Source organism: Sciurus carolinensis, chromosome 8 (genome assembly GCF_902686445.1).
Source record: "Sciurus carolinensis chromosome 8, mSciCar1.2, whole genome shotgun sequence".
NCBI lineage: Eukaryota > Metazoa > Chordata > Mammalia > Rodentia > Sciuridae > Sciurus > Sciurus carolinensis.
In genome coordinates this window covers 102697188-102985545 of record NC_062220.1, presented here as the reverse complement: position 1 = coordinate 102985545, position 288358 = coordinate 102697188, and the positions used below count along the sequence as shown (strand labels likewise).

The 288358-nt window shown below is 43.7% G+C and overlaps 7 protein-coding genes, 1 long non-coding RNA gene, 5 other non-coding genes and 1 pseudogene across 32 annotated transcripts; 10 read left to right on the top strand and 4 right to left on the bottom strand.

Annotated features, from left to right (window-relative positions):
- Positions 1–22672: 22672 nt before the first annotated feature.
- Trnat-ugu (transfer RNA threonine (anticodon UGU)) lies at positions 22673–22747 on the bottom strand. Its single transcript has one exon. It is a non-coding gene; the product is annotated as a tRNA-Thr (tRNA).
- Positions 22748–40643: 17896 nt separating this feature from the next.
- Ramp3 (receptor activity modifying protein 3) lies at positions 40644–66734 on the bottom strand. The gene is made up of 3 exons (XM_047560930.1): positions 66587–66734; positions 43867–43999; positions 40644–41659 (listed from the first exon to the last, which is right to left on the bottom strand). The coding sequence occupies exons 1-3, from the start codon at positions 66639–66641 to the stop codon at positions 41404–41406; spliced, it is 444 nt and encodes a 147-aa protein (XP_047416886.1). The 5' UTR covers positions 66642–66734; the 3' UTR covers positions 40644–41403.
- LOC124990679 (inositol hexakisphosphate kinase 1-like) lies at positions 50561–52476 on the top strand. The gene has a single exon (XM_047560929.1). The coding sequence runs from the start codon at positions 50818–50820 to the stop codon at positions 52117–52119; it is 1302 nt and encodes a 433-aa protein (XP_047416885.1). The 5' UTR covers positions 50561–50817; the 3' UTR covers positions 52120–52476.
- A 39534-nt stretch (positions 66735–106268) lies between the features above and the next one.
- On the top strand, positions 106269–110247 carry LOC124991375 (whey acidic protein-like). Its single transcript, XM_047562143.1, has 4 exons — positions 106269–106350; positions 106909–107046; positions 107431–107639; positions 110152–110247. Exons 1-4 carry the CDS (start codon positions 106269–106271, stop codon positions 110245–110247), a joined length of 525 nt encoding a protein of 174 aa, XP_047418099.1.
- Positions 110248–110713: 466 nt separating this feature from the next.
- On the top strand, positions 110714–124130 carry Tbrg4 (transforming growth factor beta regulator 4). 14 transcript variants are annotated; one of them, XR_007109881.1, is made up of 12 exons: positions 111037–111163; positions 112971–113435; positions 115849–116172; positions 116863–117034; positions 117294–117451; positions 118064–118174; positions 118773–118917; positions 119210–119455; positions 119651–119762; positions 119881–119995; positions 120187–120308; positions 120765–124130. XR_007109881.1 is itself a non-coding variant. In XM_047561915.1 (12 exons), the coding sequence occupies exons 4-12, from the start codon at positions 116020–116022 to the stop codon at positions 120864–120866; spliced, it is 1314 nt and encodes a 437-aa protein (XP_047417871.1). In that variant the 5' UTR covers positions 111038–111099; positions 111515–111577; positions 113177–113435; positions 115849–116019; the 3' UTR covers positions 120867–124130. The 14 variants fall into 14 exon arrangements, 13 of the variants coding, with proteins under 13 accessions (XP_047417873.1, XP_047417869.1, XP_047417872.1 ...); XM_047561915.1 differs by lacking the exon at positions 120187–120308 and adding an exon at positions 111515–111577 and having other exon boundaries at positions 111038–111099; positions 113177–113435; XM_047561914.1 differs by lacking the exon at positions 120187–120308 and adding an exon at positions 111515–111577 and having other exon boundaries at positions 111046–111140; positions 113177–113435.
- On the top strand, positions 116544–116679 carry LOC124992010 (small nucleolar RNA SNORA5). The gene has a single exon (XR_007110020.1). It is a non-coding gene; the product is annotated as a small nucleolar RNA SNORA5 (small nucleolar RNA).
- Positions 117069–117202, top strand: LOC124992009 (small nucleolar RNA SNORA5). The gene has a single exon (XR_007110019.1). It is a non-coding gene; the product is annotated as a small nucleolar RNA SNORA5 (small nucleolar RNA).
- A 3496-nt stretch (positions 124131–127626) lies between the features above and the next one.
- On the top strand, positions 127627–127703 carry Trnat-ugu (transfer RNA threonine (anticodon UGU)). The gene has a single exon. It is a non-coding gene; the product is annotated as a tRNA-Thr (tRNA).
- An 8249-nt stretch (positions 127704–135952) lies between these two features.
- On the top strand, positions 135953–146878 carry Nacad (NAC alpha domain containing). 3 transcript variants are annotated; one of them, XM_047561966.1, is made up of 9 exons: positions 135955–136770; positions 139603–142944; positions 143425–144699; positions 144894–145006; positions 145089–145160; positions 145500–145646; positions 145755–145901; positions 146024–146146; positions 146263–146876. In XM_047561966.1, the coding sequence occupies exons 1-9, from the start codon at positions 136704–136706 to the stop codon at positions 146275–146277; spliced, it is 5301 nt and encodes a 1766-aa protein (XP_047417922.1). In that variant the 5' UTR covers positions 135955–136703; the 3' UTR covers positions 146278–146876. The 3 variants fall into 3 exon arrangements, with proteins under 3 accessions (XP_047417921.1, XP_047417920.1, XP_047417922.1); XM_047561965.1 differs by having other exon boundaries at positions 135953–136770; positions 139603–144699; positions 144894–144988; positions 146263–146878; XM_047561964.1 differs by having other exon boundaries at positions 135954–136770; positions 139603–144699; positions 146263–146877.
- Positions 146879–147955: 1077 nt separating this feature from the next.
- Positions 147956–215480, bottom strand: Ccm2 (CCM2 scaffold protein). 4 transcript variants are annotated; one of them, XM_047561765.1, is made up of 10 exons: positions 193712–193819; positions 184166–184339; positions 161433–161516; positions 160791–160974; positions 155968–156104; positions 154858–154993; positions 151833–151890; positions 150985–151123; positions 150146–150284; positions 147957–148629 (listed from the first exon to the last, which is right to left on the bottom strand). In XM_047561765.1, exons 1-10 carry the CDS (start codon positions 193796–193798, stop codon positions 148349–148351), a joined length of 1419 nt encoding a protein of 472 aa, XP_047417721.1. In that variant the 5' UTR covers positions 193799–193819; the 3' UTR covers positions 147957–148348. The 4 variants fall into 4 exon arrangements, with proteins under 4 accessions (XP_047417724.1, XP_047417721.1, XP_047417722.1 ...); XM_047561766.1 differs by lacking the exon at positions 193712–193819 and adding an exon at positions 215329–215480 and having other exon boundaries at positions 147959–148629; XM_047561767.1 differs by lacking the exons at positions 184166–184339; positions 193712–193819 and adding an exon at positions 215329–215463 and having other exon boundaries at positions 147959–148629.
- Positions 215481–228172: 12692 nt separating this feature from the next.
- Positions 228173–231627, top strand: LOC124990897 (uncharacterized). The gene is made up of 4 exons (XR_007109838.1): positions 228173–228578; positions 228668–228746; positions 230506–230576; positions 231427–231627. It is a non-coding gene; the product is annotated as an uncharacterized LOC124990897 (long non-coding RNA).
- Positions 229206–229339, top strand: LOC124992015 (small nucleolar RNA SNORA9). The gene has a single exon (XR_007110025.1). It is a non-coding gene; the product is annotated as a small nucleolar RNA SNORA9 (small nucleolar RNA).
- Positions 231628–235678: 4051 nt separating the features above from the next.
- Myo1g (myosin IG) lies at positions 235679–249486 on the top strand. Of its 2 annotated transcripts, XM_047562625.1 has the most exons (22): positions 235679–235865; positions 237840–238048; positions 238200–238293; positions 239103–239268; positions 239472–239525; positions 240015–240125; positions 240450–240566; positions 241103–241327; positions 241420–241565; positions 241966–242080; positions 242230–242400; positions 242622–242692; positions 243719–243793; positions 243987–244119; positions 244721–244887; positions 245284–245491; positions 246123–246346; positions 246865–247009; positions 247640–247744; positions 247956–248069; positions 248952–249106; positions 249197–249486. In XM_047562625.1, exons 1-22 carry the CDS (start codon positions 235771–235773, stop codon positions 249351–249353), a joined length of 3057 nt encoding a protein of 1018 aa, XP_047418581.1. In that variant the 5' UTR covers positions 235679–235770; the 3' UTR covers positions 249354–249486. The 2 variants fall into 2 exon arrangements, with proteins under 2 accessions (XP_047418581.1, XP_047418582.1); XM_047562626.1 differs by lacking the exon at positions 239472–239525.
- Positions 249487–264786: 15300 nt separating this feature from the next.
- On the bottom strand, positions 264787–265424 carry LOC124991821 (high mobility group protein B1-like; annotated as a pseudogene).
- Between the last annotated feature and the right edge of the window lie 22934 nt (positions 265425–288358).

Sequence of the window (288358 nt, the reverse complement as noted above, 5' to 3'; positions counted from 1 at the left end):
CAGAGGAATCAATCACTCCTCCCAGCACAAGGAGTTGCTAATGATTACCCCCTGGGCTGCTTTTTTCCTGCCCTTAGGCATGTAGGCAGTTGGGGAGGGAGAGGAGATCTAGAATCTATAAAAAGGCAAGACACACCCACTCCTGGGATACCCAGCCCTGGATCCCCTTCTCTCCAGAGAAGTCTATCTCTGTCTCTCAAATAAAACTTGCTTTCTACGCTTGCCTCAGTGTTTCTCAGGTGTTTAACCTTCAACACCAGGGGAACGAGGACCCAACCCTGTTTTCCAAGACGGGTATCACTATCAAGCAGAACCAGCAAGGCAGCTTGAGTCAGGGAGGTGCCTATAGAGGTGATGAGCGGCAATGGATTCTGGACATGTTTCAAAGATGGAACCACCGGCCTTGGGTGAAAAGGCAGTATTCAAGAGAGAAGAAAACATCAAAGATGACTCCAAGACTCATGGCCCAAGGAAGAGTAAATACCTGCACTCCCTCAGAGTTTGAGATAAGCAGAGGAGGCCTGTGGAGCAGGGCCCTGGAAATGAGGCACTCAGTTTGGAATATGAGCTTCCCAAAAGGAAACAAGAAGGCAGAAGGATAAATGACTGGAGCTGAGCAGCCAGGCTCTCTGGGCCAGAGTTCTCAATGTAGGAGCAACCAGCAAGTAGTACTGCCATCCCGTAGCAGAGGAAACGTGGCAGAGACAAACTGATTCAGGAGTAAGTTGAAGCCCTTGTCAACCTGGGCCATATCTCCTTCTTCAGGAAAACTGTCAATCATTGTTGCAAGGAGCTGGTGTAGCCCACAGAAAGGAGCACGGCAGCTATTGTGTAGCTCAGAAGGGAAGTTCTTACCAAGAGTTTGTGGTTTTGTCAGAAACACAGAGAATGTAGCTCTAACTTGCCATCGTTTCATCTCTCCTGTGAAGTTTAGGGCACATGTTCGCTGTTTGCTCATGAGTTAAAGAAAACTGACAACTACTCAGCCAAGGAGCATTGTTTGGAAGTCTTAGAGATTCCATCATGGATGGCGGTCCTGGCTCTGGCAGGTACAGACGCACTGAAGGATCAGGGCTCCTGGCCCAGGAGGACCTGGTTGCTGGGTTTATAAAAGGAATCCCAGGGGCTGGGGAAACGGATCCACTCACACCCAAAAGAAGGATCAATGCACCCACTTATAAATTTACTGGGCAACAACCACCCACCCAGAAGCCAATTTACCTGGGCAGAGGGCCTTTCTGTGTTTGACTATTTGTGGAAGTCTCTGCATCCTCGTTTTTTCACAGGTCGGAATGTTTTAAGTGAGGAATCATTTTCTTTTCCAAGACACAACAGTGGGTAAAAATTGTTACCCTCTGAATCTAGGCCCTTAGCTGTCAGTCAGTCACAGAGACATACAAGAAGATTCAATTCAGAAATATGGTCCACAGTCCTTGGGGATCAATAAGCCTCTTCATTTTAAAAGCTTATCTGTTTTTATTGATTAGTAGATCCAAGCAGGCACTTACATAAGAATGCTAAAAAGTGGGGGAAGCTTTCTAAAGCTTTAAATTTAAATATGCCTTCTCCTTAAGAGCAATTCCAATGCTCTCCATGGGAGGGATTCCATCTCAGACAGAAGCAAACTCAATTGGACCCACTACCAGCGAACTGTGAATTTAGAGGTTGTTGCTAAGCTACAGGATAAGAAGTCAGGCAATGCAATTTCACACAGTCAGGAGTTAAAAGAAAAAGGCTCCAAGAAGCCCAAAATATTAAGATCTTTAAACAAGACTTAAACAATGGTAATGGTACTCTAAAACCACAGGAGAATTTTATAAGAATTTTTTAAAAACTAATTTGTTTAATATTATATATCACAGTTTATCCTTTGACAAATTTAACAGAATAATTTTGATATAAAAAATTGTTCATATTCTCCTTTATTGTATCACAATATGGAATATGATACCCACAAAGTAAGGTTGTGGTATATTTTCTCTTAATAAATCTAATTAACTTGAACTTCTTAAACTTCCTATTCTGGTTTATGAATCACTTTAATTTTCACTAAATGTTTAGAATATAATCTTGTGTTGAACTCGACTGAATTATAATAACTAATTTCTTTATCTGTTTTAACTGGTTCTTGTAACTGTTACATGGTGCCACCAATACTGGGGGCCCACAGACAAGAGCTGTGATGTCAGCAGTGTGTGAGGCTTTCAAGGTCAGCTTAATTGGATTTAAGTCCTTGGTTAGTTCTTGAGTGATCTTTTATTATCTGTGAAATTTTCAAAGAAATTTAGAATTCATAGAAATATTAGAGAAATACCAGAAATCCAGTTCACTTAGACATGCTTGCCTATGTAAAAATAGATTTGCTCTTTTTCCAGTTTACCACTGAGGTAACTTGTGCATGGGAATTGTCTTGTCATGTACTGATAAGATGAAAAAAATTTTAAAGCTGAAGTTGGATGCTATATTTTTTTCCTGGGGTTGCTGTTACAACATCCCACAGGCTGGATGCCTTAAACGACAGAAATTTACTATCTCACAGTCCTAGAGGCTGGAAGATCTGAGATCAAGGTATCAGCAGGTTTGATTTCTCCTAAGCCCTCCCTCCTTGCCTTGATTCCATTTTCTCCCTGTGTCCTCACAGAGTCATTCCTCTGTGCATGTCTGTGTCCCAATCTCATCTTCTTATAAGGACATCAGTCATATGGGATTAGGTATACACTAGTGACCTCATAACTTAATCTCCTCTTTAAAGGTCCATTTTCTTTTTTATATAAAATTATTTTTTCTTTTTTTTGTTATTTTACATATACATAAAAGAAATACATAGAGTATATTTTGACATATACATACATGGAGTATAACTCGCCATTCTTGTGGTTTTATATGATGTGGTCATGTATTTATATAAGGATAGGAAAGTTATGTCCAATTCATTCTACTGTCTTTCCTATTCCCATCTCCAATCTCTTTCCCTTCATTCCCCTTTGTCTAATCCACTGAACTTCTATTCTTCCCTCCCATGACCCTTATGATGTGTTAGCATCCACATATCAGAAAGAACATTTGACCTTTTGTGTTTGGGGATTGACTTATTTCACTTAGCGTAATATTCTCCAATTCCATCCATCTGCTGGCAAATGCCATAATTGCATTGTTCTTTATGGTTGAGTAATATTCCATTGTGTATATATACCACATTTTCTTTATCCATGCATCTGTTGAAGGGCACCTAGGTTGTTTCCATAGCTTAGTTATTGTAAATTAGGCTGCTAAAAACATTAACATGACTGCACTGCTGTAGTATGCTGATTTTAAGTCCAAAGGTCCATTATCAAATACAGTCACATCCCAAGGAACTGGGACTTATGGTTTCAACAAATGGATTATTAAGCAACATAATTCAGTCAATAACAGCCACCATTCAGGAAATGAACAGAACACACAGGGCTCTGGGCTCAAACACCTCCTGAGGCCACCATCTACCTGCTCAAAAGGACCTGGCCAACATTAAGGACACCCAAGAAGGAAAACAGGAGTCAAAGGAACCCCCAGCAAGACCCAGAATGAGTAGAAGGGGAAAGGGACGATGTCACCACCACCAGGAGGGATCAGGTGATAGAGAAGTGCCCTCACCAAGGGGCAATGGGATGCAGTTAGGAGGCTCCTGAGTAAGCAGCTCTGCATCCTCTCTGCCTCCGTCTCCTCATTGTGAAATGGAGTTGCAAGGAGTTGTGTGAGAGAGCTAACACATGGTAAGTACTTTGCACCAGCACCCACTGAGGGCTACTTCATGACAGCTTGAAAACATCTACGGCGGTAACAAGCATGGCCATTTGGGGAGCAGAGAGTGGGAACATCACACATTATAAGGTGAGGGACTGACAGAGCTGATGAAGTTGTTCAAATTAAGGACTGTGGTTCAATGAAGAACATCATTTATAAATTATCAGATGACACCCACACCTGAAATTGACAAGAGATTAGCACCCAGACTATCTGGACTATAGAAGGAATTCCTGTAATGGATAATTGTCAAAATTGACAAATTGTCAAAAATGACAATAGCAGAAAGTTGACAAAAAAAAAACAACTACAGAAAAGGAAGCCCAAATGGTTGTAAGACTATAAAGAAATGCTCTCAGTCACTAGTAATATAATAAAGCACATTTTTTTAAGAAAAAGCACCACTGTACCCAGGCATGGTGGTTCATGCCTGTAATCCCAGCAACTTGGGAGGGCGAGGCAGGAGGATCACAAGTTCAAGTCCTGCCTGGGCAACTTAGCAAGCAATCTCAAAACAAAAAATTTAAAAGCCAAGGTGGGGACAGGGTGTGCTGGGGTGTAGTGTAGCTCAGTGGTAAAGTGCCCCTGGGTTCAATTCCCAGTAGAAAATTTTTTAAATTTTTTTAAATCAAAAAAAATTAATTTAATTTATAAATTACTTCATACCTAATAGAATCACACATGAAAAAAATTAGAAGGTTAAAACACCAAGCATTAGATAAGATTTAAAGAAGTGGCTATTCTGTCCCTCTAGGAAAGCAAGGATGCACATGCCCAACAATTCAGAAATTCTGCTCCTGGTTCTCCTGGAAAGATCCTGAAAAGAGCTATAGGGAAGATGCTCATCACAGAATCACTTGTAGAGCAGGAATTTGCAGACAACCCAGGTATTTTTACAAGGAGATAGGTCAAGTACATGCTATAGTCTGTGTAGCAGGACTGATGGGGGGCCGATTCAACACCCGTGCCCCAACAGCCCGATCCGCCTCCACCATGGAACCTGGAAAGCTTAAATATTCATTTTCCAGATGTCCACACTGATGGGGTGGTTGCCAAGCACCTGCTAAGGATTGTGGGAGACTTCGCCCTCTTGTGAGACTGGCAGCACCCCTCATGCTCAGTACTCAACAGTAGTACAGAGGTGCACAGAGGTGGAGATGTCTCAGGAAAATCATGAAATAAGAATGCTGAATACCCTTCATTCAGATGTTTTTGCTGTCCCTCACATTTTAATTCCTATGATCACTTGACGTCTGCCTGCTCCTCTAAGAGATCCTGTTATTGAGTGCACCATCATCCCTGCCCCTGAGAACAGTAATTCTGGAGTGGCTGTTATTTTCTGGGTTTCTTTTCTTCTCAAACCCTTCCCATTCCTTCTGTCTGCTCTGTGGTTCAGGGTAGAGGTATGTTACAGTCAGGTGTGAGGTGTCCCCCAAAACTCATATGAAACAATACAAGAAAGTCCAGAAGTGAAATGATTGGGCTATGAGAGTTTTAACCTAATCAATGCATTAATCCACTGATAGGGAATAACGTGGTAGTAACTGTAGGCAGGCATTAACTGGGAAGTGGCTGGAGGAGATATATTTTATCCCTGGTGAGTGGAACTCTCTCTGCTTCCTGATTGCCATGCTCTGAGCTGCTTTCCTCCTCCACACCCTTCTGCCACGTTATTCTGCCTCATCTTGGGCCCAAAGTAATGGAGTAGGCCTTCTATGGACTAAGGCCTCTGAAACCATTAGCCCCAAATAAACTTTTCCTCTTCTAAATTGTTATTGTCAGGTCTTTCGGTCACAGTGATGAAAAAACTAACTAAAAGTAGGCACTCCTTGAAAGTTGGCTGATCCTGAGTTGAATGTAAATATTTAAGAGGAAAAAAACATGTTTTTTCCTCTTAAAATGTTGACTTAAGACACCATAGAAGAGGGCAGGACCTTGGTGCTGATGTGACTCATGTAATGACAACCAGATCCCCACAACCTCCCTGGGGAATCCAAAGGTTGGCATCAATGGTTTTGTCCTCCAAGCTGATCAGTTTCTCCAATGACTGTTCCAGGGATGGAACATTCTAGAAGCTGAGTCTAGTAAGAAACCAGGCCTCACACTCCCCACACAGACTGGCACTTACCTGTCTTCCACCCTTGGCAAGTCTTCTGTAGCATATAGGCCAGTCTCTGGGAGGGCAAAAAGTCTCACTGCTCACCCAACAGCCCACTTCATCTGTATCCTCATTCCTTCTAGTTCCTGAGCCTCTCTGAGGGCTTATTCCCCTTTGACCTATCCAGAATTATGGATCTTACTTTCTCTGGTGCAGTTCACTCACTTCCCATCTCCACAAAATTTTCTGACATCTATCCTTGTTTTTCATTCTCTTTGTCTTTTATGATACTTCTCTATAGGTCTGGTGCTTTAGTAAATGAGTATTCCTCAAACAAATTTAACTAAAATTCCTACCACCACCTACAGGTTCTCTTCACTAGAGGGAAGAGGAGAACAACATGGGCAAACAGGCAATCCTGTAGGGCCAGTTTTGCTTAAACCTTCTGTTGACAACTCCCCTCCCACCTATCATGCCCCCTGTTGTCAGACCTCCAAGTGTTACATGACATGAGAGGTGTGGGATTTAGACATCCCTGTCCTCTCACCATGAAACTTGGCTTCCTGGACCCTTGCCTTACTAGAAACTCAAAGCCAAGTAATAGCTTTCTCATACTACCCATTATCTGAGGCACAGTACTATGTGATTCAGCAAGAAATAAAAATGCATTTGTACAATATCCTGATCAGCCGCTATCACCTTTCATGCCACAGCAGTCACATGAAAAAGGGGTCTCTGGTCCTATCAGGTTTTCTAAGAGAGCTTGGGAGCTCAGAACCAAAGAACAGGAATGGGTTAATTAGACCAGGAATGAAGGGATGGGGGAGACATACTGTCTAAGAAGTGCAGAACAGGTCGTCCCTCAACATCCCTGCTACACCACAGATCAGCCCTCAGGTCTGTTGTGTCAGATACTGGGGCTTCTACTCAATCAGAAGACAGAAAGTGACTATCTCAGGAAGCAACTCTAGGTATCCAGGACAAACTTGCACACTTGCAGTTTGAGGTTTATGCTCGAAGTGGTTGCACCTCAGCTTGTCCACTACCACCACCCCTCAGGCCCTCAGCAGGGCAGGCTTCCTCCCCATGTCCAGGCCAGGAGTTATGGGGTCATTGTGCACTAAGGCACCAGGTCAGACCATCATCTGCCTTTTCTCTCCAACCTGGTGCCCTTGCACAGACCTCAGCAGAGACCACACAGCAGTTGCATCATCAGTGGACATGATCCTCAAACAGAAGATCTCAAGGACATCTCCGGAGACAATAGAGGGAAACACATTCCCCAAGTGACCTTCCTCTACCATGTCCTATACAGTGTCAGGCATGAGAGGGGCTTTCTGAATGATATCCTTTAGCCTTAGGGGAAAGCACATGCAGTCCCATGAACAGGCAGAGGAAATCCTGCTGGCTAATGTCTTTGTGCGTTTTTGTATTTCCTGTAGCTTTTTCGGAAGTCCAATGTCAAATTATAGGCTTAGAAGCAGCTACACCTGACAACCACATTCTGCTCCAGAAACAGCAGGTCCCCATCCTCAATCCTAGATAAAAATCCTATCATTTCTGATAGCCACCTGTCAACTCAGGTGCTTGAGAATGCACAAAATGTACTGGTTAAACTCTAATCTGGATCTCTGATCTAAATCTCTCTCCTGAGATCCAGATTCAGATACGTACCTTAGGCACCCCAAACCTAATGTAGCTAGAGCTGCACTCATACTGGAAGGGGTCAAGGAGACTTCACAGGTGAAAAAGTCTTTAGACAGGCCTTGCAGGAGAGTAAGAGACAGAAATAGGAAAAAGGATACAGAGAAGGTGGGAATACATTTGAAAATAAACTAAATGGTAGATCAATAGGACCTGAATATGGGTTGAATATAGCAGTGGGATAGGGGTAATACAGGAGAATTCAATAGTATCCAGACATGTTTAAAGTAGTAACTATTTGGGGAATTAGGTAATACACATATGTATTCAAACCTTATAATTCATGGTTCATTGAGTAAAGTACTCATAAGAGTCTAATCTCAGTGGTAGGGAACAATTAGCCCTAGACTGCTCTAGTCCACGCTAGCAGAACTTAAAAGCAGAACCTAAAAGATTCAGTTCCATACCCAAGAATAAGACTCAAAACTACTTATATGAATGCAAAAATACCCAGCACCAGTAAAATAAAATGCACAATGCCTGGCATTTAGCCAAAAACACCAGGCATACAAAGAATATGACTCATTATGAAGAATAAGTCAACCAAAACTAACCCAGAACTGACATACATGTTAAAATTAGTGACAAGGACATAAAAACTTATAAGAAGTTACTAAAAAACTGTATTTAAAAGTGAAAAGAAAGATTTAACATATTAAAGTAGAAACACAGCCATTTTAAAAAGAGCCATGGAAAACTTCTAGAGATGAAAACTACAATATCTGTGATGAAAAATGGGCCCCATGAGATTAACAAAAGTTTAGACACTGAAATAGAAAAAGAGAAATGAATTCAAAGACATAGCAATAGAAAATACTCAAAATGAAATACAGAAAATACTCAAAAAGTGAAAAACACCATGAACTGGAAACAACTTCAAGTGACCTAAAAGACATTGCATCTGAGACCCCAAATCAAGAGGATGTGGAATGGTAGACAGAAAAAAAAAAAAAGGTTGAAAAAATAATGGCCAACTTTTTTCCAAATTTAATGAGAACTATAAACTCACAGATACAAGAAACTCAACAAACTCCAAAGAAACATTAAGAAAAATACACACAGGGATATTATAACCATAATGTTCACAACTTCAAAATCTTAAATATAGCCAGAGAAAAATGGTATGAAACACAGAAAGAACACCCACTTTCCAAAGCTCAGGGGGATAAAAATCCCTATTCTGGGTAGGTACAGGAAGATGGAGCTCCTCTTTCCCCTGACTTCCCATCTAGGGTTACATTATTCCCTGGGCGGAGCAGGTTACTAGTATATCTTATTCTCCTCACCGTGACTCTGTGTTAAAGAAGCTCTAATGCAGGCAAGTGTGGCTAAGTTCTTTAGGGATCTCTTATCCCACTAGTCCCTGTTCATAGGGCAGAAACTCTAGCCATGTGCAGCTGACTGAGAATACTGGACCCAGTTGTCCTCAACCCAGCTTGCTCTAGGGCAGAAGTTCAGTACCAGGAGAAGCAAGCCAAGATGACCAGAGCTACTGCCTAATGCCCATCACTCTAAGTACAGAGAGGAGAGTTATTCTAAGAGCAATGAGCCAGTGTCCTGACCCTGGCGTTAGAGCACTGGCACAGAGCTTCTTCTCAAAGACAGAGGAAATAAGTAACAAGAACAGAGCTCTATAGCTCTCCCAGTGTAACCTACTTCATTGAGAATGTAGCATAGGAAAGTGCAAGCCTGAAAGCACTGTCAAAGACAACTGAGATTTGAGACAATTGAGATTCGTGGAGAGTAATTAAGAGGAGGTTGAAAGTCATAATATAATATCTATATCAATGTACTAGAATATATTATCTATATTAATATATTAGAGTTGTATAATATGTTACATAAAATGTTATGGTCTGGATGTGAGGTGTCCTCCAAAAACTCATGTGTGAGACAATGTAAGAAGGTTCAGAGGAGAAATGATTGGCTTGTACAAGTCTTGACCCAATCCGTGAATTAATGCCCTAATAGGGATTAACTGAGTGGTAACCGAAGTGGCAAGGTATGGTTGGAGGAGGTGGGAATTGGAGCGTGGCTTTGGGTACATGTTTGTGTCTGGCCAGTGGACTCTCTCCCTGCTTCCCCATGATCATGATGTGAACTGCTTCCCTCTCCCACGCTCTTCCACCATAATGTTCAACCTCGCCTCGAGCCCCAAGGAATGGATCTGGCCTTCAATGGCTAAGACCTCTGAAACCATGAGCTCTCAAATAAACTTTTCTTCCTCTATAATTGTACTGGTCAGACCCTTTTAGTCACAGCAGTGAAAAATCTTATTAAAACATAAAATATCCAATATTTCACAAAAGAAGTAAAGAAATAGGAAAGTGTGCACATCAGAGATGGGAAGAAAAAGCAACAGAAACTTCTCTTCCCCTGAGGGGTCCCAGATGTCGAAGTCAGCAAAGATGCCAAAGAGGCTATTATAGATACATTGAAAAACCAAAAGGAACCACATTTAAAGAATTAGAAGAAAATACCATAAAAGTGACTTACTAAATACAGAGTATTAATGAAGAGATAGAAATTATAAATAATTTTTAAAGATAAAAACAGCCTAATGGACAATTATCAAGAATACAAGTAACAATAAATGTTGACCAGGATGTGGGGAAAAGGGTACACTCATACATTGCTGGTGTGAATGCAAATTGGTGCAACCATTAAGGAAAGGAGTATGGAGATTCCTCAGAAAGCTTGGAATGGAACCACCATTTGACCCAACTATCCCACTCTTCCACCTATACCCAAAGGACTTAAAATCAGCATACTACAGAGATACAGTCACAACAATGTTCATAGCTGCTCAATTCACAATAGCTAGATTGTGGAACCAACCTAGATGCCCCTCAATTGATGAATGGATAAAGAAACTGTGGTATATATATACAATGGAATATTACTCAGCCATAAAGAATAATAAAATTATGGCATTTGCAGGCAAATGGATGCAGTTGGAGAATATCATGCTGAGATAAGCCAATCTCAAAAAACCAAAGGTCAAATGATCTCACTGATAAGCAGATGATGACACATATAGAGGATTAGAAGGGGGCAAGAATGGAGGAAGGAGGGACTGTATAGAGGGATAAGAGGGGTGGGAGGGGTGGGGGGAAGAAAAAAATAACAGAATGAATCAAAAACCATTACCCTAGGTAAATATATGATTACACAAATGGTATGCCTCTGCTTCATGTACAAACAGAGAAACAAGATATATCCCATCTGTTTACAATAAAAATTAATTAAAAAAACTAAACGATAAAGCAGATATCATTATCACCATGGTGGATTTAGAAGGAGGCTTGAAGAAGATAAATGAAGTTCAGTAGTGGTACTGTGATTTGGGCCCAGGTTTGAGTCCATCAATAGAGACTTGAGTCATGCATGGTGACGCATACCTGCGATCCTCCAGACTCAGTAGGCTGAAGCAGGAAGAACACAAGTTCAAGGCCAGCCTCAGCAACTTAGTGAGACCCTAAGCAACTTATCAAGATCCTGTCTCAAAATAAAATATAGAACTGAGGATGTAGCTCAGTGGTAAAACTATACAGCGTCCCTGGTTTCAAAAAAATTTTTAAATTTAAAAAATTAAAAAAGAAAGCAGGGCTTTATTCTGCAACATGGAGGAAACATGCTTTGCCCACCTGCCCAGACATGAATTGTTCTGACTCAGGTACTGGCCAACAGTGCCCTTTCGTGGACTGCATGCAGGGTTCTTAAGAAAAACCAGAGCCCAAAACTTCTGAGCTTTCTTCCCATAAACACACCCATATCGTTATTTACAGAATTCACTTTTACACTAGTATCAAAAATTATACTAAAAATTTATTACTAAACTAACTGGTATATTTTTTTCCCTCTTAAATTTCTTTGCTAAAATCTTCACTGTCCCAATGACTTCTGCTTCTTATTTTCTTGGTGCATACTGTGTCCTTATCCTTCTTTAGGTTTTCTGCACATCTCTTGGCACCTCGAGTGACTCTGCTCAGATTCACTCTCCAATCTAGGCTGCATGCCTGGCTTTCTGGACCTCAGACACCTGAAGTCTGAATTTCTGGTTGCTCCTTTCTCTTGCTCCTTCCTAGTGGGGATTGCCAAGCTTTTGAAACCTGCATCTAGGGACAAAGTCAGAGACACAGACATTCTAAGATGAACAAAATCAAGTTAATTCATTGCTAGTAGAGCCACTCTACAAAAAAAAATACATGAAGGAAGTTCTTCAGGCTAAAAGGAAGTGATACCAGGAAATAATCCAAATACACAGGAAAAAAAAGCAAAGAATTCCAGGCAAGGTACAGGGGAAATGATGAAACACAGCCTACGTACTATTTTATTTCTTCTCTTAGTTAATGAAAAAAGAAATTGCAAAAATATCCATAAAATCACATTGTCAGACCTATAGCAAAAGGAATTTATAGTTGTCCCCCCTGCCTATCCTCAGAAGTTACATTCCAAGACCCCCAGTGAATACCTGAAACCAGAGATACTGCCAACTCTCTATATATTTGATACTTTTTCTATACATACACAAGTACGTCTGATAAAGTTTAATTTATGAATTAGGCACAGAAAGAGATTAACAATAAAAACCGATAATAGAATTATTACAATATTCTGTAATAAAAGTTATGTGAATGTGGTCTCTCTCCTAAAATACCTTATTGTACTATGCTCTTGCTTTTTCTTATGACGTGAGACAGGACTTAAAAGAAGAACTTTTTGGTTTCTCTTCAGCATCTCTGAATTGCCATCGTCACTACTCCTGCACTTTGGGACCACTAGGTAGTAAAACAGGATTACTTGAACACAAGTACCACAAAACTGGGACAGTTGATCTGATAACCTAAAGGACTACTATTATAGATTGCACCTGGAATGTCCTCCCAAATGCTCATATGCTGAAAGCTTGGTCCCCAATGCAGCAATGTTCAGAAGTAAGACTTTGGGGAAGTGATTGGATCACAGGAATCTAACTTCATCCGTGGATTCATTCCATTTGCTAAATGGGCAATTGGGAGGTTGTGGAAACTGAGGTGGGACCTAATTGAACAGAGTGGGTCCTTGGAGGCAGGTCACTGAGGACTCTATCTTATCCCTGATTCATGTATCAGTCTCTCCCTTTGCTTTCCGGCTGCAATGATACCAGCAGCTTTGTTCTGCAGATTCTCCCTACCATGATGTTCTGCCTCATCACAGACCCAGAATTCACAGAGCCACATGACCAGGGACTGAAACCTCTGAAATTGTGAGCCAAAATAAATCTTTCCTCCTTTAAGTTGTTTCCCCCATATATTTTATCACAGCAATATAAAGCTACTACACATACTAAGTGACTCATGGGCTGGAAGTGCATACAGTGTAGACGCACTCTACAAAGGGATGATTTGTGTCCCAGACAGGTATGAGCAGGATGGCACAAGATTTCATCACACTACTCAGAATGGTACCTAATTGAAAACTCATTAAATGTTTTCCTGGAATTTTCCATTTCATATTTTCAAATCATGGTTGTCTACAGATAACTGACACTGTAGATACACTACACTGTAGAGGTTGCCTACAGATAACCTCAAATGAGGGAGGACTACTGTAATATATTTAACAATAACAATATGAAGGAAGGGTGGGACTCAAACTATAGTGGTATGAGGAAATAAGAACAGATAGTAACTCAAATCCATGTGAGGAAATGAAAAGAACCAGAAGTAGTAAGTAATAATATTACTATTTTTAAAAGCCTCTGTAAAAATATGATGTTCCGCTTTTGTCTCTTAGCCTTTTTAGAAAGTCACAAGATCATATAAAGCAATTTTTACACAAAGGTATTATTTGGTTTATAACATGCATGACTGTAATATGTATAATAATTACAAAACAAAAAAAGAGAGAAAGGAAGGGAGCATTGGTACATTTCTGCATCTTATTGGAATTAAGCCAGTATAAATCTAAAATAGATTCCAAGTGAAGGTGTATAGATAAGCCTCAGAAAAAACGCTGAGAAAATAACAAAAATATATGTATCATTACATGGAGCACATTCCAGAAAAGAATGAAAAGTCAACAACTAAATGACCTAACATTACAGTTCAAAGCCCTAGAGAAAGAAGAACAGAATAACAGCAAAAGTAGTAGAAAACAGGAAATAATTAAAATCAGAGCTGAAATCAGTGAAATTGAAACAAAAGAAACAATTCAAAAAATTGACAAAACAAAAAGTTGGTTCTTTGAGAAAGTAAACAAAATAGACATATCCTTAGCCACACTAACAAAGAGAAGGAGAGAGAAGACTCAAATAACTAAAATACATGATGCAAAAGGAAATATCACGACAGACACCACTGAGATACAGAACATAATGAGAAGCTACTTTGGAAATCTGTATTCCAAAAAAATAGAAACTACCAAAGACATTGACAAATTTCTAGAGACATATGCTCCTCCCAAACTGAACCAGGAGGATATACACAATTTAAACAGATCAATATCAAGCAATGAAATAGAAGAAGCCATTAAAAATCTACCATCCAAGAAAAGCCCAGGACCAGACGGATTCTCAGCCGAGTTCTACAAGACCTTCAAAGAAGAACTCATTCCAATACTTCTCAAAGTATTCCAGGAAATAGAAAAGGAGGGTACCCTACCTAACTCATTCTATGAAGCTAATATCACCCTCATACACAAACCAGGAAAAGACACATCAAGGAAAGAAAATTTTAGACCAATATCCTTGATGAATATAGATGCAAAGATCCTTAACAAAATATTGGCAAACCGTATCCAAAAACATATTAAGAAAATCGTGTGCCACGATCAAGTGGGGTTCATCCCTGGAATGCAAGGATGGTTTAACTTCTGTAAATCAATAAACGTTATCCATCATGTCAATAGACTTAAGGATAAGAAACATATGGTTATTTCAATTGACACAGAAAAAGCATTCAACAAAATACAACACCCCTTCATGCTCAAAACACTAGAAAATATTGGAATTGTAGGAACATACCTGAACATTGTAAAGGTTATTTATGCTAAGCCCATGGCCAACATCATTCTTAATGGAGAAAAACTGAAACCATTCCCTTTAAAAACAGGAACAAGACAGGGATGTCCTCTTTCACCACTTCTATTCAACATTGTCCTCGAAACTCTAGCCAGAGCAATTAGGCAGACTAAAGAAATTACAGGGATACAAATAGGAAAAGAGGAACTTAAGCTGTCACTATTTGCAGATGACATGATTCTATATTTAGAGGATCCAAAAACCTCCTCCAGAAAACATCTAGACCTCATCAATGAATTCAGCAAAATAGCAGGCTATAAAATCAACACGCATAAATCTAAAGCATTTTTATACGCAAGCGACAAAACAGCTGAAAGGGAAATGAGGAAAACAACTCCATTTGCAATAGCCTCAAAAAAATAAAATACTTGGGAATCAATCTAACCAAAGAGGTAAAGATCTCTACAATGAATACTACAAAACATTGAAGAAAGAAACTGAGGAAGACCTTAGAAGATGGAAAGATCTCCCATGTTCTTGGATAGGAAGAATTAATATTGTCAAAATGACCATACTACCAAAAGTGCTATACAGATTCAATGCAATTCCAATTAAAATCCCAATGACGTACCTCACAGAAATAGAGCAAGCCATCGTGAAATTCATCTGGAAGAATAAGAAACCCAGAATAGCTAAAGAAATCCTTAGCAGGAAAAGTGAGGCAGGGGGTATCTCAATACCAGAACTTCAACTCTACTACAAAGCAATAGTAACAAAAACAGCGTGGTATTGGCACCAAAATAGAAAGGTAGATCAATGGTACAGAATAGAGGACATAGACACAAACCCAAATAAATACAATTTTCTCATACTAGACAAAGGGGCCAAAAATATGCAATGGAGAAAAGATAGCCTCTTCAACAAATGATGCTGGGAAAACTGGAAATCCATATGCAACAGAATGAAACTAAACCCCTATCTCTCACCCTGCTCAAAAATCAACTCACAATGGATCAAGGACCTCGAAATCAGACCAGAAACCTTGCATCTTATAGAAGAAAAAGTAGGTCCAAATCTTCACCTTGTTGGCTTAGGATCAGACTTCCTTAACAGGACTCCCATAGCACAAGAAATAAAAGCAAGAATCAACAACTGGGATAGATTCAAACTAAATAGCTTCCTCTCAGCAAAGGAAACTATCAGCAATGCAAAGAGAGAGCCTACAGAGTGGGAGAATATCTTTGCCACTCATACTTCAGGTAGAGCACTAATTTCCAGAATATATAAAGAACTCAAAACACTCTACACCAAGAATACAAATAACCCAATCAACAAATGAGCTAAGGATATGAACAGATGCTTCACAGAAGAAGATCTACAAGCAATCAACAAACATATGAAAAATGTTCACCGTCTTTAGTAATAAGAGAAATGCAAATCAAAACTACACTAAGATTCCTTCTCACCCCAATTAGAATGGCGATTATCAAGAATACAAGCAACAACAGGTGTTGGCGAGGATGTGCGGAAAAAGGTGCACTCATACATTGCTGGTGGGACTGCAAATTAGTGCAGCCACTCTGGAAAGCAGTGTGGAGATTCCTTAGAAAACTTGGAATGGACCCACCATTTGAGCCAGCTATCCCACTCCTTGGCCTATACCCAAAGGACTTAAAATCAGCATACTACAGAGATGCAGCCACATCAATGTTCACACAGCTGCTCAATTCACAATAGCTAGACTGTGGAACCAAACTAGATGTCCTTCAATTGATGAATTGACAAAGGTGTCTAGACATTGTATATATATTACTCAGCTATAAAGAATAATAAAATTATGGCATTTGCAGGTAAATGGATGAAATTAGAGAACATCATGCTAAGTGAGATAAGCCAATCTCAAAAATCCAAAGGACGAATGATCTTGCTGATAAGCGGATGATGACACATAATGGAGGGTGGGAGGGGTGCAAGAATGGAGGAAGGAGGGACTGTATAGTGGGGAAAAAGGTGTGGGAGGGGTTGGGGAGATGGAAAAAATAACAGAATGATTCAAACATCATTATCCTATGTAAATGTATGATTACGCAAATGGTATGCTGTTACTCCATGTACAAACAGAAACATGTATCCCATTTGTTTACAATAAAAATAAATTAAAAATGTATATATATGTATATGTGTACTTTTAAAAAATCATTAAAGAAGTTAAAATGCAATTTTTTAAAAAATATTTTTAGGCAAAATGAGAGGGGAAAGATATAACAAGAAACAATACAATCATGAAACATTCAGAAAATAATAAAGAAACAAAAGGCAGAAGTAAAAACATATCAACAGGAGTATGAAAGAAGAAATAGCAAGGAGTCCAAGTTAAGAAAGGTCAGGCTAGAGTGGTGTGGTTTGCTCTGGCTATTTTAGGCTCCCAGAAGCCACAGGCAGCCGTCAGGCTTTAAGCTCATCCAGGTCGGATGGTCTTAATAGGCGTGTTTGCTTCCACTGGATTTTTATAATATACTAGGTGCTGCTCTTTGTTCTTATGTCTTTTGTGTAGAGTTCAATTGCCAAGAAAGCCCACAGTAGTTCCTGAGTCTTTACATTCTTCCTGACTCAAGTACACTTCATTCTGACCTTGGGATTCAGATGGTGGAAACCTCTGCAGTCTGAAAATGATTCCAAACTGTCCATTAAAGCCAATATCATGGCACTAGTTTTTGCAAAAAGAAAATTTTATTGAAGGTTCACCTACAAAGAGACAAGATCAAACAGCCACTAGCAAAGGAATTTAGGCAACACAGAATGAGGGGAAATAGCATCTTGTCGGTCATTTCCAGTCCCTCCATTATTGCAGTGTTTCCTGTAAGTTATTCTGGTCCATTCTGCAACTATTGACCACACCCCTCACTTCTAATCTAGGTCAGCAAGACTATGTTCTTTTTCTTCAGGTTCCATTCGTCAGAGACTTGGTTCCACCAACCTCTCAAAGTCTGCAACTGCATCCTGAAAAACAGAGCGCATAAAAGATTTAAGAAACAGGGAAGTTGCTGGGTTTTGGCCTTATTTCAAAAAGACCCAAAGCTTAAAATTCAGTTCTGTCTTTTGAAAATACCACTCCCCTTGATTTCCTATCTTCCTTTTTTCTCAAGCTGAATACTGGACAGATACTTCCTGTAACAGCTGTGACCATTCAATTGTCCAGAGACTCAACTTCCCCCATCCTGAGAAGCAAAGTGAACCCTGAACCAGAACTTGGACCTACAGAGACAGACACATGAATCCTCCTCCCACTATCTCTTTTGAGGGAGGAGCTTGGGCTAATTCCCTGAGCCATGAATTCCAGCTCCTTCTGGGACCTATATGAATCCCTATTCCAATTTGTGGGCTGCCACTCCCTCTGGACAGGGGGGTTTTAGGGGAGTTCTGGGTTCAGGCACACAGCCCTACCCACGTAGATCACTCAGATGCTATATGTGATGCAGCTATGCCAGGGAGGCATGGGTTGGCCAGAAGTCATTCCAAACAAGTGTTACAGAGTCTCAATTCACAAGGGAAAGGAGACCAGAATTGTTGGCCTGCTGTGAACACAAAAATCTCACCTTCAGTCATTAGACAGGACCCATCCCACCTGACTGTGCTTATAGAATCTGCCTGGAAGAGGTCCTTATTTTGTCTCCTATGAAAACAATGAACGTGTTCCCAGTATGAATGCATGCTGTGAACTGAACTCTATGCATAGTTTACCATACAGATAACATCCACAAGGTTATTTTCAAAAACCATAGGAAACATAAAGTGAGATTTATCCTCTATCAGAGTTACTAAAATATCAAGCCAGTCACAACTACAGAACAACATGTATCCTGTCCCATGGTGTACTATCCACAGCCCAGTTGTGCTATGGCAGTTGGATAGGTTGCTGAGACCAAAGAAGATACCTGGAAATGGAATGTGAGATGTAAGGCTTATTGAAAATGACTATGGGGAAGGTTCCATGGAAACAGGATGGACAAGTAGCACCTCCATCCTTCATGGTGTTTCACCAGAAAGTAGGACCTCCTCCCTCATGGTGATTTGTCTGGGGCAGCCAGCTGGCCAAGCCCTTATTCTCTCCCCAGTGCTCTGATCTGCATCAGTTCCTGCAGGGAGAGGAGTTTTATAGGTTAGATTACAAAAACAGTGACATCATTAATTTGCTTTGTCCCAGCATTCCAAGGAACTTGGCATATGCACAAGAAAGCAGTTTCTACAGATAACGGATAACACAAATTTCCTCTAGTTTCCAGTGCAGGAAAGAGAGAGTCAGTGCTCTCAAGATAATACTTAATCTGGACATTCTGTTCCAGATCCACTTTCATTGTTTCCTTGACTTGACTAGGTTCTTAGGAATGGATAGGGGTGTTTCAGGGACAAGATGTTTGACTGTCATTCTTTTCAGGGATGATACACATGTCAGTTGCTCTTTCGGCTCCCCCAGTTTCTTGAATGTTCTCATTCCCACTTTACTCTGCTATTTGTTTCTCACTTCATCAGCTACTCATGTGTGCAGACAATTCTGAATGTTTACATTCACTTCTGCCTCAAGTTCTTTCTAGGACAGAACCCTGATCCATCCATGCCTTTAAAAATCTGTTCTGTGCCAATACCCATCACAAAATGCTGATTATTCATCCCCCAGGGTTGCATTTCATGATGGTAAGGGTCAAATTTCTACTTTGTGTTAGAGAGAAGTATAGCTTCCTTATGATTTTTCCATGTCTATTACTTTGGAATTTTAAAATAACTTAGTTAAAAAAAGGAAGAGATGGGCACATAAGTGGTCATCTGCATCACCTTCTGAAAGACACTTTCATGTATATCTCAGACACTCTCTGAATGTCAATCTGCCAGGCACATGTCAGTCCTTCCAGGTTCAGAGATTATGAGACCCAACTGTGTTCCATGCAGGCAGCTCAAGTCCCTACCCTGTTGGAGCCTAGGGACACTGGGGAAAAGAATCTCCACAGTGGGGGGTTTTGTAGGAAGACCTGCCAGAAGGACTGCAAGGGGAAGGGCCAAAATGAAGAAGATTCAAGGAAGAAGAAAGCTGAGATCTGTGGGGCCTGGATAACCAGAAATGAAGTAGGACAGAAGAGACTGGACACCAGAGAAATTTTCAGGAAGTAGGTTTATTGACTGCAGTCGGTCCAGAGAAAGCTATCACCTAAAATTCTCTGAACAAAGATTTTGGAAATTCTTTGAACTTTATATCCAGTGGGATGAGGGGTTTGGAAGTTTTACATAAAAGTAATTTTCTCTTTGAGTTCTCAGAAGGTGCTCTTCATCCCATTTCTTAGAACAGTCAGGGATTTTACAGGGTATACCACAAAAGCAGAGAATATCCATCAAGTTTGTAGTTAAATTTAGTTTTTGCAAGACTGAGCAGAGAAACAGGAAATAGGGTGTCTAACCACATTGAGCCCTTCTGTAGAGATCTTGACATTTTGTTAACAAGAACAATTGTGGTGAGGGTCTCTGGGGAAGCTTAATGAAGATGCATTTGTGGAAGAGGGGGTGCTACTACAGAAGCACCAGGACAAGATAAACAGAGCTGGAGGGTGCAAATATCAGTACCTCACCAGGTTGGCACCAGAAATCCAGAACATCTAAGAAGGGAGAATCCCAGTCACCCTATGACACAGGGGTGAGCTGGAGGCAGGGGACTACTGGGGCAAGGGCACAAGCAAGGAGCCCAGCCAGGTCCTTCAGAGGCACAGATCTCCCTCCACCACTGCTGGCACCTTCTCCTTCCCAGGAAAGGAAAGGAGCCCTTGCCACATAGAATGTGTCTACCGTTCTGACCATGACCCCAGCACTGACCTACAATGAGCCAACGTTCTGAGTTCTCCTTGAGAGCTAATTCAGACCATGCTTTTCCCATCCCAAGCAGTGACTTTTTTTAAAAGTATCATAACATATTTAAGAATGTGACAAGTCTCTGACCTTCCCCAGTCCCCAGTTTCCACCTCCCCATCCACAGCTTAACGGGGCATTGAATCAACCAGCAATCAGCAAAATGCTGTGAACTGAACTCTATGCATAGTTTACCATACAGATAACATACACAAGGTTTTTTTTCAAAAACCATAAGAAACATAACAATCAACCAGCAATCAACAAAATGCCCTTTAGTCTCCAACAATTTTGTGTTCTTTCACCTTGAAAAATTAGCAGTTGCTTTTTCAGATGGAGGTCAGCCATCTCATTTCTCAGACAACTTAGGAGATCCTGTTGGAACTGATGAGTGAGGAACAGCAGGTCCCCAATAAACCAGAGTGGCCAAGGGCATCCCACCCTTCCCTGCTTTGGGGCCTCTGTTCCCCTAGGATATAGGACCCCTGAAGAGGTCACAGGTCAGTCCACCACACTAGGGAGGGGCAGGAAAGAATTCCCAGACCAATGATGCCAACACTTGATGTGCAACAGTCAAGTATGACAACCAGCCCACACATACATACAGGTTCCTGAACCAGGGGCCTGTAGGCTTATTCACAGTGGTAAATGGGACTGTTAGAAAGCCTGGGGGGCTGGGGAGATAGCTCAGTCGATAGAGTACTTGCCTTGCAAGCACAAAGCCCTGGGTTCGATCCCCAGCACCGCCAAAAAAAAAAAAAAAAAAGAAAGCCTGGATGTTCTGATCTGAGCCAGCACATTCTGTCCCTGGAGGAAGGTCTAGTAGAAGGTGACGTTGTGTTCTTCAGGTTGATTGTGGAGTCCAGGGAAAAGGTGGGCTGAGACCATGGCCAGAGTCCCCGAGTGACTGCTGAGACTCTCAGGGACAGGCTTGCTGAGTGACAGTGTCTGCTGGCTCACACAGCCTGGCTTGCCTGAGATCTTTTGCCCTGAAACCTAATGGAGACTACTCTGTTTGCTTCCCACCATGAGGAAACACCCTTCTATTTCTAGTTTGCTAAGAGTTTTCTTTTCCACATCTACTTGAACTCTCTTCTTTAGCCTGTAAATGTGCTGTACATGTGCTGGATTGAATTTTTAATGTAAAACCAGCCTTGCATTCCAGGAATCAAACCCACTTAGCTAAGCTGTATTATCCTTCCTATTCATTGCTAGATTCAATTTTCTAATATTTTATTAAAGATTTTTTACATATTTGTTTATGAAGATTGGTCTATAATTTTCTTGTAATTTCTTTGTCAGGTTTTGGTATGAGTTATGGTGATCCCATAAAGTAGATTAGAAAGAATTTCTTCCTCTTTCATTATATTAGTTTGTTTAATATTAGCATTATTTCTTCCTTAAATGTTTGATGGAATTTATCAATGAATGGTGAGCACGTGGACAATATAAAAAGGCTTATGAATATATGTTTGTTATGAAATATATTAGTGAGTGCATTCAGAGATTTGAATACTGGTTTAATAAGCCATATTTAAACAATAAGTGAACATGAGTCCTCTTATTGTACTTTTTAATGAGATGATTATCAAAATGAAGTTTGAAAAATAGCTAGACTAAGTAGAAATGTTCTGACAAACGTGAAACAATTGAAAATAAAGGAAATTGGAGGGGGCGGGTGGGAGGGTGGGGCGGGTTGATGAGTACCTGTTAAGAAACTAGAATTTTAAAAACAACAAAATTGAAGTTTTGTTGCCAAAATGAGATGAAATCATATCAACAAGGCAGCTGCGATTCAAAGTTCCCCACTCAAAAAAATGGATCACAGACTGTTGAAAGAGGCCCAGTTTTTCAAACCTCCTTTTTTATGACTATCTATCATTTTTATAATTAATCTTTATCAATATATGTATTTATATTCTCTGTGTGTATGTGTGGTTCAAGGTGTTCCAAACTGTTAAGAGTAAATATTGTAATGTATTTACAACTGTATTTTTGTTGCTTAAAGTGTTTACAATAACACATACTACTTTTATAATCAGAATAAAAGATATTCCCGTATTTTAAAAAAGAAAAAGAATTTATCAATGAAGGCCTCTGACTCAGAATCTTCTTTCTTGGAAGATTTTTTAATTAAGAATTCAATTTATAATTACTGGACTATTCAGATATATTACTTCTTTGTCTATTTTTTTTGGGGGGGTGCTGGGGATCGAACCCAGGGCCTTGTGCTTACAAGGCAAGCACTCTACCGACTGAGCTATCTCCCCAGCCCCTTCTTTGTCTATTTTGATAAACTGTTTTTTAAAGGAATTTGTTCATTGCATCTGTTTTTAAATTCATTGCCATTAATTTATTCATAATATTGCTTTATTATCCTTCTAATGTCTGTAGGATCTATTGTGATGGCCCTTCTTTTTTTTTTTTTTTTCCCTGAGGCTGAGTCTGAATCTTTTTTTTTTCTTTTTTTTTTTCTTTTTTTTTTTCTTGTAAACAAATGGGATACATGTTGTTTCTCTGTTTGTACATGGTGTAAAGGCATACCATTTGTGTAATCATAAATTTACATAGAGTAATGTTGTTTGATTCATTCTGTTATTTTTCCCCTTCCCCCCACCCCTCCCATCCCTCTTTTCCCTCTATACAGTCCTTCCTTCCTCCATGGCCCTTCTTTTTTAATTGACATTGTATATACGGTGTACAACATGATATTTTGAAATACGTATACACTATGAAATAGTTAAATCAAGTTAATTAACAGATCTATCACCTTACATACTTAATCATATATTGGTGATGATTTGTGATGTACTTAAAATCTACTTACTTAGCAATTTTCAAATACATAAAACATCATTATTAACCATCATCACCGTATTGTACAACATATCTTTTGAGTTTATCCTTCCTATCTAACTGAAATTTTATCTTTTCATTAACATCTCCTCAATCTTCCCTCCCCTACAGCCTCTGGTAATCAGCATTTTACATTCTATTTCTAAGAACTTCCATATATAAATAAGATCATGCGGTGTTTGACTTTCTGAGCATAGTTTATTTCCCTTAGCATAATGTCCTCCAAGTTCATCTATGATGTTGTAAATAACACACTTCCTTTTAATGACAGAATATTTCATTGTGTACATGTGCCACATTTTCTTTACATGCTTATCTGCTGATGAACACTTAGAGTGATTCCATTTTTCTAGCTTTTGTGAATAATGTTTCAATCAACACAGGCATGCAGATATGTCTTTGACATATCAATTTCATTTCCTCTGGATATATGTATATATATCATATAGTAGTTGTTCATATAATAGTTGTGTTTTTAACTTTTTGAGGAACTTCCACAAAGTTTTCCTTAACAGCTCTACTAATTTACATTCCTACCAATAGTACAGCAGCATTCCCCATTTTCCCTATATTCACCAACACTTGTTATCTGTCTGCTTAATAATAGTCATTCTGACAGGTATGAGGTAGATGTTATTGTGGTTGTAATTTTAATTTATCTGATCATTAGTGATGTTGAGAATTTTTTTCACATACCTCTTGGTCATTCATATGTCTTTTTTAAGGAATGTTATTTGAGTTCTTTGCCCATTTTTAATCAAGTTTTTTCTTTTCTTGTTATTGAGTCACTTGAATTTTTTATGTACTTGGTACTCTTCTTCTTGACATCAATAGCTTTTAGGGAATTTTTTTTCTTTTCATCAGTCATATTAAGGTTTTGTCAATTTTATGACTCTTTTCTGACAGTCAGCTTCTGACTTTGTTGATGACTCTGTTGGTCACCTACTTTCCATTTTATTGATTTCTACTCTTTAAAATTTCCTTTCTTCTACTTATTTTGGGTTTAGTTTCTCTTTTTCTCTAGTTTCTAAAAGTGGAATCATATCATTTATTAAAAATTATTCTTCTTTCTTAACATAAACTACACTATTGATTCCCATTAAAGACTTCTCTGCATATCACACAAATTTTAATTTACTGTGGTTTTATTTTTGTAAAATTGAAACTAAGAATTACCCTGTTTTTTTCTTTGACCCGTGAATTCTTTTTTCTTTTTTAACCATTACATTTTTTAATTCATTTTTATTGTAAACAAATGAGATACATCTTGTTTCTCTGTTTGTACATGAAGAGAGGCATACCGTTTTTGTAATCATACATTTACCTAGGGTAATAGTTTTTGATTCATTCTGTTATTTTTTTTCTTCCTCCCCACCCCTCCCACCCCTCTTATCCCTCTGTACAGTCCCTCCTTCCTCCATTCTTGCCCCCCTCCCACACCCCATTATGTGTCATCATCCGCTTATCACCAAGATCATTCGTCCTTTCGTTTTTTGAGATTGGCTTATCTCACTTAGCATGATATTCTCCAATTTCATCCATTTGCCTGCAAATGCCATAATTTTATTGTTTTTATGGCTGAGTAATATTCCATTGTATATATATATACCACATTTTCTTTATCCATTCTTCAACTGAAGGGCATCTAGGTTGGTTCCACAATCTGGCTATTGTGAATTGAGCAGCTATGAACATTGATGTGGCTGTATCTCTGTAGTATGCTGATTTTAAGTCCTTTGGGTATAGGCCAAGGAGTGGGAGAGCTCGGTCAAATGGTGGGTCCATTCCAAGTGTTCTAAGGAATCTCCATACTGCTTTCCAGAGTGGCTGCACTAATTTGCAACCCCACCAGCAATGTATGAGTGTACCTTTTCCCCACATCCTCTCCAACACCTATTGCTGCTTGTATTCTTGATAATCGCCATTCTAATTGGGGTGAGATGGAATCTTAGTGTAGTTTTGATTTGCATTTCTCTTATTACTAAAGATGTTGAACATTTTTCATATGTCTGTTGATTGCTTGTAGATACTCTTCTGTGAAGGATCTGTTCGTTTACTTAGCCCATTTGTTGATTGGGTTATTTGTATTCCTGGTGTAGAGTTTTTTGAGTTCTTTATATATTCTGGAAATTAGTGCTCTATCTGAAGTACGATTGGCAAAGATTTTCTCCCACTCTGATAGTTCGCATTGCTGATAGTTTCCTTTGCCGAGAGGAAGCTATTTAGTTTGAATCTATCACAGTTATTGATTCTTGCTTTTATTTCTTGTGCTTTGGGAGTCCTGTTAAGGAAGTCTGATCCTAAGCCAACATATTAAAGATTTGAACCTACTTTTTCTTCTATAAGATGCAGTGTCTCTGGTCTGATTTCAAGGTCCTTGATCCATTTTGAGTTGAGTTTTGTGCAGGGTGAGAGATAGGGGTTTAGTTTCATTCTGTTGCATATGGATTTCCAGTTTTCCCAGCATCATTTTTTGAAGTGGCTATCTTTTCACCATTGCATATTTTTGGCCCCTTTGTCTAGTATGAGAAAATTGTATTTATTTGGGTTTGTGTCCGTGTCCTCTGTTCTGTACCATTGATCTACATGTCTAGTTTGGTGCCGATACCACGCTGTTTTTGTTACTATTGCTTTGTAGTATAGTTGAAGTTCTGGTATTGTGATACCTCCTGCTTCACTCTTCCTGCTAAGGATTTCCTTAGCTATTCTGGGTTTCTTATTCTTCCAGATGAATTTCATGATTGCCTGCTCTATTTCTGTAAGGTACATCATTGGGATTTTAATTGGAATTGCATTGAATCTGTATAGCACTTTTGGTAGTATGGACATTTTGACAGTATTAATTCTGCCTATCCAAGAACATGGGAGATCTTTCCATCTTCTAAGGTTTTCTTTAGTTTCTTTCTTTAGTGTTCTGTAGTTCTCATTGTAGAGGTCTTTCACCTCTTTTGTTAGATTGATTCTCAAGTATTTTAGTTTTTTTGAGGCCTTTGTGAATGGGGTAGTTTTCCTAACTTCTCTTTCTGAAGATTCATCACTTATATATAAAAATGCATTATATTTATGAGCATTGATTTTATATCCTGCTACTTTACTGAATTCACTTATGAGTTCTAAAAGTTTTCTGGTGGAATTTCCTGGTTCCTCTAAATATATAATCATGTCATCAGCAAATAGGGATAGTTTGAGTTCTTCTTTTCCTATTCATATCCCTTCAATTTCCTTGGTCTGTCCAATTGTCCAGTTGTTTCAAGGACAATGTTGAATAGAAGTGGTGAAAGAGGGCATCCCTGCCTTGTTCCAGCTTTTAGGGGGAATGCTTTCAGCTTTTCACCATTTAGAATGATATTGGCCTTGGGTTTAGCATAGATGGCCTTTACAATGTTAAGGAATGTTCCCACTATCCCTATTTTTTCTAGTGTTTTGAGCATGAAGGGATGCTGTATTTTATCAAATGCTATTTCTGCATCTATCAAAATAATCATGTGATTTTTGACTTTAAGTCTGTTGATATGGTGAATTACATTTATTGATTTCCAAATGTTGAACCAACCTTGTATTCCTGGGATAAAACCCACTTGATCGTGGTGCACTATCTTTTTAATATATTTTTGTATGCGATTTGCTAAGAATTTGTTGAGAATTTTTGCATCAATGTTCATTAAAGATATTGGTCTGAAATTTTCTTTCCTTGATGTGTCTCTGTCTGGTTTAGGTATCAGGGTGATATTGGCTTCATAGAATGAGTTTGGGAGGGTTCCCCCCTCTTCTATTTCATGGAATACTTTGAGGAGTATTGGAATGAGCTCTTCTTTTTTTTTTTTTTTTTTTATTTATTTATTTTTTTTTTACGTTTACATAGGGTAATGATGTTTATTATATTTTTCCCCTCCCTCCCACCCCTCCCACCCCTCCCACCCCTCCCACCCCTCTTTTCCCTCTACACAGTCCTTCTTTCCTTCATTCTTACTGCTCTCCTTAGCCTAACTCTAAACCTAACCCTAAACCTAATGCTAGCCCGTCCCACCCCCCATTATATGTCCTCATCCGCTTATCAGCGAGATCATTCGTCCTTTAGTTTTTTGAGATTGGCTTATCTCACTTAGCATGATATTCTCCAATTTCGACCATTTGCCTACAAATGCCATAATTTTATCATTCTTCATTGCGGAGTAATATTCCATTGTATAAATATGCCACAGTTTCTTTATCCATTCATCAACCGAAGGACATCTAGGTTGGTTCCACAATCTGGCTATGGTGAATTGAGCAGCAATGAACATTGATGTGGCTGTATCTCTGTAGTATGCTGCTTTTAAGTCCTTTGGGTATAGGCCAAGGAGTGGGATAGCTGGGTCAAATGGTGTTTCCATTCCAAGCTTTCTGAGGAATCTCCACACTGCTTTCCAGAGTGGTTGCACTAATTTGCAACCCCACCAGCAATGTATGAGTGTTCCTTTTTCACCACATCCTCGCCAACACCTATTGTTGCTTGTATTCTTGATAATCGCCATTCTAATTGGGGTGAGATGAAATCTTAGGGTAGTTTTGATTTGCATTTCCCTTATTACTAGGGATGTTGAACATTTTTTCATATATCTGGTGATTACTTGTACATCTTCTTCTGTGAAGTGTCTGTTCATTTCCTTAGCCCATTTGTTGATTGGATTATTTGTATTCTTCGTGTAGAGTTTTTTGAGTTCTTTATAGATTCTGGAAATTAGCGCTCTATCTGAGGTATGGTTGGCAAAGATATTCTCCCACTCCGTAGGCTCTCTCTTCACATTGCTGATAGTTTCCTTTGCTGAGAGAAAGCTTTTTAGTTTGAATCTATCCCAGTTGTTTATTCTTGCTTTTATTTCTTGTGCTATGGGAGTCCTGTTAAGGAAATCTGATCCTGAGCCAACAAGTTGAAGATTTGGACCTACTTTTTCTTCTATAAGATGCAGGGTCTCTGGTCTGATTCCGAGGTCCTTGATCCATTTTGAGTTGAGTTTTGTGTAGGGTGAGAGATAGGGGTTTAATTTCATTCTATTGCATATAGTTTTCCAGTTTTCCCAGCACCATTTGTTGAAGAGGCTATCTTTTCTCCATTGCATATTGTTGGAACCTTTGTCTAGTATGAGAAAATTGTATTTATTTGGGTTTGTGTCCATGTCCTCTATTCTGTACCATTGATCTACCTGTCTATTTTGGTACCAATACCATGCCGTTTTTGTTACTATTGCTTTGTAGTAGAGTTGAAGATCTGGTATTGCAATACCCCCTGCTTTGCTCTTGCTACTGAGGATTGCTTTAGCTATTCTAGGTTTTTTATTCTTCCAGATGAATTTCATAATTGCTTGCTCTATTTCTGCGAGGTACATCATTGGGATTTTAATTGGAATTGCATTGAATCTGTATAGAACTTTGGGTAGTATAGCCATTTTGACGATATTAATTCTGCCTATCCAGGAACATGGGAGATCTTTCCATCTTCTAAGGTTTTCTTGAATTTCTTTCTTTAGTGTTCTGTAGTTCTCATTGTAGAGGTCTTTCACCTCTTTTGTGAGATTGATTCCCAAGTATTTTATTTTCTTCGATGCTATTGTGAATGGGGTAGTTTTCCTAATTTCTCTTTCTGAAGATTCATCACTTATGTATAAAAATGCATTGGATTTATGAGCATTGATCTTGTAACCTGCTACTTTACTGAATTCACTTATGAGTTCTAAAAGTTTTCTGGTGGAATTTCCAGGTTCCTCTAAATATATAATCATGTCATCAGCGAACAGGGATAGTTTGAGTTCTTCTTTTCCTATTCGTATCCCTTTAATTTCTTTGGTTTGTCTGATTGCTCTGGCTAGAGTCTCAAGGACGATGTTGAATAGAAGCGGTGAAAGAGGGCATCCCTGCCTTGTTCCAGTTTTTAGGGGGAACGCTTTCAGTTTTTCACCATTTAGAATGATATTAGCCATGGGCTTAGCGTAGATGGCCTTTATAATGTTTAGGAATGTTCCCATTATCCCAATTTTTTCTAGTGTTTTGAGCATGAAGGGATGCTGTATTTTATCAAATGCTTTTTCTGCATCTATTGAAATAATCATGTGATTCTTAACTTTAAGTCTGTTGATATGGTGAATGACATTTATTGATTTCCGAATGTTGAACCAACCTTGCATCCCTGGGATAAAACCCACTTGATCGTGGTGCACTATCTTTTTAATATATATTTGTATGCGATTTGCTAAAATTTTGTTGAGAATTTTTGCATCGATGTTCATTAAGGATATTGGTCTGAAATTTTCTTTCCTTGATGTGTCTCTGTCTGGTTTAGGTATCAGGGTGATATTGGCTTCATAGAACGAGTTTGGTAGGGTTCCCTCCTCTTCTATTTCATGGAATAGTTTGAGGAGTATTGGAATGAGCTCTTCTTTAAAGGTTTTGTAGAACTCGGCTGAGAACCCATCTGGTCCTGGACTTTTCTTTGTTGGTAGGCTTTTGATGAATTCTTCTATTTCATTACTTGAAATTGATCTATTTAAATTGTGTATGTCCTCCTGGTTCAGTTTAGGTAATTCATATGTCTCTAGAAACCTGTTGATGTCTTCAAATTTTTTTATTTTGTTGGAGTACAGATTTTTAAAATATCTTCTAATTATGTTTTGTATTTCAGTCGTGTCTATTGTGATATTTCCTTGTTCATTCTGAATTTTAGTAATTTGGGTTTTTCTCTCCTTCTCTTTGTTAGTGTGGCTAAGGGTTTATCAATTTTGTTTATTTTTTTCAAATAACCAACTATTTATTTTGTGAATTTTTTCAATTGTTTCTTTTGTTTCAATTTCATTGGTTTCAGCTCTGATTTTAACAATTTCCTGTCTTCTACTACTTTTGGTGTTGGTCTGTTCTTCTTTTTCTACGGCTTTAAGCTGTAGTGTTAAGTCGTTTATTTGCTGATTTTTACTTCTTTTGTTGAATGCGCCCCATGAAATAAACCTTCCTCTAAGTACTGCTTTCATAGTGTCCCAGAGATTTTGATATGATGTGTCTTTGTTTTCGTTTACTTCTAAGAATTTTTTTATTTCCCTCCTGATGTCTTATGTTATCCATTCATCATACAATAGCATATTAGTTAATCTCCAGGTGTTGGACTAGTTTCTGTTTTTTACTCTGTCATTTATTTCTAATTTCAATCCATTATGATCTGATAGAATACAAGGTAGTATCTCTATCTTCTTGTACTTGCTAACATTAGCTTTGTGGCATAAAATATGGTCTATTTTAGAGATGGATCCATGTGCTGCTGAGAGAAGGCGTATTCGCTCTTTGTTGGATGGTATATTCTATAAATGTCTGTTAAGTCTAAATTATTGATTGTGTTATTGAGATCTATGGTTTCTTTGTTCAACTTTTGTTTGGAAGATCTGTCCAGTGGTGAGAGAGGTGTGTTAAAATTGCCTAGTATTATTGTGTTGTGGTCTATTTTTTTTGAATTCTGGAATTGAGGATTTGTTTGACGTATATGGATGAGCCACTATTTGGGGCATAGATATTTACAATTGTTATGTCTTGCTGATTTATGGTTCCCTTAAGCAGTATGAAATGTCCTTCTTTATCCCTTCAGACTAACTTTGACTTGAAGTCCACATTATCTGATATGAGGATGGATACTCTGGCTTTTTTGCTGTGTCCATATGCATGGTATGTTTTTTCCCATCCTTTCACCTTTAGTCTGTGTGTATCTCTTTCTATGATATGAGTCTCTTGCAGGCAGCAAATTGTTGAATATTTCTTTTTAATCCAATTTGCCAGTCTATGTCTTTTGATTGATGAGTTCAGGCCATTAACATTCAGGGTTATTATTGAGATATGATTTGTATTCCTGGTCATCGGGCTCATTTTTTTTTTTTTGACACGACTTGGTTTCTCCTTTATTTGGCTGTTCCTTTAGGGTAGTTCCTCCCTTTGCTGATTTACATCATTGTTTTTCATCTCTTCCTCATGTGATATTTTGCTGAGAATGCTCTGTAGTGACAGCTTTCTTTTTGTAAATTCTTTTAGCTTTTGTTTATCATGGAAGGATTTTATTTCATCATCAAATCTGAAGGTAAGTTTTGCTGGGTATAAGATTCTTGGTTGGCATCCGTTTTCTTTCAGAGCTTGAAAAATGTTGTTCTAAGCCCTTCTAGCTTTTAGAGTCTGGATTGAAAAATCTGCTGATATCTGTATTGGTTTCCCCCTGAGTGTAATTTGATTCTTTTCTCTCACAGCCTTTAAAATTCTCTTTATTTTGTATGTTAGGTATTTTCATTATAATGTGCCTTGGTGTGGGTCTGTTGCAATTTTGTATATTTGGAGTCCTGTAAGCCTCTCGTACTTGATTTTCCATTTCATTCTTCAGATTTGGGAAATTTTCTGATATTATTTCATTGAATAGATTATTCATTCCTTTGGTTTGTTTCTCTAAGCCTTCCTCAATCCCAATAATTCTTAAATTTGACCTTTTCATGATATCCCATAATTCTTGTAGATTCTGTTCATGATTTCTTACTATCTTCTCTGTTTGGTTAACTTTGTTTTCAAGATTAAATAATTTGTCTTCAATATCTGAGGTTCTGTCTTCCAGGTGTTCTATCCTATTGGTTATGCTTTCTATGGAGTTTTTAATTTGGTTTATTGTTTCCTTCATTTCAAGGATTTCTGTTTGTTTGTTTTTCAATATCTCTCTTTATTGAAATGATCTTTTGCTTCCTGTATTTGCTCTTTTAACTGTCGATTGGTGCAATCATTCAATGCCTGCATTTGCTCTTTCATCTCCTCGTTTGCTTCCCTGATCGTTTTAATTATGTACATTCTGAACTCCCTTTCTGTCATTTCTTCTGCCATGCTGTCATTGCATTTTATTGCTATACCATCTACGTTTGTTTGGGACATTTTCTTCCCTTGTTTTCTCATATTGCTCAGGTATCTACCCCTCTAGTAGTGAAACTATGGGATATTGCAGATTTCCTCTATTGACTAATATTGTCTCTGTAGATTTCCAATGACTCACCTCTTAGCCTGAAGTCTTGGAGGAACTTGATATGGTGTTCCACTAGGAAGCTGCCCCTCTAGGGATGGTGGCCTTCAGGTGGGGTATATTCCCTGTCAGTGGGCAGAGGTGCCACCACTTGTTGACTGATGGTCAGTCAAAGGTGGACTAGACTGCAGACTGGGGCACTTCTGATCTGGGTCTGTGTCTCTGGTTCTACTGCCCTGGAGGGAAAGCCTTGCCCAGCGGGGAAGACTTACCTGGTGGGGAAGTTTCGCTGGGCAGCTCTCCTCTGAGAAGTTCCCTTCAGTCCAGAACTAACAACTGAACTGGAAAGCCCTCCTCTGCGATGTTCCCAGGGGTCCTGACTTATTGCCTGGGCTGGGTACCTGTCCCTGTGAAGGACTCCCTCACTGAGCGACCCTCCTCTCCTATGTTCCCTGGGGACCAGAGCTACCCCCTGGGCCTCAGAACCTCACTCTGCGTGAAGCCTCTCGCTGTGCTGCCCTCCTCTGCAATGCTCCTGGTTGACTGGGTACTCGGCTCCAGCAGGGAGTCTCACTGGGTCACTCTACTCCACAAAGTTCCCTGCGTTTCGGGACTACTGCCCCATCCCGGGAGCCCAGCCAGTGGAAGAGACTCACCCAGTGGCTCTGAGTTGGTCCTGAGTCTCTCAATACCTCCTCTTCTTGACTCCTGGGTCTTGTCAAAGGTCCTCTAGCCTCCTGTAGGTGTCTCAGTAAGGGAGCTGCCCTTCCAATGATGATGGCCACACCCTCAGGAATAATTCAAAATGCCTGCAGCAGCCTATAAAGAAGCCTCTGGCTAGCTCCGCGATGCAGGTGGGCTTGCTCCCTGATGGCGACAGACCTAGGCGTGGTGGTTGGGCGGGGTCACTCAATGATGGCGCCAACCTGGATGCAGGGGTCAGGCACGTCGCTCGGTAATGGCGTCTGTCTTTGGCCTGGTGGCTGGGTGGGTTGGCTGCCTGCCACCTAGCTCCGCAAGGCTGGTGGGTTGGGTACCCGCCTGCTACTTCAGCGATGCAGGTGGCCTGACACCCGCCAGCTCGCTCAGCAACTGTGACCAACCAGTGATGGCGCAGTCCTGGATGAAGGGGTCAGGCCCCGTGAATTCTTTAAAACAGTTCTTCTCAATTTTTAAGCATTTGGGGGATTTTTTATATATCTTACTGTTATTGTTTTCTTACTTTCATGTGGGCACCATCTCACTTTAAACTTTTTTTTTTTATTGTAAACAAATGGATACATGTTTTTTCTCTGTCTGTACATGGCTCACTTTAAACTTTTGAAATGTACTGAGAATTTTTCTTTATCTTCAGGAAGAAAGTCTTATCTTTGTGAAGATGCCAGATGCCCTTGCAGATAGGTTTCTTCAGTTGCTGTGTGCAGTGGTCTATAAGTATCAGTTAGGTCACCTCAATTGATGGTTAAGTTGAAATCTTCTATAGTTTTACTGATTCTATTAGCTTGGGCCATAAATTAAAGAAGTGTGTTAAACTGCCCAACCACAAGACTTAAAATCTCTTCCCCAAAGAATACAAAATAAGTTAACTTTATCTTGGCTGAGAATGTAGCTCAGTGATAGAGTGCTCACCTAGCATTAGCACCACCACCAAAAAAAAACATTAAGGTTAAATTCATATAATACAAAATAATTCTACTATAAAACATTTAAGCAAAACTGTACCCTCTTTTTTATATTGATTACTTCAGGTATTTTGTCATAGTGAAGGATAACTGACTAACATAGGTAGATAGATGATAAATATTAGATGTTATATCAAGTTTGTTAACTGGTATGCAAAACCTGTATATTCCTACATTTTGTGTGTGCTTAGTTGATCTCAATTTCTGAGCAAGATCTGCTCAAATCTCCCATAATGTTTATAAACTGGGTGATTTTCTTCACATCTTGGCTAATTCCTGCTCTGCGTCCTTTGAAGCTATGATGTCATATGCAGCTGCTTCTCTGCATATTCCAGTTGCATCCATCATCCAAGGCCTGGCTGAAACACCACTTCCTCTGTGGGCTCAAAAGTACAGAGCAAAACTTAAACTAGTCCTTCTGGACACCCTTTCTTCACTTACCTCTCTATGGATTGGCCTCATTATCTCCTCAAGCTGAGAGGGAAACCCTTAACAACAAACATGGTATCTCACTGCAATTCCAGGCATTGTTTATTGAAGGCTAGATAACAGAAAGAGAATATACTTCCCAAATACCTTATTTCTCATACCTAATGTCTATTTGGTGCTGATTCCTTTATTATGAATTCAATCTTCCAATTGTAAAATTAAAACAGTGCTCCTATAGTAAAGCAAATCTCTGTAATAAAGAGGCTCCATGAATGCACCATATTGTGAGCACAGCACCCAAGGTCACTGTAAAAGCAATGATGTGCTTGTTGCATCTGTCTTGATTGTTCCCCAGAAGAACTGGTGCAGCTGTGAAACAGAGTCCCTTTCACAGTCTTCTGGACTGAAATACTTAGGGAAAAACACATGTAGCGTAGATGCTTAAGCTGAAAGAACAGCTTTCTCTCCATTTGGATCCATCAACATTTACTAATGTTTGATCTGAGGCAAACCCACGGAGAGGTTGGTGGGTAAAGAGGAAGGGTTGGGTGAGGATTGATGTGGAAGTGGTCTCAAGAGCTCAATCCTACACAGTCCCAGCTTGAGTATATTTAAGTTTACAAATGCATATGAAGCTTCCTTGCAGGGGGCTGGTTCAGGATGGAGCTTGGTAGATTTCAGTGGATTTTATTTCAGAATGGGACTAGGGGTATAGCTTGGTGATAGATCACTTGCCTAGCAAGCCTGAGGTCCTGGGTTCAATCCCTAGCACCACAAAAAAAATAATAAATAATGTGTTAGCTTTGCATCAGTGTCACTGTGATCAAAATAGCCAACAAGAACAACTTAGAGGAGGAAAAGTTTATTTAAGTCTCACAGTTTCAGGGTCTTAGACCATAGATGACTGACTCCATTGCTCCAGACCTGTGTGAGACAGAACATCATGATAGAAGGGCCTAGTGGAAAAAAGTTGCTCAGCTCAGGGCAGCCAAAAAGCAGAGAGAGACAAATGTGGAAGGAACCACAGGGAAGAAGAACCCCTCCAGTATACCCTACCTCCTCTAGCCACACCCCATCTAACTAAAGTTACTACCCAGTCCTTTCAAACTAGGATAGACTTATTAGGTTACAGTTCTCACAATCCAATTATTTAACCTCTGAACATTCCTATATTAACATGGTTTTAGGGGACACCTCATATCCAAACTATAACAAATAAATCCTGTAATGGACACGTTTCACTCGTTGGAAGACCCAAAGGAATGTCCCAGGCATCCTGGGATTGACAGCACAAAATGCCAGGCGCTCAATCATGTTGGTATATTAGAGGAAGATTGTCAGTCAAGAGGGAACAAGAACCAGGGCCTTCTTGTCCTTGATTTTGTATTTCACGCCCTATCATAGACAAGGGAGAGAAATTCAAAATTAGAAAACCTAATTGTAGGCAAGTACACCTTGTCTCAGGTGCCCCATGATCAGCCTAGCAACTCCTTCCCATGTTCCTGACACCCACAGCCCCAAAGTCTAAGAGTTAGCTCTGTCTGGGAGCATAGTTTGTGAGAGATCTCTCAGATAAAGCAGCCACTGAAGATTCCAACAGAAGGTGTGTGTGACCTGAGAGAACAGCAAGAACTGGCTCCCAAGATCATTCAGTCCAGCTCAACATTTCACTGCTAATGCTGAAGCAGCCCAATCTCCTGACCTCCCTAGTGCAGGATCCCATCAGGGATCAGGAGGGCCATCCACATGGCACCAGGACATATGTGGTACCAGGGACATCAGAGTCACCATGACTGACCTTTTTTGGTCTTCTCTTCCGTCTTCCTGGCTAGTTCTTTGATTAACACTGGAAACCTCCAGGAGACTTCTTGCTCTCTATTTTCTTATTCAGATTTTGTACATTTTTCTTTAGAATTTCTTTGTTTTCCATGTAGCCTCAGGATAGTTCCAGGGACATTAAATGTATCTTTGTTTGTTTATGATTTGCACCAGTTACAGTTGTTTGGTTCATGAAGCTTCTCACTTCATTTTGGAAAATATGTTTCAATATTAGTTTATGTTTTATATTTTTAATTCCTTTATACTGGAAGAAATCCCAAGGTCTCTTAAAGTCCTGCTAACCCCACTGGGTCTAGTCATAAAATTTCATACAATTCTATCAATTGAAAAATTCAAAATCAATTTAATCAATCACTGCCTTCCTATGATAAACAAGGACATGGGGAGGAGTGGTCACCCTGGGAGAATGTCACCGACCATGTCCTCAGACAGGACCTCAGTTTGGACTTGAAACCTGTTTCAGAGCGTGCTGGGCCTCCAGAAACAGGCTGGCAAGACAGACCATTTCCTTCTCAATTCTGCACAATCACTCTTCAAGTGTGAGCCTGAGTCCTTGCTATCCCATCCACAATGCAGCTGCTCAATCCATAAGCTACCCAGTGTCCCCTAGGACATCTCCCAGGTGCCATAAGTGACTGCTAGAACTTGCAAGACTTGGGCCTGTCTGTTCTGGAGGTCTCCTCTCTGGTCACGTGACTTCTGCAAACCCTGTTGCAAAATGTCTGCTCCAATGAAGAACCCCGGCTCACAGACCACTTGCAGGACAGTTTGGGGAATGACGATCACATGTTCTTTTATAAGCCATTCCCTGGTCAGTCTCCAAAGGACGAGGTCAGGCTACTACCACCATGACCTCAGCAGACAGTCTCTCCAGAAGACATCCAGGCCAAGGATAAGGGTTGGGCCACCCTTTGGCAGCTGCCCTGTACTCTTGATTTGGTTTGCCAAGTGGTCAGAGGTGAGGTGGCTGAGGAAAGTCTTACCTTCCATTGACAGTCCTTTCCAACCCCCAAAAGTACCTTTCCCAAGTCCATTGCAAAGATCTGATGGCTGATTTTTCTCTCCCACTGTCTCTCAGAATTTGCATTCTGCAATTTGATGCATAAAGCTTCATTTGGGAAGATGTGTTTTAATATTAGCTTATATTCTTTATTTTTATTTCCTTTATACTGGAAGAAATTCCAGGGTCTCTTATAGTCCTACTAACCCACTGGGCTTAGCCATCAAATTTCATACAATTCTATCAATTGGAAAATTCAAAATATATTTAATCAAACACTGCCCTCCCACAATGAACAAGGTTATGAGGAGTGGTCACCCTGGGAGAATGTCACTGACCATGTTCTCAGACAGGACCTCTGTATGAACTTGAAGTCTGAACCAATTTGCAGAAAGGTTCTAAAATTGAAATGGTACTGAAGAGGGGCAAACTACACAATAGCCTCACAAAAGAGGCCAGCCCTCAGTGCCCAAAATAATGTACCTTTGCAAAGACCTCATCCCCAAACCACCCCTTCTCCTCCCCTTTCTAGCTATACTTCCACTCCTACCTCTGCCCACACAGCCCAGACCCCACCCATGCCACGTTCTTGTATGTCTCTGGACTTTTGCTCATGATGCTTTCACAATGGGAAACTACTCAATCTTAAAGATCCTCTTCCAAACTCTCCTCCAGGAATCTTCCCCCAAATCCCCAGATGGACCTCATTCTCTGTGCACACTGCATGTGGGGCTGGTGTATCTGCCTCCCCAACAGGGGACTCTTTGGGGCTAGACTGTGTCTCCTAAGTCTCTGTCTTCCCTATAGCTCTAAACACAGCAGTTCAAAACCTTGGCTGAATGAAGTTATCAAAGACATACCCAACCATATCAACACTTTCACATTAGATTTCAGAGTTGTCAAAGATTTCAGAGGTTTTGGGCAAAGAAGCTCCTAGAGTACATACAGTCATCCCTTCCTCTGACAAATACATGATCATGCATACACACATGCACTTACACCATCACACACAAATACACTCACATACACATATTCCCTGGGTGGGGTTGGCACCCTGAATCCTAACTCCCATGAGGAAAACATATGAATAAGTGAAATGTGGAAAGAAGATTCAAATAGGAGGGCCAGAGGTTGTGGCTTAGTGATAGAGCACTTGCCTAAAATGTGTGAGGAATTGGGTTTGTTTCTCAGCACCACATATAAACAAATGAATAAAATAAAGGTCTATCAACATCTAAAAAATATATTTAAAAAAATAAAAGATTCAGATAGGAAATTAGTAGATTTGGGTTTTACTCCCTGGTGATCATTGCTGAGTAAATATTTATTTCCCTTTCTGTCTGTGAGGCTCTGTAGACTGAGGGGGACAGGGTGCCTGAGTCCCTGCCCAGCTTCTAGACATGCATACATGGCAGTGCAGCCACACCCACCACCCTGTCCTGGGTGAGGGGAGCTCATGGCTCCTGTCAGGTTTGTAGTTTTCATTGCTGGAAAATCTGTCTTCAAAACACACAGTGTGCACAACTTTTGTCTCAGTTAGAGCCCATCACTTCCAGAAATGGTGCCCCAGAAGACCCAGGATCCTCCCCCATGGGCACGCCCCACACTCCTATGCTCCCCCACATCCTATACACAAACATTTTCAATAGAGTAGATGCAACAAGGACTCCAGACCGCTGACCATCACTCTGATCCCCATGCCCTGGGTCACTCTCTGTATCTTTAACTGGCTCCTCATCCCACATCCCCTCACCCTGTCCTAAGAGTCCCTACCAGACATGGGTGTGATACTGAGCAGCCAGCCAGTCCCTCCCAGCACTCTACCTTCTCTGTCCCCCAAAAGACAACTGGCCTCTGTGCCTCCTCCTCCCCTTTGTTAGGGACAGACCCCTGCCTTATGGCCACAGAACTGGACACCTGACTCAGGTGGGGCATCCACATCTGTCTCCCAAGTCCCATTACCAAAGTGGACCCCATGGAGATGAGAGGGCTGAAGGTCTGCAGCAGCACTGAGAGAGAGTATCAGGCGGAGCTTTCCTGTGTCCAGTCCCCTCACTGCTGCCATGGCTGGCCTCCATCAGGCAGCAACTCCAGACCTGCCCCAGGTAGCTCCAGCCCAGGAGGCTCCTGCCCCTAGGCTCTTCTGCCTGAAGAAGGCACCCACACACACACACACTGCTTGTTGCCCTCTGTCCCCATCTCCTGTCCCCTTTCAAGCAGACTTTCACAGGCAGCTTCCCTGAGCCTGGGTGGGAAACCTAACCACCCTCTGAGGGGAACTTGTTGCTGCTAGGGGAGGAGATGGTAGATCAGACAACAGTGCCCAGGAGCTTGGGGCAAGCCCAGGGAAGCTGACTCCAGGCTCATGCCCACCTTGAGGCAGTTGTCAGCAGCCTGTGTCTATGGGAGCCAAGGGTGACTTCAGCTGTCCCCTTCCCCAGGAGAGAAGGGTAGAGTTCCATCAGCATGTTTCAAGTTGTGTCCCAGGGTATTCACATGTGAGGAGGTAAGTCAGACCAAGGGGTAGGTATGGTCATGTCCCGACTAAGCCCCATCCCCCAAGACTCCATCTGAGAACAGGTTACCGTGTCAGATGTTTGAGTATGTGTGGGTCACACCATCTCACTCCTGCGGGGTCATCTAACCTCCCCCAAGATCCAATGTGGTCACTTCATCCAATAGATAGCATTCCATCTCAGAAATGACCAAACATGATTTAGGTCATGGGAGGTGTCCCAGAAGTCACCCCGCTGGTCCACATTCAGAGGGCAACCTTCCATGCCCTGGCCTTCTTAAAGAACATTCTGACTCTATGCTTTGCCCCCATAGCACAAGCTAGCCATCCAGACCTGTGATCTCGCAGAACCCAAGGCCAGGACCTGCCTAAGGGGAGCAGGGCCTCTAAGGCACAGGAACTGTAGAGTCCTCGCAGGCTCCACTCAAGAAAGGTGATGCTCAGGTTGGCAGCCCAGGCCCTTGTAACCAGAACACAGACAATGCCTGGAGGGAGATGAAACACCACCACCTGCCATTCTGGGATCTGGGGATCAGTATCTGCCCCAGCCATACCTGGCAGAGGCCTCCCCAACAAAAAAAAAAAAAAAAACCACCAAACAAGGGTCCTGATGAGCCCAAGGCCACCTTGAGAAGGAAACAGAGGAAAGAAGATGCAAGTGGGATGGCTGAGGCCCTTCCCATCAAGCCATATTTGCCTGTGGTACAGCTCCCTGAACCCCTGATTGCTGACATCCTGGGGTTCTGAGGCCTCAGTGGTTCCCCAACTGTCAAATGGATACAGAAAGTCTCAAGAGATCCACTAACTAACTCTTTAAATACCCTGAAATAAAGTCAGAAATACCAGAGTTAGGGAGACTCTTTACTCAAAAATGACAGAGAGCAGCAGACAGAGAACATTAGCATGTAGACTCCCTCTTGGGGTTCCTCACTCTCCAGGGAGCTCCTTTGGAAGGAAGCCCACACCTCCCCCAGCCTAGAAGGCCCTGTGAGGGCTGAGCCCCACTCTACCCACAACAGTTTCAGAACCATAACAGAGATGACAGGCAGATCTGCAGGTTGCATGTGGTTCCTGGGGATCCCCAGTCTCTCTCACTCCCCAGTCTTTCTAGCAGTGTATCTGCCTGGTTCCTCACCAGGAGGACTCAGGGTTCCACAGCACATAACATCTTCAAAATGCCCTCATCTACCCTTTTCACCTGGGTGTGGGCAGGGGCCAGGGTTGGGCAGGAAATGGGGTCAGGGTTACAGCTGGAGAAGGGGTCAGGTCCCAGGCTGGGGCTGAGATGGGGCTGAGAGAGGACAAGATGCTGAAAGGAAATGGCTACAGACAAGATGGCCCAGCACAGGGGAATGAAGGGTTCAGCAGAGGATGATTTCCATGCCCAGCACACAAGTCCTGGCCTTGTCACTTTCTTTCACTGGCCCAAGGAAGAGTGGACAGCCGGAGTCCCAGTCAGGCAGCAGGCCAATCACCAGGGACTAAGCCTGAATGGGATGGGACGCAGTCACAGCAAACCAGACAGTAATGGCATCCATACACCAGCTCTTACAGCCCCAGGAACATTCTTCCAGCTTGTCTGGCATGGTCTTCTGTCTAATGGGCTCTCACAGCAGCTGGTCAGTGCGTTTGCTGCGCCACACCACCAGGCCAGCCATGGCCACAGTCAATATGACAGGCACCACGATCAGTGGGATGAGCACCTCGTCTGGGGGATCCTCCCAGTGGGTCCTGTCCACTGTGCAGTTGGAAAAGAACTGCCGGTGGATGCCGGTGATGAAGCCCTGGGCCAGTGGATTGGGCCAGTAACAGCCCACAACATTAGTCTCCACCTCGGTGCAATTGGTGAAACTCTCGTAGTACCTGCAGAGGCAGAAAGTGAGACCACAATGTTCCCCAGGCCCCTTCATGCCTGCCTTAACCCCAGGCCAATAGGACAGACAGGAAATGTTCTGGGCCCAGTCCTACTTGGACACCTACTCAAAGAGTGGCCTTGGAAGTCACTTCCCTACTCCCAGCAACAAGGGTCATCTATATCTGTGGCCTTCTGTCTGTGTCCCCTGCCCACATCTATAACCATACCTGCCTCCTTGAGGACTTTAGCTCCCAGAGCCCAAGGCTTTGGCCCAGCCCCCAACAACCAGCACCACCCTGGTCTGCCCAGAGGACGTGCCAAGCCCTGATTCTCCAGAGCCAAAAGGCACACGGGCCACAGCCATATGGCCTTGCAAGGCCCTCATCATCCAGGAACACCCTAGGGTCCAAAAGGAGGGTCTGTCTGAGGCCAGGACCAGTAACCTCCCAACCAAGTCAACCTGTTCTCATATACCAAGTGGCAACTGGGAGTGTCAGTGTGAGCCCCACCCCCCTCTGTCTCCTGCTCAGAAGTTACCTCTCTCTGCCCCATCTGGCAGGTAACATGGGTCTCAAGGTGTTCCCTGTTCATGTGATCAAACATGGTGTTATGATTTGGATATAAGGTGTCCCCCAAAAACTCATGTGTAAGATAATGTGAGAGGGTTCAGAGGGGAAATAATTGGGTTGTGAGAGCCTTAACCCAATCAGTGAATTAATCACCTGATGGGATTAATTGAGTGGTAATTGAAGACAAGTAGGCTGGAGAAGATGGGGCATTGGGAGGCATGGCTTTGGGGTTTAGATTTGTATCTGGCAAGTGGAGTCTCTCTCTCTCTGCTTCCTGATTATCCTCTGCCACACTCTTTCACCATAATGTTCAGCCTCACCTGGAGCCCCAAGGAATGGAGCCAGACTTCTATGGACTGAGACCTCTGAAACTGTGAGCCCTCAAATAAACTTTTCCTCCTCTACAATTATTCTGGTCCAGTCTTTTAGTCACAGCAGCAAAAAAAAAAAAAAATGCTGATTAAACACATGGGACGGGCTCTCAGTAAACCATCCATGATGAATCTTTTCTGTCTGGGCAGCAGATACTGAACAGTTCTTGAGGCTGACTAAGGACCATGGCTTACTGGATCCAGAGTTCAGCCTGATGTATTTAAGGATTTTCCAATAGTCACCTGACCTGGAATCTGGCAAGCAATCTCTAGAGGTGGTGACCACCCTGCTGTTAGGTCTTCAGGGCTGACAATGGCATTCAAGATGCTCTGGAGGAAGCTGGGTGGACACCTGCCAAGAACCAGCAGCTCCCACACAGAGCAGCACTTTCCCACGCCTGTGCTGCAGATGCAAGACAGACACAGGAGAAGGAAGGTCCTGGCTCAACTTTCCCATGGGGTCAGGCAAGGGCCCTACCTCCTCCTTTCTGTACTATTCCAAGAGGGAGTGGCTGACCTGTCCCATCAACAGGAAGAGGCCGCTTCCTGAAGGGGTTTCCTGCACAGAACAACATCTGGATCTCACAAAGGGCCCCCTGAGCTACCATCTCCTGGGCCAGGTTGGGAAGCCTGGTCCCAGTCACTCAACCAGACTCCTGACTCATTATACCAGGCTCCTGACAGATCCCAGGCTGGGTTACGCACCAAAACTGAAATATAAGCCACACACCTGTTCCTTCCCAGGTAACTCTCTTGAGCCTCAGACATGATGCAGCCCCTGGATTTGCCCAGGTTCTGGGAACACCTCAACAGCCAGGTCCATGGGCAAATCCTTTGCTCCCCCAGAGTCCCAGTTTCCACTACCCATCCACTCTGCTCCACCAGGTGATCTGGAACAGGGAAATCATCTAATACTATTCTAAAAAATCCTTTGCCTCGAAAGTGCCTGGCATCTCCATGCGATGAGAACATGCTGTGACTCTCAGGACTCCAGATCTGTCCACTGAACTGCTGCCCAGAAATACTGCCAAAAACAACTGTTCACAGGGCTGTGCAGCTAAGCCAAACAGACCCTGGGAGCATCTGTGGACTAGGCCTGTGGGTTGGCAAGGCCCTGGACAACTGGTGGGCAGAGCATAGGTGGGTTTGTGGGTGAGCTGTGGGCAGGCTGTAGGCAGAGCCATGGGAGTGATCGAGGGACTGAGGGCCAGGGCAGGGTATGAGTGGGGCCATGGGCAGTGTGGGTCAGGGCACTGCACCTCTCAGGGCACTCACACTATGAACTCAGACAGGTTGCACCATTTCCAGACGTCCACCTTGTGCATCATGTCTGCGAAGGCCTTCCCACACCGGGGCAGCCGTTCCAGCATCCGGGTCTCATTGCAGCCGCACACTCGGGCACACCCACCTGTGGAGAGGACAGTATGAGAATTCTACTGGTTCACTCTGGATGTACCCCAGGGACTCTGGCAAGTAGAACCTCTTACAGTACCTCCTGATGTCCCCTCGTAGGCCAGTGACTCTTCTCTCAGCCCTGACCTCCTTTGCCTTGAAAGGAGACCCACCCAGGAGCTATCAAGTCTGCTTCTTCATCACTGCTGTGATGCAGGGATCCAGCAGCAGTGAGAGTCCTTAGGAGATGAGGAGGGGTCCTAGGCACATCAGTAATGGCTAGGAGGCTCCAGCTTCAACCCAGAGATGGTAAATGACTGCAACAGTTCTGGGAAGGGATCTGAAATCTAGGGACCATCCCATGGTCTGTAGGAGAAGGCTAGTAGAATTCTGAGCTGGTAAGGACCACCCAACACTGTACAAGCCCCACTCTGATTTAAGGAGACCTGAGTCTGAGGCAGCTCCTTGCTCCAGGATTTTTCAATTGGCCTTCCCAGCATTTTCCCACAAAACATCTCATCCCCTCCAACCTTGAATCTTTACCCCACACATTTTCCCATCAGGAACATCCTCCCTCCCACTAATCAGGGACCTCTTATCCTCCAGGACCACATCATGGTCATTCCCATTTCCAGATGAAGGACCTACCAGCTCCTAAACTTCTTTCACTTTCACCCAACCCTTGCTTTGTATGTTATCATATAATGAAAAGAGAGTCCATGTGCATGTGCCCTGGTGTGTGTGTGTGTGTGTAGCCCTGCTGTCTGTGCCCTGGCAACCAGTGTTGGGCTGTAGGAGAGACCATGGAAGGGAACAAGAAAAAGGCTCCAAGCTGGAATGGGACAGATCTGCCTCACACACAGGCTTCACTGGTTATGAGTTCTACCTCAGTTTCCCCATCTCTAAAGAGGAACACAGGCCCATGAGGCTCTTGAGTTGGCTAAATTAAGTCCTGTGCCCAAAAAGGACCCAACTTTATGAAACCTTTGCTACTGGGTTATAAATTACTCACTGCTTTCCTTTCCTTTAGCAAAAACCTGTCGGGGGAATGAATGAATGATACTTTCCCATAGCGCAAGTATATCAAGATCCTGTGTTCTTTCATGTCCAGCTCAACTGGACATCAGGTAGGTGCTGAATAAATCACTTCGATATGGAAATGGTGGATTCAGACCAGATCATATTCTGGTACAGCGACCTGCTCCACCAGGACCACAGTACACCAGCCACCACAAAAGAGGCCACAGCCCTAGGACCCCCTAGGTTCTAGTACAAAGACTTGGGACCACAGGGAGGGTTGAGGTATTGGGCTCACAGACTTGAGGGAACTGGAGTGCTTGGGTCACCTCCACCCACAACAGGAAGATTGCACAGGGGTCATTGTCAGTGAAATAGGACAGGCAAATAGGTGCCAGTGGGTACACCAGACGGCCTGTGTGGGCACTCGTCTCACTTTCTGTCCATGGATGCTTTCCTAACACCCAGCACATCCTGAGACCCCAGGGCCTGGCTCAGCTGTGGGCCCCTGCCACATACAGGCAGACAGTGGACAGAGACTGGCGGCACTCCCCTAGCATGGCCCATTGACTCAGGGCTCAGCATCCTGTCTCTACCAGAACACACTTTTCATAGCATCTTGGCCCTCTGTGTTGTCTTGCATCTAGGTGCCCATCACCCCATGTTCACCCATCCCATCAGCACACCTGCAGGCCCAGCTCATGTAATAGCCCATGACATCCCTACTCCCCATCTCTCCCAGGGGAAGGTCACCCCGCAACTCCTCATCTCACCCTCCCCAGGAGCTGGATCTTACTACCCCTGTTGTCATGGCTCTGCCTCATGTGTCTGTATCTATGTGCTGGGTGTATCTCTGTGTGTTTGTATGTCTGTGTATTTGGGTGTGTATGTCTATGTCTGTGTGTCTGTATAAGACTGTGTGTGTCTACATGTGTATGTCTATGTGTGCATCTGTGTTCTACATGTATGTGCATATCTGTATGTCTATATGTCTGTGTGTTTGTGTATATGTATATGTCCATGTGTCTACATGCGTGTCTATGCAATTGTGTTTGTATGTCTCTGTGTCTAAGTGTCTCTGGTTTGTGTCCGTGTGTCTACGTATTGTGTATATCTGTGTTTGTGTCTGTGTTTGTGTCTGTGTGTATCTATGTATCTGCATGTTTGTGTGTCTGTGTATGTGTGTGTCTGCACATGTCTATGTATGTGTCCATGTGTTTATGTCTATGTGTCTGTCTGAGCTCATGTGCATCTGTATGTGTGCCTGTATGTGTCCATGTGTCTTTGTGTATCTATGTGTGTGTCTTTGTGTGTGTGCCTATATATGTGTCTCTGTGTCTATACCTCCGTGTGTGTGTATGTGCCTGGGTGTGTATCTGTGTGCATGTCTGTTGTGTCTGCGTGTGTGTGCATGTGCACGTGTGTTTTTCATCTACCCTCAGTTCAAGTCTGACACTGGGAGTTTCCTTACAGCATCTACTCAATGCACAAAAGGAGCCCAGGATCCTAGTGGTCAAAGCAGAGTGAACTGTGGGCAAAGTAACTGATGTCCAGGAGAGAAATCAGTGCCCTGGACATTCAGTACTGCTCCTTTTTCCTCCCCATACTTCACTGGCAGAAGCCAATGGAGACTGACATCCCCCCAACCCACTAACAGTCAGTTCCACACTGAAGTTCCTTACAGGACCCACCAGGTTTATGGGCACCAGAAACGTTGAACTCAGGAGTATAACCCAGGTGATGTCCCACAACCACCTCAAAGTGTTCTTTCTTTCCATAAAAACAAGATCAAAGAGGCCACATAACCCAACCAAAATCTTACACTTGTTAGAGGCAGCGTGGATGACAGCCTAGGACCCTGATACCCTGTGACTCACAGCTTCTGCTGGATGCCACCTGAAGCAATAGTATGGAATTGTTTAAATTATATCCAAGCCTTAATAAATCCTTATGAAAGAGACAAGCAGATTGAATTCCATGTCCAGGTGTACGGCAGATCTCTATAACCACTTCCTACTGAAAACAACAAAAAGCCCTGGATAAAATATAAACAGTATACTCATAAAATCATCAAGATGACAAGATGGAAAGAATTATCAAACCAAAGACTAGATGAAGTCATGGGATTGTTTTTGCCCTGAAAGTGTCTGTCCAATCTAGAAAATGGGACAGATGAAGCCCAAGATAGAGGTGTAATGGAAGGTCCCCAGTAACTGACATCCAGCAGGAAATGAACCAGAAATAATTTCACCCTCAGACAACTTGGAGGAATAGTACTTGGGCATGGAGCAGAACAGGAGGAACCCCCTCCAAGATTCACAGCCTACATTCACATGACCAGGATCTACCCATGGAAAACCCAAGTTCCATGTCAGCTTAAACTGACCATGGACAGGATCCAACAGAAACAAATTCAGGGCCTTTCTAGAGGGAGGCACCATGATTACAGTCCTCCTAAAATCACAACCCACCTTCCAAGGAAGATGGATAGCACAGAGTTAAACACCAACTAAGAATTACCTCAATAAAAATAGTCACCAACAAGTGCAACCTTCTCATATGTGGCACACATCAAGTGGAGAATATTATTCAAGAAAACCTTTACATCTCAGAACAGTGAGTCTATGACATTTAAGCCACAACTTGCTCCCACCAATCCCCAGTTCTAGTTATAAGGCTCTGCTCTGAGTGGGTAGTAAAAGGGGGGAAGGGGTCCTCTCTATTCCAGCTCCCAGTCTAGGGCTACAATTTCACCCTAAAAGGGGCAGACATATCCCCCTGAGCTCCATGTCATAGGAGCTCTCTTTATTATGAGCAGATGAGGCCAGGATGACTGGTGCTCCTTTCCCGTCCATTGGAAGCTCTGCCCCAGCATGGCAAGCCAATAACACTGCCAGCTCTCAGGTATGGCAGAGGGTCCTCATTGGGAGGAGCAAGCCAAGGAGACCAGGAACTACAGTCCAGTACCTTCTCATAGAACAAAGAGGTCACTCTGATAGAAACGTGCTACTGTCTCAACCTCAAGTTCAGTACAGTGACACCAAGGTCTTGCCCAGAGATTAAGGACAACAGATTATCTCCACATCTCTGACAAAGAGGACTAACTGTATTTGGAACAGAGTAGAAGCATATGCCTAAGGGCATTCTCAAAAAAACAATGGAATTTTAGTAATATTAACATTAATAGTATTATTTATTAACATTAAGAGGGGCTGGTGGCTCCACTGTACAAAAAACAACAAATGAAATGGTAGACCAAGTGAAAGTTTAACAGAAAGAACCAGGAAAGATCCCTCCTGGAACATGCAGGGCCAAGCATGGCAAGATGCGAGGAAGACAGGAAAGCACTCCCCAAGTCATACTCAGATCCACTGGATAAAGATGGCCTTTCTAACTCATGGGGCATAAGTACAACTTCTAACTAAGCACCAGCTGACCTATAAGGCAGACTGCTCCAAGGCAGATCCTAGGAAGCCTGGTGATTTTTAAAAATACCATTCATTCCAGGTAGTCTGTCAGACTGTACATATGCCTAAGGATGCACCTTGGGCAGAAAGACTGAAAAGGGAACTTCCAAAGTCTAGTCTTTGGCAAAACTTGGAGCAAAATTGTAAATTTGTTAGACTGTGAACTAATTCTCTGAAAAGCCCAAGAAGTATAAATAGTACAGTAAGAAGTATGAATAGTAAAAATTTTGAAAGACATAAAAATATCTTGAGAACAGGAAAAAAAAAAAAAGATTTATTCAAGGGAAACCCAACACGATAGACAGCTGACTTCTCAGAAGAAACCAGAAGCAGTGAAGTGACATATAGTGCTTTAAAAAACTGTCAATCAAGAATTTTATATTCAGTTTAATTAGAATCAGTTATACTCCATGCATGCATAATATTTCAAAATACACTCTACTGTCATGTAGATCTAAAAAGAACAAATTTTTAAAAAGAAAAAAATAATAATAATCCCTATGGGTAAATGGCAGAAAGACAATAGAGGGAAGGAAGAAGGGGGAAAGGAAAGAGATGGGGAAGGAGAGGTAATCAGGTCTGAATTAGAATAAGATATATTCCATGCATGTATAATTATGTCAAATGGATTCTACTGTTATGTATAACTAAAAAGAGCCACTGAAAATTTTCCCAAAAAATTTTATATTCAGCTAAGTATCTTTCCAAAAATGAAAGTGCAATAAAGATATTCTCAGATAAACAAAGCAATAGCATTAATAGCAGACCCAGATTACAAGAAATGCTAAAGAAAGGGCGGGGGCTATAGCTCAGAATAGAGTACTTGAGTAATATGCATGAGGTCCTCAGTACCAGCACCCAATTTGAAAAAAAAAAAAATACTAAGGAAGTTCTTCAGACTGAAAGAGAAGGTAACTGGCAGGAATTTGAAAGCAAATGGGGCAGGAAAACAGCTCTAGTCAAGACCATGCCTTTATGAAATACAGGTTAAAGACATATTTCTCCTCAATCTCTTTGAAGTAAAAGCAGAATATAAAAACAAAAAGGATGTGAAACTTTTTTTTAATCTCTAATAAATTTTAAAACATTGAAATCATACAGTGCCTCTGACCACAATGGAATAAAATTAGAAATCACAAACAGAAAAACTTTGGGGAATTCACAAAAATGTAGAAAATAAACAACACATTCCTAAATAAATAGATCGAAAAAGATTTGATAACAGAAACTAGATACTAGATAATGCTTCAATATGAATCAAAATGAAGATACAATATACAAAAATTTAAAAGGATGCAGCTAAAGTAGTATTTAAAGGATAAAATGTAGCAGCAAACATCTGTATTTTTTAAAAAGAAGACCTCAAATCAGCCACATCAATGTTTATAGAAGCTCAGTTCACAATAGCTAGATTGTGGAACCAACCTAGATGCCCTTCAACAGATGAATGGATAAAGAAACTGTGGTATATATACACAAGGGAATATTATTCAGCCATAAAGAAGAATAATATTATGGTATTTGCAAATAAATGGATGGAACTGGAGAATACCATGCTAAGAAAATAAGCCAATCCCAGAAAACCAAAGGCCGAATGTTTTCCCTGATAAGTGGAGAATGATAGATAATGGGGGTAGCGGGTGTGGGGAGTGAGAGAAGAATGGAGGAACTTTGGATTATGTAGAAGGAAATGAGAAGGAGGTGGGGTATGAAAAATGGTGGAATGAGACAGACATCATTACTCTATGGACATGTATGATTACACGAATGGTATGAATCTACATGGTGTACAACCACAGAAACGAAATGATGTACCCCTTTTGTATACATAAATCAAAATGCAGTCTGTAAAAAATTTAAAAATAAATAATTAAAATTTTTTTTTAAAATCCTCAAATCAATTATCTGACCTTTCACCTTACCACATTGGATAAAGAAGAAGAACTAAGCTTAAAGAGAACATAACAAAGGGGTAAAAGATAAGATCAGAGGAGAAATTAGTGAAGTAGAAAACACAAAAATAAGAAATGTAATCAACAAAAGGAAAAGCTTAGATCCGTACCCAGTGGGCTGCGCCGGGAGGTGGACCGAGCGGCCGCTGCGGGGCCGCTGCTGCCAGGCTCAGCCGCCTGTGCTGCCTGCCAGGGGCAGGCCGAAACCTGGAGGCCCGGGGGGCCCAGCTCCCGTGGGGAGCCTTGGGCGCCCGCTGTCCGGCCGGGCCGGACAGAATAATAAGCTGAGTGGACTCTAACCATTGGCCTTCAACTTGCCAGAGCCTTCTACCTAGCTCTCCTTTTGTGGCCCATGTGCTGCATCCTCTGCCCTCAGTGTGCAACTGGGCCCCATCGCAATGTGTGTTTGTCAAACCATGGAAGTGGGGCAGTATGGCAAGAACGCAAGTCGGGTCGGAGACCGGGGAGTTCTCCTGGAGCCCTTCATCCACCAATTGGGTGGACACAGCAGCATGATGCGCTACGACGACCACACTGTGTGCAAGCCCCTCATCTCCCAGGAACAGCGCTTCTACGAGTCCCTCCCTCCTGAAATGAAGGAGTTCACCCCTGAATACAAAGGTGTGGTATCTGTCTGTTTTGAGGGGGACAGTGATGGTTACATCAACTTGGTGGCCTACCCTTATGTGGAAAGTGAGACCATGGAGCAGGATGACACATCAGAACGGGAGCAACCTCGGCGCAAACATTCCCGCCGGAGCTTGCACCGGTCAGGCAGTGGAAGTGACCATAAGGAGGAGAAAGCTATTCTCTCCCTTGAGACCTCTGAGAGCTCCCAGGAGGCAAAGAGTCTGAAGGTAGAACTACACAGCCACTCAGACGTCCCTTTCCAGATGCTAGATGGCAATAGTGGTCTGAGTTCTGAGAAGATCAGCCACAACCCCTGGAGCCTGCGTTGTCACAAGCAGCAACTGAGTCGCATGCGCTCTGAATCCAAGGACCGAAAGCTCTACAAATTTCTCCTGCTTGAGAATGTGGTACACCACTTCAAGTACCCCTGTGTGCTAGACTTGAAGATGGGCACCCGGCAGCATGGGGACGACGCATCAGCTGAGAAGGCAGCCCGACAGATGAGGAAGTGTGAGCAGAGCACATCTGCTACACTGGGAGTCAGAGTCTGTGGCATGCAGGTGTACCAGCTGGACACAGGGCATTACCTCTGCAGGAACAAGTACTATGGCCGTGGGTTCTCCATTGAAGGCTTCCGCAATGCCCTCTATCAGTACCTGCACAATGGCCTGGACCTGCAACATGACCTCTTTGAACCTATTCTGAGCAAACTTCGGGGCCTCAAAGCTGTGCTGGAGCGGCAGGCCTCCTACCGCTTCTACTCCAGTTCTTTGCTTGTCATCTATGATGGCAAGGAGTGCCGATCTGAGCTGCGTCTCAAGCACCTGGACAGGGGGCTCCCTGAAGTGGCATCACCCTGTGGCCCCAGTACCAGCCCCAGCAGCCTCAACACCGAGGCAGGCCCCTCCACTCCACCCAAGGTGGATGTCCGAATGATTGACTTTGCACATAGCACATTCAAGGGCTTCCAAGATGACCCCACTGTGCATGATGGTCCGGACAGAGGCTATGTGTTTGGCTTGGAGAATCTTATCAGCACCATGGAACAGATGCGGGATGAGAACCAGTAGGCCCAGTTCTGGGCCCCCCAGGACCCCTTACTCTCCACCCGCAGGCAGGGACCATTGCTCTGAACTTGCTGTGAGGACACACAGACTTGCTTTTAAAGGGTTATATTTCTCTTTGGTGTAAACTAAAAGAAATGTTTTTAGCTGTAGCCTGGAATCCATATATATAAAGTGAAGGAGGGCAGAACATGTGTCCTCTTGGCCAGGCTCCTTAGCTCTGTGGCTGTGACTGCTGTGTCCAAGTTGACTTAGGAAGGAAGAGGTGCCCCTGGTGGGCTTGGCAGCAGAGACAAGAAGCCCTTGGACTTTGGTTTCTCTTGCCTAGGTCTTTAGGGTCTGTGGCTATACAGCCCTGCTGTTTGTGGGATGAAGCCCTGGGCTGGTGCAGGGCTCCTCCAGGCCCACTCGTCTTTTGTTCCCCGCAAATAAGAGCGGTTTGGGTATCCATCTCTTGGGAGCTTTTCAATTTTGTGCTGTGGGTGTCAGCCAGCTCTTGAACAGATGCCCTTGTTATCAGAAAGTTGACTGCACACAGCTGGACCCATGTTTCTTGGGTCTGATTTTGGCATGGGGCAAGATTCATGAAGCTGAGCTTAAAGCCAGTTTATGGCAGAGGGCAGGCCTGGTTTCTCCATGGACCTGGCACATGAACCTGCTTCTCTGCTGAAAACCCCAGCTAGCCTTTCTCAACAAGATCCTCTTGCCTGAGGAGGCCAACCCCTTCTGTTCCACTGAAGAGCACAGCTCTGTTTGCTGAGGAGAGTGTGTTCTGGTAGGCCTTGGGGCCTGTAGGGGCCCTGGCCCAAACAGTATTTGCAGTTCTTGTGCTGTGGGTGGGAGTCTTCCTCTTCTAGTTTGGGCAGCTGTGCTGCCTCTGGGTGGGCTGCTCCTCCCAGAACTCAAGGGCTGTGGTCTGCTCAGGGTCTCTCACTTCCCCAGGCCAAGCTTCAAGGCAGCAGCCCATTGTGAGGCGCTTCAGACCCTGGGCCTGGAGAGAGAATTTTATGCTTGTCTGCTCTTAGGGACATTGGGCCCTGGGTGCAGGTGCCCAGATTCTGCTATTGAAAGCTTTGTCTGAATAATCCTGGGGTCCGTCCATTTGTCCATTTGTTCACCTAACAGCCCCTGTGTTGTGGGGAGCCTTCCCCTGGGGTGTTGCCTTGTTTGTTAGTATACATTGATTTCCTTCATATTTTTCCTCAGCAAAATAGTCTCTTTTTCATTTCTGAAGTGAGCTTTTGCCCTTTGCCCTTCCTCAGCAGGTGCTGCCTTTTTTAAGACCTGGTAGCCGAATGAATTTTAGGGTTGTTTCCCTGCTGGCCTAGTACCCTTCCTATGGGCCTGGAGTGTAGCTTTCAACACTGACAGGGGGCTCAAGAGGTAACCCTTTCCCATAGTTTTAATCATTCCTGCTGCCACCCCTTAACGGCATGTAGTCTTGCTGCCTCTAACACAAGGTGGCCAGAAGATGATACCACACTCAGCCATTGCCAGGGTTGCACCCCCCTTTCCTATAAGCTTAGGACCACTGTCATTATCTCTTTTCACATGTCCCTGTTTGGGCATTAATGGTAAGCCTGCCAGCTTGTGTCTTTGAGAAGCCTTGGTGACTGATGACCTGATTCTTGGTCCTTAGAGATGTAGCCTCTGAAACAGGGTCCTTGATGGATCCCACCTCTTTAAGCCCTCCAACCCTGGTACCAGTGGTGGGCAGGTTCCCATTCCTTGGGGCTGGGAGGCACAGCTTTGCCTGTTTCTGGTAACAACCACCTTCTCTCCTGACCATTCTGTGGTTTTTAGTCATAGGGACCGGTTATTGTTAGTGTAGCTGATCTTCCCTGGCAGTGAGAAGAATGAGGAAGGGTTTGGATCCACTGGAGACTGCCTGGGGATGTGCTGTGCCTCCCCATTTTCAAGATGCTGGGAGCAGATGCTGCCCTGTTTTGCCACTACTCACAGCAAGGGAGGTTGTACTCATTTAATCTGTTTTCCTGGCACTAGAAAGAGTGGAAGGGCTGGGATTTGCTGCTTCTCCCCCAGGGCAGGACCCTTCTTATCAGCACTTTTGGTACCTGGAAATCCAACCATTATTTGATGGGTGGTGGCAAGTGTGTGCACGCACATTTTCTGCCACTGCTTTCTCCCTGGCCCAGGCTAGAGAGTCCTATTCCTGCCAGGTCCTACTTTCCCACCCCAAATCAGGACCAAAGTGCAACTGGGGATCATGGGTTGGGGTGTTCTGCTCACCCCTCTCTATAGTATTTACGTGGGCTGGGCCAACACCAGACCCCGCCTCCAGGGTTGGGGTGGGATGGGACTGGCGGTGCTTAAAAAGGAAGGGGACCAGCATAGCAACTTGCCAGGAACCCACCCCTTTTTCTGGGCCTGTGCAATGGGTATGGGGATTCCCACAAAGGGCCAGAGACCTGGGCTAGTTTAGTAGCTGCTCCTCACGCGCTCACCTGGTCATGTGCACATTCCCTAGATGCAGATTGCTTTTAATTTTGCAGCTGTACAATTTGGTTATGTTTGTGCGGATTTAAATATTTTAAGAGGAAGAAAATGGACACCCCCGGGAAGGACCTGGTTCCTTTCCTCCTCGGGGAACATGTAAGACCTCGCATTCTGGGAATCGCTCTCTGCTTCTCTTTTTCCTGGAAGCTAAGCCTGTCCACACCACCCGAGGCCAGAGCCCGGATACTCCACGTGGCTCTGGCCCAGACTCGCACAATTGCATTTCCTGGGACCTTGCGTGTAAGTGAGGGGTGTCTGGGCCAAGCCCGCCCCTTTCTCTACACCCAGTGTTGCCCACCCCGCTTGTGTCTAAGGTCGTGTATGTCAAAATAAAGCCGCTAAAAGCTGTAAAAAAAAAAAAAAAAAAGGAAAACCTTGTTCTTTTAAAAGATCAGCAAATTAACAAAACCTTTAGCTAGGGAAAAAGAGAATCAAATTACTAGATCAGAAATGAAAGATAGATACCACCATATCACCACCTATCTTCCAGAAACAAAAAAAGAATTATAAGCAAATACTATAAAAAATTATATGCCAACAAATTAGCTTAGATGAAATGGAAAATTTCCTAGTAAGACGTTGCTGTTAATCAAGTCGTGTCCCCTAAAAAAAATTTTTAAAATAAAATAAAAAGTTAAGCTGAACTCCTAACCTCAAGCACCTTAGAAAGTGCCCTTATTTGGAAATAAGGTCTTTGCAGAAATAATAAAGTTGAAATGAGGCCATTTGAGTAGGTCCTAATGTAATGCAACAGGTATGGAAAGGAGAAATATGAACACAGAGACAGACATGCACCAGGGGAAGATGATGTGAAGACACACAGAAAGAAGATGAGAAGATGGAGGCAGAGATCAGAGTAATGCAACCACAAATCAAGGAGTGCCTAGGGCCCCTTGAGTTTAGACTCCTAGCTGCCAGAACTCTAAGGAAAGAAAGTTATTTTAATCACCAAGTTTGTAATACTTAATGACAGCCCTAAGAAACTATTAAAAACATAAATGACTGAAATCAACTCAAGAATAAATTCTGAATAGACCTAAAGCAAATAGAGAATGGGGCTGGGGATGTGGCTCAGTGATAGAGCGTGTGCCTGTCATGTGGGAGGCATTAGGTTCAATTCTCAGCACCACATATAAATAAATGAATAAAATAAAGGTCCATCAACAACTAAAAAATAGATATTAAAAAATAAATAAAATAAAACAAAGAGAATGGATTAGTTAATTTAAAACTTTCTACAAAGGTAATCCAAGGCTCATACTGCTTCACTAGTGAATCCTATCAAATATTTAAGGAAGAATTAGTATGAATCATTTGCAAACTCTTCCAGAAAATAGAATATGCATCCTTACTTTTCCACATTCCAACCCATTCTACACTGCCAGTTTTATCCTGATGTCAAAGCCAAAGACATCCCCCAAAAAAGTAAAGTACAAGCCAATATCTCTTAGGAATACAGATGCAAAAACCCTCAACAAACACTAGCAAAATGAATTCTGCAACAGACAAAAAGCACAGTACACCATGATCAAGTGGAATTTACCCTAGGAATAAGAAGGTAGTCAACATACAAAACCCCATCAATATAATACAGCACATTAATAGAATGAGGGGAAAAAAACACATGATCATCTCAATTGATGCATAAAAAGCATACAATAAAATCAAAAGCTTTTTCCTTTTAAAAAAAAAAAACTCAACAAATTATAAATAGAATAGAATGTCCTCAACATGATAAAGACCATATGAAAAACCCAGAGTTCACATCATACTCAGTGAAAGACTGAAAATTTTTCCCCTAAAATCAGGAAAAGAGAAGGATGTCTGTTTTCGCCACTTTTATTAAACATAGTACTGGAAGTTCTATCCAGAGCAATTAGGCAAGAAAAGAAATGTCATCCAAGTTGGAAAGGAAAGTGTAAAACTATCTCCATTCACAAATATCATGATTTTATTTGTAGAAAATGCTAAAGGATCCACAGAACAAAAACTGTTAGAGATAGTGAACTAATTCAGAAAAGTTGCAGAATACAAAATTAACACACAAAATAAATTGTATTTATATACATTAACAATCCAAAAAGTAAATTAAAAAACAATTTTATTATAATACAATCAAAAAATAAATTATTGGTTACAAATTTAATAAGAAATGCCAAAACCTACACTCTGTAAACTATAAAACATTGTTGAAAGAAATTAAATAAGACCTAAATAAATGGAAAGATATCCTGTGCTCATGAATTGGAACATTTAATATTATTAAGATGTCAATATTACCTAAAGTGATCCACAGATTTAAAATCACAGCTAGCCCTTTGCGATAATTGATAAACTGGTACTAAAATTAATATGGAAATATCAGGAACCCAAAATACCCATAACAACCTTGAAAAAGAAGAATAAAGCTGTAGAACTTACAGGTTCCAATTTCCCAGTTTACAACAAAGCTATAGTAATCAACACAGTGTGGTACTGGCATAAGGCTACACCTATAGATCGATGAAACAGAATTGAGATTACAATAATAATCTCACACATTTATGACAAATTGATTTTTTACAAGGGCACCAAGACAATTCATTAAGGAAAGAACAGTCTTTTCAACAAATGATCCTGAAACAACTAACATATAAAGGAACAAAAAGTTGGACACCTTCTTCACATCATACACAAAAATTAACTCAAATGGACAACAGACCCAAATGTAGAGCTAAACTACAAAAAGAAGAAAATACAGGAGTGAGACTCTGTGTCCTTGTACACTTGTATAACACAGAGCTTTTTCGTGTATGACACCAAAAGAACAAGTAACAAAAGAAAAATAAATAAATAAAGTGGCTGCATCAAAGTTTAAAAATGTTGTGCCTCAAAGGATGCCATCAAAGAGTGAAAAACAACCCACAAAATGGGGAAGAAATGTATGAAAATCATGTCTGATAGGAGACTTATATATATAAGAATAATAATAATATATAAAGAATTCTTACTACTCCATGATATACAAATGGCCGATAAGCACATGAAAAGATGATCCACATCATTATCATGAGGGAAACAGAAATCAAAACTACAATGAGATATCACTTCAGATGTACAAGAATGGGCCTGGCTCGAGGCCCATGCCTGTAATCCCAGTGGCTCAGGAGGCGGAGGCAGGATGACATCTTTGACGTCAAAGCCAACCTTAGCAAAAGCAAGGTGCTAAGCAACTCAGTGATTCCCCTTCTCTAAATAAAATACAAAATAGGACTGGGGATGTTGCTCAGTGATTGAATGTCCTGAATTCAATCCCTGGTACAAAAAAAAAAAAAAAAAAAATATATATATATATATATATACAAGAATGGATATAATTAAAAAACAATAAGTTGTTGGGTTAAACAATAATCAGTGCCTGGGAAAGCTTGCAGTGAGATAAAAGATCTCTAAAAGAATATGGCAAAGAGGAAATGGGGACAGGGAGTTTGCCACTTCTCCTATCGGCAGTTCTTGGGAGAGGATCTGAAGACAGTGACCTTCTTTGTAAAGTAGAAAAATACACTCATAAAACATCTGAAGAAAGCCACCTATGCAGTAGGCATGAAACCCAGCCTATATAATCCCCCTGCAGCCCTCTACTGTATCCCAGCTGGCCACTTCCAAGGAGTGAGTAAGTAATAAAATGTCCAAAACCTCTCCATTGAGTCCCCCAAGTTCTGTCTTGGGGACTTCTAAATAGTAAGCTTGGGTTTACAATCCTGGGGCTGAACACAAGTGTTGGTGAGAAAGTGCAGAAACTGGAACCCTCATGTACTACTGATTAAAGAGCAAAATGATGTCCATATTTTAAAATGGTCTAGCAGTTTCTCAAATGTTAACATGGGTTATGGATGACTTTGCAACTTCTAGGTGTATATCACATATGTTCACACAATGGTTTTTATGTAAATGTTTAAATGGCATTGTTTGTAGGAGCCAAAAGTGGAAATAATCCAAATGTCCACCAACTGATGAATGGATAAATAAAATGTGGTAGATGGACATAGATATAATATAGACAGAATTGCATAATATTATTTATCCACGGAGAAATGGAAGTTTTTGCCCATAAAGGAAGAAGTACTGACAATGCTACAATATGAATATCTTGAAAATATTGTCAGTGAGATAAGTTAATCACAAAATACCATATATTGTGTATTCCATTTAATGAAATATAGAGAACAGGTAAATCTAAATCTACAGGGAAAGAAAGATTAGTAACTGCTTAAGGAGGAGGTTGAAATAAATGGGGTGGCTGGAAATGGGTATGGTAATTATTTGGGGGGTGATGAAAATGTCCTAAAATTTATTATAGTGATGAATGCAAAATTCTATGAGTAAACTAAAAGAAATTGAATTGTATGCTTTAAATGGGTGAATTGTATAGGATATTAATTACATCTCAATAAAGTCGGGGTTTTGTAAGGCAAGATAAATTTTTTCAAACATAACAAAAGTCAAAAGAAAACATCACCAGCACACTTAAACTGCAGATAAGGCTCAGGGTGTTCTTCAAGGAGAAAGAAAACTATATAAGAAGCAAATATGGACCTATACCAAAGAATGCAGAGTGCCATGCCAGAAACTATAACTATGTAATATATAAAATTTGTTTCTTAATATGTAAAGTTGACTTTGAAAACAAAAATAATAGTATTTGGGGATTTATGTCTTAAGTAAAAGGTATGACAGCAAGAGCTTCAAGGTCAGGAAGGGAGAAATGGTAGACTTTTAGGCTATACCCAAATTGATATCATGTCACTTGAAGACAGACTGTGATAAGTTAAAGATGTATACCATAAACTCTAAAGCAACCACTAGCCAGGCACAGTGGTGCACATCTATAATCTCAACTGCTGGGGAGGCTAAGGCAGGAAGATTTCAAGTCCGAGGCCAACCTCAGCTATTTACCGAGATTCAGTCTCAAAATAAAACAGAAAGGACTAGGGATTCATCAGTGGTAAAACACCCACTGGATTCCATCCCCAGTACCACAAAAAAATAAGAGTAAATAATAATAAAGCAACCATTAAAGTAAAAAAAAAAGTTAAAACCAATTTGCAATAAATAACTATAAAATGGAATTGTTAAAAGTACTAATAAGCCCAGGGCTGGGGTTGTGGCTCAGTGGTAGAGTGCTTGCCTGGCATGTGTGTAGCACTGGGTTCGATACTGAGCACCATATAAATAAATAAAATAAAGGTATTATATCCACCTACAACTAAAAAAAATTTTTTTAAAAAAACACTAAGCCCAAAAGAGAAAGAAAAAGATTGATTGCATAATGATAAATTTAAATCTAACTCTTATCAATAATCAGATTCAAAGTAAGTGGTCTAAACCATCCACTTAAGAAGCAAAAATTGTCAGATGACACCAAAAAGCAAGACTTAATTGTAGGCTGCTTACAGGAATTCTATTTGAAATAGAGGTTCAAATAGGTTCAAAGTAAGAGAGTAGGAAAAGATAGATTATGCCACCATTAATCAAAAGAAAGGTGGAGCGGCCATACCACAGTGAACAAAGAACACTTTGGAGCAAACATTATTACCAGAGAAACAGAGGGTCACTGTCTTTTCACGACAGAAAAGGGCTCAATTCAACAAAAAGACATAGCAACCAAAACATTTATGTATTTAATAACACAACATTGAAATACACAAAAAACAGAACTACGAGGAGAATATAGCAAAGTCACAATTATAGTTGGAAAATGTAACACTCTTCTCTCAATAATTTACAGAACAAATAGACAAAAAATCAGGAAACTTTAGAAAACTTGAACAGAGCAAGGGCAGAGGTGTCCAGAGCAACAGGGTATGCACTGTATAGAGGTAGGGTGTGCACAGTTTTTTGGGTAAAAGAGAAAGAGAAATGACTTTAAAAAGTGGACCTACGGCCAAGAGCAGGATGGACAGACAGGTCTTTGGAATTTATTTAAAGCTTAACAGAAAGGCAAAGTGAGTTTTCAGCCACAGCAATCTCCCACTGAGCCCAAACAGGACCTCAGAACCTTCTCATCATGGAGTCCCAGGCAAGCACTGCCAAGTCCAGAGCTGGCATCCCTTCAAGAGAATCCTGTGCCATCTCTGCAAGAAAGGGGTTTGACAATCTTATGAAGCTTGACCACACCACCCACCGTCTGCCCAGTCTGGTTAGAAAATAGAGGCTGAGACCTTGTCCACTCTCATCCTCAACTTACTGTGTGAATCTGGGCAGGTCCCTTCACCTTGCTAGGCTGTTATCTCCTCATTTTTAGCAAAGAGTAATTCTGATTCTGGGTGTTTCCACTGGTTAATAGTTGTGCACCTGAAAAATCTCTGTCAGAATCCAACTTTCTATTTCTATCACTGCTCCCCTGGCTTCCAGCTATCCTCACCCACCCAGGGGTGCCTACCCATCCTCCTTCATAAATCAGACTGTCTGCCCTTATTACAAATTCTTCCTGGGCTCCAGCAGCTGCCCACTCTGTGTAACTCAGGTTGGTGACTCCAGGTTCTATTTTAACACAGCTCTAGAATCTGAATAGCTTTAAAGTAAATGATTATTTTGCATTTTGAAGGTAGAACAAAGCTATTCCTCCCTGATACAGGTGGAGACCACATGCATGAGCCCCTCCAGGAAGACCTGAGGCTGTGGGATCCATCTCCAGTTCCTCTAGGCATTGCCATCTCTCTGGGCAACTAAATGAGGTAGATCAGAGCTACCTACTAGGCTGCACACTAGACCCACTCAGGCCACAGCCCAGGCCTATTGTGTGAGAGTCTCAGGTGAGGACCCAAAAATTCAGGTTTGTTAAGCCCCACTCCAGTTGACTTCCATGTGCCCAGACCAAGAACGAGTGATGAAAGTGATGAAAACACATCTCCATCACCTCCTTGGTGAACCTCTGCAGTACAGATTCTGCTCTAGCATGCCTGGGGTAGGGCCAATGTGCTAATGTCAGACAAGCTCCAGGTGATGCCATGCCTACAGGTCTGAGGACTACACTCTGAGGAGTAAGGGCATAGAGGATGGAGAGCAGCAGGCAGTAGCCAGGCAGCCCTGAGTGTTCACCTGGGCTCTGCTCCTCACCTTGACACACTCACTTCCATCTCTGAGCTTCCAAGTCTCCACCTGAATGGAACCAGAGGCACCTAACTGGCAGCCCCTTGTCCCATTTCCTTTCCTCTTCAGTCCCTGACTCTCCTCCCCCCACAGCACTGACCAGTGTACCCCCAGCGCCCTGTTCTAAGTGTGGTCCAACCCACAAAACTACAACAACCAGAAGGAACAGGTGCTTTTTAAGACAGGAATAGTTACCTGCTCAGTAAGACATGGTGGGGATCAAGATTCAGAGCCAGGTTGACTTTTCGCAGTTACCCACCAGGTGGACTGTCATCTCTGGTCAGGGCTGGTGCTCTCGTCCAACTCCCATCCTTGACTTGCCACTCAAGGCTCCATCCCAGGTTTGCCTCCTTCCTCTGGGTGCTCCAAGCTCAGTAGTCCCTGCTCAATTTCCCTGATTTTCACTTCCTTTCCTTCTCTCCCAGCAGGCATTTCAAGTAACTGTGGAAGCTGGGCTGGGTACTAGGTTTCAGAGTTCAGATCAGCATCTATCCTGGGAAGAACCTTGAAAAAAAAAGGTCTGGCCTCTGTTCCATCCCAATTAAAAGATGGGAAGACTGAGACCCAGAAGAAAAGCAACTTTCCCAGGACCAAATATAGAGTTAACCTCTGAGCCAGAGGTGCCTTGAGCAAGCCTCTGCCCCGCTGCTTGGCTGCATCTGCCAAGCCTGATGGTGGAAAAGTAGCCCTGATTTGTGTTGGGGCATTAGTGACTGAGGAGCGCAGACCCCCGGGGCAACACAGATACAGACAGTGGTGAAGGCAGTCTGTGCTTCTTTCTCCCTAAAGCCTCTTTGTTCCAAAAGCCCCCTTTTCCTGCAGCTCAAGTATGAACTCCCCACTTCGGGCTCTGACAGTCCACCAGCTATTCCCCACATTCAACTCTTGTCCTCATTCCTGACCTGGCTTCCTCAGTCCCTGTTGGAATCCTCGCAGTGCCCTTGGGTAGGTCTCCTGAGCTCCCCCTACCATCCTAATGGACACTGGCCAGGCAAGTCCCACTTGTCACTCTCTGATCCTACTCACCCTCCCTATCCTCTCTTTCCCCTTCCCCTTCCCCTTTCTCCTCTTTATCCTGGAAATCAGAATGAATCTTAATCATTATAGGTAGTTGCACAACCAACCCAGGTCATGGCTATTTCTGGCCTCCCATTTCCCCAATACAGGGCCATGTCTGATCTTTGCATGAGACCTAATGCTCTGAAACTGTCCTCTGGGACAAGATACCATAAATACCAATTACCCTTCAATGACCATCACTTTCTCTGAGCTCTTGTTCTCCCCCTACCTCTGGGGGACTGATTGAAGACAGCACTGATTTTCCTCCACCCCCGTGTCAGAACAGGCATTGCCCAGCACCTCCACCATGGACCTACAAACCTTAACCAAGCTGGTCCAGTTATCTAAGAAGGAGGGGGACCCCTTACAATATGTCTGACCCAATGACTCTTCCCTGAATCTTGATATGCCCCAGTTCTCCACATGCCCCAAATCCTCCACATGCCACGAATTTTGATGTGTTCCAGAATTTTCACATACTCCAGAACCTCCACGTACCCCAGAATCTCTCTGTATACCCCCAGAATCTTTATACACCCTAGGACTTCCTTATACCCCAGAATTTCTCTATGCTCCAGAACTTCCATCTGCCCTATAAACTCTATATACCCCAGAACCCCATATAATCCAGAATCTCTGTGTACCCCAGAACCTTTGCATGCTCTGGAATCTCTCTTCACTGAATCCCTACGTGCCAGCACAGCAATAGCCAGGCCCAGGTAGTCGTACATGTGCTACTAAGGACCATGTACAGGCAGGTATCTCAGGCAGATATTCTGACATAACTTTCTTAAACAAGGGGGTGCTATGAAAATGCCTGGACCCACACAAGGCTGGCACATGGGACACTTGTAGTGCCCTCCACAGGGGCCCATTCTGGCACCATTTATGATACACACACAGTTTAAGGGGCTTCTTATACAACCCCATAAACCACCCAGTATAACAGTAACAAAGTAAAGACATAGGCCCCTGGAACACCACAAAACTGGGTCACTCTGCTCAGGTTACTGGCTGTGTGCTGCTTACAGAATTAGTGAAGTTGTCAGGAACTGAATCAAAATAGAAATCCATTTTGGTTAGTTCCATCAGGAAACAAAGAACACAGAGGCCTGTGCATCTTTTTGTCTCAGGGACTTCCAGATGCTGAAAGATGATAAACAGCCAAACAGATGCATTTCCAAGAGAAAAGCCTTTTGTGGTCAGTCATTGTGAAATGAGATCCAGGCACTCTCATCTTCCTCAGCAGCAACCAGATGGCAGCATCAAAGGTATCTGTGATGGGCCATGGGCAGTTGGCCTCAGAAGGCTGTGATATCTGGAAAATTCTGCCCCCAGTCCCTTTGGTCTGGGTAATTCTACCCTTACCCTTCCACTTCAGGTTCCCTATCTATAAAATGAGGAGTGAATCCAGATGATTTCCAAGGCACCTCCAGTGCTAAAAAATCTATAGCCCTACATTTGACCAACCACCTCCTTGAAGACTTTTAAGTCCCAGGGCTATTTGCTACCCATCAGTCCTTGGATCTATTTGACTCAGCAAAATCAATATGACCACAGGTAACACAGTGTCGTCATTACTTTTATTCATGATAAAAATGATGGTACCACTGGGGATATAGCTCAGTTGGTAGAGTGCTTGCCTCACAAGCAGAAGGCCCTGGGTTCAATTCCCAGCACCACACACACACACACACACAAAATGATGGTACCAAAAAAAAACAAATGATGGTAATATGTTCACACACAGGGACACATACACACTAGTGTGCTCTGGGCTCTGGTGCTAAGTCAGACTTATAAGTGAGCCCTCATAAGGCACATGTGCAGGCACAGTCCCTGATTTAAGCATAAATCCTTTCACGTCATAATCCCATGTCCAGCACAAGGGGATTGGGTATGAACTAAATCAAATCAAACTGACCATCACAGTGCCCTCTCCAGCTTGCTATAGCTGCATTCACATTGCAGTTGGGGATACTGAGACTAAGGGCCAGTGAGTACCTTATGATGTTGAAATTATGATCCCAAATTTTTGCCCAGACCAAGAGAGTCCAATAAGAGGTGGATACCACAACAGCTCCCTGCTGAGTAGACAACTGCTAGACCCCCCCCCACAACATGTGCAGTGCCAAAAGCTTTCTGAATAATGCTTTAGAATTCTCAGAGAAGCACTATAGGTCAGCACCTCCCCTGTTCAAAACTCATCCTTCATGATTGGTTGGTCAATAGGAACTGTTTCTTCAGGCCCTAGTCCCAGCAATGGGCAGGCCCCCAAAGCTCCTGCTCTGTGCAGGCTAAAGGCAGTTCAGGACAGCAGCATGTCAGGATCAGAGCACAGATGGTCACCATTCCTGGAAGATGGGAGGCTCAGCTCTTTCCTTCCAGAGGGCAGACTAGACTCTGGTCCCAACTCTGGCAAATTGCCTGTAACCATGAACACATTTTGCCTCTCTCTGACTTTTGCTCAAGCCAGGATAATAATGTCTGTGAGAGGCTGGACTTGGCCCCTGCCTAGGGAACCTGGCCCTTGGTCAAGGGGGACAGTGGGAACCACCAAAACAGGACAAAAAGATGAACCTCATATACTCTGTCCATAACAGACACAGGTATATTAAAGAGGAGGATTTTCATAGTTTCTGACTGTACTCCTTTTCAATTTCATGCTAGAGGTGACCAGGAGAACCTCAGCTTCCCTCAGAATGAACTTGGGACTTTCCTTCCACCGTGGAGACCAAGACTGCAATCAGAGGGGCATCGCATTGAAGGCTTGCTGAAATCCCAAACCAGTATATTGATCTCCAGAAGAACTCACATGTCCTCACCCTTTAAGACAAAAATCCACCCAACCTGGGTCCAACTCTGGATCATGAGATAAAACCATTCTGCACAGAGACCTCTTCAATAGAAGGAAAGTCACCCCTAAGCCTGGTACACCCTGTCCCACCTCACTTATTGAATACCAGATTGTCAATGCTGGGAAAAATACTGCAAACAGGTCCACCTTTTCATTTGACAGTCAAGGAGGCTGGAGCCAGGAGGGGAAGGAAGAAAGGATCCAAGAGGCAGCAGACCTAGTGGATAGATCCTGAGTCACTGATACCCAGGCCAGGGCCCTCCCCATCACCAGCTTCCCTCTTGCTTGCCTACCAGCTCCACCAAAGCCCTTACAAGAAAACACACACACACGCATATGCATGCATACATGCGTACACTGCACACACATACATGTACATGCGCCTTTTTATTCTTGGATAATTTCTTTACTAAGCTTGTTCAAAACAAGTTTTTCATTTAATCCATTCCCATTTTGTGAGCAATGTTTCTCACTGCGTCTGTTTTCTTTCTGGAAAAGATTTGGTTTGGGGGCTGTCAGAAAGGCCCACGCTACCAAGGTCGGGAGTCCTCCAACCCACACCCTCTCACAGTGCGCACCACTCATCAGGATGGGGAACTCACTACCTCACCCAAGGCCCATCCTCAGGTAGGGAGATGGTACCCCAGGCCTGAAACGTCCGTCGCAGCAGCCCGCAGGAAACCCGCGCCTCCCCTGTTGCCCAGGTCCTTAGTCCTCAGATCCTCGGATGTCGGGCGGTCCAGGACGCTCCAGCAGAACCTGGGGGCCGCTCTGGGGTAATTACAGGTCCCTTCTGAGCTCCAGGGAAGAGGAGGTGCGCAGCCTAGGCGCGGCGGGGGAAGGCAAGGGTCTGCGGGGCTCCCGCGGTCATGAGGAGTTAGAGCGCCCCGGGGCCCAATGTCCCCTTACCACAGAGCAACAGCAGCAGCGGGAAAAGGTGCAGCCGCAGCGCCAGCTTCTCCATGGCCAGCTGGACTGTCCGAATCTTCCGGGTCTGGGCTCAGTAGAGGGGAACGGGGTGCGGGGCGGGGCCGCGGGAGCCCACTGCCTCAGGCCACTCCCAGAGTCGCACCCCCAGGCTTCTCCCTGGCCACGCCCCGCTCATTCCCGAAGTAGGAGGTACAGCCCCAAATGCGCACCATCCCTCCAACGGAGGGGCGGGGGAAGCGGGGTGAGGTGGAGTCTGGACTGGAGTCAGAGACAGAGTGAAAATGGGACGTGGGCTTGAGGACCAGCTGGAGTTGGACATGGGAGGAGGGACTGAAGAAAGACTGCAATTCAAACTGGGGTCGTGCAAAGTGGGGGCAGACTGGGAAGAGGGCTGGGGTGAAGATGGAATGAGGATGGAATGTGGACTGATGGAGAGTTCGGGGACAGGCTGGTGGGGTCAGACTGGGAGACCACCAGGATTAGACTGGTGGTGGATAGACTTTGGGAGACCTGGGGTGCAGCCTGGCAAGAAGGAAGCCAGAGTCCAGGGTGGAACTCTTGGAAGGGAAGAGCATTTGAGCAGAGACAGATTGGAAAATCAAGTCTCCAAGGAACAGGAAAGGGTATGAAGAAGGTTGCCATGCAGCTGGGATTGGGGGGATTGGGAGGGGGGCACGTGTGAGCTTTTGAGCCTGAGGCAGTATGTGAATTTGTGTGCACATGTGAAACTGTGTATAAGAGGGGGTGAGTGTGTGTGGCAGGAGCACACACAAATGGTTAAACCAGAAACAAACTTGGGGGTATTTCAGTGACTGGCACCCACAAAGTCCTGGCCCCTCAGAGCTCCAGGGACCCTGAGGACAGGAGGGCCTATTTCTCCAGCCAAAGGTCATTTAGCCATAGGACGAGTCACCTCTATCACCCTCAGCTCCTACCTAGCCTCTGGGCTGTATTTCCCATGTGTGCCTTGGGAATGGTCACCTCTTCCTGACACAGCTGTGCCAGGTCAGCACTTGACCCCTTAGGCTAGTTGGGGCAGGGCCCCATTTCTTCCATCTTGTGTTCTTTAGGGTCCTCTCTAACATGTCATGATCCATAATTCTTTATACCAAATGACTGTGTGGTGTCTCTCTTGATCAAACCCTAACTAATACACTATTATATTTATTCTGAAATTCTTTCTCTTAAATTGTTTTAAACAAAGTTTTCATTGACACTCAAGTAGACTCTAAGATGAGGACCTTATCAAATAACACGGTACTTCTACCAAACAAGAGAAGTGCTTCGCATTGCAACCTTTATTATCTCTGGATAATACACTTCTGCCTTGTGCCCACTTGTCCCTGCTGTTTTTAGCCATCTGAGATCTCCAACCTTTTTGCTTATTCTGGGTATTAGAATTTAAGAGGGTCTGGCTTGACAAGAGACTAGAGGGAACATTCCCAGATGCTTGGCTCCCTCTGCTGGGCAGATTTTTAAATGACATTATCCTCTGTCTCCATTATGATGAGGCACCTCTGTCCCTGAGATGGGACACAGCAGAAACCCTGTCTCCAAAGAACAGGTGATATGGGAAGATTTCAGGAGGGATGCCTTTGGCCTCCAGATATTTCCCACTTGCTCCCATATTAAAGCACAACTTTCCATATCATATATAGATTTACATACATATATATACATTTATATTTATATACATCTAAATGTATACATGTATATATGTGTATAAAGTGTGTGTGTGTGTGTGTGTGTGTGTGTGTGTGTGTGTGTTTGTTTTTCCTCAGTACTGGGGATCAAACCCAGGGCTTCACACATTCTAAGCAAGCACTCTACTACTAAGCTACATCCCCAGTACTTTTTAAAAATTTTATTTTGAAACAGGGTCTCCACTGAGTTACCCAGGTTGGCCTTAAATTTACCAGCCTCCTGCTTCAGTCTCCCAAAGAGCTGGGATTACCAGAATGTGCCACCATGGCCAGCTACATTTTTATTTTTAATTGATACATAGTAATCATGCATATGTATGGGGCACATTGTGGCACTTTAATGTGCAATCATCAGAGCATGGTAATTGGCATATCTATAGCCTAAGACATATATCATTTCTTTGTGTTGGGATCATTCAAAATCCTCTCTACTATTTGTTGTTAACCACAGTTATTCTCCTGTCTAAAGAACATTAGAAGTTAGTCTTCCTATCCAACTGCACCCCTATATTTGTTTACTATCCTCTTTCTATACCTTCCTGCCCAGTAACTTTCCCAGGCTCTTGTAACCATTGCTCTTTTCTCTTTTTTGAGATCAACTTTTTAACTTCCACCTTTCTGTGCATGACGTATTTCACTTAGCATAATATCCTCCAATTTCACCTATTTTGCTACAAATGATAGAATTTTACTTCCTTTATGGTTAAATAATATTTAATTGTGTATGTATTCCACATTTTATTTATACATTCATACATCCACATACAATTAGATTGGTTCCATATCCTGACTATTGCAAACAGTGCTGCAATAAACATATGGGTATAGATGTCTCTTCAACATACTGATTTCAATTAATTCCTTTTGGATATATCCTCAGTAGAGGGATTGCTAGATTATATGGTAGTTCTATTTTTAGTTTTGGGGAACCCTCCACATTGTTTTCCATAATGATTGTACTAATTTACACTCCCACCAACAGTGCATGAGAGTACCCCTTTCTCTGCATCCTCACCAGCATTTGTTATTTTTCATCTTTTTGATCATAGTTATTCTTACTGGAATGTGACTATATCTCATTGTAGGTTTTTAAAAATATTTTTGTTGTTGATGAACCTTTATTTTTATTTATTTATATGCAGTGCTGAGAATTGAACTCAGTGCCTCACACATGCTAGGCAAATTCTCTACCACTGAACCACAAACCCAGCCCTCATTGTGGTTTTGAAGATTAGTGGGGGTGAGCATTTTTTCATGTACTTGTTGCCCTTTTATATATACTCTTTTGAGAAATGTATATTTAGGTCATTAGTCAGCTTTTAACTGGATTATTTGGTTTTTGATGTTGATTTATTTAAGTTCCTTAAATGACTGGAAATTAATCCCTTGCAAAATGAATAGTTTGTATATATTTCTTCCTATTCTGTAGGTTGTCTCTTCACTCTGTTGAGTGTTTCCTTTGCTCTTTAGAAGTTTTTTAGCTGATGAAATCTCATTTGGTGATTTTTGCTTTTGTTTCCTGTACTTTTAGAGTCATAGCCAAAAAATTATTTGCCCACACCAATGTCCAGAACATTTTCCCTAACTTTTTCTACTAGTTTCATAGTTTCAGGTCTTACATTTAAGTTTTCAATCCATTTTGAGATGATTTTCATATATGGTGAGAGATAAAGACCTAGCTTATTTCTTCTGCTTATGGATATCCAGTTTTCCCAGCACCATTTGAGAAGACTGACTTTTCTATGGTCTTGCTGACTTTGCTGAAAATCAGTTGGCTGTAATTAAATAGATTTATTTCTGGGTTCTCAATTCTATTCCATTATCTATGTGTCTGTTTTTCTGCCAGTACCTTGCTGTTTTGCTTATTGTCATTTTGTGGTATGTTTGGAAGTCAGGTATTGCAATGCCTCCAACTTCGTATTTGGGGACTTTTGTAGTTTTGTGCAAATAAGAAATCAACAATAAATTACTAAACTAAGAGTTATTTCTACTTCTGTAAAGAATGTCATTGGTATTTTAATAGGAATTGCATTTTCGTTTGTTGACCACTTTTGTAGTATAGATATTTTTAAACTATCATTTCTTCCATTCCATGAACATTGACTGTTGTGTGTGTGTGTGTCCTCTTCACCTTTCATTCATGTCTTGTAATTGTCATTCACTTTCTTGGTTAAATTTATTCCTGGGGGGGAAAAAATTTATTCCTGGGTATTTTTTGGAGATATCATGAGTTAGTTTGCTTTCATGATTTCTTTCTCAGCAAGTTTGTAATTGGTATATAAAAATGCTACTGATTTCTCTATGTCAGTTTGTATCCTACAACCCTAACGAATTCATCTTAACATTTTTCTGTGCATAAAATCATGTAATTTAGAAACAACATGTATCCCATTTGTTTACAATAAAAATAATTTTTTAAAAAATCATGTAATTTGCAAATAGGGATAATTTGACCTCTTCCTTTCCTGTTTGGCCACCCTTTATTTCTTTTTCTTGTCTCATTGGTCTGGCTAAAGCTTCCAATACTATTTAGAATAAGAGTGGTGCAAATCAAAACTACACTAAGATTCCATCTCACCCCAATTAGAATGGCAATTATCAAGAACATAAGCAACAATAGGTGTTGGTGAGGATGTGGGGAAAAAGGTACACTCATACATTGCTGGTGGGGTTGCAAATTAGTGCAGTCACGCTGGAAAGCAGTATGGAGATTCCTCAGAAAGCTTGGAATGGAACCACCATTTGACCCAGCTATCCCACTCCTTGGCCTATACCCAAAGGACTTAAAATCAGCATACTACAGAGATGCAGCCACATCAATGTTCATTGCTGCTCAATTCACCATAGCCAGATTGTGGAACCAACCTAGATGTCCTTCAATTGATGAATGGATAAAGAAACTGTGCCATATATATACAATGGAATATTGTATGATAAAATTATAGTATTTGCAGGCAAATGGATGAAATTGGAGAATATTGGGGTTTTCAAGATGGCGGACTAGAGGGCGGCTGCATTTCATGTTGCTCCAGGATGCAGGATTCAAAAGAGGAGATAGTGAGAGACTTGGACCAACTCAAAGCCGCCGGGTGAGTCTCTCCAGTTGGGGAGTCATCCCGGATGGGGCGGTAGCCCCGGAATGCAGGGAACCTTGTGAAGTATAGTTGCTCGGCTAGATGCCCCTCCCCCCCTCTGGAGCGGTAAACACGGACAACTGGGATCATCATAGAGGAGGGGGCTCAGCACAGCGCTTGGACTCGGAGCAACCACTGGGACTCTGGGCGGCTGCCTGAGGAGGAGCTGCATGGCGAGCTGTTTGGACTCAGAGCAATTGCTTCTGAACACCGGAGGGTTGCCCAGAGGAAGAGGAGAAGCACGGCGGGTCACTTGGTCTAGGAGTGACTGCATCAGAGCCACAGGCGATTGCCAGAGGAGGAGGCAAGTGGTTAGTTGTTTGGACTGAAAGCGACCACTCCAAAACACCGGGGGGCTGCCTGGAGGAGGAGCACGGTGGGTCACTTGGTCTCGGAGCCACCGCCCCTGAACACCCAGGGGGCTACCCCGAGGAGGAGGAGGAACAGGGCGGGTCACTTGGACTCGGAGTGACTGCCTAGGGCTACGGGCGGTTGGCGGGAGGAGGAGACGCGAAGTGAATTGCTTGGACTCCTAGTGACTGCATCGGAATATCGGGCGGCTGTCTGGAGGAAGAGGTGTGTGGCGGGTCTCTGGGACTCGGGGCTATTGTACAGGGCTCCAGATGGCGGCTCAGAGGAGGGGCCGCATAGCCAGGCGATTAGGTGCAGAGCAGGGTCCCAGGACCGGCTTCTTGGTGGAAGAGTCGCACAGAGACACGCTTAGGGCGGAGCGAAGTTTCCAGGACTGCGGGCAGATTCTCTGAGGAGAGGCAGCCTAAGGAGACTCGTCTGGGAAGGGTGAGGCTTCCAGGCCCAGGAGGTAGGTCCGGGCCCCTGGGAACGTTGCAGAGGAAGACAGCCCAGCCCAGGCGGTAGTTGTAGATTGAGGGGAACCTCTAGGAGGGGAACTGACCAGCGAGACCTCCCCACCAGGTGAGTCTTCCCTGCCAGGTGAGGTTTTCCCACAAGGACGGTAAAACCAGAGACACAGGCTCAAACAGGCCTTGCCTCAGCCCACAGCCTAGTTCCCCTTTGGATAACCATTGATCAACAAGTGGAGACACCTATGCCCACTATCAGGGAATATACCCCACCTGAGGGTCACCAACCCTAGAGAGGCAGCTTCCTTGTGGAGCACCGCATTATCAACTTCCTCCAAGACTGCAGGCTACGGAAGGATAAGAGGGGATATACTAGCAATCTTCAGGGACATTATAAGTCAATAGAGGAAATCTGCAATATCTTCATGACCCACTGATTCCTGAACAATATGAGAAAACAAGGGAAGAAAATGCCCCAAACAAATCTAGATGTTACATCAATAAAATCCAATGACAGCATGGCAGAAGAAATGACAGAAAGGGAGTTCAGAATGTACATAATTAAAATGATCAGGGAAGCAAACGATGAGATGAAAGAGCAAATGCAGGCATTGAATGATAGCACCAATCGACAGTTAAAAGAGCAAATACAGGAAGCAAAAGATCATTTCAATAAAGAGTTAGAGATATTGAAAAAACAAACAAACAGAAATCTTTGAAATGAAGGAAACAATAAACCAAATTAAGAACTCCATAGAAAGCATAACCAATAGGATAGAACACCTGGAAGACAGAACCTCAGATATTGAAGACAAAATATTTAGCCTTGAAAACAAAGTTGAACAAACAGAGAAGATGGTAAGAAATCATGAACAGAATCTCCAAGAACTATGGGATATCATGAAAAGGCCAAATTTGAGAATTATTGGGATTGAGGAAGGCTTAGAGAAATAAACCAAAGGAATGAACAATCTATATTCAATGAAATAATATCAGAAAATGTCCCAAATCTGAAGAATGAAATGGAAAATCAAGTCCAAGAGGCTTATAGGACTCCAAATACACAAACTTACAACAGATCCACACCAAGGCACATTATAATGAAAATACCTAACATACAAAATAAAGACAGAACTTTAAAGGCTGTGAGAGAAAAGAACCAAATTACATTCAGGGGGAAACCAATACGGATATCAGCAGATTTTTCAATCCAAACCCTAAAAGCTAGAAAGGGCCTGGAACAACATTTTTCAAGCTCTGGAAGAAAATGGATGCCAACCAAGAATCTTATACCCAGCAAAACCTACCTTCAAATTTGATGATAAAATAAAATCATTCCATGATAAACAAAAGCTAAAAGATTTTACAAAAAGAAAGCCAGCGTTACAGAACATTCTCAGCAAAATATTCAATGAGGAAGAGATAAAAAATAAAGAAGCAAATCAGCAAAGGGAGGACTTATCCTAAAGGAACTGTCAAATAAAGGAGGAACAAAGGTGTGTCAAAATAAATAAATAAATAAATAAATAAATAAAATTTTAAAGATGAACCAAATGACCGGGAATACAAATCATATCTCAATAATAACCCTGAATGTTAATGGCCTGAATTCATCAATCAAAAGACATAGACTGGCAGATTGGATTAAAAAGAAAGATCCAACAATATGTTGCCTGCAAGAGACTCACCTCGTAGAAAGAGATACCCATAGACTAAAGGTGAAAGGATGGGGAAAAACATACCATGCACATGGACTCAGCAAAAAAGCTGGAGTATCCATCCTCATTTCAGATAATGTGGACTTCAAGCCAAAGTTAGTTAGAAGGGATAAAGAAAGACATTTCATAATGCTTAAGGGAACCATAAATCAGCAAGATATAACAATCATAAATATCTATGCACCAAACAGTGGCTCATCCATGTATGTCAAACAAATCCTTCTCAATTTTAGAAACCAAATAGACCATAACACAATAATACTAGGCGATTTTAACATGCCTCTCTCACCACTGGACAGATCTTCCAAACAAAAATTGAACAAAGAAACCATAGATCTCAATAACACAATCAATAATTTAGACTTAACAGACATTTATAGAATATACCATCCAACCAAGAGCAAATACACTTTCTTCTCAGCAGCACATGGATCCTTCTCTAAAATAGACCATATATTATGCCACAAAGCTAATGTTAGCAAATACAAGAAGATAGAGACACTACCTTGTATTCTATCAGATCATAATGCATTAAAGTTAGAAATAAATGAAAGAGTAAAAAACAGAAACAACTCCAACACCTGGAGATTAAATAATATGCTATTATATGATGAATGGATAACAAAAGATATTAGGAAGGAAATTAAAAAATTCTTAGAGGTAAATGAGAACAAAGAAACATTATATCAAAATCTCTGGGACACTATGAAAGCAGTACTTAGAGGAAAATTTATTTCATGGAGCACATTTAATAAAAGAAGTGAAACTCAACAAATAAACAACCTAACACTACAGCTCAAAGCCCTAGAAAAAGAAGAACAGACCAACACCAAAAGTAGTAGAAGACAGGAAATAGTTAAACTCAGAGCTGAAATCAACGAAATTGAAACAAAAGAAACAATACAAAAAATTGACAAAATAAATAGTTGGTTCTTCGAAAAAATAAACAAAATTGATAAACCTTTAGCCACACTAACAAAGAGAAGACAAGAGAAAACCCAAATCACTAAAATTCGGAATGAACTAGGAAATATCACAACAGACACGACTGAAATACAAAACATAATTAGAAGCTATTTTGAAAATCTATACTCCAACAAAATAGAAAATTTCGAAGACATCAACAGGTTTCTAGAGACATATGAATTGCCTAAACTGAACGAGGAGGACATACACAATTTAAATAGACCAATTTCAAGTAATGAAATAGAAGAAGTCATCAAAAGCCTACCAACAAAGAAAAGTCCAGGACCAGATGGGCTCTCAGCCGAGTTCTACAAAACCTTTAAAGAAGAGCTCATTCCAATACTTCTCAAAGTATTCCATAAAATAGAAGAGGAGGGAACCCTCCCAAACTCATTCTATGAAGCCAATATTACCCTGATACCTAAACCAGACAGAGACACATCGAGGAAAGAAAATTTCAGACCAATATCCTTAATGAACATCGATGCAAAAATTCTGAACAAAATTTTAGCAAATTGCATCCAAAAACATATTAAAAAGATAGTGCACCATGATCAAGTGGGTTTCATCCCAGGGATGCAAGGTTGGTTCAACATCAGGAAATCAATAATTGTAATTCACCATATCAATAGACTTAAAGTCAAGAATCACATGATTATTTCAATAGATGCAGAGAAAGCATTTGATAAAATACAGCACCCCTTCATGCTCAAAACACTAGAAAAAATAGGGATAGTGGGAACATTCCTTAACATTGTAAAGGCCATCTATGCTAAGCCCATGGCTAATATCATTCTAAATGGTGAAAAACTGAAAGCATTCCCCCTAAAAACTGGAACAAGGCAGGGATGCCCTCTTTCACCACTTCTTTTCAATATCGTCCTTGAAACTCTAGCCAGAGCAATTAGACAGACCAAAGAAATTAAAGGGATACAAATAGGAAAAGAAGAACTCAAACTATCCCTATTTGCTGATGATATGATTGTATACTTACAGGAACCAGGAAATTCCACCAGAAAACTTTTAGATCTCATAAGTGAATTCAGTAAAGTAGCAGGATGTAAGATCAATGCACATAAATCTAAGGCATTTTTATACATAAGCGATGAATCTTCAGAAAGAGAAATTAGGAAAACTACCCCATTCACAATAGCTTCGAAAAAAATAAAATACTTGGGAATCAATCTCACAAAAGAGGTGAAAGACCTCTACAATGAGAACTACAGAACACTAAAGAAAGAAATTCAAGAAAACCTTAGAAGATGGAAAGATCTCCCATGTTCTTGGATAGGAAGAATTAATATTGTCAAAATGGCCATACTACCAAAAGTGCTATACAGATTCAATGCAATTCCAATTAAAATCCCAATGATGTACTTTACAGAAATAGAGCAAGCAATTATGAAATTCATCTGGAAGAATAAAAAACCCAGAATAGCTAAAGCAATCCTTGGCAGAAAGAGTGAAGCAGGGGTATTGCAATACCAGATCTTCAACTCTACTACAAAGCAATAGTAACAAAAACGGCATGGTATTGGTACCAAAAATAGAAAGGTGGATCAATGGTACAGAATAGAGGACATGGATACAAACCCAAATAAATACAATTTTCTCATACTAGACAAAGGGGCCAAAAATATGCAATGGAGAAAAGATAGCCTCTTCAACAAATGGTGCTGGGAGAATTGGAAATCCATATGCAACAGAATGAAACTAAACCCATATCTCTCACCATGCACGAAACTAAACTCAAAATGGATTAAGGATCTTGGAATCAGACCAGAGACCTTGCATCTTATAGAAGAAAAAGTAGGTCCAGAGCTTCAACATGTCGGCTTAGGACCAGACTTCCTCAACAGGACTCCCATAGCACAAGAAATAAAAGCAAGAATTAATAACTGGGATAGATTCAAACTAAAAAACTTTCTCTCAGCAAAGGAAACTATCAGCAATGCAAAGAAAGAGCCTACAGAGTGGGAGAAAATCTTTGCCAATCATACTTCAGATAGAGCACTAATCTCCAGAATCTATAAAGAACTCAAAAAACTCTACACCAAGAATACAAATAATCCAATCAACAAATGGGCTAAGGAAATGAATAGACACTTCACAGAAGAAGATATACAAGCAATCAACAAACATATGGAAAAATGTTCAACATCTCTAGTAATAAGAGAAATGCAAATCAAAACCACCCTAAGATTCCATCTCACCCCAATTAGAATGGCGATTATCAAGAATACAAGCAACAACAGGTGTTGGCGAGGATGTGGGGAGAAAGGTACACTCATACATTGCTGGTGGGGCTGCAAATTAGTGCAGCCACTCTGGAAAGCAGTGTGGAGACGCCTTAGAAAACTTGGAATGGAACCACCATTTGACCCAGCTATCCCACTCCTTGGCCTATACCCAAAGGACTTAAAATTAGCATATTACAGAGATACAGCCACATCAATGTTCATAGCTGCTCAGTTCACAATAGCCAGATTGTGGAACCAACCTAGATGTCCTTCAATTGATGAATGGACAAAGAAAATGTGGTATATATATACAATGGAATATTACTCAGCCATAAAGAATGATAAAATTATGGCATTTGCAGGCAAATGGATGAAACTGGAGAATATCATGCTAAGTGAGATAAGCCAATCTCAAAAAACCAAAGGACGAATGATATCGCTAATAAGTGGATGATGACACATAATGGGGAGTGGGAGGGGTTAGTGTTAGGGTTAGAGTTAGGGTTAGGGAGGGGGGCAAGAATAGAGGAAGGAAGGACTGTATAGAGGGAAAAGAGGGGTGGGAGGGGTGGGGGGGAAGGGAAAAAATAACAGAATGAATCAAACAGCATTACCCTATGTAAATTTATGATTACACAAATGATATGCCTTTACGCCATGTACAAATAGAGAAACAACATGTATCCCATTTGTTTACAATAAAAAAAATGAAAAAAAAAAGAGTGGTGAAAGTGGACATTCTTGTCTTGTGCCTGATTTTAAAGAAAATGATTTCAGGCTATGGATCATCAACTGTAGCCCTTATTGTATTGTGGTACATTTCTTCTGTAGCTAATTTCTCAAGAGTTTTTAGCATGGAGAGTGGAGAGATGCTGAATATTGTCAAATGCTTTTTCTGCATCTTTTAAAATGATCGTATGGTTTTCATCCTTTGTTCTGTTGATGTGATATATTTTTTCTATATTCCACTTGATCCTGGTATATAATCTTTTCAGTGTGCTATTGAATTCAATTCTTAACTATTTTGTTGATAATTTTTGCATCTACATTCATCAGGGATATTGGTCTGTAGTTTTCTTTTTTGTTGTTGTTGTGCCCTTGTCTGGTTTTGCTATCAGGGTAATGCTGGCCTCATAAAATAATTTTGGAAGGATTCCCCACCTTTTAGTATTTGGAAATAGTTTGAGAAAAACTGGTATTAGTTCTTATTTAAAAGCTTGGTGAAAGTCAGCAGTGAAAACATCAAATCCTGAGCTTCATTTATTTAGGAGACTTTCTTTTACTGATTCAATCTTATTACTTGTTGTTGACCTGTCCAGGTTTTCTATGTCATCATGGCTCAATTTTAGTAGGTTATATGGGCTCATAAATGTATCCATTTCTTCTATGTTTTCAAATTTGGTGGGGTATGGTTGTTCATAATAGTCCCTAATGATCTTTTCATTGGTTGGTTTGGTTTGTGGTACTGGGAATTAAATTCAGGGGCATTTTGCCTTGAAGCTACATTCCCAGCCCTTCTTTTTCAATTTTATTTTGAGAAAGGATCTCATAAGGATACTCAGGCTGCCCTCAACCTTGCAATTCTCCCACCTCAGCCTCCCAAGTAGCGAAAATTACAGGCATACACTGTAGTATCTGTTGTAATGCCTCCTTTTTTATCTCTGATTTTATTTATTTGAGTCTTCCCTTTTTTTCTTGTTAGTCTAGCTAAAGACTTCTCTATTGTTTTTATCATTTAAAAAAATCAAATCTGTTTCATTGATCTTTTGTATTTTTTAATCTCTATTTTGTTTATTTCTGTTCTGATCTAGTATTCTTTTCCTTTTACTAATTTTGGTTTGGTTTGTTCTTCCTTTTCTAAGTCCTTTAGTTACATCATTTGACTGTTTATTTGAAATATTTTATATGTTTATAAACTTTCCTCTTAGTATTGCTTTTGTTGTACCCAATAGGTTGTGGCATGTTGTGTTTTCATTTTATTTGTGTTGGAATGTTTTTTATTTTCCTTTGGATTTCTTCACCAACTCATTTATCATTCAAGAGAATTTTTTTAATTTCCATGTATTCGTACAATTTCTAAAGTTCCTCTTGTTCATTTTTAGTTATTGACCCAGTTATTCCACTCCTCAGTTTATACCCAAAGGACTTAAAATCAGCATACTATAGTGATGCTGCCACACCAATGTTTATAGAAGCTCAATTCACAATAGCTAAACTATGGAACCAACCTAGATGCCCTTCAGCAGATGAATGGATAAAGAAAATGTGCTATATATACGATGGAATATGACTCAACTTTAAAGAAGAACGGAATTCTGGCATTTGCTTGTTGGAGTTAGAGAATACCATGCTAAGCAAAGTAAGCCAAACCCAAAAAGTCAAAGGTCTAATGTTTTCTCTGATATGCGGGAGCTAATTCATAATAAGGGGGAGGGGATGGGGAAGAATAGAGTCACTTTATATTAGGTAGAGGGGAGTGAAGGGAGGGGGAGGGGTATGGGGAAAGTAATGATAGTAGAGTGAAACAGACATTATTACCTCATGTACATGTATGACTGCATGATTAATGTGATCCTGCAATATGTATAATCAGAAAAATGAGAGATTACACTCTATTTATGTATGATCTATCAAAATGTATAAATGCATTCTACTGTCATGTGCAACTAATTAGAAAAAATAAAATTTAAAAAAAATAAAAATTCATTGTGGCCTGAAAAATGCATACTATAATTTAATTTTTAATTTGTTAAGACTTGTTTTATGGCATACCATATGTTCTATCCTAGAGAATGATCCACATACTAATAGAAGAATGCATATTCTGCACCTGTTGGATGAAATGTTCTGTAAATTCCATTTAGACTATAGTATAGTTGTTTTGTTGTTGTCACTGTTGTTGTTTTGTTTTGTTTTGTTTTTTGGTGTGGATGATCTATTGACAAAAGTGAGGTGTTGAAGTTCCAAAATTTTATTGTATTACAGGTGTGGTAGTGCACACCTGTAATCTTAGCCACTTGGAAATCTGAGACAGGAGGATCACAAGTTCAAGGCCAGCCTGAATAACTTAGTGAGACCCCTTCTCAAAGTTAAACAAGAAGAACTGGGGATGTAGCTCAGTGGTAGGGCAAGGCCCTACATTCAATACCCAGTACCCCCCCCACACACACACACACAAAAAAAAAACTATTATTTATTAAAGTCTATCTCTCTTTTGAACTGTAATAATGTTTGCTTTATTTAATTGGTGCTCTAGCATTGAGTGCATGAGTATTTACAGCTATTAATTCCTCTTGATGAATAAATCCTTTAATCATTACAAAATAACCTTCTTGGTCTCTTTTTGTGTCTTTTATTTATAGTCTATTTTATCTGGAGTAAGTATAGCTACTTCTGCTTGCTTTCAATTTCTGTTTGCATGGTCTATCTTTTTTCATCCTTTCACTTTCAGTCTATGCATGCCTTTACTGGTAAAGGGAGATTTTTGGAGGCAGCATATCACCTGATCTAGTTTGTTTTTCCATTCAGCCAGTCTATGTTTGTGTGTGTGTGTGTGTGTGTTTCTCAAAATCAACTCCAGGGCTTCATGCATGCTAGGCAAATGTTCTACCACTGCGATAGCCCCTAATCCTTTTTATTTCTTACTTGGAGACAGGGTCTCACTACGTTGCCCAGGCTGGTCTTGAACTTGCAATCCTTCTGCCTCAATCTTCCGAGTTACTGGAATTACAGGTATGCACCACTATGTTCAACTCAGTCTATGTCTTTTTTTTTTTTTTTTTTTTTTTTTTTTTTTTTTTTTGCGGTGCTGGGAATTGAACCCAGAGCCTTGTGCTTCCAAGGCAAGCACTTTACCAACTGAACTATATCCCCAGCCCTAGTCTATGTCTTTTAACTGAGGAATTTAATCTGTTTGTATTTGAGGTTTTTACTGATAAGACATACTCCTGCCATTGTTTCTTTTTTTCTGGATGCTTTGCATATCATTTATTTTTTCCTCTCTTATTAATCTTCATGGTGTGATGATTTTCTGTATTGGTAAGTTTTGATTCTCTTCTCATTCTCTTTTGTGTATCTTTTCTGCTGTTGAGTTGTGTGCTTTCCTGTGTTTTCATGATGGTTCTTATATTCTTTTGCTTCTAGTATAGGACTCCTTTAAGCATTTCTTATAGGGCCAATCTGGTAGGGAGTAATTCTCTCCATTTTTGTTTGTTTTGAGAAGTCTTCATTTCTTCTTAATATCTGAAGGATAACCTTTCTGGTTATTGAATTCTTAGTTGGCAGGTTTGAGTGATTTGGGAGGGGTTTTTGGTTTATTTGTTTATTTTAGGACATTCCATTCTCTACTGGCCCTTAAAGCTTCTACTGCTGAGAAGTCTGCTGTTAATTTAATGTGTATTGCCTTATATGTGACTTGACCTTTTTATCTTGCTATTTTTAGAACTCTCTCTTTCTCTTGTACTTTTGACAGTATTTGTGACTATAATGTACTCAAAGAGGATCTTTTTTAGTCAAATCTATTACAGCTCCTTTGAGTTTCTGGGACCTGGATTTAGAAAATGTTCAGCAGTTAACTTGATTGAATAGGTTTTCAATGCCTTCTCCCTTCTCTTCTCCTTCTGGAACACTCATAATGTGAAGATTTACCTGCCTAATGGTGTCCTCTAAGTCTCAAAGTCTTTCTTCAATTTTATTTTTTTAACCTGAGTTATTTCAAAGAGCTCTCTTCAAGCTCAGAATTCTTTTTTGTGCCTGATCAATTCTGCTATTAAGGCTCTCAACTGCATTTTTTATTTAATTTATTGAATTCTTATATCAAACTTTCTGATTGGTTATTTATTATCTCAACCTCGTGGCTCAATTTATCATTCATATCATGAGTTGTCTTCTTAATTTCATTGAATCATCTATCTATAGTGTCTTGTATATCATTAAGTTTCCTAAGTCACTCTTTTGAATTCTTTGATGGGCAATTCAATTTTTTTTAAGTCTGTCCCTAGAGCTCTTGTGTTCCTTTGACAGTACCACATTACCTTGTTTTTTCATGCTTCTTGTGTTCCTATATTGGTATTTGTGCATCTGGTGGGTCAGTTGCCTCTATCAGTTTTATAGGGTAGTTTTTATAAGTAAAAGGCCTTCTGATATCATGTGTGCTAGGTCATTGGTCAGCTCTAGTGTGTTGGCTTTGTTTGTTTTTCCCCCAGATGGGTGCTTTAGTGTAGTGTCCATGTAGTATCTTTAACTCCAACATACATTGACAATATCCATGGGTATCTCAGTGGCCTAAGGGATGTAAGTTCTCTTAGGCAGAGTGGGATGAATCCACTGGCAGTTCTTGGGCATGGTGCCCCTGGCTCTGTTGATGGGATACCCCCCAGTTTCAATGAGTTGTGTGATGGTGGGGCCATGCAAGTGGACCAGGCTGGCATGGCACAGCATGCCTAGTAGTGGGGGAGAGTGCCTTTCAATGTCTGAGAGCTGCAGGCCCAAATGGGGCACCTACCAGTGTCCAAGTGCAACATGAATGTCCATATGGAAACTACAGGGACCAACCTGCTTAAGGAGTTCTGTCTAACTGCTTCCAGAGACTGAGGATGGGTAGGCAAGGCTAGCATCTGTTTCTCAGGGTCTCAGTGGGCCAAGCTTCTAGGAATTGGGCTGCTGCTTCTGGGGGCCTCAGCAAGCTGACCACTAAGGAAAGTCTGTTCTGCTGCTTCCAAGAGTCATGGACAGGGCCACTCATCTTCTTCTCGGGACCACTGGAATGAACCACTTAGGGTGGGCTGCCTAGTTATGCTCCTGAGCCAGGAGTCAGTGGGGAGGACCACTTAGCTACTTTCCAAGGACAGCAAGCCACCTCCTTTTGGTTTGTTTGTTTTTCATTGTGGAAAATAAGACCATGTAACATCAAATTTGGCATTTTAACCATTTTTAAGTCTACAGCTCTGTGGGATTAAGCACATTCTTGTAGTTTTGCAACCATCACCACCACCCATCTTCAGAACTGTTTCATTTTCCCCAACAGAAACTCTGTCCAGTTGAAACACCAGCTCATTCTACCTCCCCCAGTCCCTGGCAACCCCCATTCTACTTTCTGTCCCTATGTATTTAACTATTCTAAGTGTTCATAGAAGAGGAATTCTACAGAATTTGTCCTTTTTGTGACTGACTGTTTCACTTACCATAATATCCTCAAGGTTCACCATGCTGTAGTATGATTTCAGGATTGCCTTCCTTTTTAGGGCTGAATAATAATCCATTGTACAAATATGCTACATTCTGCTTATTCATTCCTTTTTAAGTGAACAAAGAAAGTTTACTTTCACTTGATTTCATTTTTATAAAAATCTATCAGAAAATGTTTTGAGATAGATACACCAAAATGTCACTTGTGGTCCTTTATGGATCTGGAAAGATTTTTTTATTTGTTCTTTTTAGTTATACATGACAGTAGAATGTATTTTGACATATTATACACACATGGAGTACAATAGCCTGTTCTTCTGGTCATACATTGGTCATGTATTCATATATGAACATAGAAAAGTGATATCTAACTCATTCTACTATCTTTCCTATTCCCATTCCCCTTCCCTTCCCTTCATTTCCCTTTGTCTAATCCAAAGTACTTCTATTCTTCCCTACCCTGCCACCTTATTGTGAGTTAGTATCTGCATATCAGAGAAAACAATTGGCATTTGGTTTTTTAGAATTAGCTTATTTCACTTAGCATGATAGTCTCCAGTTCCATTCATTTACTGGCAAATGCCATAATTTCATTTCTTTTTTATGACTAAGTAATATTCCATTGTGTACATATACCACATTTTCTTTATCCATTCATCTGTTGAAGGGCACCTAAGCTGGTTCCATAGCTTAGCTATTGTGAATTGAGCTGTTATAAACATTGGTGTAGCAGCATCACTATAGTATGTTGATTTTAAGTCCTTTGTGTATTGGATCTGGAAAGATTTAAGGTTATTTTTAATTTATGTTCTTTCTACTGCTGCCATTTCTGTACACATGTGTGTGATAAGAGTTTGAGTGTGTATGTTTTGTGTGTGTGCATACATGTTGTGTTGTGTGTTGTTCTCGCATAGCTGATATGTACATGTGAGATATGTGTGCAAATGTTAAAAGTCTGTGATGTGTGTGTATGGTGTATGGGTATGTGTGAATGAGTGGGTGTGTGTGTTGTATGTGGAGTGTGTGAATCTGTGATGTGTGTGTTTTGAGAGTGTCTGTGAATTTGGAATATGTCAGGTGAGTGCACATGTATGAGGCATGTGTGAATATATGTTCAGGCAGAACCTCATTGACCCCAGGTAGACAAAATTAACACAGTTATTTCCCAGAGCATGACCTCCTTTTTCCCCACATGCAACCTGACCCTAAGCTTGCTGACCCTACTTCAACCAGGTGACATGTGTAAAGGGTCAGTACTAGCAGCCAGGGCCAGTTTGTGGCCCTAAACACACCCTTTACTTCTTAATTCTTCAGTGAGGCCAGAGTTAAATGCAACAATAAAAACATCTGGGTAGTGTGCGTGATATGCCTGAGTATATCAATAAGAACACCGTATGCCTGGTCCCACCCAAGTCTACAAAGAAAGAGAAGTACTTTGGAACCTGGATAGCACAATGAAAGCCTTCAGGAAGTTATTTTCCATCTGCTAAGAGAAGACAGAGCACTTAGCTGAGAGACTGGTGGGGACTTAGGGAGGCGGGCAGGAAGCCCCTTCCCACATGATATTGGAACAAGAAACTGTTTTACTGAGATAGTGGGGCTCCCAGGTGCTGTCTCTGTGCCCCACGATGACTGTATAAAGGAAGAGACCTATGGGAACCTGCCTGAAAGCTCAGTGCTATACTCACTGTTGATTTTGCTGTCACCAATTCCTCAGGAAAAGATGAACCTCTGGATTTTAATGAAAAAGAGGAAGGGAAAACCAGTGTGGGGAACAAAATAATAGCGCCAAAGATGTCCATACCTAATCCCTAGAGCCTGTGAAAATATCACCTTATATGGTAAGAGAATTTGTGTGTGGGATAATTAATTTCATGTGTCAACCTGGCTGAGTCACAATGTTCAGATATGTGGTCAAACATTACTGCGAATATTTCTTTTTTTATTTTTTTTGTTTCTTGAGGTACTGAGGTTCAAATCCAGAGACTCATATACACTAGGCAAGCATGGTATCACTAAGCTACATCTCTGGCTCTTGATATTTCTGCAGTGAGATTTTGAGAGGAGATTAACATTTAAATTGGTGAACTAAGCTAGAGATGTGGCTCAGTGAGATGTGTGAGACCCTGGGTTTGATTCCCAGCACCAAAAATAAATCAGGGGACCTTGAATAAAGCAAATTTCTTCCCATGATATGGACAGGCCTCACCCAATTAATTGGCAGCCTGAATAGAACAAAAATTTGACCCCCCACAAGAGAGAAAAAATTCTTCAGCACACAACCTTCAACCTTGAACTGCAACATGAGATTTTCCTGAGTCTCCAGCTTTCTGACACATCCCACAGACTTTGGACTTGCCAGGCTGTCACTGCATGAACTAATCTCTGGTTCTTTCTCTGCTGAAGAACCAGTTTGAAGGTGACGCTCAGGGGCAAGGCACATCCTCCAGAAAGAATGTGTATTTTTCATGCTGCTGTGGATTCAGGTCTGAGTATCAAAGGGGAACTAGAAGGTCTCTTTGACCTCATTTCCACGGCCCTTCTGGGGAAGCTATACTACCCATTCTCACGACTCAGTTCTGCAGGCTGGATACTATGGTTTAGATCTGGAATGTCCCCCAAAGGTCCATGTCCAAAAACTTGTTCCCTGGTTTGGTCCTATTAGGAGGTGGTGAAAACTTTAAGAAGTGGGGCCTTGAAGAAGGTCTTCAGGTCACAGGAGGCGTGCCCTCAAAGGAGATTATGGGACCCAGGTCTTTTTCCCTCTCTTTCACTTCCTGACCATGACATGAGTAATTTTGCTACACCACACACTCCCACCATGATGTGCTATCTCAACACAGGCCTGAAGCAACTGATCATGGACTAAAGATTTCAAAACTGTGAGCCAAAATAAACTTTCTTCATTGCCGGGGTCCAGCCCTAGCAGGGGTTGGGGGTCCTAGGTGGATGGGAGGCGTCAGCACGGTGGAGAAACAGCAGACAGAGACACCAAGTGTTCTGAGGCTGAATCTGTCTCTTTACTTTTCTGCCAGCCTTTTTATAGATATTTTTCTTTAGTAATGATTATATCATTTTATGGTTAGTTTAAAATAAGAAAAATCTTCAAAAGTACAATCTATGCTTCTTTTCAAAGTACACATTCTCTCTGTATGACAGCCCAGACCAAAACAACCTTATTTCCCAGCTAGATTAAAACAACCTTGTCTCCCAGCTAAACTGAGGGCACCATGATCTGCCAGCCTTCAACCTTCAGAACAAACATGTCACTAGATTTTCTGAGAAACCACCCCCACCATGAACTCCAGTGTTTAACAGTGAAAAGTTTTTACTATTATTAAAAAAGGGCAAAAAAATCAACTTATAATTAATATTTAGTCTATTCTATTTCACAAAATGGCAGACTACAATCTTATTCTGATTCTCAAAGAATTAGAATAAACATAGGAAAAACACAAATTATATTTATGACTAACCTAAATATTTTTATTATGTAAAGTATCTCTAGAATCAACTATTAAAACTAGGAAAGCAACAAAGGCTAAACACCACTTCCAAGCTCAGAGGAATGCCTCTTTATCCATCTATATTTAGAAATTATTATACTAAAGCAATCATAGGCTCCTTTTAACTCAAGCACAGCTACAATTGTTTATTTTCATATATTTTATCTATGTATTACTGCTAAATTTTTATTGCGTACTATTTTGTGTCCTAATACAGTAAAACCTTCCCAGTTTTTCCAATAAGTTTCTAATGATATATTGATTATTAATATTAAAAAGCAACTACACACGGAGACATGCCACACTTATGGCCTCCAAGAGGGAGGATGATCAACAGAACTTGTGTCAAGTGTTGAGTCCTCTATTCCAACAGAACCATGTCAAGTGTCAGATCCTCTACTCCAACAGAATCGTGTCAAATGTCGAGTGGCAGGAAATAGATGTGGCACTTCATAAGTTGATAATCTCATTTATTTATTTTAGTGAAGGAAAGCTAACTAACACTGAGTGTTCTGATCCCACCAGGGGAGAGAAGAGTGACCACTTTAATGGGGAGCCAACCTTGGCCATCAAGAGGAAAAAGAGCTGTGTGGCCTCACACCCAGGTCAGGGAAACAGCGGTCATTCACTTGAGGACTCTTAGTCTTTCCTGACTTTGATGATAAACACACTGCTGAAGCCATGGCCTCAGAGGGACTTGGTAGGACCTGGAAGGGGCCACTACAACCATGAAAGGTACTACCCAAGAGTCAAGGGAATCCAGAAGGGAGAGTAGGTCCAGTGAGTGAGCACTGGAGGCTATAGCTGATACCACTGCTCTCCTCTCCTGAGACTCCCCCAGGAGAGATTCTTTAATCTGAGCAGTGCAGGGTATAGACTGTGATGGATGTACAAAAGAACTCAGTTCCCCTAAGGGGTAAAGGGCTTTGGTCCCAGCTCCAGGGAAAGCCCTTAGCTCTCAGATTCTTGCTGGATTTCCTTATTTTGTCTCAGGCCACATCTCCTTCCTGGAGCTCTTGCCTCTAATAACAGCTGAAAACATCCCAGCTTCCAAATTCCTGAACTTGGGTACTAAGTTGAGGCCCCTACCTAGATGGCTTATCAGAACAAGTATCTTCTCCTGCTCACCTTCCAGGGTCTTGCCTGCCATGGAAGCTTGTCCTAGAGCCCCTCCTCCACCATGATCTTCCTGTACCCTAATGTCTTTCTCAGAATTGGCTTCCCAGGGACCCCATCCTGCAACATTGTAGGTAACAGCCTCATCCTGAAGTATGGCACCATTGAGGGTGGAGATCTGGCATGGAGCACAGGGACATATGGGAACAAGAGCAATGTCAGGGTTCCTGTTCTCTTTCTTCCACTACTTCCTGTGGGGCAGGAAACTGATCAGCACCTCAAATGTCCTTTCTTTAGAAATGTGCACTTCAAAAGCAGTGGTAGCTACATCCTTGGCCCAAACCTTTTCCTGGAAAATACCTTGGACCTCTTCCACCTTGCTCCCTGGCTCCTACACATGAGGACACCCTCATTGCTCCCTGGGGTATCTATCCTCCACTCTGCAACTCTGACAGCCTCTCTAGATGTGTCTGTGCTTCCTCCCCCACCACGTATTTCTCCAGGAACCAGTAGAAAGAGCAACTCAACGCCTGGCTCAGCTTCTCCCACCTACTCCAGTCCCACAACTACCTTTTCATGCCCCACTATAAAGTAAACACTGGAACCAGAAACCCCTCTGGCTGAGTTGCATTCCATCCTCAGAATCAGACTTCACTGATCTTGATATTTGACTGAATGAAATACTCACAATTTACTATGGAATCTCTCGCTTCCTGATTAATGTTATATGATATAGTATTGTCTAAAGAAAGATGAAATTTAAAAGGGAGGTAAATGCTCAAAAATAGAAGAGGGGTTGGAATTATTGTCCTGGTCACTTCATGTTGTATTCCAAAGCTCAAAACCCATCTCCAAGGCTTAGGACTTAAGTACATAATACCAAGGAAACTGAACTCAGAAAGAAGGAAGGCCTTGCCCAAGGGTACATAGATAGACAGTCTTTCATTCATAATTTCACTTGAGTGCGTTATTTCATTTCACTAGGCATACTTTATTCATGCCTGAGCCCTGGTGACACTCACCCACTAGGACTCCTCTCTGTGTAGGTAGCCCAAAGGGAAAACCTTTAAAGTCAAAAAGAATAGAAGCTCTCTGGTTGCAAAGAGTCACATGGAAGAAACCCCAGTCAAAATCTCCACAAGAAAAAAAATCTAATTCTGTTTAAATGGGATTCTGTCAGCCTAAAACAATAATAAATTGCTTCCCCACTGTTAAGGTCGAGATGTGAAGTGTCCCCCCAAAAGCTCAAGTGCAAGACAATGCAAGAATTTTCAGAGGTGAAATGATTAGATTATGAGGGTTGTGAACTAATCCATGGATTAATCCACTGGTGGATTAACTTGGGGAGCAGCCAAAGGCAGGTAGTGTGTGTCTAAAGGAGGTAGGTCACTACAGGTATGCTTTTAGGGTTTATATTTTGTATCTGGTGAGCAGAGCTCTCTCTGTCTCTTCTTCATGATTGCCATGTCCTGAGCTTCTTTCCTCCTCCATGCCCTTTTACTATATGTTCGCCTCACCGTGGGCCCACAACTATGAGTAGATGACCTTGGACTGAACCTCTGAAACCTTGAGCCAAAATAAACTTTTCTTCCTCTATGTTGTCCTTGTTGAGTATATTATTCAAGGATGAAAAAGCTGATTAAAACACCCACTCTAATCCCTCTCCACTCAGAACAGTCATTCTCCCTACAACAAACTAAGAGAGAAGAACAAGACTGGGGCCTTCTCCCCCATATCTGTGAATGAGGATGGAGAAGATTCTGTGCTGGGAATGGGGCTGGAGAGAAGGCTCAGTCCAGGAGGGAATGAGGATGGAGAAGGGCTCATAATGCTAGGCATGAGGATGATGATTGTTCTACGTGCACTGGGAACAGGTTGCAGAAAGCTTATCTAGATACTCCTGCCTCCCCCTCCAGGTGGGCACTATGCCTCTTCTCCCGCCCATAGTGACCTGCAGAAGCATCCAGGCTCCTTACCCTTAAGCTTCTTGGACCAATGGGAAGTATCAGGAGTAGATGGGAGGCCATGAGACCGAGACTTTACTCTGCTCCTATCCCTGTTCCTTGAGGCCTGGAATTGAGAAGGATCCATCACTGGTAGATCCCACAATAGGCCCTTCCACACCACTATGTGCAGACCACTTCACCCCACTCTTTTTTTTTTTTTTTTTTTTTTTTTTTTTTTTGTGATGCTGGGGATTGAACCCAGGGCCTTGTGCACACAAGACAAGCACTCTACCAATTGAGCTATCTCCCCAGCCACTCCACTCTTTTCAATGCATTCCTTTTCTAGCTGACACACTGACTGATAGGGAATCTGAACTCTAAATTCATAATAGACCCAAATCTTCAACAAAAAATGATGTGACTCTCTTGACTCTCTATTAACTATGCAGAAGGCTGGGTAGTCAGATTCATGACAGGGTAGCAATGGAAGTTCCGCTCTAACCACCAACCCCAAGTATCACATACCTCTCCGGCAATCCCCTGACTCCAAGTCTGGGATTGTGAATATGCAGTCTTCACCCTTCATGGGCAACACAAGCTTTGCCAGCCAGTCTGAGATTCTGCCCTGTCCACAGGGGCCACAGCAGCCAGTGGTAGGCAGCCCCCAAAGAACTACTCCCCACAGGGTCACAACCCCACCTGACCTCACCCACTGGGTCACAGAGGGACAGCATGATCTGTCAGTTGTAGAGCTTCCAGGACAGCAACATGGTCTGAGCTTCTGGGGACAGGGGCACTCTAAGAATCAGGGATAGGCAGAGTGAAGTGACACATGCTAGTATTCCGGTAATCCCAGCTACTCTGGGGCTGAATCAAGAGGATTTCAAGTTCTAGGCCAGCCTTAATGACTTAGTGAGATCCTGTTTCAAAAAAATAAATAAACAAAACAGACTGGGAATATAGCTCAGTGGTAGTTCATCCCTGAGTTTAGTCCCCAGAACAAAAAAGAAAGAAAGAAAGGGTGGAAGGAAGGGAGGAAAAGAAACAGAGGCAAGGGATGTGGAAAGAGGGCAGGACTTAAGACAGGGTGTGCAAGGACCAGGGATGTGCACACTTTGGGAGTTCAGGTCGATGGAGCCAGAGACAAGGGCACCTTGGGGGCCAGGGACTTGGGAAGTTGGAAGGGGTGGGGCCAAAGAGCAGGGGACTGGAGTTGGGCAGCCCTGGAGGGTCAGAGGCCAGCTCCCAGGGCAAGAAACCACAGATGTAACCCTACCCCTTTCACACCCTCCACCTGGCAGATAGGTGGGTACGCACAGATGCTGGCCAGTCTGCAGGCTCCTTGGGCACCATCCAATTTTTAATGTTTGTGTTTTATACACCTTAAAAATAGTAATGCATGTCATTGTGAGGAAAAATAGAAAACAGAGCAAAAGAAATATTTTAATCTAAATATTATTATAATCTAAATGTTATTTTAGAAAAAATATAATAGTTTACATTCCTTTTATGTTTTTGAATTAGATTCATGCAACATAATGAGAAATGCTGAATTTTTTATTTTGATTTGATCATCTTGGGGGATGCTGAATTTTTTTAACTTAGTTTGTGATTATCATTTTACCACTTGGTAATTTTAAGACCCTTTTTTAAAGTTAAAGTAGTACATGATGGTGGCAACAAAGAAGACAGAAATACACAATGCTCTGCCACAAAGCAATGTGTAAAGTGAAACTTCATTTCTGCTCCCCATTTCAATCCCCATAAGTTAGTTTCTGGTGGCTAAACAACATTCCTTTGTTCACATCACCATAGGTTTCTTGGGCCCCTGGTGCTAGATTTCCTTTGTAATAAACAGCAGCACAACTATCACAGTGATATCTTGGCAGAGTCCTTGAGCCTTAGTGCACATTCCTAGAACAAAATGGCTGCAGGCTAAGAGGTAGCCACACACAGAACTTTGGCTCATGCCATTGCTGCCTTTGTGTTTCACAGCACAGCCATCCCCAGACTTCTCCTAAATCATGTGTTCCCATGACCAAAGTAGCACCTAAAATAGCTTATGCATCACCTGTGCAGTAAGCAAAAGACAGACACCTGAGGAATAGCCATGGGATGAAGGACAGACTAGTCAAGGAAGCCAAGGCACCCAGAGGGCACATGTTCACACTTGTATTCTCAACTGTAGTTCTAAGTGTGTGAAGTGTTCAAACATGGGGCCCTGAGCTCTCAGATCAAGAGTAGAGGGCCTGGAGGGTGGCAAAGTGCTGTCCATGCCTGTGACAGTGGCCACTCTGAAACTCTGGACTCTGGGTAAGGGGGCTGATTGGGCCAGGCAGTGGCTTGGGAGGCTGAGACAGGAGGATTGTGAGTTCAAAGCCAGCCTCGGCAATGGAGAGGCAGTAAGCAACTCATTGAGACCCTGTCTCTAAATAAAATACAAAACAGGGCTGGGGATGTGGCTCAGTGGTTGAGTGCCCCTGAGTTCAACTCTGGGAACCTAAAAAAAAGGGGTGGGGGTGCTGACTGGGACTTAGGGAAAACTTAGGTGGAAGCACACACTGGATGTTTTGTTCTGTGGTGTGCTTGTTTTCCAGGCATTTCATCACTTCATTACCTCTGTCAGGGTTGTTTTTGTTTTGTTTTGTTTTGTTTTGTTTTGTTTTTTGTTTTTGTTTTGTACCAGGGATTGAAACTAGGGGCACTTAATCACTGCGTTACATCCCCAGTCTTTTTTATATATATATATATATATATATATATATATATATATATATATATATATAAATTTTTTATTTTGAGACTGGGTCTTATTAAGTTGCTTATAGTCTTACTATATTGCTCAGACTGGCTTCAAACCTGCAATCCTCCTGCCTCAATCTCCCCAGCCACCAAGATTACAGGCATGTGCCACTAAGCCTGGCCTTTCAGGGTCTTTCTGTGTCAGTTACTTTAACTACTTGGTACCAACTAAATGACCACTATCTTTACCACACCAGAGTCTCTGCCTTCCCCTCCATTGCACAGGAATGAGTTTCAGCTTCAAGGCTATAGACAGAGTGTAGCAAATCTCCTGATGCCACCAGAGGGTGTCTCACCACACTCATAAATCCACACACAAGCAGCCTGTCATGATCTGACCACTCAGAAGCACTCCCTCAGCATTCCTGGCTTCCTCGAGGCCCTCTGCACACACTCCAAGGGGTCGCCAACTAGAGTAGGGTGGTCCAGTAGAACCACGATGTTCGCCACTATGTATATCATTGTGAATCCTATAGTCAACTAAAAACATAAAATAAAATGACACAGGTGAAATTTTAGGTTCCATTCTCTTTTGTGGTCCTGAGGATCAAACCCGAGGTCTCAAGTATGCCAGGCAAATGCTATACAACTGAGTCACACTCCCAAACCTGAAAATTCAAATTTAACAAGACATCTCACCCATTATACCTGAAGTGTTGTTTTGACACAAAATCAATACAAACAATTATTAGAAGTATTTTACATTCTTTGCTGTAATAAGTATTCAAAATTTGGTATTTTAGAGCTAGGGATATGGCTCAGTGGTAGAGTATTTGCCTAGCAGATACAAAGCCCTGGGTTCAAATCTCTAGCACTGCAAAAAATCAAAAACAAAACACCAAAAATAAAATTTGGTATTTTACACTTAAAACCCACCTTAATTCAATGAAAATATGGAATCTGTCTTCAGATTTTACAAAATTTACAGTTGAAAAAGTAGACTCACATCCCAAGTTGTTCAATGATAATTAGGGGCTTTCTAATAATTGAATTAACAGTTTTTTAATTTAGATTAGTTAAAATTAAATATAATTAAAGTCTCCTCAATTGTGCCTCTCAATTGCTGAAGAACCACATGAACTGGTGAAATACTACTGAGCTGGCAGCTCAAGAGATCCAGACAGGGAAACAATCAGTTTTATGTGAGCCATAGCACAACCAATCAAATTCCTCACCAAGCATAAAACTAGAACCAATGCTAACATTCAGAAGGCACTGGAGCAGAATCAGTTTGAAGGTTCTCTAGCACAAACATTGAACACCATCTGCAGTCCATTACAACACCACCTAAGGAGTCCAGATGTCCAGCCACCTATGTGTCCTATGGTTTGCTTCCTCTTGTCCCTGGTGACTCTGAACTGACCACACCTGGAGTCACTTTTCCACCTTGGTCACCAGAGCAAGGTAAGGGGTTCACAGGCCCCATTTTCAATTATGTAAATTCAAGGTCCGGGGAGTTGTGTCAGGCACAGTTTCCCTGAGTACTAGTTGGTGGCATTAAACCAATAGCAGGGCCTTCTCAGAGCCAAGTGCCAGCCCTGTCTCCAGTCACACATCTTGGAGACTACCAGGGCTAGAATTAGGTCTAACCTTGAGAGAAGTCTCTTGCTCTTGGTCTGGACAATCAAGTCCACCACCCATGTCAGCCCTTCCTAAGAACTAAGATGTTAGACCCTGGGCTATAACAGACAGGATCTCTGCCAGAGGCAAGGAGTGTGTCCCTCCACCCTGCATCCCTTGGTGGGCTCAAAGCAACAAGAAACCTCCCTTGTCAGAAAAACAGTGAGGACATCCCAACTTGTAAAAGGTACTGTCTTCTGGAGATGTTGGAATGAGGCAGCATCACCCACCTAACAGGGTCATAGGAAGTGACCAGGAGCTACCCATGGGCTTAATAGGATGTGTAAAGAGGGTGGGTCAGGGAAGATCCCAACACCTTTGCCTCTGTACCCAGGCTTCTTCCCTGTGAGATGAATGTGGAAGGAATTCCACATGGGCCTTGAGATGCTAAGCTCACGGAAATGGGGCTCCAGAGATGGTCACTGTAGAAAGGCCCTCCTCCTCCACCTCTGGGGGTGGTAGGCTGTGCAGGAGTTTCAGTTATTTTTCTATCACTATAACAAACACCCAAGATAATCAACTTATAATGAAAAAAATGGTCATTTTAGCTCACAGTTTTAGAGGTTTCAGTCCATGATCATTTGGCCCCATTGCCTTGGGCATGAGTGTGGTAGAGCAAAACTGCTCACCTCATGACCAGGAGAGAGAGAGAGAGTCCAGGGTTCCACAACTCCCCTTTGAGGGCATGCCTCCAATGACCCGAAGGCTTCCCACTGGGCCTCAACCGTTAAGACCTAACCTCCCAACAGCACCAAGCTGGAGAATTAACCTCTAACATATGGTCCTTTGGGTGACATTTAAGATATAAACCATAGCAGCAAGTCTGCATGTCCCCATGGTCACCCAATTGGCATGACTGAGACCTGGGGAGGTGTGGGGGCTGGGCCACATAGCCCAGAGCCACATCACTCTCCTTGGTCACTCCCACAGGTGGGACTGATCTCCCTGTCCAAGATCATATCTGCTGGCTTGTGTCCAAAAGAAAGTAGCTCAACCAGGCCAAGAGGTCAGAAGATAAGGCTTTGCTGAGACGGGGCAGGATAAGAGGGCAAGGCATACCGTGGGCCTCACTGGGAAAGCCAGGTCCCAGATCCTGTACGTGGATAGCCAGCACAAGGCTGTCCTGAAGGCTAGAGGATACCTACTTGGGAAGGGCAACCTGGATATAGCTCCAGTAGGTGGCTCTCTCAGATCCTCAAATTGATTTCTTCTTCACCAATTAATTGGAAATATAATACACATACAGAAAAGTGCATGAGACATAACCATGGTTCAGACATCTTTATGATTTTACCCTCGGTATAAACAGTGTTGTTTTGCTTGTTTTTAAATACCACATTTCCTTCATTCTTTTTCTTTGAATTGCTTCCTCCCCCCACCCCCCGCATGGTGATTAACTTTTTTATAATGTTTTTATTTGTCCTAACTAGTTATACATGACAATAAAATGCATTGTGACTGCTTTCTTGTTTTTGTTATTGTTCTAGCTTCTTAGATGCATAGCTCTTTGTTATTCATTCTTTTTCTTTTCTATTCTGTGTTTAAGGCTATAAATTTCCCTCTTGTATCTGCTTTAACTATAATCCACAAGTTTAATATGTGTTAATTTCATTTGTTTTCAATTCAAATATTTTATGATTTCCATTTTTATTTCTTCTTTTGTCCATGGTTCATTTGAAGTAGGAGTATATTTCTTTAGCTGTTAAAACAGAAAGCATAGGGTTGAAAGTGTAGCTCAGTGATAGTGTTCATCTAGCGTGAATGAGACTCTGGTTTCAATTCCAGCACTGAAAAAAAGAGAAGGAAGAAAGAAAGAAGAAGAAAGAAGAAGAAGAAGAAAGAAAGAAAGAAAGAAAGAAAGAAAGAGAGAGAGAGAGAGAGAGAGAGAGAGAGAGAGAGAGGAGGAGGAGGAGGAGGAGGAGGAGGAGGAGAAGGAGGAAGAAAAGGAGGGAAGAGTTATGGGAGGGAATTTGTAGTACATACTGTGTTAAGTGAAAAAATGTAAAACACAAATGAACATCTATAAAATACTATCTTTCAGGTTAGAAAAGAGAAAGATGTGATAAAATATACATGTACCTGCTCATTTGTGCAAAAGAAATGCAGATATACCAGAAACCAAAGGGACTGGTCACCTTGGTGCTTGTCAAAAGAAATAGAAACCAATTTCAAAGAACTCTCAGTGACCAAAACTAAACCAAAAATTTGTTAAATAATTGTGTTAGTCAGCTTTCTGTTACTGTATCAAATACCTGAGATAATCAACCTATAGAGAAATTATTTTGGGCTCACAGTTTTTTGTTGTTGCTCTTTTGTTTTTGTTTGGTTGGTTGATATTTCGTTTGTTCGTTTTGGTTTGGTTTGGTTTATGTGGTGTTAGTGAACTCACGACCTTGGGCATGCTAGGAAAGTGCTGTACCTCCCCCGTCCTAGCTCACAGTTTTGGAGGTTTTAATCTATGATCAGTTGGGCCCCTCAAGGGCTTTACCATCTTGCAATGGCACCACAATCTGGGAACCAAGTCTCTAACACATGGGTCTTTGGGGTACATTCCAGATCCAGACTATAGCAATAATATAAAAAATGATGGGGAAAAGGACAGTTCTTCCTTACAGAAGAATTCAAGTCAATAAAAATAGAAGAAATTTAAAAAACACAGGTGAGCTAAAATTAGTGGGCATAAACTGAGAACAAAGATATTTGTATAATCTCAACTACACCCCCAATATCCGTTAACCATAAAGGAAAAGGTAGAATCAAGACCAGTCAAGAAGCAGGGGTGGGGGGTGGGAGGACACTCCTCTCACAAGGCCTTCTGTAAATCTCTAGCCTTGGGCCAGAAGCCTCAACAGGGGCGTTTACACTTCAAAGGGGAGTAGTTAGATTCCTAAGGTAGTTATTTACAATCTGAAAGGTAGGGGTCTATGGTGTTAATTAGGTTTCTTGAAGGAGGGCTGACTAAAAGGGAAGGGAAACTCTCCCTTTTCCAAAGCACTAGTTTTTCAGAACAGTGTTTTTTTGTTTTTTTGTTTGTTTGTTTTTTTTTTTCTCTCTTGAGATAATGGATTTGGAGGAGTTATTTTTAATCAAACATGAGGCGATTAGGCAATATAAAGGTATCTTAAAATCAGTAAATGTTTTCTTTTAGCTTTAAATCAGTGTGTTTTTTTTTTTCCTTTTTTTAATTTTTTGATTCATTGTACACATATGGGGTACAAGTTCCATTTCTCTGGTTGTACACAAAGTAGAGTCACACCATTTGGGTAATCATACATGTACATAGGGTAATGATGTTTTTCATTCCATTATCTTCAATCTATCCTTCCTCCATTCTTCCCTTACCTCCTCCCCTCTCCCCATTATGTATCATCATCCATATACTCATCAGAAAACATTAAGTCTTTGGTTTTGGGGGATTGACTTATTTTACATCCAGACCTGGTTTTGTTGTCCATCACAACTTTACAGAGTCAAGGACTTACAGGAGAGGGCAGCCAGAACATATGTGTGGCTAAACAAGCTGGGTTTATGATGCATAGCAATATCAAGGGAGAAGACACCCTAGAGAGCGCAGGGTGCCTCAGGAAGGGAAATTAGAAAGGTTTCATATGATGTAGCCTTAATTTGGGAGAAAATTTTTTAAAACAGGGTTTTTTCTCTGGATGGGAGCCTGTCAGTCAACAAGAGAATAAAAAATTCCCCACCCTGAAAACCCCCTGGCACTGAGGGTTAAACCCAAGGGTGTTCCACCTGAGCTACACTCCCAGTCCTTTTTAAGACAAGGTTCACTAAGTTGCCCAGGCTGGTCTCTAACTTGAGGCCCTCCTGCCTCAGTCTCCCAAGTAGCTGAGATTACAGGCATCTGCCACTACCCAGCAAGAGAGAGTAATTCTGTGACTGAATATCTAACAATTTTAGCTCTGCTATAGGAAACTAGAGCTGTGATTGGTAAAGTAGAGCTGTATGACTCACATAAGCCAAGAGAGGGGCTATTAGCCATTTTGTGATTTGGTTCATGGTTTTCTTCTGTGACGGTGGAGACACCCCCTCTGAGGTCCAGATCTATGTTCAAAGGAGCCCCCAAGGCTTGGCTTTGACATATCGGGGTTCTTGTCTCTTTCTCAGCAGTGGAGACAGAGGCACCCAGCAAAAACTGATCAAGGTTAATGTCACCAGTATTGAGACACGTTACCAAAGGAAAGCTGGCATTGCTACGTGAATACAAGCTTAGGTGCCTTCCTCCCACACTTTGGTGGGCTTCAGTCTGTGTCCCTCCTCTGCAAGGAAGAGGTCAGAGGCACAACATATCTTCAGGCTAACTCCCTGTACCAGGAGATGCTCTGGGGGCAGATGAAATTTAGAATGTCTGTGCTTACCACTCTGGGATCCTGTCAGCTTCCAGATCTTGCAGGCTTTTCAGCTTCCTGAGTCATCCCCAGGAGGAGTTATCAAGAGAAAAGCTTTATTTTGGCTCCCAGTTTTTGGAGATTTCTGTCCACGACTGGTTGGTCCAATTGCTTTTAGGCCTGTGGTTTAGAGTGCATGGTAGAGCCAAGTGCTCCCCTTGGGCCTGGAATGCAAAAAAAAAAAAAAAAAATTTTTAAGGAAAATACAGAGAACCCATGATCCCCCAAGGCTCACTTCCCACAACATTGAAGGTCTGTCTTCTGATTATCAAAAGAACCAGGCAGAGACTACCTATCACACACAGTCAGCATCCAGACCACACACGAGAATAGAACTCTGAGCTACAATCTGCAGCCACCAACCCAAAACAATAGGAAGTCAGACCACTGTCTCTAGCGGTGACCCAGGAAGCCAAAGAACAACCATGTAACAATCAGCCCAAAACCACCAGAACTTGATTAATAACTGACAGTTTCCCTAGTTTTGAACCAACTTTCAATTTAGAACCAACCAGAGAAAGCCAAATATATTTCCCTAGCCAATCACATGAGAGGCCCCACCTCCACCTTCCCCTGCCACCGCCTCTAGTAGGGCTCACCAGAGCCTCCTTTTCCCCTTAGAAGCTGAACTGCTCTCCTGCCTGACCAGGAACCTCACTCACATACACTGATGGTATCCAATTTCTTTGCAGTAACAGCTCAGGCTAAATAACCTGCCTATTCTCATTTGGGTGGTCTTTGTTTATTCCCATACCCGAACAGTAGATTTCAATAGAAAATCTCCCACTTCTTTTAATGTCAGCAAATAAGATTTTAAAGTGTCATCGATGGTGACTAGACTGAAAATTGTAGCACCTGTGGAGAATAATGGGAGCCAATGAAATGTGTTTTTAGCAGGTTGTTAACACCCAGCTTAGTCTCTGCTAGAGAGTAAATACCTCATCCTACTGCCAGGGTTCTGTCAAGAGGTGAGCCCCCTGAACCTCTGACCCTGTGTGGCATGAGAGGTGTGAGAGAGATGGTTTGGGCCCCTTTTCTAAGATGGGGTAGGTTGGCATTTGGATCCCTGCCTGGCCCTCATTATCTGAAGGCCTGAGAGCTACCCCAGATCCACCCCTAATGACAGTGTGATACTGGGCAAGTCTCTCCCCAGTCTGGGTTTCAAGACCCCCAGATATAAAAGAGAGGTTTCCCATGTTCTCTGGGATTGTTTAAAAGTCACTCCTTTATAATTTGCTCATTCTCTACTGAAGGCCCTGATATGAGCCACAAAGAACCAGTGGTAGGTTTCTGAAGGATGGGATAGCAGCATGGAATGGACTGTATGTGGAGACACCAGAGGCCAGACTCCTCCCCCTGAAGCCCCCCAACCCACCCCTGCAGCCTGGTCCCTGCTCCTCTGACCATCCTGTTTCAGCCCCAGGAGACCCAGGCCCTGGTTGCCACATCCCTTCCCAGGTCATTGCCTGCCAAAGTCAGGTCCTTCCCTTCTTACAGGAACAAACTCCCTGGACTGACTCCCTGCTTATCCCTTCCTACCTCCCCAGCAGCTCTTGTACTACAATGTCAAGGACATCAACTCTCCCAAATACCCCAATTCTCTGTGCCTGGCAGCAATACACTTCTTGGGCCATCTGCATTCTTCTGTCCCTGTGCAGCCAGTTGTCTCTTGAATGCTCAGGGGCAACTCCCACTTGGAAGACTCACTGATGGTGAGGGGCTGCTGTGGGCACATACCTGGGGTCTATACCTCATTCACCTATGCCACCAACACAGACAAGCATTGGTCACCAAACCACTAGGGAACAAGCTGGACAAGCTGAAAGCACAGGTCTCCATTCAGCAGCCTCTGCTGTGACCCAGAACAGACTCAGTGTTTGCCAGTGTGTCCAACACACTCACAAAACACCCAAGGTCTTTTGGTGTTTTGTGGGCTGTTGGGCAGGAGAAGAGGAGCAGAGGCCAAGGCAGGGTCATATCCAAGCTCTGGAGTAAGAGATGCAATGCTGTGTACAGCAATGTGATGAGTGAGATAGGGGATGTGGGTAGGGCCTCAAAGCAAACAGATGAGGGCTGAGGGTAGGACCTGCATGCTGGGGCTGTGACCTAAGTGACAAATATAGGCCCACACTCAGGATCATGACCCCAGTGACCGTACATGAGGGCAGATGTGTACCCAGAGACCATGGTGATCACATGAAAGAGGGGAAAGCATGTGGACCATCTGGCCTCTTCCATCCCTGTCTCTGCTCTGGGTTTTGGAGGAAACTTCAGCCCAGATGACCCCAGGACCTTTGTACAGAGAGTGTTCCCAATGACCACATCCCTGGGCCTCAGTTCCCCCATTCATCCCAGACACAGAGCTGACAATGGGTATGAAAGAGCCTGTACATCTTGGAAGAATATGGGCTGAGCCAGGCAAGCCAGGGGCCAACAAACATCCTCCTGAGCACAACCCTGCGTTCCTTGCCCCTGGGTCTGGCAAGCCTAGAGGAGTATCTTCATTCCTGGAACCCTCTGGTGTCTCCACCTCACCCACAGGCTCTGAGGACAACTGAGCTCCTGCCCTGAACTCCTTGTACCGCCAACACCTCTTGTCCCTCCCCCAGCAGCCCAGTCACACCAAACATACATCCCCTGGGCCCTGGGGGCTCAGTTCCCTCCAGCAGATAGAACAGGCCTCCATTCTCCACTCCTTTGAAACAGAGCCCTGACCAGAGGAGTTCTGGTCAACATCCCATTGTTAAAACCTAAAATCAATTCTTAAAGAAGCTAAGGAAATGGTTAAAATGGCAGTGGCTTGCCCATGAACTGACTGTTCCACAACTGCTAACAATGATGCTTTCCAGAAATCTTGATGGCACAAGAAGTGCTCAGAATATAACTTGACTCTAGCCAGGACCACAGCCCAGCTCCAACTACACCAGGTTGTCCACGTGTATGCAGTGGGGCAGCCCACACACAGGGGCTCTACTACATATATACAGTGTATATATGTTTATAAAGAAAGGAGAGTATGGAAAGAAACCAAAATGTTACAAGATATTTCTAGAATATGGACTGTGGGTGGGTTTTTTGTTTGTTTTGTTTTCCTCTTTATGCTTTTCTGAGTTGCCCAAATTTTCTTCAATGTGTATGTGTTCTTTTTCTTTTTTTCTTTTTTTATTTGTTCTAATTTGTTGTACATGACAGTAGAATGCATTTATATATTTTGATAGATCACACATAAATGGAGTATAATTTCTCATCTTTCTGATTATACATTCTAATTTTAAAAGACTAGAGATTTTTTTCTTTTGTGATGCTAGGTATTGAGCCCAGGGCCTCACGCATGCTAGGCAAATGTTTCACTGCTGGGCTACACCTCCAGCCCAGAGATTATCTTCTAAATAATCAAAAATGCAGCCTGTACAAAGCGTTTTTAGATTTCATGATTCTTCACCTACCTCATTTAATCTTCACATCGGCCAGGTATGAGAAATGTCATTGCTGCTTCTCTTTTATAGATGGAAGAATCAAGACTACATGGAAGGAAATGGCTTATACAAGGTTAAGTGAGTATAAGGCCTAATTCCCAAAGAAAGGCTCTTCCAGATTGCAACTCACAGGAGACTAGTGAAGCCTGAGCCTTTAAATCCTAGGCAAGCGTCAAGGCTAGCCAGTGCATTTGTATTGATCAAGAACTTACTTCCTGATAACCAGGCACAGTGGCCTATATCTCCAGCCCCTCAGGAGACTAAGGCAGAAGGATCAATCAAGCCCAGCAGTCCAAGGTCAGCCTGGGCTACATAATAAGACCCCATCTCAAAAAACAGAAAACAAAAATAAATAAACAAACAAATAAATAGAAAACAAAACTTTCTGAAAATGCTAACGCCCTCACCACTTCATAAGTCCCAACCTGGGACTTATGGAGATACAAGAACAACAATAATCACTGCCAAAATTCTGTGCAGCAGCTCATTTAATCCTCATAACAGCCCAATCCAGTATATTTCATTATCACCCTCATCTTACAGGTAAGGAAAAGGTAAGCTGCTCAACCAGCAGGGCTACAGCTGTGGATCCAGACTCTTCCTCTGAGTCACTTTACCTAACCTCACGGGGACATCAATGCCACAATCAGCATTTGGACTCTGTCCCTCAGGTTACAGAAAACCAACAAAGAGCTTCAGATGGGGAAGTGATGGGGTTGTGCTCTCATGCGGAGGATCATTCCAGACAGAGCATGATCAGGCTTCCCTCACCCTGTCTCCTCCCTGCCTCCCTCTTTCTTTCATCCCTCTATGCCTCCATCTCTCCCTTCTTTCTTCCCCCCTCCTCCCTTATTTTCTTGCCTCCTCATTCCTTTTATTCACTTTTTCCTCCCTTCTTCCCTTCCTTCCTTTCTTCCTACCTGTTCATCCATAACAAGTAAAAGGCAATGGCCTGGATGCTGGGGATGCATTGATCAGATTCTGGAGGAGTGGATGGAGAACAGGATAAGAAAGGGAGAAGCTGGCCAGGGCAGCAGACTTAGGGGAGCATGGCACAGGGCATTTGAGGGAGAGACTACACATTTTCCATGGAGACCAGAGCCATGGGAGAAGACCAGGCCAACCCCATGCCTCTTAAATAAGCAAAGATAGCAGTTCTGCAGCCATTTCACATGCAGGAGATTATACATATGAGGTTCAGTTTTCCAACCTCACATGAAAGTATTTGGGGATGGAACAACATGATGTTTGAGATTCAGGAACTTCAACAGCAATGAAAATAATGGTGAAACAAATCTGGCAAGATGGTTACATTCATTACTCTAGGCAGTTGGTATGTGGGTGCTTATTGAACTACGTCTTTCTACTCTACTGTATGTTTAAAATCATAATAAAAAAGTAAAAATGAAAACCTCCCATCATTAACTGTCAATCTATCCACCCAACAGGCAGAATGAGAGTGCCTAATTGGGCAGTGTTGGGGGCCAGTCCTTTGTACCCAACTGTACCAGCAGGTATTGGGAATTGGGACAGCCTCTTGGAAAAGACATTGAGTAGGTGTCACCAGGTGAACAATACCCAGACCTTTTGACCCATCAATTCATCTGTCTCTGCATTTATATCCTGCAGAGGTCCCCACTTATGTGCACAAAGCCTGATCATCTGTGACAGCAAAGAATCAGGAACAACCTATATGCCCATTGATAGGAGACCAGCAAACACATGGACCTATCCATGCTGGGGGTACCAACCAGTCATCCAAATCACATTTGTGTGTCATTAGAGAAGGAAGAGGGAAATGGTGTATCTGTAAGCTGTGTTTTTAAAGAGAACAGATGAGCACATCCATACTTAAACATGCTTTGATTATTTCTGAAAAGGATAGGAAACAAACCTCGAGGAATGAGAATAGTGGACATTTGTGTCACACATGTGCTTGTTGCTGCTTTCTCCTGTTATGCTCCATTGTCTCACCTCACTTTACTTTGTTCTGTTATGCTCCATTGTCCCACCTGATATGTTCACATGTTCTGAGATGAAATTCTTAAATTGGGAGTGTGGTTCAATTTTAAAGAACGTGCTTAGCACACACAGGGCCCTGGTTCAATCCCCAGCAACACCACACACACATACAAACACTCACACAATGAAATTATTGAGAATTTTAAGATGACCACAGTAGAGTCTTAAGCTTTCATGACTACATGGGTTGCTAGTTTCATGCAAGCAACAAGCACATATGTAACACAAATTTTCACTGAGTCTGGTTGCCCTGAGTGCACAGATCCTCCAGGAGATGCAGATGGAGCACAACCCTAGCTGATGTGAGCTTCCCACAGCAAGACACCATGACCTTCTGAGAAACTCAAGCAGCCAAGGAGCCCTGGGCAGCCCTTTCCTGCTGGCCCTCCTCCAGTGCCAGAAGTCGGTTACACTGAAATTGATGGCAAAAATGGAAAGACAGAAAGGGGAAGAGGGGAAAACAGGTGACTTCCTTACTTGCCAGAGAGACTTGGCAGAACATGTGTGTGTGAAGAAGTGGGATAATGCATGCACTACAGAGTCCTCATGGAGGCCTAAAAGCTGAAATGACCCATGGTGATGGAGAATGGAAGAATAAAGTATGTACACACCTGCCGTGGAATAGAATCAGTCCATAAAAGGGACAAAACACTGACATCTGCTACAAGATAGATGAACCTCAAAAACATCAGCTAGGTGAGAAGTCACACACAAAAGGCCACATATTATGATTTTATCAGCATGAAATGTCCAGAACCTTCCTTAGAAGGTGAAACTACTGCCAATGGGGAAATATTTTGTAAAATTCAATCTATGAGGAGGCATAGAGAGGTGGCAACTCACCATGGCCAGTATCTCCAGACCTACTCCTAGAGAACTTACGCTGGCCACCCCAAAGGGGCCTGGATTGAGGCCCAGAACTCTGAGAGGGAATTCAAGGGCCATGACAAAGCCACACAGTGTCCTGGGAACATGGAGGAAGTGCAACTCAACGAAGAGCATTCTGATAGCACAGCCTGAAGTTCCCAGGAGAAGCTCTAAGGAGCTCTGTGTCCAAAGCCAAGATGCCACAGGCTGGCAGTGAAGGTCCCTGACCAGATCAAAGTCCAGTCTGGACCAGGGGCAGGGCACTGGCCATCAATAAGCATATGCTCACCCTGGGGTCCCCATACCCCCTTCCCTGCTCAGTCCTCCAAGAGGAAAATCAAGGAAATGCCCTCAGGCTGGAGGGGGCATGTTACGCAGTAGCCCAACCCATTCCTGCCCCGTGGCACCTTTTCACTTGGCAAAGGAAGGGCACTTCTGGGAAGAAGCCTTCCTGGTGTCCTCTGAACAGACAACCCCTCCCTCCTTTAGATGTCCTACATTCTCTGCAAGAATCGAGTATCTCATTGTTACAGAAAACTACAAAACAGCACCAACAGAGAAATAAGCCACCCTCTGAGATCACATGCTGGTACTTGCTGTCTACCTCCTGTTTTATTTCCTATGTACCTTTGTACAAATTTTGAATATGCCATTTTGTTTCTGAGGATCATTTAAAAGGAAACTGTGTCACATGTTACAGATCCTATTTTGTCCTTTTTTAGCCCTTATAGATTTTTTCATTCTCATAATAAACATTTTTACTTTAAAATGGAAAAAAGGGTCAGGGATGTAGTCCAGTGGTAGAGCACTTGCCTAGCATGCACAAGGTCCTAGGTTCAATCCCCAGCGTTGCAAAAGAAATTAAAAGGAAAAAAAATGATCAAACTTACAAAGGACTCTTTTTTAAGCCATGACCCCAATTGTGGCATTTGTTCCTCTCAGTCTGGGCCTGGCCTGTCTATGTGTCCAAACAGGAAGTACCTCAGCCCAACCGGGGCCATGCCAGGCTGCACCCACCCACCCTCCACAGTCTTCCTCCTACTAGTCCTTTAAATGCACCCCGTACATTCAGGCCACCATCCATCTCCTGCCTTTCCTACCTGCCACCAGTCACCTACCTACCACTACCACCATGCGCTGTCTCATCAGCCTAGCCCTCGGCCTTCTTGCCCTGGAGGTAGCCCTTGCTCTGGACCCAGCCTTCATCTCACCAGGTAGGCCCCAGCCACCCATCTCACTCCAGAATCTCTACTTCCAACATGAGCTAAAATATTGCTGGCCCTGGTAGTTTGGTAAAGGGACAAGGAGGATAACAGAAGGACAGAAAGAGAGTTCTATCCCCACATGGTGAATGCCTCACATCCCAGAGCTAAGGCCATGGTCCCTAAATGAGAAGTGCCCACCTGGGAGATGTAATGATGGGGTGACAGAAAAGGGGAATGGTCCTCAGGCCCTAATCACTTCTGATGAGGCCATTCTGATGAGCTTTCCACCTCCCACAGTGGGCCTGCAGTCTTGTTTCCTGATTTTCACAGCTGATGTCTTATACTTTTCATGAGACTCTATATCAAGTGTTGGTAGATTTGGTGTGGGGGGGTTGTATGTTTGTTTGGTTTTGGCTTTGTTTTCCCCTCTAAGAAATGGCATCTTGGGAGTTGGGGGCTGGGATTCCTGTAGTTTCCATCTTTGTCTCCATCTTGCCTTCCCCCAAGGAGCTCCAAAGGGTGGGGACGGGGTCTAGGCCCCCACTCACCTGCCTGTCCCCTGTGCAGCTCAGGTCATGTGCCCCGAGTCCAGCTCCTCCGAGGAGATGCCCTGTACCCAAGCCTGTCTCACTGATGAGGACTGTCTCGGCAACACCAAGTGTTGTCCTAGTGCCTGTGGCCGTTCCTGCAGAACCCCCATCATTGGTAATGCCTTGCCTGGCCCTGGGGGGAGGGAAAAGCCAGCAATTCCAAGATTCTGCCTTGAGTGGGGCACCACAGACCTCTTAGAGCCCACCAGCCCTGTACCTGCAGCTCATCTGTGAGTGCCTCCATCCCAAGGGCGGCCTTGTGATCTCCCACTAGACCAGTCCCTAAGGTCTCCAAGCCACCAAGGTGCTGTGGCAGATCCTGCCCTGAGACAAACTAGATGGAGGCCTGTGCGACACATTTAGCCTCAGGGTTCCACAGACATTCAATTTCCCTATTCATAAAATGGGGTTTTCAGATCGGGGGCAGTGAAGTGGGCCCAGTAAGGTTGTAACCATGACATTGCTTTGGGTGCTAAAGGACTGGCCCATCTCTCTCCAGTAGCCGCCCCCAAGACTGGCAGCTGCCCCTGGGTGGGCGAACAGATGTCCCAGCAGTGTCAGGAGCAGGACCAGTGCTCCAATGACAGCCAGTGTGAGGGCAACAAGAAATGCTGCTTCAGCCAGTGTGCTATGAGGTGTCTGAACCCCGTCCTAGGTATGCAGCCTCAAGACCACCCTCTGGGTCCCTTTCTCCCTTGGCTTTCTCTGGTCAGCACCTCATCCTCAGTGGGTGTACAGGGGGGCAAATCAGAAACAGTCCAGGAGGCAGGTCCCAGTCTCCACAGAGGTTCTCCTTGCCAGCTCACTGCACCATCTGCAGGCTTCCTTAGGCACTTGACTTGCCACTCAGGTCAGGAATGGCTGTCAGTAAAAAGGGGAGCTTAGACAAACAGTCCAGAACTCAGAGTAGGCAGCTGATAGGACTCGGTCGTGGGGAGCCTGTACCTTTGCCACTTAATTTGAAGGGACAATAAAGAGTTTGAGGCTAGAAGCCTGAGTAAGACACAGGTTCCGGGCAAACTCTTCATGCCTACCTGTGACCTCCACATCCTCCACGGAAGAGAATGGACAATAGTGAGGGCAGGGGTGGTGGTGTGAGGACTGTGATTGGTCAGGAAAGCTACCTGCCCACCACATCCCTGAACCAGTAGAGGTGCACACGCTAGCACATGAACCACAGCAGAGATTTCCTGCCTACCCTCTTATCCATTCCCCACTGCAGAAAGCCCCCTCCAGTAAGGAGCCCGCCTGAATCATCCGACTGCCAGGAGAAGCCATCTCCAGTCTGAAACCCAGCAAGAATCTTCTCTCCTGGATTCAGTGGGCACATGATGCCTCCTATCTGCTGCTAATAAAAAAATCCATTCGGCTTTAAGTCTCTCTGTCTATCTGTTCATCTGTCCATCTGTCCTGGGCTCCCAAAGGAGGGACAAAGCAAACACAGGACTTATCCCTGGGATCTCTGGGGTGGCTGAGGTGACTGCATGGGAGCAGACAATCCCCCGTGGGGATGAGCATGTGTGGAAGGGCTGGGAGTTGAGCAAGGCTCACTGAGTTTGGGTCAAACTCCACCAGGACTATGGGGTCATGGTGGATCTCTGCACTGGGAGAGAGGCCTCCCTACCCAGCTCTGGTGTTACCCAGCCAGTTACCCTGCATCTGACCCCTTCTGAGTTATGACTAACAGGAGCTGAGACTGTGGAAGTCTTGAAGCCCAGAGGGTACTCGGGACTTGGCCAGTTTGGGCAGCATAAAGAGAAGGCAAAAGCATAAAAGAAATCAGAGGAGAGATGGAGCATGTGTTGACACCACTCTAGGTCAGTCCTGTGTAAAGTCTCCAGCAAAGTGTATCTCTTCCTCTCCAACACCAGTTGGGCAGCCTAGAGCCCATGCCAATCCTGACACTGGCACGAGGCCTGTCACATCAGGCCTCACAAGTTAGGAACTTGGTCCCACAAACCTGCTCCCACTCCAGATACCAGCCCCAGTCCCAGGGCTTTCTTCACTTCCAACTGATGAGGCTGTAAATTTGGAGGTTTTCATGATAACTTCAGCTTCAGTGGTTAGCTAGAATGATGGCAGAAGTCACTTGACTTTTTATTAGACTTCTATCATAAAAGGTATAGATCAAGAACAGTCAGATAAAGGGAGACACAGGGTGAGATCAAGAGGTGGGAAGATGCAGGAGAGTCTGTCCCCACAGGATTGGGGTGTGCCACCCTCCCTGCATATCAGCATGTTCCCAACCCAGAAGCTAGCCTGAGCTCAATGCCCAGATCTTTTATGGAGATTTCATTACATGGGCATGTTTGATTCAATCATTGGCCATTGGTCATTGAAGTCAATCTCCAGCCATTCTCTCCTCCCTGGAGGTCAGGGGTAGTGCTGGAATTTCCAACCCTCTTATTCTGTGGCTGGTCTTTCTAGTGAGCATACCCCATCTGAAGCTGTGGAGGGGCCACTGAGAGTCAACTCTTTAGCAAAAGATCCTACCACCACTAAAAATGCTGTGGTGGAGACCACAATCTGGGATCCACCCTACAATGCCAGCTCTCACACTTGACCGCAACTCTACTGAATTGGAGTAGGTTTTTTGTGCATCCCACATGATTCAGTGATCCACCAAATTTGAAAGTAGAGGCTTCAGTGGCCTTCGGTGCTCTGAAAGAGTACAGCAGGGGCTGAACTGAATCAGACAGGCACTTCGTGGACTGTAGGTGGCAAACACCAAGCCAGATACTATGATATGATTATAAATAGCTTCTGGTCTTTGTCCCTCGTTCTTGACAAGAAGCTTCTAAAATCCTTTCCAAAATGAGTGTTTCCTAAACTCACTTGGCAATTCAGGTGGTCAGTTGGTTTTGCTAATTGGCTTTATTCAGACAGAAACAAACTTTTCAGGTATCCAAGACAGGAAGGAATTTTGCATCTTGGAGTGATCCCCCTCTACTTCCCAAAGAAGTTGGATTCCCACCCTACCACAGAAACTAAGTGATAGGAGTACTGAATTCCTTGATGTATACATATCAAAGAAAGTACATAGAGTCACAAGATAAATACTCTGGAGAAAGGAGAGGGGAATTCTCTCCCATTTTCAACTGGGAAAATTTGTCTTTAAGTTCCACACCCTATCCCATGCTGGGAATTGAATCCAACGCGGTCTACCACTAAGCTAGCCCCCAGCCCTTACCTATAATCTTTAACTCATTTTGCCTTACAGACTCAAGCCCTGTTAAGGCTCTACTTCAAGCAGTCTGAGGACCTAGTCAGTGTTTCACTTCTGGATCTTGGGCCCCACAGTACAGAAGAAGAATGAAGTTTTCCAAGCAAGGGATAAGTGCTAATGGGCAGAGATGCTTTAGTGGAACTTTCTGGAGGCAGTGATCCGGTGCCTTTGTGTGTGTGTGTAAGCTCGATCGCGCTGCAGGGACTGTGCTTGGTGAAGCTGGGTCTGACCACTTCTGAAATTGGACATAGGAGGTGGGTTCAGTCACTCTACATGGGCCCATGGGAAATGGTCATAGCCCCACCAAGGCACTGAGCTCTGTGTCCACGCACTGCTGGCTCCTTTAAAGGAGGATGTTCTGATAATCACCCAGGATGTTGGCCATCAGGTGTTCCAGGAAGACTTGATTAGACCAAGCTGGTACCAAGCAGGCAGCTGGTGAGCCCATCGGAGCTTGGCACCTGACAGTTCCCTCTGGCTACAAGGAACTGAAGTTAGGGATAGGCGGTGCGACCAGAGTGGCCTGGCAGTGTCGAGGAACCACAAGAGCCAAGGGTGCTTCATCAGCCCAAGTTCCTGCCCCTCGGTGGGCACACCGTCCGCCTTCCCACACTGAGGAGACACGGTACTTGGGTTTACTCTTTCGTTTGGGCCTGTCTCAAACCAATCTTGGCTCTTTGACTTTTCTCCTTCCCCTTTCCCTACATTTCCCAACACTTACCCTCCACTACATTTCCCACTGTGTTGCGTGTGTCCTCAGACCCCATCAGTAAACTCTAAAAGGGCGGTAGGAGTGGCTTCTAGCGGGGTGACTTCCAAAAGGGCGACTTCCGGCGTATCACGTTTCCGGTGGCGCTCCTAGTGACGTAATGAACGCGCCTTGCCTCATGGGCTTGGGGACAGTACGGGCGGTGGATGGAGGTCAGCGAGAGTATTCGTGGCGTAGGTCTCGCGCCATGGGAAGAAAGGGCTGCTGGGCGTGGGTACTGAAGACTTGAATGTAGAGGTGTGGTGGGCCTGGAGGGGGTGAGGGCGGCGACCTCGAGAGGGGACCGGTAGGGGAGCTATACGCGGTGGGCCCGAGGGAGGGCCGAGCGGGCGTACTGGGATCCTGGGGACCTGGAGGAGGGAGCCGGCGGGGGCACTGGATGCAGTGGGCTCGCCTGCTCGGCACCAGCTGGAGAGTGCGCATGCGCCCCCTCTGCCTGTAGCGTCCACGAGGTCGGGCCTGGGAGGTGCTGCCTACATTGACCCTTGGTGTCTCCAACGAGTCGATTTTCGTATACTTATATTTGAGGGGCAGACTTCCGAGTTGATTTGCCTAAGCCTAAAGGCGTCTTTTCCAAACATTTTTTAGAATTATCTTAAAAATTGGAAAGATTTTCCAGCGCCTCCCCACAGTGCCTGGGTTCAGGAAGTGGTAAGTGTGGGGCTTGGAGACGCTCTTCCCTGAGCCTCATTTTTTTTTTTTTTCCCTCATGCACTGTTAAGCCAAGCTTTTTTTTTTTTTTTTTTTTTTTTTGAGTTGTGGATAAACACATACCTTTATTTTTATGTGGTGCCGAGAATCGAATTCAGTGCTTCACACATGCTAGGCAAACACCTTACTACTAGAGCCACAACCCCAGCCCCTAAGCTAAGCATTTTACAGCTGCAATAATTGCTCCTGTGAAAATAAAACGTGCCAGCCATATACTAAATTCCAGGAAGTAGAAGAAGATAAAAGGTGCTTTCTGTTTGAGCAGAAGCAAGGTTCCTATTACATGACTCACCCAGGTCATTCAGGCACCATAGGGAGCAAAACTGACAGAATTGTTAAAAGTATCATAGGGATATGAAACTGGTTCTTGAAAGAAGTTAACATTTTGTGGGGCTTGAGAAAATGAAGTGTGTTCTTTGATGGACCCTATGATGGGAGATAGCAAGCCTACAAGGTGGAATGAAAGTGCAAAGCCTGATTAGAATGGGGCCTTAGGTACTGGGGAGATGAGATAAAACTAAGAAGATAATTTTGGGTCATGTTATGATAATTTTTGTGATTGAGAAGTTTTGTTCTTGGAAGTTGAGGGAAGGGAACTCCAATTAAGTTACTGATAGCAGTTCCCCTGTGAGCAGTGAGTTTGGGGAAGCTCACTCCCTTGTCTGGATTGTTAAAATATATCCACAAAAGCTTTAGGAATGTGAGCTGAATATCCTGAGTTTCCAGGATCGTTCTCTAAACCAGTAATTCTTAATCTTGGTAACTCTGGAGTAGCCAGGGGATTACAGGTAATCTCGCAGCCTTACCTGTAGAGATTCCCAATCATGCTGTATTGGGCAAGACCTGGTAGTCTGAATTGTTAACTACTCATAGGTGATTTAGAATCACAACCAGTACTGAAAACCTCACAGGCTTCTGAATTTTGATATTTGATGACATTCTGTACTGAAACAAAATCCTCTGAGGTGTTTACTTTGGAAAGTATTATCTCAGAGCTGGGCATTGTGGCCCATGCTTGTAATCTCAACTACTCAGAAGGCTGATGGAAGATCACAAGTTAAGACCATCTTGGGCAACTTAGCAAGACCCTAACTCAAAATCCAAAAAAAGGCTAAGGATTTAGCTCAGTAATAAAGTGCCCCTGGGGTTCAACCCCCAGTGCTGCAAAGAGTGAGAAAACTAATCTGACACAAGTGAATAGTCAAAAAAGAGAAAGATTAAGGCTGGTTTTAGGGAGAGGGTAAGTGTGATTTCCTGTCATTTGTCATGTTTCTCCTGAATTTGTGGGTCAGGATCTGCCACTATAGAACCTCCTTCTCTCTCTTTTCCTCAGAGCTTCAGAATCATTTGCTAGGAGTCTAATCTCCTATACTCCCATGCCATAATGGCAGCCCGCCTGGTGAAGCAGTGCACATGCCTCCTGAGAGAAGCTACTCGCTTATCCCCTGCTATGGCTCCAGTTAGTCAACTGAGACTTGCCAGGGTAGCCCATAAGACTTTGACCTTCTCAGCCACCTCACGTAGTTCCCACTCTCCAAGTTCCTTGACAGAACTGGTGGAAAGAGATCAAGTGTTCACTCCCTACCCAGAGCGCCAAGAAGTAGATCGGCTCATCGAGAAGGCCACCAGTCCACAGGAACTCTTAGAACTGGTTGGTGGTGATCAGAGTCTGCACCACAATCACGCGGCCCTCATACTTATCCGCCTATCTCGCCTGCTATCCGAGAAGCCAGAAGACAAGGCCTTGCTTATACAAGATGTCCGGTTTCAGCAACTTCTTCATCTGATCAGTAGTCAGGTGGGTGCTAACATTTTGGTTGAGGGCTTAAATGGAAGAAGAGTAGCCAGAGGCACCAGTGATTGACAGGAGTCCCCCAGCATCTTGTGGTAGTTCTCTTTTTCTAGATTTCAAAGTACTTTCATGTGCTTTCTGCATTTGTCCTCATAAGAACCTCAGTAGATAAATATTTCTATCCTCATTTTACAGACAGGTAACCAAATACACAGTAACAAGTATAGGAGACAAACCTGATTCCCACTTCCATTCAGTGTCTGACTGCTGACTGGGCACTACTCTTGAAGCTGGAGGAGATGTAGTGTAACTAGTGGATGGTCACCAAAGCTTAAGCAGGGCATGGGCATAACCTAGCCACATTCATACTCTCAAAGGATGAGCAGAGAAGAGACGACACCCATTTGCATGATCCTCAGGAGCAGCACTCTACTTCAGAAAACCAGTTTGTTCTCTGAATAAGGAAAGAACCCTTCATACAGTGCTTCCCTGGGCTTCACAGCAAAAAAGTATAACCCCTGCCCTCTACAAACTGGCCCTTACTACCTAGTCTGGAAAGGAGGTACTCAGGCACTGAAACCATATGCCCAGTTGTCAGATGTGATGAGGAAGTGGTTATGCTGAATGTATATCAAGCTGATGGTTTTTAAATCAGTGTAATGCAATATGGTTTTTTCCATGAAGTAGAATAGTATGGAAAATACATAGTTTCTTAGAGCTTTTGTTTTAATTAAATATGTACACTGTGCTTGCACCATGTGTACTGAGTTCAGGTACATATTTCTTGCTGAGCATGTAGTTGCATAAGATTAATTTCATAGTCCTTTCTTGTTCTGTAATTCCAGTAGTTACTTATTGAATGTTTTGCACACACTTGATTGAAACAAGTCTTTTGACACAGACTAAACATTGGAACAAAATTTTAAGGCAGTAACAAAATGGACATAAAGTGTTTGCACTGTAAATGGTGACAATGCTTGACTTTCAGAAAATTTTCCACAGGAAACCAGAAAGATACAGATACCCGGGCCTTGTGTGAGACTAGGATGAAGTACTTTGTCGTCCTTCTCAACCCTTTAGGTTGCAGCTTTTCTGTTCCTAGCTTCCTGGCTTCCTGGCTTCCTTTAGTATATGGTTTCTGTTACCCTTTCACAGGTGAAGAGATGGACTGAGGAGTTGATGTGGAGAGACTGAGCACAGGAAATGATAACCATACTTATTTTATCATCTTCCATCTTCCATGAGGATGAGGTCTGGGCCTCATTGACCTCGTGACTCCTTAATTCTCTGAGACCTTGAGACATATTCCTTGCACCCGGTAGAGTTGGCCTCTTCAGAAATGAGATGGGCACAAGCAACAGAGGCAGACTAGGGTACAGGTTCTAGACCTAGAACTGCTCTGAGACTGGGGAGAAATGAAGACTAGACTTTACTTACCTGAACAGTGGGGCTGAAGATGAATACCTCATAGTATGTTGGCATCTCATACAGGACCATTTGGAAAAAGATGCCTGGCATTTAGAGGGATCCTGCTCTCTGCTGGTGATGGGGACAGCTTACCTGTCCCAGGAGACCTTGGCATTTGGGAGTAGTCCGGGCTTAGTGGTTCCTGGGATTTTGTTTAGTTTTTTATTCACCTAAGGCTTTCCTGTGAACATTCATGTTTCAGGGAATACCTGCCTCTGAAGTAATCCGGAGGCTCCCAGGCTTACGTCACTGCAATTTAGGATCTGGGGTAGTGATGCATTTGAACCCTGTCCCTGTTCTTGTTCTTTAGGATGTCATTTCTTCCACTAATTGCATTAATTAGTTTCATTCTTAAGGAACTTCATATCACCAGAAACTAGTGATTGCTTTGTTGGAGTGAAGTTTAAGGGTTGGAGCTTTTCAGATTCAAAATAACAGTCTTTTCCTGAAGAAAAGTCAGGGTATTTAATAGGTAAATGTTTGGCATTGTAAGTAAATGAACTGTTTACAAGACTGACATTAGAGTCTCAAGTGCTGCCTTTCTTTGCTATCATGTCATACCATCAGACCCGCACTTTCTGATCTCAGTCTTGACATGTTCTGCTTGCAGTTTGGGTCTGCAAGTCTGCACACCACTCAGCAGGGGAGGTGGAACATGGACTCTATTGAATCAGCCACATTAGGTTCGGTCTGTGTTAGGGAAACTTGAAGAATTCTCTTACACTCAGGAGTTCTTGCTTACAAGCAATAGCAAACTACCTAACCACTTGAACAGAAATTCTTGATTTATTAGCTTCAGAATAGGTGCCACGCCCTGTTAGAGCAGGACAGGTGCTGTTCTCTGAAGAGTTTTAGTAAATACCCCTGGAATGGGGTCACAATGGCAGCTACAGCCCAGATGCAGGATCTCTGGCATGCCACATGTGATTGCCTTTTTCCTTTCTCTGTCCAGATAGCCACAGTCTGGCATGGGACTCTTGTGAAGCTGCTGCGGAGCTTGTACATTCTGGAGCTCCCCAAGACCTCCAAGGAACTGCAGTCAGTGGAGCAGGAGGTGCGCTGGCGCCTGCGGAGACTCAAATACAAGCATCTGGCCTTCCTGGCTGAGTCCTGTGCCACCTCCATGCAGGAGCAGCATTCCCAAGAGCTGCTGGCTGAATTGCTAGTGCACCTGGAAAGGCGCTGGACAGAGATTGAAGATGGTCGCACAGTTGTGGCCATCATGATGAAGGCAGGGCACCTTTCAGAGTCATTGATGAACCGCCTGGAAGACAAGGTATGGGAATGAGAGTGTGCTGCACCTGGCCTGCCTCCCTGGAGGCTTTGGACTTGTGCACAGGGACAGGAGCCCTAAACTTCTGTTTAGAGTCTCAGACATCTCTCAAGGAAGGACCAGAGGGCTCCAAGAGCCTGTGGTTACTCTGTGACTACATTAATTCAGCAACACCCACCCACTTGTCCCTAATATAAGCCACTTCCCTTGTTTGCACCTGTATCTTTCTCCTATTTCTGCCACCTATATGATCTTGAAAGGCATGAGAGACAGTTCCAGAACTTAACACAGAGTTCCTGGGCCAGCCCCTGCATAGCAGCCCAGCTTGTGGTAGAACTCTTCCAGAGATACTGTGTCCCCACCCACTCTATCCTTGCAGTCAAGTCAAATTCAGCTCCCGTCTTCTCATGGTGGGGGCTGGCCCAAATGGCTGCTACAGCAAGTTCCGCTGTTCATGGGCCCTGTGTCCCCTGCCCTGGGACATGGGGATAAGTTTGGCTGCGGACATTATGTTCTGGGTCCAGGAGTCCCTGAGGCTGGGGTGGAGGCAGGCCCTGCTTAGTTGGGCCTGTGTTGAGTAGCTCAGGCCCAGTTGCTGTCTCACAGGGACTGCACTGGATGGGACCCCTGCCCCCAGCTCATCCCCGCCACCTCAGGCCATCAAGCTGACCTCTGCGCGACTGTGGTTGACAGTGCCTGGAGCTGGTGGAGCAGTTTGGCCCTGATGAGCTGCGGAAGGTGCTAGTGACACTGGCAGCTCAGAACCGGCGGTCGGTGCCCTTGCTGCGGGCCATCTCCTACCACTTGGTACAGAAGCCCCTCCCGCTGACGAAAGGCATGCTTCTGGACCTGGCCTATGCCTACGGTGAGGAGGGTGGGAGCCCTGGCAGGGAGATACCTGCAGCTTTGTCAAATTCAGTGCCTGTTATACCCATGGTAGGCACTGGCCCAGAGGGCTGCTACAGAAACATTGTGACTCATGGGCCCTGTTCCCTTTGACTAGGCTCAGGGATAAATTTGATCACAGACAACAAATCCCTAGACCTCAAGTCTGAACTAGGGTTGCACAGTGGGTAGCTGCTGATTTCCCCCAGCTAAGCCTTGTGATCTACTGTGTCTCAAAGGCAAACTCAGCTTCCACCAGACACAAGTGTCCCAGCGCCTGGCCGCTGACCTCCTGTCCCTCATGCCCAGCCTGACACCTGGTGAGGTAGCCCGCTGCGCCAAGTCCTTCGCCTTCCTCAAATGGCTCAACCTGCCCCTGTTTGAAGCCTTTGCCCAGGTGAGCCAGGACAGACTCTGGGGCCCCAAGTCTGACCCCAATTTGGAAACTAAACCCATAGACCTCTTTTGAGAGACATGTTTTAATCAGGGAAACAAAGCTAATCTGAAACACGACGTTTATAGGTGGTAAATACAGATTTCTTTTCAGCATATTTGGAACTAGATGTGCAGTGATAAATATATATATATATATTTGAGAGCTGTTTACTCTGTTGATTGTTGTTTGTGTCCATCTTGGGACAGCAGTAGCAGGGAAAACAGAGAGCAAAGCTGAGAATCCTTAACTCTCCCCTAGTTACTAAGGGCCCCAAGTGAAATTGCAAGGAAAGGTGGTGCCTGCACTGAGGTGCCAGCACTTTCATTTCTGTGCAACCAGACTAAACCAAGTGTGCTGATGGAGTATTTCTAAAGCCACCATCAGGGGAAGTAGTTTCTAGGGGTCCCTGTCCTCTGAGGACAGCTGCTGATGGTTGGAGAAGTGTCAGGCCCTGTGTGAGTGGCTGGGAGTTCATGAGCCTGGGAAAGGGTCATCCGGCTGCCTTTGGAGGGTTAGGAGGACAGCTGCTGGCAGGACTTCATCCTTTCCCTCTGCTGTCTCTGCATGGTTCAGCACATCTTGGACAGAGCCCAGAATGTCACCCTGCCTCACCTATGCAGCATGCTTCTGGCTTTTGCCCGTTTGAACTTCCACCCAGAAAAAGAGGATCTGTTCTTCAACCTGGTATGGGTTCCCACTCCCTATTCATTACCCTCTTGCTGCCACCTGCTAGCTGTTGGTTCTGAACTACTATTGTGTGAAAGGGGAGGGACCATGACCCCTGACACCGGGTGGCAGATTGAGGGTGTGGCATCCCAAGGACCTTTTGGGAATAGACACAAAATCTGATGTTGTCCTGTGATGACTCCCTCACTCCTTTCCTAGTGTACCACTTTTCAACACATTGCTGCTCATGGCTCAGGGGCTTTAGTAATTCTCTGCAGAGATTCTGAGAAGGCTTGGCACTGGGGTTTTGGGGTGGGGGTTGCCCTGTGTGGACCACCATGCAAAGTGCACCAGCTATTGTAAGGGACTGTTTAGGAAGACCTGAGACATCATAAAAACCATCAGACCAACTTTGACCCCAGGCTTCCTGGGGCACTGTTAGGGACTTGCGTGATATGCTCTGGTACCTCTGGCCAGGATCCTGCTCTTGCTCCCAGTGGTCCTCCCTTGCTACAGTGTTATAGGTCAAGACAAGGTCATTGGCTACTGTCTGCTGTTGGATGTAGCAGTCTGTGGGCGAGGCCACCTTTCTCCACCACAACCTCTCCTCATCCAGGTACATGAGAGGCTAGACCCTACACTCACAAGCCTGGAGCCAACCCTACAGGTGGACCTAGTGTGGGCACTCTGTGTGCTGCAGCAGGTGCGGGAGGTGGAACTGCAAGCTGTCCTCCATCCTGGATTTCACACAAGATTTCTAGGTGAGATACTTCCCCATGCACCCCCGAACGCACAGGCTGCCTGGTTTGTCTATCTAGAGCCAGGTAAGAAATTTACAGTAAAGATGGGAGGAGGCCAGAGCACACCTCCAGGGCTTCTCCATCCATTCCCTGCAGGTGGGCCACAGACCTTAACTCCACTGGCCCCAATCCAGAGCACTAGGCCAAGGCTGGGTGGAGAGCCACTGCCTTCCCATCTGGGCCCTCTCCCAGCCTCCATATGTGTTCCTCTTGGCCCTCAACCTACCCACTTCTCACTCTCCTCATCCCCCAGAGGGCAAGTGTCTAAAGGACCAGAGCACCCTCCAGAAGCTGCTCCACATCAATGCCACTGCCCTGCTGGAACACCCCGATTACAAGGGCCCCCTCCTGCCTGCTTCAGCGTTGGCCCCCAGGCCTTCTGCCCCTGACAAGAAGATGACCCCTTTGCAAAAGGAGCTACAGGAAACACTGAAGGTGCTGCTGGGAAGCTCTGACCGGGGCTGCCTTGAGGTGGCTACGCGATATGGCTGGGTGCTGGGTAAGGACTCCCCTCAGCTGGCAGAGGGCCTGATTCCACTCAACTCTTAGCAGTTAAAACCATTCTGACCCTTCTCGATGCTCTAAGGAGCAACCCAAAGAACTACGGTGCCCCCTACTCCCTGTCTCTACATTGTGGGGGTGGCCTCTGAGGCACAGATAGTCCCAGCAGGCTCTCATCCACACTCCTTCCCAGATGCGGAGGTACTGTTGGATGCTGATGGCCAGTTTCTGCCCCTGAGGGACTTTGTTGCACCTCACCTTGTCCAGCCAGTTGGGAACCAGCCACTGCCCCTGGAGGCTAAGAGGTAGGTAGCCAGGAACCCCAATAAAGGCATCCACAGCTCTTGGGCTGTGTACACTGGTCTCTCTGGTTCCTCTGAGGAGCTGAAAGCAGCCCTTGTCAGCCACCCTTCCTCCTGCCAGGGTTGCTTTTCTACGCTGGGAATTTCCCAACTTCAATAGCCGAAGCAAGGACTTGCTAGGCCGCTTTGTCCTGGCCCGGCGCCATGTGCTGGCTGCAGGCTTCCTGGTGGTGGATGTGAGTATCTGTTGGGCATGTGGTCCCTTTTGTATAAGAGGAGCCAACCTATAGCTAGAAGGACATAGACAGATACCTAGTCCCCTAACCTATCTCCCCTGTCCCTGCCAAGTCTTAGAAGCTGGAATTTAGCCCCTAGGGTACATCTGGAATGCCCCAAAGCCTCCTGTTTTAGATTTGGACGTGGGCAGGGCTGGGCATCTCATTCACAGATGAGGAAGTGAAGCTCAGAGGGTCACACAACTGTTGAGAATCAGAGTGGTCACGGGAGCTGCAGCTCTGCCTCTCTTGTCAGGGTTGGTTCTCAGAAAAGGTAAGACCCACAGACTTGTCCAGTGCTATTACTATGTGACTACATGGAGTTCCACTGAACTCAGAGCAGAAAAACAAAGGCCTAGGGCCTGGCTAGAGCACAGAAAGACCTTGACCTAAGCCAGAAGATACTGACTCTCCTATAAAGGACCAGAGAGTAAATGCATGCTTTTAAGGACTGCCTAAGGATTCTATCATGTTTTCTTCTTTGGACCGGTTCTTTGGTTGTTTAAACAACCCTTTAAAATTCAGAAACTCCCCTGGAACCTCTCTGTCTACACCTGTAGCTCCTTAGCTTCTTCCCTAAGGCCTTGGGGGTTGAAGGGTGTGTATGCAGAGGTGTCAGTCACCAGTACTAACCAAAGGGTAAGTTGTCAGCATGAGGGCAGCAGGTGGAACCAAGAGACAGGTATGGTCCTTCCAACCCTTATGACCTGTTCTACCTACTTCCCTCCAGGTCCCATACTATGAGTGGCTGGAACTCAAGTCTGAATGGCAGAAAGGTGCCTACCTCAAGGACAAGATGCGCAAAGCAGTAGCTGAGGAGCTGGCTAAGTGACCTGTCCCCTTCAGTCTGGACTACATGCCCACAGGCTGACTACCCAGAGGCCCAGCAGTGAAACGCTGGGTGGGCAAGAACTGGCACCCTTGAGGATGAACTGTCTCAGTATAGAACTTTTGCCAGAGTTGGGGAGTGGCCTGCAGGTCCTCTCATGGCTAATAAATCTTTAAATTTGGTGTTCAGAACCAGGTGGCTTCCCAAGCTTTGTCACTCTCCTCCCCTCTGCTACACATCTGCATTGGAAGGCTAGAAATGGCTCTTTGGGGCTTGGCATGGAACCCAGCAAAGGAGGGCTGACCTGAAGGACAGAAAACCTGGGGCTCAGACCTGAGATGTCTTTTCCTGCTGCCTGCCCCAGCTTCTTTCTGGGGTCCTTACTGTAGTGTGTGCACATCCACATGTGTCAGCTCATTATTGCTGGGGGGCCTGTGACCAACCCCTGCAAACCAAGTCCTAGAATTCTGAATTTCCAGGGATGATGGAAGGGAAGTCATTTGAGTTTCTGGTGCATAGCAGGGCTTTTGACCCAGCCTGACAACTCAATCACTGTCCTGGGAGGCTCCCTCCCATCCCTTGTTGCACACTTCGGTAAGTGGAAGGTCCTTGATGGCCTCTGGTGACGTGGTATGAGGACTGGGTAGATTCATGGAGGGTCCTGAGGCAGCCTCACTGCTTCTGCTGAGAAGCAGCAGGGTGTGTACCTTCCAACCTCTGTCAGAAACTCCCATTGACAGAGCCTACCTGGAAGGGGGTGTGGTTGCTGTGGATCTCCCCCAGCCATTGGTGAACCTCTCACAACTGCTCCCCATGCCAACCCATTCCCTCAAAGGAGTTTAATTGCTCCTCTGAAGCCTGTCATCCCTCCAAGCATTAGGATCATTTTGGGTCAGATAACACTGGTCATTTGCAGGTCCAGGTGTGCAGAACAGTTTCTTGCCTTGCATGGACTGTCAGTTACACAAAGGAGTGATCCCTGGCCCAGTTGGAAGGGGATAAGCAGCTAGAGCTGGCATTCTGAGGGAGGAGGGAAAAGCATTCCAAAGTGAAGCAACAGTGTGGGCAAGTGCCTGGTCTTAGAGGGGACACACAATGTGTACAGTGCTAAGGCCAACTAGCTGGAGAACCCAACTCTGGGAGAGCCTGAGTGCGTCCAAGGAAATAAATATTTGTCCTGCGCACCACTTGGGGCCACTGGTTTTTATTTTGAGGTAACTGGGGGCACCATGTAGTTATTAAGAAACAAGTGGTTCCCTCCCTCAATTGTAGAACTAGATGACAAAGTTCTACTGCAATACTGATGTAAGCAGAAGTCAGCCTAGACATTCTCATCACATTGCCCATAGGATACCTCTTGTCCTCAACCATCTGCAACCATGAACCTTTGTTACTACTGTTTTATCTTTACTGATAAAAGTGAACATAAAATCTAGGTTCAGGTTTTTGTGTAAGTTTTTGTTAATTTAGGGTAAACATGCTAGGAGTATAACTTTTTTTTTTTTAATATATTTTTTAGTTGTCAATGGACCTTTACTTTATTTATTTATATGTGGTGCTGAGGATCGAACCCAGTGCTTCACACATGCTAGGCAAGTGCTCTTCCACTGAGCCACAACCCCAGCCCAGGTATGAAGACTGGGTAGATTCATGGAGGGTCCTGAGGCAGCCTCACTGCTTCTGCTGAGAAGCAGCAGGGTGTGTACCTTCCAACCTCTGTCAGAAACTCCCATTGACAGAGCCTACCTGGAAGGGGGTGTGGTTGCTGTGGATCTCCCCCAGCCATTGGTGAACCTTCTCACAACTGCTCCCCATGCCAACCCATTCCCTCAAAGGAGTTTAATTGCTCCTCTGAAGCCTGTCATCCCTCCAAGCATTAGGATCATTTTGGGTCAGCCCAGGAGAATAACTCTTAGGTCATTTCATACAGAACTATGAATAGCTATTTTCTGGAGTGTCTGTATCATTTTACATTTCAGTCAACAGTGTGTGGGACATCCACATTCCACCCAGTATTTGCTGGTATCACTAGTTTTTTGTTTTTGTTTTTTTAAGTAATTTGTCCAGGTGTGTAGTGATTATAATGGTTTTAAGATGCATTTTCCTAAGTGACTAGTGATCTTAACATTTTTTTCACCTCTGATAAATTGACAATAGATGTTTATTTGTCATTTGTCTATCATCTGGTGAAATGTCTCCACGTCTTTTGTCTGTGGAGTGATAGCTTTTTCATCAGTAAATTTTGAGGGTGTTTTTTATATTCTAGATCCTAACCCTTTGTTGAATATATGATCTGCAAATATTTTCTCCCAGTCTGCTTTTTGGTTATTTTTACCAGAATTTTAACCCACTGAATGAATCACATCCCCAGCCCCTTTATATTTAATTTTATTTTGAGACAGGATCTTATTAGGTTGCTTACAGCGTCACTAACCACTGGAATTACAGGTATGCACCATCATGCCTGATTGGAGACAGGATCATGCTAAATTGCCCAGGATGATCTCAAACTTGCAATCCTCCTGCCTTAGCCTCCCAAGTAGCTAGGATTACAGGCATGCACACTACACTCAACTTAATCAGATCTTTTGCAGAGCATAAGTTTTTAAATTTTCAGGGAGTTCAATTGTCAGTGTTTGCTTTTCATGGGACCTGACTACCCCTAAGTCCTAGAAACTCAATTATTTTCCTATGAGTATTAACAGTTTAACATTTACACATAATTCCATGATCCATTTTGAGGATATGTTGAAGTTTCCTTCAAATGGAGAAACTTATTTGCACAATTTTTGTGAGACTTAAATTGAGGGGTTTTTGTAACCTCTAGATTCCCAACTGCTCCAGAACCATTTCTTGAAAAAACCATCCTAAACCAGTCATGGTGTATACCTGTAATCACAGCAACTCGGTGGGGCTGAGTCAGGAGGATCACAAGTTTGAAGCCAATGTAGACAATTTACAAGACCCTGTGTCAAAATAAAAATTAGGGAAGAACTGGGAATGTATGTAGCTTGCCTAGCATGTGCAATCCCTGAGTTCAACCCCTAGTACCACAAATAATAGGAAAAAAAAAAAAAAAGACAAGATTATCCTCTCCCACTCACTTGTCTTTTCACTTCAAAAAGGCAACTGGGGGACACACAGCACTGGGGCCCCTTCTCTTTGGAGAAGGCTATCTCTTTTCCACCCATTAAATATAACTTGCTTTCTATGCTTGGGGGAAAAAAAAAAATCAATCGGGACCAGGCACGTGGTGCACACCTGTAATCCCAGCAACTAGGAAGGCAAAGGCAAAAGGATTTCCAGTTCAAGGTCAGTCTCAGAGATTCGGGCAGACCTTGTTTCAAGGTTAAAAATAAGAATGGAGGAAGAAATTCAGTGGTAGAGTGCCCCTGGGCTCAATCCTCAGTACAGGGTGGGTGGGGAGCCAATAAGTCAATTGGGCACATTTATATGTGTTTATTGCTGAGTTTTTATGCTCTTGATCTGTTACTTGAATCATCACATGTTCTTGATTACTGTAACTATAAAATAGACCTTAAATTGGGTAGAGTGAGCCCTCCTACTTTTTTTTTTTAAAGATTGTTTTAGCCATTCTAGTTCCTTAGCCTTTCCATCAAGTTTTTGCTCTGTTTTGCAGCGCTGGGGATCAAACTCAAGGCCTTGCTCGTGCTAGACAAGTGCTCTGCCACCAAGCCACATCCCCAAACCCAATCCTTCAGGTTTTTGAATAAGTTTGTCTATGTCTAAAAACAACAACAACAAGTACTATAATGGGATTTTAATAGGAATTGCATTAAACCTATAGATCAATTTGGGGAGACTCAACATCTCTACTGTTGAACATCCTATGTCTTTTTAATTAAGTCTGATTCACTTTATCGATGTTATATAGTTTTTGTTTTGTTAAATGTATACCTAAACCTGGTATGGTGGGGCATGCCTGTAGTGCCTGTGATGGGAGTCTAAGGCAAGAGGATACCAAGTTCAGAAACAGTCTCAACAACTTAAGTCTCAAGATAAAAAATAGAAAGGGCTGGGGATATAGCTCAGTGGTAAAGAACTCCAGTACAATCCCCAGTACAAAAAAAAAAAAAAAAGGATACTTAAGTATTGCATGTTTTTTAGAGTAATTGTAAATGCTATTGTGTTCTTGTTTATTTGTTCTTAATGTTCATTGTTAGTATAGAAATCAGGTTGATTTTTATGTGAACTTCATTTTATGAATTTTTGGTTTTGGTGCTGGGAATCTCAGGCCCTCCTATGTGCTAGGTAATTTCTCTATCTCTGAGCTATATCCCAGTCCTTTGCATTTTTTTATTTCCTTAGATTCCCTGTATATAAAGTCATATTCTCTGCAAAAAAGGATATTATGCTTTCTATATGCCTTTTATTTTTTATAGCTTTATTAAATAATATTTGGTGGTTATTAAATTATATAATAATGACATTAAGTATTAGTGATTAATGTTAAAATTCACTTACCTACTTCAAATGAATGTCAATGTTTTTTTAGTCTCTTTACAAGTATGTACAATTCTTACCACAATCAATTTTGAACATTTTCATCACTTCATAAAGAAACTGAGTACCTTTTATGTCACTTCCCTATGCCTCACCTGCTACCCACAGCCTTAAGCCAACACTAATCTTTCTGACCCTAGATTTCCCTCTTATGAACTTTCATATGAATGGAATCATACAGGATGTGGTATTTTGTGACTTCTTTCATATAGCATAATGTTTATTTACATAGTTTTGTGTTTTAACTTGTAGCATTCATTCCTTTTATAATCAAATAATATTCCATTTATAGTTTTTGCAGTTAGCCCTTTTTATCTGTGGGTTCTGCATCTATAGATTCAAGTAACCATACACTGAATTAGAAGAAAAACATTGCACTTGTACTGAACACGTGTAGACATTTTTCTTGTCATTATTTATTCCCTAAGCAACAGCATAACAATTATTTACATACATTAATTTTGTACTAGATGTTGCCAGTTATCAAGAGATGATTTGGGCTGGGGAGATAGCTCAGTCGGTAGAGTGCTTGCTTTGCAAGCACAAGTCCCTGAGTTCGATCCCCAACACCGCAAAAAAAAAAAAAAAAAAAAAAAAAAAAAAAAAAAAAAAAAAGAGATGATTTAAAGTATATGGGAGGATGTAACATAGGTTATGTGCAAATATTGCCATTTTAAGCAAGAGACATGAGCATTCAAAAATGTGGTATCCATGGTCCTGGGACCAATCCCCTGCAGATACAAAGGGACAACTGTACCACATATTGCTTATCCATTCATCCACTGATGGACATTTGGATTGCTTCCACCTTTTGATGCTGTAAATATTTGTATGCAAGTTTGCATGTGGGTATGTTTTCCTTTTTACTGCAGATATACTTAGGAGTGGAATTGTTGGGTCTTATGGGAACTATGTATAATCTTTTGAGGAACTACCAATCTGTTCTCTGAAGCAGGAGCACCCATTTTACAGTATATGAGATTCCAGTATCTCCACAGTCTCAGTACTTGTAACCTGTAACCTGACTTTTTTCTAGCCATGTTCATTTGATTTTTATGTCCCTGATAACTAATAGTACACATCTTTTCATCTGCTTATTGTTCATTTGCACATCTTTTTTTGAGAAATACCTATTCAAGTTCTTTTCCTTTTTTTTAGTTACAAGGATAGAACTCAAGGGCACTCAACTACTGAGCCACATCCCCAGCCCTATTTTGTGCTTTATTTAGAGACAGGGTCTCACTGAGTTGCTTATCGCCTCACTTTTGCTGAGGCTAGTCTTGAACTCTTGAATCCTCCTGCCTCAATTTCCCAAGCTGCTGAGATTACAGGCATGCCCCACCGTGCCCGGTTCCTTTTCCCATTTTTAAAGTCAGTTTGTCTTTTAGTTTTTAGTTGTTAAGTTCTTATCAAATATATGAATTCTAGATGATTGTTGTGGTGCACACCTATGAATCCCAATGACTCTGGAGGCTACGGTGGGAGGATCACAAATTCAAGGTCAACCTTAGCAATTTAGCAAGGCCCTAAACAACTTGGCGAGATCCTGTCTCAAAATAAATAAAATGACTGGTTGCGGTGGCACACGCCTGTAATCCCAACAACTCAGGAAGCTGAGGCAGGAGGATCACAAATTCAAAGCCAGTCTCAGCAATTTAGTGAGGCCCTAAGCAACTTAGTGAGATCCTGTCTCACAGAAAAAATAAAAAGGGCTGGGGATGTGGCAAATGTGGCTCAGTGATTGAATGTCCCTGAGTTCAATCCCTAGTACCAAAAAATAAAAATAAAAAATAAATAAATAAAAAGGGCTGGGTATGTGACTTGGTGGTAAAGCACATGTGGGTTAAATCCCCAGTGCTCTGTGTATGTGTGTGTGTGTGTGTGTGTGTGTGTGTGTGTGTGTGTATGAATATATATATATATATGAATATATATATATGAATTCCAGATATTTTCTCCCATCTGTGAGTTCATAATTTTCACTTTCTTGATGATACCCTTTGAGTCACAAAAGTTTTGATTTTTGTCATTTTGTATTATTTTCATTTGGTTGGGTATTTGTTATTTTTGTTGTCCTTCTTGTTGTTGCCAAGGCTGAAACCAGAGCCTATGCATACTAGGCAAGTGCTCAGTCATTGAGCTATATCGCCAAACCCCAACAGTTATAAATTTTGAAATAGTCCAACTTATCTTTTCTTTTAGGTTGCTTGTACTTTGCCATTTATAAGAATCCCTGGCTGGGGAGGTAGCTCAGTCGGTAGAGTGCTTGCCTTGTAAGCACAAGGCCCTGGGTTCAATCCCCAGCACCCCCCCCCAAAAAAAAAAATAATCCCTTAGTGAATCCAAAGTCACGAATACTTACCCTTATGTTTTCTTCTAAGAGTTTTATAATTTTCACTCTTGTCTTTTGCTCTTTGTTCATTTTGAATTAATTTTATATATGGTCAAAGTGTCAACTTCATTCTTTTGCATGCAACTATCTAGTCCCAGCACCATTTGTTATTCTTTCCCTTGCTGAATGGTCTTAGCACCCTTGTCAAAAATCGGTTGACCATGGATATATAGGTTTATTTCTGGAATGTCAGTTTTCTTACACTGTCTCTTGATTACTACCGTTTTGTAGTTATATTTTGAATTTTTTTCCAGCATTGTTTTGGCTCTTCTGGGTCCCTTACAATCCCATGTGAACCTTTGAATGAGCTTGTCAGTTTGTACACAGAAGTTGGAATTCTTTTTTTTTTTTTTTTTTTTTTTGGGTGCTGGGGATCGAACTCAGGGCCTTGTGCTTACAAGGCAAGCACTCTACCAACTGAGCTATCTCCCCAGCCCCAGAAGTTGGAATTCTGATAAGGATTGTGTTGAATCTGTCTTGGGTATTGCTACCATATTAACAATGTTAAATTTTTTGATTCATGAACGTGGGATGTTTTCCCTTTTATCTACATAGTCTTTAATTTTTTCAACAGTTTTAAAGTTTCCAGAGTATACATTTTGAACTACTTTTGTTAAATTTATTCCTAAGTATTTTATACTCTTTTTTTTTTTTTTTTTTTTTTTGTGCCAGGAATTGAACCCAGGGCCTTGTACATCTAGGCAAGCACTCTACCAACTGAGCCATATCTCCAGTTCCTATGCTTTTTATCTTTTTGTTTTGGCTTGGTTTTTTGCATTGCTAGGGATCAAACCCAGAACTTCATGCATTTATTTTATAATGCTGTCGCAAATGGAATTGTTTTCTTATTTCAATTTTGGATTTCTCAACGCAAGTTTGTATACAGTATAATTTATTTTTGCATATTGGTCCTGAATCTCACAACCTCAATGAATTTATTAGGATGTGTCTGTTTGTGGATCTATTTGCAAATATCCTACTTTGAGTTCATTTTTTCTCTGTTCTTCAGTTGTGTTTTGTTTTGTGGTTGTTTTCAGTATAGGAGATTAAACCCAGGGGAACTCTATCACTGAGCTACATCCCTAGCTTTTTTATTTTTGAAACAGGGTCTCACTAAGTTGCTGAGGCTGGCCTCAAACTTGCAATCCTTCTGTCCCAGCCTTCCAGGTATCTGGGAGTTCACTAATTCTTTCTTCTATAAGTTGATAGCAACACTAGTGAATTTTTCATTTCAGATAGTGTACTTTTATGCTCCCTAATTTCCATTTGTTTATAATTTTTTTAATTTTGGTATTTTCTACTTGATGCAACATAATCATTCTCTCTCTCCCCCCCCCCTTTTTTTTCTTTTTCTTTTTCTTTTTTTTTTTTTTTTTTTTGTACCAGGGGTTGAACCCAGGGGCACCACTGAACCAAATCCCCACCCCTTTTTATTTTTTTACCTTGAGACTAGGGTCTCACTAAGTTGCTTGGGTCTCACTAAAATGCAGAGGCTGGCTTTGAACTTGTGATCATCCTGCCTCAATCTCCTGAGCTGCTGGGATTACAGGCATGCACCATTGCACCTGGCTCTCTAATTATGTGGCTAGTTTGAAATATTTTTCTGTTAAGTCACCATCTAGTTGCTCTCACAGTTTCTGTTGCCTACCTTCTTTTCTGGTAAACAGATTCTGTTTTCCTGTTTCTTTGTGCGTCTAGTAAAATTTTTGTTGGAAAGTGGACATTGTAGCATCTCTGGGTATGGTTCCAACCCCTTTCTCTTCTGGGGCTTCCGTGCCCCTATTCCTCTCTCTGCCTCCCTTCCTTTTTCAGACCTAGGGATAGAAATCAGGGGCACTTTACCACTGATCTACATACCCAGTCCTATTTTTTTTTAATGTTTTTGTTGTGAAATGGTCTCACTAAATTGGCTAGGCTGGCCTCAAACTTGGTATTCTCCTGCTTCAGCTTGGCAGTTACTGGGATTACAGGCATACATCACCACATCTAGCCCTCTGGGGATTGCTATTGCTATCTGCTTATTTATTTAGTGACTAGTTAGGTTATTTTTAATTCTATCCCCACTCCCCCATATTTTAAGCCTCTGATACTCCTCCTCAGGGAGGTACAGCTTTGTATATGCCCAGTCACCCTGGGATGACGGGTGCTGGTAGGGTTCTCTCCCTCTTTCTCTGACCACACCCAGCTATTAAACTCCACTAATTGCCTCTGACACACCACTGATTAATGCTTTCAAGAATCCTCTGAGGCCTAAATTCCTCTACAAGCTAATCCACCTTGTTTTGTTGGATGGGATGTTTTCTGAGGTCAGTGTTTGATATTTTGTCTAACCCTAGGGCACTCAATTGTCTTACTCCTCAATTTTCTCCTGCAAACTAGCCACCTGTAGTCCAGGCTGTTTTCACTAGGTCCACAAATCACCTCTCAATTGCTTTTCACCACAACATCCACTCCTCCACTTTTGTTTTTGTTTTTGTTTTTTTTGGCGGGGGGGTGCGGGGGGTGGTACTGGGGATTGAACTCAGGGGTACTGGACCACTGAGCTCTATCCCCAGCCCTTTTTTGTATTTTGTTTAGAGACAGGGTCTCACTGAGTTGCTTAGTGCCTCACTTTTGCTGAGGTTGGCTTTGAACTCGAGATCCTCCTACCTCAGCCTCCCAAGTTGCTGGGATTACAGGTGTGGCTCTCCTCCACTGCACTTGAGAGTGCTTCCCCATCCTCTGTTACAAGTGAGTCAGTTCATTTGGGAAGAGATCAGGGGCTGTCGCACAATCTGCTTCTCTTCCCCAGACAGAATCTCTGAGCTCAATGGCCAGCTTCTGCATAGACACCTACCGGCATGGGAGAGAGGGGCTGTAAGGACCCCAGTATTCTCAGCACACCATGCCAACGGTACAGCCTCCCTCTAACAATTGGGAGCTAAGTGGAAAAAGAGATCCCCCACCTGGACCACACTCACCCTGGACCAAGTGCACAAGATAAGAAACACTGACGTTCTTGCAAGAGGAAAGTCCTCCAGTTGGCAGCTGGAGGAAGAGGCAGGCACCTTGTGTTTTGTTTTCATTTTTTGTTTGTTTGTTTGTTTTTGGCACCAGGGATTGAAACCAGGGGCACTTAACTCACTGAGCCACATCCCCAGTCCTTTTTATATTTTATTTAGAGACACAGCCTCACTAAAATTGCTTAGAGCCTTGCTAAATTGCTAAGGCTGTCTTTGAACCTGTGATCCTCCTGCCTCAGCCTCCCAAGCCTCTGGGATTATAGATATGCCTGGTGATCTCCCTGTGTTCTTTTTTTTTTTAATTTATTTTTATTGTAAACAAATGGGATACATGTTTCTGTTTGTACATGGAGTAACAGCATACCATTTGCATATTCATACATTTACATAGAGTAATGATGTTTGATTCATTCCGTTATTTTTTTTCCTTCCCCCCCACCCCTCCCACCTCTCTTTTCCCTCTATACAGTCCCTCCTTCCTCCATTCTTGCCCCCTTCCCACCACCCATTACGTGTCATCATCCGCTTATCAGTGAGATCATTCGTCTTTTGGATTTTTGAGATTGGCTTATCTCACTTAACATGATATTCTCCAATTTCATCCATTTGCCTGCAAATGCCATAATTTTATTATTCTTTATAGCTGAGTAATATTCCATTGTATATATATACCACAGTTGCTTTATCCATTCATCAATTGAAGGGCATCTAGATTGGTTCCACAGTCTGGCTATTGTGAATTGAGCAGCTATGAACATTGATGTGGCTGTATCTCTGTAGTATGCTGATTTTAAGTCCTTCGGGTATAGGCCAAGGAGTGGGATAGCTGGGTCAAATGGTGGTTCCATTCCAAGCTTTCTGAGGAATCTCCATACTGCTTTCCAGAGTGGCTGCACTAATTTGCAACCCCACCAGCAATGTATGAGTGTACCTTTTTCCCCACATCCTCGCCAACACCTATTGTTGCTTATGTTCTTGATAATCGCCATTCTAATTGGGGTGAGATGGAATCTTAGGGTAGTTTTGATTTGCATTTCTCTTAGTACAAAAGATGGTGAACATTTTTTCATATGTTTGTTGATTGCTTGTAGATCTTCTTCTGTGAAGCGTCTGTTCATATCCTTAGCCCATTTGTTGATTGGGTTATTTGTATTCTTCATGTAGAGTTTTTTGAGTCCTTTATATATTCTGGAAATTAGTGCTCTATCTGAAGTATGAGTGGCAAAGATATTCTCCCACTCTGTAGGCTCTCTCTTCGCATTGCTGATAGTTTCCTTTGCTGAGAGAAAGCTATTTAGTTTGAATCTATCCCATTGTTGATTCTTGCTTTTATTTCTTGTGCTATGGGAGTCCTGTTAAGGAAGTCTGATCCTAAGCCAACAAGGTGAAGATTTGGACCTACTTTTTCTTCTATAAGATGCAGTGTCTCTGGTCTGATTTCAAGGTCCTTGATCCACTGTGAGTTGATTTTTGTGCAGGGTGAGAGATAGGGGTTTAGTTTCATTCTGTTGCATATGGATTTCCAGTTTTCCCAGCACCATTTGTTGAAGAGGCTATCTTTTCTCCATTGCACATTTTTGGCCCCTTTGTCTAGTATGAGAAAATTGTATTTATTTGGGTTTGTGTCCGTGTCCTCTATTCTGTATCATTGATCTACCTGTCTATTTTGGTGCCAATACCACGCTGTTTTTGTTACTATTGCTTTGTAGTAGAGTTGAAGTTCTGGTATTGCAATACCCCCTGTTTCATTCTTCCTGCTAAGGATTGCTTTAGCTATTCTGGGTTTCTTATTCTTCCAGATGAATTTCACGATGGCTTGCTCTATTTCTGTGACGTACGTCATTGAGATTTTAATTGGAATTGCATTGAATCTGTATAGCACTTTTGGTAGTATAGCCATTTTGACAATATTAATTTTGCCTATCCAAGAACATGGGAGATCTTTCCACCTTCTAAGGTCTTCCTCAATTTCTTTCTTCAATGTTTTGTAGTTTTCATTGTAGAGATCTTTTACCTCTTTGGTTCCCTGTGTTCTTATCTACACTAATCTGAAGTGGAGTCCACCTCCTTTAGCTAGGAGGGAACAGTCTGGTTTCAAAGAATACCATGGCTTTTGCCCTGCTAAATTTTCACAAATTTTCTTGAATAGATGCCACTTCATTCACTGTTTTCCCTTTAAACCACTTCCAGAAGCTTTAAGTTTTATTTTGTTATCATTTACTTATTTGTTGTGGTGCTAGGGCTCCATCCCAGGGCCTTCTGCTTGCGAGGCAAACATTCTACCACTGAGCTACACTCCCACCCCCAATTTTTTTCATTTAACATATTGGCGTTATGAATTAAGTTGATTGATTTTCAAGTATTGAACCAGCTTTGCATACCCGGAATAACTTCTACTTGGTTATGGTGTATATTCTTTTTATACATTGCTAAATTTGATTTGCTAGTATTTCATTGAGAATTTTTATGCATACATGTATAAAATACATAGTTTTGAGAGTTTTATGTCAGGATACTGCTTGCCTTGTTTGTTGGTTTTGGTACTGGGATTGAACCCAGGGTGCTGTACCACTGAGCTACATCCCCAGCTCTTTTTAATTTATTTTGAGACAGGTCCTCTCCAGGTTGCACAGGCTGACCTCACAACTTAAAATTCTCCTGCCTCAGCCTCCTGAATAGCTGGGATTATAGGCAATGGACAGCTACACTGGGATATTGCTTACTTTATAAACTGAATTAGGAATTGTTCCCTCCTCTTCTGTTTTCTGAAAGAGATTGTTTAAAATTGGTTTTAATTCCACTTTAAATTTTCGATATAATTTTCTAGTGAAAACAACCTAAGCCTGAAAAATTTCTCATCTCTTCCTCTCCCTCTGCTTTGTCACTTCTCTGTCTCCCCGCACTCCATGTTATTTTTGCAGTGCAGGGGATTGAACCCAGGGACTCAGGCATATTGATTTATTTTGAGGCATTTTTAAATTACAAATTCAATTTCTTTGATAGTTATGGGACATTAACTACCTATTTCATCTATTTTGAGTTTTGGAAATTTGTAATTTTCAAAGAATCAGTCCATTACTTAAAAGTTGTTGAATTTATATACATCAAATTGTTTGTAGCATTCCCCTTGGTATCCTTGAAACATTTGTAGGTTTCATAGTACTAGCACCATTTCACTCCTGGTCATTTGTGTCTTTATTTTTGTCTGTCTTACAAGAGTTTTAACCAATTTTATCATTTTTCAAAGAACCATCTTTTTGTTTCGTTGATTCCTTTTATCAGTTTCCTGTTTTAAATTCATCAAGTTCTGCCTTTATTTTACTATTTCCCTTCATTCTGTTAGTGTTGGCTTATTTTGCTCCTCTTTCCTAGTTTATTTTTCTGTTTTTTGTTCATTTTGGGGTTAGGAGTTTTGGAGATTGAACCCAAGAATTTATGCACTCTAGATAAGTTCATTACCACTGAGCTACATCCCAAGTCCCCCTTTTCCTGATTTCTTTTTCTATTCTTTTCTTTTTTTTTTCTTTTTAGTTGTAGGTGGACACAATACATTTATATGGTGCTAAGGATCGAACCCAGGGCCTCACACATGCTAGGCAAGCACACTACCACTGAGTGAAAACCCCAGCCCCCTGATTTCTTAATATAGGAAATCGTATTGTTGGCTTGAGACTTTTCCTATTTTATAACTGCTATACATATCCCTTCTTGCACTGCTTTGGCTACATAGCACATATTTTGATATTTTGTTTTTATTTTCATTCAGTATGTCAAAAATGTTTTTTCCCCCTTGGGTACTTCCTCTGGCCCATGAATTATTTAGAAGTGTTACTGAAATCTCAAGTGTTTAGGGATCTTCCTGTTTTCTTTCTATGAGTTGATTTCTGGTTTGAGTTCACTGTTGGGAGTATATACTCTATTTTGTTTGTTTAGGTTGGGTTTTTGGTTTTTGCAATACTGAAGGTTAAACTCAGGGGTGCTCTACCACTGAGTTACATCCCTATCCTTTTTTCTTGTTTTTATTTTGAGACAGGGTCTCACTAAATTTCTGAGACTGGTCTTGAACTTTTAATCATCCTGCCTCAGTCTCTTGTGTCACTGGGAATATTGGGGTGTGCCAGCACACCTAGTGGTAGTTTCTTTTTTTGTGGGATCTCCTTTGCTAGTCCCCTACCCACTCTGTTGGGGAGGAACATGACCTTTGCCATGATCAGCTGGTGGTGTCAGCAGGCCTTCACTCTGTACGGGAATGAAGAAGTCTACCAGGTTCTCCTGTTGGTAGATTGGGGTGAGGAAACGCCAGACTTGGGTCTCCTATTGGGCACACACCCACCTGGCTATGCTGTTCACCTGATTCCTCATCAGCTCCCCTTCATTTCATCTTTAAGGATTCTATTTCGGCTTTCTCTTTATGTCCTGGCTTTATAGTTTTCCTTGGTAGTGAGGAAAGAAAGACAAGCCCATGCCTTCTTGTCTGAACTGGAGGCCCCTCAGGCCCAACTAAAGGGCATTTTGGTTTCTAAGAATCCATGATACTCACAAGGTGATAGGCAGGTGTCAGAACAGTGAGCTTAGAATTGAGCTAAGAACTGAAGAAGGTTCACAGGAGGAGAAATGAAGGTCCTATGTAAAGGATATAAAGGAAAGGTGGAAGAAAAGTCCACACCAGTGTGAAAAGATGGATGTACTGACAGCAACTGAGAGGAATACAGGGTCCAGGCGGTTTTGCTGGAGGCTACTGGGCTTAGTTTTGAGTCTAGAAGAGTACAGCGGGTAGATATGCAGCGCTGTGCCTTGAGGCAGGTAGTAAGGAGTCAGGGACAGTCCCTGACTTCCTGAGTTCTCTGGTAGAACCAGAAGAATGAGGACTTTGGAGGCTCCCTCCCTGCTTGCCACAATGGCTGCTCTTGATTCTCTTTACCCCAGTTCAAAAATGACAATGTGTCATTCATCCGTCTCTCAGTGCCTGGCACCGTGCGGGGAAGTGGGGGGGGTGCTTTGTGAATCTAGGCGGTGCACGGCCTGTGTGGAAGCAATAGCGCGTTTCAGAAAAACCAAGGGGCGGGCTTCATCCTTGGAGATGTGGCAGGGGCCAAGCCAGGAATAGAAGGAGGGGCTTTTCTTTCCTTTTCCTTCCCATGACTAGAGAACTGAGGGGTAACAGAGTGGGAGCAGATCATCACGCTACCAGGAAACCCAGAGACCCAGCTCGGCCCAGGAGCTCGTCTGGGGCCACCTTCCCCGCAGCGCTCTCTCAAGCTCTATCTCTGGTTGCCACGGAGACTGGAGGCGGTTGCCACGGAGACCGACGACTGCAAGGACCAACCAATCACTCCAAAGCTGCGGCTCCAACTCATCTTTTGGATGGAGGCATCAAGCTGGGTGGGGTTCCCTCCCCACTCCGGGCTTCCTGTGCCCTCCAACTAGTCAGAGAGAAGTGGGCTGCTCCCACCACCTCTCCCACAGTACCTCCCCCAGGGCCCCTCCCGGGGTCCCTGCAACCATGGTTCTAGCCACGCCTCCGCCTATTCCCAGCTAAGGGGTGATGCCACCTGGGAGGTGTCCAGACCCGGAATGTCTTCGAATCCCTCCTTGGTAAAGGGAGGGGGATGCTGCGGGAAAAGCAGGGCGGGGCGCAGGCGCCCCACGCCTGCTCGGATTCGCACACCGCAGGAGAAGGCCTCGACCGGGTTGAGTAGGGAGGGAGCACACCCCCCTCCTACATCGCGCTCCGCAGTGCCTGGCTCTCCCGCGCAAGCTCACTCAGGCCGCTGGGCGGGCGGGGCGGCGCTGACGTCATCCACGCTCCCCCCACCCCCACCACCACCCAGCTGAGGGGCGGTGGCCGCTCAGGCTACACCGGGTGGAGGTACGGACAGACGGACCAAGGGACAGAGGGACAGGCGGGCGCACGTCGAGGCCATGCCCGGGGAGGCTGCCCGCGCCGAGCTGCTGCTGCCTGAGGCGGGTGGGCCTGGGCCCCGCACAGGTGAGACCGCGGCCGCTCTCCTCTCCGGCCCAATTTTCTATCTGTTCTTCTCCCTCCATCTCTCTGCCCCCTAGCCGTCCGGTCCTAGTCATTTCCACCCTCTGCCCTTCCCTCCTCCCGAACCCTCACCCCCAACTCACTCAGGACTTAGGGCAAGGCCGGGAGGGGATTCAGGGAGTGCTCTCCGCGAGCCAGAAGCGACGTGGGGACCTGCGCCCTTGGCCTCTGACCCTGGGGTCTTGGGACTCCACGCGCTCCTGGTCCGCGTTCCTTTGGCTCCCGCCTGCTGTGGCAGCCGCGCCCCGTCGGCGTCCCATTGTCCTCGCAAAGCTGCCAGCCTCCAGGACAGAAGGCTGCGGGGTTCGGTTTCGGAGGCGGGAGGCCCATCGGGTCCCTGCAGGCTGATCCCGCGCCCACCCAGAAGGTCCTCGACTGCAGCCCGAGCTTCCAAGGGCTGGGGATTGGCCAGGCATAGGAGAGAGGAGCAGGGCTGGCTGGAGATATAGGAAGGCCAAAGGGAGAGCAACTTGCGGGAGAAACAGCAGAGTTGGGTCTGGAAGGTGGGAGGCCTTGGTGAGGTGGCCTCACCAGCAACACCCCATAGTGCAGACCATGGAGTCCTTGGAGAGGCTGGATCAGCAAATGTTGGTTTACGCTATAGGTCCCCTTGGCCTGGGCAGTCAGTACCTGGATGTTTCCTGCTGGGGAGGTTGGCCATGTGTGGCTTGGGCAGGGCCAAGGGCACCTTGCTGTGAGCAAGAAGTCACCTGGGGACAGTGTTGGGTCAATGGCATGGCTATAAGGTGGCACAGTTATCATCTCTGCTCTTGGTGGGAAACAGGCAGTCCAGGATGGGACTCCACAGAAACAGGATCATGTTCTGGCTCTGTTCTAGCTTGTTTGGTGACCTTGAATGAGTCACAAAAAAACTTTGGCCTTCTATTTTTCTTCCATTCTAACCTTGGCCCAATTCAGCCCTTCTCCTGCCCTGGAGGCATATCAGGGGGCAATGCAGTGCAATGCAGTTTAGGGCACCCAATGATGCCCACCAGCCACACCCACTCCCACTGTTGGATGTCAGGTGTGCCACAAGGGACCTGAAGGAACTTCCTGTTCTCTCAGGACCCCCTGGCCTCTCTAGCAGCCCAGCCCTCAGTTGATGAGCTCTCACTGCCCTGAGGCTGCTGAGGGCAAATGGGGCAGCCTGGCAAGGCAGCTGTCCCTTCTTCAACGTCACCTCTAATCCTGGTTGATCTCTGTTTTGTAGGAGAGAAAGCTGAGGTGCAGGCAATGTTGTCCTGTCACCAGTGAGCATGGTAGAGCAGTCATCCCTGGGCAGGCATCTGTAGTCTGGAAGCCCAGCCCAGCCCCTGTGAACAGCCCTTCCCTCTCTTGAGCAGGACTTGGCTTGCGCTCTGGGAGGACCTTCAGCAGATGCTTCTATTTGGAGAGTCTTTGACTTCGGTCGAGGTGAAAAACGAAATGTTACCGAGCCATTAAAAAAATGAGGCTTGGGCTGGGGTTGTGGCTTAGTGGCAGAGCACTATCCTAGCACGTGCAAGGCACTGGGTTCAATTCTCACTGGGTTCTATTCGCATATAAATAAATAAAATAAAGGTCCATTGCCAACTAAAATATATATATGTAAAAAAAGGAGGCTTGTGAGCATTTGGCGCACATGGAAAAAACAAATGTTGGGTGAAAACCGCAAGATTCAAAAGTACATATGCAGTGACTTCAGTGGTGATAAAATGCCAGTCAGCAAGAGGCCAGGAGGCAACAAATGAGCAGAGTGGTGCGGTAAGGCTTGCTAGGGGTGTTCTTTCACTTTGCTGAGTCCCCTAAGTGCTTTCTGATCCATGTTACTTCATGGTGTACATAAAGTGACTTGTCAACTGGAGGTGTGTCAGCCTGTGGAGGTTTCCTGAGCATCTGTAGCCTCCTCATGGGGGCGCCTTGGGACCCAGAGAAGGGCCATGGGGCAGGACCCAGCTCCCAGTCCCAAGGGAGAATCTGGCACTCATCGTGGAATGGTTGCTACTGTGGGGAGCACTGAACCAGAGGCTCCACCAGCCCTTCCGCAGCTCTCCTGCTCCCACTGAGCTGCATGGTCACCATTATTTCCCACCACTGTCTTTTTAGGTGGATGCTCCAACTCAGTCTCTGTGAGACACAACTGTCTCCATTTTTTCAGAAATTTGAGTGCATGTAGAGTCCCTGGCTTCCCCTCCTCCCCTATGCCCCAGGAGGGGAGCAGGCCCAGGCACAGAGCCCTGAGGGGACAGGTGAACCTCAAGTGTTGGCAGAAAGCATAGGAGAGAGATGGGCAAAAAAGGCAAAGCCTCTATTTTATAGGAGGCATATGTGAGACCTGTAATGTTCCAGAACTGTGCTGTATGGGAGAGCCCCTGCCCCTGTCATGGGAAGGGCTGGCACTGTCCAGCAGATTCTGATTGCTGTCCACTCCAGCTAAGCCCAGCTAAACCATAGTGATTACCTAGAAAGGAATCAGCAAGCTAGTCTCCGAAAAAAGATGGAATTGCTAGTTGCATCTTTGCTAGTGTCCCCAAGAAAAGCCTGAGTTTAAAAACACAGCAACACTGCCTGCAAGCCCCCATTCTGCAAAGCCACTGTCAGCAGTTCTGTTGTCAAAATCCCTGGAAATTTGCCTTTAAATGCAACCCACACCACCATTCTCTTCTCCTTCTTGACTTCCCCAACCAGCTCTCCTCTGGGCCTCTTTCAATGGACATGTTTCTCATTCCATGCTCAGCTCCTCACTCACCTGGTCTAGAGATGTGTCTAGGTACTTCATGTTCTCTGTCTCCACAGAACTCTCCTGTGATGCAGCTGCTGCCGCAATCCTGAGAGGGGACCGGCGGGAGCCCCATGCCCTGATCCCAGAGCCCAGCCCCCTGACCCTCACATTCCTGCCCAGCAAGCCAGGTGCCCGGCCCCAGCCTGAGGGAGCCAGCTGGGATGCAGGGCCTGGTGGGGCCCCTTCAGCCTGGGCAGACCCAGCGGAAGGCAGCCCGAACCCAGCACACCTTGCAGAGGGCCTGCCCCCCCAGGCTCTACCTGAGGGTCAGCCCCCTGAGGCTCTGCTTGCTAAGGGCCCTCTCCCTGCTGCCCTGGAGCCCCGGATTGTGATGGGCGAGGAGACGTGCCAGGCACCCCAGTCACCCAGGGCAGGCCGACTAGTGCTCAGGGATCAGGAGGGTGGGCTCACCAACCTGTACCCACCCCCTGAGCTGTATTCTCAGGGTGATCCTCCTGTGCCTTCCCCTCCCTCAGACCCTGATTCCTACTTCACCCCTCCCTCTACCCCCACCAAGACCACCTACATCCTGCTTCCTGGCCACGGGCCCCACAGGGATACCTGGGACCCAGAGGATGAGCTGCTGGATGAGCTGCTAGATTCCCCACCTGCCTCACCCTCAGGCTCGTACATCACAGCAGATGGGGACAGCTGGACCTCATCACCATCCTGTTCCCTCAGCTTGCTGGCCCCAGCTGAAGGGCTGGACTTCCCCTCAGACTGGGGCCTCTCCCCACAAGGGTCTGTGGCAGATGAACAAGAGCCCCATTCCACTGTGCCCCCAGAGTCCCTGTCCTCTGAGTCCAGTCTTTCAGCAGACAGTGGCTCTTCCTGGGACCAGGAGGGCCACTTCTTCGACCTGGACTTCCTAGCCAATGACCCAATGATCCCTGCAGCCCTCCTGCCCTTCCAGGGCAGCCTTATCTTCCAGGTGGAGGCAGTGGAGGTGACACCACTGCCCCCAGAAGAAGAGGAGGAGGTATCAGCTAATGTTCCTGCCCCAAGTGGGGACCTGGCCGGAGAGGGTGAGGAGGATAGCACATCTGCCTCCTTCCTGCAGTCACTGTCTGACCTGTCCATTATTGAGGGCATGGACGAGGCCTTTGCCTTCCGGGATGACACCTCTGCGGCCTCTTCCGACTCGGACTCAGCCTCCTATGCAGGGGCAGATGATGACAGGCTGTATAGCGGGGAGCCCCATGCCCAGCCCAGTGCCCTGCTGCAGGACAGTACCCAGAAGACAGAGCAGGAGCATAGAAGGGGGGCTGCTCTGTGGAGCCCAGAGGCCACTGGAAAAGTGCCCAACCCTCAGGTCTCAGAGGGAGAGACTCCTATCACCCACAGCCAGGAATCAATTTCAGAAATAATGGAAGAGGGCCTTGCTTTAGGCCAGGAGTTTGAAACTACTGTGACCCCTCATGCTCTTCAGGCAGCCCCAGGCCTTCAGATGGAGATAGCTGCCAGGGTGCCCGCTCAGGTCGGTGAAGAAGCAGCTGACTCTACCACTGGAAAAGCACCTGCCACCAGGTCACTGCCTCAGCCCTCCAAGGAGTTCATGAGTGCTACCTTAGGTCAGGAGCCCCTCACTGCAGAATCACCTCCAGTTCTGCAAGAAGAAACAAGTCCCACCTTGTGCCCAGAGCCTCCTGAGAACTCAAAGGAAGAAAATGACTCAGGTCTTCCCTCAGGCCTGGAGACAATAGCTGCAGCCACACAGGGGCTCCAGCAGGCTGAAGAGAATGTCACTTTACCCCAGGACTCCCCTGAGACAACACATCCACCCCTGCAAGATGCAGTTCCCACCTCAGGCCTAGTGCCTGTGACTGAGGCCACAACAGAGCCCCAAAAGGCTGAAGAGAGTGTCACCGTACCCCAGGAATCCTCTGAGACAGCACTTCCACCCCTGCAAGATGCAGGTCCCACCTCAGGCCTAGAGCCTGTGGCTGAGGTCACAACAGAGCCCCAGCAGACTGAAGAGAGTGTCACCGTACCCCAGGAATCCTCTGAGACAACACTTCCACCCCTGCAAGATGCAGGTCCCATCTCAGGCCTAGAGCCTGTGGCTGAGGTCACACCAGAGCCCCAGCAGGCTGAAGAGAGTGTCGCCGTACCCCAGGAATCCTCTGAGACAGCACTTCCACCCCTGCAAGATGCAGGTCCCACCTCAGGCCTAGAGCCTGTGGCTGAGGTTACACCAGAGCCCCAGCAGGCTGAAGAGAGTGTCACCGTACCCCAGGACTCCTCTGAGACAGCACTTCCACCCCTGCAAGATGCAGGTCCCACCTCAGGCCTAGAGCCTGTGGCTGAGGTCACAACAGAGCCCCAGCAGACTGAAGAGAGTGTCACCGTACCCCAGGAATCCTCTGAGACAGCACTTCCACCCCTGCAAGATGCAGGCCCCACCTCAGGCCTAGAGCCTGTGGCTGAGGTCACAACAGAGCCCCAGCAGGCTGAAGAGAGTGTCACCGTACCCCAGGAATCCTCTGAGACAGCACTTCCACCCCTGCAAGATGCAGGTCCCACCTCAGGCCTAGAGCCTGTGGCTGAGGTTACACCAGAGCCCCAGCAGGCTGAAGAGAGTGTCACCGTACCCCAGGAATCCTCTGAGACAGCACTTCCACCCCTGCAAGATGCAGGTCCCACCTCAGGCCTAGAGCCTGTGGCTGAGGTTACACCAGAGCCCCAGCAGGCTGAAGAGAGTGTCACCATACCCCAGGAATCCTCTGAGACAGCACTTCCACCCCTGCAAGATGCAGGTCCCACCTCAGGCCTAGAGCCTGTGGCTGAGGTTACAACAGAGCCCCAGCAGGCTGAAGAGAGTGTCACCATACCCCAGGACTCCTCTGAGACAGCACTTCCACCCCTGCAAGATGCAGGCCCCACCTCAGGCCTAGAGCCTGTGGCTGAGGTTACAACAGAGCCCCAGCAGACTGAAGAGAGTGTCACCGTACCCCAGGAATCCTCTGAGACAGCACTTCCACCCCTGCAAGATGCAGGCCCCACCTCAGGCCTAGAGCCTGTGGCTGAGGTTACAACAGAGCCCCAGCAGGCTGAAGAGAGTGTCACCGTACCCCAGGACTCCTCTGAGACAGCACTTCCACCCCTGCAAGATGCAGGCCCCACCTCAGGCCTAGAGCCTGTGGCTGAGGTTACAACAGAGCCCCAGCAGGCTGAAGAGAGTGTCACCGTACCCCAGGACTCCCATGAGACAGCACTTCCATCCCTGCAAGATGAAGGTCCCACCTTAGGCCTAGAGCCTGTGGCTGAGGTTACGACAGAGCTCCAGCAGGCTGAAGAGAGTGTCACCGTACCCCAGGAATCCTCTGAGACAGCACTTCCACCCCTGCAAGATGCAGGTCCCACCTCAGGCCTAGAGCCTGTGGCTGAGTTTACAACAGAGCCCCAACAGGCTGAAGAGAGTGTCACCATATCCCAGGACTCCCCTGAGACGGCACTTCCACCCCTGCAAGATGCAGGTCCCACCTCAGGCCTAGAGCCTGTGGCTGAGGTTGCAACAGAGCCCCAGCAGGCTGAAGAGAGTGTCACCATACCCCAGGACTCCCCTGAGACAGCAGTTCCACTCCTGCAAGTTGCAGGTCCCACCTCAGGCCTAGAGCCTGTGGCTGAGGTTACACCAGAGCCCCAGCAGGCTGAAGAGAGTGTCACCATACCCCAGGAATCCTCTGAGACAGCACTTCCACCCCTGCAAAATGCAGGTCCCACCTCAGGCCTAGAGCCTGTGGCTGAGGCCACAACAGAGCCCCAAAAGGCTGAAGAGAGTGTCACCGTACCCCAGGAATCCTCTGAGACAGCACTTCCACCCCTGCAAGATGCAGGTTCCATCTTCACCTCGGAGCCCCTGACTGTAGACATTCCTCGGGGCCCAGGGACTAAACCCATGGCTTGTGTGACCCAGCAGGAATTAGATATGGCCTTAAAACCAAGGCCAGGGCCTGAGGAGCAGGCCCCTGCTAGAGACCCAGAGCCTTCAGCCTTGAACCAGACCCAACAGGATGGTCCAGAACAAACTGCAAAGACTGGAACTCCTTGGGCCCCAAGGGAAGAGGCAGGTCCCACCTTAGGCATGGAGGCTCCTGGTCCCCCTCAGTCTGCCTCTGGCACTAGAAAAGTAATTAAGGGCCTTTCAGCACCTGCAGGGGAAGCATGTCTTGAAGCCTGTGTGTACACCAGTGATGGGGCCAAGACCCAGTCACCTTCAAAGGAGGCCCTGAGGGCTAAGAACAAGAAGGGTATAGGCTCCAAGCAACCAGCACAGGAACATGGACCTGGATCAGTGCCCCAAGGTATAAGGGAGGTACCCACGGCACGTCCTGCTGCCTCACCTGAGGTCAACCAGGCACAGACCCTGAGCCCAGACAAGGAGGGAAGGGGTTTGGGCAGCAAGGCCACCCTGGAACCCACACTTCTCTTGACCAAAGAGGCCAGGTCAAGTTCAGGTCCACGGTCCCCAGCCAGGGCTGTAGGCAGGCTGGACAGGGACTGCCCTGAAGAGCTTACCCCTTCTGTATCACCTTCCCAGTGGCAGGAGCCTGTGCTAGGGATGGGCAGTAGAGAGCAGCCCCAGAAAGCCCCTGGTGTGCTCAACTCCTCCCCACTGCAGCTCCCAGAAAACCCTGCCAGGGGCCTGCCTAGTACACCCCAAAACAGGCTCCCTGACCCCTCTGCTCCTGGTGTCCTTACTGGGGAAGCCCCACTGGCTCTGGGACCCCCTGCCTCTTGCCTGTGCCAGGGGCCCCAGGAAAACTCTGTGGAGGGTAAGGAGCCACCTGCTTCTCGGGGCCTTCAGGTGCCTCGGGCAGGAGGAGCCCAGAGGGCCACGGCGGCTGCTGCTGCCACTGCCGCCGCCGCCGCCGCCTCAGGAAACACTCAGCCTCTGGGGACAGGGCAGCGTGTCAGCCTCTCCCCCCACTGTCCACTCCTCATCCCCAAGGCGGCCCCCATGGATGCCAAAGACCCGGCCAAAGACCTGGCCTCTCGGATCTCACCACCCCGCCAAGTGCCTCCTCCCTCTGGGATCCAGAGCCCATCTAGCCCTCAAGGGCTCCCAGCCCCAGAGCATCAAGAGGACGATGAGGACAGCCTGGAAGAAGGTGAGGGAGTGAGGGGGTGGGGGACCCCAGGGTTGGGCTAGCTAGACTCCTCCCCAAGGTAGGCACTGCTGTCCTAAGTTAGAGGACCTCTGCAGTGGGGTGATGATGGGTCCAGATCCCCGGTTTCATTTCATCATGAAGCAGGGCCAGGGCCCCACCTAGGAGGCCATTCTCACACCTCTTCCTTTCCACAGACTCACCTCGGGCCCCAGGCTCAGGCCAGCACTCGGACAGTCATGGGGAGTCGTCAGCTGAGTTGGATGAGCAGGACGTCTCAGTTCCTCAGACGGTGCAGTGCCCTGCCCAGGTGCCCAGTCTGGGGGAGAGGTTGGCCCTTAGGTGGGCCCTACACTCCTACCTATGGATGCTCAGCCTTCACATTTCCACAGGCCCCAACAGGCAGCAGTGAGGAGACCATCGCCAAAGCCAAGCAGAGTCGCAGTGAAAAGAAGGCTCGAAAAGTAGGCTGGGAGCTCCCCTTGTGACCCCAGTACTAGGACCATATGCACAGGGGGACATCCTTACCAAGACCGATCATACCCCATAATGAAACTGCATCCATAGGAAGTCCTTTGGATCAAATCTAATAACCCACACACCTTCCCTAAACAGCTTAGGCTGGAATGTCATGATGGTCAAATGGATTGAGGCCAACCTCCTCCAGAGGCTAGTACATGGGGAAGGAATGGCCAGGGTCATGGGGAAGTTGGGGCGGGGTGTTTGCCTACCAGGCACTGTGCTGCCTGCCTTCTCTGGTTGGGCCTTCAGTAGGTCTAAACCCCCTCCACCCTCTGCCTCAGGCAATGTCGAAGCTGGGCTTGCGGCAGATTCAGGGAGTCACCAGGATCACCATCCAGAAGTCCAAGAACATTCTCTTTGTCATCGCCAAGCCTGATGTCTTCAAGAGCCCTGCCTCAGACACCTATGTGGTCTTTGGCGAGGCCAAGGTTTGTCCTGGCTGTAGCTGTGGCAGTGGTGATAGCCAGGGAAATAGGGACAAGGCAGATGGACGGGGAGTGTGCAGGCCCTACTGACACAGCTGTCCCATGCTGCAGATCGAGGACCTATCCCAGCAAGTACACAAAGCTGCAGCAGAGAAGTTCAAGGTGCCCTCGGAGTCCTCGGCCCTGGTTCCTGAATCAGCACCTGGGCCCCGTGTGAGGTCAGAGTGTGAGGAAGAGGAGGAGGAGGAGGAGGAAGAGGTGAGGCTAAAGTGCTCCAAGAACCTGTCTGGAGGGGCTCTGTCTTGAGACCCTGTCTCAGGAGAGCCCTGTGCCAGGGGCCTTAGGCAACTCCAGTCACTTCCCTACTTCCCCACTACCAGGTGGACGAGGCAGGGCTAGAGCTGCGTGACATTGAGTTGGTGATGGCCCAGGCCAATGTGTCCAGGGCCAAGGCTGTGCGAGCCCTAAGGGACAACCACAGTGACATCGTCAACGCCATCATGGTAAGCAAGCACTGGTCCCTCCCCAACCTCCCAGGTGTCCCTGGAGGCCTCAGTGAGGTCCTGATTGGGAGTAGCTCTCCCTCATCATGACCTTCTCCTTCCACATTTTTCTACAGGAACTGACAATGTAGCTGCTGGCCAGAAGCTGGGTACATCCTGCCCCTTCCCCAAGCTCTGCTGTCCAATAAATTGGTGTCCCATCATCACCCTCTGGTGTCCCCTCAATACCCTCTGGCAACTTCTCAATATCCACATTTCCCTGCCATCCCCTCATCATCCTCTGATCTCACTTCATCAACATGCCACCTCATTGTCCTCTAGTGTCCCCAGAAGACCCTCTGGTGTCCCATCACTCTGGAATCCCCTGTGCCCCAACTGCTCTCTTGATGTCCCCTCAAACTCTGACATCACCTAACTGCCCTCTGGGGCCTCCTCAATGTTCTCTGGTATAACCTCATGCCCTCTGGCATTCCATCATCAACCTCTGGTAACCCCCAATACCATATGGCATCACCTAATTGTCCCCCAGTGTCCTTTCACCACTACAATGTCCCTTTGCTGTCCTTTGGCATCCCCTCAGGTCCAGCTAGGGCTAAGACTGGCCATCTGCTCCACATTCTCCACTCTCTAATAGAGACCAGTGACCCAGTGTTGGCCATATCTGGAATAGGTGCCTGGAGGGGCAAGCATGTGGTTCTTGGGACTCCACATCAAAGACCCTGCAAGGCCATACTTGATCTGTACACGGGGGACAATGAGACCCACTGGGGCACAGGGTGGGCTATGGGAGGCAGATGGGAGCTAGAGGACAAAGTCTGCATTTTGTTTTCAGTCTCCCCTAACTATTCCAGAGCAGGATTAACTGCATGTAAATCTAGAGACAGCTCTAATACAAAAGGTCTCAATTTTTCCCAGCCTGGTTTGGGATCCCATGACCAGCTCTGGGTCAGCCATAGCAGAGGGAAAATTCTCCCTATAAAACACTATCTAGGGCTGTTCTCTCCTGAAGCCACAATACCACAAGGGCCTTATTCAGGAAGGCACCTACAAGACCCTCCAGCCCTCTGGCTAGGCCTGGACACAACTGGGGTATCCATGGAGCTCCATTCATGGATATTCCAGAGGCCTGATATACAACCCTTCTGCCCAGCAGGGCACATTCCCTAGAGTGGAAAGGAGGGGAATATGACCAGTCTCCTCAACCCAGGAACTTTCTGGATGTATACTGAGGGGTCTCAATAGAGTTGAGGCTTTGATGGAGGGAAGGGCTCAGAATATCCTGACCTCAGGTCACCTCTTTCCCCTCCCTGGATTCTAAGGAAGGTCTGAGGTGGACTAAAGGGCCGAGGCCAGACTTTCCAATAGGGATTGGGAGAAGAGCTCACTGGGGATGGACATAATGAGGACATGGAGTGGAAGGTAGGAGTCTATAGGGCCCATGTTAGCTTATCTGAAACTCCCAGCACTGCCTGACAGAACTTCTGATCAGCAGGGTGCCAGGGCAAGAGCCAGAGTAAGTCAGTGTCCTTGGGAGAATTCACGTGTGGGATGAAAAGATCAAGGCACCTTTGCTAATGACACACTGCACATTGCTTCTGCTGCCCATGGTCACTGCCCCTGCCACCCTTAAGAGACCCCAGTAGACCTTCTTGCCTCACATCCACAAAGCAAAGCCCAAATCACAAGTGCCTGCTGCCTCCTTTGCCCCAGCTCTGACACTACTATGCCCATCTCTAGGTACTATGGGCTAACATGGGCCCAGGGATTGAGGTTGGAGTGTACCACTCCTAGCAACATGGTTTTCACCCAACTGGATCAGAAACATGTTTGGTAACCAGAGATTAAATTATTCACATTGCAGTAAACATTTTTTAAGGTCTCTGAGAGTTAACAACAGGAACATCATGTGCAAAATTGACAGCTGTCCAGGGCCAGGCCATCAGGACTGGCTCTCCTTGCCAGCTTGGCTTGGCCCTCCCAGAGCAGGAGGTGCAGGGTATGGCTGAGCCCCAGAGGACGAGGCACAGAGCCTTCTGCCCTGGATCAGGGCACATCCTGTGGCAGCTACATGCTCTTTCACAGTAGAGGACCTGGCCGCTCAGGGCCACCTGTTCCTGCAGCCCCTCCCCAGCAGGAAGGGCTGACGCTCAGGTCAGCTCCCAGGGAGGCCTGGGATGGAAGGGATGGACGCTCCACTGCCCATCACACTGAATCCTGGTCCATGCTGCAGCCCAACGCCTCGATGTCACTACTGATGTCTGAGATCATGCGGTCCCATTCGTCCCCCTCTGAGGGTGCTGACCAGTCATCAGGGCTGCCTGTGGCCCTGTTCCCATTGGTAGTAGAGGTGGATGTGGTGCTCAGGGCCCGCCGGTGCCTGCCAAAGCTGTCAGTGATGATGCCACGGCCGTCCTTTACACCTATGGTCTCCAGAAAGTTCTCAAAGTGCTGGCTGTCCTTCTCTGGAATGAAGGGCCTCAGACCTGCCAACACACGACCCCAACACCGCAACAGTAAGGCTCAGAGTCCAGACAGGACCACAGCTACCCCTGGACCATGGTCTGAGGACCCTGATACCACACGAACTGTACCCTGGATCCAGATGGTTTGGCTAAAATCTGCTTCTGAAAGATACCCCAGCTCTACACAGCTTGCTGTCTGCCACACCTGCCCTCCCTGGCCTTGAGGGACAGCACAGGCCAGGGGCCCATGACCTCCTCTCATTCCCTATGGGTTCTCAGAATCCCCATTTCATAGGTAAGAAAGTGAAGCCCAGAGTAGTCAGTCCTCTGCTCTGCTGGCATTGGCAACGAAGACCAAAACCATGATGCCACAAGCCCAGCCCAAGGTGACTGCCCCAACTCAGTAGTCTGTCCTCCTATTCAGGAATCCCCTCTGAACTTCACTGTTGTGGGCAGGCTGGGCCCTATCCAGAGAGGACAAGAGTCCTATGCACACAGGATAGGGTGCTGCTGCCACCCGAACCTCCAAAGCTGGAGTGGAGCACCTCGAGTCCCAACTGCTATGCTGTGAAGGCCCTGCAGGACTCCCCAGAGAAGGGAAGTGAGATGGTAGGGGAGGCCTAGGGGATGGGAAATTGCCCTCCCACCACCGGGCTCTAAGCAGCATGCCCCCATAGCTCGGCTCCTCTCTAATTCACTCGAAAGAGGTACCTACCTAAGGGCAAGATGGAAAGGCAATGGGTGCAGCCTTTAAAAGAACATCCTGAGCTACACATGGACCCTGATATGAGTGCTGCTGTGGAACTGACCCAGGGAGGCCTCAGGGGGTGGCAGGAGCTCAGACTAGATCCCAGCCAGCCCAGTGTCCCACAAGCAGGGAGCCCTGGGGAGGCAGCCAATGCCAGCCAGGCTGGTAAAAAGGGAAATAAATCCACCTCTCCTAGTTTACTGAGAGCAGGCACAGGACCTAGTAGCACTCAATGGGCAACCACTGACTGTGTTCAGAGTGCTGGCAGAGGGGAAACCACAGCTGCATCACTGTTTCCTCAAGGTGGAAGCAGAAGTTTTAGGTCTGAGCCTTAGCTATCCATTGTGGGCCTGACCACCCAACCTGCCAATCACTCGGACCTAACATGCTGAACTCTTCAATGTCTTGGCATAGGCAGATCTTCACCTGGGATGACATCTTCACCTCTTCACCTGGCAAACTCCTACACACCCACACCCATCAACAACTAAGGTGTTACCTCCTTGAAGAACAGCCCTAATACCTCTCCCAGCTGTAGAGTTCTATTCAGTCCTAGCCCCAGTCCCAGTGCAAGCTCTCCTGCTTCCTGGCAGGGCCCACTCAGCTCAACTCAGGGGTCTTGGGAGATGGAGAACTGTAGGTAGGTCCCCACCAGGCTCTAGAAAGAGCTCTTCCAACTAGTTGTGGCAGATTCTGAGACCTCAGGGCCCTGTTCTGCTGACCGTCATTCTTAATGGCACTCACACCATTACAGAGGTGACTGGGTACCCTCTGGGGCTCTCCACTCACCAAGCAGCAGGAACTTGCGACTGTCTCCATAGAGTTGTCGTAGGCTGATACAGAACTCATGGATGGAGGCTCCATTACGGTACTCGTGCAGCAGCGCAGCAAACTGCTGGATCTCCTGTGATGACAGCTTGGTACGCAGCTGTGAGAACAGAGCAGAGCAGGTGTGAAAATGGACATGCAAGGGTGGGAGGGTATGGCAGCTGGGCCCTCATCCTGCCACAGCCATGGACTTAGGTGGAGCCACTACAGTAGGCAGGGCCAGAAACCCGGGCGCCAGGCCCATGCTGAGGGGATACCAACCACATCTGGCTTCACATCTACAAGACCTGTGGGGTCAGAAGGCCCACAGAGGAAAAAAAAAAAGTGCCCTGGCAGCTCCACTTTCCTGAGCCTGGATGCCTCTCAATGGGGCAAGGAGGGAGGACAATGCCAGTTCTTCATAGAGTAGCAAGGACACAAATCAGCAGGGCAGAACAGGAAGCTGGCACCCTGAGCCCAGGGCCGGGGCTGATGCCCTCAGAGCACAAATGCATGAGATCAGGAAGTCTGACTTTTTAGTGATAAAACTATGGGAGATGTAGGGGAAGGCTTCTAGCCCTAAGTTCTGTAGGAGCCACTATATCCACCCAGGACTTGACACCAGCATGGTCCAGTCCTGATGGCTCAGGACTACCAACACAGACTCCCATATTGTCCCTGGGAAAAGGCAGCAATGTCAGCAAAAATGAGTAGGCAGGTGTACACAAGGTGCCCACTCACATGCCCACTCCCCATAATGGCACCACTTCCCATTAGCCTGGACCCCCCTCAAGGGCCACCCTCACAGCTACACCACCTACCGTCAGCATGTAGTCCTGCAGCAGCTCTGTGGCACTGGTGCTCAACTCACTCTCGCTGACAGTCTTGCCATGGGGTGATGCCTGCATGCAGAAGGACAAGGGCGGCAGGCCACTAGCATCCACAGAGTCAGGGAAGCAGCTGCAAAGGAACATGGTGCGTGGGCAGGCAGCTTGCTACCCCTGCATCCCACATGTTTCAGGTACCTAGTCAGGATGAGGTGTGCACCAGTCCTCATCCTTGAGCAGAGAAGTGTATGCAATTGACAGTAACAGGAATGATGGATGACAATGACAAGAAGAAAGCTGGCTGAGCACAGCCACATGCACCAACCAGCAGAGGTAGTCAGCTCGGCCTGGTCCTGATTGATGTGTGGCTCTTGATGGGCTCTGAGCAAAGGGAGGGAGTTCACAGGACCAGGAGATGGGCAGTGCTGTGGAGGGATGAGAGGCTCATAGGGAAACCCAGGGCACAGCCTCCTCAGGCAGTGCCCAAAGGTGAGGGGACATAAAAGAGGAGGTACAGATGGGGGTGGGCATCAGGACAGCAGAACATATGGTCTGAAACTGCAATGGAAACTGCAGATGGTGGCAGGGAGGGGCTTGAAAGTAGAAGACCACCAATGTGCCTTTTACAAGGTCACTCTCTGGAAGTCACAGAAAGTTGTCAGGGCAAGAGACACCACAGGGAGGTAAGGACATGGGGGTTGCAGTGTAGACAATGGGTCTGGAGTTTGGGGACTGATGAGGCTGTGATGAGCTGGAGGAGGTTGGTGACTAGCTGTAGCCCAGACAATGTGGGGCAATGTCCGAAGCTTGTCTATCTCAGGGGTTGGGGCATGTGCACTCACAAGGTGCTGGCTTCTGCATCATAGGTTTCCTTAATATCCACTTTTGTAGAAGAGTCATCTGTAAGGAAGATATGAAAAAACAAACACAAATTTCAGGTCCAGCCTACCGAGCTATGTTTACAGGAGACAGTGACTACCCTGCTCTTTGGGAACCCTGAAGTCCTTCATCATGTAGCCACCATGCCCTGGAATGTGCTGTATGCCCAAGACAGGACTCCCAGACTTGAGTTCACACTCCTCCTGGGGATCCCATCAAATGCACATCCTGTTGAAGGTTGGGAGTCCACAGAGGACTCAACTCACCTACAGTCAAGGTCATGACAGCTGCTTTTGGGGATGTTAACTATTTGTTAAAACTAAATGAGAGAAGTTGTGCCATTTGTCCCAGGTCACACAGCAGAAGCCACAGAGCTGGTTATTCCAACCCCAGTCTGGACACAGCTGAAGCCTCAGAATACCTGAGACCCTCATCCCTGCAAAGAGTCTGGCATGTAGCAACTGCCTGGGTAATGCTCAACAAATGACAGCTTGTGACAAACTGCATTTGGCTGTTCCAAATCTGAGGAAAAGGGCATTTCAATACTGGAACAAGCAGCAAATGAAAGCTTTACAATCAGGAGGCAAGTCTTTAAATGGGAGCAGGAGAGGATGGGAGGAAAAAGGGACATTTCTGGCACTGGAACCAGGTGAGGATGGAGGGCAGAAGAATAGCCCCAAAGACATCCACACCCCAACCCCAGAACTACAAGTTTTCTGTTCCATAGCAAAGGGGAATTAAGGTTGCTAATCAGCTGACCTTATGACAGGGAGATGACCCTGGGTCATGTGAATGGTCTCAATCCACGATGGTTCCAAGCATAGAGTCAGAGAAAGGAACGGAGGTGCCATCAAGATGGAGGAAGGGGTTGTGTGTCAAGACATGTGGAAGCCTCTAGAAGCAAGGAAATGAGTCCTCTGGGGCTTTCAGAGTAACCGGCACTGCAGACACCTTGACTTTAGCCCTGTGAGGCCTGTGATAGAATCTTAGTTTCTTAAGAGGATGTATTTGTGCTATGTAAGCTGCTAAGCTTTGATGATCAGCCCTGGCAGGGAGAATGAACACAGCACGCAAGGCGCCAAGACAGAAATAAGCAGTGGATGTTCACATGTGTTTCTGTGTGTGCACATCCCACCAGAAGGTTTCCAAAAGGCTGGCAGGGGATGAAACCCACTCAGTCTGACAGTAGTGCTGAATGCAGGCTTGCTTTATGAAAACTCATTCAGATGTACACTTAGATTCTGTGCACTTTTCAATTAAAATTTTATTAGGTAGGACTGGGTGTGGTAGAACACACCTATAATCCTAGCTACTTGGCAAGCTGAGGCTGGACAATCATAAATTTGGGGCTAGCTTTGGCAACTTAGTGAGACACTGCCTCAAAAAATAAAAAGGGCTGATGGAATAGCTCAATGCTACAGTGCCCCTGGGTTCAATCCCCAGTACTAAAAAAATAATAAATAAATCAATAAATAAATGGGGGAAAAAGGACTGAGAGACAGCTTAGTGGCAGAGCACTTGCCTACTATGCATGAGGCTCTGGATTCAATCCCCAGTACCGCAAAAATGAATGAATAAATGCATAAGTTAATGAATAAATAAAGCAAGCAAGCCCCTAATGGTAATTTTAATGCACAGAGCCAAACCGAACAATCACAATCAAACTGAACTGTTCCTCATGCAGTGTGTTACTTTGAACAAGCTGCTGACCTCCAAGCCATAACTCCCCATCTCTAAGACAAGGCTAAAGGATGTTCCTACCTCACTGGGCTTTGGAGAGCTAAACAAGATGCAGCACATGCCTGAGTGTTCATTACAAGGGGCAGTGAGGCCCACATGGGGAAAAAGAGGCTTCAACACCAGTTTCAGCAATAAAAAAGAGATCACACCATTGTGTATATATACCACGTTTTCTTTATCCATTCATCTGTTGAAGGGCACCTAGGTTGGTTCCATAGAAGAATAGAAGTTCAGTGGATTAGACAAAGGGGAATGAAGGGAAGGGAGGGGGATAGGAAGAGCAAAGACAGTGGAATGAATCTAACATGAATTGCCTATGTACATATATGAATATACCACAGTGAATCTCCACATCATGTACATCCACAACTGTGATCCTAATTAAAATAAGACATATTTCACGTTTGTATAAATATGTCAAAGTATACTCTACTGTCACATATTTAAAAAAAAAAAAACTTCTAATTCAACATCACATGTAAATGATTGCAGCTAAAGTTCTTTTCACAGTTCCTCCCTCATTAATGTACCCCTATGCCCATTATATTCGACACTCATTTACTTTGAACTATATCCATTAAACAATTGACTTGAAACAAACAAAAAAGAAACAAGGCATACCAAGATAGACCCTTAAAATGAGGCACACACCTATTCAAAGGCTTTGTGAACACACAGGGGCTCTCTACCTATGAATTACTAGGGATGGGGTAGGCAGTTGAGACTTATCTCCATAAAAAGAAGAAATTGCAGGCAACAAACTGCACTGTCTCCAGAATCTTTGCTTTTATGCCTCTGACTTGAATAATCCATTAATTTTCTATAAATAACATATTTGAAAATAGATGCTGCTGGTGTTCAGGAGACTTAGCTCAAGTGAGTTTGTCCATAAAGAAAGTGTCTAGTATGGACGAACAAGAGGCCTGAATGTGCTCTGCAACCAGTCCTGGTGGAATGTGCAGAGATGCTGGCTCCCACATGCTGGTCTGGCTATGGAGCCTTCCAGGTACCTACCACTCAATCTCCAGGCCTTGGCTTTAGGAAAAGCCTGAGCCTCTCCTGAACAGATCTAACATGGTCCCAGAATGAGCTATCATACTGAGAACTGCCTAGGCTTGGTCATACTGAAAGGGTTATTCTCCAGACCCATACTTGGCCCCCAGATCCACATCATGCCCCTACTGTGAGCCTGTGGTTCCAGAAATGTTCATGGACCCCAAACTCTCTGCCTGCTTTCACTCAACGTACCGCTGTGCAGGGATAGGTGGTGGGTGGGTGTAGAGGCCCCATCAAATATTGCTCGGTCCAGAAAGTCGATGGTGGACTCCGTGTAAACAATCTGGAAGACCTGGCCAAGCAGGGAGCATAGCTCTTCGGCGGCAACCTGCAGTGGGAACAGAGCAGCAGCTGATGCAGCCAATGCCCTCGCAGCTTCCGGGGCACCTGGAGGCCTCAGAGGCTGTATAAATATGAACCAAAAGCAGACACCAGAAGAACCAAGGATCCCTGAACCTTTCACAGCCCACAGGGTACCAAAGCAGAAAACCAGGACCACCTCAGGACTCTCTGGAACAGATAGTGGCCCAGGTATGCCTTGTAAGTGTCTGGGGACTGTGCTGAGAAATACTATCTAGAGGATAGTTAAGGTAGGTAGTAGCCATTATTCACTTTATAGATGCAGAAATTAAATAGAAAGGTATTAAATGTCTCCCCAAGGTCCTGTGGCTGTTGGGTGGCTGTAAGCCCAAACCCCAACCCACAAACCAGTCCCCATGGAATCTGCAAGCACAGTCCTTAGCACCAGGCAAGTCTTGGGTGCAGGTTACTGCATACTCACTGGCAAGGGTCAGGGGGAAGTGGACTAGTGCAGGGGATGGGGAGAATATCATTGAATAAAAACCTAGCTGGCCGTGTCAGAGAAGAGCTAGAGGAGGGGTAAGGAGGCCATGTCAGGTAAGGACAGGAGGACAAGACCAGGCTGGGCAGAAATGGGTGGGGCTGGGGTGGTCGGGATAGGACAGAGGAGGAGTGGCTGTCTGGGGTTGGGCAGAGGAGTGGCTGTCTGATGCCAGCATTGTGCGCAGAACCTTATGGAACTAAGGGTGAGGCATGGTCACAGTGGGCAGAAGGGTTAGAGTTGGTGGGTCAGGCAGGGTAAGAGGAGGGGCTGAGCTGGGCTGAGCTGTATGTGAGACCTGGTCATAGGTAGGGCTGAGTTGTGGGTAGAGCCATGGCAGGACTGGTCATGGATTGGACCAGGCTGTTAAAGAGCTGGAAGTAGAAGGGGTCATGGGCAAGACCTAATTATAAGCTGGGCTAAAGGGAAGGCCTGGGCTATGAACAGGACAGAGGTCTCACCTTGCTCTCTGCAGCCAGGATGACCAGGCAGCACGCTTCCACTGGCCCCACTGCACTCTCCGACAGGGAACCTGCACTGAGGCCTCTGGAACTTTCCGCACACAGACTCTGGCTGGGGGAGATACCTGGATCCTGGGCTAATAAATGAACACCCTATCAGGTTAGCTCAGTGCAAAGAGGGCAGGTCTGAGACTCGAGTGACCAGCTAGGCCACTCTTAAAATACCATTCAGGAGACCTTTACTTGGTTCAGGTGTCCACCAAAATGACCTGGGTGACTGGCCTGTGCAGGTATACCCTTTGGGCAAGTTCCCTCTTCTAGCCTTCCCCAAACAAGTATGGGAACAGGTAAGCCTTGAGCTCCAGGGTAACAGAGCACCACCCCCATCTTCACACTTCACTGCATGTCATCTGCTGAGAATGAACACTCCACATACATATCACTCCACATGACCTCCTAGCATCCTTGCTAAAGATGGAAGACGTGATATCCCATATTCAACGCTTTTGATCTATACAAAAGACAGTAATTTCACAAGGTTCAAATTTCATACAACAGATTCTGAACAAAATCCTTAAAGAAATTTACCTCCAGAAAGTTTCCATGTATTATGGCCCAAAGAACTCCCTTTATACACATGGGTAAACTGAAGCACAGGACAAAGTGCTGGGCCTGAAAGTATGTGAACAGCAAAGTCCAAGTGCCAACAGTCACATCCCAGTGCTATATTCCTAACCCTATCACCTCCCCAGACATCTTGTAGTGTGATTTCCAGGACCACCCAGGAGCAGGGCTCTGACAGCAGGCACATCCATCAGACCAAAATGGAATAACTGGAAACAAAGCCTATACATCCCCTGCTGCCCAAGTGTTAGACGGTAAGCTTACCTCAGGAAGGAGGGGAAGATAAAAATGGGGAAACCTGAGGCTCAGACATAATCTGGGAGAGAAAGATGGGGACAGGCCCAGGTCAGAAGCAGGTGAAGTATGTACAGATAAAGGTTGTAAGAGACTGCTCCATGAGCCCCTCAGTGAGACCAGGGGCTTGCACTGTCCCCAGAGCAGTCACTGACCACCAAGCTACTTAGTATGTGGACCATGAGTCCATGCCAAGATGTAGTAAGTGCAAAGCATACACAGGGTTTCAGAGTTGGTACAAACAGTATACTAACTAGCTCATTAATTTTTATATTGATTATATGCTGTCGTGATAATATTCTGGATACATAGAGCTAAATAAAATATACTAATAAAACTAATTTCACTTGTATCTTTCTTTGCAGCATTGAGGATTGGACCCAGGGGTGCTCTACCACTGAGCTACATCCCTAGTCCTTTTTATTTTTTGAGGCAGGGTCTCACTCAATTGTTGAAGCTGGCCTCAAACTTACAATCCTCCCGCCTCAACCTCCAAGAGATTAGAATTACAGATATGTGCCATAGCACCCATCATCTCTTTTTACTTTTTTGGTGTTTTTTTTTTTTGAGGCGGGGGGAGTACCAGGCATTGAACCCAGGGGTGCTTAACCATTAAGCCCCATCTCCAGCCCTTCTCATTTTTTATTCTGAGACAGGGTCTTGCTAAGTTACTTAGGGCCTCACTAAGTTGCTGAGTCTGTCTAAACCTGCAATCCTCCTGCCTTAACCTTCTGAGTCACTGGGATTAGGGGTGTGTACCACCATTCCCAGCTGTCTTTACTTTTATAATATTTTTAACTGGCTCCTTGGCTCTCACCTGGTTCTTGAGGCAGCAGGGTGGGCAGCTGTGAAGTTCAGATAGCATTCATGTGCTGTCTCTAAGGACTCCACTTCTACCTTCCTGTTAATGGATGCAGCCACATAGGTCCTACTTCAAATCTACAATTTGCTTCTCTCCTGCATCACAGTGCTTCAGCAGACACACAGATGACCCTGTGTTTATCCAGCCCCAGCTCAAGTCACCCTCTGAGCAGACCTGGCCCTCTAGTCCCCTCATACTATACTGTCCCAAATACCAGTGACCCTTGGCCTGAAAGATGCATACAGCTGAACCACACATAGTAGTCACTGAGCAGATATTAGTTATTCATCTGCCAGGCTGTGCGGGAGGGCACTTTGCATCCCACTCCTGAATACAGCACACCATGAGTAGTAACACACACTGGCCTCTAGGCCAAAATGAATGGAGACTCACCTGAAGCTAGTCCCTGGGACACAGGGATTTATTCCCTTCCTGTAAATCAGAAGTTCTCTCAAAGACCAGAGTCCTGCTCTTGTGGTTTTGGAAAGTTTCTCCTATGGAATGTTTTGTCTCTTTCAAAAAATCTATTATCCATTTTCTTTTCTATTTTTTTAAAGTGATGAAAGTTAATGATGAATGTTATTTTTCTATTATCTTTTTGGTTTGTTTGTTTTTTGGTTTCAAAATTTTTTCCATTATACCTTTTCTTTAGAAAATTGTTTTAATGATTAAAGCTAAGAAATTGTCCTGCAGCATAAGAAACAGAAATGAGGGGAACTTCCCTTCCCACCTGCAAGGACCTGATCAGGAGCTGGTCTCCTCATTCCCTGTCCCCTAAAGGATACCTCCTGTAGGGATCCAAGGGCAGAGAAACAAAGGGTCACCATGGTGCTGGACAGAGTGCTTAGAAATAGTCATGGAGCCTTCTAAGTCCAGAAGGAAGGAATCATTTCAACCCCAGTCCCATCTTCACCAACTGCATGATCTTCACAACATTACTTAACTTCCCTGCTCTCCATCTGTAAGATGGGAATCAATGGAATCTTCCGTAAAGGTTTATTACAGGGGTTAATTGAGATAATTGCATCAAATGCTTTGTACTAATAAGACACATTAAATTGCCACTTTTTTTGATTAAAATATTTAAATACTGACAGTTTCATGTTATTCAACCTAGTTCAATGCCTGGCATTAACAGTCAATGCTCATTCATCACTGTAATAGAAAATTAGCATTATGGTTTGAATATTAAATATTCTCCAAAGGCTGATATACAGAAGGCTTGGTCTCCAGGGTGGTGCTGTTGGGAAGTGGTGGAAGTTTTATGAGATGGGATGATCGTAGGTCACTGAAGTGGGACCTCAAACAGAGGGACCCCAGCCCCTTTTTCTTCCTGTTTTGCTTCCTGGTTATGAGGTGAACAGTTTGGTCTGCCACACATTCCCTGCCATTAGCACCCTGGCACTAGAGGCCTACAAGCAATGCGGCTGGCTAATCATGAACTAGAACCTCTAAAATCATGAGCAAAAATAAACCTTTTCCCTTTATAAGTTAATGATTTCAGGCATTTTGTTACAGCAATGGAAAACTAGCTAACATAATGACAGAAAAGATGGTAAGAAGAGACCTTGCTCAGACTTGCCTGGCAATAGTGCAGAAGGGGCATTATGTGTATGTGTGTGCATGTGTCTAAGTGTATGAGTGTATTTGTATGTCTGTGTGACAAAGGCAGCTGCGTGCATGTGAATGAACTGGTATGAGAGACAAGTGAGTGCATGTGAGTGAATGTGTGTGTGTGTGTTGTGTGTACAGATCCACATATGTAACATGTATGATTTCATGTCTATGTGATATGTAAGTATGCTGGGGAGGGCATGAGCTACTGCTACACAGACAAGGTAGAGCAGCTGTAACTCCCAGCAATCACCTTCTTAACCCTCTTGTTACTTGTGTAGGTTGTGACCAAAGGAACCCAGACCAGATTCACAGGACAGAACTTCCCGCGGTCAGTTCTTGACAGCTCACCTAAGCATGCAACTTCACAATTCTGAGAGGCGAAGAGAATGTTCCCCAGATTCCCAGGAATTGCTGACCTCAAGTGGACCAAGATTTCCTTCTTCACTACCTAGTGTTTGTTCCAGGCAGAGCTACCCCAATCCCTCATGCCTTGCCACTAGTTCTCTGGAAATGAAGGATCAACCCAGCTGCCCATAGTAAGACCAAACCAGTGTCTTTGTGGCAATGCCAGCCTCAGAGCTCACAATAAACAAGGAGAGTGAAGCAAAATTTCTCACTCATTTCTCAATGACTGAATGCCAGAATGGAGGCCTCCAGAAGCTGACAGGCAGCTCCTACACCAGTGTCCAGGAGGGCAGGTGTTGCACAAAGCACTAGGTTAAGAGAGTAAGTAGAAAATGACATTCTGCACAATCCCACTTGCACATGAAAGCAGTGACAAGAGTACCTGAAGAGAATCTCCTTTTTGCTGTCCCAGCTTTGGGAACATTGTGTGGAGCTCAAAATGTGGGCTGGAGCTGGTGTGGTAGTGCATGCCTATAATCCCAGCAACTCAGGAGGCTAAGGCAGGAGGATCACAAGTTTGAGGACAGCCTCAGCAACTTAGCAAGACACTGTCTTGAAATAAAAACTAAAAGGTTGGGGATATTGCTCAGTGGTAAATTACCCCTGGGTTCAATCCCCAGTACCAAATATATATAGAGAGAGAGATGGTGAGACTGGGTTGCTGAGGAAAGATTCCCACCATAGCCTTCATTACTGCCCTTCTCTCTGGGGCTCCAACACACCAGACCAGTGGAAATAACAACAGTATAGGGGAGGCTGAGCCCTACCAGAAAGAGGGACAGGACACTGATGCTTTGGATACTGGTCCCCAAGACTCTGATGTGACAGGGACTCCAGGGTCACAGCAGCTGACTGCTAGCCCTCCTCTGGCTGACCTCTGGGATAGGAGGTCCAATTCTCAGCCACAACAGGCAGTAGTACCCAACACAGAGCTGCAGAAGCTGTCTCCAGAGCTTCATGAAAGTCATGAACACTCCTCAGGACAAGGATCCTTCTGACCCCTGGTCATCCAGGTTCATACCTGTCTTTAGGACCACCAGGTGTGCAGCATCATCTCGGACATAGGAGACAGCAGCAATGTCATGGATGGGCACCCTGAGGATGATGTCCTCCCCGTCCCTCCAGGCCAGCTTGACATTGTAGGCAGATAGGCTGAGCACAGCATCATGTTCCTGGGTCAGGTGTCCAGGAAGAAGGTGGGCTCGCTGGAAAGAACCACAGGGTATCAGAATTGTCAAGTGTGCTGAGGGCCAGTTCTGGGCTCTTCTCTAGCACTATACTGGCTGAGGTCACACATGTGACCAGTACTAAGTAAATAAGGACAGTGCTATTCCCCATAGCACATTAGTGCTCACTCCAGGGATACCAGTGCATTCAAACATTTGGGGAATTTTTCTAAAACTGCCTTTAGATTAAAAAGTATGGTATGTAATTGGAACATCTTCAAATTATAAATTTTGACAAACAGCCCAAAACCACATGGAGCAAGTCTGGAGAATGAAGTTAATGTTCAGACTGAGGACCAGTCTTTATGGACAAGAACCAAGTGCACCCTTAACATAATGGAACTGGGTCTCCCTCTTGGGCATGAGATCAAAGGTGAGTGGACTAAGGGCTGGTGCTGACCAAAGGACAGAGCACACAGGTAAGAGGATGGGGTTACCTTTGCATTGTCTATGAAATGCAGGATTTCAGTCCTACTGGAGGGATTCAGGTATCCTGGTATAGACGTTAACTGACCTAAATACTGAAAGAGAGTGAAGAAAAACAGTGCCATGAGAAACGGAAGATGAGCCAACACCACCACTGCTACCACTGAGCACAGATGAGTGTCTCATGCTCAGGTCACCAACTCTAGGATGAGTACTAAATTCTCACATAAGTTTCTTTGAGCTCAGGAAAACCCTTCCACATTTCCTACATTCAAGATCATCAAAAGTCCTACAAAGGGCATTTTAAAACTAGGCTTAGTAGTTAACGAGTAATGGCAGGTGTTTCCTTGTACTGCTGTGAGAAATGAAAACCATGCAACAGTCCCACTAAAAATAAACCCTAAGTTGCAAAGATCAACACGGCTGAGAAAAATGAACACAAATAGAGAAATGAAGTACCAGAAGTACCATGGTTTAAATGTGTCCCCCAGAGTTCATGTGTTGGAAACTTAATCCCTGATGCAACCATGTTGAGGTGCAACTCTTAGGAGGTGATTTGCTCATAAGGGCTCTACCCTTAGGAACAGGTTAATGCTGTTAAGGCAGGAGTGGGTTCGTTCTCTTGGGAGTAGGTTCCTTATGAGTTCAACTCCCTTTTCGTTCTCTCTCTCTTCCCCTTCCACCTTCCACCATGGGATGACACAAGAAGGCTCTCGCCAGATGCCAGCCCCTTCACCTTGGATTTCTCAATCCCTAAAACCATGAGAAATAAATTCCATTCTTCATAAAATTATCCAATCTGTGGCATTCTTTTTTATTTTTATTTTTTGCAGTACTGTGAATTGAACCTAGGGTGTTGTACATGCTAGGTAAGTGCTCTACTGCTGAGCTACATCCGCAGTCCCCAGTCTGTGGCATTCTATTAAAGCGACACCAAACAGATTAAGACATGATGTAAATTAGTTATTTTGTAACACATAGCAATGAGCCTCTTGGCTCGGCAAAGTTCCATGATGAAGAGCCTTGGAGTGTGGAGGCTCTGAAGGGGCATGTGTTCCATGCCTGGGTCTTATGAACTAACACAATATTTTTAATGGTTTGTTTTTCTAAATGGGTTACTTACTGATTTCTTCCCAAGATGAGAGTTTGTTTTTTTTTAAATATACATGACAGTAGAATGTATTTTGACATATTATATATACATGGAGTATAACTTATTCTCATTAGGCTAAGAATAGACTTCTTGTACTTAAAATTTCTTATAATTCATTAACTCACATATTTCAGTTCTATATTTAAAAAGGACAAAGTGGGACTTCCAGTTTCTGGTCTAGTATGTAAAGAGCTTAGAAGCTGTCACTTCCATATTCACAACAAGAACACTGACTGAAAATCAACAACTGTTCTTAGATCCATTAAATAACTAAGGTCCCAGGGAAAACTACTACATCCCAAAATGGAAAGACAGGTGGATGTTGAGAATTACAGCTTACCAGGGGCATAAACCCTGGAGTTAGCACTGGTAGAAGTACAAGGGGGTGATGACAAGTATTAGTGACAAGTATTGGACCAGCCTGGGGGCTCAATCACAAGGAACCCTACATTGACATGAGTTTTACCTCCAAAAGCCTAACTGGGTTCTAAGGGTAAAGAATGGAGAAAAATCACCCCTACTCTGGCAGAAAGAGAGGAAAAGAAACTTTCACACATGCAAGGTACATCCCTACATTTTTACCACTGAGCTACATCCCCAGCCCTTTCTAAATTTTTGTTTTGAGAGGGTCCTTCTAAGTTGCCCAGGTTGGCCTCAAACTTGAGACACTCCTGCCTCATTCACCAAGTAACTGGGATTACAGGTGTGTGCAACCATGACAGCAAAAGAAACAATTTTAAAATACAACAAGAATTCTATTATCCTTAACTACATCTAAAAACAGTATCAAAATACATGAGGCAAAAACTTATTGATCAGCTGGGCATGGGGGTGCATACCTATAATTCCAAGGACTCAGGGATCACAAGTTTGAGACCAGCCTCAGCAACTAAGTGAGGCCCTAAGCGACTTAGCAACACTGCCTCAAAATAAAAAGTTAAAAGGGTTGGGGATTTTGTTCAGTGGTAAAGTGCCTCAGTAACGTCAGCTACTTGGGAGCTGAGGCAGGAGGATGACAGCGTAAGGACAGCCTGGGCAACAGTGAGACACTGTCTCAAAATAAAAAAAAAAGAAAAAAAGAAAAAAGAAAACTAAGGGCTAGGGTTGTAGCTCAGTGGTAGAACACCCTGGAGTTCAATCCCCAGTGCAGGAAAAAAAAAAAAATAGGGGGCGGGGAAGGGAGGGGAAGGATCAATGGAAGGGGAGGTGGGGGAGGGGGAGAAGGATGGAGAAGAAGGGCAGAGGGAGGGAGAATGAGGAGAAGGGCAGGAAGGAAGGACACAGCCAAACTCAACAGCACCAAAATAATTCTTATTTTTTAGTACTGGGGATTAAACTCAGTCTCACATACAACATTAACCAACGTAGATCACCTCCTGGTCCATAAACATACCTTACATTAAAAAACAATAGAAACCATAAGATGTCTGTTCTCAGACCACAGGGAAAGACGACCTTGAAAGACATCTACCAAACTCCCAGATGGGAAATAGGCAATGTGAATGGTCCTACCATCTATTAAAGAAACCAAATCAGTAATGAATAGCCTTCCAAAACTGAAAGCACAGGCCCAGATGGGCTCACTAGTAAATCTACCAAACATTCAAGGAAAAAAAAAAGGAAAGCAATATGGAGATTCCTCAAAAAGCTTGGAATGGGAACCACCATTTGACCCAGCTATCCCACTCCTTGGCCTATACCCAAAGGACTTAAAATCAGCAAACTACAGAGATACAGCCACATCAATGTTCATTGCTGCTCAATTCACAATAGCCAGATTGTGGAACCAATCTAGATGTCCTTCAATTGATGAATGGATAAAGAAACTGTGATATATATATATATATATACACATACACAATGGAATACTACTCAGCCATAAAGAATGATAAAATTATGGCATTTGCAGGCAAATGGATGAAATTGGAGAATATCATGCTAAGTGAGATAAGCCAATCTCAAAAAACCAAAGGACGAATGAGCTCGCTGATAAGCGGGATGATGACACACAATGGGGGGGTGGGAGGGGTTAGTGTTAGGGTTAGGGTTAGGTTTAGGGTTAGGGTTAGGGTTAGGGAGGGTGGCAAGAATGGAGGAAGGAAGGACTGTATAGAGGGAAAAGAGGGGTGGGAGGGGTGGGGGGGAAGGGAAAAACAACAGAATGAATCAAACAATATTACCCTATGTAAATTTATGATTACACAAATGGTATGCCTTGACTCCATGTACAAACAGAGAAACAACATGTATCCCATTTGTTTACAATAAAAAAAAAGAAACTTTAAAAGAAAAAAGAAATTACACCAATTCTCTACAATCTTCTCAGAAAACAGGAAGAGGGAAAACACTTTGAACTCTATGAGGCCAGCATTACCATTTTATTAAAACCAAACAAAGATTTTATAAGAAAGAGAAAACTATACACCAACATTTCTCATCAACATCCACACAAAAGTTCTACACAGAATATCAGAAAATTGAATCAATCCATATATAAAAAGAATTATGTACCATGTTCAAGTGCGATTTATCCCACATGTGCAAGGTTAATTCAACATCTGAAACTCAGGTAATGCAATCCATCACATCAATAGGCTAAATAAGAAAAATCACATAATCCTATCGATAGATGTAGAAAAAACTGACAAAATCTAAACCCTATTCATGTCAAAAACACATGACAAACAAGGAAGAAAGAGACTTCCTGAACTTGATAAAGAACATCTAACAAGCTGGGCATGGTGGTACATACCTATAATCGGATACTCAGGAGGCTGGCAAATTTGAGGTCAGCCTGTGCAATTTAGCAAAAACCTTTCTCAAAATAAAATGAAAAGGGCTGGGGATATAGTTCAGTGGTGATCACTTGCTTAGCAGGTGTGAGGCCCAGAGTTCAATCACCAGTATTGGGAAAAATAAACAATGAAAATAAAAATGTACAACTAACATCACACTTAATGGTAAGAAACTAGATACTTTTCCCCTAAGATGAGAACAAGGCAAGGATGTCCCCTTCTCATCACATTTTTTTTTCTATATTTTTTTATTGGCACATTATAATTATACATAATGGTGGGATTCACTGTTAACAAGTGTTTATGTACATTCTCACCACTATTATTTAACATCTTACTAGATGTCCTGCTAATACAATGAGACAAGATTAGGAAATAAGGGATATACAAATTGGGAAGGAAAAAAAAATATTGTCTTTGTTCACAGATGATCTCTGAAACACAGAACCATGCAGGGAGGTTGCTCTGGAAATCCAAAAGAAAAAAACATGACAACATGAAATCAGTGAACCTACTGTTGCAAAATGCAGCGTGCTCACTAGGTGGAAAAGGAGAGACGAGAGTAATTGGCTGAAGCACATTTAGGGCACACCAAAAATACAAATTTAGTTTGGGTTTAGTCAGGCAGTTAACCTTCCAAAAACGACTTTTAGAAACCATCCAGGTGTACTGACAGCTCCATAGGAAAATGCACACTTATTCTGAAAAGGTATAGACTTAATCATCTCCTAAGGTGGGGTTGTAGAGGGAATAAAACAAACTGGGATTCAGTTTCCCTAATTAATAGGGTCAGTAATCCTCCTTTGACAATTAGAGTGGCTTAAAAATAAATACATGCCAGGCACAGTGGTGTACACACCTATAATACCAGAAGCTTGGGAAGCTGAGGCAGGATGATCCCATGTTCAAAGTCAGCTTCAGCAAAAGTGAGGTGCTAAGCAACTCAGTGAGACCCTGCCTCTAAATAAAAAGTAAAATAGGGCTGGAGATGTGGCTCAGTAGTTAAGCAACTCTGAATTCAATTCCCAGTAAATAAATACTGAAGGTCAGGCATGGGGGTACGTGCCCAATGTCTCTGGAGGATCAGCCTCAGCAACTCAGCAAGGCTCTACGCAACTCAGTGAAAGCATGTCTCAAAATAAAAAATAAGGGTTGGGGGTATAGCTTAATGGTAAAGCACCCCTGGGTTTGATCCCCAATACCAGAAAAAAGAAAAAAAAGAATAAATAAGGAAGGTGGGAATGTAAAATGGTAGAATGATTGCCTAGAATACACAAAGCACTGGGTATGATCCCCCACACTGTAGAAATAAATAAAATAAAAAAGAAGAAAAAGAATAAATAAGTAGCACATCTAACTGTTGGCCCATACTTAGCTTGTCATCAGTGAACATTCTGGAACATTTCCATAGATCTGTTGTTAGCTGAGGTTTTTCCATCCTCCTCTTACCTGCTGTGGAAATCAAATACAGATGCCTACTTATATTCATCAATAATAAATTTCATCTATTCTCATACTTCCTGACTTCCAAACTCATTACAAAGCCACAGAACACTGTGATTCTGGCATAGGCAAACACAGACCAATGGAACAGAACACAAAGTCTAGAAATAAACCCTCACATATATGGTCAAATGATTTTCAACAAGGGTACCAAGGTCATTCAATGGAGAAAGGACAGTATTTTCAACAAATGGTGCCGGTAAAACTGGACATTTATCAGACTCTTACCTACTAGCATTTACAAAAATTAACTCAAAATATATTAAAGACCTAGACTATAAATCTCTTAGAAGAAAACATAGGGCAAATGCTTTATGACACTGGAATTGACAATGGTTTCTTGGACATGAAACCGAAAGCACAGGCAACAAAAGAAAAACAATTCATAAACCAGACTTCAAAATTAAAAACGTGTGCCTCAAAGGACACAGTCAACAGAATGAAAAAGACAATCCATAGAATGAGAAAAATATCTGCAATCATACATCTGATAAGAAGTTAATATTCAGAATATATAAAAAAACTGCAACATGTCAACCACAACAACAAAAACTAATTTTAAAAAAGGAGAAACAACTTAAATAGACATTTTTCCAAAGAAGATATACAGATGACTAATAAGCACATGAAAAGATCTTGACTATCACTAATTATTAGGGAAATGAAAATCAGAACTACAGTGAAATACTTACTCACAACCATGAGGATGGTTATTAATAAAAAAAGGTAGAGAAATAACAACTTTCAGTGGAATTATGGAAAAACTGGAAACTTTATATACACTGCTGGTGGTGATGTAAAATGGAGCAGCTGCTGTGGAAAACAATATTGTTTTCCTCAAAAAATTAAACCTAGAATTAGCATATGATCTAGCAATTCCAATTCTAGGTTTATATACATTAAAAAGAAATCAAAGCAGAGACTTGAAGGTATTTAAATACCCATGTTAATGACATTCACAATCAACAAAGGGTAGAAACAACCCAAATGTTCACTGATGAATAAAATATGGTATACCCATACAGTGGAAGAATTTTCTTAAAAATGAAAATTCTGGGGCTGGGGAGATAGCTCATTTGGTAAAGTGCTTGCCTTACAAGCACTGGGCCCTGGGTTTGATCCCCAGCACCGCAAAAAAAAAAAAAAAAAAAAGAAAATTCTGACACCTGCCACAATACTGATGAACCTCGAAGATGTTGTCCTAAGTGAAACAAACAGTCACAGAAACACGAATATTGTATCATTCTCTCCCCCCCTTCTCTCTCCCTCCCTCTCTCCCTCCCTCCCCTCTCTCTCTCTCTCTCTCTCTCCCTCCCTCTCTCTCTCTCTCTCTCTCTCTCTCTCTCTCTCTCTCTCTCTCTCTGCCTCCTGGTGGCCATGTCCTGAGCTGCTTTTGTTCTCTATACCTTTATACCATGATGTTCTGCCTTACCCTGGGGCTCAAAGCACCTGAGGAGACTTCTGAAAATATGAGCCCCAAATACACTTTTCCTCCTCTAGAACTGTTCTTGTTGGGTCTTTTGGTCACAGCAGTGAAAAGTTGACTAAAACAGGATCTGGCAAAGTTGCCTAGGCTGGCCTTGAACTTATGATCCTCTTGTCTCAGTCTCCCAAGTAGCTGGGATTACATGAGTAAACCACCATGTCCAGCAATGATGGTAAATTTTATGTTATGTAGTTTTATTCAAAATTTTATTTTGCAGCCAGGCATGGTGACACACAACTGTAATCCCAGTGGTTTGGGAGGCTGAGGGAGGAGGATAGCAAGTTCAAAGCCAGCCTCAGCAATTTAGTGAGGCCCTAAGCAACTTAGCAAACCCCTAAGCAACTCAGTAAGACCCTGTCTCAAAATAAGACATAAAAAGGGCTATAAATGTGGCTCAACTGGATAAACAACCCTGTATTCAATCCCTGATACAAAAAAATACATATATACTTTTCTAAAAATTTTTTCAATGATCAGTATTCACTGTACATTAGCTATCCCTCCTAGCTTTGTATCAGTCAAAAATATTATTTTGTGTTTTCACTCAAATGAGTTAAAAAAAAAATACTGATGGTAATAATCTCAGTGACTTGGGAGGCTAAGGAAGGAGGCCAGCCTCAGCAACACAGTGAGCCCTAAGTAACTTAGAACCTGTCTCAAAATTTTAAAAAGGGCTCAGTGTTAAAGCACCCCTAGGTTCAATCCCCTGTACCAAAACACACACACATTGTTTAAGATTGGGTCATATGTCAAGTGCTTCACTGAAACAAACGTACCCTAATACCATGTCTATACAACTGAACAGGAATCCCGCATCCCCCGCCACCCGAGACTGTCCAAGGCCTGGGTGGACACCACGCCATCTTCCTTTTCTCACATATCATACAAAATCTAGCTACCATGCTTCCAGTTCAGTCTACAGTTCTCTACGGGGACTCTACTTCCTTTGCTCACTTGAGAAGATTGTGCTGTAAAATATTCTATATTATTAAAACAAATTTTGTCTATAAAGAAAAGTTAAGCTCCGATCTTTGTCATCATCCCTGACTGGACAAAGTGTGCCTCCTGGATACTCCTCACAATGGCCTCTCCATCTACCCTGGTGAGCCTGTTTAGTCTCCTAGGGCTCCCTGGCCAATTCTGACTGATACCCAGTGCTTCCCAGGGCTCCACCTGAGCAACACACACCATGCATACCCCACACTGACGACCTCGTTGTGGCAAACTGAGGACATAGCTACAGGAGGGATGGCCATGATGAACATCAAGAGGACAAGTGGATGCCTGACCAGCTAGCCATCAGCTCAATTAGCCATGGTAGTAATGAGACAGAAGAAAATATGGTTGGATGGCTTTTCAGGCAAACCCAACCCCACCCTGTGCCATCCCATCCATACATTCCATGGGGTGAGCTCAACTCTTTATCAGGCATCTTGCATAGGGGAAGAGATGGGATAGGTAGCCTTAAACAGACATTCCCTCTAAAAATAATTTTAGACAAGATGCAATAGAAGTCCATTTTTACACTGATCCCAAATCAACAGCTACAGGTATTGACTGATAGGTTTCCACAGCTGAATTTGGGCCCAGATTGGTAGCAAGTAGGGCAAACAAGTGCTACAGGTGGGCACTTTCTAGGTGGGCACCCTGAAAAGCCTCAGTCCTCAGACTCTTCTGAATGTTCAGCCTGTGGAAGGAGTCGTTCATCCCCTCTTGATAGAAAATACAGTCTCCCAATCCCACTTGTTAGAAAACAATGCACAAGCCTCCAATGGGCTTGTTACTGTGCTTCTTGGCTCTAGGATCTGCCTATCATGTGCGGGCAGGCACTGAAGAACTGATCCAAAAGTTGCATGGTGCTAGATCCTTGGGGTAGAATATTAAGCTGGATAAGTTTGTCCCCACTAAGGCACACCACATGCCACAGTATTTAATGACCTGACAAGTTTCATAGGTCATTTTAATCTGCAGTTGTGGATCTTAGGAACTCAGTCCAAGTGAAAGATAATACTGACCAGAATAGAGCTCACAGAGCTGCCATGGAAGACCTCATATTGGGGTCTCAGTATTGGAAGGCTCAGGGAAGTATGCATGCTGGGATGGACCCATTAAATGACAGGAAAACCCACCAGGGCCCATCCACCATGGCACATGGAGAAGAGGCATGAGCTGGCCAGTTTTGCAGGGGAAGCTAATGAGGAGACATGCTTGCACAGAACTGGCATCCCCAGAAGCAAGAGAGCAACCAGGTCCTAGAATAGCAGCAGCCAGGTAGTAGCACTTAACCACAAAGGAAAGAGAGGCCTGAATTAATAATAGGCAGCAAAGTCAACATGGTGATGGGGCACCTGTTGAGATGGCTCATAGAACATAAAGTTTCTACAGCAAGACAGGGAGTCAACAGTGCACTGCTCAACATATACAAACAAGGAGATCAAAACAATAGGCAGAGAGCTTGTCTAGCATGTGTGAAGCACTGGGTTTGATTCTCAGCACTACAGAAAAATAAATAAAATAAAGGTATTGTGTCCATCTACAACAAAAAAATATTTTTAAAAAAAATTTAAAAAGTGTTGACTTGTAATTTAATAAAGTTGAATTTATATTTTAAAAAATAGGCAGAAAGTTGAGGTAAGCTTCTGCAATAAAAGTATCTAACTCTGACTCAGTTTCCAGACCTGAAGCAGCTCTCAGACCCAAACACTGGTGGAAGGATAGGTCTCACACCTAGGTGGGAATGACCTTAACACCAAGGCAAGTATGACCCATGGTGATTTCCCCAGCTCTTTCCAAAGAGATTTAAATGGCCTGGGTACAAGTTCCTGGGAACTGGAAATCTGAAAGTTTTTGGAGGTTTGGAAGTAATGCTGCTACTTGGGAACCTACACTGCTAACAAACCCTGTATGGTGGTGGGGTCATAAGATAATCACTGGAGTCTAGGCCCAGGCCTATCTCTATGTGTCTACCTGCCACTTCCTGAACGACAGACATAATATATAAAAGGAGCAGACACACTTACTAGGGTGCAGAATTCTCATGATGACCCTTGGACCTATAGACAAAAGAGCTACTGAAGTAGAAAAGGTCATCTCAAACTGATTCCAGCCCCCTACTCTGAGCCAAAGTGGTAAGTCAAAAACAATAACATTTCCTAGTGGGAAAAGTGGAGGTGAGTGATGCTCTCAAAGACATATGATGTAGGGATGGTGCCGCATCTCATATTCAGCTTTGCTCCTACAAAAACTGGTCAGATCCTCGTGGACAACACTGGATGTCACAAAGTGAACTAAAGGGAATATATATTAGAATAGAGGAACCAAGTCTTGGATACAGAGTTGATAGGTATTGATGTGGCAAATGCTTCTCTCCCAAACCTCCAGGAACTGTTCACAACAAGGGATGCTTGTGAACAGCAGAATCACAATCTTGACCCAGGACTGCTCATAGTGAAAGTTAAGGATCAGATGGTGTGGACATACTCATCACCAGCAGAGCTGTATGAAGCCTTCCCTGAGTGAATACCTAGGGCCTCAGAAAGGGCACCCAATGCATAGCTGCTGAGAGGGAAGAGGGGACAGTGGGCAGGCTTGGTTCACATACCTGGAGCAATCAGTGCCCTGCAGTCCTCCATGGTGACGAACCTGCCATCAAGATAACAACTCTGTAAACCTGATGATGTGTCATCCCTCCAGGAGACCAACTAGCACTAGTATATCAAGACTCCTTCAACCCTACAATAGGAATTGCTTTCCTGGCAAGAATGGGATATAACCCAGGTATAGTTCTGCCTCTCCTGCCTGCAGCATCAGTCAGCTCCACTCTCCAGGGGCTTGTGGAATGCCTGATTTCTAACATGAGATAGCATGTGACATCACCATAGACTAGGGGATTCACTTTGTTCTAAAGAAGTATATGAGCAGGCACAAGATTGTGGGATTCAGTGGTCCTGTATAATGCCTGATCATCCGGAACTGCCAGAACTGTTCAATGGAGTTGTGGAATGGTCTTTTGAGGGTGCAGCTGAGGGACCACCTAAGATATGGCATTCCAAAAGAATGCTCTCTCTCCTTCCTGAGGTAAGTATGCATCTAAACCATAGTCATTACATGGTACTGGGTCTCAGGTGGGGAAAATGCAGGGGTCTAGGATTCAAGGTACGGAAGCAGGAGTGGCTTTGATCACCATCAACTCAAGTGACTGCTTGGGGGAACTGGTACTTGCTGACCTCTTCACTTTAGGCTCTGCAGGTTTTGAGGGTCTAGGTCTCAGGGACAAAATGCTTCTATCAGGAGACACATCAAGAAATAATGGCTAGCTGGTCACTTTGGGCTCCTCAAATTCACTCATATGCAAGCAAAGAAAAGAGCAACTATTCTACAGGGGAGTTGACTCAGGTCACCATGAGGAGGTGGTTATAGTTGAGAGGACACTTTACATTATCTCTGTATATTCCCACACCCATCAGCAGGCAAACTGGCAACATGACCTATAGAAAAGCTACTGAAATAGAAAAGACCTTCTGGAAAAGGCCACCTGGTAAGGGCAGGATGACTAAGGCTCAGACCCTGGGAAAAACAACCAAGACTAGCAGATTCATCAGGTAGGGGAGGAGACTCTTGAATAAGCAGTGGAGGAAGGTGACAAGGAGTACCAGATGTAGCCTCAGAGTCACTGACGCAATGCAGGCTGAAGTTCATCAGGGAAAGGTTTCCAGCAAATAAGACCAATTGATGATGGAGAAGCGGAGCCTGGATGGAGGGACCTTAAGTGAGAAACACAAGGCTGGCAAGCAGAAAGCACATGTGGTAGGTGTCCCACCCAGGGTTCTCGCAACCCAGGGTTCTCACCACCCTTGAGTGTTAATTCCCTGATTCCATTCTGCAATCACCCACCCCAACCCACCACTGTCAACAAAGGTGGCAGAACAGGGATCAAACAGACAATTTTCACATACCTTCTTCCTCCACCCTCCCCAGTCTCCCCTCCTTCTTCCCATAACAGATCAACTGAACATACTCTCATTTCAGACTCTGCTGCTGCAGAATCATTGAAACAAATACAAAGACAAATGATAAACCAGCAAGAGACATTTGCCACTAATTTCACAGCAAAGGACTAAGTTACCTGACAGACTGAGAGCTAATGAAAATACAAAAAACAAAAAGAAAAACAAGCACAACCAATGAAAGAAAAAAGGGGCAGTGGATCCAGAAAGGCAGTGGAAAGAAATTTGACTCTGGACTATTTGAAAAGATACTCAACCTCACTTATAGGTAAAACTATAATGAGGAAACATTATAGTTACTTCTGTCAATTAGCAAAGATCAAAAAGTTGCATACACACTGTGTTGTTCCTCAGAGGATGGAGACAGGCACTCTCAAAGACTGCTGATGGCATGCACTGGCTTAACTTCTCTATGAAGAGCAATCTGGAAATCTCTGTCAAATTAAAAAGTAACCTAGACTTACAGATCCAGAAATTCCATTTCTGAAATTTATCCAATATGTATGTACAGTAAAACGTGTGTAACTGTAGATAACAAATTGAATATGCATTAACATGATTAAATAATATATGGTATAGCAATATAAGGGAATACTATGCAGTTATTAAAACAAGTGAGGCAGCTTTACATGTCAGTGTGGACATTCTGAGATATAAGGAAATATATAGTTGAATATAAAAAGCAAGGTACAGACAATGATTTTTTTAATAAACTCCCAAAACAGAAACAAAAAAAGCAAAAATAGGCAATTGGGATTATATCAACTAAAAAGTTTCTGCACAGCAAAGGAAATAACCAAGAAAATAACCAGAATAGGAAGAAATATTTGCAAACTAACCATCCACCAAGGGGTTAATAGTCATAATATCTGAAGAACTACAAAAATTCAATAGGAAAAAAAAAAGACCTGATTAACAAGTGGACAAATGATCTCAAGCAAGGTTTCTCAAAAGAAGATATACAAATGGCCAACAAGTCTATGAAAAAAATATTCAACCTCACTAATTATCAGGGAAATGAAAATCAAAATTAAATCCACAATTAGAGATCATCTTACCCCAGTTAGAATGGCTAATTATCAGACAGACAAAAGATAACAAATGCTGGTAAGGATATGAAGAAAAAGGAACACTTACACACTCCTGGGGGGAACGTAACAGCACAGTTATTGTGGAAAGCAGTATGGAGGTTCCGTGAGAAACTAAAAGTAGAACTACCTTATGATTCCATGATCCCACTAGCAACTATATATCCAAAGAAAATGACACTGGTGTGTCAAACAGATGCTTGCACTCTCATGCTTATTGCTGCACTGCTCACAGTAGCAAAGGTATCAGCCTAAGTGGCCATCAATGGATAATTGCACAAAGAAAACGTGAGCTGGGAGTGGTGGCACACACCTGTAATCCCAGCACTCAGGAGGCTAAGCCAGGATGATTCCAAGTTCGAGGCCAGTCTTGAAAATTTAGCAGTACCATGCTCATAATAAAAAATAAAAAGGGCTAGAGCCAGGTGTAGTGGTGCACACCTGTAATCTCAGCTAGTTGGGAGGCTGAGCAGGAGGCTCAATTGCAAAATAAAGGCCAGTGTTGGCAATTTAGTGAGACCCTGTCTCAAAATAAAAAAGGGCCATGAATATAGCTAATTGGTAAAGCACTCCTGGGTTCATTTCCAGTATGACAAAAGGGAAAAGAAAATGTGGTATGTATACACAGTAGAGGAATATTTTTCAGTCATAAAAAAGAACGATATACTGCCATTTGCTCACAGAAAGACAAATACCATGCATCAAACTGATATGTGGAAGTCAGAAAAGTTGCTATCACAGTAGAGAATACAATAGAGGTTACCAGAGGCTAGAAAGGGCAGAGAGAAAAGGGAGGACAGGAAGCATTCGTTACTGGGTATAAAAATATAGTTAGATAAAAGGAATAAGTTTTGGTGTTCTAAAGCACAGTAGGGTGACTACAGTTAATACTTTATTATATATTGCAAAGCAGCTGGAAGAAAGGATTTTGCATGTTTCCAACACAAAGAAATGATAAATGTTTAAGGTGACAGATAACTGTCCTAACTTAATCATTACACACTGCATACATGTACTGAAATATCTCATTAGATCCAAAAATACACACAATTATTATATAATTATTATATCAAGTAAAATAATTTTAAAACTTTTTGTTCTGGGTACCAGGGATCGAACCTAGGGGCACTTAACCACTGAGCCACTTACCAAGCCCTTTTTTTATATTTTGAGACAGGGTTCTCACTAAGCTGCTTAGGGCTTTACTAAGGTGCTTAAGGTCTCGCTAAATTGCTAAGGCTGGCTTTGCAATCCTCCTGCCTCAGCCTCCAGAGCCACTGGGATTACAGGCAGGCACCACTGCATCCAGCTTTAAACATTTTTAAGCCATGTGTGGTGGAAAGCACCTCTAATCCCAGCTATTCTGGAGGCTGAAATAGGAGAATTGCAAGTTGCAGGCCAGCCCAGGCAACTTAATGAGACCCTGCCTCAAAAATAAAAAATAAAGAGTTAGGAATATAATTCAGTGGTAGTGTGCCCCTGGGTTCAATCCCCAGCACCACACACACACACACATACACACACATGCACAAAACCCAAAACAAACTTTTTAATGAAGCTGAGGGGTGGACATGTGGCTCAGTGGTAGAGTACTTGCCTAGCATGCACAAGGCCCTCAGTTCAATCCCCAGCACCACAAAATGAATGCAAGGCTGGCTGACTGATTGAATGAATGAATGAATGAATGAATGAAAAGCAAGTTGGGGGCTGGGGATGTAGCTCAGTGGTAGACAACTTGCCTAGCATGACAAAGACCCTGGGTTTCATCCCCAGTACCACACACACATACAAAAATGTTTTTTTAATTAAAATTTTAAAAAAGCGAGATGCAGTACACGTGTAATAATTTAAAAAACAAATGTATACATGTTTATATATGGATAAACTATCTGTGTAAGAACGCAAAAAAAAAAGTCAGGAATTCCTTCCAAAGGACCCATATTCAATTAAGACTATCTTAATTTAAAAAATAAATCTAACCAAGAAGTTTCTTGGGTTTGATATCACATATGTAATTACCTATTATCTCTCCCAGAATGAAGACCAGACAGCAGACCTGGTGTGAGTTCCCTCACTCAGGCACTAGGCCCCAAGCTAGCATAAAGCACTGAGCATACTGGGGCAAATGCCAGCATGTGATGGAAAATAAGGGAGAATGGTTCCATTTTGTGAAGGTTTTGTAAGGATTAATGAATGTATTTTAAAAAGATAAACAGTGCTGCTGCATACAGTAAGCATTCCAATAACAGAAGCCATTATCAAGTTTCTGTCAATCTTATTTTCAATACTCATTCTAAACACAAAATATTCTCCATAAAGAACTACAACGGAGTATGTGGAAGTACACGTTTCCTTGCCATTTGCAGATTTTGTTGTATTTTTATTTCATCAAAGTAATAAATGCACACATTTTAAAGAGTCAAATAGTACAAAGAAACAAATAACAAAAAATGGCAATCTCTGGTGCCAACCAGGAAAATCCTATAAACCACTTCCAAACAGCCATGCTCGGGTCTGTTTCTTCTGGCACCTAGGGTCCTTTTTCTAAATAATGGGTTTAGATGGCTCTTGTTTGCTTTCTTGTCTTAAGACACTGTATCTCAACTTCCAATTATATCTCTACTCCCACCTACCTTTTTTCTTAGAATATGATTTTTTAGTCATTAACTTGCTGCTTATATCACTTTGTCACATATATTCTACCTCACTTCTATGCCAAGTCATGAAACTACAATCTTATTCATATACAAAAAATTTTTGGGAGGCATGGTGGGGGGTTTGAGGGGTGTTGTTCTGGCTGATTATGAACTCCTAGGCTCCAGAGAGCCTTCTACCTCAGCCTTCTGAGTAGGTGCAACTAAAGACACATGCCACTGCACCTGGCTATGCAACAATCTTTTATTTCTTAATAATTAAGTTTACTTTAAGAACATTCTAAGTGTACAAAGTACTGTAAGAAATAATATAAGGAGATTGATTGTGCCTTTTCACTTATTCATCCTGGTGGTGACATCTTGCAGAACTACAGCAAAAAATCACACATAAGAGGGCTGGAGATATAGCTCAGTTGGTAGAGTGCCTACCTCGCATGCACAAGGCCCTGGGTTCAATCCCCAGCACCACAAAAAAAAAAAAATCACACATGAGATGGATAATGACATTTAGACTCAAAACACCAATCACCTTCTGCTACCTTTTATGGGGAGTACCAGGGACTGAACCCAAGGGCACTTTACCATTGTACAACATCACCAGTTCCATTTTGTTTCTGTACTAGGGATTGAACCCAGGAGAACTCTACTTTTGAGTTAAGTCCCACCCCTTTTTTTTATTTTGAGAAAGGATCTCACCAAGTTGCTGAGGGTCTTGCTAAATTGCTGAGGTGGGTCTTGAACTTGCAATCCTCCTACCTCAGCCGCACAAGTTGCTGGAATTACAGAGGCACACGCCTGACACCAGTCTTTATTATTTTTTATTTTGAGACAAGTTCTCACTAAATTGCTGAGGCAAGTTTCAAACTTATGATCCTCTTGCTTCAGCCTTCAGAGTCACTGTGCCCGGTTCCCCATTTCTACCTTTAGACAGACTTAAGTATTTTCTCCATCTGCACCACAGCAAACCCTACTGTGTTCTCCGTATCAGTAATTGTGTTGTTTCAAGAAAGTTATATAAAGGGAATCATACAGTATGCAACCTTTGTGGGATGACTTTTTCCACTTAGCAATAACTCTGGCAATCCATCCAGGTTATTATGTATATCAGCAGTTCATCCCTTTTTATTGCTGAGAGGTCTTCCTCTCAATTTGAGAAACCTCAATTTGTTTAACCTTTTGCCTGCCAAAGGACACTGGGGTTGTTTCCAGTTTGGGACTATAATGAATAAAACTGCTTTGAATATTCATATGCAGGTTTTCGTGGGAACACAAATTTTCATTTCCCTAGAATAAAATGCCTAAGAGTGTAAGTGTCAGGTTATATGGTAGTTTCATTTTGAGTTTCTAAGAAACTATCAAACTGTTCTCCAGATTGGTAGCACCATTTTGCATTCTACCAACAGTGCAAGAAACCCAATTCCTTGCACGCTCACTGGCACTGGATATTGCCGCTATTTTTTTTAACTTCAGACATTCTGTTAGGTATGTAGTGATACTATAGTGGTTTTAATTTGCCTTTCCCTAATGGTGACGTTGAGCATCTTTTCATGTATTTATATGCCACCTATATATTCTCCTAAGTGGAATGTCTCTGTCTTTTGCCCATATTTGACTTGTATTGTTTGCTTTTTCTCCTGTTGAGTATTGTTTGCTTTTTCTCTTGTTTTGAGAGTTCTTTATATTTTCTAGATACTAACCCTCCATCACATATGTGTTTTGCAAATACTTCCTCTCCATCTGTAGTGTGTCTTTTCATCCTCTTTTGCAGAGAAAAATGTTTACACATTGATGAAGTCCAGTTTATCAATTTTTCCTTTTATTGATAGTGCTTTTGGTGTCAAATCTAAAAACTCTGCCTAGTCCTACATCCTGAAGATTTTCTGAGATTTTCCCCAGAAGTTTTACAGTTTTACATTTAAACCCATGATCTATTTTGAGTTATTTTTTGTATTAAGTGTGAAGTTTAGGATGAAGTTCACTATTAGCCTATGGCATCCAATTGCTCTCTCCAATTTGCTGAACAGGTTCTGCACCTCTGACAGCAATCGGTTTGTAGGTCTGCTCCTGGGTTCACAATTCTGAAGCAATCTGATACTTCTTGAAATCAAGCAGCCTAACTCTCATTCTTTTTTTTTTTTTTTTCTCACTTGTTTTTAGCTATTCTACTTTTTTCCTTCCCATATAAAGTAGAATAATCTTATCTACAAAAAAATCTTGCTGGGATCTTGACAAAAATTGTATAATTCACTTCTAACTGTTATAAAGTTGTTCATATTACCTACTTTAGGGCTCAGGATGTAGTTCAGTGGCAGAGTACTTATCTATTGTGTGTGAGGCCTTGAGTCTGATCCCCAGCACCACAAAAAATAAGAGACTATCAACTGCATATTGGGTACCTATGGTGGCTTCTGCTTTTCAAAGCATTGGTCCATTTATATGAACTTAGGGAAAACTGACATAGTAACATACCAGTCCACAAACATACCATGTCTCTCCATTCAGGCCTCTGATTTATTTCATGTCTCTCCATTAATTGAGTGCTTCTTTGATCTTTTATCAGTGTTGTATAGTTTTTAGCATATGAATGCTATACATGTTTTGGGAGATTTATGCTTAAGTGTTTCATTATTTTAAGCAATTGTAAATGATTCTGTATTTTTAGTTTGTTGTTTATACATTCATTGCGCACATACATTATCTTGTTTTCTGAGTTTTTATCAAGAATGAGTGTTGGATTTTGTCAATTTCTGCACTGACAAGATGGCTTACATTTTCAAATACTAAGCCAATCCTGCAACCTTGAAATAAACTCCACTTGATCATGGTATATAATTTTTTTAATGTATGCTGAATTCAATTAGTTAATATTTTGCTTAGGAGTTCTGTGGTTATATATATTTTGTTGTTTTTGTCTGGTTTTGGTATCAGACAACACTTCCCTCCCCTTCCATTTTTCTAGAAGAGACTGTGTAGAACTGATGTTAATTCTTCAAATGCTTGGTAGAATTCTCCCAGTGAAGCCATCTGAGACTGAAGACTTCTTTTATAAAAGTTAGAAAATCATTGAATTTAATAATTACAAAACTACTCCAAGGGGCTGGAGAGATAGCTCAGTCGGTAGAGTGCTTGCCTTGCAAACACAAAGCCCTGGGTTCGATCCCCAGCACCAAAAAAAAAAAAACCTACTCCAATTATCTATTTCATATTAGAGGATGTGTGATAGTTTGCACTTTTCAAGGAATTGGTCCACTTTTGGTCTACTGTTTCTGTGGTAAAGTTGCTGGTTATATTCTCTCCTTATCCTTTTGATTCTGCAGTCTTTGGGTCTTTGAAGTATGCTGGGTCATTTCCTCATGGTCCCCATGTTTCTGATAAGGAATCTGCTGTTCTAACTATTCTCAAAGTTTGTCTTTTGCCAATTAGAGTTGCTTTAGTCATTATATCTGTTATGGTTTGGATGTGAAGTGTGCCCCAAAAAGGTCCAGTGTCAATGCAAGAATAGTCAGAGGTAGACAGTGATTGGATTGTGAGAGCTGTAACCTAAACAGTCCATCTTAGTGTGAATGGGTAGTAATGGTACACAGGTAGAATGTGGCTGGAGGAGGTAGGTCTCCAGGAACATACCCTGGAAGGGTGCACCTTCTCTGTGTCTTCCTCCCTGCTTCTTGACCTTGCCACGAGCTGAGCAGGGTTCCTCTGCTGGGCCCTTCCACTATGATGTGCTGCCTCATCTTGGTCCCCAAGCAACAGTTAGTCAACTACAGACTAAGACCTCTGAAACATGAGCCTCAAATAAACCTTCCCTGCTCTAAATTGTTCTTGTCAGGTATTTTGGTCACAATGATACAAAAACTGTCTTAAAACATTACCTCTGAAAAGTTCTTCAGCCCTGCCCTTTATTCTCCCTCTCCAAGACTCCAATGAAATCTGCTCTGATCCCCCAGAGAAGTAGTAACACCTTTCTATTAGATAGAACAGAATGTCAGATTCTCTGCCTGGCCTCCGATGACACCTAAAGTGGTGGGGGGTACTCTTCTTTACATGTGGGCCTGGTAGCAGTTCTAGCTCCCCACATGGCCCTCAGTGATACTTCCCTGGCTGGGGGAGTGACTGCCTCCCACATGGTTTCCACTGATACCCAGAACCATCCAAGGTACTCTAACTTGTTATTGTCCAGCAGAGATAAAGGTCCTTGTTCCCTGCTTGGCCAGATATTGTGGGACAAAGTGGCCCCCACTTGGCCTTTGCTGGTGGAATAGAGATGGGGACACAGTTGTTTCTGTCACGTTTGGTTGGAGCTGAGCAGTACTTCTCTGAACATGCTGTCTTATGAGGCTGCCCTTTCTTGGTCCTCTGGCAAGGGGGAGTAGATCTGCCCTTGCTGGTGTTTCAGGCTGCAGCCTTTTCAGCTCTGAGCTATACAAGGTGAAATAAGGTCCTGTGGACCTTGCCATGGATCCTACTCCAGGGTCTGAGATCCTGGTTTGTTCACCTTCTCTCCACCTCTCAGAGCCTTCCTCTCTTGTCCCACACATAACATCCAGGGATTTTATTTGTACTTAACAGGAAGAATAAGAAAACATTATGTTTACATCATCTTCCTAGAAATGAAAAGTTTTACTTTTCAGTTTACTTTCTCATAGCCTATGATGACTGCCCTCCCACTGTCTGTTTTGTTTTCTAAGTATTATTCCAATTCTTTCCCCCAAGGCCTCTCAATAATATTCTTCCATTCAAACATACAAAATAATCTGTACTTTCTCTTCCAAGACTTTCCTGGTCTGTTCTTCAGATTTGTCTCCTGGGATTTTGCTTTTCTATCATCCTGGGAATTTCCTGTCCTCTTTTCTGTGCTCGACCCCTATGCCATGGACCTGTGTCCACCTGCTTGGTTTTCCCTTTGTTTTGATGTGGCAAATTTTCCAGGAACTTCTCAGAACAGCCTCCTGCAAGCTCAGACTGTAGAAACCTGACTTTCTAATCATTTCAAACAGGATCTTTTCAGTGTGGAGAGCAGTGTCTAGTTATTTCTGCATAATATTCTTCCTTTACTGTCTTAGTAACTTCTATTTTCTCTGTTCTTTCTCCTTGTGTGTCAGATGTAGAACCTCCTAAATTGATCCTCTAATTTTCCTTTTTTCTCTTTCTCATCTTTTATTGAGCTTGTTTGGTTTTTGGCTATTCTTTCTGGGAGATTTCTTAAATTTGATCTTTCAACATTTCTACTGATAGCTTTAGAATACGTAATTAAAAGACCTTTAATTCCAAAAGCTCTTTCCCCATCTTTATTTAAAAATAGAATCCTGTTATTTCATCATTCATGAAATTTCCTCTTATCTTTTTTAAGTGGATTTTTGAAATAATATCTTTAGTTTTATATGTGGTGATGAGGGTAGAACCCAGTGCCTCATGTATGCTAGGCAAGCATTCCACCACTGAACCACAATCCCAGCCCTCCTCTTATCTTTTTTTTAAACTATTATAAACAGTCATCAGGGAGGCTGAGGCAGGAAGATCATGAGTTCAAAACCAGCCCCAGCAACTTAACGAGGCCCTAAGGAACTTAGTGAGGTCATTTTTCAGAATAAAATAGGGCTGAGGATGTGGCTCAGTGGTTAAGCCTGTGGCCCCTGAGTTCAATGCTCGGTACCAAAAAAATAAATAAATAAATAAATAGTCATCATATCCCACATAACAATGTTTCAGTCAATGACAGTCCCATAATATTATAATTGAGCTAAAAAATTCCTATCACCTAGACCTCATAGCTGTCTTAATGTTATAGTGCAATGCATTATTCAATCTGTGGTAATACTGGTGTAAACAAACCTACTGCACAACTATACAAGAGTATAGCACATGCAATGACATGTAGTGCAGAATACTTAAATGACGATGGTACTGGTTTGTGTATTTACTATAGTATACTTTTATTGTTTTTTTAAAGTGTACTCCTTCTACTTATATTAAAAAAAAAAGTTCACTGTAAATAGCATGCCATGTTACACTGACAGCAGCTTCATGTGCCCCATTTAGCTTCTTTCCATGAATTCCCTTATGGCAAAGATCTGGTTTCAGGCATTATAGATGCTTGACAGAGAAAGGGACTGGGGATTCTGACCATCCCTAGCAGGCTTTGATCTAGGTCTCTCTCACCCTCCCTTGTGCCAGGTGTCTGCATGTCCAAAGCCCCATCTCCCGGTGGGGAAGGATGAGGCTAATTCCCTGGCTCGGCCACCTAAGGGCAGAAATCCCTCTCACAGGCATACAGACAGGACCCTGGACCTGAACTCTGTCCCTGTGGGTACTTAGGTCCAGCAGCACCAGCTCTGACTCAGTTATCTTACCTCTTTAGCTTCCTTCTCCTATTTATGGGCCCCCTCAACCTGTTGTCTCCTCTTCATTCTCCCCAATTTTCTGGCTTAATACCTTTTTATTCATTTACTTTCACATTAGGGGACATCACACGGCTTAGTCTGTTGAGCACAGGTCTTTGAGACACAATGATGGGCTCAAGAAGATGATCAGAGGTCCTTGACCAAGTAACTCTTTTTTTTTTTTCCCCCTTTTTTTTTACAGTAATGGGGATTGACCGCAGGGCCTCCAGCATGCTAGACAAGTACTCTACTACTGGGTTATCCCCATCTCCCCCCACTTTTTAAGTTTTGAGACAGGGTCTCGCTAAGTTGCCCATTTTGGCCTTGAACTTGCTACCCTCCTGCCTCAGCCTCATGAGTAGCTGGGATTACTGGTGTATGCCATCATATCCAGCACTCAACCAACTAACTCCTGTCATCTGCAAACAGAGATAATGTGGGATTTCTCCCAATTCTACAACCCTCTTATGGTGGAGCAGGACAAGCTGCCCATATGGCTGGGCCTTGGAAAGAAAGGACATAGCAGAAAAAAACAAACTTTGGTCAGGGACAGGGTTTTGGATTTTCTTGTTAGATACATCAGCACAGGAAAAGGCAGTGGGTGGGATGTGGGTTAAGGCACTGTGTGGAGGTAGATGTCTTGTCAACTCAGTGTTGCGCCCTGTGGCCCATGGCGACTTACCTTCACCTCCTTCTCAATATAGTCGCTCAGCAGTCTGTCTGGCTCGACGCGCTCAGGCAATGACAGCACCACAGTGTGCAGAGGGCGCCTCTCTGTCACCTTCTCATGGGCTTTCTTATCTCTACTCTTTTCACCTTTTAGGAATACTCGTTTAAATGGCGACACAATTCCAGGCTGCAGGCAGAAATGGCAATGATTGGAGTTCATTATTCACAAATGCTTTGTGTTGTACCACTGGCTAACAAACAGAAGTAGCCAAAACCATTACCACAATCCCCATGCAAACAGGGGTTGATGATGGCCAGGCAAGTGAGAAAGGACCAAGAATACACAGCCTGAGGGATTGGGCTCCATGGCCAGCTCACAGGCATAGGTGAGCCAAGTGACAACACAGTCTGTGTGGAGGACTCTGTTCACTGCAACACATAGAAGGCGAGTAACTTTAGTTGTTGAGAAGAGAGACAGAGGGAAGAGTTTCCCCAGGAAACAAAACATACATGGCTCCAACTCCTCCCAGCTCTGGGGAGCAACTTCATTTCAGAGAACATTGTGTGGGCAAGTAGGAAGAATGGCCAGGCTTCAATCAACAAGGAACTATCTCAGCAGCCAAGGTGTAACAGTCTACAGAAGTTCATTTCGTCAATGGTACTAAGACTGAACCCAGGGCACTCTACAAATGAATTACATCTCCAGTCCTTTTTCTTTTTTCAGACAGGGTCTTGCTAAGTTGCTAAGGGTCTCACTAAATTGCTGAGACTGGCCTTGAATTTGTGGTCCTCCTGCCTCAGTTTCCCAAATTGTGGTGATTATAGGTGTGCACAACCACACCCAGAAGAAGTTCATTTTTTTAATGGAACATGTACTGCTTCTGCAATTCCCTCCCTCTGGCAAGACCTCTGGGCATCAGGTACAGACAACTGGACACCCGATCCATGACTGGCCAGTTCCTCACTAAGCAACCTCATGCCCTGTTAAGCACCTAATGAAAGTTCTGAAGAATAATCCTATAAAAGTGAATTCAAAGAGAGAGTGAGAGAGGATGAAAGCAAACCTAGCCTGAGAAACCCCAGGGCAGGACCTGGCACCTCCTGATCACTGACGCCATGAGGAAGCAATCCCAAGTTCTGCTAAGAGATGGCGCTGCAGTCCCTGAACATAAACCCAGAGAAAATAAGACACTAATGTGCAAACTCAGCAGCAAAATGTCACAAATGCAGGCACAGACACCAAGTGACCTTTGCAAGAGACAATGGCATCACTGCCATTTTCTCTGTGATCCTGACAGACAACTTAGGGAGGAGATGCAGCTGCTCCTATGGCTCACCTACCACGACGGGGTAACAGTACCCAGATGGCAGCTGGGTCCACACAGCAGGCCCAGTTCAGACCTTCCCTTATCCCCAAATACAGTAACAAAATAATATAAATGACCAGATACTTGAAAAAGCTTTCATTTCTATCCCCTGCAATATGGGAAATCCAGCCACACAAAAAATTCAACACAAAACGGTGTCGCAGAACCTATGGTCCCAGGTGACAGCTTGTCCAACCACCAATCTCACAATCACAGCTGAGGATAGAGTCTGTGATTGCTTCCAAAAAAGGTAAAATTTGGTGGCCCAGCAGCTCCCATCAGATACTGCAGTTACCCCCATAGCTTGGCCAGACGCTACCCTCCCCACCTCCTATCAGAACAGTCTGCTCTCCCGCATTAGAGGGGAAAAAAAAATCAATAAACAAGCAAAGCCACCCCATCTTCATACTATAGGTTCAAAGTCTTCCCTGATCCTACTGCCTCCTGACTGTGGAAACAGCTTTTTCAGTCCCTCACCTTCACTGCTGACCCTTTAAATCTATGGCTTTTTGATGTTTGGATTTTGTTACACTCACTGAAACACAGAATCAGAAATCCCATTCAACAAAAATAAAACAATACAAGAAGTCTTGGCACTAGAATTGTCTACTCACACTGCCACCATGCCTGTCCCCATCCCCACCCCAAGGTTTCCTGCATCTCAAGGACCCTTTGCTACCAGTAAGCAGAGAAGTTCCTCAGGCTGGAGGATTGACCTCCACTCTGCATGGTCTTGACTGCATGGCTTCCTAAGCAAACTGATTATCTAAGCTCTCACCATCTCTAAAATGGGTTTATGATCCTCATAGTATGTGAGCAGACTATGAAATAATCTACAAATCCCCTGAGCACACATCTGATACATTGTGAACAAGCAAAATATATGTCAACTTAATTTTATTAGTTTTTACCCTTGACAATACATTATAAATTCATCTCAGGGGTCAGTGGTACACACCTATAATCCCAGAAACTTGGGAGGCTGAGGCAGAAGGATCTCAAGTTTGAGGCCAGTTTTAGCAACTTACTGAAGCCCTGTCTCAAAATAAAAAAATTAAAAGGTCTGGGAATGTAGATTGGTAATAAAGCATTACTGGATTCAATCCCCAGTCACAAAATAAATACATACATACATAAAATCTCTTCAACTTCGATCATGATAAAAATAGTACTGCCTTCTATAGCCCATGACCACAGACTAGAAAATAAAACTGGGCCTAGCACCCACTTGAGTGCTTTATCCATGCCCCAACATGGGACAAGACTGTGGTTCAGGTTCAGAGTCCTGTGATCCACTAAAATACTTTCCCTCCTGTGAGCTGTTTTAACCCACCTGCATCTGCTTCCTTGACCTGGAGTAATCAGTACATCATTGACCTGGAATAGTCTATTGTTGACCTTGACATCCTCTCTTGATCAGTAGCTCCCCCAGAGGTAGCCCCTTAACATTTCTTGCTGGTGTTTGGGAGAGGGTAGAGTAAGATGACCAAAGGTCTCCAGGGCCAGGCACAGTGGCACATGCCTGTAATCCCAGAGACTCAAAAGGCTGAGGCAGGAAGATTGCAAGTTTGAAGCGAGCCTCAGCAACTCACAGAGACCCTAAGCAACTTAGTGAGACCCTGTCTCAAAATAAAACACTAAAAAAAAAAAAAAATTAAAAGGGTTGGATACACAGCTCAGTAGTAAAGCACCCCTGGGTTCAATTCCCAGTACTTGAAAAAGAAAGATGGTTCCCAGGGCAGGTAACAGCTAAGGCTGCATGAAGTGTGTATAGAGCTCCATTTACTTTGCTCTGTACTGTTTTCATCTTTGAAATATTTATATTTGAAAAGGATGAATTGCTGCTTCTCACTGTTTATACATAAACTGGGACAAGATATAAAAGCATATAAAGTTAAGAGAACCAATATCCTTATAAGACAATCCTCTACAAGATGAGTAACACAACAGATGGAAAAAGGTTCTGGAAAAGTTGGCAGGGGTGCTGGTTCTGAGCTGCCAAGTTCATGTTCTACAATAGAATGAAGTGGGCTGCCCATAGGGTACCGTTCGGGCTTCATTCTCTTCAGTCCCCAGACCAGCTTGTACTTAAGCACCTCAGGATGTGTTTAGACAAGTGGTGGAAGGGGGCAGGTGGCACTCGAACCAGGCAGTCTCAATGTGGGGTTCTCATGGGAGAATGGTGAGAAATGGTCACCTGTAATTTGTCAAATCAGGTTTTTACTGAAGGTAAACTGTAAGCTGGAAATGACCCCCCACACTTGGAGATGTAATTTTAACAAAGCGAAAAATCATGTTTCATCCGCCCCACCAAAAACAACTGTGATTTCCTCACCACTGACACCATTCTCGGTGACCAGATGGCACATGAATTATTCTTAACATGTGTTATACTTAATCACTAGTTTCTCCTTATAGTTCTTATGATATACATAGCCTAGCCCTGAGGGATATACGAAGGCATGTGGCCCATAATCCTGTCTCTTTAGACATTCATGGTCTCACACTGGTCAATGGGAAACAGCTGTCATGAAAACATTTTCTCCTGCAACCCTACAGAGTTCCCTCCTCTCAGGAGCTCACCATGGCTGAGCACTGGCTCCAGCATGCAGGCAGTTCAACTTGGTGGGCCTGTCCTTAAAGCTGCCTATCAAACTTACTACTAATCTACACAAGGGAGCAAGAGGACCCCATTCTGAGACCAAAGACTTGCTAAGATAGCCCTCTAACCAAGAAGCCCTCAAACCAAGAAGCCCTCACCAAACACAGGTTCTCAAACCACAGGCAACTTATGCTGTTATCATAACAGTAATATATAGCTCATAAAATTAGAATCTGTGTAAAGAATTAATCTATAATGCGAAGGATCCCAGGGCCCTCTCCTGCAACCCCACACCTAAAAACCCTCTACAATTAGGCAGTGATACACCATTGGACAGCATCTTAAGAACACCTGCCTGCACAGCAAGAAAACCATCTACAGTGCCTCTAGATGTCTTCTATGTATGCCTCCCATGGAAGACTCTCACTACCCAGGAGTCTTCTTTAGTTGAGCCCAGCTCTGTCATCTCTGCCCTTGGCTCTGTCCTTTCTGCGCCGGCACCCAGCAAGGAGCCTACTCTCTAGCAGGGCTAGAGAGCAATAAATGCTGGTGGTGACCCTTCATTTAGGGTTTATACGAGGCTAGGCAACCAGGGAGGCACCACAGATGGAAGAGGAATAGTTCCCACCCTCAAGGGTATCACAGTTAGGCAGAAGAAATACTACCAAAACAGAGTAACAGCTGCAAATCAGTGCAGCCACTCTGGAAAGCAGTGTGGAGATTCCTTAGAAAACTTGAAATGGAATCACCATTTGACCCAGCTATCCCACTCCTTGGCCTATACCCAAAGGACTTAAAATCAGCATACTACAGAGATACAGCCACAGCAATGTTCACAGCTGCTCAATTCACAATAGCCAGACTGTGGAACCAACCTAGATGTCCTTCAATTGATGAATGGATAAAGAAACTGTGTGTATATATATATACACACACACACACAATGGAATATTACTCAGCTATAAAGAATAATAAAATTATGGCATTTGCAGGCAAATGGATGAAATTGGAGAATATCATGCTAAGTGAGATAAGCCAATCTCAAAAAACCAAAGGATGAATGATCTCGCTGATAAGCAGATGATGACACATAATGGGGGGTGGGAGGGGGGCAAGAATGGAGGAAGGGGCTGGGGAGATAGCTCAGTTGGTAGAGTGCTTGCCTTGTAAGCACAAGGCCCTGGGTTCGATACCCAGCACCACAAAAAAAAAAAAAAAAGAATGAAGGAAGGAGGGACTGTATAGAGGGCAAAGAGGGGTGAGGGGGTTGGGGGAAGAAAAAAATAACAGAATGAATCAAAAACTATTACCCTAGGTAAATGTATGATTACACAAATGGTATGCCTCTACTTCATGTACAAACAGAGAAACAAGATGTATCCCATTTGTTTACAATAAAAATAAATTTAAAAAAAAAATAGAGTAACAATTTAAATCCATGACAAAAACAGCCAGTCAATGCTCAAGATGCACAGCAGGCCCCAAAGATGTGCCATAGCAAGCAACAAGGAGAGGTGACTAATAGGTAATGGAACCCTCTGACCATTCACAGACTGGCAGAGGAGAGAATAATCCCAAAATATCAAAAAGAAATACATGGGGGGAAACCTGTCCCTTTGATCTGGGCCTTCAAATCATGGCAGTTTAACCAAGCACGAATATTGTGGATTATACAAACCCCCCTCAACTGTGGTTTTACTTTACAAGGTTTCAGATATCCATGGTCCACCACGGTTAGAAAATATTAAATGGAAAATTCTGGAATAAACAATTCATAAGTTTTAAAGAACTTTTACTATAGTATAACTGTTCTAATTTATTTTTAATTATTGTTACTAATCTCTTACTGTGCCTAATTTAGAAATTAAATTTTATCAGTTATTATTGGGGACAGAAAAAAGTCTACATAGGGTTTGGTACTATCTGCAGTTTTGGGTACCCCTGAGGGACCTGGAACATATCCCCCAGAAATTAGGTGTGTTTCTCTGACACTAATCCTTAGCCTCAGTATAGCAGGAATGATACACTTTTTTTTAAATGTTCCAAATAATTTTTAATGGGTAGATGAGTCTTCCTAGAAAGTGCACTGTTGAAACACACCATGCACATCTGCCACAACTTCACTGTCATTAGCACAGAATGAAGGGTAGCAGCTCCTCTGGTGAAAGAGGAATAGCACTTTAGCATTGGCCCAGATCTCAGCCATGGGGAACAAGCAGCAGAAACAACAAGCACTGGAAGGGAGCACTCTACCATTTCACCAACAAAACTGAAAAAAGATGGCATCTCACATTTTTGGAACTGAAGATACTTGAACATGAAAATTCTGGTTAAAAAGTAAACTGAGGGGCTGGGGTTGTGGCTCAGAGGTACAGCGCTTGCATGGTATGTGTGTGGCAATGAGTTCAATTCTCAGCACCACATATAAATAAATTAATTAAATAAAGTTCAAAAAAAAAAAAAAAAGTAAACTGAGCCAGGCTTGGTGGTGCGCACATCTGTAATCCCAGCAACTTGGGAGGCTGAGACAGGAGGATCATGAATTCAAAGTCAGTCTCACCAACAGCAAGGTGAGACCCTGTCTCTAAATAAAATACAAAATAGGGCTAAGGATGTGGGTCAGAAGTTGACTACCCCTGGGTTCAATCCCTGGCACCCCACTCCTCTTCCCCCCAAAAAAAGTAAACTGATAAATAAGAGTCTTTTTTTTTTTTTTTTTTTTTTTTTTTTTTTTTGCGGTACTAGGGATTAAACCCAGGGCCTCGTGCTTGCAAGGCAAGCATTCTACCAACTGAGCTATATCCATAGCTCTGATAAATAAGAGTCTTGATGCACAGAATCAAGATTCCAGTTACCTATCATGGGCTTTTTTGTTTTTGTGATTGTTTTTAGTACTGGGGATTGAATCCAGGGGCACTATACCACTGAGCCACATCCCCAGCCCTTTTTTAATATTTTTATTTTGAGACAGGGTCTTGCTAAGTTGCTGAGGGCTCACTAAATTGCTGAGGTTGGTCTCAAACTTTCAATCTTCCTGCCTCAGCCTCCCAAGTCGCTGGGATTACATCCATCTTCTCATTGAAATGTTCTACAGATCCAAAGTTTAAAAAGTTTAGCAACCATCAATCTTCATTCAATAAGTGTTTTATTGAGTGTGCATGTTCATCACCACCAAAATGATCTTATCACCTTTGACCCCAAGAAATCAAAGAACCCAGCTGGCCCCCAGAAGGGCAGCAGGCTAACTGGGTGTCTCTTCCATAAGTGGAATCCCAATATAGGATGAGACTACTGGCCTGTCTTTCCTGATGAAACCAAGGCTATAGGGTTGAAAGGATCAGCCAGGGCCCAAGGTATAGAACTGGGAGGAGGGAGCCTAGCTCTGAGTTTCTGTGCAGCATTATACAGACATCCACATGGAATACACACCACCTCAGATAACTACATGAAACTTTGTAGAGTCACTCTGTAAAGGCCTCAGATCCTTGCCATATTGTACTATTTGCCATCTTAAACCTAAAACAGCTCTTACAGTTAAACCTAAAACAGCTATTACAATTGGAAATGTAGTTGGAACTCAGTGGTAGAGCATTTGCCTGGTAAAGTACAAGGCCCTGTGTTTGATCCCCAGCAACATAAAGTTAGAAACCTAAAGTATAGTTCTTAGTTTAAAAACCAAAACTAAAACTTACTCTGGTCTGTGTACAGTTACATAACGAACATGCTCTCTTACAACACCCAGGCTTGGGCTCTGAACAAGGCTGGCCTGTGTCCACTGTGGGTCTTGAGTTTCAACAAGTAGGAAGATCAATCTTATTGGCCCACTTGGGCAAACAGGCTAGGAGGGACTGAGGTTATTACTCAGATATCAACTTCTAAATCAGAGCATCTGTCAATTCATGTACAATGAGAAATATATCCACTAAAAGAACCAGCAAAAACCAGGTGCAGTGTCACACACCAGTAATTCCAGTGACTCAGGAGGCTAAGGCAAGAGAATCACAAGTTCCGATTAGCCTCAGCAACTTAGTGAGGCACTAAGCAACTCACCAAGACGCTGTCTCAAAATAATATAAAAAGGGGGCTGGGGATGTGGTTCAGTCATAGAGCGCTCCTGGGTTCAATCCCTATACCAATCAATGAATGAAAGAACCAGCATGCCCAAACTTAAGGGACAGTAGCCTCTGCTCTGAGAACAAAGTAAACAGTACAGTCATATATGCCATTTGCATCCCCCATACAAAACATAAGTTCAGCAAGTAATTCTGGGGAAAGTGCTAACAAATATAAGAAAACTAAGATGCACAGAGTACCTCATACATTTTCACATGTGTATTTGACTTAATCCTCACAATAAACTACAAGGTAGGTCTTATCTTGTTAATAAAACAAGATTGACTCTGAACAAAGACACTTAAAATAAAAGACCCTGCATCTGCTAGAATCCAACCTTAAGCATCTCATGAGTGCTTGCCACATGCCAGACACTGCTATTAAAGAGTGAAGGATCCACCATTCCTTCCCCCAGGGCACTCCCAGTCTTAAAGGGAGACAAACTCCAACAACCCAGGCCTGGCAAGGATAAGGGAGAATGACTAGAAAGAGGCACCAAGTTCAGTGTGTAGGGTCAGAGAAGACTGCTCTAGGTACCCATGCTTCTACAGAAACCAGAAGCACAATTAAGTCCAGCTGCACAATGAGCAGTTATGTTCCCTATAGATCCAAGTCTGTCATCTCTCATACATCACACACAGCCCCAGGTCTGTGTGTATTGGGAGGCACTACGACAAACTTCCTTTAACAAACTCTACAACAAAGAGCTCCCTCTGCTGATCCTGCCCTGCAACACCGCCTATCCAAACTGCAACCAACTCTTAGCACTCGCTGCAGTGCTCCTAGATAGGTTCACTTTCTTTTTTTAAGAAAACTGAGTACTCCAATGCCTGATGAAAAAAGGACTTTCCCTGGTACCACTAATGTCTAAATAATGAGTACAACATAGCCTGTATGTGTCCCCATCTCAGGACTTGGTTAAGTTTAGAGAATCAGATCTCCGCCCACTGTTGCCAGTTTGATCTGGTGGCAAATGTACATGCACCTTAATGCCCACAGGAGGCCATATCCAGTGGGCCGAAATCCACACTGATATGCAGCTAGGGTCCTGCTATGGGCCTATGGACAAAATTCCAAGCATGAGTCTCTTCAGGTTTGGGTGCCATCAATTTCTTGACCTTTTTCTTCCACTATTTTCCAACTCAGATCTTGGGTCTCAAATGACTACAAATCCAAAGAAAAATTACTTTTCCCTCAAAGACATAAAAACCATGGTCTCATTCCTGAGTAAAGATGAATGAGTGCAACTACCCTCCAGCTAGTTGGGTGACTCCTCACTTTCAGGCACACACACTGCTGACTGTCCTCCAGCAGAAGCCAAGGAAGCTAGTGAATGAACCCTCCAACCCAATGTCCCAGAGCAGGGGTCAGAGGTCAGGACATCCCAAACAAGCCCTGGGAAATGGCACAAATGCCAACCACAAGGGCCCCACATAAATGTTCTAGGCGGTTCTTTCCATGCTGCATTTGAACCTACCTCATTCTCCATGGAATACCCTGTTGGAGATTCAGTTTGAGGAGCAATTTCTTTGGAGGAATTTTGGTTCCTCACCCTCTGGTGCATTCTCTACTCCCTCTTGAACTTGTTGAAAAATATGGTCAGATGTTAGCCCTCCCTCTGAAAAAAAACATGAGCAAGCAGGAAGACCAGAAACCACAGTTTCCTTCTGCAAAGCCCACTGCACTTGTTTACAGTTTTTAAAAAGCTTTAAAAAAAAAAAAAAAAAAAAAAGGCAGCATCCAAAATGTTGACAAAATTCAAGAGGGCTGCATGAACAAAAAAACAAATGAACCAATAAATATTTTCCTACTACTCAGAGCACGCAAACCCCACAGGCAGCACCCCTGCAATTCTGTAGGATCCTATGCAATCAACTAAGGGACACTATTTTGGACGTCTGACCTTTCTGAAGTTTAGATGCTAAAGTTAAAAATCGAGAGAAAACACTGCTAGAGGCTGCATGCTGTTGGTGAAAACCTCATGAAAGAGTAGAGACATGGACAAGGCTGTTTTCAGACTTGCTGTTTTCACCACATGCTCTAAGCCAGCAAGACTTTTCTGGGGACAGGTACATTTCTAAGTGGGACTTGGGGAAGGCACACGTGGCTCAAAGACACTCTGCGTGCACATGTCTCTCTACCTGCCTCCAGGACTCACAAGTTTGCGTCACCAATTTCAAACTAAGTAGTATGTGTCCGCCAGCAAGTTTGCCTTCACTTCTTTTAAGTTTCCTAATACAGAAAAGGAGAAGTTGGACTTGTTGCTGCTGAAGGTCCTTATGGAATATTCCAGAATGGCTTGCAAATAGGAAAGGCTACTTAATTGGAGTGACTATAGATAACTCACAGAACAATACATTAACCAAATAATTAAAATATAGATGCTCCTCCCAATAAGTTCCCAAGAAACCCATCACAAGTTGAAAATACCATAAGCTGAAAATGCATTTAATACACCTAACCGGCTAAACATCCTAGCTTCCGTAGTTAGCCTAGCTACCTTAAATGTGCTTAGAACACTCAAATCATTCAGATATGGTGACACACACCTAAAATCCCAACTACTCAGGAAGCTGAGGACGGAGGATCTTCAGTTCCTCCACTTAGCCAGACACCGTCTCAAAATAAAAATTTAAAAAGTCTGGGGATATAGTAAGTCATTAGCCTAGTATGTATGAGGCCCTGTGTTTTCAATTCTCACACACACACAAAAAACCAAAACAAGGGGCTGGGGTCGTGGCTCAGTGATAAAGTGCTCACCTAGCACTCTTGAGGCCTTGGGTTCGATCCTCAACACCACATAAAAATAAAATAAAGGTATTATGACCACCTATATTTTTATATATATATATATATATATATATATATATATATATAATTTTAAAAACACAAAAAACAAAACATTTAACCTAGAGTAGGCAAAATCATCTAACACAAAACCTATTTTATAATAAAGTGGTGAATATCTCATGTAATTGGTGTGTCTGTGTGTGTGTGTTGGGGATTGAACCCAGGGCCACTTAACCACTGAGCCACATCCCCAGTCCTTTTTTTTTTCTTTTTTGTATTTTTATTCATAGACAGGGTCTCGCTGAGTTGCTTAGGGCCTTATTAAGTTGCTAAGGCTGGCTTTGAACTCGTGATCCTCCTGCCTCAGCCTCCCAAGCCACTGGATAGAGGTATGCACCATGGTATGCAGCTCGTATAATTTATTTTTTTAATATAAAATAGTTACTTTACCCTGTAATATACTCTTAATAATTTCCAAATACTAATAAACTAACAATATTAGGCAGTGATAGTCAGTATAATGAAGTATAAGATTTATTTGGTAGTCCCTTGACTTTGGTCTTAAAGTATAACCCACTAAGAATTTATAGTCAAAATACTGTTTTAGAGTCACTTGAAAATTTCTTCTCTGTGTGGCTATGCCACCTATGCCACCAACTTAATATACAACTAGGTGGTCATTATATTGTTCCTATATATATTTATTTATTTTTGCCATGCTAGGGATAACACTCAGAGCCTTATGCATGCTCAGCTAGCGATCTACCACAAAGCTACATCCTCAGCCTAATTTTATTGATCTAGGGATCAAACCGAGGGCCTCATATGCTAGGCAAGTATTCTACCATTGACGTTCATCTCCAGCCCTCTTCTTTTAAGAACTGTTCTTTCCTTTTTTAGATTTCTAATTATGTAAAACCTTCATGAGGTTTCAAAGTAAAAACTACATAAAAATATGCATTCACATATGTTTCTCTTCTATCCCTATTTCTTTTCTATATCCTCTCAAAATTAACCATTTTAATTAGTACCTATTTATCCTTTCATCATTTCCTTTTGGGCCTGTAAGTAAATATATATATTACAGATATATGTATTCAAATTTTCTCTTCTTTCTTATATAAAATAGTCTAATAATTTTGTTTTATTATTAATATTTATATTACTATATATAACATGTAGTATTAGGATCTTATTAAATAAGGCAAGATAAGAAAATTATATATAATATGGTAGTTAAATTATATATAATATATCCATATCAACATACAGAGGTTTTCCTCATTCTTTTTCCATCTGCATAACACAAAATTCAATCAGTTTCCATGGTTATGGAGGTTGAGAAGTCCCATTACCTGACAGCTACAAACTGGAGATCCAGGAAAGCTGGTAGTGTAATTTAGTCTACACCCAAAAGCCTTAAGAAACCATTCTTCATGGCCTCAGAAGCTATCACATGTCTGCCTTTTTCCCTTCCTTCCTTTCCCACCTGTTTTTTTTCTCCTAGTGCTGGGGGTTGAACCCAGGGCTAGGCACATGCTAGGCAAGCACTCTGTCACTGAGCTACATCCCCAACCCAGTGGCTCCCCTTCCCTCCCTCCCCCTACCCTTTTCCCTTCCTTTCCTTCCTCTCATGTAATTTATTGAATACTATACTGAAAGTAAAAAACAGAATGGTTGTACAGGTACAATTGTGCACCATTCCAAAGTCAAAAACTCATCAGGTCAAACCACTATAGTTAGGGACCGTTAGTACAATTTTATTAATACTAGGGTGAAGCAAATCAAAGTGCTGGTTTTCAACAGTGTTTTACTTATAAAAATGGCAATTTCACATGGTTCAACTTTATTAACATGTAACAAATACCATTTAATATTTCTTGGTTCTGAAAAGACTGGTTGCTTCAGAATAATTCTGTTCTTCAGTTACTATCCCATATGCCCCAAGTGTAGAAAGCAGAGTAAAATCAGAAAAAATAGTCTTAAAGCTGGATTTGTATGAACAGATATGTGGTACTAACTCCCTGTCTTTTTACCTCTTTAAAACCTGGAGTAGAGGGATGGGGATATAGCTCAGTTGCTCAGAATGCATACCTCACATGCACAAGGCCCTGGGTTCAATCCCCAGCATCACCAAAAAAAAAAAAAAAAAAAAAAAAAAAAAAAAACCCAGAATCATAGACTCAGGTTCCACCTTTCTAAAAGCTGCTTCCACAGAACCAAATGTCCCTAACGGAACCAGATGTCCCTAACCCCAGGCAAGAAGGGAAAAAGGAAACCTGGAGGTAGAGTAATCCCACCCTACTGTGGCTACTACAGGGGGCCCCTCCTAGAGAAACAGATACAACTGAAAAGGAAATACACATGCTGAAAACATTAATTCATTAACACACAAGTCCTTCCCTCACAAACACAAATTATTTCCACGATTAGCATGAAAGAGAAAGGCCAAAGAGCAAATAGGGAGAGCCAACGCAGGGAAAGATAACTGAGAAGAACCACTGTCCATAAAACAAGAATAGACCAGTACAAAAAAGAAATAACAAGTAAGGTATCTTAGAAATTACAAATATGATGGCCAAATTAAAAAGTTAACTAGAATAATAAAATGGGTATAACTAAGAGCCAAATGAGGGAGCTGGACCAAGGCACTGGCTAACCCATTAGTGATAAATTTGAGGAGTTCTAACTTTGAACCTTAATTAAGCCCCAAAAAGAATACCATTCTCAATAGTACAACCACATCACAACAAATTGTGCTTATTATTATATTCTGAATTCAATAAGAACTTTGTGGAAATTTGTTCTTTTAATTATCTAAGTACCTACTTAATGGCCTTGATTTTGCCTCATGGCCCAGAAAGCCTAAAATATTTTCTATCTGATCCTTCAAACAAGGTCTGCCAACCCTATCCTAGAACATAAAACAAAAATATAAAAAATTAGAAAAGTCTAAGAGAAAGTAAAGCCCACAGAAGAGTGAATCTAGAATGAGTCTAGCATTCACCTAGGAGGAAAACAAGAGCAAAGACGAAACAGGGATACAAATGTCAGAAGCAGTCAATAAAGCACCACTCTTTGGACAGAAAAAGCCCAATAAGGTAGGTTAATGTAAAAGACAAATCTAGATACTTATACTCATCCTCAGAAAACTACAGAATATCAGGCTGAACACAAGAGCTGGCATCCGCAAGGCCCTAGGTTCAAATCCCAGCACAACAACAGGATTTAAATCTACAAAATTAAGAGAACTCTGGGGAGGTGGCTCACGCCTGTAATCCCAGTGGCTCAGGAGACTGATGCAGGAAGATCAAAAGTTCAAAGCCAGCCTCAGCAATTTAGTGAGGCCTTAAGCAATTCAGTGAGACCTTTTCTCTCAATAAAATACAAAACAGGGCTGGGGATGTGACTCAGTGGTTGAGTGCCCCTGAGTTCAATCCCAGGAACAAAAAAAAAAAAAAAAAAAAAAAATTAAGAGAATGCAGTTTCCAGTAAGAAAAATAAAAAGATTACCTATAAAGAAAGGAAGAAAATTTCAGCATTAGCGGGGTCATGGCAGAAGGAAATATGGTAATCCCCTTAAAGTTCTGAGGGGAAATTATACACTATACAATTGTCATACACTATACAATTGTCAATCAATAACAAACCACATATTGGAAAGTGATCCCAGGAGATTATATAAACTAGTGACATCCCAGCCATCTTAGTTTGTGTAAATACAACACTTGATGATGTCCACACAACAAAATCACCTTGCAACACATTTCTCAGAATAATTCCTATTGTTAAGTGATGCACGACTTATGCTCAGAATTCCCCAACTCCCTGGTACTGGGCATTAAACCTGACACCCACACATGTCAAGCACTCTTTGTTTTTTTGGGTTTTTTTTGTTGTTGTTGTTGTTTTGGTACCAGGGATTGAACCCAGGGGCACTGAACCACTAAGCCACACCCCAAATCCTATTTTGTATTTTATTTAGAGACAGGGTCTCACTGAGTTGCTTAGTGCCTAGATTTTGCTGAGGCTGGCTTTGAACTCATAATCCTCCAGCCTCAGCCTCCTGAACCACTGGGATTATAGGCATACACCACCACGCCTGACAAACAAGCACTCTTAATACTGGGCTACGCCCCTAAGGCTAAGCTTAGAAATTAATGTAAAGGCAAACTATCAACCAAATTGAATGCAAAATAGTTATTTTCCCACCTACAGTGCTTTGGGATCTTAACACCCTAAAAACTCTTTTTGAAAAATACACTAGAGGGTATACTCCCTGTCAAAGAAAAGGATCCAAGAGAGAAAAAAGTACAGATTCCAACCCAGGAGGTAAAGAAAAGAGATCCCACAGGGATGATGACATTTGTATTACACACCAATAAAAGAAAATCTTAATGAAGATTCCATTATATAAACTGCATGATTAAGAGCCCACAGTTCTTATATCTCTTTTGAAAGAAAAAAGAAAAGCAATTTATTAGAAACTCTAGGGAAAAGTTTGTTAAAAAAAAAAAAAAAATTCACAAACTCCATGTGAAACATACTACAATGTGGCCCAATTCTGAACATCAGACAGCACAAACCAACAGCCTCCAATCCTATACTTGTATCTATTTAATTCTTACCTAACAATGAGTGCTACCTAATGTTTGATTTCCAGTCCTATTAATAAGCCATGACCTACAGTTTTAACAACTGCCCAAAAACATTGCTTCAGCATGTGCTCTTCAGTGACCCATACAGCCACCACACATCATGACCACAGGAAGACCGCCCAGCCCTCCTCCTTGGCCACCCTTCCCTCCTCTCCTTCCCTCCTATGCTGCTCCTCCTCAGCCCTCAGCTCACCCACTCTGCAGTCCAGGTTTGTGAAGACAGAAAAAAAAGATGCCTGGATGCACAGCATAAGCTTATCTGACACACTCCCTCTGCCCTCTTGACACACCACTTGGTAGTCTCAGTCTCTTGGACACTAAGAGTCCAAGACAGGGAAGGAGATTCAAGAAGGCAGCAACAGCTCCCCAGAAAACTCTTCAAGCAGTGATTACTACGCAAGAATCTGAAACCAATGATACCCAGATAAGGAGGCCATGTATGCAGCTGGAAGCAACAGCACACCCTTACAGTCCCAGCTACACCAGAGGGTGACACAGGAAGGTCAGTGGGTTCAAGGCCACCCTGGGTAACCTAGTGAGACCCTGACTCAAAATAAAAAAGAAAAAGGGCTGGGGATGTAGCTCAGTTTTAGAGTACCCTTGGGTTCAATTCTCGGTTCTATGCACACGCACACACACGCACACACACACAAAGGTCCTATATGCAAACACAGGAAAGTGTACAAACACAGGAACATAATCTAAAAAGTTCTTAATAGTTGTTTCTAGTGTGTAAGATTCTTTTTTGGTGGTGGGTACTGGGGATTGAACTCAGGGGCACTCGGTCACTGAGCCACATCCCCAGCCCATGTATTTTATTTAAAGACAGGGTCTCACTAAGTTGCTTAGCACCTCACTTTTGCTGAGGCTGGCTTTGAACTTGCAATCCTCCTGCATTGGCCTCCCAAGCTGCTGAGATTACAGGCCACCATGCCTGGTCTAAGATTTTTTCACTGAATATAATTTGCTACTTTTCTGAGTTGTATTTTTTTTTTTTTTTGTAAGAAAAAAAATTTAAGTTCACTTTGGAAAATATTCTAAAATTTTAGCCAATACCATTTTCACACATCATTTTGGGAAATATTCAAAGGTTTGGTAATGTGCTATGTAGGCAAGGATATGTAAAGGGGAAAAAAAAATTTACTCCCATTGTAAATTGTTTTTAATAAAAATTAGTTCAACTATAGAAAATAATTTGTTAAGATCTCTAAAACTGCAAACAAATGCCTTCTCAGCAACTCCATTTTGGGAAATTAACCCTATAATTCATTACACAAACAAAAGGCTGGTAGTTAACTGTTTCATTTTTTGTTGGAGCAAAATGACCACCTAAAAGTTCATAAAATGGCTGCTATTTAAATAAATTATAGTAATCCACAGATAAAATACCATCCTACTCTGAAGAGGAATTTAAAAACAAAGCAAACAAACAAAAAAAACTAATGCCTATAAAGAAAGCTCTCCAAAATATACCATCAAGAAAAATAACCAAAAGAGATCCCTAATTCCCATAATAGAGGAGTAGGCTATATCAGAACAACCTTCTCACAGAGTGGTATTATAGATCCTAGATGAAATATGGACAACAGCCTTCCGGAGGCACTGGAGGTGAAATTAAAAAAAAAAAAAAAAAATCCTAGGAACTTAATTGACCCTTGAAAGAAGAAAACATCATTGAGCAAGACCCTTTACACTGCTTTACCAATGAAGGTGCTCCCTGATTCAAGATGTACAGGACACTTTAAACAAACAAACAACAACAAAAAAGTTGCAATTTTATTGTCCTGAGGGATTAAGGGAGGAATGGAGACTGTTCAAGAAGTGAAAAACCCAGGAAAAACCCACCAAAAGAGGGAGCCTCCAGTTTGAATATAAAACTCCCCTCTAATCTTTGGCTAAACTTTGAACTGTTCAACTGGGGGTGAGATACCAAAGAGTCCAGAAAGAACATAAGAGCCTGAAGGTTGATAGAGGTGTGCTGAGATTTTAGCTGCCCCCACCGGCAGGGTAGACAAGAGTTGAGTTTACATCCTGCCAAGTCAGAGAGACCTGATAAATACCTCAAACTGTCCATGTGAAACTCCACAAGAGTCACATCTCTTGTGGACATCAAGGACATCAAGGACTAAGTGATTTACCCTAGGAATAAGAACAAATATCAAAACTGGTGTACCAAGTCAGGCATGGTAGCACACATCTGTCATTCCAGCTATTTGGGAGACTAAGGGATTAGATGGCTAGTTCCAGGCCAACCAGGGAAACACAGCAAGACCCTATCACACACACAAAAAAAAAGCAGGGGGGAGGGTGTTCCATGCTAGATTCCATCCCTAGCATCACCAAAAACAGGTGGGGCAGGGTGGGGTTGGGGCGTGCTGGGGATGTACCTCAGTGGTAGAGCACTAGCCTAGTATGCCCCAGGTCCTGGGTTCAATCCCCACAACAACAACAACAACAACAAAACACCTGATGTAACAAGGCAGTGTAAAACCATACCTCCAAACAACAAAACAGTCCACCGCTAATTTAACTTCCTGATAAACAAACAATTCAACACTGTTCAGAAGTCAGAATCCCTATAATCCATATCTACAATGTCCAACATTAATAAAAAAATCCCTACAGGTGGGCATGATGACACACACCTGTACTCCCAGAGAGGCTCAGGAGGCTGAGGAAGGAGGATTGAAGGCTGAGGAAAGAGGATTGCAAACTGAAGCCAGCCTCAGCAACTTTGCAAGACCCTGTCTCAAAATAAGGGCTGGGGATGTGACTCAGTGGTTAAACATCCTTGGGTTCAATCCTTCCTACCAAAAAAAAAAAAAAAAAAAAAAAAAAAAAAAAAAAAATATATATATATATATATATATATGTATGTTATGTGAAGAAATAAAAAAATTTAGCCCAAATTCAACAGAAAAAATCAGTCAGTAAGAGATTAACAAATGTCCCAGATGCTGGAATTAGCAGACAAAATAATTTTGATAAATTTGTTAAAGAAACCATAGAAAGTTAGCATGAGGGCACTCACCTATAGTCCCAACTACTTGTGAGACTGAATAGAAGGACTGCTTGAGTCCAGGAGTTTGAGGGCAACCAAGGCAACATAACAAGATCCCCTCTCAAAAAGAAAAGGTCTATAAAAAAGATAGAAGGGCTAGGGATATAGCTCAGTTGGTACAGAACTTACCTCAGAAGCACAAGGTCCTGGGTTCAAACCCCAGCACCACAAAAAAAAAAAAAAAAAAGGATAGAAGACATGAGGAATTTCAAGAGAGATATGGAAACTTTACAAGCACACTCAGAAAGTGGGGTATGGTGGTGCACACCTGTAATCTCAACAACTTGGGAAGCTGAGGCAGAAGAATCCCAAGTTCAAGGCCACCATGGGCAACACAGTGAGACCCTATCTCAAAACAAAAAATAAATGCATAGATAAAAAAAAAAAAGGCTGGGGATGTAGCTCAGTAATAAACTGTCCCTGGGTTAAATTCTCAGTACCCACCCACCCCCCAAAAAAAAAGAAAACAAAGAACATGAAAACAGAGCAATGCACATAACCTAAATGGAATTACAGTGACAGAAAACTACTCAAATAATGACCAGAGGGGCTGGGGATGTAGCTCAGAGAGAGTTGGCCTAACAGGTGCAAGGCCCTGAATTCCATCCCTAGCACTGCCAAAACAACAAAAACCAAAAGTCCTTTAAATAACAAGTAGAGCTTCAATAACAAGTGGAACCATGCTGAGCACAGTGGCACACGCCTGTAATCCCAGCAATTTAGGCAACTAAGCCATAAGCAACTTAATAAGACCCTGTCTCAAAATTAGGAAAAAAAAAAAAAAAAACATTAAAAAAGAATTTTTTTTTTAAGGAGGGGGATATGACTCAGAGGTTAAGTACCCCTAGGATTCAATCCCCAGTACCATATTAAAAAAACAAAAAACAAGTGGAAACAGTTTGATATATGTGTCCTGAAGGCCCAGGAAAAACAGAGCATGGAAAAAAAAGAAGTTATTTGAAGAAGTATGGTTGAGATATTTTCAAAATTTGACAAAATCCACAACCTATAAAGTACAACTCAATAAATTCAAATTTATTTGTATTTATCAAATAAAGGATGAAATCCATCCTAACCAAACTGACAAAAACCAAGTATAAAGAAAAAAAACCCCAAAACTGTCAAAGAAAAAGACATTAAAATATAACCAAAAGAATAGCAGATAACTTCTCAATGGAATGATGCCAGAAAATAATGGAGCTACATCTTCAAAGTACAGAAAGATAAAGAAAACAGTCAACCTAGATTCCATACTCAGGAAAATCATCTTTCAAAAGTAAGGTGTGATAAATATATTTTCAGGTAATAAAAGGTTAAATGATGTGACACTTATAGACCAACACCATAAAAACCATAAAACCAACACCATAAAAAGGAAGATCTTCAGACCAGAGGTAAATGACTCCACATGGAAATTTAACCTAGAAGAAAAAAAAAGCACTGAAATGATAAACAGGGATAAATATGAGATTCATTTTCTTTCTTAGGCTTTTAAAAGAGTCAAATTAGCCAGGTGTGGTAGCAAATTCCTATAACCCCTGCTACTCAGGAGGACTGCAAGTTCAAGGACAGCCTGAACAATTTGGCAAGATCCCTAGGCCTCAGGTTGTAGCTCAGTGGTGTAGCACTTACTCAGCAATAAGGCCCTGGGATTTGATCACCTGTACCACAAAAATTACACATATGTATGTGAAACTGTCAAAGAAAAAGACCTCTTCAATATATCACCTAACACCCTGATATACATATATGTGTGTGCATATATAATGTGCCATGTATAAATATGTAACAACAAATCCCATCATTATGCATAATTACAATGCACCAATAAAAAACATGGAAGAAAATGTTTAAAGAGTCAAAACTATTTCTTTCCCTTGGTCTGCTAGTCAGGGGAGTGGAAGAGTTGAAGGTTAATACACCAAGTTGGAAAGGAATCATTTTATAGTTTGGATCTTAAGCATCCCCCAAAGGTTCATGTGTTAAAGATTTTGTCCCCAGCTGTTAGAGCTGTTGGACCTTGAGGCTGCAGAGACTGATAGAAGGAAGTGAATTCCCTGAGGTGTCCCCTTGAAGGATAACATTTTGTCCCTGGCCCCTTCCTCCCTCCCCTTCTCACTCGCCCTCTCCCTCTTCTCTTCCAGCTGCCATGAGGTGAACAGCTGTACTCTTCCACACACTCTCAGGCCTGATATTCTGCCTCATTACAGGTCCAGAATGGAGTTAGGTAACAATGGACTAACACCTATGAGTAACCAAGAGTTAAAATAAGTTGTTTTACTCAGGCATATTGTCATAGTAATGGAAAGCTAACTAATAGATCATCAGCTTTGGGTCAGGAACACAACAGGCACAAAAGAAGAGGAAAGAGTCTAGAGCTTTCTTTCCTTTTGTTGTTGTTGGGTTTTTTCCCCCTTCATTACCCAACCAAGGGCACTCTCTCATTGAGCCAATTCCCAGTCCTTTTTGAGACAGAGTCTTGCTAAATTTCCCAAGCTGGCCTTGAACATGCAATCCTCCTGCCTCAGCCTCCTGAACCGCTGGATTACAAGTATGCACCACTACACCAAGCCAGAGCTGAGCTCTTACTGGCTGTTATCCTGCCTCTTCCCATATCCTTTCCCCTTCACTGAGGCAAAGATTTTAGCCAGCAACCAGTGTTTCCAGGGTCAACTCTGAGCTGGAATGTGCACAGTGGGAATGAGGCAGACGGCTCAGCTTTGGCTTGGCAAGAAAGGCATGGGGACAGAGGAATTGCCAAGGACCCCATGAGCTAGTATGCCCAACAGCAGATAGGAAAAGTGTGTCCAGGACTGAACTGGTCTTTCCCACTCTGCCCTCCCAATTTCCCCTTCCTCTTCATCAAGTTCAAGCTTTTGGCCAGTGAATCCAGGAAAGGGAGGGGAGTATTTGTGGGTTTGGCTTTAGGATAGCATGCCCCACAGCAGGTTGTAACCAAGTTGGCTGGTGCAGCCAGGATTATAGGAGACTGAACAAAAAGATAATGGGAACCGGGTTTCTTACTACTGGAGAAACAAGGTATAAATGTGGAAAGGGGGAAGGCTAAAACAATTTCTGTGACAACCAAAATAAGAGATATCAACATGAGTTCTAGTTTTTCAGACACAAATAAACCAAAAAAAAGCTTGTGTGTGTGTGTAAATTTTCTAGTTCTTGTTTCCCTAGTTCTTATTCTAGAATTAATGCCCTAGTAGCAATAAGCACACCTACTGATCAGATCTTTGTTTCAAAATATCATTTCCACTAAAAGCAATCAGGGTTCCTTAGACAAATGTCCAGTTCCAAGTCTGAGAAGTATAAAATTAAACTGGAACACCTTATTCTGGCAAATATAAGAAAGTGTTCTTACCTCAACATTGTAAAGGCTATTTATGCTAAGGCCACGGCCAACATCATTCTTAATGAAGAAAAACTGAAAGCATTCCCTTTAAAAACTGGAACAAGACAGGGATGCTCTCTTTCAACACTTCTATTCAACAATGACCTTGAAATACTACCCAGAGCAATTAGATCAAAAAAATTAAAGGGATATGAATAGGAAAAGAGGAACTCAAGCTGTCACTATTTGCTGATGACATGATTCTCTATTTAGAGGATCCAAAAAACTCCTCCAGAAAACTTCTAGACCTTATAAATTAATTCAGCAAAAGAGCAAGATATAAAATCAACACACATAAATATAAAGCATTTCTACACACAAGCGATGAAACATCTGAAAGGGAAATGAGGAAAACAACTCCATTCACAATAGCCTCAAAAAAAATAAAATACTTGGGAATCAATCTAACCAAAGAGGTGAAAGATCTCTACAAGGAAAACTATAGAACATTAAAGAAAGAAATTGAAGAAGACCTTAGAAGATGGAAAGATCTCCCATGTTCCTGGATAGGGAGAATTAATATTATCAAAATGGCCATACTTCCAAAGGTGCTATACAGATTTAATACAATTCCAATTAAAATCCTTATGACATTTCTCAGAGAAACAGAAAAAACAATCATGAAATTCATCTGGAAGAATAAAAGACCCAGAATAGCCAAAGCAATCCTGGGCAGGAAGAGTGAAGCAGGAGGTATCATAATACCAGACTTTCAACTCTACTACAGAGCAACAGTAACAAAAAACGCAAGGTATTGGCACCAAAATAGGTAGATTGATAGTACAGGATAGAAGACACGGAGGCATATTCACATAAGTACAGTTATCTCATACTAGACAAAGGTGCCAAAAACTTACAATGGAGAAAAGATAGCCTCTTCAACAAATGGAGCTGGCAAAACTGGATATCCATGTGCAGTTAAATGAAATTAAACCCCTATCTCTCACCCTGTACAAAACTCAACTCAAAATGGATCAAGGGTCGAGGAATTAGACCTGAGATCCTTCACCAAATAGAAGAAAAAGTAGGCCCAAATCTCCATCACATTGGCTTAGGACCAGACTTCCTTAACAAGACCCCCATAGTGCAAGAAATAAAAGTGAGAATCAATAAATGGGATAGATTCAAACTAAAAAGTTTTTTCTCAGCACAGGAAACAATCAATAATGTAAAAAGAGAGCCTACACTTCAGACAGCACTCATCACAAAAGTTTATAAAGAACTTAAAAAACTTTACACCCAAAATACAAAGAACCCAATCAATAAATGGCTAAGGAACTAGGCAGACATTTCACAGAAGAAGAAATACAGGTGATCAACAAATATATGAAAAAGTGTTCATCATCCCTAGTAATTAGAGAAATGCAAATTAAAACCACCCTAAGATTTCATCTACCTCCAATCAGAATGACTATTATCAAGAACACAAGCAATAATAAGTGTTGGCGTGGATGTGGGGAAAAAGGTATACTCATACATTGCTGGTGGAGTTGCAAATTGGTGCAGTCACTCTGGAAAGAAATCTGGAGATTCCTCAGAAAACTTGGAATGGACCCATCATTTGACCCAGCTATTGCACTCCTCAGTTTATACCCAAAGGACTTAAAATCAGCATACTACAGTGATGCAGCCACATCAATGTTCATAGCAGCTCAATTCACTATAGCTAATTGTGGAACCAATGGAAATGCCCTTCAATTGATGAATGGATAAAGAAACTGTGATATATATATACACAATGGACTATTACTCAGTCATAAAGAAGAATAAAATAATTATGGCATTTGCTGGTAAATGGATGAAGTGGGAAACTATCATGCTAAGTGAAATAGGCCAATCCCAAAAAACCAAAGGTTGAATGTTTTCTCTGATAAGTGATTGATGATACATAATGAGGGTGGTACCAGGGAGTGGGGAAGAGAAGAATGAAGGAACTCTGGATAGTGTAGAGGAAAATGGGGTGGGAGGGGGCAGTGGAAGGAAAGATAGTAGACTGAGACAGACAGTATTACCCTATGTATACCTATGATTACATGAATATGTGAATCTACATTGTGTTCAACCATAGGAATGAAAAGTTGTACCCATTTGTGCACAATGAATCAAATTGCAGTGTGTAAAAATACAAAAGATTTTAATAAAAAATAGAAAGTGGGGCTGGGGATATAGCTCAGTTGGTGGAGTGCTTGCCTCATAAGCACAGGGCCCTGGGTTCAAATCCCCAGCACCACAAAATAAATAAAAAAAAAAAAAAAAAAAAAATAGAAAGTGTTCCAAGAATAAAAGGCATTTATCAAAAAGATGCTAGATGCATAATAATGTATTTTTGACTTTTGCTTTTTTGCAGTACTGGGGATTGAACCTAGGGGTGCTTTATCATTGAGCTACATCCCCAGCCCTTTTTATTTTTTATTTTGAGACAATCTCACTAAGTTGCTGAGACTGGCCTTGAACTTGTGATCCTTCTGCCTCAGTCTTGTGGGATGTTGGGATTACAGGTGTGCACCACCACATCCAGCTTTTTTGGCTTATTCTTTTTTTAGCTGTTGATGAACCTTTATTTTATTTACTTATATGTGGTGCTGAGAATTGAACTCAGTGCCTCCCAAATGCTAAGCAAGTGCTCACTCTACCACTGAGCTACAACCCCAGCCCTGCAGTTTACTCTTAAACAGTTCAAAAACATTAACAATTAGGGAATCTGGATAGAAAATATATGTCCTTTGTGTACTATACAACTTTTATGTAAATTAAAATATTTCAGGGTTGGGATGTTGTTCAGTGGTACAGTGTTTGCCTGGCATGCAGTAAGGCCCTGGGTTCAATTCCCAGCACCACAAAAAAATAAATAAATAAAATAAAATCATAAAATATTTCAGCCAGCCACAGTGGTACATGCCTATAATCCCAGTGGCTCAGGAGGCTGAGGCAGGAGGATCACAAGTTCAAAGCCAGCCTCAGCAACTTAATGAAGGCCTAAGCAACTCAGTGAGAACCCTGTCTCTAAATAAAATACAAAAAAGGGCTGGGGATGTGGCTCAGTAGTTGAGCGCCCCTGGGTTAATCCCCAGTACCAAATATACATAAACAAATAAATAAATAAATAAATAAATAAATAAATAAATTTCAAAAGTCAATCACTTAAATATAAATAACAATGTAATGCTAAACTTATAATGTGTACAGAAGTAAATGTTAGAAATTTCACAAAGAGCAGGAAAGAATATAAATAGAATACTACTACTAATAGGTTCTTAACATTGTACAAGAAAGAAATGACAACATTAGTTTATGGCATTCTGTGATGTTATGCATGAATACTGTAATCCCTAAAAGAGACACACATAAAAAGCCAATAGCAACAATGCTGGTCACAGTGTTGCACACCTGTTATCCTAGTTACTTGGGAGGCTGAAGAGTGAGGAAGGCAAATGCAAGGCCAGCATGGGCAACTTAATAAGACTCTGCCACAAAATTAAAAAGGGCTGAGGGTGTAGCTAACAGGTAGTGTCACTGAGTTAAATCCCCAGTACCACAAAAAAGAGAGAGAGAAAGAGAGAGAGAGAGAAGAAAGAACAAAACAGTAACACCACAGACTTAGGCCGACCAGTCTGCTCAATTTCAGAATTCAACTATTATTTCCACCTTCCTGGGTTACAAGATTATACCACCCTAAGCTGCAAACCAAAGCCAAATTCCAACTTCCTACTGTGCTTATTAAACAGGATTATTTTCATTGTACACATCTAATGCCTGCCATCAAACACCCTAATTCTTAACACAATCCAAGCAAAAAACTGTTACCAACTAGGCACACTTGGGAAGGTGGAAAAAAAAGTGTTGCAGTTTTGGCTCACTGCTAAGCAAAAACTTTCCTGCTTATTGCAGGGGAAAAAAAGTAATTTAAATATAAATTTAAAAAAAAAAATCTGGACTAGGTGTGCAGCTCAGTGGTAGAACATTTGCCTAGCATGCATGAGACCCTGGGTTCAATCCCCAGCACCAAAAAACAGTATAACCAAACACCTATTGGTTCAACTGACAAATCCAAACACAAACTGCCTACACCTGCATTATCATTTGAAGAAATGCTGTTTCTCTCAGACTGAGGGATAAGAAAGTTAAGCAGGGCTGGGGATATAGCTCAGTTAGTAGAGTGCTTGCCTCACAAGCACAAGGCCCTGGGTTCAAATCCCCAGCACCACCCAAAAAAAAAAAAAAAAAAAAAAAGTCAAGCGGAAGAAAGTACGCTGATGTGGATTCACCTTCATGACAATGATATAGTGTCTGTGCAGAAGACACAGCTAGGCCCACTCATCCACCACAGATTCCTGAAGACAAAAGCCTGTTCCTCACAGTGCCTAGACCCAAAATCCCGATGTGCTTTCCTGACCACAGAGTTAGGTGCAATTTATGGTTCACATAGAATGTGGCATGGCCCTATCTAGGGCAACAACCCAGACCCAGACCTAGTCCTCAGAACCTACCCAGAACATTCTCATCTACAAACTGACCAAGAGTTTGCCTCAAAACTTTCTAGGGCTGGGTGTGATAGTACACACCTATAATTCCAGCTACGCAGGAGGCTGAGACAGAAAGATCAAAAGTTCAAGGCCAGTCTTGGCAACTTAGCAAGAACCTGTCTCAAAATAAAACATAAAAAGGGGATGGAGGGAATGTTGATCAGTGGTAAAGCACAGCTATCAGGATGAAGTACCACAAACCCAGGACTTCAGTCAAAAAAACTTATTCTCTCACAGGCCTGAAGACTAGAAGCTTGAGATCAAGCTGTGAGCAGAGGTGGTTTCTCTTGAAGTCTCCCTTTGGCTTACAGACGGCATCTTCTATGTCCTCACAAGTTTGTTTTTCTGTGTATGTATATGTATTAATCACCTCTTCTTAAAATGACACCAGACAGACAGGATCAGGGCCCATTCCTATGACTTCATTTAAATTTAAGCACCTCTTTAAAGACAAGTCCCCCTTTCCAAACACAGTCACCTCCTGAAATCATGGAGGTTGAAGTTTCAGCCCATACAGGCAGAGTAAGGATGAGGAGAAAGTAATACACAAAACAGACTGTACACACATCCATACTGTTTACAGCTGGGCATGGGGACTTCATTTGTACTGAAGTTTTCATAACAAAAGTTTTCCTTGCTGGGTATAGTGACACACACCTGTAATCCCAGGGGCTCAGAAGGCTGAGGCAGGACGATCACAAGTTCAAAGCCAGCCTCAGAAAGACCCCGTCTCTAAATAAAAATTAAAAAGGGGATGTGGCTCAGTGGTTAAGCATTCCTGGGTTGAATCCCTGGTACCAAAAGAGGTTTTCCTAATCACCTATATCAAAATCTGCTCCATCCATCTGTTCTTGGCTCAGTTTCCTACTCTGAGGCTGCAGGCTGGTCCCATGTAACTTGGTTTCCCAAGTGTCTGTACCTGGCACCATTGGCACTGATCAACAATCATCTGATAGATAAAAGAGTGAATGGGTAGATGTCAAACAACTGCAGTGGCTATAAGTGCATATGGACCCAACACCAAAACTCCCCCAATCTCAATACCTCAGGGCTGTCTCCACCTCTTCTATGCTTCTGAACTTCATTCCCTGGTCCCCACCTTATTCCATGCTTATTCCATGTCTTTCCTAAAACACTGTAATATCTGGTCTCTCATAGTCTCTAATTTTAGAACTAAATGGCTAGCCTTCCCACGTGCGTTGTTGCTAACTTTCTTCTCACCACAGACACTCGGATAAATTAAAGATGATTAAAATGCTGACAGTTAGATTTGAGATTTAATCTTGGCTGTTTATACCATCAAGTGATGAGGGGGCACTGCTGACAAAAATACAGTTACCATAAGCTGGGTGCAGTGGCGCACACCTGTAATCCCAAAGGTTCGGGAAGCTGAGGCAAGAGGATCACGAGTTCAAAACCAGCCTTAGCAACTTGGTGAGGCCCTAAGCAACTTAGTGAGATCCTGTCTCAAAAAATAAAAAAAGGAGGGCTGGGGAGATAGCTCAGTCGGTAGAGTGCTTGCCTTGTAAGCACAAGGCCCTGGGTTTGATCCCCAGCACCCAAAAAATAAAAAATAAAAAAAGGGCTGGGTATATGACTCGGTGGTTAAGGACCCCTGGGTTCAATCACTGGTACCAAACAAAACAACAAAAAGAAGGCCCTCACCTGATACCAACCCACTGCTCTTGAACCTCCCAGGCTCTAGAACTGTAAGAAATCTGTTCTTTATGAAATTACCCAGTCTCAGTATTGTTACAGAAGCCCAAAACAGACTAAAATACAAGGATGTAGCTATCCCCTCTCCCTTTTTTAATTCTGGTTTAAATGAAGCAAATCCCAAAAGTAATTATTATCTCACCTATAAAAACCTCAATATGCATCTGTCAAATCAGAACTTAATAAAACATAATACAAAAATCACACCCAACCAAATGAGCAATAATCCCTTATCGTCATTTTATAGCCAGTCCTACATTTCTAAGGAAACGTTTTTAAAATTTAAACAACAGAAATAAATTCAACACAAAAATATTTTAGTTTGTTCAGGTGGAAATCATGGCCATTGGATGGTAAGACCTAAGACCAGAAGCAGCAGAAGCTAAGACCAGCAAGAGAGTTAAGGCCAAATGGCAATTTTCGGTGGGCTGTGATCCTCATCTGAATTGAACATAAAAACACACATCCCAACTCAAGTGTACACCTAAATTTTTTGGAAAAAGGAATCAAATGTTGACAGTATAGTACCACAATGCACACTTGACTACACTGTGTAAATAAGGGCCTTATCCTCCAAACCCCATTATTGGAACTTTCAGTACGGAAAGTACCAGTCACTCTGCAGACATCAGAGCAGGAGAGCAGTTTTCAAATGGTCACTTCTACCTCAGGGGCCCCCACAACTTTAGCAGCCAATGGGTTTCTCTTCCAATCCACTCATTCTTCCATATGCACCCACAACTGATCCAATTCCCCACCAGCTCCTCCAGGTCTACACTCTTGTACATCCTCATCACCTAGGGGTTTCATAGGACACAACAGGGGTCAACAAACGTTTACTGAATGAACTATAACTGGTTGGAGGTACACAGTCACCATGACCATATGTGCAGGAATAGCTTGAGGAAAGGCAGGGCTATACCTGGGGCCACTTCCATGAAATCCACTTGGTCCATCAGTTCTCTGGCAGTTCACTGATTCCTGTGTCCCAAGAAGAATGGGCATGGTAGAACAAGCCTCTATCACTGCTTGACAAGACATCAAGACAAGTATCTGAGACCTGGAAAAAGCCCGCCAATCCACATTTTTAAAGTTTTAAATCCGCATTTTTTTTTTTGAAGGAACTAACTTAAAAAGAGAATGTAAAGCATCTAATCTTTAAGTAAAACTCATTAAATAGTGAAAAAGTTTAAAACAGGTTATTTCTGATTTAAGCTCTTAAGTTCGTAAGTTGTAGGTGACATCACACTGAATGAAGAAGTAGAAAAGGTTGGTTCTGCCAGTTGGGATCAGTAGAGGATACCTGGTAAACTTTGTTAAGTTGTGGCCTTAACAGGAATCAATGCCCCAAACTTCAGTATCTCATCTTGCCTACAGGGAACAAAATAGCAGAATACAGAGAAAACATTCAACTCCTGACTTGGGCAACAACATTAACAATTGATTATCCCCTCTAATAGAGACAATAAAATTAAACTAACCCTACCTATGTCTAAGGTTTTTCAACTGTAAAATTCTTGATAGTTTTCCCAGTTTTCTATTTCTCTTTCCAAAGTTCAGGAATATATTACTGCTTTTGTCTCTTTCAATATTGCTAGAGGTTTAATGTTTCCACCAAAACTGGCAGAAGGCTCCAAAGGAAGGTAAACCAATTCCATCCTTGCCTGTCACAGACAGGTAAGTGGTCCAGTTCTCCCTGTAAGTGGTACACAAGAAAGAGGTTAACTGACAGTCAGGTCCCCCAGTGCTCTCAGCTGCTATCATTCCACAGAATAGCTGGGTCAGTTCCAGCAAAGAGCAATATGCACACTGGACATCCTGGCACCTACCTAGGCAGTCACTGTGTTAGCACTTCTCCTTTCTGGTTAAATCCTTTTATGCTGCTCAGCTTCTTGCTTTTCTGTAGTCTAACACTTGCAGGCCAAATCACTTTTTCCGGGTATTTTCCAACCTTAAACAATTCTTGCAGATAACTATATTGATATTGCATCTAAGTTTGACTTACACGTCCCTAATATAAAACAATGAGAAAGTAAAGAAGCAGCACCACAGGGTTCCCTGAAGGCCACTGGCTACATCCACTTCAAATAAAGACTTTTTAAAAATGGGGCACCTCAAAAAAACAAAGTGATGAGTACGGTCAATTAAAGGACACTGCAGAATGCCGGGTGGTAACATCAGGATCTGTTTTAAACTTGTCCATTAAAGTGAACACACAGTTTATCAAAATGAAAATGATAAGCAAGACAGGAAGATTATAAGGCATTTATTTGAAAAGGATATATTTTAATAAAACCCATTTCCACTTTAATGGTGGTTTATCCCACTTCGTTTTTCCAGTCTCCTTAAAATGTTCTTTATCAACTACTCAAGCCTATAATTAAAGCCACATTTTTAAACTACATAAACTAAAGAGCCTCTTGAACTATGTCCTAAATCCCACGCCAAATATAACGTCACTAAAATCACTCAATGATATTAGGTACAAGAGACATTCAAAGAGCAACTGGGCCCTGAAGAGAAGCCCATCTTTGCTTTTACTGGACATCCCAAAACGAAGCCAAGTGGACAGTAAGGGTCTCCACGTTAACCCGACAGCCCACTGGTTCGAGTTCCAGCCTTGGACACACTTCTGTCCCCTCGCTGGGCCCACTTCCTTTGCGGCCCCAGTCCCTACGCCGGAGGAAGGCCCACCCTCAGGCCGTTGGGGCGAGCCGCAAACAGGACCCCGGAAAGGTGCGGCGTTTACTGCTCCCGAACGCTGAACCACCTGACCACTGTCCGGGGCTCGTCCCGCCCTGTCCTGCCCCGCCCTGCCCGCCCCTCTCCGCCAAACTTCATAGCCGGCCGCTCCCGCCCAGCCCCGAGGGACCCCCACCCTCCTCGCCCCCGGGACCCGAGCGGCGCCCACCGACCCCCGCGGCGGACGCGCTGGTAAACGCTCACCTTCTTGCCCTTCTTGCCCTCCTCCTCCATGTCGCCGCGTGCGGCCCCCGCGGCCCGCCCCGGGAGCCCCGCCACCAGCGGCCGCTACATGCTCGCCCCAGGACCGCCACCCCCGCGCTCCCGGCACCGCCCGCCAGCCCGCAGTCTCCGCCCTGGCCGCGCCCCACACCCGCACTTCCGGGCCCGAGGGGAACGGGCCCGCCCACACGGGCCCCGCCCCCGAAGAGGTTCCGCCCACAGCAACCCCACACCCTCATTTCCGGGCCTGAGGGAGTCGGCAGGCTCTGCGATCAGATCCCGCCGATTCAGGCAGGAAACAGCCGCGGAGTCCCTGCTCTTCGCGAAGGTCCCGCCCACGGTCTGCAGGCGGCGGAGAACCCCCAATTGGAGGGCCAGGATCGCCCCACCCCAATACCCCCCTTTCCAGGGCTGTCGGAATGTGCCTGTCCAGTCTCCAGCACGCCACACCCCGCCCCCAGCTCGCCCCGCGCACTTGAGGTCCGCGGGAGCGCGCACGAGAGTGGTTCCAACTTTTCAATCCTGCCGCCATCTTTAAGGCGGCCAACTTCCCAGCGTTCAAAGAAGCGGGCGGGGCTGGCGGGGCAGGAAGGGAGGGGCGGGGCGTCCCGCGGAGAGGCTGGGTGCGGGAATCTTTTTCTCGCAGGTCTCTTCTTTATTCGCTAAGCCACGGGGAAGCCCTTTTCTTAAAATTTTCTGTTTTAATGACTGCTTTAGACAAACACATCAGGAAACAACAAGGACCCCAAGGCCTACCAGAATAAAACCGGCGAGCCGGGTGCGGTGATGCTCACCTGTAATCAGGCGACATGAGAGGTGAGAGGTTGAGGCAGAAGGATCGCAAGTTCAAGGCCAACCTCAGTAATTCAGTGAGACCCTCAGCAAGACCCTGTCCCAAAATATAAAAAGGACTGGAGATGTCACTCAGTGGTAAAGTAACCCTGAGTTTAATTCCCAGTACCACCAAAAAAAAAAAGAAGAAGAAGAAAAGAAAGGAAACCGAAAAACTTTAGCAGGTATCTAGTATAATTGCCACTTTCACAGAAGTGATTCAGGAAATTAGGTGATTTGCCCAGAAGGACACTGCAATATCAGCAGGACCTCTATGTTACCATTAAACCAAGCCCCACCAATGACTTTGTAGTACAGCTGAAGGTAAACTGATACCAAAGGAAACCAATATTTAAAAGTATTACATTCTGTGCCGGTTGTCAACATTCTGTCTCCGATCCACATGCACTTATCATTTTCTGCCCAGAGAACGTGATGCTGGGCCTTTAAGCATTCTTCCTTTGCCAGAGGCAAAATTAAGCAATGTCAGAAAAGAGGACTTTGTTGTCTATTTGAGCTCTCTTGGCAGCGCTTACAGGATAAGTATCCCAGCCCCAGACATCCACATTGAGAGCTGCTTCCCCACATTCAGGTTCTCCACAGCTCTGCAAGCTTTTGCAGTGCCAGGATGCTGGGAGCAGCAAGCAGTTTCCTCTGGCATTTCCCTTAGGAAGTTTTATATCCAAGTGCTTCAACTATACACCTACCTACCCAGTGAACAGCCTCTCCTGCCACCCTACAGGGTGGATTTTGAGCGACTTCTGCTAGTACTTCCTTGCCATTTGGTGAGCTGTGGCTATTCCTTGTCCAACAAGATAAAGGTCTTCACCTTGGGGTAGAGTCTTCTTTGGGTGCTTCATCTCAGCCCTCAGATTGCAAATGTGCCTTATATCTACTATTTTTATGGTCTTTAATCTCTATCCTAATTTTTTTGTTGCTTATAATTTTATTTTTTTAATTAAAACTTTTTATTTTTACACACTGCAATTTGATTCATTGTACACAAATGGGGTACAACTTTTCATCCTCTGGTTGAACACAATGTAGATTCACATCATTCATGTAATCATAGGTATACATAGGGTAATACTGTCTGTCTCAGTCTACTATCTTTCCTTCCACTACCCCCTCCCACCCCATTTTCCTCTACACTATCCAGAGTTCCTTCATTCTTCTCTTCCCCACTCCCTGGTACCACCCTCATTATGTATCATCAATCACTTATCAGAGAAAACATTCAACCTTTGGTTTTTTGGGATTGGCCTATTTCACTTAGCATGATAGTTTCCCACTTCATCCATTTACCAGCAAATGCCATAATTATTTTATTCTTCTTTATGACTGAGTAATAGTCCATTGTGTATATATATATCACAGTTTCTTTATCCATTCATCAATTGAAGGGCATTTCCATTGGTTCCACAATTAGCTATAGTGAATTGAGCTGCTATGAACATTGATGTGGCTGCATCACTGTAGTATGCTGATTTTAAGTCCTTTGGGTATAAACTGAGGAGTGCAATAGCTGGGTCAAATGATGGGTCCATTCCAAGTTTTCTGAGGAATCTCCAGATTTCTTTCCAGAGTGACTGCACCAATTTGCAACTCCACCAGCAATGTATGAGTATACCTTTTTCCCCACATCCACGCCAACACTTATTATTGCTTGTGTTCTTGATAATAGTCATTCTGATTGGAGGTAGATGAAATCTTAGGGTGGTTTTAATTTGCATTTCTCTAATTACTAGGGATGATGAACACTTTTTCATATATTTGTTGATCACCTGTATTTCTTCTTCTGTGAAATGTCTGCCTAGTTCCTTAGCCATTTATTGATTGGGTTCTTTGTATTTTGGGTGTAAAGTTTTTTAAGTTCTTTATAAACTTTTGTGATGAGTGCTGTCTGAAGTGTAGGCTCTCTTTTTACATTATTGATTGTTTCCTGTGCTGAGAAAAAACTTTTTAGTTTGAATCTATCCCATTTATTGATTCTCACTTTTATTTCTTGCACTATGGGGGTCTTGTTAAGGAAGTCTGGTCCTAAGCCAATGTGATGGAGATTTGGGCCTACTTTTTCTTCTATTTGGTGAAGGATCTCAGGTCTAATTCCTCGACCCTTGATCCATTTTGAGTTGAGTTTTGTACAGGGTGAGAGATAGGGGTTTAATTTCATTTAACTGCACATGGATATCCAGTTTTGCCAGCTCCATTTGTTGAAGAGGCTATCTTTTCTCCATTGTAAGTTTTTGGCACCTTTGTCTAGTATGAGATAACTGTACTTATGTGAATATGCCTCCGTGTCTTCTATCCTGTACTATCAATCTACCTATTTTGGTGCCAATACCTTGCGTTTTTTGTTACTGTTGCTCTGTAGTAGAGTTGAAAGTCTGGTATTATGATACCTCCTGCTTCACTCTTCCTGCCCAGGATTGCTTTGGCTATTCTGGGTCTTTTATTCTTCCAGATGAATTTCATGATTGTTTTTTCTGTTTCTCTGAGAAATGTCATAAGGATTTTAATTGGAATTGTATTAAATCTGTATAGCACCTTTGGAAGTATGGCCATTTTGATAATATTAATTCTCCCTATCCAGGAACATGGGAGATCTTTCCATCTTCTAAGGTCTTCTTCAATTTCTTTCTTTAATGTTCTATAGTTTTCCTTGTAGAGATCTTTCACCTCTTTGGTTAGATTGATTCCCAAGTATTTTATTTTTTTTGAGGCTATTGTGAATGGAGTTGTTTTCCTCATTTCCCTTTCAGATGTTTCATCGCTTGTGTGTAGAAATGCTTTATATTTATGTGTGTTGATTTTATATCTTGCTCTTTTGCTGAATTAATTTATAAGGTCTAGAAGTTTTCTGGAGGAGTTTTTTGGATCCTCTAAATAGAGAATCATGTCATCAGCAAATAGTGACAGCTTGAGTTCCTCTTTTCCTATTCATATCCCTTTAATTTTTTTGATCTAATTGCTCTGGGTAGTATTTCAAGGTCATTGTTGAATAGAAGTGTTGAAAGAGAGCATCCCTGTCTTGTTCCAGTTTTTAAAGGGAATGCTTTCAGTTTTTCTTCATTAAGAATGATGTTGGCCGTGGCCTTAGCATAAATAGCCTTTACAATGTTGAGGTATGTTCCTACTATTCCTATTTTTTCTAGTGTTTGAGCATGAAGGGGTGTTGTATTTTGTCAAACGCTTTCTCCGCATCTATTGAAGTAATCATATGATTCTTAACCTTAAGTCTATTGATGTGATGAATTACATTCATTGATTTCCAGATGTTGAACCAACCTTGCATCCCCTGGTTCAGTTTGGGAGGATCATATGTGTCTAGAAATTTGTCAATGTCTTCCATATTTTCTATTTTGTTGGAGTATAGATTTTCAAAGTAGCTTCCTATTATGTTATGTATTTCAGTGGTGTCTATCATGATATTTCCTTTTTCATCATGAATTTTAGTAATTTTTCTTTCTCCTTCTCTTTGATAGTGTGGCTAATGGCTTATCTATTTTGTTTACTTTTTCAAAGAATCAACTTTTTGTTTTGTCAATTTTTTGAATTGTTTCTTTTGTTACAATTTCATTGATTTAAGCTCTGATTTTAATTATTTCCTGTCTTCTACTTTTGGTGTTGTTCTGTTCTTCTTTTTCTAGGGCTTTGGGATATAATATTAGGTCATTTAGTTGTTGACTTTTTATTCTTTTCTTCAGTGTGCTCCATGCAATGAATTTTCCCCTTAGTACTGCTTTCATGGTGTCCCAGAGATTTTTTTAAATTCATTTTTATTGTAAACAAATGGGATACATCTTTTTTCTCTATTTGTACATGAAGTAGAGGCATACCATTTGTGTAATCATACATTTACCTAGGGTAATAGTTTTTGATTCATTCTGTTATTTTTTTCTCCCCCCATCCCTCCCCCCCATCCCAGAGATTTTGATATGTTGTATTGTAATTCTCTTTTACCTCTAAGAATTTTTTTATCTCCTCCCGGATGTTATCTGTTTTCCATGCTTCATTCAACAGCATATTATTTAGTCTCCAGATTTTGGAGCAATTTCTGTTTTTTATTTTGTCATTGATTTCTAATTTCATTCCATTATCATCTGATAGAACACAAGGTAGCATCTCTATTTTCTTGTGTTTACTAAGGGTTGCTTTGTGGCATAACATATGGTCTATTTTAGAGAAGGATCCATGTGCTGCTGAGAAGAAAGTGTCTTTGCTTGTTGATGGATGGAATATTCTATATGTGTCTGTTAAATCTAAGTTATTGATTGTGTTATTGAGTTCTATGGTTTCTTTGTTTAGTTTTTGTTTGGAAGATCTATCTAGTGGTGACAGCGGTGTGTTAGTCACCCAGAATTATTGTGTTGTGGTCTATTTGATTCCTGGTATTGAGAAGGATTTGTTTTATGTACAGTACATGGATGCACCATTGTTTGGGGCATAAATATTTACGATCGTTATGTCTTCCTGACTTATGGTTCCCTTAAGCAGTATGAGATGTCCTTCTTTATCCCTTCTGACTTTAGCTTGAAGTCCACTTTATCTGAAATAAGGATGGAAACCCCAACTTTTTTACTGAGTCTGTGTGTGTGGTAGGTTTTTTTCCCCCATCCTTTCACCTTTAGTCTGTGGATGTCCTTTTCTATGAGATGAGTCTCTTGAAGGCAGTATATTATTGGGTCTTTCTTTTTAATCCAATCTGCCAGTCTATGTCTTTTGATTGATGAGTGTAGGCCATTAATATTCAGTGTTATTGTTGAGATATGATTTGTATTCCCAGTCATTTGGGCTTATTTTTGGTTTTTAACTTGACTTGGTTTCTCCTTTGATTTTAGTTTTTCCTTTAAGGTAGTTCCTCCCTTTGCTGACCTACATTGTTGTTTTTCATTTCCTCCTCACGGAATATTTTGCTGAGAATGTTCTGTAGTGCAGGCTTTCTATTTGTAAATTCTTTTAACTTTTGTTTATCCCGGAAGGATTTTATTGTGTATTCAAATCTGAAGGTTAGTTTTGCTGGGTATAAGATTCTTGGTAGGCAACCATATTCTTTCAGAGCTTGAAATATGTTGTTCCAGGCCCTCCTAGCTTTTAGAGTCTGGGCTGAGAAAACTGCTGATATCCATGCTGGTTTCCCCCTATATGTAATCTGATGCTTTTCTCTCATAGCCTTCAAAATCCTATCTTTATTTTGTATGTTAGACACTTTCATTATGATGTGCCTTGGTGTGGATCTGTTGTGATTTTGTGCATTTGATGTTCTGTAAGCCTCTTGTATTTGATTTTCCATCTCATTCTTCAGGTGAGAAATTTTCTGATATTATTTCATTGAATAGGTTGTTCATTCCTTTGGTTTGTATCTCTGTGCCTTCTTTAATCCCAATAACTCTTAAATTTGGTCTTTTCACCATGTCCCATAGTTCTTGGAAGTTTTGTTCATGATTTCTTACCATCTTCTCTGTTTGGTCAACTTTTTTTCAAGATTAGATATTTTGTCTTCATTGTTTGAGGTTCTGCCTTCCAAGTGATCTAGTTTGTTAGTGATGCTTTCCATTGAGTTTTTTTTTTATTTGGTTTATTGTTTCCTTCATTTCAAGGATTTCTCTTTGGTTTTTTTTGAGCCTCTCTGTCTCTTTGTTGAAATGATCTATTGCTTCCTGCAGTTGCTCTTACAACTGCTTATTGGAGTGATCATTCATTGCCTGCATTTGCTCTCTTATCTCATCCTTTGCTTCGCAAATCATCTTAATCATGTATAATCTGAAGTACCTTTCTGAAATTTCTTCTACCATGCTGTCACTGGATTCTGTTAATATAGAATCTAGGTTTGTTTGGAACATTTTCTTCCTTTGTTTTTCATGTTGTTCACATATCTTCCCCTCTAGCAGTGCAGATTTGGGGTACTGCAGTTTCCCCCCTCTAGACTTATAGTGACCCTACAGATTTCAAAAACCTCTTCTTTAAGGGGGAGATCAATTTTAGCAGCACCCAGTACAGACAATATGCAGTCCTAAACCAAATAGCCCCTATGAAGACATTAACAATAGTATCATAATAAACAATGAGTTCAATTATTATCTACAGTACAACAAATAAATTTGCAATAAGGTCTGCAGTTTCTAATGGAGAACAAAGAGGATGGGGAGGGGTGTAGGATGTAACTGTTAATGGGATAAGAAAAGAGTATACAGAAGTTCTAGATCTAAAAAGAGTGAAAGTGTAATCAAAAGATGTTGGTAGTTAGTATGAGAAAAGGGAGAAAGAGATGCTGAGGAAACAGGTAAACAAAAGAAAAATAGAGCAAGAAATAAAACAAATTTCAAAAAGGAGAAAAAATAATCAACACCTTAACAGTCATATATTATTCAACATCTTTGGTGTATGAGAGGTACCTGACAAAGAGCTTCCAGTCTCCAGCAGGCATCTCAGGATGGGATTTGCCCCACCTAAAGATGGGAGCTTCTGCTTTCAGGATAATCTAAGATGGCCACACTGGCTTTCAAACATGTTGGCAAATGGGGAGCTGCAGCTTGGGGCATGGGTGTGGTAGGGTGGGGGGTCCTGGAGGAGGGGTATGGTCTGTCTGAGGAGTCCTGGAGGCAAGGTGCATTTAACTGGGCCCAAGGGTCCTACAGGTCCTGCCTATTGTCTCAAAATGGTGGCAGCCATGTGCAACCAACTCTGTGGGTACTGTGACGGTGGGCTTTTGGGCAACAGCAGGCAGCTGGTGATCTGCTGGCAGTCTGTGTTCGGTCTGTAGGCTACCAGCAGATGATTGGCAGGTGGACCTCTGGCAGTGGGTGATGAGTAGGTGAAAGGAAGGTGATGGGCAGGCAAAAGGCAAGCAAATGGGCAGATAGTGAAAGATAGGCGGCATTCAGTAAGCAATCTGCACTCAGAAAGTAGTCGATATGCTGAGAGACTGCAGGTGATTGCTATAGACAAATGGGGTAAACAGCAGGGGATCGATAATGCAGAAAGTCTGCCTCACAGAGAAACAGATTTCCTCTGCTTGAAACTCGAGTTACAGAGCAACAAGGAATGCAGCCTCCCTCTAGTCTGCCATCTTGGATCTCCAACTTTTATTTTTAATTATATTCCATCACACAAGCAGAGGAAAGCACTTTGGAAGCTCCTGAGACTGGAAGGATGTAACTTGTTGGAGATACAGCTAAATATTACAGGATTTAGTGTTCTGAAGGGGTTAAATGAAGAGAGAGAGAAAAAGATTACATGAGTATTGGACATAAGGCTCCAAAAGTGAGAATGTTTTGTAAATAAAAGCAGAGTAGTACAACTCATGTTTTATGTGTAGAACCTAGTAAATACATTCAATCATTTTATAGCATACATTTCCCTTCTCAAATGTCAAAATCCTAAGAGACAGAGAGAGCAGGTCTATTAATTCCAGATTACTAATTGGGTATGGTGGAACACACCTATAGTCCCTACTACTCAAGAGGTTGAGGTAGGAACCCAGGGGTTCGAGGTCAGACTAGACAGCACATTGAGGCTCTGTCTCAAAGGGAGGGATAAGGAGCAATTCCAGACTACTGATGTAAAAACTAACACTCACCCAAAGAGATTAAGTGGTTTATTTAAGATATTCTAGGAGCACTGGGTCTTGATGTAGCTTGTCCTAGCTCAGGGTTCTCTGCTATGAGATGAAGGACGAGAACCAGGAAGGTAAATAACTATGGAGTGCCAGAATATATTTGTGACCCCCAAATTGGGCTCTACTGACAGACTGAAAGAGCTTTCGAATAAATAGATAACCAGGGCTGGGGATATGGCTCAGTTGGTAGAGTGCTTGCCTTGCAAGCACAGGGCCCTGAGTTCAATCCCCAGCACCGCAAAAAAAAAAAAAAAAAAATTCACTGGAGAAGTGGAGATAACTTATTATCCAACTAATAAGAAACAGTGCCAACTTCACAGAAGAAATACAAATGAAAAAAATATTCAACATCTCTGGCAATTAGAGAAAGGCAAATTAAAACCACACTGAGATTCCATCTCACTCTAGTCAGAATGGCAATTATGAAGAATACACTAACAATAAATGTTGGCAAGGATGTGTGGAAAAAAGGTACACTCATATATTGCTGGTGGGACTGCAAATTGATGAAACCACTATGGAAAGCAATATGGAGATTCCTCAGAAAACTTGGAATGGAACAATCATTTGACCCAGTTATCCCACTCCTCGGTGTATACCCAAAGGACTTAAAACCAGCATACTACAATGACACAGCCACACCATTTACAGCAGCTCAATTCACAATAGCTAAACTATAGGACCAACCTAGGTGCCCTTCAATAGATGAATGGATAAAGAAAATGTGGTATATATACATAATGGAATATTACTCAGCCAAAGAGAAGAATGAAATTACGTCATTTGCAGGTAAATGAATGGAATTGGAGAATATCAAGCTACGTGAAATAAGCCAGTCTCAAAAAACCAAAGGCCAAAGGCTGAATGTTCTCTCTGATATGCTAACACACAATAAGGCAGGAGGTGGGAGGGAAGACTAGAAGTTCATTGGATTAGACATAGGGGAATGATGGGAGGAAAGATGGGAATAGGAAAGACATAAGCATGAATCAGACACAACTTTCCTATGTTCATATATGAATACATGACCAGTGTAACTCCACATCATGTTCAACCACAAGAATGGGATCCTAATTAGAATAAGTTATACTCCATGTATGTATAAATACATTCTACTGTCATGTATATCTAAAATGAACAAAAAATAAAATAAAATAAATATTTGTTGTGTACAGTAAAAAAGGAAAAAGAAAAAGAAAAAAGTGCCAAAACATAAAGCTTACATAATCAAAGGTCAATGGCAGTACTGCCTTTCTTCCCTTCTTTATTCTGCTTTGCTGGGGATGGAACCCAAGGCCTCTCCCATGTTAGGTAAGTGCTCAACCTCTGAGCTACATCCCCAGTCCCTTTGACTGCAGTTATACTGAGAAACTACATAAACCTGCTTCCTATGTCAGCAGTATTTTAACTACTTCTTGGAATATTGAAAAAAATTTCCTCCAAAATCACATCTCAAATGAGCTATTTCGTTGTTCTTCCAAGCCAAGTGGCATGTCTAGAGGAGGAAATAATTTTATCTATGTCCTTCTAAATTTCCATTAAAGCAAAATTTAGGAGAGAAAAAAAAAACATGTATCATCATGTCAACTTCATAGGTACATGAGAAATATCCCCCCAAAATGGTAAGTCTCTGAAAGGTGGTTTAGAATTCAGGCTTAAAACCCATCTATAGCTAAAAAAAAACAAGGGTGTGTGTGCTGAGGGCAGGGGTCAGTTATAGGAAAGAAACCAGGAAAAGCACAGTAAAAGAGATTAAGGTAGCCAGGTGTGATGGTTGCATGCCCATGATCCTAGCAGCTCAAGAGGCTGAGCAGGAGGATCGAATGTTCAAGACCAGCCTCAGCAAATTCGCTAGGCCCTAAGCAATTTGGTAAGACCCTATCTCAAAATAAATAAAAAGGGCTGAGAATGTGCCTCAGTGGTAAAGTGTCCCTGGGTTCAATCCCTAGTACAAAGGGTGGTGGGTGGGGAGAGGGAAAGACTGACTTAAGGTTTGTTAACACAGATTTAGTGGGCACCTTTAACTTTTTTGGTACTGGGGATTGAATCCAGTTCACCTTACCACTGAATTACATCTCCAGTCCATTTTAATTTATTTCATTTTATTATTTTATTTTTTGGCACTGGGCACTGAACCCAGAGGTGCTTTACCACTGAGTTAAATACCCAGACCTTTTTATTTTTGAGACAGGGCCATGCTAAATTGCTGAGGTTGACCTTAAACTTGTACTTCTCCTGCCTCAGCCTCCCAAATGAGATTAAAAGTATTCACCACCATGCCTGTTATACAGATTTAAATCTGTCCCTATTCTATTAATAACAACCTCCAGTGATTTAGTCATCCTTCTCTTCCTGGTGCAGAGTGGAAGACACCCTTTCAAAGAGATTTATAAATGTAAATTCCCCTTCTGAAAGAGTAGTTTATGCTGTTTTCATAGCTTATGCTGTTTCTTAAAATAATTCTTACATCAATGAGGCATATTTTGGGATGGCATGTTCTGGTATCCTACAGAAGGATACCTGAAAAGAAAATTAGCAAATTGACTCTGGAAACAAACAGTTATAGCCAAAGAGATGTTATAAATTTAGGGCTTCAAGATTGCTTCCCTTGGGGGCCCATACCGACCGGATGGCTACACTTCTGAGGGTCTCCGTGATCCAGTGGAGGGTTTGGTCCTTCACAATTTAAAGGCCCAGAAATTAGTTGTTATAAATTAATTTGAAACTTCACTAATTTACATAACATGGGCTGGGGATGTGGCTCATTGGTAGAGTATCTGCCTGATATATAGACCTAGGATCCATCCCCAGCATTGCAAAAAAAAAAAAAAAAAAAAAAAAGTTTACATATCTTGGCCCTCTTCAAGATTAAGAATACCAAGGTAAGAGTATCAAAGGTCTTCTCAAGATTTGCAGGGACACTTAGGATTTGTTTTCGTTTTTGTTTTGTTTTGTTTTTATTTTACAGTATTGTGGATTGTACCCAGGGGCAATCTATCACTGGGCCACATCCCCAACCTTTTTTATTTTATTATTTATTTATTTACTTCTTCCTGTTACTGGAGATTGAAGCCAGGAACTCTCTACCACAGAGCTACATCCCCAGCCCTTTCTATTCTTTATTTTGAGACAGGGTCTTGCTAAGTTGCAGAGGCTGGCCTCAAACTTGAAATCCTCCCCTCTCAGCTTCCCTAGTCACTAGAATTATAGATGTATGCCATTGCTGGGCTGACATTCAGTTTTAACAATGTCCTGTTCTTGGAGTACCACCTAGAAGTCTTCAGTCATTGTCCTAAACCTACAGTCACCTTGGATTCCAGGAAGGGCACAGCCTAACAGACAGGTCACCCTATGGTGAGATCACCTCCCCACCCCACAAGCAGATGCAATCATCTCATGGGAACTGAGATTCCTCAAGGAATAAGGACTTCTCTGAAGCCTACTTGAACCAATCCTCAGATCATGATCAACCAGAACAACGGCCGGACCACAGTGACCTTTTCTGCTAGTTGTGCCTCCACCCCACTCACACAGAACCCCAAATCTTGCCTTTGTTCCTCTTTTCTATAAAACCTCAAAGTTTCTGTCAGCTTTTGGCTGTACCCCTATATCTGTTGTTCACAATGTGACCATGCTGATTAACTCCTTTCTTGCCCTTCACCATCGCTGGTCTCTTTGATTGGCATATTGAGAGGAGTGGCTGTGCCTAGTCTGTTGGGAAATACCGGCCCCACTGCCTGACAGGCATGGATTTCCCAAAGAGCTCCAGGAACACCTTGAAGGGATGGCTCCCAGGAAATATTCCTGACTTGAGAATAGCCATAAGGTCATTCAGCCATTAAAAAGACTTGTATAAATTTGAAAAGGAGAGAGAATCGGTCCTGAAAAACAGGGGAGATGAGATGGGAATTTTCCTTCCCTCATTTTCTCATATGGAACAATGGGGAAATTAAATCACTAAGTCTAATTCTTATTTGCCTTTTCATTTGCGCAATTTTCCCACGAATTGGTCCACAGGCAGGCTCCTGTCTATTCCCAAGGCCCCGCGTCCAAGTCACCGTCTTCTCCGGCCACCCAATTGTGTAGCCCCCCCGGGGAAGATCCACTACTGGGACTCAAGTCTACCACAGGTCTGTCCTGACCATCCCTTTGGCTGCAGGACCCTGCACAGACCACGCAGTTCCAGCCTCCAGTCACTAATGATGCACGAAGCGCAGCGGAGACGCCACCACGTGGACAGGCAGAAGTCTTAGCACAGTTCTTACTCTTCCAACCACTGGTCCTGCCTCGCGCTTCGCCAAGAGCCCGAAGCCACGCCCACATCTACTGACGCACCTACCCGGGAATCACGTGGCGCCCGCGCACGGCGTCTGGGGCTACGTAAGGACGTCAAGGCGCGCGGTGGCGTGCACGGTAGTATTTGTGGCTGGTGACTCGGGTTCTCAGTCCTTGTGTTCCCCTCGTGGGTCCTTTCAGCATCCGCTACCATCGAAGACTCCAGGCGGGTTAGGAGGGAGTCATGGGGCCGGCCGGGCCCTCCCCACGCGTGCTGCTCCCTCGTGAGGACACTGGAGAAGACTAGTGCGCTGCGGGGCGACTTGGGCCTTGCTTCTGAGAGTCTTCGCTCAGAAGAGAAACAGGGTTTCTTCTGCGCGACCTGAAGGGCACCGCTAAGCGGAATGGAACCTGTGACCTCTAGGGATCCCATTAGGGATGGAGCCTATGATCTCCAAGCCCACCTCTGGGTTGGGATCTATGACCTCGTAGAGACCTGCTACAAAAGGTGCTGTAGAGGGGGGTTCATGCGTTTCGGGATTTCAGCTGTATGGTCACCTAAAGACTCAAACTGAAACTGCATTTGTCCTTATCTAGGCGGGAGACGTGATCAGATGAACGATCCCACAAAGTGGGAGGGCTTACAGTCACAACAGCTCTTAAGGAAGATGTCCTGGTAAGTCACGTTGTGAATAACCCAGCCCTGCCAAGGCCCACATTTCTCTGCGTAATTATTTCGTGAGCAGAAAACCTTAAGTGTTCTTGAGGGCTAGGGTTGTAGCTCAGTGGTAGAGCACTTGCAGAATTGTGTGATAATACGGGTTAATTTCCGTGATCATGAGTTTTTTAAGAAGCATCACCCTAGAATTGTCATAGAGAATAAGAACTCCCTTCTGTCTGGTCTATTAAATTAACATTACCTTTTCTAAGGCGCATTAATCCCTCAGCATAAAAGTTACCTATAGAGCATAAAAAGAGCATAAAAGTTACCTATAGCCATAGACTTTTGGAGCCAAGCTCAGTGTATCTAATAGACTCCATAGTCTATTCTCTCCTCCCCCTTTGAAGGGATTTTGGTGCTCAAGAGCGTGTACTGAGTGACATCTGGGGAGGGGAGGATTTGGGTGAATGTGAGTAGCAAGCCTCCAGCGTGCTTGGGTCTGCAGTGACCCTGTTGCATTCCTACAGTGCTTGCCAGAACAGTTTTGAAATGGTTTGAGGCCTTGCCCTGCCCTATCCAGAGCAAGGTTATAGAAATTTCAGACAATTGACTGCTCCTTTGCAGATAAGTATTCTGTGCTGGGCATTATCTAGATCTTCATAGTTTAATGTGGCAGCCACTTGACATGGACTGTATAGATTAGAGATCATTTTTGTCTTTGTGGGAGTTTTGGAGAGGGCTGGAAAAAGACGAAGGAAATCATTAAATATTTAAATTTGAAAATGCAAGTTCAGGGTAATAAATGTAGGTATTAAACCAGAATAGCAAAGAATGACAGAGAAGAATCCTGCCTTGAGAGACTGGTGGTAAAGGTATTTATAGTTAAAAGGCAAAGCCAAGAAAACTAAGGGCTCAGTTCTGCAGAGGTACAAAGTACAAGGGAGCTATTGGAGGGTTAAATGAGCATGTGTCAATCCTAAAGGAAAGCCTCATACAAAAGGAGGGTATTGGTGTTGGTTGGCAACCTGTTTTGTGTCAAGTCTCTTAACTCTTCACCTAGTTTAAATCTTTGAAGCATCACCATGAGATAGTTTTAGATCCAGTGCAGACGAGGAGCCTCAGATCAGAACTATGTGTTCCGAGTTTTTCACAGCTAGAAACTGCCAGGTTGAGATTTGGTATCAGGCGTACAGCCTTTTCCAGGATGCCAGACATGATGGATGGAATCTAGGAGAGGTGCTGGGAAATTTGGGTTGGAGGGAAATGGTGTGAAGGGTACTGGGTACCCTAAGGAATAGGCAAGAATATAGCAGACAACCTTGAAATATAGGGGTAATGTCTTCCTCCTGAGCACAGCAGAAACGTGTGAGGTGGTAACCCTGCATGTACATATGCCTTTTTTTTTTTTTTTTTTAACTTTATTTACTTTTATGTGGTGGTGCTGAGAATCAAACCCAGAGCCTCACACGTGTTAGGCAAGCGCTCTGCCACTGAGCTACAGCCCTTTTGTGTTATGTAGGGAGTGGGGCTTGGGAGGTGGTGGGAAATGCTGGTGTTGTCTGTTGCTTTTGCTGTGAATCAACTGTCCTTTGTCTCATCAAGGAGTTTTATGTTTTCTACCAGCATCATAAAACTGGCAGGCTACCTTGTTAGATGCAAGGAGGAGCATCTTAGACCTTCCAGTTCCTGACAACCACCACTTCCCGTGGCTCTGCCTATGTCCCTTCCCCAGCATGTGGCAGAAGCCTATCTACGTTCTTTGGTGTTTCAGCAGGAGTGATCCCAGAGTGCTCGAGCTAGAATCCTTTCTGTGGCTACTAGGCTAGTCTGTGGCACCTGTGTAGTGTAAGTATACAAGATTGGTCTGACCTTGCAAGTCACTTCATTTCTGTTTTATATGTCATTTTCCATGAGTCACTTGGCCAAGAATAAGTTCAAAAACCATCAACTTACCCATACCGTCTCTTGTTACAAGTCAGATGATTGAGTCCCAGAAAGGTTAATTGTCTCTTAGTTCACAGGACTGTTTGGAACAGTTGTCTAGATGTCTGACTTGTGGAGCCTTTGTTCTTGGGGATGGTATTTGACTACCTTTTTTGGTGGGGGTGGGCCGGGTAACAGGGGTTAAACTCCAGGACACTTCACCACTGAGCCACATCCCCAGCCCTGTTTTGTATTTTATTTAGAGACAAGGTCTCACTGAGTTGCTTAGCGCCTTGCTTTGGCTGAGGCTGGCTTTGAACTCTTGATCCTCCTGCCTCAGCCTCCTGAACCTCCAGGATTACAGGCTACCACGCCCAGCTTGATTACCTTTTATAGTTTGCTTCATTCTTTTTTTTTTTTTTTTCCTTGCAGGGCTGGGGATTAAACCCAGGGCCTTAGTGCTTGTAAGGCAGGCACTCTACCAACTGAGCTATATCTCCAGCCCCACCTTTTATAGTTTGAATTCAACCTACATTAAGTCAGTTGTGTGCCTGGAAAGGGCAGTGGGCTGCTGCACATGTGGGCCACGGAAATGGTTCACTGTGGAAGTGGGGTCAGGAGTCAGGAACTTGGGTTCAGCTTTGTTACTGACACTTGTGGCATTAGGGGTTGATTGGTTGAAAGATTGATTGTGCTGAAGTCATTTATAACAGTCCCCAGTTATGTCACTTAATAACACACTTCCATGGTATTTCTAATCTCATTTTTACAGATTGCATGGATACTGAGAAGTAATGACACCTCGTGAGAAATGGAGCAGAATTTGTACCTTAATTGAGCAGATATGAATCCTCGCTTCTAAAAGGAATCAGCAGTATCTTGTTCTTGGTCTGGGTTGTGTGTCTGAGGGAACTTTCTCTGACCCCAAGTTTGGGCTTTTTTTTTTCTTTTCTTTTTTTTCTCTTTTTTTTTTCCCTCCAGAATAAGTGTGGCTGTACCTCAGGCCTTTCTGGTATCTCCCAAATGAAAAATGAAATATTTAATAAACATTGTTTTAAACTTGTGATTTAGTCCAGCCTCCATTTGTTTTTACATGTGCCAAATGCAAAGGTAAGGAAGGCTTGCTTCTCCAAGGAGTTGTTAGTTCATGTCAAAGGACCCCCCCAGTGTCTCACCTTTTTCTATGCTTGTACCTTGTAAATGGCCACTGGAACTTGTTGATTGCTTCGTGTGCCACCTCTTTCACCCGATGGGGCATGCTAGGTGTATTCACAGAGCAACTGTCAGGATCAACGTACACCTGGGCATGGTGGTGCAGTCCTAATAATCCCAGTGACTTGAGAGGCTAAGGCAGGAGGAGTACAAGTTCAAGACCAGCCTGGGCACCTGGCAAGACTCAATATTTAAAAGGAAAAAATCAAGACAGGACTGGGATATAGCTCAGTGGTAGAGCACCCCTGGGTTCAATGCCCAGCATTGCAAAAGAAAAAAGGTGTGTGAAATCCATTGAGGGATATGCCACAGATGTCTCCTATTTTAGTTGGGAAGTTACTGATCACAGTCCACCAGTGGGTTGCGCCCACAGGGATAGTTTATCAAGCTTGATCTTGGTAACGTTGCTATCAGAGAATGTTGGTAGACAAGGCCAAGACCTGACAAATTTAGCCAGTGACCATAGTGCCCAAGGTGCCAGCTCCCCAGGTCCCAGTCCCATATGTGGAAAGATGACACCAAAGCAAAACCTGCATCAGGAGGTATGAGTCTTCCCTCAGTAAGGAACTGATTTTAGAGCTCCTGAACTGTTTGTGGGGGCAGGAAGCCTCACATGCAGGAGACAAGCAACTCCTGGTAACCTTTCAGGGAGTGGAGACAATATATTAGTGTCTCACAAGCCACCCTCACTTTCAAGAGGTTCTGGGTTTGGGTGAACTTTGTGGCCCATGTGGGTACATACACGGTTTCATGCCATCTGGGAACCATTCCCCTCCAACTAACAATCATACCTATATTCTCAGATGAGGTAAAAATCAATTTTGGATACAAATCCTAAATTGTGAACTGAGAAAGGGTACTTTTCTGGCACTAGGGATTGCTGCAAAGATCAGCAGAGGAATCATTTTTTTGGGGGGGTGCTGGGGATCAAACCCAGAGCTTTGTGCTTACAAGGCAAGCACTCTACCCACTGAGCTATCTCCCCAACCCCAGCAGAGGAATCTTAAGTGAGGGTTTGAGAGCAAGGGCGCAATGGGGGTTCTTGCAGAGGAAGATGTCTATAGAAACTGATCTAGATCAGATAATAAAACTGCTGCTAGGGCTAGAGCAATCAGGGTTTCCTCAGGCCCAGGAGGCTTGAGTAGGTGGCAGCCTGCCTTAGGAGGACTCTGCCTTTATTCATTCCCTTGTACCCCTATTTTTGTTGTGCCCTGCTACTCTAACCTTAAAAGAAGCATGCCCTGGGGAAGGTGCACATGGCTACCACTTACCCTGCCCGCTGAGGACCAGAGACTGGCCATTTCCTGAAATTTGAATAGGAGTCATTGAATTCAGTGCTGGAAAGGCCCAGAGGGAACTTCCTTCACATGATGTCATCTCTGGATCTTGGCTTCACTAGATATGAAATTAGAATAAAAGTAGCTCCTCATGGGTCATGGGAATCAAATGAGGCATATGCTTTTGTAAACCTTCAGGGTGGAGGAGTCCTACTCATGATTGTGGTTATGCCCTGGGTCATTTCAAGCAAAGTGTTTAAAGCTCCACCCTTAGACAAATCTCCGAGCAAAGCAGGGTTTGGCATTTTTTAAATAGGGGAAGAAAAACCTCGAAGTATACTATTTCGTGACAGGTAAAAATTTTGTGAAGTTCAGATTGCAAAGCCCCTAGGATTTTACTGAAATTCAGTCACATCAGTTATTCTTAAAATCATTAATACAAACCCAGGGCATGCTTGATTCCTTGGGGGTAGGAGAAGTGAAACTGAAAAGGGACTGAGTTTAAGAATTCCCCAGACTAGAGCTTAGGTTTGTGAAATCTTCAAAAACACCTGCCAAGGTGATGTCAGAACCCCATTTCTGGATGTGGGGATCCCCCACTCTGGGGTTGGAACCTAGGGGCACTCCACCACTGAGATAAATCTACAGCCCTTTTTCTGAAATTTTTGTTTTGAGACAATATCTTAATAGATCCTCCTTGCCTTTTTTTTTTTTTTTTGGTACTGGGAATTGAACTCAGGGGCACTTAAACATTGATCCATATCCCCAGCCCTTTTTAATATTTTATTTGGAGACAGGGTCTCCCTGAGTTACATAGGACCTTGCTAAGTTGCTGAGCCTGGCTTTGACCTCACATTCCTCCTGCCTCAGTCTCCCAAGCCCCTGGGATTACAGGCATTTGCCACTACACCCAGTGATTCTCCTGCCTCTTGTGTAACTGGGATTATAGTCATGCTGATTACCATGCCTGGCTGGAGCTGGGGATTTTGGGGGTCCAGTGACTTCTTATCACTAATGGTACCCAGTTTTACCAGGTACTTGGATAAACACGTAAAATTTTATTGAGTATGGTTTCATGTTAAGGCATTTGAGAGATTTAAAAAAAACTTGCATTATCAAACAATTTTAAAGTCTAAAAGTGAGAAGATCGAAAAACAATTGTTAAGTGTTTGAATACAACAAATCTCAAAGACGGTATACAAATGACTCAAGTTTTAGAATACTGGAGTCTGCCATCTAGCCTCCCTGCTTTAGGGGAAGCTTGAAAGAGAACTTCCCCATGTACCTACAAGCAGACCCCACAGTCAGGAATGCTGTTGGAGGTAAACCTAAGTCATGACCAACTAGGCCACTGTCTAAATGTGCTGTTGCATCTACACAGCTTGATAACCACAGCCTGAGATCTGTGAGTGCTGAGATGAGGTTTAAGAGCTCCAAGCTTATATGACCTCATGTACTGTCCACAAAGGCTGGATGGAGGACAAAAGAGAAGACATGGATACAGGAGTCTCACTGCAGGCTGGCCTCCATACTTTTACCCATAAGGGCCTCTGTCCCTCCCTGGTTGCTAAGGTGAGGAATTTCAGCAACTTGAGACCCCACCACTAGAACCTCTACAGGGTAGACAAGAAGCCTTTGTAGTTTACACCCTGTTGTGGTCAGCACACACTTTAAACAATGCTATTGCCTTGTCCTCCATCCCAGGAGCTCAGGTATCAGCATCCTTTTACCCTTTTATGTTAAGATACAATGTACATGCAGTAAAATTCACCTAATATTGAGTTCTTTTTTGGTGGGGAGATGAGGGCCTATGGATTGAACTACTGAGTACTGAGCTACATCCTCAGTCCTTTTTAATTTTTTATTCTGAGACAGTTTCTTGGTAAATTGCTAAGGCTATCCTCAAACCTGTGATCCTCCTGGCTCAGTCTCTAGAGTTACTAGGATTACAGGCATGCACCACCATGCCAGGCTCATCTAGTGTTCACTTCTGTGTTGACAGATTCATGCAGCTGGGCGCCCATGACTATGTCAAGAAATCTTTCTTTAAAGCCTCACAGCAAATCTGTGTGGGGTGGCCCACACCTCGAATCCCAGCGGCTCGAGAGGTTGAGGCAGGAGGATTGTGAGTTCAAAGCCAGTCTCAGCAAAAGCAAGGCACTGAGCAACTCAGTGAGATCCTGTCCCTAAATAAAATACAAATAGAGCTGGGGATGCAACTCAGTGGTTGAATGCCCCTGATTTCAATCCCTGGTACAGAAAAAAAAAAAAAAAAAGTCCCACAGTGAACCTAACACGCAGCCAGGATCAGAAACCAAGCCACCGAGTCTCTACTGTTTGGGGGCAACTGGGAGCTTTTGAGAAGGGCCGCAAGGACCCCTCCAGAGTAGGGAGGACCCATTAGGCACAAGCTCTCCTACTCTGATAGCAGGAAGCAGCTCAAGCACCCCTGGGGAGGGAGCGGCAAATGGGCAGGGCCACCGTCCCAGGGCCAGAACCTACTTCCTACTTTACCACAATGCTGTAGGAGTCTGGTGGGGGGCTGGGCCTCCCCAGGCTTCCCCTCCTGTCTGCCTCTTACACAGAAAGGTTGAAATACCCTGGCCTGGGTGTTTCTAGCAGGCAGGATGGAAGATGAGGAGGGTCCTGAGTATGGCAAGCCTGACTTTGTGCTGTTGGACCAAGTGACCATGGAGGACTTCATGAAGAACCTGCAGCTCAGGTAAATGTGGGGCAGAGGTCCTGGTCTTCCCTCCTTCCCCACCCCAACCTCTTCTCACAGACCTGAGGGAAATAGCAAAGGAATATTGGTCCCCATCAGTGAAAGGGTCAGCAACACACACACACACACACACACACACACACACACAGCCCCCACAGACTGAAAAGAGTGCCTGAAAGCATGCCCCAAGGAGATAGTGGCTGCCCAGAAAGTGACTGTCCTTAAGGGCTAGAGCTATTCCCACCCTGCTTCCCATATAGCCCAGGCACCTGTCACTTCTTCCTTCCTGTGACTGGGCCATAGCATGACCCTCCTGGGACAGACAGGCAAAGGCATCAGGACTAGGGCTGTGCCCCCTTCCAAACCCTCCTCTCGCTGATACTCCTTCATTTCATCTCACATGGAGGCCGGACTGAGCACTGGACACAGATGAAGGAGGCAGACCCCACCCTTGGGTCCAGACAATCTGAGTTGAGATGATGCTCTGGGGCTTCTGGGGTGTTTTAGGACACAGTTGGTAGAAGTGACACTGGAGCCCATATTGTCACTAGGGAAGACAGAGTGACAGCAGGAAGGAACTGGGGAACTGGGGGTATGGCATGCCAAGTGACCTTGCATACAGCTGGGCTTCATGCCTGCCTCCCAGAGAGGCCTGCAGTGTGCCAGGAAGCTCCCCGGGTAAAGGTAGGGGACCAGGAGCCCCATTAAGCATAGGAGTCAAGAGGTTGTGGTCCTGACTGAAGGAGAGGACAAGGCAGGAAATGAGCTCAACACTCTGCTCAGTATTCTGTCTTGTTCTCATCAAAATGAGTTCATGAGAGAGGGAGTATCCTCTCCACTTTCATGATGAGAACATTGAGCCTGGAGAGGATAGTGACTTGCCGTAGATCACACAGCTTGTAGGAGGGCGAGAGCTGAGCTGAGCAGAGGGCGCCCTTGTCAGAGGCGGCACAGGAAGAGGAACCCGGACAGGGCTGCCTGGGGAAGGGCGAGTCCCACACACTAAGGGGTTCTATGGCCAAGGGTCAGGCAGATCAGTTCTCCTCCCAGGGGCAGAAAGGCAGAGAGGTACTGAAAAGTTCCCACCTGTGACTTGGTTTGTAAAGGAAAGGCTGGAGAAGATTGAGGATGTGCTGGGAGAGGGGCGTTGGCCATTGGCCACAAGCTGGGGCACAAAGGCATCGTGCTGGCACATTGCTGCAACCCCTCCCTATGATCTGGGTGGGGCAGGGCGGGTCTCCTTCCGTCTCTGGTTCCCGCCCAGGCCTTAACACAGGAAACAACTGAGGCTCCTCCCTCCCCTCCAACCAAGCCCCTTGCAACCCCATTACCTACCCACCCTGCAAGATTCATCCAAGAGCCAGTCATGACCCTGTTGGGGTATTGCACAAGTGGATTCCCTTTGTAGAATGGGTGGTCCTGATTCCTGGGACCCTGGGACTTCAGGACTCCATAGAAAGCAGTGTTCATGGGGCACAGTGGCACATCCCTGTAATCCCAGTGGCTCGGGAGGCTGATGCAGGAGGATTGTGAGTTCAAAGTCAGCTGCAGCAATTTAGCAAGGCTCTAAGCAACTTAGCGAGACCCTGTTTCAAAATAAAACATAAAAAGGGCTGGGAGGGTTCAATCCCTGGAAGGAAAGAAAGAAGAAAGAAAGAGAGAGAAAGAATAAAGAGAGAAAGAAAGGAGTGGGGAGAGAGGGAGGAAGGAAGGAAGGAAGGAAGGAAGGAAGGAAGGAAGGAAGGAAGGAAGGAAGGAAGGAAGGAAGGGAGGGAGGGATGCACTTCATTTTCTACATGGTGGGGACAGCTCTGAGAGGTTCAACTCACCCAGGATGGTGCCAGGGAGACTCAAATGGACACCACACTCCTCTGCCTTCTCAATGCTCAGTTCTTCCTGGTGGGGCTGAATGGGACCTTCCCCTTATGGGCTGTGCAAAGTGGTGAATGCTGAGGCCTTGCCAATTGTGCCCAGGTTTGAGAGGGGCCGCATCTACACCTACATCGGAGAGGTACTGGTGTCCGTGAACCCCTACCAGGAGCTGCCCCTATACGGGCCTGAGGCCATCGCCAGGTACCAGGGCCGAGAGCTCTATGAGCGGCCACCCCACCTCTATGCTGTAGCCAATGCTGCCTACAGGGCAATGAAGCGCAGGTCCAGGGACACCTGCATCGTCATCTCAGGTACCTACCCTGCAAGCCTTGCCTTATTTGTAAACAGCAGAGGAAAATGCTTAGACATCTCCTGCATCATGGGGGTGCAGGCAGGGTAAGGGAGCTGAGCTCAGGGGCACAACCTCACTGAATTATTTCCTATCTCCCATCTTCCTGGTAGGGGAGAGTGGGGCAGGGAAGACAGAAGCCAGCAAGCACATCATGCAATACATCGCTGCTGTTACCAATCCCAGCCAGAGAGCTGAGGTGGAGAGGTAAGTGACCATGGACTGTGAATCTGCTGGGAAAAGAGCCTGGCAACAGGAGGCAAGAGATAGGAGCTAGAGCCCATCTTAATTCAAGTCCGGTAAGGAAGGTTCTTGGATCACTTCCCATTCCCAGAAATAAGATGTGACTGAGCTACAACAAGGATCTCTCAGATGAAGGAGGAGTGAGACCCAGCCAAGGCACATAGGCCAGTGGCTAGGGAGGAGGTGGCATTGACAAGTAGATATGGAGGGGTACAGGAGATACTGGGAAAGGCTCAGAATAGGGCAGGGGGTGCCCCCAAGGGGGTTCACAGAAACCTGGAGAAGTTGGTAGCATGGTCAGAATGGTGGAACATACCAGGCAGGCATGTAGGCTATACAGGTGGTCCTGAGGCCCTGATCCAGGAAACCAGGACTGCCCTGCTCACTACTCTCCCTTGGGGCCTTGCAGAAGTACCTTCCTGTATGTGAGTCAGAGTAGATCAGACCAGCTCCACCTCCCCAGGCTACAGTTGAGGTCAGGGGGAAGTACAGCCACAAGAAATGAAGAAAAGCATTTGCTGAGCACCTGTCCTGGGCTCAGAGCTGCACAGACTGTGCAGCACCACCAAGTCCACAAAGTGCCTTCCCAAGCCTGAGGTAAAGTGATCAACACACAGTTCGGGGGCTGCACAAGGCAAGGCAGGGCCTTTTCTCTCTCCAGTCAGCTTCCTGACCCATCTGGGGTGCTATAATTTCTGTGAAGATAAATCAGGCAGGGACACTGTTTTCTAGATATGGGTCTTTGCCTTGAACCCTGGTCCGTCTTTCCACAGGGTCAAGGACGTGCTGCTCAAATCCACCTGTGTGCTAGAAGCCTTCGGCAATGCCCGCACAAACCGCAACCACAACTCCAGTCGCTTTGGCAAGTACATGGACATTAACTTCGACTTCAAGGGAGATCCTGTTGGAGGACACATCCACAGTTACCTGCTGGAGAAGGTGGGCAGGTGGGCCGAGGAAACCCACATGGGGGCCCTGTTTGAGATCCTTCCCAGGCCTGGGGGCCCCAGGAACTGGGAGCACACTGATCGTGATGTTGAAGGTTAGGAAAGCTGTACTCTCTCTGTGGCCCTTCTCTGGACCTCATTGTCCCGGGGCAGTCCCATTGCCAGGCTGGGGTCCAGCTTCCCCTCTCTCCTCAGTCCAGGGTCCTCAAGCAGCATGTGGGCGAAAGGAACTTCCATGCCTTCTACCAGGTGAGCCTCTGTAGATGGGGAGTGGATTGTGGGGAGAAAGTAAAGAGTGGAAGGAGGAGAGGAGGGAAGCAGGCTGGACCCACTTCCATCCTCCCTCACTACCCCAACTTCCCCACCCTACTCCATTCCACCTGTTCCTAACCATTGTCCTTATTACCCACCATAGCCATCCCAACTATTTCTCACCCATATACAAGAGGGTAGGAGTTCACTGGGTATGGTAGCAGGGTATCCTTAACATCTGAGACCCCAAGAATACGTGAGCTCCCTGGGACACAGGCAGTATCTTCAGAGAAGTCTACACTGAGGTGGCGCTCTTTGGCACATGGGCGTGTCCATACCATCTCTGAACTTCCCCTGTATTTGTTGGTTCAAGACTGGAGGGAAGAATGTGTTCATGTATTATTCTGCCTCTGTGAGGGTTAGATGGGGGCACAGGAAGGTCCTTGGAGCTCAATGGCCTCATTAAGTTACCTCTGCATCCTCCAGTTGCTTAGGGGCTGTGAGGACCAGGAGCTGCAAAGACTGCACCTGGAGAGAAACCCTGCTGTGTATAATTTCACACGCCAGGGAGCAGGGCTCACCACGGGTGGGCACAATGTGAGTACAAGGGGCATGGGTCTCAATCAGACCTAGGTCCAGGGTCCTTGAAGTGCGGGCAGGGAATGGGCAGCAATTGGATCAGACTAGAGTAGTGTGAACAGCTTGGGTAAGTAAGTGTGTGTGGTGGGGAGGGGTGAGAGGAAAGCAGCTAGGGGAGGGGACAGGGAACAGGGTAAGCAGGTACCTGAAATGGAGGAATTGGGGTCCATGGAAGGGATGGGATGTGGGATAAGCAGGTGCCTGGAACAGAGATATTGGGGTTCAGGGAGTTCAGGGGGACTGGGCTGTGTTCACTTGGGTAGTGAGTTTTTTCTCCCTTAGGGCTTGGACAGTGATGAGAGGAGCCACCAGGCAGTGACTGAGGCCATGAGGGTCATTGGCTTCAGCCCTGAGGAGGTGGCTTCAGTGCACCGCATCCTGGCTGCCATATTGCACCTGGTGAGCCTGGATCAAAGGGTATAGGAGTGTCTGGGAGGGTCATCTCCCCACAGAGATGTCCTTTTGGGAACCACTCAGGGGACAGGATTGGACTCACTTGAACTATCCCAGTGACGCTAAACTGACTGCTTCCCTTGCTGAGGTTGAGTTGCTGGTGCTGAGCTCAGTGGGTGTCCGATAGAGCTTGCTCTCAGGAGCCCAGGCTGCAGGCTGTGACAACCAAGCATTTCCCTCCCATCTCACACACATTGAGCAGATTGCCTCTTGGTTGATGAGCTATTTTTTCCTCAGTGCTTCTCATTCAGCCTCAGAGTTCTGAGAAGCATGGGGAATAAGTTGCAGGGAGTCCTTAGCAAAGGCTCTGGTGTACACCTCATACCCATCTCTGCTGTGTCCGGGGCTTGCAATGACCAGATAACCATGCTGTCCAAATAGGGCAAGGTTCCCCATATCCTCCCTTTCTTCTTCCCATTCGAAGGTGTCTAGGCTCCTTAGGGATGAGGAGCCTGGACTGTTCATGGTACCCCCATCACCAGGGAAACATCGAGTTTGTGGAGACAGAGGAAGATGGGCCACAGAAAGGGGGCCTAGCAGTGGCTGAGGAGGCATTGGTGGGCCGTGTGGCTGAGCTGACTGCCACGCCCAGGGACCTTGTGCTCCGCTCCCTACTCGCTCGCACCGTGGCCTCTGGAGGTCGGGAGCTCATAGAGAAGGGCCATACTGTGGCTGAGGCCAGCTACGCCCGGGACGCCTGTGCCAAGGTACTCCCAGGTGATTGGAAGGGGGAAACTGGGAGGCGTTTGTAGGGGATGCCAGGCTAGCAGCAACAAGAAGAGGTATGTTCTGCCCCCAGGCGGTCTACCAGCGGCTGTTTGAGTGGGTGGTGGACAGGATCAATGGTATCATGGAAGCCCGGGGCCGTGACCCTCGGCGTGATGGCAAGGACACAGTCATTGGTGTTCTGGACATCTATGGCTTTGAGGTGTTTCCTGTCAATAGGTGAGCAACCCAATCAACTACATCCCCAGCTCTGACTCCCCACGTGCTGTGAACTTGGAGAGCTTGGCTGGGACTAGAAGAGGAAGTTCTGGATTTTCCTGCTGGTCCTGAGCCCCAAGTCTCCTGCCCTCCCAACCTGCCCTGGCTGAGCCCCTGGTCAGTGGAGCCCTGGTGAAAGGCAATATTTTGGAGCTCACTTCTCCTGGCTGTGACTTCCAAGTCTACTCTAATATGTGCACTTGGTGGATAGGGTTACAGAGGAGGGTAAACAGGGACATATAAACTACAATAAAGCCTTGTGGGGTCCTGGTGCTATCAGGGGAGATGTGGGGGGAGGGGCAGTCATCCCACTGTACACATGAGAAGTGAGAGCCCCTCTGAAGGCCCTACTCACCCCCAGCTTTGAGCAGTTCTGCATCAACTACTGCAATGAGAAGCTGCAGCAGCTCTTCATCCGGCTCATCCTGAAGCAGGAGCAGGAAGAGTATGAGCGTGAGGGCATCACCTGGCAGACTGTGAGTACCTTTCACTGGGGCATGGAGGAGGATGGTGTTGGGAACCTCCTGCAGCCTTGTGGGCACTGAGCAGGTGACAAATGAGAGGAGGTGGACAGGTAGGCTTCTGGATCACTTCAGGAGCCTCCCTGCTTGCTGCCTTCACCCAGGTTGACTACTTCAACAATGCCACCATTGTGGAGCTGGTGGAGCGGCCCCACCGAGGCATCCTGGCCATGCTGGATGAGGCCTGCAACACTGCGGGCCCCATCACTGACCACATCTTCCTGCAGACCCTGGACACACACCACCGCCACCACCCACACTACTCCAGCCGCCAGGTGCTTCAGCTGTCCCTTGGACACAGAGGGCTGATGGGATATACCCAAAGGCATTGCAGTGCCTGTGCCTTGTGGGGCCTTGGAGGGACCCAGCTTGGTGCCATTAAAGTGAATGTGATAGTCTTCTTTGCCCAGAAGACTGGATAGCTGCTGGACTGTCCACTTATGCAGGCCAAAGACTTGCCCCACCTTCTGTGTTTTGACCTCAGCCTGTCCCACAGCTTTGCCCCACTGATAAGACCATGGAGTTTGGCCGAGACTTCCGGATCAAGCATTATGCAGGAGATGTCACGTAAGTGTTCTCTGCTTCCATCTGTACCCCTACATGGGGCACTATTGCATGTGTCACAGGACAGAAGTGCCCTGGGGAATGGCCAGGACCCTGCCCTTAGAAGACATTGAAAACATGCCCTTCACCCAGAAGCACAGGTGTAAGGCAGGACCCGAGGTTTTGAGGACAGTGGTTCTCAATTCAGGCTTCATTCATTTAGGCAGCTTTTTTAAAAAAACCCACACCAGCTCCTATTGGTGGGGAAGCAGCAGGTTGGGAGGTGGGGCAAGGGGGCCAAGATCCTGAATTTCTAACAAGTTCCCAGGTGAGGCCTCACTTCAGTTCTCACACAGGCTCTCAAGGCTCAGGGTGTCCTTCAGGGACTGTGTGATAATTATTAATTTACTTGTCTCTCACTCAATCCTAAAGAGGATTCGAGGTGACCCAAAGAGAGGTGCAAGTGTCTTACGTGATCTTCCCAAGGAGAATAAATAGTAGATAATGAAGACAAAGCAGGCAGATGTTAGATCTGTTTATAATAATCCATACCCTGAACCTGCACAGGGGCTAGCTACAGGTGGAACTACAGTTTGACTCAGCTTTCTGGGGGGTCTAAGAAGAACGTGATTCTAAGGCTCTCATGTCCAAGACTAGTCCAAGATTCAGGAGTTCCTGGTCATAATTGCAGTCACTAATACTTATAGAGACTCAGTGGGCCCTGGGCAAGCATTTGATGTACACTGAAGAACAGGGGTTGGGTGACTTGTCCAAGGTCACACAGCATGTTCATGTGGAGCTGGGATCAGTATAGGGACATTTGGCTTCAAAGTTAGGTGCTTGATTCATCTTCCAGGAGAGGGAGGGAGTCTTAGGTGATGAAAGAGAATGCAGATATGAGGGGGAAGGAGAAGAAAGAGGGCAGTAAGGAGGGAGAGAAACTGACTTACAAAAACAGAGGCAGGTGGGGACCTTCAGTCTGTATCAGTGAGAGGCTTGGCAGTCTAGTCCCTCCCTGATCACCACCTCACTGACCCTGGATTTGGGCAGATACTCTGTGGAGGGCTTCATTGACAAGAACAGAGACTCCCTCTTCCAGGACTTCAAGCGACTGCTGTATAACAGGTAAGCATGTCTTGCTAGGTGTGTTGGTGCCAGAGACCCAGGGCTGGTGGCCTTCAGGGACTCTGGGGTCTTATCCACTTGACAAGAGGACAGCTTGAGACTCAAGACTGAAGGCACTCAGCAATTAGGGGCCACACTGGGGCAGGTGGGGCTGCTCCCAGAAGGCAGTTGGGCATGCAGTCTGTGTCTGCAGCTCAGATCCTACTTTGCGGGCTATGTGGCCAGATGGACAACAGGACATCACAGAGGTGACCAAGCGCCCCCTGACTGCTGGCACACTCTTTAAGAACTCCATGGTGGCTCTAGTGGAAAACCTGGCCTCCAAGGTACTTCTGCCCCACCCTGACCTTCCAGATCCTTCTCTCTGTATCCTGGGTGCCTGCTTGAGCTAAGTCTACCCCAGTAGGGAACCCATCCATTGCAGAAGTTAGATGTGGGGGCTCAGGGACCAGGCTTGATCAATCAAAGCATACAGTGGGATTCATGCACCCTTCTTTTGCCTCACTGCCTCTTGGGCAGGGTGATCCTGATAGGGTTGGCCCAGCCCAGCCCTCACTGAAAGCTGGGATTCTTCTGGCTACAGGGACAGGAAAGCTGGGGCTACAGGGATAGGAAACTGACACTAGCTTTCTTGTGTGGTGTTTTGTGTCCAAAGTCAAAGGGGCAATTTAAGGGGGAGCGCACAGCTAGTGGGTTTAACAGCACAATAGCCAGTGGAGGAGGCCTGATCCTGCTCCCTTGGGCTAGAACCTGGTTCTGGCCAAACCTCCTCATGAGTCCTGTCCCATGCTCTGGGCCTCTATGCTTGGGCTATGATTTCCCTCTGCCTGACTCTCCTCTTAACCTGGGCCCTTGGGAGCTCAAATAATCCCTTTCTCAGGGTAGGGCATATAGATCAGATCCCTGACTCCCACTCTGTCCCTATAGGAGCCCTTTTATGTGCGCTGCATCAAACCCAATGAGGACAAGGTGGCTGGAAGGCTGGATGAGGACCACTGCCGCCACCAGGTCGCATACCTGGGGCTGCTGGAGAACGTGAGAGTCCGCAGGGCTGGATTTGCTTCCCGCCAGCCATACCCTCGATTCCTGCTCAGGTATAGACACCCAACTTCTGTCACTCTAGGCTGTAAATCCTGTGTAGAATCCAAGGGGTAGAAGGGCTCTAAACAACATTTTGTACATGTTGGCACAAGTGAGAACCAGCAAACTGCTGGCTTCAAGGCACCAAAATGTTTGTGGAAGACATGTGGGAAGGCATGTACATGGACATGTGTGCAAGGGCACATGTGATAGGTACAGGAAGGCATGTGGTAGTGGCACAGGTATAGGACACATATACGCACAGGTATCACAGATGCTCTAGTATTATGCCAGGAAAATTTTGGCTCTGGGACTCCCAGCATCCCTGTCATCTCCTCAAGTGTGGGCAGGGCAGGTTCCATGACCTCTTCCTGGAGCCAGGTCCTCATTGCTCTGTCTTGTGGTGACAGGTACAAGATGACCTGTGAGTACACATGGCCCAACCACCTGCTGGGCTCTGACAGAGCAGCCGTGAGTGCCCTTCTGGAACAGCACGGGCTGCAAGGGGATGTGGCCTTTGGACACAGCAAGCTGTTCATCCGCTCACCCCAGACACTGGTCACACTGGAACAGAGCCGAGCCCGCCTCATCCCCATCATTGTGCTGCTGCTACAGAAGGTGCGGGGGGCAGGAAGCTGCCCACCACAGTGGGAATGGGTGTCCACCTGAATCCCACAAGGGATACATCATCCAATCAGCTCCTGGTGGTATTCCTGGCCTATTGAAGTCAGGGTCATTACACTGTGGTCAATGACTTCTTACTTAAGTCTGTTTTAATCTGTGGGTCCCTGGGCTGCTTTCCCTGTAGGTGTGTCCAGTCTAGGACTGTACAGTCACAATCTAGTGGTGGCCCTCTGTCTCAGGGTCTCCCAGAAGTTGTCAGGTGACCTCAAAGGTGAGCAAGCACCTCCATTTGCTCCCCACTTTCTTCTCACATGAGCTTTCTCCCAGAGGATCTGAGGATCCCTACAGTGCCAGGTCCCAGCTTAAAAAGCCTGAGAGTAACAGGCAAGTTACTCTTTTCTGAGAGTCTGTAGAGCCTTGGACAGTATTCTTCCAGCCTAGCTGGCTTCATGCCCACCCAGGAACCAACCTCTGGCTGGACATGGTTCTTGAGAGCCAGAAATTTGGGTTGGTTTCCCTGAAGACAAGCAGAGGGTGCTCAGAAAAGACTCAGGGGCACAGATAGGGTTAGGAGGTCAGGCCTACCTGCACCTGACACCATATCCATTCCACCTGATCCTCTTAGGCATGGCGGGGCACCCTGGCCAGATGGCGCTGCCGGCGGCTGCGAGCCATCTATACTATCATGCGCTGGTTCCGGAGGCATAAGGTGCGTGCTCACCTGACTGAGCTACAGCGGAGGTTTCAGGCTGCACGGCAGCCCCCACTCTATGGCCGTGATATTGAGTGGCCGCTGCCCCCTGCTGTGCTGCAGCCCTTCCAGGACACCTGCCACGTGCTCTTCTGCAGGTACTGCCTTCAGTCCACCACAGTATTTCCTATGCAGCCAGCATCCTCTAAACACTGAACCTGTTGTCCTAGCACCTGGCTGGAGACGCACCAGCCAAAGTAGAAAGATAGAGCTGGGCCACATTAGCTGACTGTCACATCCCACTTGGTGGCAGAGTCCTAACTATCCCAGCACATTCCAGGTCCAGGGCCATGGCCTTCAGTGGTAGAGGAGAGTTAGTCAGGGCTGGAGTTTGAGGGACTCTGCACCTGAATTGGGTCTGAAGGCTGAGTAGGAGTTCTCCAGGAGGGGCACAGAGTAAGGGCGCTTAGAATAGGAGTATGCTGTGTGGTCAGAGATCTTGGGTCACCTTCCAGGGACAAGTGTTGGGTGTGAGAAGCCAAGACCAGAGAAGCTAACAGAAACTGGGACTCAAAGGGCAGTCAGCACCAGTCTGATGACTAGCTATCTCCTGGAGAAGGATTGGGGAGGGCACAAATGCACAGACTGGTGTCCTGTGACTGCTTCCCTCTCCTAGGTGGCGGGCTCGGCAGCTGGTGAAGAACATTCCGCCTTCAGACATGGCTCAGATCAAGGCCAAGGTGGCCGCAATGGGAGCCCTGCAGGGGCTACGTCAGGACTGGGGCTGCCAGCGAGCCTGGGCTCGAGACTACCTGTCCTCTGTGAGTGCCAGACAGGCCTGGGGCTGTGTGTGGCAGGGAAGCTCACTGCTAACACTATGCCTGTCTCCCCAGGCATCCTCTCCAGCCAGTGCTACTTGACCTGTTAACTGTGCCCTTGGCCACTGCCTTTCTCCTTAAGATTTCATCCCTGAGGTCTAAGGAATTTTATCTGGTCCCCTGCCTGGGTTCTACAGGCAGCCCCGAAAGCCTGGGGATCCCATGTTCTCAGGTATAGCTGAGTATACCTCCCATCCCGTGTTGCCAGGCACACAGCCCAGTCAGGCAGGCCTGCACGTATCTGCTTCTCCTGCATGGCTTCCTCAGTCCTCTCCTGATTTCTATGAGTTTGCTGTCCCTAGACCTGCTCTTCAAGGGATGAAAGTCTTGGGGCAAGAGGCTCATCCAGGTAGACAGTTCCTATGCCTAAGGTCTTGCCTGCCTGTGGGCATCTCTCCAGAGAATCCAGGCCTGGGCTTGAGCAGCAGCTGTCAGTCTGGATGGGTGGGGCACAGACCTGGCCTAGAATATCTGAGCATTTCCTGAGGTGAAGGACGGCTGTGGTGATTTGCTATTAGTGAATGTGATCCCAAAACACATCCCAAGCATCCGCTCCCCACCATCTGTCCTTAGGGAACTGACAACCCCACAGCCTCAGGCCTGTTTGCTCAGCAATTGAAGACCCTTCGAGAGAAGGATGGCTTTGGGACTGTGCTCTTTTCTAGCCATGTCCGTAAGGTTAGTACCTTGTCTGGGGATTTGAGGGACGTGGGTTGGGGGTGCCCAGGAGAGACCCGGCCCAGGCACAGCTGCTTCTGAAATTCTGGAAACTGTCAGGACAGCTCAGTCAGTGAGGAGAAGAGCCAGGAAAGGGAGGAAGGAGGGACACTCCTGGGGCCCAGGAGTGGGGCAGGTGGCACCAGTCTAGGTCCAGCCACTCCTCCTGCAGGTGAACCGCTTCCGCAAGTTCCGGGACCGAGCCCTTCTGCTCACAGACCGGCACCTCTACAAATTGGAACCTGGCCGTCAGTACCGGGTGATGCGGGCTGTGCCCCTGGATGCGGTGAGTGCCATGGGCTGCATGTGGAGCATCTGCGGGGCTTTGGAGGGCTCCTGGGCTGGGAGCCTTACCTCAGTCTCCTTCCTTCTGTGATGGCCAGGAGCATCTTGACACTCAGGCGATGGCAACCCCCACTGAGAACCCTGCTGTGGCTTCCTGTGGCCCATGTGGTGGAGGGTCTGACTCTACCAGTTCTGCTGGCACAGCCACTTTGTCCCCCTGACTCATGCTTTTATACTCTGGTCAAGCCAAATGGTCGGTCTCCCCCGCATACCTCTCTGGGTGGTTCCTTCCTGGGCATGCCAGAACACACTTGAGTGCCCGCTACAGTGCTCAGTCGCCTCTTTCAGGACCCTGTCTCCACCTTCTGCCTGGCTCTGTGGCCTGCTTGCTCCCTTGTATGGCACCTCTTTGTTCCCATGAATTATCTTTCTCACAGGACAAGGAGCAGCCTGGGGCAGGGATCAATGTTAGGTTACCTCTGGGTCTTCCATGCTTTGGGGGAGTCCTGTGACTGTCCTGTTATCATCATGTTGTCTGTTGTGGTAGCCATGTGCCAGTGTGTTTATTTAAACGTAATCAAAATGAGGTAAAACTAAAAACTCAGCTTTTCAATCACAGTAATACATTCAAGTGCTCTGAAGCCTCAGATGCTACTAGACAGCAAAGATCTAGAACATTCTATCATGACAGAAACTCCTGTTGCATGATGCCCTGCTGAACTCTCCTCTTTGCCAGCAGGAACCAGAGAGGGAAGGAAGTGGCGGTGGAGGGGTGGCTTGGTGCTGGGTGAGCACTCTGCCAAGGGCAGGGCTCCTTGTTAGGCCTCAGGAGAGGCTTCCTAGGGAGGGCTGCTGTATCCCTGACCCTGAGTTCCTTGCTCAGGTGACGGGGCTGACTGTGACCAGTGGACGGGACCAGCTGGTGGTGCTGCATGCCCGGGGCCAGGATGACCTCGTTGTCTGTCTGCACCGCTCCCAGCCTCCGCTGGATAATCGCATCGGGGAGCTGGTGGGTGTGCTGGCTGCGCACTGCCAGGGGTGAGTCTGGGGCCAATTGGGGATGTGGATATGTAGCACCTCACTGCCCTGGCCTTCTGCCTGCCCTGACCCCTGCTCCTTCTGCACTAGGGAGGGAAGAAACCTAGATGTCCGTGTCTCTGACCGCATCTCACTGAGCCAGCGTGGGGTCCAACGCCTTGTTTCTGTGGAGCCCAGGCCAGAGCAACGAGAACCAGATTTCTGCTACAGGCGTGGTACCTTCACTCTCCTCTGGCCAAGTTGCTGAGCCAGCCTAAGCTGGCCTGTCCTAACCTCCTTGCAGTTTCTCACACCTGGCCCTGGCCACATTGAAGACCAGGACTCACCCACCCCTGTTGGGAGCACAATATAATAAAGATGCTATATCTGTGCCCAGTCTGGTTAGTATCTGGGATGATAGACAGTGATCCCTCTTACCCCATCTGGGTGGAGTACTGGGCTACCCAGGCAAGTTGTGCCTGCTCCCTTAGCTAATGTCCACCCTGCATCTGCTACTCACCTACTGTGGGATCACTCAGACTGGAGGAAGCCTGGAAGTCCAGTATGGGATGGGGTGGCAAGACTTAGTCCTCAGGGTCCCAGTTGAAGAATAGGCTGAATGTGGAGCCCATGATCTGATAGAAAGAGTTCTACCTAGGGACACTGCCTAGTTGCTCCAAGTTGCTGCTCATGAGTTCCAGGCTGCCCATACCAACAGTAGCCCTCTGTCCCTCCCCTCTCTACCCACAGGGCTCCTGGTCATGTTCCTACTGCTCTAGGGAAGGCTTGGGCCCCAATGTCAACTTAGAGAAGGGCTGTGGGGAGCACAGAGTAGCCACCCTGAGGGCTGTTAGGGGATGTGCTGATGGGAGCCTTGGCCTAGGACCGATGTGGTCTCAGCTACTATCTGTCCAAGTTGGGCACTGCATGTAGATGTCTGAGGCTGTGGGACCTTCCTTTGCAATGAGAGGTCAACAAGAAATGGGGTCTAGCAGCCAGGACTGCCAACGTTGGGGAGCAGGGTTATCTATGTTCATTGTTATGGGACAGTCACACAAGGGAGGTCAGGGTGGACACCCACCTCCATGCCTCTGGTGAGTTAAGTACTTTATAGCACTTACCCTCTTACCAGGCCCACAGCCCCCTCAGTCCCTCAACCTATATATAACTCTTCATCCCTCATTCCCCTTAGTCCCTTCCCTCCTCAGCCCCTCAGCTCCTCTGTCCCCAGCCCTTCAGTTACTCAACCCATCAGTGCTCCCTCAGTACTTCAGCTCTTAAGCCCATCATACCCAACGCCCCCATTAACCCCTTAGCTTTTCAGTTCTTCGTATCCTCAGCTCCCAGCTCCTCAGCCTATCAGCAGCCTCAGCCCCCTGCTGTCTTCTTTTTAAAATATTTTTATTAGTTGTTGATGAACCTTTATTTATTTATTTGTATGCAGTGCTGAGAATCAAGCCCAGCGCCTCACACATGCTAGGCAGCACTCTACCACTGAGCCACAACCCCAGCCCCAACCTTCTCTCTTCTTCCATAGGTGTTTCCTTTGTCCTCACAGCAGCTTACTTTCTTTTTCTTGGGATATAAATTTAGGAGGTATCCTTGCTTGTTTGTGTCATTTTGTTGTGGAGGTCAGCATCTGTCACCATGGCCTTTGACTGAAGCATGAGAGTTTAGGAGCGTCCAGGGCCCTCAACCCACTGAGGCTTCCCCTGTTCATATGGTCAGGCATCTACCAGTCGCAACAGTCAGGGTTACTTCCTGCATACCCTGGGAAGCCTCCACAGAGCCAAACCCCAGAATTTCTGGCAGCTTCTGACTGGGCTGGACACTTCCCTCACAGAGTAATCAGATGAGAAGGGCCCTGTTCAGTCACAGAATCCTAAACAGTTCTAGGTATAGGTGTGTTCCCTGGCCTTTGTATATCAGAAAACTGTATAGCATTAGCTAGCTTCTGTCCAAATTCCCCTCCTTTATACTCTGGGAGGGGCTGGAGAACACCACCCACCCTTGTCAAAATTTTCCTAGATCTTTAGGAAACTCTACTAACAGGCTACAGGTGGGCCCTAGTGAACAAGTAAAAACTTCAGGGAAGCCCCAGAATGGGGAATGGAACATTTGGGGTTCAGTCTTCCAGAACCACTCCATGCCTAGCCCAGAGCCTTGAGGGAGAAAGGTCACAACTGCCAGGTGGTACCCAGGGTCCTGAAACCCAGTCTAAGAGGTAGGTAACATGCCAGGGAGGGAAAGGTCACAAAAGCCCTTCTAGAGAACTCTGACCCTGCATAGGCAGTTCACATACACCATCCATTTCTTTGACAAAACACTTGTGTTGTGTCATGGTTCTAGGGCTTTGCAAATATCCCCCACTCCATACCTCTGAGGTTGGCATTACCATCATTACCCCAATTCCAGGTGATGAAACAGTTTCCATGACTTGCCTGAAGCCCTCATGCCCTCAGGGGCAGGTACCAGGACTCCCAGTGCCAGTGGGCCCAGGTACAGTCACCCATCCCCTGTCATACCAATGCGAATGGCTCAACCAGACCGGAGCACCACTATGCAGATGAGGAGTGACATCTGAACACAGGGATGGGTCACTGGCTGTCAAGGGGCAGCACCTTGGTCTGAGTCTAGCTCCTGTACTGATCCCAGCTCATTCACATTTCTTATCAAAGAATGAGTTTGCTAGAACTATCCGCTTGAGTTGTTATGAGGACTGCACTAGATGGTGCACAAAGATGCCACGCACACAGAGGAATCCTTATTCTGGGATGTCAGGAAATGAAAATCCCATACATGGGCTTAGGGGTGGTCTTCCTTGCAGCAGTGCCTTGTTCCCCAGAAGATCTGGAAGCAGGAATAGCCATCTTCATTTTGCAGATGAGGAAGTAGAACTATAAAGGTGACCTTTTAAAATTTAAAGTTAAATTGGTCTCTCCTTAACAAATGCTTAGACTTAATTCTTTTATTTATCCTTGCATATGCTTCTGCCACTATTTTATTGAGGTATAATTCGCATACCATAAAATTTGCCATTTGAAAACATACAATTCAGTAATTTTTAGTAAGTATACTCATAAGGTTGTGCAACTAATCATTGTCACTATCTAATTTTAGAACATTTTCATCACCCAAAAAGGAAACCTATACTTAGTAGTTACTTCACATTATCTAAGGTCCACTCTCAGCTCTTAGAAACAACTAATCTACTTTCTGTCTCTACAGATATATCTATTCTGAATATTTTATTTTGTTATTTTATTTTACATATGTATGTGTATGTAATTGGCGTGGTACTGGGGATTGAACCCAGGGTCACTCTACCACTGAACTATATCCTCAATCTTTTTTTTTTTATTTTAAAATTTTATTTATTATTATTATTATTATTATTTTGAGAGAGAGAGAGGGTTTCTATTAAGTTGCCAACGCTGACCTCAAACTTAAGATCCCCTCGCCTCAACCTCTTGAATAGCTGGGATTATAGGTGTGTATGACCATGCTCAGCTTGGATATTTTATATATGTGGAATCATGTGGCCTCTTCCATCTGGCTTCTTTTACTTAGCATAATGTTTTCTGTGTTCAACTATATTGGATCATATATCAGTGCTACATAGGCAAATGATATTCTATTTTGTGGATCTACCACATTTTGTTTATGTACTCACTAGTCAGTGGTTTCTGGAGGTTTTTGTTTGTTTGTTTGTTTGTTTTGATAGCCATCCTAGAGAACATGAAATAATATCTTACTGTGGTTTGATTGTTTTGGTACTGGGGATTGAACCCGGGGGCACTTTACCATTAAGCTACGTTCTCAGCACTTTTTACTTTTTATTTTGAGACAGGATCTTACCAAGTTGCTGAGGCTGACCTCAAATTCCTGAACTCAAATGATTCCCCCCCCACCCCGCCCCGGCACTAGGGATTGAACCCAGAGATGCTTAACCACTGAGACACAACCCCAGCCCTTTTTTTTTTTTTTTTGAGTAGGTTTGTTATTATTACTTTTTTCCCCAGCCCTTTTTTATATTTTATTTTGAGACAGAATCTTGCTAAGTTGCTTAGGGCCTTGCTAAATTGCTGAGGCTGGCTTCAAACTCATGATCCTCCTGTCTCAGCCTCCCAAACTAATGGGGTTACAGATGTGCACTCAAGTGATCCTCTTGCCTCAGCCTCTTGAGTGACTGGCACTATACTGTCCCAACGGTTATCCTTTATTTCTTTTTCTGAGGTGCTAGAGATCAAATCCAGGGTCTGTACATGCTGGGCAAAATCTCTACAACTAAGCTAAACCCCCAGATGTGTCACTTTCTTTTTTTGTTTTTGTTTTGCAGTACTGGAGATTAAACTCAGTGGTTCTCTACCACTGAGCTATATCCCCAGCCCTTCTTTACTTTTTATTTTGGAACAGGGTCTCACTAGGTGCCCAGGCTGGCTTGAACTTGTGATCCTCATGCCTCAGCCTCCCAAGTTGTTGTGATTACAGGAGTGTGTCACTGCACCTGGCCATGCCACCTTCTTATCAATGAAAATGTAAGAATTGTGCTTTTTTTCTGGGGGGAAGGGTTGGGGGGACTGGGAATTGAACCAGAGACACTTTACCACTGAGCCACATCTCAGACCATTTTATTTTTTTACTTTTGAGTCAGAGTCTTACCAAGTTGCTTAGGGCCTAAGTTGCTGAGGCTGGCATTGAACTTGTGATCCTTCTGCATCACCCAAATCGCTGGGATATCAGGCATGCTCCATGACCCCCAGCTGAGGCTTGTTTTTTATATTGCTCATAGTGTGAGATAAGAGTAACACTGAATATTGGGAGCAGACCATCAAATGTGTATTTGAAACACTAGAAAACAATCCACTCTCAACCCAAAGCCAACATCCTGAGTGCAGATGAAAGTCTAATCCAGGTGTTTCCCTCTTGGCTTGTGAGAGGAGGTTGCCTAGGAGAGGAGGTTGACTTATGTAAGCATCATTTATCTCAGACAAGTTGTGCATACAAAGCAATTCATGGGATATTGGCTGTTCTCTGGCAGCCACCAGGGTTTTCCTTGTCTGAGCAGGGATCAGCTGGTTGTATCCTCTGCTTGCTGAGACCCCTTCCCACTCAGCAGTTGAGAGTGGAGAGTAAATGCTACAGCTTCCAAGGTCATGTGGACATATTTGTCCCAGAAATGGACATGGATGAACTCCCTGTCCTCCCCCAGATCCTCTCCTAAACCCCAGAAGGGATGAAAGTTTGCCCACACTAGAAGCACATCCTCCCCTAGAATCTTGTCTTCTGGAAGCTCTATCACAGCTTCTGGTGATGCTCAGCCCTAGGGGCAACTGAAGAATGTGATAGAGCGGGTTCCTTTAGTCTAATGTCCCTCCACTGCAGGCCCACAAGCCATTCAGAACCAAAGGCTAGGGGCTGGGGAGATAGCTCAGTCGGTAGAGTGCTTGCCTTATAAGCACAAGGCCTGGGTTTGATCCCCAGCACCTCCCCCCCCCCCAAAAAAAAAAAAAAACAAAACAGACCCAAAGGCTATCACAACACTGTGACATATCATGCCTTCCTGAAGTGTCCTTCGCAGGCTTTGGTGCGTGGAAATGATGTAGGGACAATGCAGGGGGTGCCTGGAGACGGGTGGTGTGGGTCAGGAATGGGCAGAAACAAAATGCTACACAGAACCCAAGTACCACAAGAATGCATTTTGTCTGTCTGCTTATGCAGAAAACAGATGGAAGGAAATACCAAAACATTTGGAGAATTTGCACCTGGCTGGCAGGATTAGTCATCCTATTTTTGCAGGTGTTTTTCGAATTTTCCCCAAATTCCCATAGTGAAAGTTACCATGCTGTTTGGGCCTATGGGTGGGAGGGTGTAGTGCAGGCTGAGTGCAGTCAAGGCCATGAAGTTAATGAAGTGAGCGGTGTGTGGACATACCCCCTACCCCTGCCCTACATTCTGAGCTCTCAAGGGCGGGGCAGCTTCCTGTTCATCCACACTGGGTCCCCAGGCTCACTAGCCATAACCATTGTTTCCATTTGTGTCTGGTAGTTGGCAGACAGTACTTTTTGAGTCTGGGCTTAGGAAATTCCACTTCCTGTGGCAAGTGTGCACAAAACAGGTAGGAATCAATCTCAACTGTCATCTGAGGGGCAGGAATTAGGAGGGACTTTCTTCTGGCAGGGAAGCCCATGGGTGCCATCTACCACAGAGCAGGGCCAGGGAGGTGTCCTGAGACTGTAGACATGCACAGACCACCTCAGTAAACACCCACTACAACCAAGGTACACTGCTTTTACTTTGGCTCAGGGGAGAAAAGTTTAGAATATTCCAGAAAACAAATCTGAACAAGCATGAGCATCTGTTCAGTTTAAACCCTTACTGAACTGAGCAGAAATGAGAATAATCCTACAGATAGAGAAAAGGCAGAAATCAAGGCTCCTGACATAGCATTGTGGGATTAGCTTCCCCAATTCCTCTTCCCTTACACCACCCATGACTTTTCTGTTTATCAGGAATTAAATCATGCCATCAAGGAATCTGCACAGTTTCCAAGTGATCAAGACAGAAACTGGGTAACACCACAGTTCTTCCACTATAAGCCAGGCTGTAGTAGGCTGTAGTGTTCCTCCCCAAAGCAGTGACCCCACCCACTGCCATGACTCCAGGCTGAGCAGAGGTAGTGACAGATACAGTGGAGAGGAACTTGACCACAGGTGCTGCAAGTCAGGCTAGGAATGGAGGTGAGAGTATGGGCCCGGCGAGCAGCTTCAGCATGTAAAAACCCAAGGGAATTACTCACTCTTGGGAATCAAGCTGGTGACAAACAACATGGATGAACAGGACAGGAGTGAGCTTGGAGCAAGAGTGGGGATTTCACAGCGCAGTTGGAGGTTTAGAAGGCCAGGACAGTCTAGGTGATGGTGATCAAACAACTGTCCAGGACTTGTCTGGAAAAAAATGTGTTCCTAGCAAGATCCTGCCTCAAAAATCTAAAAGGGCTAGGGATATATCTCAGTGATAAAGTGCCTCTGGGTTCAATTCCTTAAAAAAAAAATGTAGGGCCTTTAAGAAATGATTAGGTCATGAGGGCTCCTTCCTCATTAAAAGGATTACAGCCCCTTATAAAGAGGCTTCACACAGGTTTTGGCTAGCTTGTGCTCTTGTCCTGCTGCATTCTACCATGTAAGGATGCAGTAGGAAGCCCTCACCAGATGCTGGTGCTTTGATCTTAAGACTTCTCAGCCTCCAGTACAGTGAGATACACATTTCTAGTTTTTTAAAATAAATTACCCAGTTTGAGGTATTTTGTTACCGTAGCGCAAATGAATGGAGACAGAAGGGCTACACAGATCTTCAAAAGGAGTTTAAAAAATTTGACAGTAGCCAGATGGAAAACAGTGTGTACAAAAAAAGTTTTTAAAAATTTATCCATGATCCAGCAATATGATCCAGCAATTCTATTTCTGAGTATATGCACAAAAGAATTGAAAGCAGGATTACCCCCCACCCCTGAATTAGGAATTGAACCCTGGGGTATTCTACCACTGAGCTACCAGTTCAGTGGTATCACTGAGTTACCCAGTTCTGGTATCACTAAGTCATCTAGGCTAGCCTTGAACTTATAAACTTCCTGCCTCATCCTCCCCAGTAGCTGAGATTACAGGCATGCACCACCAAACCCAACTGAAAGCAGGATCTTAAAGAGACATTTGTACATCCATGTTTATAGCAGCCTTATTCACAATAGTTAAAACATGGTAGCAACCCAAGTATTTATTGATGCATGAATGGAAGGAGGCCAAGGGTGGTGGTGCTTGAATGACAGGTCATCCCAACTACTCAGGGGGCTAACAGGGGAGGAATACTTGAGCCCATGATTTTGAGAACAGCCTGGGTAACCTACTGAAAGCCCCCTTCCCTCACAAAAGGGACAGGAATTCTGACACATGTTACCACATGGATGAACTTTGAGGACATTAGGCCGAATGGAATAAGCCAGTCACACAAAAAAGCACACAAACAAATACTGTGATTCCAAGCATAGGAGGTTCCTAGAGTTGTCCAATTCACAGAGAGAGTAGAATGTTGATTGCTAGGAACTGGAGAGCTATTGTTTTGTTTTGCTTTTTTTGTACTGGGGATTAAACTCAGAGGCATTTAACCATTGAGACACACCCCTAGCCCTTTTTTTTTTTTTTTTTTTTTTGTGGTGCTGGGGATTGAACCCATGGCCTTGTGCATGCAAGGTAAGCACTCTACCAACTGAGCTACATCCCCAGGACCCTTTTTCATATTTTTCTTTCTTTCTTTTTTTTATTTCATATTTTATTTTGAGACAGGGGTAGCTAAATTGCTTAGACCCTTGCTAAATTGCTGAGTCTGGCTTTGACTCAGCCTTCCAAGCCATTGGGATTACAGGCATGCGCCACCTATGGATTATTAAAAATAAATAATTTATTAAAAAAGAATTTGGCACAAGGCCCTGAGTTCAATCCCCAGTACCACAAAAAAAAAAAAAAAAAAAAAAAAAAAAGAATTTGGCAGCTTAGCCTATGAAACTGTTGAACATGAACCTCAGGCGGAGACATGTGCTCACTACCTCATCTGAGGTCAGCCCTCCTTTGCTCTGATCTGCTCACCACGTGGCTTGGATGCTCTGGCTGCAGGTTGCAGAGGGTCTCATTTATGTTCTCGCTAGCCAGGTGGACACACTAAGCCAGAGTGAGCTGTAAGAGTTCCTCCAACCAGCATCCAAGGGACTTTTTGCTAAATGCCTTAACCTTGCAGACACAGGCTGGTGTCATGTGTGATTTCAAGCATCACATCCTAATGTGGTCACCTAAAAGAGGTGACCCGTGTTGTAGCCCATTCTTCTTTTTGAGATCAGGTCTCACTGTGTTTCCCAGGTTGATCTAGAACTGTAGGGCTCAAGTGGGTCCTCCTGCCTCAGCCTCCTGAGTAGCTGGGATTACATGCCTTTCTCCCAGGAATCCCCAGTCCAGGTCAGAGTTTATACCTGAGCCTAAGCCCATCACCAGCAGGGAAAACCACATGTCCACCATCAGTGTAGAAATAAACAAAGACCACCCAAATGAGAAAAGCGGGGGCTGTTTATCCAGAGCTGCTACAGCAAGGGAGCCAACCACGATCACCACATATGACTGAGACTCCCAGTCAGATAGAGGGGCAGGACAGCTTCACAGTGGGAAAGGGAAATTCCAGCGAGTCCTCCTGGAGGCTGCTGGCCTGACAAAACTGTTGGGCTTGCTAGGAGGTCATCCACCATGATTAGTCAGGGGAGTGTGTTTGGCTTTCCCTGGCTGGTCCTAAACTGAAAGTGGGGATGAAAATTAAGGAAACTAGTCATGTGCAGTGGTGCATGCCTGTAATCCCAGCAGCTCAGGAGGCTGAAGCAGGAGGATTGAGAGTTCAAAGCCAGCCTCAGCAACGGAAGGCACTAAGCAGCTCAGTGAGACCCTGTCCCTAAATAAAATACAAAATGGGGCTGGGGATGTGACTCAGTGGTCGAGTGCTCCCGAGTTTAATCCCCAGTATCAAAAAAAAAAAAAAAGAAAAAAAAAAGAAAATTAAGGAAACTGCCAGTTAATAATCAAATCCTGGCCATTTGGGGGCAATTACAGAAGCTATTGTTCAGCTTCCTCGATTGTTACTTGAGTTAACACCTGGCTTTCTGCAAGTAATGACAGCATGCTGGCTTTCCAGATCTATAGATAAGGGTTTGGTGCCCTAGGAAGTAGTGGCTGGTGGGGGTTAGCATTCTAGCTGTCTAAATGGTCTGAATGTGTTTGTATAGTCAGTCTCTCATTGTTTTTGTGCCTGCTGGAGGGGGCTTTCCTAAGCACAGGGGTCGACCTGAGTATAAGTATTGGAAGGGAGGCCATGGTCACAAGGATCAACCATCTTATGACAGGATGGGTTTCATGAATGGCAGGCAAGCAAGACTATTCTGACCACAAAAGGTCACCTAGTAAATTAATAAATGAGTGATTTGGATTATACCTTTGCCTGTTAGATTTGGTTCGAATGAGTCAGTCCCCAAAAGATTGGCCAGCTCTGATGATCCTGGAAAGACAAGGATGAGACCAGATTTGGGAATGAAGCCAAAGTCTCAGAGAAGGGGTCTTCCTGGAATGGGGACCAGTCCCTCCCTCCAAAATCCATGACATGCCATCGGAATTTCAACATTTACAGCAGATGAGGAGGAAATTCCTTTTGAATGACACAGTTATTTTATTTTTGGCGGTGCTAGAGATTGAATCAAGGACCTTGCACATGCCAGGCAGACGCTCTACCACAGAGCTATATCGCCAGCTCCATGATACTTCTTAACTATAACAGATTTCAGTAAAATTGATACTTAACTGTAATAAAACATAAGATGCAATAAAATCTAACGTTCCCAGAGAGCCCACCTTCTGATGGAGGATGCAGGATCTCAGAACTCAACCTCTGAGCTATAGACCCACAGTCATCCTTTCCTGGCAATTTGCCAGTTTGAAATAAAAAGATGCTATCTTTTCATGGTTTTCCCCAATTCTTAGAATCCCTGCTAGGCCCCAGTGAAGCTGTGGCAGTGCTGTGATTGTGATGCTCTGTTCCATGAGGCTGCCTGGGGGACACCAGGCCAGTCAGGAATGGGCCACCTGTCAGGACTGCTGGGTCCCTTGAGGTCATGAATCTGTAGGTTCCTTATTCTTTAACTTCCCATGCTCCGAAACTGTGAGAGAGAAATTTCTATTGTTTATAAGCCACCTGGTTTAAAGTATTTTATTACAGTAGCCCAAGAAGACCAAGACATCAGGACAAGATTATTTTTAAATAAGATTCTGGAGGGCTGGGTATATGGCTCAGTTGGTAGAGTGCTTGCCTAGCATGCACAGGGCTCTGAGTTCAATCCCCAGCACCACCACCAAAAAAAAAAAAAAAAAAAAAAAATTCTGGAAAATTTAAAAGTGTTTAAAATATAGTTTAATAGCTAGGTGTGCTCACCTATGATCCCAGCAACTTGGAAGACTGAGGCAGGGATATTGTAATTTTGAGGCCAGCCTCAGCATCTTAGTGAGACCCTGTCTCAAAATATATATATATATATATAAACAGGTTCTTGGGAAGTAGTTAAGTGGTAAAGCACCCCTGAGTTCAATCCCCATTACTAAAATTAATAATAATAATTAGTTCAATAAACATGACTGATCATACAAAGGAACATAATGCTACCAACTGATAACATAATATTTAGTGACAAGGAAATATATTCACTCAAAAAAATGAAGCAAGTGATTATAAAATAATAATAGTTTACATTTCTGAAAAATATACAGATATGTATATAAGAGGGGAAAAAGACAAGAAAGGCTTTAGCTGTCATTGGTGGCTGTCTTTTGTGTTTCTTTACCTTTTTTTTGCTCTTCATCTTCCGAAGTTTCTACTCTGTGACATATTTTATGTTGCAAAATATTTATGTTCTAATAAGAGAGAAATGGGAATGGGGGTGTAGCTCAGTGGTAGGGCATATGCTTAGCAATCATGAGGTCCTGAGTTTGATACTTATCATAGGAATGAAGAAGAGAAGGAACAATTTGAAACTGTATCATACCCTTCACCAGAACTGTTTGGAAATGCCCTGTGTTTTCTCTGTACAACAGGGAGAGCACCTGTTTCATGGGGTAGCCCTAAGAAGGATGTGACATTCATAGACCAAGGATCAACCATCTGTCTTTTATTATTGTGCATGAAATGAGTATTTCTTTGCTGATCCAAAGTAAAAAATAAAAAGAACTGGGAATGTTTTTTAATGTCTTTTCTTCATGGTGTCTTCAGATAACCACCCACTATGTCAATGCCTTATCTGCTCTCTGGGCAGGTCTGAAGTCATAGTAGAAGGTTCAAGTTTGAGAAGGGAAGAATATTTGACCCTATATGGCCTCATTGGTCCATTTCAGTTTGATGCCTCAGATAGAAACTTTTTTTTTTTTTTTTCCAAAATCTGCCTTCCTGAGAGGCTATGGTCCAAACACTAATCCAAGCTTTGTGTTTTGTGTGTGTGTGTGTGTGTGTGTGTGTGTGTAGTGCCAGGGATTAAACCTAGGGCCTTGAACATCTAAGCAAGTGCTCTACCACTAAAATAAACTTAGCTTTTTGTTTAAAAAAAAATCTTTTTGAGACAGGTTCTTGCTAAGTTGCCCAGACTGGCATGGAAATTGCAATCATCCTGTCTCAGTCTCCCCAGGAGCTGGGATTACAGGCATGGGCCATTGTGGCAGGTTTTAGTCCAGTCTTTTATTCATTGCAAGCCCAGAGCATCCTGCATGCTATGTAAGCACTCTACCCCTGGGCTACATCCCCAGCCCTACTTCTTGCTTCGTTCTGTGAAAAAGATCTGCTCATGAAAAATAATCTTTTTCTTATCACCCTAGGAGCAGGCCTGGAGTGGGTGGGTCTTCACTCTGTTACTCAGACATTCAAATATGTGACCTTGTTTGATTTCCATTCTAGCCCTCTGAGGTGGGGCCTGGTATCCTTACTCTCATATAGACCAGGAAACAGACACTGAGTGATTCAATTTTTATTTGCACGAGCAAAAATAGAGTCCTCTTCGGATGCAGTATTATTTCTTTTAGATTAATTACTCACAACAGGTGGCATTTTCCTCACTAATGCACTGCATGAAACTGCAGGTAGCATGAGTAAAATAGTCTCTGGGTAAAATTGTGGAAGGATACTGCTTGTTTTCTTTCTGTTTGAAATAAACAAATAGATGTTTTGTGATGGCAAGGGTTTGGAGAAGCAGGCTTTCCGAGGCATGGCTGGTGTGAGTACAAATTGTTTTAGCCTAAAGGTAACTGACAATATCCATAAAAATTAAGAATTTCTGTAGCCTGATTCATCAGCTACTCTTTGTCAATTTATTTTGTAGACATACTCTACAAGTAGTTTATAAAGACTTGTATAACCAGGCATAGTGGCTCATGCCTGTAACCCCTCCTGGCTTAGCCAGGAGAATAAGTTTGAATCCAGCCTTGGTAATTTAGCAAGACCCTGTCTCAAAGTAAAAAAATAAAAAGGACTTGGGATATAGCTCAATGGTAAAGGATACCTGGTTTTAATCTCTAGTACCAAAAAATAAAATAAAGACATGTGCAAAGGTGTTCATCATCATATTAATAATGAAACCCATCATTTAGATAAAATTATCATATTTGTGATGTTTAGCAGTAGTTGGCCTGTTTTTGTAACTGTGTAGTATTCCACTGTATGATTATTTTATTTCATTTTTCTCCTGTTGATGATACTCAGCTGTGTCCAGCCTGGGGCTCTGGCAAATGTTACTGTTCTTGTGTGTGTTTCTTCTGAGTGGAATGGTGAAGTCCCAGGGTGTATGGATATTTATCCACTAAACATCTATAAACATCCTACCAAGCTGTGTCAGTTGGTTTTTATGTTTGTTTGTTTGGTTGGTTTTTGGGTTTTGGCACCAGGAATTGAACCCAGGAGCACTTAACCTCTGAGCCACATGCCCAGATCTTTTTAGATTTTATTTTGAGACAGGGTCTCGCTGAGTTGCTTAGGGCTTCACTAAGTTGCTAAGGCTGGCTTTGAACTCATGATTCTCCAGCCTCCCAAGCTGCTGGAATTATAGGTATGCACCACTGCAGCTGGCTGTTTTTTTGTTTTGTTTTTAACATGTTGAGGATTAGCCCAGGGGCCTTGCACATGCCAGGCAAGTGCTCTACCACAGAGTACATCCTCAGCCATACTGAACTTTTTCATTTGGTAGGTCCATAGTGGTGTGTTTTTGTGGTTTTAATTTGCCTCTTCCTGCTTACTAAGGAGATGAGCACATTTTTGCAAGCTTCTTGGCTGTCTGCTTACAGTGTGTATGGTTGAAGGAGGGCCCAATCACTGACCTAACTCCATTTTGACCTCATCTTGCCTTTCTGACTTATTTTTTATTTTCTTCTTCTTCTGTGTTCTCCTGAGCCTTTCTCTCTTTAAAAACATTTTTTTAAAACCTCTGCAATTATTAGTTTATTAGTATCATCCAGGACTCAGATGTTCAGTATTTCTCCTGAAATTACATAAACAAATGCAAATGAGAAGAATCCAAGTCAAAGTTATATAACAAAACAGCACACCATCAAGAAAGCGTGTAAATTACAAGAAGGCTATTTTAAAACACTGGCACTTTAAGAGAACGATAATCTCAAAAACCACAAAATTGCCAAGTTGTTCCCTAAACTGCTAAGCAGATAAACATGACTAATGAATGAGTTTGGATTTTGTTAAAAAGTTAAAAAAAAATAAAATAAAATAAATTAGATAATTGGTAGAGATGCAAAGTTTTTTCCTCCTGTCTATTTTGATTTATAAAGGGGCAAACCACAATATAGGAAAACATACCCCACTTTGAATTTGGCATCATAATTTTAAAAGCTGGCCCAATTAAGTAAAAATACTTTCAATGGAGTCTCAAGTTTCCTGAGCAGTCCATATTTAGATAAATGGGAAAAGACATCTACAGCTAGCACTTTCAGAACCTTCACTGGGACTAACTTCAACAAAAAATTTAATATGGCAGTCTTGTATTTTAAGCTCACGCTTTTGGGGATACATTCTCAGGTCTTCTTTAATGTGGTAACTGCAAAATATAACTACCATTACATGGTAATGGGAATTAAGAATATAGAGTCCTCGTGTAAAGATCAGAACATACTTCTCTATTAGTCCTTCAAGGACAGACTTTCAGATTGTTTGATTCTAATAATCCCATGATGTGAACAGAATTGACTACTCTTCACTTGGTAAATGTAAGTGGGCTATGTGAAATTTGCTGATCAAGGTTGCTGATCAAATTTGTGATCAAGGTTTTGGAGTTTCAGTTATGGATGAAAATGTCCTCAATTAACTTTTATTACCCCCATCATGATATGCAGGGTGTGTAGACAAAAGGTTTTTGTTTTTTTTTCTTTTTTTTTATTGTAAACAAATGGGATACATGTTGTTTCTCTGTTTGTACATGGCATAAAGGCATACCATTTGTGTAATCATAAATTTACATAGGGTAATGTTGTTAAAAGGTTTTTTTTATCATCTAACTATATGAAAAGATAAACAGTTATAATTCATGTGATCTAAAATGGGCAAAAGCAAGACTAGCTTCCCCTCAAGAAGAAAAATTTCATACTTATGAAAAGGACAACTATACTAATAAAAAATTGTATTTATTTAGAAGCATTCAGAATGTCAACAAAACAGTTGCAACTTTTTTTTTTGCAATTACAAAGTGGTATTCAGTTAACAGAACAATTATTTCATATAAGCTGCATCAGAGACAACCGAAGATGAAAAACTACCATCCCCATATATAACTAATTTGTGCTGTACACCAATAAGAACCTGATTTAAATTTCCATGCCAACTTACAACCCCCATACTGTACCAGGCAAGGTTAGTGGCTATTGAAAATACTACCAGGACAGGGTTATCTAAAGACACATTCAGTAGTGTGTTAACTATACAAAAAAAAACCAAAAAAAAACAAAAAAAAAACACCGTACAGTTTAAAAACAAATTTACACAGCCTTCCATTTCAATTTTCTTTTTCTTTAAAAGGAGTGAGTTGTGTATAGTGGGGTTAAATGCTTTATAGACAAGAAAAAAAAAAAACCGCTAGAACCAACTTATTCATCATCATCTTCTTCTTCATCTTCATCTTCTTCACCCTCCTTTTCCTCCTCATCCTGTCCATCTTCCTCATCTTCCTCATCTTCCTCCTCTTCCTTCTTTTTCTTGCTTTTTTCAGCCTTGACAACTCCTGTTTTTTCTGCTTCATGTTTTCCTTTAGCTCAGTAGGCAGCAATATCCTTTTTGTATTTTTCCTTCAACTTAGGAAGACTGCTGGTCATCTGCAGCAGTGTGATTCCACATCTCTCCCAGTTTCTTTGCAATATCACCAATGGATAGGCCAGGATGTTCTCCTTCGATTTTGGAGCGATACTCAGAACAGAACAAGAAGAAGGCCGATGGAAGCCTCTTGGGTACATGGGGATCCTTGAACTTCTTTTTTGTTTCCCGTTTAGGAGAGATATAGGTTTTCATTTCTCTTTCATAACGGGCCTTGCTGCCTTTGCCATGTCTTCAAATTTTCCTTTCTCTTTAGCAGACATGGTCTTCCACTTCTCTGAACACTTCTTAGAAAACTCTGAAAAGTTGACTGAAGCATCTGCTGCTTCTTCTTGTGCTCCTCCCGGCAAGTTTGCACAAAGAATACATATGATGACATTTTGCCTCTCGGTTTCTTAGCATCTCCTTTGCCCATGTTTAGTTGTTTCTCCTCAGCGAGGAACAGAATCGCCCAGTGCCCATCCGGCTCTCACTTGCCCTGGTGCTGTCTCTATGGAGCTCAATGTACTGCCAAAAACATTTTTAAAAATTTTATTTGTTCTAATTAGTTGTACATAACAGTAGAATACATTTATATATTTGATAGATCATACATAAATAGAGATAAGCTCTCATTTTTCTGATTATACATATTGCAAGATCACATCAGTCACACAGTCATACATGTACCTGAGGTAGTAATATCTGTTTCATTCTACTATCATTCCTTCCCTAATACTCCTTCCCCTCCCTTCACTCTCCTCTACCTAATATAAAGTAACTCTATTCTTCCCTATCCACTCCCCTTATTGTGAATTAGCTTCTGCATATCAGAGAAAACATTTGAACTTTGGTTTTTTGGGTTTGGCTTATTTCACTAAGCATGATATTTTCTAATTCTATCCATTTACGAGCAAATGCCAGAATTTCATTCTTCTTTAAAGCTGAGTAATATTCCATTGTGTTGTGTGTGTGTGCGTGTGTGTATCACATTTTCTTTATCCACATCAATGTTTATAGCAACTCAATTCACAATAGCTATTCTCTTTTTCAGTCTCCTTGGATTCCAGAAACAGCAGGTCTGATGGATAAACATCTGTGACAAGAGTCAAAACTAGGGGCTGGGGAGATAGCTCAGTTGGTAGAGTGCTTGCCTTGCAAGCACAAGGCCCTGGGCTTGATCCCCGGCACCACAAAAAAAAAAAAAAAAAAAAAAAAAAGAGTCAAAACTATGCTAAGGCAACAGCAACTTTCTTATCATGACAAGTCCTACTTGACCAATCTTGAGATAATGATGGACCAGACCATGCCTGACCAAGATCATCTGCTTTGGCAGGTAGGCAAAGCCTTGGGCTATGCAAACTCCTCGACCCTTGTCCTCATTCCCTCTCTATAAAACCACAATCATTACAGGTCCCTTGAAGACAGGGCTAAAAATGCATCCAGGGGTGATCACAGGTCCAGAAGGTCATGAAAGGCTGCTTAAAGAGAATTCGCCCTGCACTCAGAAATGTTAGGAAGAGCTCAATGACCTGTCAAAAAATAAGTCAAATGAAAATAGGTGAGTTTTTCATTAAGTTCTGTGTTTGGACCATGGCTTCCTCCATTTCTGGTATTAAGATGATAATCTCTTTCCCATAAGATGAGAGCAATACTCTAAAAAACATCATTACTTAACCAAGTAGAAAGTCGGTAGTTGAAACTTGGGGGACTTCTGCTTGCCCTTAAAATCCAAATGTATGGAAACCGATGGGTCAAGACTAGTATTTCCACCAGGCGTGGTGACGTGCGCCTGTAATCCCAGTAGCTTGGAAGGCTGAGGCAGGAGGATTGGGAGTTCAAAGCCAGCCTCAGCAAAAGTGAGGTGCTAAGCAATTCAGTGAGACCCTGTCTCTAAATAAAATACAAAATAGGGATGGGGATGTGGTTCAGTGGTCAAGTGTCCCTGAGTTCAAACCCTGGTACCCCTCCAAAAAAAGAATAGTACTACCTAATAGAAATAGAAATCCACCCACATATGGAATTTCTAGGAGCCACATTAGAAAATAAAGACAAAGCAAGGGAAATAGGTTTGAATCATATTTTACTTGGCAAGAATTATCCAAAATATTATTTCAATGTCTAATTAAAATTTAGAATGATTAATACTTTATTTTAGATTTTTATACCAAGTATTTGACACCCAATATGTGTTGCATTTACTGCACATCTCAATCTGCACTACTACACTTCAAGTGCTCAGAAACCATATGGCGGGGCTGGAGAGATAGCTCAGTCGGTAGAGTGCTTGCCTTACAAGGCCCTGGGTTCAATCCCCAGCACCGCAAAAAAAAAAAAAAAAAAAGAAACCATATGGCTGTGGTAGCAGACAGTAAGTACAGCTCTAGAACTCTGGAGGTCCGCTGGTTCTCAGCATGTATTACAGAAATGAATGAATGAACCCATGAAGATTGCATTGACACATTCTAACCAGGAAGATGTTTCCTAATGCCAGCCTCATCAGCGAAGACCACCAGGGGGCGCAAGAGTGCCGGTGGACAGGCCCCTTGTGGTATCCTCACCTGGAGCCCTGGGCTAGGGTGGGCTGTTGTGTGGAGCCCCTCAGCAGCAGGACTCACAGGATCCAGCCATCTAGGACCCTGGGATTGGGTCCCCAGAGCCTCCATCTGCTGCGAGTATTTTTCCTTTTCCCTGCTTCAGCCATTTTCTGGGAAGGAGCAGAAGGAGGCTCAGTCCTGGCCACGAAGGAGAAGGACTGAGGGTCTCTGAAAAGAGCCGCTCTGACACAAACCCCCTTAACTCAACAAACCTGAGGGCTGGTTCCCACTGAGCCAGACAGAACAGCTGGGATCAAAGGAACCAAAGGAAACACTAGAGAAGTCCCCCTTCCTCATGATTCTGGCTCAGACAATGGGAGAGAGACCATCTCTCTTCCCAGGGCAGATCTCCTAAAGCAGACCTGGGTGTCCGCCACTGCTACCCGCTGCACAACCAGGCTCTCAGCTAGCCTGCTAGCCTCATTTCTCTTCCACCCTCAATCCTCCAGAACCCTCACTCAATTGGTGAGAATGCCCTACCCAACCCTGCCCCACATGATGTCTTCTGCTTTTCCTGAGTGCTCCCCACCCCTGGAGTGCTCACCTCAGGTGCTCCTCCCATAAAAGGCATCTGGGTAGTCTTTACTCTTGGGACACTTTCCTAACTGCTTCTGGTTTTCTGCTTTTATATCTGATTTGTTTTGCTTTGAGTTTTTGTTTTGTAGTGCTAGAGATGGAACCTAGGGCTTTGTGCACATTAGGCAAATGCTCTACCTCTGAACTACACCCCCAATTCGATTTCTCTTTTTTTTATTCAACTTTGCATGTTATTGTAGATTCTTCTTTCTAAACTGAAACTCTGAAGGGGAGCTGGTGGCAGGGATGGTCGGGGGAGGTGGGGAGCTCCCACACCAATACCTAAAATTCTTTAAGGACCATCTCTATCCACACGAAGTCCAGATATCTAGAAGTGGCCTGCCTTCTGAACTCCGGTATGCATGTGAACTTGTCTGTCTTCCTCACTAAAGATCAGTTCACCTTTCCAAAAGACCACACTTAGCAGGTGGCCAATAAATATTCATGACCAAACAGAATGCCACACATAGTGGGAGACAGACACATTCGTGGGATGGATGATTTCTTCCACACCTTAGTATCTGAACTCAAGTGTAGAGTTTGCCCAACACTAAATTTAAGGATGATTCCAGACATTTTCCAAGCATAATTGCACACAGTTCAGTTCATCTTCACAACTAGCCTTCAAGATAGGTGGTAAAGTCTCATTTCTCAATGGAGGGAGTCTAGGCCTGAGATGCTAAGGGAGGGGGCTTGTTTTTGTCAGTTTTTGCATCACAGTGACCAAAATACCCAACAAGAACAACTTAGAAGAGGAAAAGTTTTGGGGGTGGCTCCTGGTTTCAGAGGTCTTAGTCCATAGATTACAGATTCCATTGCTCTGGGCCTAAGATCATCATGGGGGAAGGGTCCATCAGAAGAAAACTGCTCAGCTCATGGTGGGGTCAGGAAGCAGAGAGAGGAAGGGGGAAGGGGCCATGGGGAAGTTTAATCCTTCCAGGGTATGCCCCCTTTGACTCACCTCCTTCAGCCTTGCTGTACCTACTTACAGTTACCACCCAGTCAGTCCATTCAAACTAGGATGAACACATTAGGTTACAGTTCTCTTAATCTAATCATTTCACCTCTCAATATTCCTGCATTAACAGGAGCTTTTGGGGGACACCATATATCCAAACCATAACAGGGATCCAGTTCTTCACACCCAACCCAGTATCCCCAGGTCTGAGACCCGGAGGATACCTGAGATCCCTCACAAGAAGGGTATGTTCTTACTTAGATATAGTTTAGACCCTAAATGGGTGAATCTTTTTTTTTTTTTCCAGTTAAGTCTTTAACATTGCATTTGTGTATAAACTACTGCCCAAACAGGAGAATAACATAGAGTTTTTATAATTTTTCAAAAGATCTATTACATTGGTCATAGAAGAGTTTATATTATCTGATGGGGGGGATACTAGAGATTGAACTTGGGTCCTTGAACATGCTACGCAAATGTTGTACCACTGAGTTATATCCTTAGCCCTTTTATTTTTTATTTTGAGATAGGGTCTTGCTAAGTTGCCCAGGCTGGCCTCAAATTTGTGATTTTCCTGCTTCAGTCTCCAGAGTCACTGGGATTACAGGCATGCATCCCTGTGTGGTTGCTATATTACTGATTTTAAAAAATCAAACTACCCTGCCAGGTGCAGTGGCACATGCTTGTAATCCCAATGATTTGGGAGTCTGAGACAGGAGGATCACAAGTTCGAGGCCAGCCTCAGTGACTTAGTGAGGTTCTGTCTGAAAAAAAGTGCTGGGGATGTAGCTCAGTAGTAAAGTGACTCTGGGTTCAATCCCCAGTACCTGCCCCACCAAAAAAGAAAATCAAACTACCCTATTAGATTTACCCAAACCTACCCTATTAGATTTACCCAAATCCCTCCATTAGATTTCTGTTTGGCACAGTATGTGGCTGTGAAAGCACTGTGCCTGGCGGGCAGAAAAGAGATTAGAGCGGGCCAGCACATTGGTGCAAACTACAGTCCCAGTTTCTCAGGAGGCTAAGGCAGAAGAATGGAAAGTTCAAAGCCAGCCTGGGCAATTTAGCAAAACTCTGTCTCAAAATTTTAAAATTTTAGAACAGCTGTGGTGGTGTACACCAGTAATCCTAGTGACTTGGGAGGCTAAAGCAGGAGGATCACAAGTTTGAGGCCAGTCTGGGCAACTTAGCAGGACCTGTCTCAAAATGAAAAAGAAAAAGGGCTGGGGATGTAGCTCAGTGGTAAAGTGCTCCTGGGTTCAATCCCTAGGCCCTTAAAAAAATTAAAGTTTAAAATGGCTGACAATGTAGTTCGGTGGTAGAGTGCTTGCCTAGCATATGAAAGACCCTAGGTTGAATTCTAGGGAAAGAAGGAAGAAAGACAGATAGATTGGAGGTCAGCCTTCACCATCAATCACATAAATCGTGTTTCTGTGATTCAAACAAAAAGAAGACTTTTTTATACTGCATAACCAGACACAAATGTCTGTATTACAGGTTACTTCTCCCAAACAAAGTCACACAGCAACATAGGCTGGGTACATATACGGAGGAGAACACTTCCTGGAAGGGCCTCAGATGGGTGCTCGTGTGCATGTCAGGACTGAAATGTGGGCCAAGGAGAAACCACATCCACAGCACAGAGACAGCTGCAGCATGTCTGATGAAGGCCTGTTTTCACTCAGCCACATATAAGTCTTTGAAACATTCATTTACCAGAAGAGTCAAAATATGGGATGTTCAGATGATTGGATTTGAATATGTTGAAGCTAGAGATCTAAACTGAAATTAGAGTAAAAGGAAATTATAATTGTTTTATTTTCCTTTTTTTTTTTTTTTTAAAGCATAGAAGTCATGTGTGCTCATAAAAGGGACTTGACTCAGGACCAGCTCAAGACACTCACTAATGATTGTGTTGAAGTGGAAATGACTAACCAATGACGTAGGTTATCGAAGGCCAGATGGCTCTGCCTGGCTCTCCTCCTGCCATGCTCACCCTTGGAGGCTGCCATCGTGGTAGAAAGAAGCCCAGCCCCCCTGGAGAGGCCACAGATGTATTTGGCCAGTAATCCCAACTGGGGACCTCACTGTAGCTGGCATGTAAGAGACATATGAAATGGCTCCAGCCACAGCATTAGCTGTCCTGGCTGATGCTGAGTGGAACCAATGAGCTATCTCATCTGAACCCTGACAAACTGCAGATTTGTAAGCAAAATCAATGCGGTGTTGCTTTTAGTTGCTAAGATTTGGGAGGCCCTGGGGCCCTGGAGTCAGTGAGGTCAAAGGGTAGGCCTTGAAGACACCAGAGGAAGAAGGAAAGCAGTGTTTGAGGATATCATAGCAGGTGCAAGGTCTGGGACAGGGGCACAAGCAGGGACCATCAGGACTTGAGGACTTGAGTGCCTGGTGGAGTTGAAAAGCTCATTTGTAATGTTGCTGTTTGAGTGTACTTAGTCAGAGGACAACATAATGAATACAATCTGGGTCACCATGCTGGCCACAACCTGCTAAGACGACTAGACACAGTAACCACAGGATTCCACCAGTTGGTTCTACTCTGATGCCTAGCTATCTTGATCAACTTCGGGTTTTACTAACCCAGAACCCAGAAGACAGTAGGTGCTCTATGACTGCGGGTGATTTCTGAGTGGTTCTACATCTGAGTGCTCCCACACTGATAGGCAACAGCTGGTGTCCGTGTCCCAAAGTGTACAATAAGCAAGGCTCTCTAATAGTCCATGTATCAAAGCCATGCTGCATAGGAGAGCCCTACAGTGAGACCAGGTGGGAGCTGGAAGTCAATGATCCTTCAAGAGGAAAGGGACTTTGTGTGGACAGTTGACCTGAAGATGGGGCTGGGGCTGGAGGGGAAGAGGCCTAAAGCATATCCAGAACTCTGGGGTCCCTCTACCCTCAGAAATGCTCCCATTTTGGGGCCTCCAATTTACTCCTTTTTTCCTGAAAGCAGGTATGTGTCTTCTGGTACCCAGATCTGATAGAAGGGAGGACAGACAGAAGTAGAGAGACTTTTCACCATACCCTCTCTCAGCTTCAAGGAATGAGCTGCCCAAGTAAGATGCCAGGTAAATGCAGGCCGACTCACTCATTTGAATTTCAGATGAGCCTTGACTAATGTGAACTTGTGATACTTCTGTTTGCTGAATCTGGCAAACCTGTGTTGAAGGTCACATAGCTGGTGGAAAGCAGAGACTAGAAATGGGGCTGGCCTTGGCTGTCCCAGTGCCGTTAAGTGTGGAGCCCTGCTTCCTACAACTGCACCCCATCAGCATCAGGAACAAGGCAAGCACCTGACTCTCTAAATTTTATTTTATAATTGAGATTTTATTTTTAAAGGTTTGTCGTTTGTTTTGTTTTGTTTGTGGTACTAGAAATAAACTCAGGAGCACTTTACCTCTGAGCTACATTTCCAGCTCTTTTTATTTTTATTTTGAGGAAGGATCTTGCTAAATTGTTGAGGTTGGTGTTGAACTTATGATCCTCCTACCTCAGCTTCCCAAGTCACTGAGATGACAGGCATGTGCCACCATGTCGGGTTATTTTTAAAGAATTGCCACAATGCCCAGCTATTTTTAAAGTATTTTTTAGGTGTTTAAAATTAAAAAAAAAAAGTAATCCAAGCAGCTTGGGAGGCTGAGGTAGGGTGATTGCAAGTTCAAAGTCAGCTTCAGCAACATAGCAAGGCCCTAAGCAACTTAGCAAGACCGTCTCGAAATAAAATATATAAAGGTGGGTTCAATACTGGTACAAAAAAAAATTCTTTTTTTTCCCAGTGTGGTTCTGCTATACAACACACTTGGAGAGATGCTGACATCCTGCAGACATCCTGACCTCCTGGGTCCCCTGCAGATTTGACACTGTGTTCCCTGGACATGCAAGTTTGAGGGCATGCATTAATATGGAGGATAGAAACAAGGGCTTTTGGGACTGAGAACAAGTCTCTCTGGACATCAGTATTTTCTGAAGTTCCAAATAGTTGAGTTGACACATCTCTGAGACTAGCAAAGTCATAGGAAGAAGTTCCAAGAATTGGGTATTTCTAGGATTCACGTGAAGACCACGGAACTGGATCATGAATCACAGAATGGAAGGCCTGGTTTCTGTGGCAGGCAGAGCCTCTTCCTAGCAAGGCCCCACAAGGGAGCAGTCTCTGCCAATCCTCCTACCCTTCTGCCCACAGGCCCAGGACCACCCACCAGAGCACTGGCCAGATGTAATGAGAGATCAGGAGCAGCTCACAGACAACAATGACAATCACCTCAGGCTAAGATACCCACACAGGGCCTGAGCCTCAACCTTTCTCTGTCCCTTGGAGGAGCCACCTGCCCCTTGGTCCTGTGACTTTTCAGGCAGGACTAAGCTCAGTGCTGAACCCTGGCTGTGAGAGCTGCAGCCTGGATCCTCTTCCATCCTACCTCTGACCCCTGTACTCCTGTTTGCATTTAGGATCAAGTCATGAGCCTTTCTCAGATCAAACTGTCACTATTCTAAATGAGTCTCCCAGGTTCCTTGTAATATACTTTTTTTTTTTTGTATCAGGGATTGAACTCAGGGGTGCTTAACCACTGAGCCACATCCCCAGCCCTTTATATTTTAGTTAGATACAGTTCTCACTGAGTTACTTAGCGCCTCACCAAGTTGCTGAGGCTTTCTTTGGACTCACAATTCTCTTGCCTCAGCCTGAGCCGCTGGGTGTGCACCACCCAGCCCTGCTTACTATTTTACTTTTTAATTGGAGAATGATACATATCCCAAATATTCCACCAGCAATCCACATGTAATCAGGTTTGTCACTTTCATGTACTATGGGTCACTTATATGTTTATTTTGGGCTGGGGTTGTGGCTCAGTGGTAGAGTGCTTGCCTAGCATGTGTGAGGCACTGGGTTTGATTTTCAGCACCACATAAATAAATATATGTTTATTTTGGAGAAATGTCTATTCAGGTCCTCTGCCATTTTTGAATTGTGTTCTGTTTTTTATTGAGTTTCAGGTCTATGATTTGTCATTATTCTGTTCCATTCTTGGAGTTGTCTTTTTACTTTCTTTGGTGTACCAAAGTTAATTTTGATGAAATGACCCAGAATTTCTATTTTTTATTTTATTGTCAGCTTGGACTCTCATCTTTCCACTCTGTTCCACGTGTCCTGCAGAAGAGGCCCCATTTGCCCCTTTGCTACCACACACTAGGATTGTAAACCCTTACCCCTTTGCACTTTCTTCTTCTTCTCCTTTCTTTCTTTCTTTCTTTCTTTTTTTTTTTTTTTTTTTTTTCTTTTTTGACACTGGGGACTGCATCCAGGGCTTCACAAAATGTTAAGTAACTGTTCTATCACTGAGCTACATCTCCACCCCTGTACTGCCTTACCTTGAGTTGCTGTCAAGCTGCTTTTCCAACCTTGTCTGTTTTAAAGGATTATTTTATTCTTAGTATATGCAGTGTACCTATATTGGGAAACATCTATGAGAATTTTAAATAAAAGGAAAAAATCATCAGCAATTCTACCATGCCTACCAGTAAAATTGCTCCCTTTCTGTCCTGCCTTTGAGCCCCTGTCTACATCCATAGATGAGCTTTAACAATCATTGTGGGGGGGGGTGCCACTGAACCATGGATGTGCTCTGCCCCACACAGAGGTCTTTGCTTTGACAGTCTCTTGTAGTCTTTTCCAATCCTGATTTATTTTCTCACGTCAGCTGTTTCTCATGTCGCTCATTTTAGCTCATCTGCACATTTTATAATTCTGCTTTGTTCAAGTGTTGTCTAGAGGTGCTAAGGTGGAACTGATCAGGTGGAGAGAGTGCCAGGACCTCGTGCTGGAGTAGGGCTGGACAGTAGCCCTGAGCCACATGGGAGACAATTCCCACAACATAGCATGTGTGAGGAAACAGGGTCCTTGAGAGTCAATGTTGCATATTCTCTTTCCTATTTGCATTTCAATTTTCTCCTCAAGTTTTCCAATGGTATTATTTGGCAATCTCTTAAAAATCTATATTTAGGGGAAAGTGATCAAACTTCAGTTTTGGGGTAGCAGATTCAGGGATCTACAGAGCCAGGTAAGGTACATGTCTGTAGTCCCAGCTACTTGGAAGGCTGAAGCAGGAGGATCTGTTGATCCCAGGAGTTTGAGACCAGTCTGGGTGACACAGTGAGATCTTGTCTTAAAAAAAAAAACAAAAAACCAAAAAAACAGAGATCCACAGTGTGTGTTGTAGGATGTGCGTGAAACTCGGGGGTGGGGAGGGGGGAGAGACTGGGCTCCACTACACATTATACCTGTTGGTCAACCCTACAGATTTACTGAATAAAACAGCTGCTCACCAGGTGCTATGATACACAACTGCAATCACAGAGGCCTGGGAGGCTGAGGCAGGAGGATTGCAAGTTCAAACCCAGCTTCAGCAATTTATCAAGGCCCTAAGCAACTTATAGAGACCCTGTCTCAAAAAAATAAAAAGGGTTGGGGCAGTGCCTCAATGGTTAAGTACCCTTAGGTTCAATCCATGGTACCAAAAAACAAAACAAAACAAAAAACCCACAACTCATGTGAGTTTGCTTACAACAATGCAAAAACTGGAAATGATTTAGATTTCGAATCCACAGAACACACAGATTCATAAATATCAGTTCATTTAAACTGGTGATCACTAAGACAAGAGAAAAACACAACAACATATTTGTGCGATAATGTAAGGTCAGGGGAAGGAGAGAATTGTTTTACTTTCAATATCCTGTATATAATATAATATATATTTACAATGCAGAAATAGATATATATATTGGTAGAAAGCAGAAGCAAAGTGGGTGAGTGATGGGAAACAGGTGTACTGGGGTGACAGGACTGTGTGAATTTTCTTTTAACTTTAAATTTCCTTTAATATTTTAGTAAGTTTTTTAAAAAGTATACTTTTTTAAAAAAAAATTAAGTGTAAATGAACACAATATCTTAATTTTATTTATTTACTTTTACGAGGAGCTGAGGATTGAACCCATTGCCTCACACGTGTGAGGCAAGTGCTCTACCACCGAGTTACAACTGCAGCCCTAAAAGTATACTTTTAAAATATTTTTACTGCCTGAATTAAAACTTGAGTTAAGCATAGAATACATTCAACCAGAGGAGGACAAAAAGGGTGAGGGATACTATGGTTTATCTCATCCAGCAGGCAGGAAAATACTACTCTGTTAATTTATCAAAAAGGAGAAAGCATCAACCCTGACCGAAGGAGAGTTCACCATTTCGAACTCTGAAAACAGGAAAGCAGCCACGCTTTGAAAATAAGGTATATTCAAAGATTTGGTGGATGGACTGCCCCTAGGTGGCGGCTCCATTTCTGATCCTGGCTAAATCCAGACACTGCAGGCGCTAGAGAGCAGATGGCTGGCCAGGCCTCAGACGACGTGGAGACAACCCACCTGGCTGGAGGGAGCCGGCGACTGGCCTCAATCATAAGGGTCGGAGATGGAAGCGACATGTCCCACTCACGCAAAGCAAGCAGGAGTCCAGCGACAGAAAGACAGGCTGGCCATCTGGAAACAGCCCCACCGCAAAGCAATTAAGGCTCAAAGAGCTCATCAAATGTTCAAGGACAAACATGAAGAGCTGCTGGACGCCCCAAGAGTGGCAGACAGGAGGCGATGGAGCCGGTGCACAGGTGGTGCGCGCTCAGGAACAGCTCCGCCAGAACCCCAAGTGGGCAGAGCTCAGGTGTTCGTAGGCAGGAAGGTGGTGCCTCTGGGAGAGCGTGGTGTGCGGACTAGATGTACATCAGAATAGCTCTCCGTGCTCCTGCTCTGATGGGTCTTTCCCAGCAAGAAAGCATCTATCTATTGCTTATTTTATTGAAAAGATGACAATTGCACTCAGCCTGGAGCTGAGGGAGAGGAACACATGAGGCACCAGGGGCTGTCAGATTGTTTCTACACCAAATGGCCCAAGAACAGGGCTGTGTGTGTGTGTGTGTATGTGCGTGCGCGCGTGTGGCGAGGTGGGGCTGGTGGTGGTGGTGGGCTGAACTCGCTCTTAAGCCAATGGTTCTCAGTTTACAATTGATTTAGAAGCTGGATGTTTCCCCGAGTCCTTCCTATACCCATTCCCTTGCTGGAACTGCCCCTGAGGGCTGTCTTAACAAGCACACATTTTCCTAATTTCCTTCAGGAGCTGACAGCCTCTCAGCCACAGGGAGTGAGTGGTTCATAGCTCTCTAGCCCAGGCACAGGTTAAAAACAACTGGAGACATTTGCAACATCTCAATGGCCAGGCCTCACCCCAAACCACCTAAATCAGGATGTGACACCTTCCCTGGGTGATTCTGATATGAGAATCAGGGATCCAATGGTACATCAATATATCTTGTTTGAAATATATTGGTAAATGATGTCATTAGAGTATCCCAAAGAGTCTCATGTAACTCCTACAGAAACAGTATGACATTTCCTTCAAAAATTAAAACTGAAACTACCATATGATCCAGCAAGCTCCCTGCTAGGTATTTATCCAAAAGAAATGAAATCAGGACTTTTTTTTTTTTTTTTTTGTACCAGGGATTGAACCCAGGGATGCTTAACTACTGAGTCACATTTCCAGTCCTTTTATTTATTTATTAAAATATTTTTTTAATTGTTGACAGACCTTTTATTCATTTATTTATATGCGGTGCTGAGAATCAAGTCCAGTGCCTCACACATGAGAGGCAAGTGCTGTACCACTGAGCCACAACTCCAGCCCTTATTTATTTTTTATTTTGAGACAGGGTTCAGTAAGTTGCGGAGGCTGGCTTTGAACTTGTGATCCTCCTGCCTCAACTTCCTGAACCACTGGGATTACAGGCCTGTCCACTGAGCCCAGTGAAATCAGAATCTTGAAGATACGTGCGCTCCATGTTCACAGCAGTATTATTCATAACAACCTAGTTATGGAAACAACCTAAATGTCCCTAGATGGGTGAATGGATAAAGAAAATGTGGCATACTGTGTATGGTTAATGAAATATTATTCAGCCTTAAAAAGAAAGAAAATTTCACAATATGCAACAATGTAGATGAACCTTGAAGACATTATGCTGAAGAAACTAAACCAGTCACAGAAGGGTAAATACTGCATACCACTTACATAAGAAATCTAAAATAGTCAAATTCATAGAAACCAAAAGTGGAACAGTGGTTGCCAGGGATTAGGGGAGGGGAAAATGGAGAGGTGCTTATCAGTGGGCATAAAGTTTCATTTAGATATGCTTACAACATTGCCCCATGGTTAACAACTCAGTATTGTGCACTAAAAAATCTGTTAAGAGAGTAGATCTCATGCTAAGCATTCCACCTCCATTAAATAATATGTTAAGAAAGATTTAAATTTTTTTTCATTTTATTTTATTTTTTGTTGTAAACAAATGGAATACATGTTGTTTCTCTGTACATGGAGTCAAGGAATACCATTTGTGTAATCATAAATTTACATAGGGTTCATTTTATTTTTTAATTTGTTCTAATTAGTTACACATGACAGTAGAATGCATTTTGACACACTGTACACAAATGGAGCACAACTTCTTATTCCTCTGGCTGACCATGGTGCATAGTCACACCAGTCTTGTAATCATACAGTATATAGGGTAATAATGTCCATCTCATTCCATCGTCTTTCCCATCCCCCCATCCCCTCCCCTCCTCTCACTCCCTCTGCTCAATCCAAAGTTCCTCCATTCTTCCCTACCCACCCCCATTATGGATCAGCATCCGCTTATCACAGAAAACATTCGACCTTTGGTTTTTGGGGATTGGCTTATTTAGCTTAGCATGATATTCTCCAGCTCCATCCATTTACCTGCGAATACCATCATTTCTTTCTTCTTTAAGGTTGAGTAATATTCCTTTGAGTATATATACCACATTTTCTTTATCCATTCATCTGTTGAAGGACATCTAGATTGGTTTCATAGTTTAGCTATTGTGAATTGAGCTGCTATAAATATTGATATCCCTGCATCACTGTAGTATGCTGGTTTTAAATCCTAAGGGTATAAATTGAGGAGTGGGATAGCTGGGTCAAATGGTGGTTCCATTCCAAGTTTTCTGAGGAATCTCCATACTGTTTTCCAGAGTAGTTCCATCAATTTGCAGTCTGACCAGCAATGTATGAGTGTGCCTTTTCCCCCACATCCTTTCTAATACTTATTATTGCTTGTATTCTTGATAATTGCCATTCAGACTGGTGTGAGATGAAATCTTAGAGCTCTTTTGATTTACATTTCTCTAATTGCTAGATATGTTGAACATTTTTTTCATATATTTGTTGACAGATTGTATTTCTTCTTCTGTGAAGTGTCTGTTCAGTTCCTTAGCCAATTTATTGAGTTATTTGGGTTTTTTGGTGTTAAGTTTTTTGAGTTCTTTATATATCTGGGAGATTGATGCTCTAAGGGCATGTGATAAAGATTTTCTCCCATTCTGTAGGCTCTCTCTTCATGTTGTTGATTGTTTCCTTTTCTGAGAAGAAGTTTTTTAGTTTGAATCCATCCCATTTATTGATTCTTAATTTTACTTCTTACACTTTAGGAGTCTTGTTAAGGATGTCAGGTCCTAAGCTGATATGATGAAGATTTGAGCCTACTTTTTCTTCTATTAGATGCAGGGTCTCTGTCTAGTGCCTAAGTCTTTGATCCACTTTGAGTTCAGTTTTGTGCAGGGTGAGAGATAGAGGTTTAATTTTATTTTTTGCTACATATGGATTTCCAGTTTTCCCAGCATCTTTGTTGAAGAGGCTATTTTTTCTCTAATATATGTTTTTGGCACCTTTGTCTAGTGTGAGATAACCATATTTACATGGGTTTATCTCTGAGTCTTCTATTCTGTACCATTGATCTACATGTCTATTTTGGTGCCAATACCATGCCATTTTTGTTACTATTGCTCTGTAGTATAGTTTAAGTTCTGGTATTGTGATGCCTCCTACTTCACTCTTCTTGCTAAGGATTGCTTTGGCTATTCTGGGTCTCTTATTTTCCCAAATGAATTTCATGATTGTTTTTTCTAGTTCTATGAAGAATGTCATGGAGGTGCTGGGGTTGCAGCTCAATAGTAGAGTGCCTAGCATGTTTGAGTCTCAGCAACACATATAAAAAAATAAAGGTTCGTAGACAACTAAATTTTTTAAAAAGGGGGAGAATACCATTGGAATTTTAATAGGAATTGCATTAAATCTGTATCAGGCTTTTGTAGTAGAGCCATTATGACAATATCAATTCTGCCTATTAAGAGCATGGGCAGTATTTCCATCTTCTAAGGTCTTCAATTTCAAGAAAGATTTTTTTTTTAAAAGATACCCTAAAGGAAATGAAAAACATACTACCAGTGGGAGAAGACATAATCAATAAACAATTGTGTTAAGGGCATATGTAGAACTAGGATAGCCCAGTAGAAATATGGACAAAAGACATGAATGGGTATTTTATAAAAGAAAAAATACATACAGCTACCAAACACTCAAAGAGATGCTTGGCCTCCTCAGCAGTCAGGGAAACAAACCAAGGCAACAAGGGATAGTACTTTATGCTCCACTGGCAAAAATTAAGAATCTGACAATACCAAGAGGGGACATGGATCAGAGATCTCTTATGTATGTATGTCTTCAGGGACTGAAACAGGTAGAAAGACTTGGGAAATGTTGACATTTCCTTATAAACTCAGACAGTCAAATGCCCAACAACTCAGTAGACAAGTTCCCAAGGAGACAAGTTCCAGTAGGTTCAATAACCTGTTTGTGTGAACATAACCCTAATGTCCATGGGCAGAAAATGGATATTTGGTGGTGGTATTTGTCCACAAGAGAATATTGCGAAGCAGTGAATATGAATTAACTCTAACTAAACACAAAAACATCTCATAACATGGAGTGAGAAAAACCAAGTTCAAGAGACAACTTATATGCTGGATAATTTTATGTGTCAACTTGGCTGGACCATGGTACCCAGTTTTTGGTCAAATACCAGTCCTGTTTCCATAAGGGTGTTGTTTTAGATGAGATTACCATTTAACCAGGCATGGTGGCACATACCTGTAATCCCAGCAATTTGGGAGGCTGAGGCAGGAGTGTCACAAATTTGAGACCATCCTCAGCAACTTAATAAGACACTGTCTCAAAATAAAATAGAAAGAACTGGGAATGTAGTTCAGAGGTAGAATATTCCTGGGTTTGAGTCCCAGTGCTTGGGAGAAATAAAAAAGATACCAATCAGTAGTACTTTGTGTAAAGTAGATGAGCTTCCATAGTGTGGGTGGGCCTTATCCAATTAGTTGAAGGCCATAAGAAAAAAAAAAAAAAAAAAAAAAAAAAAAAAAACTGAGGTCCCTCCTGTGGAAATTATGCTTCCAGACAGCCTTCAGACTCCAGCTGCAACATCTATTCCCTGGGCTTCCAGCCTGTAGCCTGCCTGATTTCAGACTTCCCAGCTCTCACAATAGTGTGAGTCAATTCCTTATGATAAATCTGTCAGATTAATAGATCTAATTCTGTGCACAAAACAAAAATTAACATTATATATCAGTATACATAATAGGATCTTAGTTTTGTAACACAAATATGTATTATATGCATACTTATGTGTAAATTTGCATTTAAATTTTTACATAGGAAAAAGAAGAATAAGGAGTAAATCTTTGGTTGGCAAGTGGCATTCTGAATCATTTACATTTTCTTATTTTTCCAAATTTTCTACAATAAAAACTTACTTTAAAAAAGAGAACACGTGTGTGTGTGTGTGTGTGTGTGTGTGTGTGTGTGTGAGAGAGAGAGAGAGAGAGAGAGAGAGAGAGAATGTGTGTGTGTGTGTGTGTGTGTGTGTGTGTGTGTGTGTGTGTGCTAGGAATTGAACCCAGTGAACCACACATGCTATGAAAGTGCTCTAAGACACAGCTACATCCTCAACCTTTTTCAAATTTTTATTTTTTGGGCTGGGATTGTTGCTCAGTGGTAAATCACTTGCCTGGCATGCATGAGGCATTGGGTTCGATCCTCAGCACCACATAAAAATAAATAAATAAAATAAAGGTATTGTGTTCATCTACAACTAAAAATTTTTTAAAATTATTTTTGAGAAAGTGTCTTACTAAGTTACCCAGGCTAGTTTCAAACTTAGAATTCCCCTGCCTCAGTCTCCCAATTACAGAACTGGGGTTACAGACATGCCACCTCTTTAAAATAAGAAAATATTTTTAATAAGAGGAAAAATATAGTGACATCATTAGGATGACCAGTGTAACTCAGTTATGATTTTCTAATATATGTTCTGTTTTCATACTTAGTAAATGACTTCCCCCAAAGAAATGGAAATTAAAAATTGCATACTTCTTGAATTCTATTCAACTCCACTAAGTATTTACTGTGTACCATAAAGAAAACACAAAGACAAGGTACAGTCCCTGACTCAAAGGAGTTCACAGGTGTGTAGGAAAAGAAGATCCAGAAGTAGCTGCTCTCCAGCGAACCCAGAAAGTACTTAAAAGCATCCCAGGGAGCCAGGCCCCATGGCATACACCTGCAATCCCAGCAGCTCCAGAGGCTAAGGCAGGAGGATCACAAGTTCAAAGCCAGCCTCAGTGGCTTAGCAAGACTAAGCAACTCAGTAAGACCCTGTTTCAAAATAAAATATTAAAAGGGGATGTGGTTCAGTGGTTATGCACCCCTGAGTTCCGTCTTCAATACAAAACAAAACAAAACAAACCCCATCCCAGAGGGCTGTGTCTTTGCTCAGGAAGAACTTGCATCCAGTCAGAAGCACCTGGGAAATCTTCATAGAGATTCTAGATGTGCGACAAGGTGCAAGTTACAAAAATTGAATGCTAAACTAGACAGTGAAAATGAAAAGGATACAATGGGGGAAAAAGCACTAGCTAAATTTATTTTGAACCATTTAAAAAACTTTTCAGTAAGTTGAAGTTTTTTCATTTTATGTTTTATTTTAATGTAATTTCAAACTTAGAGAAAAGTTGCAAGAATAGTACGGAGAATTCCTTCATACCCTTGTCAAAAGAAAAACTTTAGTGGGGCACAGTGGTGTATACCTGTTATCCCAGTTACTCAGGAGAAAGAGGTAGGAGAATTACAAGTTCTAGGCCAGCCCTGGCAACTTAGTGAGACCCTGTCTCAAAATAAAATAAAAAGGGTTGGAGATGTGTAGCTCAAGAGTTGAGTACTTGCCTAGAATATATAAGGCTCTGAATTCAATTTCCAGGACCACAAAAAGAGAAAAAAGAAAAAAGGAAAAACTTTAGACACGATCAATTTAACATTGTATAAACAAAGAATGATTCATGAATCAGGGAGCACTCAGAACCAGAGGAGGTTCAGAGAGTTCCACCTGGCAGTTTGAGCATGCAGCTTTTATAGGTGGAACATGAAGCAGAGAAATCACCTGATTGGTTGCCTTGTGGGCACAGTGTGATATGTTGGCTGCCTGTAAGTGGCTGAAGCTCACCTGTTTGTGATTGACTGAAACCTACCTATTTTTTATAAACAAACAAACAAGCAAAAAACTCTTCATCAGATTTCAGTTTGTATACATATTAATTTAGGTTTCAGGGTTTTTTGTTTTGTTTTGGGTGTCTTGGATTAAATCCAGGGGTACTCAACCACTGATTCACATCCCTGACACTTTTTATTTTTTATTTTGAGATAGTGAGACAATGTCTCACTAAGTTGCTTAGGGCCTCAATAAGTAGCTTTGGGCCTCAGGAAGTTGCTGAAGTTGGCTTTGAACTCACAATCCTCATGTCTCAGTCTCCAGAGCTGCTGGGATTATGCTTGGCTTGCATTTTTTTATAGGAACACTACAGACCTGAGGCTATTTCTTTCTCTATATTATATCAGGGACCTCATGATTTCCATTGTCCCATTCCTGCCGATGTTAACTGTGATCACTGTCATGTTTACTAAGTTGCTTTTTTTCCCTTATTAGATACTTAATAAGTATTTGTGGGAGATACTTTGAAACTATGTACACATCCACTTTACTCAGCCAACTTCCACCCACTGGTTTCAAATTCCATCACTCTATATTTATCACTGTGTTTCACTATAAGGAAGAGCCTGTCTGGCTCTTATACATGCACTCTTATTCTATGGCTGATAATCCATTACTATTATCATTTATTTAATGTAAATTGTTTCAGATTTACATTAAATATGAGTGTCTTTTGACATATCCCCCATTTTTGTGAGCACTTACTTTCTGACACATGATAATCCAAGCTCAATTTGTACTTTCTTCTCTTCCAGTTCTGGAAGTCCATTTCTCCAATGAGGTCTGGCACCTTTCAATAGAGAATGCTGGGTGTGCTCATTTCCACTGGGGCATCATCACATCTAGGAAATCTATATCTATTAATGCATACACTCACTGGCATGCTTGTGCACACCTGCAACTCCAGCAACTCAGGAGGCTGAGGCAGGAGGATAGCAAAACTCAATGAGACCCTGTCTTAAAATGAAAATAAAAAGTGCCTGGAATGTGGTTCAGTGGTAGAGCATCCCTGGATTTAATCCCTAGTACAGGAAAAAAAAATGCTCATATCTATGTCCATCAGTGTTTATTTCTAAATCTATCTGCAGATATGTATAGGTATATATGTTTATTTCTTTATCTGCATGTGCATATATGGATTTATTTTTATATCTATCAGCATTTGTGTGAATGTGTATTTTTACATCTATCTACATTTGTATATATATATATATATATGTATATGAATTTCTATATCTGTGTATGTTTAAGTGTCTCTATTTCTATAAGTGTGTGAATATATATTTCTATATCTGCATGTATGTGAATATGCACTTGTGTTTCTATATTATTTGCATGTGTGTGTACACGCATGTAATAAAATCATGAGTTCATACCAACATCTCTGATTTCAATCCAATGCCACAGGGTTTCTTCCTTCTTTCCCTATTTGTAACTTCCTTTAGTTAAGGATACTTTAAGGGCTGAAGTTGTGGCTCAGTGGCCACAACTAGAGCACTTGCCTAGTATGTGCGAGGCACCGCATATAAATAAAATAAAGGTCCATTGCCAACTAAAAAAAATATTTTAAAAAAAGATATTTTAAAGACTGTGGATGTTGTTGGGGTCATTATCATTAATGACAGCCCACAGAAACATCCTCCCTCATCACAGGGCCTTGCTTTGTGCTCAGTGCAGACTTGGGCATCATCCAGCCTGTGTGAGACCCTTGCTCTAATCAGGCAGAAGGGCAGACGGAGTAACCAGGCAGGGGCCAGTTCTGAGCCAGAAGGCCCTTCTGGAAGGTTCAGGGGAGGCAGAAATAGGATCCCTGGGAAGTGCGGGTGGGGGGGGGGCATTGGAGGGTGTTGGGGAGTACTGGGATTTTCTGGGTGAGTGAGAAACCAGAACAGATGGGCTCTTGGCCGGCTCTACAGAAAGACCACAAGTGACCTATGGGGCGCTTTGAAAGGGCAAACCTGTTCCCCACAGCAGCTGGGGCAAGAGCCCTAACTGGAGGCTTTGTCAGCACAACAGCTGGCTCCAGCTGGGGCTGGGCAGCTGGAGTCTAGGAGGAGGCTCTGCACACTCAGCTGTTTGCTGAGGGAGCCCATGAGAGGAGAGGTCACCCTATGAGAGGCCCTGTGTGTGAATCCTTCCCCTCTTGTTTCAGGGTACAATTTGGTGGGGGAGTTCAAACACCTAAGACCCCAGTTGTGACCTTTTCAGTCCTGTCTATTCACCACCAACAGATATTCTCTCCAAATTTGGAAGTTTCAACTCTCTTGTTCAACAAAAATACTTCCCCAAAATGACAAAAGTGCATCAATGTTTTATCTGTTTGTTCTTGCAACTCAACATATGCTGAAGTTAGTAGGATCTTTCTAGAATATGTAGTCAGTCAGGGGATTTGTGGAGGATCAGCCACCCCCATGAATAACATCACAATAGCAGCAATGTCTCTGAGTATGGATGAGCCAGGCACATGCAACCTATCTACATATGTTATTCCCAGCAGTTCAGAGGAGCTCTGTGAAGTGCATGTGAGCATCTCCATTTTACAGGTAAGAAGGGGGCATGATCCACAGACATGAGGTAATTCAATTCCATGGGGTTGGGTAGCGGGCGGGGCAGGGGTTGGTCAGGTACATTCCAAGGCTCTGGTTCTGTAACATATGTACATCCTCCAAGGGAGTAGTTCAGGTTGAACAGGGCATTATTACAGCCATACTTAAAGTGGCCTCTCAGACTTTGGGGTGCCCAGAAAAGAACTGTAAATCGTGGGGTGGGGTGACAGAGTGTGACTGCTGAGCCTTGAGGCAGAGAAACTGTGTTCTCGAGAACCCAACAGTCATGCAAGGAATTGATTTTCCACCTCACAGAAGACAAAAATTCTCAAAATAAACAGCAGGTGCAACCTTCTGCCCAGAGCCAAGATGAGGCAATCTCTTAAGATCGTGCAAGAAGCACAAACTTGCTTTTACTCACACAAATCTAAGATGAGACCGAAGGCCTCAATGGGATATTTGGTCCAGAAGTGTGAAGCTGCCATGGGGGTGGGCCGGTGCTGGTCTGGGAGGCTCAAGCTCTCTGCTAGACTGGTGGCCTGCCACGCTGGTTCCCCATAAGCTGTCACCTTGCCTAATTCCCTTCAGTTTAGTTTCATCCTAAATGGGAAATGACAGAAAACACCAGAAAAGCCACAACTTCCAAGCAACACAAAGCAGAAGGGCCTGGGAGTAGATGTGGTTTCCACTAAGTTCAGTCACAAATCCCTTTTGCTGGTCCCCAGGGCCCTCTTACCAGTCCCTGACTGAACTTTCAAACACCATCTATTCCCCTCCTCCCCTGGCTTCAGGCACAGGCTGGATAGGCATATGGTCAGCCTTTGCTTGTGGGGGGTTGGAACAGCCAGGATGGCAGACAGTTCCAGGGGGCCGTCAAGAAGCATCTCCAGATCCAGAGAGGTGATCTACAAAATAACCAGCCTTCACTCTTCAAAATATCACTGATGTGGATGAGAGACCCAAGCTTGGCTCCAAACTAGAGAGAGGAGAGGATGCAGCAACTAATGCTGTGGAATTCTTCCAGGTTGTAGAGGATGCAATGAGGACACTTAGCACAAAATGAATAAAATCCACAGATTAAATAACAGCACAGTGCCTGTGCTAGTTTCTTTTTTGTAATTTTTAAACTTTATTTGTTCTAATTAGTTGTACCTGACAGTAGAATGCATGTATACATTTTGATAGATCATACATAAATAGTGTAATATCTCATTTTTCTGATTATACATATTGCAGGATCATATCGGTCATGCAGTCATATATGTACATGAGGTAATAATATGTTTCACTCCACTATCCTTCCTCCCTCCATACCCCTTCCCCTTCCTTCACTCCCCTCTACCTAATCTAAAGTAACTCTATTCTTCCTTATCCCCACACCTTATTATAAATTAGCTTCTGTGCTAGTTTCTTGATTTTGACCATGGTGCTCCAGTTCAGTAAAAGAAGGTCCTTGTTTGGGGAAATAGATACCAAAGTGTTAAAGGGTAAAGAGGTGTTATGGTCTTCAGTTTACTCTCAAATGGTTCAGGAAGAAATATAAGCACAGAGAGAGACAGAGACATTGAGACAGAGATGGAGAGACAAGGAAGGGAAAATAAGATGGTATAGGTGGACACAAAGGCAATAGAGACAGAATGATAAAAGCAAATGAGGTGACATGTTAACATTTGGGGGAATTTTCAAATTTTAAATTTTTTTTTAAATTTTTATTGTTTTGTACTGGGAATTGAATCCAGGGATGTTCTGCCACTGAATTTATCTTCAATCCTTTTTGAATTTTTTATTTTGAAAAATAAATAAATAAATAGCTTGGCCCTGCCAAAGCTGGTCATCTGAGGTCATCATTCCCAGGCCCTGGCACCCCTTGCCCCTTGCCATCTCTCAGCCCTGGCAAGGTCCACTCCCATCTGCTGCCCTAAGCTCTACACTTCTCACAGTGTGTGGATCAAGTACACCCTGCTTCTCCCCCAGCCGTGGCTTGCTGGGGTTGCTCAGCAGGGCTTCTAGTTCAATCCAATCTCCAGCCTCAGATTTTGGGTTTTCCTGCTTCCTTCTCAGCATGTGGTCTCTCTCTTGGTCTCTTTCAGCATGAATTACTCCAACCTCCCTCCCTTCCACCAGAGGCTCTTGGGTTTCCTCTTCTCTTCCTGGTC

Coding starts and splice junctions, on each gene's coding strand:
- Myo1g (XM_047562625.1), top strand. CDS start 235,771: ATGGAAGATGAGGAGGGTCCTGAGTATGGCAAGCCTGACTTTGTGCTG. Junction 238,294..239,102: donor CAGAGAGCTGAGGTGGAGAG/GTAAGTGACCAT, acceptor GTCTTTCCACAG/GGTCAAGGACGTGCTGCTCA. Junction 242,693..243,718: donor CATTATGCAGGAGATGTCAC/GTAAGTGTTCTC, acceptor GGATTTGGGCAG/ATACTCTGTGGAGGGCTTCA.
- LOC124990679 (XM_047560929.1), top strand. CDS start 50,818: ATGTGTGTTTGTCAAACCATGGAAGTGGGGCAGTATGGCAAGAACGCA.
- Nacad (XM_047561964.1), top strand. CDS start 136,704: ATGCCCGGGGAGGCTGCCCGCGCCGAGCTGCTGCTGCCTGAGGCGGGT. Junction 145,007..145,088: donor CGGTGCAGTGCCCTGCCCAG/GTGCCCAGTCTG, acceptor ACATTTCCACAG/GCCCCAACAGGCAGCAGTGA. Junction 145,902..146,023: donor AGGAGGAGGAGGAGGAAGAG/GTGAGGCTAAAG, acceptor CCCCACTACCAG/GTGGACGAGGCAGGGCTAGA.
- Ccm2 (XM_047561765.1), bottom strand. CDS start 193,798: ATGCACCAGAGGGTGAGGAACCAAAATTCCTCCAAAGAAATTGCTCCT. Junction 184,340..193,711: donor GGTATTCCATGGAGAATGAG/GTAGGTTCAAAT, acceptor TTCTGCCTGCAG/CCTGGAATTGTGTCGCCATT. Junction 148,630..150,145: donor TCGCAAGTTCCTGCTGCTTG/GTGAGTGGAGAG, acceptor GTGTGTTGGCAG/GTCTGAGGCCCTTCATTCCA.
- Ramp3 (XM_047560930.1), bottom strand. CDS start 66,641: ATGGAGAAGCTGGCGCTGCGGCTGCACCTTTTCCCGCTGCTGCTGTTG. Junction 44,000..66,586: donor GCTGCTGCTGTTGCTCTGTG/GTAAGGGGACAT, acceptor TCCTCTCCACAG/GTGGGTGTGCCCGAGTGTGC. Junction 41,660..43,866: donor AACCTGTCTGAGTTCATAGT/GTGAGTGCCCTG, acceptor CTGCCTCTGCAG/GTACTACGAGAGTTTCACCA.
- LOC124991375 (XM_047562143.1), top strand. CDS start 106,269: ATGCGCTGTCTCATCAGCCTAGCCCTCGGCCTTCTTGCCCTGGAGGTA. Junction 106,351..106,908: donor CCCAGCCTTCATCTCACCAG/GTAGGCCCCAGC, acceptor TCCCCTGTGCAG/CTCAGGTCATGTGCCCCGAG. Junction 107,640..110,151: donor TTCTCCCTTGGCTTTCTCTG/GTCAGCACCTCA, acceptor TTTGCCTTACAG/ACTCAAGCCCTGTTAAGGCT.
- Tbrg4 (XM_047561913.1), top strand. CDS start 113,022: ATGGCAGCCCGCCTGGTGAAGCAGTGCACATGCCTCCTGAGAGAAGCT. Junction 116,173..116,862: donor TGAACCGCCTGGAAGACAAG/GTATGGGAATGA, acceptor TGTGGTTGACAG/TGCCTGGAGCTGGTGGAGCA. Junction 117,035..117,293: donor GGACCTGGCCTATGCCTACG/GTGAGGAGGGTG, acceptor TGTGTCTCAAAG/GCAAACTCAGCTTCCACCAG.